The sequence below is a fragment of the Sparus aurata genome, chromosome 12 (assembly GCF_900880675.1).
Source record: "Sparus aurata chromosome 12, fSpaAur1.1, whole genome shotgun sequence".
Lineage (NCBI taxonomy): Eukaryota > Metazoa > Chordata > Actinopteri > Spariformes > Sparidae > Sparus > Sparus aurata.
This window is the reverse complement of record NC_044198.1, coordinates 9,367,970-9,633,817: the sequence shown is the minus strand read 5'-3', so window position 1 is coordinate 9,633,817 and position 265,848 is coordinate 9,367,970. Positions and strand designations below refer to the sequence as shown.

General features: G+C 41.5%; 12 protein-coding genes across 28 annotated transcripts; 4 read left to right on the top strand and 8 right to left on the bottom strand.

Moving 5' to 3' along the window:
• Positions 1 to 30,714: 30,714 nt before the first annotated feature.
• LOC115593001 (heat shock protein 30-like) lies at positions 30,715 to 31,618 on the bottom strand. The gene has a single exon (XM_030436317.1). The coding sequence runs from the start codon at positions 31,601 to 31,603 to the stop codon at positions 30,776 to 30,778; it is 828 nt and encodes a 275-aa protein (XP_030292177.1). The 5' UTR covers positions 31,604 to 31,618; the 3' UTR covers positions 30,715 to 30,775.
• A 1,371-nt stretch (positions 31,619 to 32,989) lies between these two features.
• Positions 32,990 to 34,041, bottom strand: LOC115593012 (heat shock protein 30-like). The gene has a single exon (XM_030436325.1). The coding sequence runs from the start codon at positions 33,887 to 33,889 to the stop codon at positions 33,218 to 33,220; it is 672 nt and encodes a 223-aa protein (XP_030292185.1). The 5' UTR covers positions 33,890 to 34,041; the 3' UTR covers positions 32,990 to 33,217.
• Positions 34,042 to 35,554: 1,513 nt separating this feature from the next.
• On the bottom strand, positions 35,555 to 36,485 carry LOC115593032 (heat shock protein 30-like). Its single transcript, XM_030436346.1, has one exon. It carries the CDS (start codon positions 36,481 to 36,483, stop codon positions 35,650 to 35,652), a length of 834 nt encoding a protein of 277 aa, XP_030292206.1. The 5' UTR covers positions 36,484 to 36,485; the 3' UTR covers positions 35,555 to 35,649.
• Positions 36,486 to 37,783: 1,298 nt separating this feature from the next.
• LOC115593008 (heat shock protein 30-like) lies at positions 37,784 to 38,920 on the bottom strand. The gene has a single exon (XM_030436322.1). The coding sequence runs from the start codon at positions 38,766 to 38,768 to the stop codon at positions 38,088 to 38,090; it is 681 nt and encodes a 226-aa protein (XP_030292182.1). The 5' UTR covers positions 38,769 to 38,920; the 3' UTR covers positions 37,784 to 38,087.
• Positions 38,921 to 40,451: 1,531 nt separating this feature from the next.
• On the bottom strand, positions 40,452 to 41,374 carry LOC115592993 (heat shock protein 30-like). Its single transcript, XM_030436310.1, has one exon. It carries the CDS (start codon positions 41,372 to 41,374, stop codon positions 40,547 to 40,549), a length of 828 nt encoding a protein of 275 aa, XP_030292170.1. The 3' UTR covers positions 40,452 to 40,546.
• Positions 41,375 to 42,899: 1,525 nt separating this feature from the next.
• Positions 42,900 to 44,693, bottom strand: LOC115592608 (heat shock protein 30-like). Its single transcript, XM_030435573.1, has one exon. It carries the CDS (start codon positions 43,820 to 43,822, stop codon positions 42,995 to 42,997), a length of 828 nt encoding a protein of 275 aa, XP_030291433.1. The 5' UTR covers positions 43,823 to 44,693; the 3' UTR covers positions 42,900 to 42,994.
• A 245-nt stretch (positions 44,694 to 44,938) lies between these two features.
• On the top strand, positions 44,939 to 53,714 carry stbd1 (starch binding domain 1). Its single transcript, XM_030435571.1, has 3 exons — positions 44,939 to 45,379; positions 47,616 to 48,007; positions 49,358 to 53,714. The coding sequence occupies exons 1-3, from the start codon at positions 45,139 to 45,141 to the stop codon at positions 52,370 to 52,372; spliced, it is 3,648 nt and encodes a 1,215-aa protein (XP_030291431.1). The 5' UTR covers positions 44,939 to 45,138; the 3' UTR covers positions 52,373 to 53,714.
• Positions 53,715 to 58,896: 5,182 nt separating this feature from the next.
• Positions 58,897 to 86,373, bottom strand: atp8b5b (ATPase phospholipid transporting 8B5b). Its single transcript, XM_030435572.1, has 28 exons — positions 86,030 to 86,373; positions 84,759 to 84,842; positions 84,238 to 84,296; positions 83,957 to 84,070; positions 82,549 to 82,647; positions 82,340 to 82,401; positions 82,158 to 82,230; positions 81,878 to 81,948; positions 81,690 to 81,772; positions 68,653 to 68,811; positions 67,405 to 67,493; positions 67,049 to 67,242; positions 66,731 to 66,939; positions 66,607 to 66,650; positions 66,336 to 66,501; positions 65,908 to 66,096; positions 65,667 to 65,782; positions 65,400 to 65,564; positions 65,085 to 65,196; positions 64,789 to 64,894; positions 63,546 to 63,696; positions 63,124 to 63,307; positions 62,813 to 63,036; positions 62,596 to 62,679; positions 62,189 to 62,434; positions 61,810 to 61,948; positions 61,411 to 61,541; positions 58,897 to 60,462 (listed from the first exon to the last, which is right to left on the bottom strand). The coding sequence occupies exons 2-28, from the start codon at positions 84,811 to 84,813 to the stop codon at positions 60,202 to 60,204; spliced, it is 3,585 nt and encodes a 1,194-aa protein (XP_030291432.1). The 5' UTR covers positions 84,814 to 84,842; positions 86,030 to 86,373; the 3' UTR covers positions 58,897 to 60,201.
• A 1,078-nt stretch (positions 86,374 to 87,451) lies between these two features.
• On the bottom strand, positions 87,452 to 158,922 carry unc13bb (unc-13 homolog Bb (C. elegans)). 15 transcript variants are annotated; one of them, XM_030435856.1, is made up of 43 exons: positions 158,656 to 158,922; positions 148,160 to 148,189; positions 138,561 to 138,660; positions 135,327 to 135,444; positions 135,102 to 135,225; positions 132,260 to 132,333; positions 131,927 to 131,984; positions 131,527 to 131,556; positions 129,619 to 129,832; positions 117,961 to 128,436; positions 116,379 to 116,669; positions 116,165 to 116,255; positions 108,414 to 108,463; positions 108,169 to 108,247; positions 107,911 to 107,916; positions 107,240 to 107,314; positions 106,829 to 107,048; positions 106,492 to 106,719; positions 106,217 to 106,358; positions 105,843 to 106,012; positions 104,052 to 104,167; positions 103,237 to 103,400; positions 102,614 to 102,764; positions 102,324 to 102,392; positions 101,921 to 102,010; positions 101,559 to 101,696; positions 101,299 to 101,429; positions 101,074 to 101,159; positions 99,460 to 99,586; positions 99,267 to 99,363; positions 98,900 to 99,043; positions 98,226 to 98,303; positions 97,629 to 97,706; positions 92,742 to 92,830; positions 92,479 to 92,625; positions 91,937 to 92,060; positions 91,674 to 91,727; positions 91,492 to 91,569; positions 90,959 to 91,106; positions 90,673 to 90,729; positions 90,423 to 90,515; positions 90,165 to 90,324; positions 87,452 to 89,897 (listed from the first exon to the last, which is right to left on the bottom strand). In XM_030435856.1, exons 1-43 carry the CDS (start codon positions 158,675 to 158,677, stop codon positions 89,612 to 89,614), a joined length of 15,303 nt encoding a protein of 5,100 aa, XP_030291716.1. In that variant the 5' UTR covers positions 158,678 to 158,922; the 3' UTR covers positions 87,452 to 89,611. The 15 variants fall into 15 exon arrangements, 11 of the variants coding, with proteins under 11 accessions (XP_030291716.1, XP_030291720.1, XP_030291718.1 ...); XM_030435860.1 differs by lacking the exon at positions 90,673 to 90,729; XM_030435858.1 differs by lacking the exon at positions 107,911 to 107,916.
• A 1,196-nt stretch (positions 158,923 to 160,118) lies between these two features.
• Positions 160,119 to 164,946, top strand: stoml2 (stomatin (EPB72)-like 2). The gene is made up of 10 exons (XM_030435810.1): positions 160,119 to 160,283; positions 161,672 to 161,824; positions 161,914 to 162,013; positions 162,111 to 162,169; positions 162,261 to 162,362; positions 162,458 to 162,592; positions 162,884 to 163,028; positions 163,201 to 163,280; positions 163,371 to 163,499; positions 163,588 to 164,946. Exons 1-10 carry the CDS (start codon positions 160,242 to 160,244, stop codon positions 163,693 to 163,695), a joined length of 1,053 nt encoding a protein of 350 aa, XP_030291670.1. The 5' UTR covers positions 160,119 to 160,241; the 3' UTR covers positions 163,696 to 164,946.
• Positions 164,947 to 166,452: 1,506 nt separating this feature from the next.
• On the top strand, positions 166,453 to 178,702 carry pigo (phosphatidylinositol glycan anchor biosynthesis, class O). Of its 2 annotated transcripts, none has more exons than XM_030435807.1 (11): positions 166,453 to 166,680; positions 166,943 to 167,421; positions 168,776 to 168,919; positions 169,014 to 169,137; positions 169,472 to 169,631; positions 172,002 to 172,184; positions 172,338 to 173,934; positions 174,037 to 174,240; positions 175,303 to 175,487; positions 175,690 to 175,760; positions 177,112 to 178,702. In XM_030435807.1, the coding sequence occupies exons 2-11, from the start codon at positions 166,944 to 166,946 to the stop codon at positions 177,239 to 177,241; spliced, it is 3,276 nt and encodes a 1,091-aa protein (XP_030291667.1). In that variant the 5' UTR covers positions 166,453 to 166,680; position 166,943; the 3' UTR covers positions 177,242 to 178,702. The 2 variants fall into 2 exon arrangements, with proteins under 2 accessions (XP_030291667.1, XP_030291669.1); XM_030435809.1 differs by having other exon boundaries at positions 166,462 to 166,563; positions 177,112 to 177,247.
• Positions 178,703 to 221,465: 42,763 nt separating this feature from the next.
• Positions 221,466 to 256,732, top strand: phf24 (PHD finger protein 24). Of its 2 annotated transcripts, XM_030436231.1 has the most exons (9): positions 221,466 to 222,213; positions 233,867 to 234,294; positions 236,286 to 236,471; positions 243,676 to 243,754; positions 245,038 to 245,240; positions 246,820 to 246,986; positions 250,479 to 250,511; positions 253,086 to 253,157; positions 255,138 to 256,732. In XM_030436231.1, the coding sequence occupies exons 2-9, from the start codon at positions 233,869 to 233,871 to the stop codon at positions 255,232 to 255,234; spliced, it is 1,263 nt and encodes a 420-aa protein (XP_030292091.1). In that variant the 5' UTR covers positions 221,466 to 222,213; positions 233,867 to 233,868; the 3' UTR covers positions 255,235 to 256,732. The 2 variants fall into 2 exon arrangements, with proteins under 2 accessions (XP_030292091.1, XP_030292092.1); XM_030436232.1 differs by lacking the exon at positions 250,479 to 250,511 and having other exon boundaries at positions 221,691 to 222,213.
• Positions 256,733 to 265,848: the final 9,116 nt, after the last annotated feature.

Here is a 265,848-nt window from a genome sequence, read left to right as displayed (position 1 = left end):
GACAGGAAGGCAGAGAGGGGTGGAGTGTAAAAGAGAGAGCGTGAGACTGACACCCAGGGACTCAAAGACATATTGTATTCCTTACCAATTAACCTTGCACAGAATATATTGGAAATATTTCCTCCTGTCTGCCGGTGCTGGTGTCCAAGTGGAGTTAAAACCGTCTCGAATGAGGGTTCTCTGCCTATGAGAAAGTATTCGGTAGTTGGGTCTGCCAACTTGACACCATCTGTGAACACTTAGAGAGGTGTTTGTAGTAAACCAACCGCCGCGGCTGGGGAGTGAAATGGGGTGTCAAAGCCACCATACATTGAGGAATATAACATTTCTCATTTGTCTCAGTAGAAGGGGGAGTTCACAAAATCAAAAATACTCATTTCCTCTTACCTGTCGTGCCCTTTGTCAGTGTTGTAGAAAGTACCCAAAAGTCACACTTGAGTGAAAGTAAAAGACATTGGTCAAAATGTTGCTTTGGTAAAGCTCAAAGTCACCCATACGACGAGCACTAGAGTAGAAGAACAACATCTGACGACAAAATGTGGTGGAGCAGAAGTATAAAGTAGAAGAAAATGGAAAAACTCAAGTTAATTAAAAGTGGAACCTAAAGCATGTTCTTAAATGGGCACCTGTAGTTTAGGAGAAGAAATCAAAGCTCAGAAATGTAATATTTGCAATATTAATTAAGTAATAATTGAAACTCAGATATATATATATCCTATAACTTATAAACAAGCTGTTCTCAGAGGAAAATAAGGACCCAGAACACAGTTTTAAGCTACAGAAGGTGACAGGGTCCAAAGTAGAGTAAAACAATATAAAATTGTGTCGCTCAATAACTCATTAAATAGTTATTAACGATACTTTATAAAACTTTGCATAACGTTTTGCACTACAGCAGATGGTGAACTCCAACATATTACGGTTCAAAGCAGCCACATCAGTTACATTCAACAACCGCAAGGAGATGAAGAAGATAAATTCCCCAGACTCCCTCATAAAATTGCTCGATTTTGTGAGTTGTTGAGTCAGGAGAAACTTTATGAATGTTGTACAGCACTTTCTGTGACAAGTTATGAATTATTTGGGCCTTCTTGTAAATTCGGCACATGTTGTACATTAAAATCTGTCTAACTTTGTGCAAAAATCCTCATGTTAGTTTCTCCCAGTGGTGCGCAAGCGGGGGAAGTGAGATTGTGATCACAAGTGGTCACTCCAGATGCTAATGCCAGGTGTGAACTGACAAGCCGTCCACTTGTGATTGGGTTCACTGATGACAAACGTTAATGCCTGTGCGAAATCACGACCGGGTGGGGTGTAAACATTAGCCACCTCCTCTGCTAAGCTCTGAACTGTTGAAACTGTCTGTGAGGGTAGTTCGGTAGAAAAAAAGTAGTTTCTACATAAAACTGCAAACTACAAGATCTTTCAAGAGAGGGCAGATGCCTCCAAACCTCAGCAACTCACAACAAATCAATCTAGATGGATAAAAGCCACTACAGAGGAAAAATATGCCTTTTTTGAATGTGTTGTGAACTGTCTCTTTAAGCAGAATATGCCATTTACATTGAATGTTATCTAATGCCAATTTCCCACAGACCAACAATTATGTAACCCAGGAGAGTAGGCACTGACTGTTAAAGCAGATGATATAAGGAACTGCAAGAATGGCAAGCATGTCAGATATTTTGGGGTCTTTTTTTTTGTGTATTCTTTCGCTTATTGCCAACATCTGTGTTGTCACGGTTGTTGACATTCCCGAGCCTGGAAGTCATGTCTCAGCCTTGTCATGCCTGGTCACCTTGGCACGTCAGGCAGGTCATTGAAAACCCAAACAAAGTATCCAAATGACCAAAAAGCAACTTGTCATTGCCTTCCAAAACAACCAACATGAGCGGCATCATTTTTTTCAATCTGACGTCCCTACTGGCAGGATTACACTGTGTGTCAGTGCCTTTCGAAACTCTTGAAAATGATTCAAAGGGACCAATTTTGATCTGACACTGCAACATCAAACTTTGGTTTATGAACAAAAACTTCTTAAGTTAACTTAAGTTTCAGTGTTGTTGTTGGTGGCGATTGAAAGAAAACCAATGCTGACTGAAAAAAAATATTAGCTCGGATGCCAATGACTCCTAAAATGACATGTATCACTGATACCACTATGGCATGAAAACTCCAACACATGACTGTATCAGTGCTATGCAAAGCAAACCAGATCTCTGTGGTCCACACCATAACATTGTCAGGTTAAGCTAACAAAACTACTTGTTTACACTCAGTGGTGGACTCAGGATACTTGAAGGGCAGGGGTAACACAATTGAAAAGGTCACCATCTGTATGCATTGAGGCACCAGCATGCATACAAACCATGATACATTCAAAGTGAACTTGAACAGCACCCTACGGGGCAATTTATCATGTTTTATCTGCCGTAGGTGCAACCAAGAGTGCACTTCCGCAGTGTTTTTTTGAATATGAGGACACCAGGGAGAACAATGTAAGCTCACCCTATCTCACAATATTAAAGAAAGCGACAAATAACTACAGGATCCATCCTGTTATCCCGAATCTCACCAAAATTGAAGTGGGCCTGTTCTCAGTCGAGTCCAATCCTCCATCCAAGTTTTGCAGAAAATCTGTTCACTTGTTTTTGTGTGATCCTGCTCATAAACCAACCCACAAACATGGTTGAAAACATGACCTCCTTGGCAGCGGTTATAAAGTGAAAAAATGACAAAAGATGCGAATGTTGTGTCTGGTCCTAGAATCTCTCACAACTCTTTAACAACCACCAACTGCAGCATGACCTCCGTCTTCTGTTTCTCTGCCACCCACATTGCTTTTCAGAGCTATTGGTTCCAGTAGATCCTTGTGGTTCCTTTTTTCCCCCTTAAAGTGGAGAGCACAGCATAGTGATGTGGACAAAAAAAGGGAAAAACAGAAAAAGTTACTCACCCAAAAAAGAAACGTTGTACGCAGTCACTTGTAGCGTCTGGCATACTTGAGGACGGGGAAGGAATGAGTGGAAGCACACAGAAGCCAGAAGAGGGGGGAAATCTGTTTGCCTTTGAGTGATCTGTGAAAATACTTGCTTGACCACCACGCTACATTTGTGCTCCTGTTGTGATAGAAGTGCCTCTATTTCACACAAGCCCAACAGACCAAATTTAAACCGTGGTGTCCCACAATGGAAAGCAAACAGCAGACGGCCGGCCAAAGGAGAATCCCACCTACTGTACAAGACTGAGGCTCACGTGGCTGCAGGCTGATGCTGGCCTGTTTGCACTTATACTGTATTTAGGTGACGATCATAAAACACAATTTCAGGCACAGCAACCATATTTAAAGTTATTCTATCAACTTTATTATTCTCTGGCATTTCATTCTCATGTATACAGCTTTACTTTTTATCATTTTATGATCGATTCGATAAAAAAACATGCACCTTGAAAAAATCTTTCTACATAAGCTTTTACTGAGTGAAAGCAACTCGGAGGGTTTTTTTATATCTACAAGTGTCATGTACCAGTCAAGGACAATAGCATCTGTCTGACGCCTGAGGATTATCAGGTTTGAGACGAGGTCGCTCCTCTCCGTATCACAAGGTTAAATTTATGTCAATGTCGCACTCACTGCAAGTCGATTTTGAGAGGCGAATGGAAGTTTTCTTGAAATAGGAAGAAAAATAGGTGACTGCACAAAGGTGAGGGTTCATAGGATATTTTGTCATCAAAAGGCTCAGATGGTTGACAGCAGTGCCCCTTTACATGGTTCCCATCACTATTTTAGCATGGCTGAGGTTTAGACTGGGCAGTGGCCTGAAATCTATCTCCTATGACTACGTTAACAGAACCTCAAAACCAGCGGGCGGGTCTGAAATGCATGTTTTCATAAAAAAATTGCCAAAATGACAACTCAGAAACTGTACAAACAGAAATTATCACTAGAGTTTCACATTTCTGATAATCCTTGAACTAACCATATAATACATATGCTTCCTACATGATTCATAAATACATCTAAGTTTAAAAAATATTGTTATTTAATCAATAACAATTTCATTCTACACGTTTCATTCAAAATTGCACCAATTTGCGCTACAGAGGCCAATTTTGATGCTTCCTCTTCTCAGTTGTGTTCTTCCTCATCTTCCTCATCTCTTTAATCTTCTTCTTCATGCATCCATGTTTGTCCACCAGGGCTCTGTTCTTCTGATCCCTCCTGCCAAGTGAAAACACACAGTGGGTGCATCACAGTAATTCAGTGCTTCACGCAAGCCTCAATGTGTTTATCATGAATTATGACACCCAGCGTTGGCCAGCTAGTATGTCATAAAAATGAAACACCAAAGTAGTAAAGACTACAAGTTATCATAGCCACATCACCCAATGAGTTACTCTGCTGGGTAACTTGCTATGTGAACACACAGTTAGGCTCTAAATCAATTCATTTATTTAAGATTATGGCTGAGTTTTCATTTTTGGGTGCACCTATCCTTGTGCACATGTATCCTAGTCACTAGGTAGTTCTTTAATCATAATCCAGCAGAGTCGCTTTTAATGTGTCACACCCACAGGCTTGAGCACCGTCTGGTAGCAATTACTTAAGTGTTTGTAGTAAACAAACCTACATAATTGTAGGAATGAAAGGGAAGAGCATAGACTACAAAACTGTACGTTTCAAAAACTTCTTCAAGGAACATCTTGAAATCCCTGCAATCACTTTGTATTATTGGTCTTAGTCACTTGACGGACATTGTTTCTGCAACTTGGTGTCAAATAATTTGGAGACTATAAATAGTGCCATAGGAAGCAAACACATAGTGAACAGTTTGTATGCCAATCTCACATCTGACCTCGCTGCTTTCGAGTGTGTGTAATAGTTTCTTCTAAACTAGGTTGTTTGATGCTTATATAGAGAAACTGGCTGTATGAAATGAGTTCTGCCTCTTCAAATCAGTAAGATTTTATTAATGCAACTTTGGAACCAAAGTTTATACAGATTGTCAAAACTACACCCCAACTATTTCATTCAGGCCTGTATAAAGTAGATTTCTGAGATTCTGTATATAGAAAGAAAAAACACAAATATATGGTTCATTTATTCATATACATGCAATGTTTGTCAGTCACCACTTCGGTCCCGACTGTCCTACTCTACTAGAACTATTGATGCAATTTCCTCAAATTTTGGACAGACATTCATGGTCCCCGGAGGATGAATCTTTATGACTCTGGTGACCCTCTGAGTTTTCCTTTAGTGCCACCAAGTAAAGAAAAAAATCTGAACATAAACTTAGTTAACTGGCACAAAACATTTGTCGTGGTTCCCAGATGATGATGCCGTTACTGTACTTTGAGTTTAGTGCTAGTTAAACTGCAGTATGCTAACATGCTAAATTAACATGGTGACCATGGTAAAAAATGACACCTGCATTAACAATGCACATAACATTCAACTTGTACAGCCTCACATAGCATTTTTTAAATGTTCAAAATAAAAAAAAGAACACTAAGATATTGAAGTCATAACTCACTCAATAACACATCATTTGTGAGCATGCACCGTGAATTTGATAAAGTTGTTCAATGTTGTAAGCCACTAGAAGATTAGTGTTGTATTTGGCTTGTGCAAACTCTGTGATAAAAGCTAGGTATAGTCCCTGTTGCCTTTTAAAGGCCTTGTGACATTTACTTATTCAGATAAGGGAGGCCTTAGACTTGAATTTGTTCATTTAAGCAAAGGTCCCCTCCTTATACATAAACTCGGCTGCTGATCAACCACAGTTCTATGCTCTTATATAGACGTTTTTTAAATATTCTTAACCATTTAGAAGCAGGTCCATAAGAATTAGACAAATAGAGAACTGAACTAGACACTTGGACACACAAGAACAGAGAGGAGGAGAGGAGAAGACGAGGGAATCGCAGGGGTTTCAGAGGAGAGATCAATTTCAGTGGTGGAGCCAGAGAGTGAAAGGGAGCAAAGGGTTAGGTAGGGTGAAACAGAGGAAATGGAAGAGAAAAGTGTGTGGTGGGGGATGGAGACAAGGCTCCATCAACGGCCCGTGGGTGGGGAGATGATGTACATCACAAAGTAAACAAAAGCAAGAGGTAGGAGTACGAAAATAAGCGATAGGACAAAAGAAGAATGAAACACATTGGAAAGGACCAAACTCTAATCTAAAAAACTAAATGCCAGTTGGTGCAGAATAAAGGAGGGACGCGGCGTATTGCCACTGTCATCATATCTGATTTAGTAACGGTTAATGTTCTCACGCACAAGCTCAAATTAGGGTTTATTGAGCAGTACGCAGTTTAGAAGTGTTTCATTGGGCTTCATTATTTGGGTACTAGGCAACAAAATGGATCATTTGGACCTCCTGTACAGGAGGGTACTTAGCCCCTTGAGTAATACATAAAGTATGAAAAATACATGAGAATATTAATAAATAAATTCCTCTTTCCTCTCCTCTCTCCTCTCTACTTTTTCCTCTGACCCATAGCTTTTAATGTGATTATTATCTGAAAGTCTAAATTACACAGAGTAAATGCACATGATGACAGTCAGACTGTCTTATGTTAAACTCTGTTCCTGTCAATGTCTCTGTCAGCTCTCTCCTTTATTATCCGAGCAGAAAAGTCTTATGAGCTGGAGATGACATATTATCCATGGTGACTTCCTGTGTCTCTGGTGGTGATGACTCATGGTAATGGATTCTCTATGTTGATGACTGCAACAGTAATGAAGTGTTCCTTTTGTAATGGACTCTTGTATACCGGTTTACAGCCTCCAGTGCAAATACTGGGTCTTAAGCTGCAGTGTTGTCGTCATTGCCCGGCTGTCGTTGTAAAAGGAATTTGAAAAATAAGGTCAATCGCGATGACTAAGTTTAATTAAACTGAGGATGAATTTATGATATTACATAATAAAAACATGGCAATTAACAACACCCAGGTCAAGGTCACTGATCAGTTTTTCAAAAATTCACTGTATATTAACAAAGTTTAAAGGAAAAGACTTACATTTTGGGAAATGTACACTGTCCAGCAGAGGGTTAGAGGAGAAGATTGACAATAGTCTCATATCTGTCGGCTAAATATACCCCAAAATGGTAACAGCCAGCAGCTGATTAGCTTAGCCTAGCTTAAGGACAAGAAACATGCACAAAAATAGAGCAACAATCACCAGTTGATTAGCTTAGCCTAGCATAAAGACCTGAAACAGGCCCCAAAGGGCTACAGCAGTCAACTGATTAGCTTACCCTAGCACAAAGACTGGAAACAGGCTCCAATATGGCTACCATAAGCAGCTGATTAGCATCACCTAGCATAAAAACTAAAAACCATACTTCAAAACTGTCATAAAATCTGGCACCAAATCGCAGCCAACTAATTTATTGGCAGACATTACATCTTATTATATTTGGTCCATACAAAAACCTTGGGGTTAAAACAGCAACTGGCCAGTTAACAGGGGGTTAATGTGCCAGACTCGTCTTTGGCTTTTATATTTCAGTTTTTGTACAGCTAAAACAAACAAGATATAGCTTGGTATCCTGGTAGCCAGATTTTGTAACCTTTTGGCAATGGAAAGTTAGCCTTTGTTCTAAGCGAGCAAATCAGCACATTCACACACACACACATACACAATAACCACAACTCTGTCACTGTCATTGCAGCATGCTCATAATGGCCCTAATCATATTTTATTTGTTTTTATCAGCAGAAGAGACAACATGAACAGGTGAACAAATGTCTTTTTCTCCCAGCAGTGGGCCACATCCAAAATCCACATCCATCATGTGTATAATGTGTGTATGCACGCACACAAACACGCAATCACATGAAAGCTCTCAGGGAACCAGGTAGGCAAACATATGGTTACACAGTCACTCACATAGAGAAAAAGGCAATCAGGCAAGTAAGCATGCACAAATGCACACACATAAATACAGACACACACGCACAAAGAGAGCTGTTATGTGACAGCTGTTTGTTATTGAGACTGTGAGGTCAGCGGGGTCTGGAGTTTGTAGTGGCTCGGGCTTTCACTGTTGCATCAGGGTCACCCCACTGTGTGTGTGTGTGTGTGTGTGTGGCCAGTAATGTAGATGAATTTGAAACTCTTTTCCGCTTCCTTGGACCTGCATCAGCACAAGGCCAGCAGTTTCCGTTCTTGAAAACTGATTTCTTCTCATTTTTAAAAAGAATAGTGTGGAAATTTGATTCATCAAATGTGTTGTTTTACCTTGAAATAACTGGGAAATTTCACTTTCTGGCAGAAAGTTAGAGAAGACTAGCATAGCCTAGCATAAAGGATGGAAACAGACCCCAAAATAGCTACAGTGGTCCATTATTAGCCTTATATTTGTCGAGATATTCACTATCCATGGTCTTTTCAGTTGCCGATTAATCAAGAAGCTTTGAAATGATACAACTTTGCAACCTAGAACGCAGCAGGACGACATTTGAGCTTCCCACCCATGTTGTAAAATGGCTGCCATGTGAATGGGGTTAGTGGGTATGGGTTAGTTTATCATAAAGATTGGAAAAAGGGGAAACTTAACGCAGAACAGACACGACACTGTCGGCTATTGTATGTCGTCACTCAGATGCAGTAACAGCCCGCCAGTTATCTACTCTTATCTAGCCTCCAACAGATTAGATTGTATTGTGGCGGAAACTCTCTTTTCAAAATTGTCCATGACCTCTGATGCTAATCAGGCCATCACAGCTGAATCGTTTGTATTATTTCGAATTCGTAGCGGGCCATGAGCTATGCTAGGATGCTAATGTAGCCCCCACCAGAGCGGTGCAGCATGGAAAAGCCATTACAGCTGACAGAACGGCCTTTTATTTGCAGAGCTAAGCTCAGGTTCACATCAGGAACCAATTAACTTCAACTGGTTTCCTCAGATTGCAGCTGAAGAACCCCCCACCTCTTACCTTCTCCTCCTTCCATCCCCCACTTCTCTCCTCCTTTCTCCCGCCATCCCCTCCCTGGCCATTATACCTACCTCTCTCTATGGCTCCATCCCTCCCTTTCCTTCCTTTATTCCTCCCTCTCTCTCTTTTCTCCTTCTCCCTTTGCTGGCACCTCTCTCTCTTTAACTAACCCTCCTTTTCCTTCCTGTCTCCCGCTCTATCTGCTTTCACTCTTCTCTCCTCCACCCTTTCCTGACAGCCAACCTCACTTTTATATTTTTTTCCCCTTAAGTTTCAAAATTTCTCAGCGCCTCATTCCTCTCATAACCTCTCCTTGCCCCTGTGCCCGGCTCTCTCTGCACCTCCTGCTAATGTTTCTCTTTCTAATCCCTCCTCTTGTTATCATCCCTTCAACTCTCGCTCCCTCTGCCTCTCAACATGTTTCTCCTGTGGCTCTTCTCTTCGTCTCTCTTCTTACACTTCAAGCAAAAAGACTAGTGGATTAAACATGTGCTTAATGTAAAAAGAATCCTCTTAAATAGCAGCTTAAAGCACTGATCCTCAATTTAAAACAGTTGTGCTGGATGGCACTGTGACACACGTCCCTTGACGTCTGATTCAGAGCTTTGGTGATCATTGACTCTATTTAGGACCAAATTCCGACAACAAAACATATTCTTTTGCCAAAAGTTGAGAGCAGCGCAGACACAAGTTTATTTTGTGTTCTTGCTTGTGTTTTTCTACATTGCTGCGCTGTGATTCACCGCGGGTTCACTGCAAATGAGTTGTCTCAAAATTGGTACCATACAGTGTTCATTTGACCCATCTTGAACAAACGGCTTCGTACAAGAACGCCTCGAATGAATAGTTTTTTTTTCTCAAGTGGCACTTCCGAGTGATTCAGGTGAATCTTTGGCAATCTCCAATAAACTAGTATATATAGTTTTACTGGTGAAATTCACAAGTTGTCCACACCTGTAGAATCACCTGATACTACATTGTTTTGGATTCACGACAGCAGGACTCGAAGCTCTGTGGTGTAACAGCCTTCCTTAAACTCTACCTAAAGCCTCCATACAGCTGCTGGGACGCTGCTGATGCTATTTCACAGCTCCTCACGGAACAGAAGACCTTCATGAAGTTGAAAAGGGCTAGAGAGCTCTGTGAATTCAATGTGGAACACAAGCAAACCTCACGCATGAGTGAATTCAAGTCAAGTCATAATTTATTATAGCCCTATATCACAAAGCGTGCTCCAGAAGGATGTGCATAGGCTGTGCAAGATATAATAAAAACAGCAAATAAGACAAATTAGCTCAACGCTCAAATACATGTAAAAGATGTCACAATGAGACCCACTGTAACGAGCGATCTACCCACCGTTATCACAAAAATCCAGGATTTCATCCAGAAACAGCTGAAATACAAAATAATGAATTCCTTTGTTTGCTCGTTTTTTGCTCTCACACTAGCAGAGTTACTTATGATGTGATCCCTTTAGTTGGACTATGACTGTGGTTTGCTCCTCTCTTTTAAACAAGATGTTATGTCATGCACAGTTTTTAACATAATCACACATATCCTGCTGTGCAGTACAAATGTTAGCTTGTGTGTCTGCTGAGCCAGTGGAAATTACAACCTATATTTAAACTCCAGGATTTCAGTTGAACCAGTTAAGGGGATTCATAATTGTGTAATCCAGCCGGTGTTGGCACCGGCATAAAAGGGGATTTCAGTTACAATTTCACCTGTCAATAAAGCAAAATTAGTCTGCGATTCCATTTAAACGTGATTGCATCTTAAAATCACAGGTTTCCTATTGAAACATATTGAGTCTCTTCCCACAGGCATGCGTGCGGTCAGCGTGTTTCAGTATACACATGCTCTCGGCTGCACGCACATACACTGAGCCGTGCCACATCTGTGGTTAAAAGCCACGTGGTGTGGTACCATGTAAATACTCAGTGGCATGGTTGTGGTTGCCCTCACACACTGTACACTCCTTCTGTGTTTCTCTTCTTCTCGGCTGCCTGTCTGTCTGTCTGTCTGCGCTGTCATTTTACCACCATGTCATCGTTTGTTTTACTGTACGTCTCTGTTCGCTCCTTCCTTATGACTTATTTTATCTACTGTACACATGTGAATCAATCTGAGTTTGTCAACATTGTATTCGCTGTCATCATCTGCAGTTTGTTTCTGGATGCCTGCATCTTTGTGAACATTTAATATAGTTTACAAAAATTTAGTATCTTTTACAGTACTTGATGCAACACATGCAGCTTTAGAAACACTCATAATATACAAATGATAATATATTCTCACCGACTGTAGAAGTCAGTGTGGCTCTATTTATTATGTGTCTTATTTCTGTCCACATTATGAAGTTAATTTATATGTATTATGTTTTTAAATTGGGAAATCTGTTTTGATAATTGTTCCTGAGTTCATCCACAGGTGGTCATGAATGTCTGATCTGAAATGTCATGGCTATCGATCCTCATTGAGCATTTCGGTGGGGATTCAACTTTTGGACCGGCCAACCTTCACATCTCTGCAGCCAATATGCTAGTGTGGTAAAGAAATTAGCTTTTAAATTGGCTTTTTAGCATTTTAGAAATGTTGTCGGCCAATGTTGTCCAACTACTGGTATGTTCCTGTTTATAAGTGTCATAGGTTGCGCACCATATTGACATTTATACAATATGTTTCATATCATTACATGTTTATGACCTTAGTTGCCAGGAGGTGGAGGGGATGTTGGTGTAGTTGCATTTTAGAAGGCCACCAAGCCAGTGACCAAGGTTCGAGACTGCATTTCAACACTTGACACCGTTGACACCGTTGGATATTTCAAAGAGTATGTCGGGACAATTTCCAGCCGTGTTTGTGGTGACCAAAGGTGTTTTAAGCGAAAATGGTAAGTTTTCCTCCATTATGGCAAATGGGTTGTTGAGTCAATTTTAAACATGATGAAGGCAGTGGCTTTGAGCTAGGAGCTATATTTGTGTCCACCAGATGAATGTAGGTCCAATATTTACTCTCCTTCTTCCTCTGTTTTGCTGTCCAGCAACTTATGTCGGAAATATGAAATTCATTTAATACTTCAGTGTGTTCACGCAGGTACATATGGTCAGTTTCTAGCACTTTCTTGTTGAAAACAACTGCCTGGTGTTAAAAGTGACACTGATGAGAACCAAAACGCGAAGCTGAGTCGGTCGATAATGTGAGTTACTCACCACAGGCACAACAAATGTGGTCATTTGATCCATCTGTAATGGAAAAAATATTGATTATAGCAATTTTAATGATTCATTCAGTAAATATCAAAGACTGCAATCGGACCAAAGACCCCCTGTTGCTGACATGACACTTTGAAATCTTGTACAACATGTGTGCACTCACATCACCATATGAGAAACAGGTAAACACATGCATGTCTGCTCTTACTCAGACACACAGTCTCCCCAGCGGCCAACACACTCACACACACATAGACATTCTTGGATAAAGAGCTATTTGTTTTAATGGCTGAAGGGAGGATGTGGATCTACCACCCATTGTGACACTGTGCTGACTGCTGCGGTTCTCAGGCATTGTGCGAAGAAAATCAGCCCTTAAAAACTCTGCTTTCGAGACAATCCACTCTACAGCAACACAGCAACAGCTTGAGATCTGTTCAGCCTGCACGGGTCCAAGACAAGTTTATCCAAACAGAATCCAAGGTCAGGAATTTAAATAACAGACTGAATATTGAGCCAACGCTCAGCAGTCGAGCTGTTGTCGGCAAGGTAGGCGAGCTGCATAGATGCTGGAAACACAAACTCAATTATAAACTCAAATATTTCATTTAAAATCCATTCAATTGTAGTCCAACTCAAACAGCTTTAACAAACCCATTTGTCAGTATGTCCAGTTTCTTCCTGAAAAATCCATTTTGTGGTTGCTGGACAAACTGAAATAAGTTTTTACTAGCCAACCAAATTTCTTATGATGGAGTAAGAGTAATGATCCAGACCCCAAGGGACAAATCTGTAAAATGAGAAAGCAAGTTATATACTAGTTATATTTTTAAGAACAAACACCATAACGGTGACTGATGAACGGCAATATTCTGTGAACAGTGGCCTCAAGCACATGCTGCACATTCCACTTTTGTTGTCAGCTTAGAAAAATGGATATTGATGACCTGTTAATGCTGTGTATAACCTTCCACCAAAGAGAACCAAGCACTGGTTCTACAGATCGACAGTTACAGTGGTGACATTGTTCGGCCCCAGTGTTTTTGTAAGCTTTTACCAATTACTGGTCACCACGATCACAAATGCAGATTGTCCAACTTCCCATGAAAAATAGTCAGTTTTTGGTCGCCACAAAAACATCTGGAAATGTCCCCAGGTGTCCTTAAAAGGATCCAGTTGTGGGACTTGAACGGCGGTCGGCACGGACACCACCATCCCCTCCACCCCCGTTGATTAATAAGCATATAATGTGAATATGATATGCCACATTTGGTACAAATGTCAAACTAGGACGTATCTGTGGTTTGCAGAAACCCAGACTGCTAACATTATATCCTGGCGACTGGGCTGAGTGGGTGTTGGTGGGTTTTTTGTCTAGTGTGAAAGAGTACAACTCTATAACAAGTATGAACTGATATCGTTTAAAGCTATTTTGGCATAGGACCAGATGCTACACTGTCACTATGTGCCCTCAGGCAGAGAAGCAGAGCAGAGTGACTACTTCAGTAGCTCAAATTTGTTTGGTAAAATCTTTTCAATGGTTGCTAATAACAACAACAGTATGTCAGAACAGCTGTCATTCCACTTCTACATGACTGGACCATTGCCGGGACAGTTGTCAGTCAAGGCTCTCAGGACAAAGGTCACTGAGGTTATCTTGTAAGTGTCGAAGGCTTTACAACCGGAGGCTTTTGACCTCCTGACAATCTGAGACCTGCTGTTTTCTTCAAGGAGACATGTTTGGGGTTGTATGGCCAAAGCCAGTGAAAGTTGAGATACAAGGAGAAGACAGAATATGACCCTTAAAGTGAATAGGTTTCAATATGCATACCTTTGCCAGATCACCTCAACTGTGACGGCTGGTTCACAGACAGCATGTGACTGCAGCTGCAGGTCTTCAAGCCACACATGGAGTATGAACCAGAGCATGAAGCGGGGCGTCGCTGCAAAGGACATGTAGAAGAATCATCTATCGTGGGGGAAAAAAATCATACAAAACAAAAATAAAGCAAAAACAAAACAAAAGCCCGTGCTTTTGTTTTCTGTCTCTGCGACTGCAGATATGGTGATTCAGTGTTTGGTTACTGTGCACGAGGGAAATCACTCGATTCAACTGCATAGTTGCATATATAACAGGAGAAAATAATCTAGCTGCAAAAATAAATTCACTTAGGGCTTGGCTGGCAACACCCTGTTTATTCAAAGGCAAATTCAATGAAAGACTGGCGCTCTTCTGCTGGAACTCTCTTAAAATCCACCCCTGCTAGAATCTCTTCATCGTGTCATCCCAGTGCACTTTGACCTTCTCATCCTATGGTCACACTTAGTTTGACTTCCTTAATTTACATGTCGTCCCTCTGAACCTGTCTGCATTTTGGGGGTGTTTTGCCTTTTCTGTTATTCCTTATAGTTATTACATTAAACTTTCACTCTTATTTTAATCTTTCTCTCTGTTGTGGCCCGTGTATACGTGTATGTGTGTTTCCCTCGCAGTATGGTTAGTGTGATTTATAGGGAAGCTGCAGACTGTGGAGAGACTCTGGTTTCAGCTTTGAAGTCGCTGCGACCACAGGCCCTCTGGCTAAAACACACACACACACACACAGAAAGAGAGAGAGAGGACCCGTGGATTAAACACACACCGTCAGTTCTTTTGCCAGAATCCGAAAAGAGGGAGTCAGCAAGAGGGAGATGGAACAGACAGAGAAGGAGAGCAAGCAGGAGCAGGATGGCATAGAGAAGTAAAGCAGGGAGGAAAAGAAAGATATAAAGGCAGACCCTAAAAAAAGAGAAATGGAGTGATTGAGGGAGGGAGGAAGGGAGAGAGGGGGGGAGAGGAAATGGTCCCTGCCCATGGAGGTAAAAGAACCCCTTGTCTGGTTCAACAAAGTCACATTTCAGCTCTCTTTAGTTCAGTCTCTTTGGTCCAGTCCAGTGTGTCTCTTATTCCAGATTTTTAAGAATATACTTACGTGCATAGAGCTAACAGTTAGGCTAATTCAAGGTATGTTCCTAACATATAATTATGACGTGGTAAATTGTATGAGTGATGAGATATGAGATGACATACATGGACTATGGGTTTAATGAATGTTCTATAAGAAATATAAAATGAAATGAGAGTTAGAAATGAGATGAGATATGACACGATATGTAAAGAATATGAAATTATATGGGATGAGATACATGAATACATAAGAGAGATGACACTACATGATGGGAGTGTGATGGTTAATAAGAGGTGAAGTGTGAGACGTGCAGCAAAAGATGTCTCTGGTGGGATGATGATTGAGAAATGACAGATGAGACAGTGATTGGATAAAAGGCGAGATGAGAAAAATGAGATTGAATGAGGTGGCAGTTAAGCGATGTACAAGACACATGGTATCGGAGGTAAGATGATTTCAAGTAAATATGAGATGAGACAAAGATTGGGTGGAAGACTAAATGATATATATGACAAGAGATTAGATCAAACAGGCATTAGATGAGAGCTGAGATGACAGGATACAAGGAATATGAGATTAAATTAGATGGGGATTTCATGCCATGTAAGAAATTAAGTGAGAGATTTGATGATTTTGAGTGATGGGATCAAATATGTGACATCAAGCGGCGATTAGACGAGAAGAAATCAGACGAGGGAAGAGATACAAAATGAGATTGTGAGATGTGAGAAATATGCGACACCGTATGACGCGTTATGTAAAAACATAATGTAAAAACTGTCCTGCATGAAGACATTCAAAACGGTCGAAACCTGCTATGATCAGTTAAAAACTGAACAGTGGTGACTATTCAGCGGTAAGTATACATTTTCAGTTTAACATGTCAGTATGCTGTACCTGTAATTTAACTGATTATATAAATATACTCCGGTTGAACCTTTAATCATCCCAAAAGTGTACCGCTCCATTCGGGGAGGACTGTATGACTCGGTGTCTATGTTTTTCTGTGATTGTGGAGCTTTTGACTATAAAAGGTTATGACAAAGAAAAAGGGTTAGAGAGAGTTTCAACACCGCAATGTGCTTCAGTGCTGACACTGTGAAAGCCTGGTCCTGGAGTCCTCTGGTGCTACATAGCAATAAAGGTCATATATTATCGAACTGTGTGTGTGTGTGTGTATGTGTGTGTGTGTGTGCGTGTGTGTGTGTGTGTGTGTGTTGAATGGAGATCTTGGGGGGTAGCCTTAACAGAAAGGGGGCATGTATGTAACTCTGTGTGACATCCTTTGTGGCATGTTAAGAATGTGTGATAGCAAACTTTCACACACACACACACACACACACACACACACACCACCACCACACACACACACACGCACGCACACGCACACGCACACACTGGAGCTGTTGAGTTTTTACATCAAAGTGGTGACATTTAGCACCCCAACTTCAATAAGAGGTCAGCCACAGTGGATCACCCACCGTCAAAGCGTCGATGAGAATGTCACTCATTCTGGTGTGTGAATGTGTGTGTGTTTGTGTGTGTGAGAGAGAGAGACTTTGAGAGAAAGGGAGAGTTTGAGCGACAGCAAGGGGAGTGAAAGAGAGAGAGCACATGTCTCAGTGTTTGTGTGTCAGGAGGTCAAATGAGCCTGATGGCTCTATCCGTCGGTGAGCTCTCTGACACTCTTTGAGGCGAGTAAATGACCTTACCTGCTGACAAACCCCCGTTCACACACACAGACTATGGAGTGTTGTTGTATTACAGCGTTTCAAGAATGTATAATAGAGTAAATATACTACAAAGGAGTTGTCCCCACCTCGGGGACCTTCTGGTTAGAGCAAAATTTAGAGGACCAGACGGGCCTCAGGGCTCCGATAGAGTGCGTTTCCAGAAGGTCAGACAGCCATGCTATTACAAAAGCAGCCCGTGTTAGTGACAAGACTCAGTAGATATATTTACATCTTTTGGATCAGATACAGAATGCTCTCAGATCCTTTTAAGAGGGATGGGGAGGCTTTAAAATACAGACACAAGAGAGATGTTCACCTGATCACAGTTAAGAATGGGTTTTTCATGATGTTATCCAGGAAGTTCAGACATTCAGACAAACTGACATGTTTATGGATGCCTTGTACTGCATATTGATAGATCATTGACATTTTTGCCGCATTGTAGATTTGCTGAAGTAAAAACATGAACCTTGTTACCTTGCGGCATTGTGAGGCCATACCGTGTATTCTCAATGTGAAAGTACAATGCAGGGGATGTCACTGCAATGGAATGCATCAGACAAGACATTATGCAATAAAAACAGATTCTTTAATGGGAAATGGATTATCTTGTATCGTTCATGCTCCTCTGCTGTGATGTCATGTAGTTCTTCTCAGCATTAGTATCCAGAAGCAACATTGAGCAGATATTGGCGTTTTGCACGGGTTGTCGTTTTTCTCCCATATCCCGCAGAGTTTTTTCCTTTTTCCATCTCCTGTTTGAACGCTTATGAAGGTTAAATTTCTCCTCCATTCAGCAGTCAAATAAGAGCGTTGTGGTACGTTAAAGTGGCTCTTTTTGTCAGGCAGAGTGAAGATAAATAATTGTTTTTTATCCCAAAAGTTTAAAAAACTAACTTTTGGAGCCAGCCTCGAGTGGCCATTCGAGGAACTACAGTTTTTTGTGTGTTCGCATTGGCTTAAATTCTCAGACTGGGACAGTGGCACAAAAATAGACTTTATTTATAGGACAGCTTACAGTAATGACGGGAAATGGGGATGAGAGAGGGGAGTGATGACAAGCAGCAAAGGGCCACTGGTCGGACTCGAACGCTGGGCCTCTCGAACCCAACAGACAAGGCATCTGTCCATGGGGCGCATGCTCCAACTAAGCTCCTGGAGAGTCTTTGAAGCTGTTGTTTTAGAGTAGAAAACAAACATAATGTTGCTTTGAATCTCTTTTTCTCTTACAATTTCCAATGAAATTGGTGGATTTGCCAGAGACGGATTAAAAACACAGAGTAGCCATAATCAGAACCGCAGATATCCTGACTTGGTCAAGCTGCAAAACCACTTGACTGTCTACCTAAACTCAGACTCCATGTGCTCCAACTCAAAGTCTTCTCAAGACGTTTAGAGAACTTAGCTTGAATTGAAGAAAATAATAGTTTGTGTATGTCCACTGCAGGTATGATGTGACTGCAATCACGTCTCTGGTTTAAATGCTTCCAAGCTCATGAGTGACATGGATATCTTTTTCAAAGACAGACATACACAAATGGATTCTGTCACATCATCTTTTTGTAGTGTCTTTATGGTAATGATATGATTGTTTTCTTGACTGGACACTTCTACTTAAAGGTGCAGTATGTAAAAAATCACTACCTGCTGAGTTCACATTCCAAACAAATAGGGGGCAGCATATCGCCAGAGTGACCGCTAACTGCTGCTAACTGTAGCTGTGCAGATATTGATTGAACTGGCTGAGCTGGGAGGACGGGGGAAGTTCCCATGTAATTTACTATTGGACCATCACCTCCAACGGTAGTACAAAGTGGCTCAAGTGAAAGCAGAGTTAGCTGGTTAGCATGCTTACTTCAATAGATATCTCTGTAAGACAATATAGAGACATCTTAGACATGACATCAAAACTGTTCTTTCTGCGCATTCTTTTGTTGAGTTCTGTACATTTTTGAATGTTTGCAAATACAATTCTTACATATTGCACCTTTAAACCACCAGAGTCACTTACTGATTTCACCTGTTACACATCTCTACTATTCAATAGGCAACACTATTTTTCCCCTGACCTACCCAATCCCAGCTATCACAAAAGTGTGTTTAATCAGAAGTGTAGTGTTTGCAGGTCAGCAGAGCTCTCTTGTTAGGGTTTGGGAAGTGCTTTTGGCCTGGATGTCTGCTTGACCCAAACAATTTCTTTGTTGCTACAGTAATAGATTTATGCACGGCTAATGTAATTATTTACAGAGGAAGTAATTGTTTAACCGTCCTGTTTTAGGTTCTTCATGTGCCTATGTTTGTTTGGGCCGTGACTGTTTGTGTCTAGCTGTCTGTGCGCTGTGTGCTGTGCGTATGCGATTGCTGATGCGTGTGTGTTTATTGAGCGGCCTGAATTGAGTCAGGCTTGTTTTCCTTCAGAACTGTATTTTTTGTCTGTTTTTTGAGCGAATCAAAAAAAAAAAAACCCTCACTGACCCGTGGGTGAACTATTAACAATAACTACATTTAACATTTCATCATACTTGGCGGTCTAACTTCCGGAATGTACAGTATGCCTTGTGAAAACATGCTGCAAGATTTGACACTATTGACATTGTGTACATTACCACTTAAATCCCAGTTTCTTTTGTAGCAAAGTCACATGTGAATATATACGTTACAGGACACTGTATAAAATGAATCCATAACACTCGTCTCAGAGGCCTGAAAGAAGAGGGAAACAGAGGGAGTCGAAAGGTTGAAAGTTTGTCAAAATGAAGACAAAGTGAATAAAAACGACAGCATCGTGACAAAGATTAACGGAGAGTGAAACGGGGTCCAGTTGTAGGCTACGTGATGCGTCCACAGATTTATACACAGAGGAAGAAAGCTGAGTCAAGCTAAGAGATCCTAGAAAAACATGTGTTCGGGCCAGGATAAACAGAGGAGCCGACGAGGGAGGAAGAGAGAGTAAGATGTGGTGATTTTCCCTCTTTTTCTAAACATTGACTCACTACAAACCACCGAACTGACAGCGATCCTCGCTGCGTGACCCGGAGAGAGATCCTGTCCACCCGGTTCCATCACCTTACATATGGGGTGACAGCACCGGCTATCTATCGACACCAAGAATCGTATTAAAGCAACATTTGCTTAAAAAGGGAAAGTGGTGCATCTGTCATTCCCACTTTGCAGCCCAGTTGTATGTTCTCGCAATGTGTTAATTGGGTCACACTCTCAACTATCTCAGTGAAAATAGATCCTATGTAATGGACAACATTTTTTTTTTCGGTGCTCCCTATGCTGTCTGCTCTGCTTCAACTCCATGAGATTCTGTATCTTGATGTACGAAAAGCTTTACTTGTTACTAATTTAACCATTCCAGATGAAGCTTCAAGGAATGGAAACTAGCAGAAAAATCCATCTGAAACTCTCGACATTTTTCCATTACTGACTTGAAATTACAACAAAAGTCCATAAAGACTGGCCCTGGAAAGCTCCAGGTCATCACTTTTTAAGACGCGAACACTGCTTGTTAAACCGACTTTTAATGGCAACTTCGAAAAACCACAAAATAGCTGTCCACTTCACAAGGATAATATTTTTTCAAATCACTGTTTTGATACAGAAGTAAAAGTCTCAGTCATCAGTCATGTGCAATGTTTTGGAGCTCGGGCTTTCATCACTTTCATCACTGGTTCAATCTGAGGTCAGGAGGAAAACACACTGTGTTCTCTTCTGTCAAAGTCGTCTCCGACTGTTTTCCTCTCCCTGTCCCTGAGCCTCCGTGTCCAAGTGTTATCCTTCAGGAGATCTCTGTCCTTAAAAAATGTTCACAATCATTCTCCACAGAGTACAGAGGGCTGGACGTTACGGCTAATGGTTTCTGCCCTGTTAAAATGATTCCCTTTTTCTATCCGTCTGAGACGTACGCCAAAGAAACACACATGGTCACCATTTCATGTTAGCAGACTAATGCTAATGGTTAAGTCGTGTGAGTTGTAATGGCAGGCACCTCTCTTCCCGTCTCAATGACGTCACACAAAAAAAACAGCAGTGAGCGAGAGTATTGAAAGAAAGTTGTACAGCTTAAAGTCCATTAGAGCGGGCATTCAACATGAGGGTTTGCAGTGAGCTCCTAAGCTAAACAGTTATGGTTGTAAGTAGACTGCTAAAGAGCACGAGTTATCCTTATTCTGGAAGTTTTGGTAGCTACCTAACAGATTTAGGTGCATCAGCTCCACCCTCTGTACTGGAATATGGACAATCAACATTTGCATGTGAGTATAGTGTACTCGAAATTCATACCTGAGTAAAAGTAAAGATATCATGAAGAAAGTCAACCTCGAATGGTTGTACTTGATTGAAAGTCTTAAAGTATCCAATATTAAATCTACTAAAAGTATTTTCCTGCAATAAATGTACAAACGGTCAAACAGTAAAAGTTAATTAAACATATAACCACATGTATCTATGTGTTGCATTGTATATTATGGGCCAGTTATCAGATCAGATATTCAACGTTTATGAGGCTCAGCGTGAGTTCAATCAGGATGACCATCTGAGCGTTCATCCATTCACAGCTCTCTTCATCTCTCTCGCCCACTAACTGATCATGTGTTGATGGGCATTACCTCGATTAAAACAGCCAACCAATTATGTGGCCGCAGCCAAAGTTTAAATCTTATGTTGTCAGCTGTCGTTCCAGTGCAACCCTCCTTCACTCCATCCACCTGCAGTTCATCATTCCCAGTGCCCAGGTCCAGCTCAACGGAGTCCGCCTCATCACATCAGGATCTTCAGCCACGAAAATGAAGTCTTCCCTAATTGAAATCAAGCCATAGTGCCAGAGTCTTGTTATTGGAAGGTTGCTGGTTGCAATTCCCCTGGTTTGCATTTCAAAGTGTCCTTTGGCAAGATACTGAGCTGAAACCAAAACTGCTCCTGGTCAGCACCTTGCAAGGCAGCCACCGCCATCAGTGTATGAAAAACTATAAGTCGCTTTGGACAAAAGCCCATAATGTAAATACAAATGTAAATGTGATCATCTGAGTCAGTACTTCTTTTCTTTTATCCAATTGCTGATAAAATAAATTCATTTAAAAACGGGCTGATTTGCAATCTGTAAAGTAACTTGTAACTATAGTTATAGTTACTATAATGAATTTGGCCTCAGTGTGGAGTGGAGTGGAAGTATAAAGTAGCAGAAAATGTAAAAACTCATATAATGTAGAGTAAAAAGAGAAGAATCAAAAGTTGTGTTTTTATGACATAGCCAAGATTTGTATTACGCATACACCCAGAAACGTTTGTTTTATATGAAACACTAGGTGAATATACTGTCATCGTATCAGCTTACCAATCAGAAAATGCACTGGGGAGATGTTTAAACAACTTTTGCGAGGATACACCTGTGTTTCCTTAGTCCCAGCTCCTCTTTAATGGCTAACCTCGATTCTGGTTTCAAGGTCAGGAGCTTGAAGACGGAGGAAACATAATTAGCTGAACAACCCATACCCAACCACTGTCTTCCTTCCTTTCCACTTTCCCTCTCCCATTTCCTGCTGCCACCTGCCCTCTCACAGAGAACGCCATCCCTCTGTTTGAATCACCGGCACAGCACCGTAACCAGATACGACCCGAGCGCCGCCGTGATACACTAACCACCCATCATGCGCTGCAGTGATTGCACGGCTGGCTAAGCTCTGCTTTGATTTTACATATCAACTTCACACGCACATCACAGAGAACTGGGATTTCTTTTTTCATCTGCAAGGGGAATCGGAGCTGAATGTTTGGACAGCATCTCCCGTTGCACATCTGCTTGTGCCTGCGGAGCGGGCTCGTGTGTCAGGAAGTAACTACATGGGTTTGTGTGTTTTCATGTGTGCAAGGGTGCAATCAAGCGGACTGGGAGAATGGATCACGGGTGTGTGCAGGTGTGTGTTTTTGTGATTTGCGCGCTGCATGCATTCCAGGCCGCAGTCTGCATTCGTCATTATCGTCATATCAGTTACTTTCTGTCTCTGCCCTCTGACCCCTCGCCTTCCTCTCCATCTTTTTCTCCTCGTTCTCCTTCCTGTGACCTAATGTTTAAATCCTGACAGAGACCAAACGATAAGAGGATGAATTAATAGGATCCCGTGTCTGGTTACTTTTTAATCTAATTGGATTTCTGTGCGAGGGGAATGAGCGGCCTGATGAATAACAAGGCGAAATTAAAGTTTCATTTAAGGCGGCTCTCTGTTCGGAGCTCTGGCCGTCGTTTCCATCAGCGATGATATCATTGTGTTCACAGTTACACTCACCGTGCTCTCAGGTTTCCCATATCTCAGTGTTTACTTTGGTGAGTCCAGTGTTACCGTAAGCGACTGTAGTGGTGGCCAAAACAACGAAAATGAGATCCAGCTTGTGATAAACCACAATTTTCCTTTAAATCACCAGCCATACTTGTTAAAAAAAAAAAAAAAAAAAATGACTTCACCCTTTCTGCTGGTGGGAATAGCAGCGCTGGAGGAGCTAATTAAACTGATTTAGTTCGCTGCTGCCACTCTGCAGTATCATGTGTGGGACAGAGACGCGGAGAGAGGAGTGAGTTGTGTATGAGGTAGGCTACAGAGTGGAAAACCAGGGTTTTGGAAACATGATTTCCTGTGGAAACAGTGATGTCATGATAGTCTGTCTTTCTCATGCACACACGCACACACACGCGAGCATTGTGTGTGTAAATCAGCTTTTCTCTTGCACTCTGTTAATGTCATTAACATAGCTGTCGGTGTCCGCCGTGCTGCAAACTGCATGGTGTTTTGTTTTTTTGGGAGTTCACTACAGTGGCTGAGGAACAGAGTTTGTCAGCACAATTGAGCGGAAAGATCTCATTTCAATTTTTATCAAAGAACCTAAAGAAAAAAAAACATTATTCTTAGGCTAGTGACACCACACAAAGACCCAAGTACTTTCTGATCAACTACTTCCAGCTTTAAAGATTAACATTACACATTTAAAAAAAAAAATGGCTGCGGGCTTAACAGTCAGTACAGTTTCATAAAATCATTTTAACTTCATTATAATGATAAAACAATGAGTATGAGACAAGCGTTGACTCAAGACAGGAGGCTAACGCTAATTCAGTGTAGCTGACAAACAGATTTACTGGCTCAAATGAATTATCACGGTCGTTATTTCTACAATGAATATAACACACGCTCACAACAAGCAGTCAGACCTCCAGTGCAGCTGAGGGCTACCTGTCTGACTGCCCACACTCACATTTGTGGCATCGGATGAGCTCCTGCCCCCTTTTTACGGGAGCCACACGCGCGCCAACGCAGCAATGAATGCAACCTCCAGATCGCAGGCTATAGAGGCCACGTATCCACACGGACAACGTAAATATTGTGAATGCTATTAAAAGGAGTAAACTGGACCGGAGCCACAGTCCGGATGCTTGGTGCATGTTCTCAGCCAGGAAGGCAGTCTCACTCAACCAGGTATCCTGCCTCCTGGGGAGGGCTGGAAAAGTGGTGACATTTTTCCATAAAAGCCTCACAGCTGCTCTATTTAGCAAAGAGCAACGAGTGGAGAGCAGATACACACATTCATGTTGGTTCTGTTTTCCTTCCCTGTCTGTGGCACTCAGCCCCTGTTTGTCAGGCAGGCGAAGTCTTGGGTTGAATTAGTTTTGAAAAATGTGGGCACTGTAGGTTTTAGAAAGTGATAGACAGACAGGAGGTTAGAATGCATTTGTTGGTGACATTTTTTTTTGCATTGTAAATCGGTTATAGGCATATGGTGCTCAGTATTTAGTCTGTGTTCAATGAAAGCACATTGCTCACCCAGTGCAACAAGGGTGACTCCTGTACTGGACAGATTTGGATAATCAAAACAATATATTATTATTATTATTATTATTATTATTGGTGTTGTTGTTGTTGTTGATAATAATAATAACAATAACAATAATAATAGTAACTATTCATTACTATTATGTTTAATTACATCATATTATATATTATAATTATCACAATTATATGCTTATTATTATTATTATTATTAGTTTTGTTGTTGTTATTATGATTATTATGATAATAATGATAATAATAATGTTTTTATGGGTTGTGTCATTAGAGAAAATAAAGAATTCGACCATCCTTATCCTTTAAGATGTATTTAGAACTATTTCAATTCATCAATTAACATTAATTAGGCCAAAATGAATGCCATGGGGCAGTCAGACTGAAGTTATACTTAACATTAACCAGACCAATAAATTAATTTGTTAATAGTTTAAATATTTATTGTGCTGTTGGAGCTGGGGGCGGTCCTCTAAGACTCCACCGCCATGTAGCGGCTCTGCCACACAGCAGTGATTTGGGCTAAATGCTAACATCTGTATGCAAAGAAGCCCACATTGACAGTGCTCACTCTGATGCCTTGTACCCAGATTTAAGGCAATTCAATGGAGATATTTCAGTGCGGACCAAAGTGGTTGGCTGACCGACTGACCCACATTGCCATTCCTTGAGCCAAGGCACAATCGTGGCTAAAAAAAAAACTTCTAAAAACTCACTCTTGTGTATCCACTTATGAACGCTTTTCGCCGCCCAGCTTTTCATTTCTCTTACTCCAAAGAAACCACAGTTGCTACTGCTGGGAATATTTTCATTTTTTTCTGCGTGTGAAAAGATTTTTCTTGGAGAGACATTCGCTCGTGAGAACAGCTAATGCAGATCTTTTTATGACCTTGTTAGAGCCTTCAGACACAAAGTTGATCCCCGTGCTACAAGGTTGACAGAAACGTTTGGCTAGGGAGCGGCCCCTGGGTGGCTGTTTTGCGGCCGCGAGTTATTGATATCCCGTGGCAGGCCGTGATCTGATCAATTTTCGGATCCAAACTGATTTATGTATTTGGATTTCACTTGAACCTCGGTGTCATAACTTGGCACTTTTATTGCTTGTGTTGTGGAGTTGTCCTTTGCTCACTTGCCAACTTTTTACCACTGAAGCCCCATTGGAAACCACTGTTTCTTACTATTTTTGAATCCCTAGTCCCTTATTTATGCCTCGTTATTCAGATCGAATCTTGAGAACAGGCGGGTGAAAAAAAGACTAGTTTCATTTTGATGATAGTGTCTCCGTCCCTCCCCCAGTAGTACTTACCCAAATCGGCTTTAGTTTTCCATTTTGTCTCACTGGCACAAATTCAGCCTGCAGTTCACGACCTCTTCGTCTGTTTCTGTTTCGCTCCAGCTCACTTTTTTTTTTGCCTATTTCTTCCCTCAAATAATGTCTTTCCTTTGATTTGATTTACCCGTCTTTCTTTAAACGTCACTGGTCTCGCCCTGTCTCTTAATTTAAGACACATATTTCTCTTTACACTCTCTTTCTCTGTTTTTCCACGCAGCTCTCATGTTCCTCCTCCGCTGTTTTCATTTTTTACTCTCTGGCCCGTCTCTCTCCTCACACCTTGACCTCGGCCGTGCATCTCGGCTCGTACTTTTCTCGACATCTCACGCTCACGCAGCAAAAGTACCCCAGCGTCTCCCGGCTGAGAGCTGGATCGTGTTGCCGCATTCCAGACGCGCGCAGGTTCAACCCTTCACGACGCACGCGAAATCGTATTGGAAGTGTCGGCGTGCGCGTCACAAGCGGCCCCCAACAAAAATCCCAGAAATGAGTGTGACACTGGTTCACTCTCATTTCAGCAACAACAACAACACTGACTGCTTTGTGGGAGCGCGTGCGTACGTGTGCGCGTTCGATTCCTCAAAAGTATCCGTGTGCGCGCGTGTTTTTATGTGTGTTTATGGCTCGCAGGCTGACCCTTGTGTGTGCGCGCATGTGTTCAGAGGGTACAGACTGCGATTGTTCTCTCTGGGTGTTAGCTTTCGGAGCAGGAAGTGCACGTTCGGGTCAGGGGGGGGGGAAATCTAGGCACGCTCAGTCTGCCCACATCTGTTCAAATACCAGGGACCCTCAAAGTCACACAGGAAATATGTGTGAGTACTTGCGCGTGTGTGTGTGCGTGCGTGCGCGTGCGCGCGCGACAGAAGCCGCTCTTTGTGAGCGCAACTTATGAAAATATTTGACCTTTTCGCTGCATATAACACGTTCCCACAATAAGTAACAGAGGGAAGTTTGTCGTGTACCTGCTGTAATGTTACTCCGAAAGGGCACAGCCACTGAATCAACACACCAGTGAGCAACTATGACAGGGGTTTTTTTTGTCATATCTCCGGCAGAGCTCAAAATGATACAGTGAAGCTTTATATTCCTAATACATGACACCAGAAGAGGCCTCAAACAGTCATATTAAAATCACCAACTGATCTAATTTAGTGATATGTAAGCTTATGAGAGAATGACCCTACTTCTCTCTTGATTTATTAGCTCGGTAAATAGTTTCCTAATGATTTCATGATATAAATCAGTAGTCTGAAGTCTTCTTCAGTACGCTGTGATGTTCATTTAGTAAATTATGGTCACATTTAGACTGAAATAGACGGCAAAGCAGGGTATGCTTCAGGGCTTGGCTACCTTCTGATTGAGCTCCACACTTTCGTCCAAATATGGTCACATCTGACTCGAAAAACAAAAGAAACAATATGTGGACGGCTGTAATGCCAAACTCAAGGCATCGACATGGTAGTCCACAATCTGTGCCGTGGGTTCACCAGACATCTTTCTAACTCTACACCTCCAGACCGTAAAACAAGCCGTCTGTTCTAAATTCGTCGCCTCTAAATCAAGGTAACTCAGATGACATCATCGTGAAGCTATCAGGATTATTTTTTTCCTCCTTGAAAGGCCGCAGAAGGCGTCACATCTCACAGCTGCTTTCACAAGCCGAGTGTTCTCCCCAGCACACATAGACCGGGTTACACGTGTGAAAATCAGCGCGTGAAATGCTCAGGGGAGGAAATAAAAAACGAAAATACAGTACAATAAACGCCGCTAATCCCGGAAAACTTGCATTTCGACAACATTTTTATTGTCCACATGGCACTGTCCACAATCAACCAAAGTGACTGGTTTATTGGGTGTGATGCAGGTCGTCAAATTGGAACGGCCTGGCGTCAGGGGTTGTGTGACTGTGTTTTCCTGCTTGCTTCCAGGAGGTTTTCGCTACAGTCCGACCTTTGTGCGTGCGTCAGGAAAACACAACTTTACAGAGATTTAGCAAAAAATCATATAATCCCTCGGCAAAACATTGAGCATTCGACAAGCTGAAACAGCCACACACACACACACACACACACACACACACACACACACACACACACACAAGACGTGAGTCATGGGCTCTTGTAATCGTAATAAAAGGCGTCTGCTTCAAACACACCCTGTTGATTAGGAGTCCGTTAAAGTGTCTAGGGGCGATGGGGAAATGAGTGGAAGGCTTAGGAGGGTAAAACGCGGAATGAGTGAACATGAGGAAGAGAGGGAGAGGGCGAGGAGCGAGATCTCAAGCAACGAAGGGATGGGATGGGAGGGAAATGGGCCTGGAGGAAAGCGGACATGAAAGAGTCGGTAAATGTTCCCATGTGTCGCCGTCGCTCAGCATCTCGCAGGAAGAGGCGGGGATGAAAGCAAAGGACGGTGAGTAAAGGTGATGTCACAGTAACGCCCAAACAAACTGTCGCAGGGGAGAGGACGGAGGGGGATAGGAGGAGATAGAGGTGGCACGACGGAGGAGAAGACTGAAGAGGAGGAATGAATGAGGAGGACAGGCGACGAGAGCAAAAAAAAAAAAAAGTGAACCGGGAGACATGGAGTAATGGGGAGGGGAGGAGAAGGGCACCCTCTGATATTTAAAGATCCAGTCAGATCTGTCAGCACGTTTTTTTTCCTGAAAAACAATGAGCGTCTCCACGAATAGAAAATACAACAAAAGCCCAGCGAGTCCCCAAAGTACTCTCCCTCCTCCTCCGCCCCTGTGCTGCCACGTTTTACGGGACAATTCGTCTATTCTTGGGGAAAGAAAAGCCCTGACAGCCAGACGGGAGCCAGGGAGAGACCAAGCACCCGTGGTAACAGCTGACATTAACATGTAACATAACAACTCAGGGAAAGAATGGAAAATGGGTGGGAGAGGTCGTTAATACTGTTTCAGTGGACAATGTTAGAACTGTGGCTAATGTTGTTTTGTAATGGATGGAGGGACTGGTTGATCCCAGGAGAGTTGAAGTGTGTTTTAATATTCGATTCAACTAAATATTCACTGTTGCTTTTCATTGGTACTCTGGCCCAAAGAGGTAGAACTTTGTCAGTGACATCTTCAAACATCTTAACACCTTGTGAGGCAGGTAGGATGAATGATTCATTGTTTTTGTCTATAAAAATCAAAATAAAAGTCGATCAGTGTTTTCCTGAAGCCCACAAGAACATTCTCTAATGTTAGGTTTTGTCCACAAGCCAAATGTATTCAGTTCCCTGTCATTGAGTAGCAACAAAAGCAGAGAAATATTCCCATTTAAGAAATTGGAATTTTTCAATAATTGGATCATTGGATTTGATTTAATGGCATTACGTCACGTTATGAGTCGACTGCTTCATAATTATGATTAATCAGGGATTGAAACCGTGTTTTTAATGTTTTTTCACATCGTACTATGAAAAATAAAAACTGTTTACCTTTTCCTCATCGTCGTCATCACACTTTATAACCACAGAACTGCCTACTTTAAAGAATGTGTAACATACATCTTAGAATATTTTCAATCCAATCCAAAAGGATCCCATGTTTAAAACTTAATTTCAATGGTTATATTTGTTTTTTCTTTCTTAAACACACACAACATTAGATACTTTTCAGACTAAGTACATGACTAACCAGCTGTATATGACTACGGACATATTATTAAAAAAGCTCAAATATATACCTTACTAAATTAGTATATAAATAATCATGTGGCATTTGTTTACCAAATATCAAGATGTGCGTAGAGGGGGGCCCCGAAAAGTAGTCTGCCCGGAATAATCTGTCCATTAAATGCAGCCCTGCTGACAGCTCATGCAGTCTACAAACAATTTGTGATGTTTCTTGTCATCAAAACAGAGTTACATACAATTGTGAAGCCTTTGAAGATCATGAAGTCCCTCCTAGAAGAGAGGATCAATGATAAGCAACCTGATCATGTGTATTGGGAGTCTTTCATAGTGTGTGTATACAGATGCCTCTAGTTCCCTTGACAGTGACCTCAGAGCTGTTCATTGGCCAAATTATGACATCTAGTGGATGTTGATTGGCTATGACACCCTTGTTCACTCATTTTATTCTGTCCAGACTGACATCAGTTGGTTAGAAAATCTACTGTGTGCTGTGGTGATGAAATAAGCATCAACATAGAGAGGGAAAATTCCCTTTTGGTAAAAGCTAAGACAAGAATAAAAAAATGTTTTCCTTTACTTGTGGTTTAAATTAAAATCAGTTTCTCTAACCTTTTTCATACTTATCTCAAGGTTGCGAGATAAAGATGATGCTGTCATGTCATGTTCTTGAAGCAGATCAATTAATGATGAGGTGCTGAGGCATAATTATGAGGTCAGGGGTTCACTTTTTTCATTCTAGACTGAATCCAATAGTAATCCAATTGGTGTTTTAATCCAATGATTAAAACACCAAATGAAAGGCTTATAGGCACCTATAATTATAATTTAACCCTTGCGGAAATACATTTAAACACATTGTTGGCTAGAAGGGGAATTTAAGGAATGTCGAAAAAGGAAAAAATATCAGTGGATGAAATGTTTTCCTTCTTTACATTTCCAATGATACATGGAAGAATAGTATATTTTGTAATTATTTTACAAACCAAAATATGTGTGCAAAATAAAAGAATATACTTTTTTCAGAATGTTTGAAAAGATGTATTTATCATCCTCATTTATACTAATACAAAGGCACGGATATGATCATCATTTAACATATTTCTATTTAAACTCATTGTTAACAACATGTAGATGAGTCCATGTGTTGAGGTTTGTCCTGTGTGCTGTTGTCTGTCTCTGTGCTGCTGCTGCTGCTGCTGCTGCTGTCTTCTCTCTGTGAACACACACTCTGCTGTGTGTTCTCCTCCGAGCTCCTCTTGACAGTCAGCTCTCTCTCAGCCTCCTCCACACGTGGATCTTGGGCCGCCTGGATGTGGAGCTTCCCGTCTGGAGCCAGGTAGCAGGTGACGTCTTCAGGGTTCAGCCCTTCGGGCAGGTCAAACTCCCGTCTGAACTCATGGCGTCTGTAAGAGTAGGAGCCTTCCTCGTCCTCCTGCTTCTTCTCTGTCTTCCCGCTGACTCTCAGCTTCCTGCCCACCTGCCTGACAGACAGCTCCTCTGGGGAAAAGCCTTGAGTGTCCAGGGTCAGGCCAAAGCGCTCTCCCTCTTTCTCCAGCTGGTAGGAGAGCGGTTGTACGGCCACACCGGTTTGGAAAGGCTCCGTCTCCTCCAGGATGTCCTGTTGAAGTTTGTCCATCAGCTCCAGGCTGCTGCGGAGCTCCTGTAGGTTTCTCTGCAGTAGATCCTGCTGGTAGAGCAGAGGTCTGACCTCTGGCCACAGACTGCGTACAGGCCAGTACAAGTCCATGAATGGACTGAGAGACTGGAGTCCACGAGAGCACAGCATCTTCACTGAGTGTTGAGTGTTGAGTGGTCTTGTTGAGAGATGAAACTCTGTTAAAGTGTCTCTTCTCCTCTGTGTTGTTTGTGTCTCAGCAGTGGGACTGTCCCAGCTTTTATATTCTGACTGGAGGAGCTCCAGAGTGTTCAGGAACTCTCCTGTCATTACCACAGCTCTCCACTGGGTGCAGCTGTTACTCTGGAGGACTGACGTCACCAGAGTGTTCCTGTTTGATCAGGAAGATTCCTGTATGAAATAATCTCATGCAAACAGTAATCATTACAAATGAACTCTTTATATGTTGAGTTCGAATCAACCAGTTAAGAAAACAGACCTGTTATGTCTGCATGCCAGCGACAGCCGTGGCTCGAGGCGTTGTGTTTTCATGTTGACTGTTTCATTCTTGAAGGAATTCTTTCAGATTTGCCACAAATATCTGTTTGGATTTAAAGGATGAACTGAATACATTTTGATGTTGGAAGGTCAAAGGTCACTGTGACCTCATTAAACACGTTTCAAGCCACAATTCAAGAATTCAGTCGTTAATTATGACTGATTTATTGTCTTTTAAATGTCTTTTTGATGAATACATATTTTTATGAATTCCGCAAAATTGTTGGATGAAAATGATGAAGTGATGACATTTTAGATCCAACAGGTCAAAGGTCAACTTCACTGTGACATCTTACTGTTCTGGACATTATTCAACACCATATCTCAGGAACAGAAGGGAGACTGTGACCACAACTCACATTTGTTCAGATACTGAATTGATGACTAATCCCTGGTGTCCATCCTGAAACTGAGCTGATGGCTGACATCTTGTCTGCATGTGTGTGAAACATCCACGTCTGCTGTCAGGGCTGTAACTTCATGTTCTGTCAGAATCAGCTTTATTTGTCAAACACGTGAACACATGGAAGGAATCTGACTCTTTTTGTTTCTCTCAGTGAACTTACACACTAACAGACACACAGCAGTTGTCCACCATGAGCTCATTGTTTCTGCTGATGTTGATCTTCAGGTGATTGTCACTGCAGCAGGTACAATAGTCTCTGAATGAAGACAGAATGTTTCTCACTGGACTCACACATGTCAGTCTAGTGATCACTTCCATTTTGCCCAACAAATAAACCTTACATGTTTTATTAAATTCCTTCAAAGTTTCACTGAACATATTTAATAAGGCTGGACAGACATGCATGTGAACTGCAACATGATTGGTGCACAGAGGAAAACAACAACGAGGGGTTATTATAGTTTTAATACAGACTGATGAAGACTCACACTTTGTACTTTACAGAGTGTCTTCAGTCATTTTACTGGTAGATGATTATTTTCATAATGTAATCATGTTGTTGTTAGAATCAGATCTATGTTGTGTCATTTTGTGTTTAGTGCTACATTCCAGAGATTGAAAAAAATACACTCTTTCAAATCTTGTATGAAATAACAAGTATGGAAGATAATAAGAGGTCAGTCATTGTGTTCCTTTGATAGGAAGAAAGTTGTAAAAGGGGATTTATGGAATGTAGAAAAAAGGAAAAGATGTCAGTGAATTGTATTTTTAATAGAGATGCATTTTGTTCTTTACATTTATAATAATACATGTAAAAATTAAGTATATTGTAATTATTTTACAAACCAAAATATGTGTACAAAATAAAAGAATATACATTTTTCAGAATTTTTAAATAGATGTATTTATCATCCTCACTTATACAAATACAAAGGCACAGATATGTTCATCATTTAACACATTTCTATTTAAACTCATTGTTAACAACATGTAGATGAGTCCATGTGTTGAGGTTTGTCCTGTGTGCTGTTGTCTGTCTCTGTGCTGCTGCTGCTGCTGCTGCTGCTGCTGTCTTCTCTCTTTGAACACACACTCTGCTGTGTGTTCCCCTCCGAGCTCTTCTTGACAGTCAGCTCTCTCTCAGCCTCCTCCACACGTGGATCTTGGGCCGCCTGGATGTGGAGCTTCCCGTCTGGAGCCAGGTAGCAGGTGACGTCTTCAGGGTTCAGCCCTTCGGGCAGGTCAAACTCCCGTCTGAACTCATGGCGTCTGTAAGAGTAGGAGCCTTCCTCGTCCTCCTGCTTCTTCTCTGTCTTCCCGCTGACTCTCAGCTTCCTGCCCACCTGCCTGACAGACAGCTCCTCTGGGGAAAAGCCTTGAGTGTCCAGGGTCAGGCCAAAGCGCTCTCCCTCTTTCTCCAGCTGGTAGGAGAGCGGTTGTACGGCCACACCGGTTTGGAAAGGCTCCGTCTCCTCCAGGATGTCCTGTTGAAGTTTGTCCATCAGCTCCAGGCTGCTGCGGAGCTCCTGTAGGTTTCTCTGCAGTAGATCCTGCTGGTAGAGCAGAGGTCTGACCTCTGGCCACAGACTGCGTACAGGCCAGTACAAGTCCATGAATGGACTGAGAGACTGGAGTCCACGAGAGCACAGCATCTTCACTGAGTGTTGAGTGTTGAGTGGTCTTGTTGAGAGATGAAACTCTGTTAAAGTGTCTCTTCTCCTCTGTGTTGTTTGTGTCTCAGCAGTGGGACTGTCCCAGCTTTTATATTCTGACTGGAGGAGCTCCAGAGTGTTCAGGAACTCTCCTGTCATTACCACAGCTCTCCACTAGGTGCAGCTGTTACTCTGGAGGACTGACGTCACCAGAGTGTTCCTGTTTGATCAGGAAGTTTCCTGTATGAAATAATCTCATGCAAACAGTCATCATTACAAATGAACTCTTTATATGTTGAGTTCGAATCAACCAGTTAAGAAAACAGACCTGTTATGTCTGCATGCCAGCGACAGCCGTGGCTCGAGGCGTTGTGTTTTCATGTTGACTGTTTCGTTCTTGAAGGAATTCTTTCAGATTTGCCACAAATATCTGTTTGGATTTAAAGGATGAACTGAATAGATTTTGATGTTGAAAGGTCAAAGGTCACTGTGACCTAATTAAACTTGTTTCAAGCCACAACTCAAGAATTCAGTCATTAATTATGACTGATTTATTGTCTTTTAAATGTCTTTTTGATTAATACATATTTTTATGAATTCTGCAAAATTGTTGGATGAAAATGATGAAGTGATGACATTTTAGATCCAACAGGTCAAAGGTCAACTTCACTGTGACATCTTACTGTTCTGGACATTATTCAACACCATATCTCAGGAACAGAAGGGAGACTGTGACCATGATTCACATTTGTTCAGATACTGAATTGATGACTAATCTCGGGTGTCCATCCTGAAACTGAGCTGATGGCTGACATCTTGTCTGCATGTGTGTGAAACGTCCACGTCTGCTGTCAGGGCTGTAACTTCATGTTCTGTCAGAATCAGCTTTTTTTGTCAAACACGTGAACACATGGAAGGAATCTGACTCTTTTTGTTTCTCTCAGTGAACTTACACACTAACAGACACACAGCAGTTGTCCACCATGAGCTCATTGTTTCTGCTGATGTTGATCTTCAGGTGATTGTCACTGCAGCAGGTACAATAGTCTCTGAATGAAGACAGAATGTTTCTCACTGGACTCACACATGTCAGTCTAGTGATCACTTCCATTTTGCCCAACAAATAAACCTTACATGTTTTATTAAATTCCTTCAAGGTTTCACTGAACATATTGAATGAGGCTGGACAGACATGCATGTGAACTGCAACGTGACTGGTGCACAGAGGAAAACAACCACGAGGGGTTATTATAGTTTTAATACAGACTGATGAAGACTCACACTTTGTACTTTACAGAGTGTCTTCAGTCATTTTACTGGTAGATGATTATTTTCATAATGTAATCATGTTGTTGTTAGAATCAGATCTATGTTGTGTAATTTCATGTTTAGTGTTACATTCCAGAGATTGAAAAAAAATACACTCTTTCAAAATTAGTATGAAATAATGATGGAAGATAATAAGAGGTCAGTCATTGTGTTCCTTTCATAGGAAGAAAGTTGCTAAAGGGGATTTATGGAATGTAGAAAAAGGAAAAGATATCAGTGAATTGTTTTTTTAATAGAGATGCATTTCTTCTTTATAATAATACATGTAAAAATGAAGTACACTAATTATTTTACAAACCAAAATATGTGTGCAAAATAAAAGCATATACATTTTTCAGAGTTTTAGGTAGATGTATTTATCATCCTCACTTATACAAATACAAAGGCACAGATATGATCACCATTTAACACATTTCTATTTAAACTCATTGTTAACAACATGTAGATGAGTCCATGTGTTGAGGTTTGTCCTGTGTGCTGTTGTCTGTCTCTGTGCTGCTGCTGCTGCTGCTGCTGCTGCTGCTGTCTTCTCTCTGTGAACACACACTCTGCTGTGTGTTCTCCTCCGAGCTCCTCTTGACAGTCAGCTCTCTCTCAGCCTCCTCCACACGTGGATCTTGGGCCGCCTGGATGTGGAGCTTCCCGTCTGGAGCCAGGTAGCAGGTGACGTCTTCAGGGTTCAGCCCTTCGGGCAGGTCAAGCTCCCGTCTGAACTCCTGGCGTCTGTAAGAGTAGGAGCCTTCCTCGTCCTCCTGCTTCTTCTCTGTCTTCCCGCTGACTCTCAGCTTCCTGCCCACCTGCCTGACAGACAGCTCCTCTGGGGAAAAGCCTTGAGTGTCCAGGGTCAGGCCAAAGCGCTCTCCCTCTTTCTCCAGCTGGTAGGAGAGCGGTTGTACGGCCACACCGGTTTGGAAAGGCTCCGTCTCCTCCAGGATGTGGTGTTGAAGTTTGTCCATCAGCTCCAGGCTGCTGCGGAGCTCCTGTAGGTTTCTCTGCAGTAGATCCTGCTGGTAGAGCAGAGGTCTGACCTCTGGCCACAGACTGCGTACAGGCCAGTACAAGTCCATGAATGGACTGAGAGACTGGAGTCCACGAGAGCACAGCATCTTCACTGAGTGTTGAGTGTTGAGTGGTCTTGTTGAGAGATGAAACTCTGTTAAAGTGTCTCTTCTCCTCTGTGTTGTTTGTGTCTCAGCAGTGGGACTGTCCCAGCTTTTATATTCTGACTGGAGGAGCTCCAGAGTGTTCAGGAACTCTCCTGTCATTACCACAGCTCTCCACTGGGTGCAGCTGTTACTCTGGAGGACTGACGTCACCAGAGTGTTCCTGTTTGATCAGGAAGTTTCCTGTATGAAATAATCTCATGCAAACAGTCATCATTAGAAATCAACTTTTCATATGTTGAGTTTGAATCAACCAGTTAAGAAAACAGACCTGTTATGTCTGCATGCCAGCGACAGCCGTGGCTCGAGGCGTTGTGTTTTCATGTTGACTGTTTAGTTCTTGAAGGAATTCTTTCAGATTTGCCACAAATATCTGTTTGGATTTAAAGGATGAACTGAATAGATTTTGATGTTGAAAGGTCAAAGGTCACTGTGACCTCATTAAACAGATTTTAAGCCACAACTGAAGAACTCAGTCATTAATTATGATTGATTCATTTTCTTTTAAATGTCTTTCTGATTAATAATTATCATTATGAATCCTGCAAAAATGTTGGATGAAAATGATGAAGTGATGACATTTTAGATCCAACAGGTCAAAGGTCAACTTCACTGTGACATCTTACTGTTCTGTTCATTATTCAACACCATATCTCAGGAACAGAAGGGAGACTGTGACCATAATTCACATTTGCTCAGATACTGAATTGATGACTAATCCCTGGTGTCCATCCTGAAACTGAGCTGATGGCTGACATCTTGTCTGCATGTGTGTGAAACGTCCACGTCTGCTGTCAGGGCTGTAACTTCATGTTCTGTCAGAATCAGCTTTATTTGTCAAACACATGAACACATGGAAGGAATCTGACTCTTTTTGTTTCTCTCAGTGAACTTACACACTAACAGACACACAGCAGTTGTCCACCATGAGCTTATTGTTTCTGCTGATGTTGATCTTCAGGTGATTGTCACTGCAGCAGGTACAATAGTCTCTGAATGAAGACAGAATGTTTCTCACTGGACTCACACATGTCAGTCTAGTGATCACTTCCATTTTGCCCAACAAATAAACCTTACATGTTTTATTAAATTCCTTCAAAGTTTCACTGAACATATTTAATGAGGCTGGACAGACATGCATGTGAACTGCAACGTGATTGGTGCACAGAGGAAAACAACCATGAGGGGTTATTATAGTTTTAATACAGACTGATGAAGACTCACACTTTGTACTTTACAGAGTGTCTTCAGTCATTTTACTGGTCAATGATATTTTCATGATGTAATCATGTTGTTGTTAGAATCAGATCTATGTTGTGTAATTTCATGTTTAGTGCTACATTCCAGAGATTGAAAAAAAATACACTCTTTCAAAATTAGTATGAAATAACAAGCATGGAAGATAATAAGAGTTCAGTCATTGTGTTCCTTTGATAGGAAGAAAGTTGCTAAGGGGGATTTATGGAATGTAGAAAAAGGAAAAGATGTCAGTGAATTGTCTTTTTAATAGAGATGCATTTCTTCTTTATAATAGTACATGTAAAAATGAAGTACACTAATTCTTTTACAAACCAAAATATGTGTACAAAATAAAAGCATATACATTTTTCAGAATTTTTAAATAGATGTATTTATCATCCTCACTTATACAAATACAAAGGCACAGATATGATCATCATTTAACACATTTCTATTTAAACTCATTGTTAACAACATGAAGATGAGTCCATGTGTTGAGGTTTGTCCTGTGTGCTGTTGTCTGTCTCTGTGCTGCTGCTGCTGCTGCTGCTGCTGCTGCTGCTGCTGTCTTCTCTCTGTGAACACACACTCTGCTGTGTGTTCTCCTCCGAGCTCCTCTTGACAGTCAGCTCTCTCTCAGCCTCCTCCACACGTGGATCTTGGGCTGCCTGGATGTGGAGCTTCCCGTCTGGAGCCAGGTAGCAGGTGACGTATTCAGGGTTCAGCCCTTCGGGCAGGTCAAGCTCCCGTCTGAACTCATGGCGTCTGTAAGAGTAGGAGCCTTCCTCGTCCTCCTGCTTCTTCTCTGTCTTCCCGCTGACTCTCAGCTTCCTGCCCACCTGCCTGACAGACAGCTCCTCTGGGGAAAAGCCTTGAGTGTCCAGGGTCAGGCCAAAGCGCTCTCCCTCTTTCTCCAGCTGGTAGGAGAGCGGTTGTACGGCCACACCGGTTTGGAAAGGCTCCGTCTCCTCCAGGATGTCCTGTTGAAGTTTGTCCATCAGCTCCAGGCTGCTGCGGAGCTCCTGTAGGTTTCTCTGCAGTAGATCCTGCTGGTAGAGCAGAGGTCTGACCTCTGGCCACAGACTGCGTACAGGCCAGTACAAGTCCATGAATGGACTGAGAGACTGGAGTCCACGAGAGCACAGCATCTTCACTGAGTGTTGAGTGTTGAGTGGTCTTGTTGAGAGATGAAACTCTGTTAAAGTGTCTCTTCTCCTCTGTGTTGTTTGTGTCTCAGCAGTGGGACTGTCCCAGCTTTTATATTCTGACTGGAGGAGCTCCAGAGTGTTCAGGAACTCTCCTGTCATTACCACAGCTCTCCACTGGGTAGAGCTGTTACTCTGGAGGACTGACGTCACCAGAATGTTCCTGTTTGATCAGGAAGTTTCCTGTATGAAATAATCTCATGCAAACAGTCATCATTAGAAATCAACTCTTCATATGTTGAGTTCGAATCAACCAGTTAAGAAAACAGACCTGTTATGTCTGCATGCCAGCGACAGCCGTGGCTCGAGGCGTTGTGTTTTCATGTTGACTGTTTAGTTCTTGAAAAAATTCTTTCAGATTTGCCACACATATCTGTTTGGATTTAAAGGATGAACTGAATAGATTTTGATGTTGAAAGGTCAAAGGTCACTGTGACCTCATTAAACGTATTTTAAGCTACAACTGAAGAACTCAGTCATTAATTATGACTGATTCATTTTCTTTTAAATGTCTTTCTGATTAATAATTAGGCCTATTATCATGAATTCTGCAAAAATGTTGGATGAAAATGATGAAATGATGACATTTTAGATCCAACAGGTCAAAGGTCAACTTCACTGTGACATCTTACTGTTCTGGTCATTATTCAACACCATATCTCAGGAACAGAAGGGAGACTGTGACCATGATTCACATTTGCTCAGATACTGAATTGATGACTAATCTCGGGTGTCCATCCTGAAACTGAGCTGATGGCTGACATCTTGTCTGCATGTGTGTGAAACGTCCACGTCTGCTGTCAGGGCTGTAACTTCATGTTCTGTCAGAATCAGCTTTATTTGTCAAACACGTGAACACATGGAAGGAATCTGACTCTTTTTGTTTCTCTCAGTGAACTTACACACTAACAGACACACAGCAGTTGTCCACCATGAGCTCATTGTTTCTGCTGATGTTGATCTTCAGGTGATTGTCACTGCAGCAGGTACAATAGTATCTGAATGAAGACAGAATGTTTCTCACTGGACTCACACATGTCAGTCTAGTGATCACTTCCATTTTGCCCAACAAATAAACCTTACATGTTTATTAAATTCCTTCAAGGTTTCACTGAACATATTTAATGAGGCTGGACAGACATGCATGTGAACTGCAACGTGACTGGTGCACAGAGGAAAACAACCACGAGGGGTTATTATAGTTTTAATACAGACTGATGGAGACTCACACTTTGTACTTTACAGAGTGTCTTCAGTCATTTTACTGGTAGATGATTATTTTCATAATGTAATCATGTTGTTGTTAGAATCAGCTCTATATTGTGTCATTTCGTGTTTAGTGCTACATTCCAAAGATTGAAAAAAATACACTCTTTCAAATTTTGCATGAAATAACAAGTATGGAAGATAATAAGAGGTCAGTCATTGTGTTCCTTTGATAGGAAGAAAGAAGTAAAAGGGGATTTATGGAATGTAGAAAAAAGGAAAAGATGTCAGTGAATTGTATTTTTAATAGAGATGCATTTTGTTCTTTACATTTATAATAATACATGTAAAAATTAAGTATATTGTAATTATTTTACAAACCAAAATATGTGTACAAAATAAAAGAATATACATTTTTCAGAATTTTTAAATAGATGTATTTATCATCCTCACTTATACAAATACAAAGGCACAGATATGATCATCATTTAACACATTTCTATTTAAACTCATTGTTAACAACATGTAGATGAGTCCATGTGTTGAGGTTTGTCCTGTGTGCTGTTGTCTGTCTCTGTGCTGCTGCTGCTGCTGCTGCTGCTGTCTTCTCTCTGTGAACACACACTCTGCCGTGTGTTCTCCTCCGAGCTCCTCTTGACAGTCAGCTCTCTCTCAGCCTCCTCCACACGTGGATCTTGGGCCGCCTGGATGTGGAGCTTCCCGTCTGGAGCCAGGTAGCAGGTGACGTCTTCAGGGTTCAGCCCTTCGGGCAGGTCAAGCTCCCGTCTGAACTCCTGGCGTCTGTAAGAGTAGGAGCCTTCCTCGTCCTCCTGCTTCTTCTCTGTCTTCCCACTGACTCTCAGCTTCCTGCCCACCTGCCTGACAGACAGCTCCTCTGGGGAAAAGCCTTGAGTGTCCAGGGTCAGGCCAAAGCGCTCTCCCTCTTTCTCCAGCTGGTAGGAGAGCGGTTGTACGGCCACACCGGTTTGGAAAGGCTCCGTCTCCTCCAGGATGTCCTGTTGAAGTTTGTCCATCAGCTCCAGGCTGCTGCGGAGCTCCTGTAGGTTTCTCTGCAGTAGATCCTGCTGGTAGAGCAGAGGTCTGACCTCTGGCCACAGACTGCGTACAGGCCAGTACAAGTCCATGAATGGAGTGAGAGACTGGAGTCCACGAGAGCACAGCATCTTCACTGAGTGTTGAGTGTTGAGTGGTCTTGTTGAGAGATGAAACTCTGTTAAAGTGTCTCTTCTCCTCTGTGTTGTTTGTGTCTCAGCAGTGGGACTGTCCCAGCTTTTATATTCTGACTGGAGGAGCTCCAGAGTGTTCAGGAACTCTCCTGTCATTACCACAGCTCTCCACTGGGTGCAGCTGTTACTCTGGAGGACTGACGTCACCAGAATGTTCCTGTTTGATCAGGAAGTTTCCTGTATGAAATAATCTCATGCAAACAGTCATCATTAGAAATCAACTCTTCATATGTTGAGTTCGAATCAACCAGTTAAGAAAACAGACCTGTTATGTCTGCATGCCAGCGACAGCCGTGGCTCGAGGCGTTGTGTTTTCATGTTGACTGTTTAGTTCTTGAAAAAATTCTTTCAGATTTGCCACACATATCTGTTTGGATTTAAAGGATGAACTGAATAGATTTTGATGTTGAAAGGTCAAAGGTCACTGTGACCTCATTAAACGTATTTTAAGCTACAACTGAAGAACTCAGTCATTAATTATGACTGATTCATTTTCTTTTAAATGTCTTTCTGATTAATAATTAGGCCTATTATCATGAATTCTGCAAAAATGTTGGATGAAAATGATGAAATGATGACATTTTAGATCCAACAGGTCAAAGGTCAACTTCACTGTGACATCTTACTGTTCTGGTCATTATTCAACACCATATCTCAGGAACAGAAGGGAGACTGTGACCATGATTCACATTTGCTCAGATACTGAATTGATGACTAATCTCGGGTGTCCATCCTGAAACTGAGCTGATGGCTGACATCTTGTCTGCATGTGTGTGAAACGTCCACGTCTGCTGTCAGGGCTGTAACTTCATGTTCTGTCAGAATCAGCTTTATTTGTCAAACACGTGAACACATGGAAGGAATCTGACTCTTTTTGTTTCTCTCAGTGAACTTACACACTAACAGACACACAGCAGTTGTCCACCATGAGCTCATTGTTTCTGCTGATGTTGATCTTCAGGTGATTGTCACTGCAGCAGGTACAATAGTATCTGAATGAAGACAGAATGTTTCTCACTGGACTCACACATGTCAGTCTAGTGATCACTTCCATTTTGCCCAACAAATAAACCTTACATGTTTTATTAAATTCCTTCAAGGTTTCACTGAACATATTTAATGAGGCTGGACAGACATGCATGTGAACTGCAACGTGACTGGTGCACAGAGGAAAACAACCACGAGGGGTTATTATAGTTTTAATACAGACTGATGGAGACTCACACTTTGTACTTTACAGAGTGTCTTCAGTCATTTTACTGGTAGATGATTATTTTCATAATGTAATCATGTTGTTGTTAGAATCAGCTCTATATTGTGTCATTTCGTGTTTAGTGCTACATTCCAAAGATTGAAAAAAATACACTCTTTCAAATTTTGCATGAAATAACAAGTATGGAAGATAATAAGAGGTCAGTCATTGTGTTCCTTTGATAGGAAGAAAGAAGTAAAAGGGGATTTATGGAATGTAGAAAAAAGGAAAAGATGTCAGTGAATTGTATTTTTAATAGAGATGCATTTTGTTCTTTACATTTATAATAATACATGTAAAAATTAAGTATATTGTAATTATTTTACAAACCAAAATATGTGTACAAAATAAAAGAATATACATTTTTCAGAATTTTTAAATAGATGTATTTATCATCCTCACTTATACAAATACAAAGGCACAGATATGATCATCATTTAACACATTTCTATTTAAACTCATTGTTAACAACATGTAGATGAGTCCATGTGTTGAGGTTTGTCCTGTGTGCTGTTGTCTGTCTCTGTGCTGCTGCTGCTGCTGCTGCTGCTGTCTTCTCTCTGTGAACACACACTCTGCCGTGTGTTCTCCTCCGAGCTCCTCTTGACAGTCAGCTCTCTCTCAGCCTCCTCCACACGTGGATCTTGGGCCGCCTGGATGTGGAGCTTCCCGTCTGGAGCCAGGTAGCAGGTGACGTCTTCAGGGTTCAGCCCTTCGGGCAGGTCAAGCTCCCGTCTGAACTCCTGGCGTCTGTAAGAGTAGGAGCCTTCCTCGTCCTCCTGCTTCTTCTCTGTCTTCCCACTGACTCTCAGCTTCCTGCCCACCTGCCTGACAGACAGCTCCTCTGGGGAAAAGCCTTGAGTGTCCAGGGTCAGGCCAAAGCGCTCTCCCTCTTTCTCCAGCTGGTAGGAGAGCGGTTGTACGGCCACACCGGTTTGGAAAGGCTCCGTCTCCTCCAGGATGTCCTGTTGAAGTTTGTCCATCAGCTCCAGGCTGCTGCGGAGCTCCTGTAGGTTTCTCTGCAGTAGATCCTGCTGGTAGAGCAGAGGTCTGACCTCTGGCCACAGACTGCGTACAGGCCAGTACAAGTCCATGAATGGAGTGAGAGACTGGAGTCCACGAGAGCACAGCATCTTCACTGAGTGTTGAGTGTTGAGTGGTCTTGTTGAGAGATGAAACTCTGTTAAAGTGTCTCTTCTCCTCTGTGTTGTTTGTGTCTCAGCAGTGGGACTGTCCCAGCTTTTATATTCTGACTGGAGGAGCTCCAGAGTGTTCAGGAACTCTCCTGTCATTACCACAGCTCTCCACTGGGTGGAGCTGTTACTCTGGAGGACTGACGTCACCAGAGTGTTCCTGTTTGATCAGGAAGTTTCCTGATCACACTATATGCTTAACTAGCAGGCAGAAAACGACACATAGTAGGTTGGTTGATTGATTGATTGATTGATTGATTGATTGATTGATTGATTGATTGATTGATTGAACTTCCAAACTGATTGTTGTAAATAAAAAAATCTAATAAAATAAAATCTAATCTAGCTATTTTCATAGCTGATCATTTCTGTAACACAGTAATAAAATATAATGGGTGTGTGTTTCCACTTGATCCTCAATAACTATTCAAATTCATCATTATTACATTCTTGAATTCGGCATCTGCATTAGTCAGTTCAAAGATGAAGACTCACAGGACTTGTGTCACAGTTTTGATTTACTGAACGTTTATAATTGACATTTCTTATGTTTTGTCAATCATCATAACTCAGACAATAGAAAGTCCAAGGAGATGGAAACCAAATTAAACAATATACTCTGATATGGACTAAGACTGCACTCCAATAACACTGTTGGACTCGTTAAGAAAATACTGAAAAAAACAAATGATCAAAATTGATGCATTTTCATTAAACCTTTTTTTCCTTTCAGAGCCTAAATCACCTAATTTGCAAGTAAGCCACTCAGTGACATCACTGGAGGCGATTTGTCTGATTACATTCAGCTTCCTCTGGAGCCACAAAACGTTTTAAAACTACTTTTTTTTCTTTTTTTAGATATTCAGTCATACACCTCAAGACCTAGACACATACCATAAGATACCATAAAAGTGGTGAAGTTGCCCTTTAACAGGGACACCAACAGCACTCAGCTCATACTACAGGGTGGAGGCGACCGTCCCTTCCTTTGATGGGACTAATCCTGTCAAACGGTGTTTTCAGGGACAATAACTGCCGCTTAATCCTATCAGTGATGTAACACCTGATTCATAAAGATGGATTTGACGCCTGTGTGCAAAAAACACAAGCTCCTTTCCCCTTTTTATGAATGAACGCTGAGCCCCCCGTGATCCTGCCAGCCAATGAGCAGCCCGCACCTGCAGCTCGCCTCGCAGCTCTGCAGCAACAAGAGGTCACTACACATGAAAGCGTGGAGGGAAGAGGAGGGAGCCCAGCAGCGACGGACAGACAGACGGACAGACAGTTCCACGGACAGACAGCCTGCAGCAGCAGCAGCACCGGTCGGATCTCTCAGACCTCCACGTAAGAGTAAAAAAAAGGGGGGGACATTATAAGAGGGGCTCGTCGTTGTTTTCCCACCACGGAGCGCCGCGATGCCGCTGAAGAACAGCAACACCGTTGCCGTGGAGAGACGCGTGGACCTGGCCTCGCTCTTCTGCATGATCGGGCGCCACGGACCCGCCGTGGCTCTGGCCGTCATCGCGATGGTGTCCGTGCTGGCGGGCTTCATCATCTACCGGACCGTGAGGGGGAAGCGGAGGAAGGCCACGGCCGACGGCGGCGGCGACGTGAGCCCCGCGGCGGAGGAATGTCACAGCCCAGAGGAGGCAACAGGTAAAAAAAAAAAAAAAAAAAAAATATAGCGAAAAAAATATATGGATCCGCAGAGAGCGCGACCAGGCGGGGGGTCACTGCGGGCTACAGGTGCGGGAGTCACGGGGTGTTACAGGGGCATCGACGAGGGTGTAGTGATGACGAGGCACGTCATAGAAATATAGTCTTGTAGGGAAATACACGAGGCCTACCAGGACACCATCAATTTTAACTTGTCTATAACAGGGTGGGTAAGATGAATATTAATGCTGAGATTATGTAATAAGCCGCCGTAACATAATAAACATATATAAAGCCATTATTAACCCAGGGACATTAGTAAAACATGAGCTCATATACTGGTCCAGAATAAATATAGGAGAGATCAGGTTATAGTAGTAGAAGTACAAGTCTCGAGTATCGTGTGTACTTCACTACAGTTCAGAGGGAAATTACGTAGTCTTGCTACATTTAACATTTCACAAACAAAACTTGTGAACTTATGAAATATGATACACTGTCAGAGGTTCAACTGTAAGAGAAATAGTTAGTTTTCTCCCAACCCGGGGAGTCAGTCACTGAGGATTAATCAGTTAAGTGTGGCACATAATTTGGAATTTATTCATAAGAATGCAAAAACACATTGTTTACAAAACTCATAATATTACATTCTAGACATTTAGTACTAGTATGCAGTAGTATGGGTTGGGTTTTGTTGGGCTAGTTGTTGAACAGAGACAGACAGGAGCCCCACTGTTCAAATTAAGTCTTTATTTGTTGTAATGTACTAAATCATTCAAATAACTTGGTGTTTACTTTATCTGTTCTTTTAAGTCTTATTGGGCCTACTCAGATTGCACCACACATAGATCAGTTTTCTAAAGGAGAGATGTCAAACATATTTCATCTATTATTAAAGCATTACTGATTATTTATTACTGGCTATCCATGAATGAAACTGCTTACAATTTGGCATCCCTACAGCCACCTTTTATAGTTTTATCAATATTATATAAAAAAGGGGGGCACTGTGTAGTTGGAGAAGAAATTCAAACTCAAATTCAAAAATTAATGAGGTAATAATACAAACTCACAAATATTTATTCTCTCCATAACTAAATTAATGAACTATTCTCAGTGGAAAAGAAGGTCCCCAGAACACTGTTTGAAGCTAGAAAGGTAGCAGGGTCCGCCACATGTAAACAAAGTAAAAAGCTACAGTATGAAGTTGTGCTGTCCTTTAAGGTCAGTTTATTTATTCAGTCATGAAAAAAAGGAGAGTTTGTTTATTTGGTTTGATTAGGATGCAAAAACAAAATAAAAATTCTTTTGATTCCCTAAAGCTACGGACAGGGGTCGCAGGTTGGTAAACTAATAAAGCTCTGCACAAATCACAAAGGGTCAAAGCAAACTGGTCCCTTGGTGTGTAAAAGGTGGACACCCGCTAATTCTATCGAAATGATAGACGAACAAAAAAACACTGGACCCAAAAACCAAAGTAAGTGGGAGTCATTGATCAGGAGGAAACAAAATGGATAGAAACTGGCCAACAGAAAGAAAGCTCAAACACTCTGCACATATTTTCACCCAAACAGAAAATGCAGCAAGCCAATGGTGTTGATTCCCTGAAAACACACAACCAACTGAGCAGGGGAACTGCAACCCTCTTATATAGTCTCCCAGCTGACTGACTGCAGCCAGCTGAGGGAGCATAACACAATCATATATATATATACATATGTACATATACATATACATATGTAGTCGAAACGATAGTTTTGGGGGTCCATCCATTGCATGTCCATCCTTGTGGATTCTTGTTTGGAGTTTTTCTTTAACAGATTGTGAAGCCCCCCTCAGGCATTTGAGACTTGACCTGACTTGAATAGGAAATAGTTGCTCATGCATAAAAAGTCAGTAATGTAATCCATAAAAAAACAAATGAGTCCTTTATCTTTAATACTTGATGCTAGTCAATAGTGGATTCAGCCACAGACACACACAGACAGAATTAACTCATGAGGGTAAATAAAAAGGATTCTCGGCAGGTCAAATTAATTTATAATAATATTTGAAGGTGGAGCTCTCATTTGCTTCAATTTTTCACGAGATAAAGTCAGGCATAAATACGAAAGGAGTACGACCTAGAAATTATCAAGAATAAACTAAAAATAAGATAGATTATAACAGAATTTGGTGTGTGTGTGTGTTATTACTGTATAACACATTTGCTTTTCCCTCTCATTTTGTGTTACAGACTTGAGAGATGAAGACTCGTCAGATGTGAAGGAGGATGTTGAGCTGATTCAGGGTGATCTCAAAATCAGACACCGTCGGGCTGCTGCTGCTGCTGAGAAACAACCTCCACTTTATTCTCCTCCTAAGACTGACATCCAAGCACCAGAAACAAGGAACGCCACTTCAGATGACACACAGGAAAGAGAGATTGCATGGGACTCTTACAGAGCTGCCGAGACTTATGCAGAAGTGGCCGGTCAGGCTGAAATGGTGGTGGAGGATGCCGCTGATTGCCAACAGGGTGCAACAGATGACGCTGTTGAAGATGTAATGGAAGAGGTCATCGTTAATGATAGCTGCTTTAAGGAGCCTGTGCTGACTGATGATGAGAATCAAGAGGAGGAAGAGAAGGTGAGCAGCCATTTGTATGTGTGTGAGCCAATATATGCAAGCTATAGAGAAACTCGAAACTCAATCTGCCATAGTTGGTCTTTTAGGTTACAGACTGAAAAGCTATTTTAGAGGTATGGACAAACATGCTAGAGTTTGACCGGGCATGAAGCTAAAGCACGCCACAATATAATAACTTATAGCTATAACTTCAGCTCGTTCTATTGGTTTTATATCTCATTTGCTACGCAGTTCAGTCTCACCACTCTCAACAAGTCTGTTTCTATCAGAAGCAAGCAGCTGTTTTCAGTGAAAAAGCTCTGAAAACTCCACTTTACACTTTCAAAAGTCAGCGGTTAGCTGGTAAAGAAAATGGAACAAATAACAGTTAGTTAGTTGGATATTATTCTCAGAAGTTTGAATATGGTTTGGGTTGGTAATATTGTACTTTCATTTATGAGGTTGCCAGAAACAAAGGCAAAAATACCAGGCAGTGTGCATTTCAGCTTGTTGTGAAGTTATTTTTCACCCTAATTGGCCCAAAAATTTGGGGTTTGACATTTTTGGAATTTGCTTATTCCCTTTCATGCATAGTTAGATCAGAAAATCGTAGTTGATGAGTCTGTCTGCTGCTGCTAAACGTAAAGCTACAGTCAGTAGACAGTTAGCTTAGCTTAACAGGAAGACTTGAGATTGGGGGAAATGGCTCCTTCCAAAGGTAACCAAATACCAGCACCTCAGAAGCTCTCTAATATTCAAGATTGATCCTGTTGGTTTAACTCATTCAAAAAGTGAAGTGTGTTTTGCGACCTCAGGATGAAAAGACTCGGGGAAGTCACAGCATTAAGAAATAGTCCAGCACATAACGTCATGTAGAACCACATGTAGTTTTTTTAAATGAAGAACATGTTAATTATTGAGAAACCTTTAAAGATGTCTGTAGTTGGATTTTGTTTCCTTTGGATAGAGCCAGGGTTACCGGTTTCCCCCATTTCCCAGTCTTTATGCTATGCTAAGCTAAGCTATCTAGTGGCGTACCTGTAGCTCCATATTTATTGAACACTATGAGAGTGCTGCTTTCTTCTAATCTGACTGTGCATGAAAGCTTTGTATATTTCCCAATATGTCTGAACTATTTCTTTAAGGATTTGGAGCACCAACCATGTGGGAATATTTCTCTCTCTCCTCTCTCACCTACATAGCCACTTTTCCTTAGACCTCATTCTCTCTGTTGTTTCAAACTAGCACAAAACGACAGTTCAGGGCAGATTTTCTACGCTTTTGTACTTTCTATCATGTCGTATATGTATTTTAATCTGCAGTCGGGCACAGTTAGACCTGAAGATACTAACTTTGTATTCATGTGTCCAGGTGTTAAAAGAGGAATGCCAGGAAGATGAGGAAATGACCACAGACCTGGATGTTTCTGACTTGACAACCAGCCAAGAGGAGGAAAACTTTGAGAGTGCTTTGAACGATCCAGTTTGCTTCGAACAAACCCTTCATGCGGGTGAAAAGGCAGAAGAGGACACACAACAAGATAAAAAAACCACGCTGGAGACAAACAGCTTGGAATCCAACTCAGATGAGCCTGTAATTCATATCGACGATGTGCCTGCCCCTTGCATCTGTTATGGCCAGGATGGGTTTGAGGAAGAGAGTCCAGATAGCATCGATTACAGCAGCTATTCCGGTAATTATTCTCTCTCTTCAGAGGAGGCAAAGGAAAATGATGATGAAAGGGCAGAAGAGGAGTGTGTAGACTTCGAGGTAGTTGCTCAACAACCTGAGCTTTGGTCTTCAACATTTGAACAAGAAACAAACCTGCCATCTAGAGAGCAGGAGAAGTGTGATCGTGTGATTGATGAGTTGGTGTCGTCCATTATTCAGGATTGTGATTTGGATACAGGTAATGCTCAAGCTGGCGAAGTGATTGATGAAGAACTTCAAGCTGTAGAACTTTCAAGTGTCAAAATGGACACCCATTCGTCACAGTTCAACAAGCAAGAAGTGGAGATGGAGTCAAACGGTCTTTATCAAGAGGACCGTGCTCTTTACGATGGTGCTGATCAAGTGGTAGAGAATATGTTGACTAGTGAAGAAGGTGACAGTACAAGTGTGGCACCTTTCAGGGTTGGTGATCATGAAGATGGTCTGTCAGGCGTCGCCACTAAAGCAGATTTCCCTGACCTGTCATTAGGTCATCAACCACAAAGAGAAGATCAAATAGCTCCATCTCTGGATGATAACGGCGGCTATTGCGGCAATAATTCTCTCTCTCAAGAGGAGGAGAAGAAAAATGAAGGCACCATGGCAGAAGAGGAATGTCTAGACTCCCAGGTAGTCGCTCAACAAGCTGAAATCTCATCTTCAACACTCGAACAAGAAACAAAGCTGCCGTCAACTCAGGAGGACCAGTTTAGCAAGAAAGAAGTAGAGAATGAACAAAAGCAGGAAAATGATCTCAATCAGGACAGTGCTTTTAATGATGGTGCTGCTAAAGTGGAAAAGAAAATGATGATTACAGTCAACATTGTTGCCTGTACTGAAGAAGTCGATGGTTCAAGTGTGGCCCTGCCCTGTTTCAGCGCGTCCACAGCGGTTGACAATTGTAACGATGGTCTATCAGGTATCACCACCGATGCAGATTTCCCTGACTTGTCATTGGGTTCTCAACCACAGACAGAAGATATAATAGCTCCATGTCTTGATGAAGACACTGACGCCACTATTCCTGGCTGGCAAATTCCATCCCATGAAACTGAAAATCTGCCTGAAATCAGCAAAAATGGCCAAACGGAGGTGTTGCCTGAAGAATGCAATGACCAGGTGCATGACTCTCAAAGTGTCCAAATGATAGATAATGAAGTTTTTGACAAGGCGAGTGTTGCTGCCGATTCTGACACAGTGGGAACCGTTAATGCTTCTGTAATGCCTTGCGCTCACCTGCCATCAAGTTGCCAAGATCAACAAAGCGACTGCAAGGAAAATAATGAAACATTTGACGAGACAAGTGTTAGTTCTGCTGCTGATGCAGTCCCTTGCAATAATACCAATCTTACCGTGTTTTTAATGTCTGAAGATATATCTCAGCTTGGAATGTCTTCGTCCCAAGCCCAACAGTGTGACCACATGACAAACAATGAATACTTTTCTGTAGTTACCACCAATGCTGGTCCTGTGACAGTGAAGGACAGTAGCCTGCCCTTGTGTCAAATTTCCTTGCCATCTTTTGAGCAAAGTGAGCAGAAGGATAGTGCAATATCATCTCCTGGTTTTGGCGAAGAGAGTGGCATATCAAGCATGGCTGTCAGCCCTGATTTGCAATATGCAAGTCATGAGTTTGACATGACCATTGGTAATATGGTGCTTCCTGCGATGGATTTTGATCTACAGTCTGAAGGACAGACAGAGGCTCAAAACAGCCTCTTTGCTGATGATGCAGCTGTACCTTTCACACATGAAGATACAGCGGGGATGGTGTTCGGGCCTTACCCATCACGTCAGTCGCAGGGACCCCTTAGCGAGCACACAAATTGGACTAAATATGAATCATTTGCAACCAATGAGGACACGTTTGGCCATGAGATTGAGGAGATTTACCACAGAGAGATGGATCAGTTTGCAGCAGAGATTGCAGCTAGTGTTGCTGGCTACGCCGATGAACTGAAAATACAGACAGAGTTGAAGCCTGTGATTGAGGTAGTCGAAATTAAAGAGAAGAAGGCAGGAGTAACCGTTGAAAAGAAAGAGGACTCAAAAGCAGAGAAGGAGAAAGAAGAGGACTATGAAAAGACTGAAATCAGTATCATGGAGGCGACTATGGACCATAACGAATGGATCACAGAGTGTAACTACCAGGTTCTTCCCTGGATGAATCTCTCTGCCTCATCGTCTACCCAAGACCAAACAAAAACCAGCCAGCTCCCCGCTGAAGAGTGCCAATACAGCTCTCCTGTAACAGACACCACTTCTACAGATACAATAGATATCCCATCGTCCACTGAAGTCAAACAAACCAGTACTCTCTCCCTCACTGAAGAAAACACTGAAACTAACAAAAAGGTTGTGGCTGTCCAGCCCATGCCCCAGAATGTCAACGTCACCTTCCGTGTCCATTATTCCACCCAGTCACCATACCAGACGGTGGCTGTCACAGGGAACCAGCAGGAGCTGGGAAACTGGAAGGGATTCATCCCACTAGAGAGGGCCAAGGATGGGAACTGGGCCACGGTGGTCAGCCTGCCTACAGAGAGCCATGTGGAATGGAAGTTTGTGCTGCTGGACAAAGGCGAGGTGTGTCGCTGGGAGGAATGTGGCAACCGCCTCCTCGATACGGGCTTCGGCGACGACCTGCTCGTGCATAAATGGTGGGGACTCTTGTAAGAGGTGAGGAGAGGGCTAGGTTGAGAGTGGCATGTACAGTCTGGTACTGGATACTGGACCAGATAAAGTCCATTCAGCCCGTCACAAGACCCACATGATGAGACAGTACATTAAAAATGACACGTATGACCACTTGTACTGCATAACAATATTATAAGTACATCCTAGTAAGATTTGGTACACCTGGGGGTTGGAACACATCTAGAGGTCTAGGATAAAGCTGGGTTGATGTCAAGAGTTTAATAACTTGATAACTAAATAACTTTTACTTCTGAATCAATTTGTTAATCGACAATTAGCAGCAATTTTAATCCGTCATCAAGAGTTCCGGTCATTTTTTAGGCAAAAAGGCTACAAACTCTTAAACATGCAAGTCTTTCAATTTGCCTTATTCTGTTTTGCATAATTGTAAATTAAGTATGCTGCCTTTTGAGTTATGAGCATTTGTCAGACGAAACAAACAATTTAAACACATCACCTTTTTACTACTGTCTGCCCCCTGCAGACACTGAAAGGATTCTCCTGAAACAACAGATTCACTACTTTAACCATATTTAGCCCTGATGCCTAGACGTATTGTCACCTACCAACTTTTAACACCATGATTACTGGGATGAAAACAGTCATCTCATGGTACTTTTTTCGTAGGGGATAGCCCTCTAATAGTCAGTGATTAAGATGATAATAATTCATTCAAGCAAAGATTGAACAACAGTATCTATGATTATGCAAACGGCGCCTGTTTAAAAAAGCGGTTAATTGAATGCAGTTGTTAAATTTCTAGAAATGGAGACTTTATTATGTACACTGTCCATATGCTGCTTGAATACTCCCCAACAATCTACGAGAATTAATGCACATAGTTCACTTTTACTACAGCAATAATCAAAGCAATAATTGTTCTGTATACTGTATGTGATATCAGGTATTCTGATGTGTTTACCACTAAACTGTGATATAGTGTTAACTCTGATGCTGCTTCTATCTGGTGGGACTGTGTGCATGCATGATTGTCCCATTGTTGTTCGATGAATGTGCCTTTTAAACATGATTTTTCTATTAATGTGTTAAAATGCATCAAGAGATTGTGGCTTTTCCCTGTAAAACAGCTTCGCTGGCCGTCAGTTTCTTTGTTTCACTACAACTTTTACTGAATCTCTAGTAGTACAGGCCTGTTAATTATTTTCTTAAAACTGATGTTGTCAAGTTTAATGGTTAAATCAGTATACACTATATTATCCTAATCTCAAATCATTTATTATTATGCAATACTGTGATGATTATGCTATGGTTGAATGTCAGTAAGGTGGAGTTGGTTACCAAATAAACACATTTTCTGTCATGTCTGTGAATATTTGTTGATTATATGTTAATGTTATGGGCAGGTGATTGAAGAGTTTTGTGCTGAATTAAATTATTCCCATTGTGAGAGGATAATGGTTAGATATTTAAATGTTAGAACATTAATATAGCAGCAAAAATATTTATGATGTAAGTATAAACTGGAGTAATGGTGCACCATATACAAATGTAATATACGTACACAATTCCCATTATGAAATATATTTACATATACATACAAACTATATATGAAACCTGTAAGAAATTGGAACAATTATAATATTGACAGCCAGTTCAAAGTATATGTTAGTGTATGTAAGTTACATATTCTGGCATATATATGTCATTTACATAATTATGTATACAGATATGTTAATGAAGGCTCTCAGTCATCCATGAACTGGATGCAACTTAACTTGTTTCAGTTTCTTGAATTTATACAGTTACAACATTTGTATGAATTTAAAATATAAACTATACGTATTTGCATCAAATATAATATCATGTACATGACAAACATGTTATTGCAGGTTTCAGTTTCTTAACTCATGGTGCAAAATTGTCTTTTACCACAACAGCAACCGTAATCTATTAGGAACACTCATCATTTGTGGTGTAGAACACATTTAAACACAGTTTACTTATGGCATATGGCCTCAAACACGTTGTCTCAAGGCATGCTGAGCAACCCCATCCACCTAGCACCAACATGCTGAAATATAAACTATTTTAATATTGTAAATAATACAACATTTGGAGCCAGTTCTGAAGCCTGGAAATCATTTAATTTGGATTTGTTTAGCTTTTAGCTAAATTGATTTATCCATGTTTTAAATTTCTTTTAGCCAGAGGGAGTCAAGCTCTCCTGCGTGAAAGTCCACATTTCTTATTTCACATCTTCAAACCTGCCACTGACCCTAATGCTGTCTTTTTCTATAAAGTTGCACTCAGCTGTTTGCAAAATTTAATTTGACTTCTGATATTCATATTTTTCCATTAAGCTTATCTCTGTGCATTACCACATACGTATGCACTACATATCTTCATGGTTATGTTTGAATAAGAAAACCATTATTTGTCCAAAAATGTGTCTTGAATTCGGATGAAAATGATCTCAAAGTGGTTTTAAAAGGGATTTAATTTAAGATACCTGCAGACCGCCTGATTACATATTTATGTCTACACAGATGTTTGTGATCCATTTGTGAGGAAAGATATTTTCAGATCTCCGTTCCGAATGATACCTTTTAAAAATGTACATTAACAATACAATATGCAAGAACATTCTCAACAAAGCACCAACATACACTGATGCTGTGCTAACTGTCTGTGAAAAACCGCTGTTGCAACAAACAAATGGCCCAACACAGACAGATTCAGTGGTGAGGGGTCCTGTGAGGTCGTTTTGAACCGAAGCCTAGATTTTCTTTATTTAATGTCTTGTGTTTCAAACCTAAAGCCAAGACCGTGACCTTGTTCTGAGCCCAGCTGGCTCAGATGTGGCTCACGCAGGGTGAGCGTCATTAGCGGGCGTACTTTTCATGCCAGCCTGTCAGTTGCACTCTTCTCTTCATCATCCGGAACAGGGATGGCGAAAAGCACAAACGCAATGTTTTTGCCACTCCTCTAAATGATTAATCTGCACTGCGGGGAAGCGGGAAGGTTTTCTGAGGTTATTTCAGGAGATGAAACCGATGCGTTGGTAGTGCTTGAAGAGGAAGGGGAGAGGCATTATGGGAAGAAAGGAAGAGTGATGTTTAGGGTCGATTGGCGGGGCCAGCACATGCACGGTAATTCATTCAAAACCCTTCACAAAAGCAATCAAAACATTCTTTCAGAATAAAAGAAGTGAATACAACATCAAAAACATTTCTAAAATTGTATTAAACTGTGAACAAAGAATGTCAGACCCATTCTCCCAGCCTCATATAACATGCCTCTCATGCTGACCTGTCCTCTACATGTAAATGTGACATGTGAAATGTGATCCTGTGGTTCCACATTTGGAACTCTGTCTGAATGTAACCAATACTAACAGGAGCCTCCCCTCGGCGATCGAACCCTGAACCTTTACGGTATCAACTGCACGCACCTTCTAGCAAACAAGGCCTCTGGGACACATTTGACACACTTTGAATGAGGGTCGACAGAACGCTGATCTCTGATGCAAGACAGGAGTTCAGAGAACTTTTGCCTGTTTGCCCCAGTGTTGCCAAATATAACAACGCATGATGTTATACAGAGGCTCTGTTTGCACTGAGAGTCTGAGATGACTTCGGGGACGTTGTCTATTCCTGCGTCTAACAAACAGATGAATAACTTGTTCATTTTGAATCATCTGTTTGCCTGAAATCCTGAACCAGAAACAGCAGTTTTGGAGACGTTTCCAATTAAAACTCCTCAGTATGAGAGCCAGCTGAGGTTATCGATGATGTCAACGCGCTCTCCTGGGTCGCGCGCGTTGGTTTTGCGGAGTGTGAATGCGGCACACTGCCTCACCAGTGCTAACGTGGCAGCGGGGGGCGTGTGCACTTTCTAAGGTTGAAGGTAATCCTTTATTTAGACACACGACTTACAACTGACACCACTTACAGTCTACTTATAGATAACTCTCTCTCTCTGTCCACCTCATAGGCGTCCGCGCAGACTATTCTTCAAGCATCCGAGCAGTTAAGCCGCTGCTGGACCAGCGTTTGAGCTCTGTTAAGGCAAAAGTCTTAACACTGAGTCATCGGTCTGATCCTGAAACAGCCCCTCTGTCAGGCTGTTCACAGACGGAGTGAGGCTGTGAACAAAGCCTTCAAATCAACACCCTAATCAGTGTCCAAGATAAACCCAAATGGTTGGAATGTTTACCACACGCGATGGTGTTTTAGTTTTAGAAGCAGCTGTTATTGATATATCTATGAAAAAGGTCAATTCTAGCGATGAGTATTATCACCTGCATGGCTTCACTTCAAAAGTGAGTTGCAGCACACCGTTTATCTGTCACTCAAGCAAAAATGTTGGTTCAGTGATTATCTGGTCGCCCCCATGCCGATGGAAGGCCGTAGTCCACTTAATGATTCTGGGGCTTCACACGCAAGACAGCGTCACAGCATTCTCCAAAAAACAATTGAAAGCAAAAAACAACAACAGAAAAAAACCTCAAAATCAACCAGAAAGAAATCCAAACAAAACCAATAAAATGCCCAAGATCCAAAAATGGATTTGAAAAGACATTATTTACAACCTGAACGTGCGATCGAGCTTGAGCACCCACCTCAGACAGGGTGCATGCTAAAGAGTTTAGCTTAGCGGCGAAGTTTCGTAAATGGTGTAAATAATGACTTTTCAAAATCAGTTTGGGACCTTGGATGTTTCCAGAGACTTGGGTTACGCCTCAGGAGCTGGATGGAGCCAGTACACGGTTTCTTTTGAGTCCCAATCTACTTCAGGTGTTTAGGTGGACGCTGCTGTGAGGCACCAGATAACTAAATAAGAAGAAATATATATATAAATATATATATAATATATATATATTATATATATATATATAAATATTAGGTTATATGGCAGATTGTCTGGAGGTTATCATGATTATTCACAGGTTCTGTGAGCAAATGAAAACATGAATGTGATAATCACACAACCAGAAGTAATTCAGCGTGTGTCTGACAGCGACATGCACTGTTTCCTGTGTGTGTTGTGACACTTCTTGAGGTTGCTCTCCACAGAGCAGCAGACTGTTGACTGTCGCCTGGTAGACTGAAACACACAGCGATCCTCCATCCAAGTTGGAGCAGCGAGTGTGAAATTCCCTTCAATGCGACCCTGCTGTCTCCTCTTACAGGAGCCGGCCATTCAGTGCAGGCTGCGGCTTTCCACTTGAACTTTGACCCAGGGAGATTGTGTGATAATATCACAGAGTGTGGCTGTATCTCTGTATCTATCAGTGTTCATTTGTACCTTATATTGTCTTTGCCACAACATTTTCCCTGCATCTCTTACTATAACTGCTCACTACGCTTACACTCCCAGTCAATTTATTCTCCCTTCACTCTGTGTCTCTGTTTTGTTACTGGTGGCACAATAAAAATAGCTTTTTATTAATAACATAAAGGATTTAACTGACGTCTTGTTTTGTCACCGCTCCATCACCGGCCTAGTTTTTCATTTATGTGAGATGGAGGTTTCAGGTTGATCAGAAAATACCACCTCGGGCTGTGTTCAAAGTGCGTCTTTGTGGTGTGGCAGGGCTATTTATAAAGCGTACCAGTCCTCAATCCTGCTCAGCACGGTGGGATCTTACAGTGACCTTCACTGTGGACTGTGGGGCCTGCTGACTGTGCTGCATTGCTCGGAGGGGAGGAGCACAGCGAGGGGAAGGATTTTTATATCGCTACACGCTGAACGTGTTTAGTATTCGGCTGCACAATGCCAAATCTACCTCCTTAAAGACACAGTTTAACATCATTTCTGTGTAATTTTCCAAGAAGTGTGTTTTTGAATATAAAATACTGCTTGTTTTGTCGGTCTTATAAATGGCAATATACACCAATCTGTTTCTTTCCCCTTGAGGACCGGAGAGCAAACTTTCTGGATCCGCGCCGCGCTGGGACAGCCCTCCACCCGTAATGATGTCATGGCTGGCTAGCCCACAGAGGACACTGCAGATGTGCACGGAATGCAGCATGTGTGCGTGAGTGTGTGCAGATGTAACAGTGTGTATGCATGGAGGGTGTGAGTGAAATGAGAGCGAAAGGAAGAGAGTGCATACATAATGCAAATAAATCTGGAACGGGTTTGGTTCAAGGCTTCCTAAAAGAGGTCAGGTTATAAAATATTTACAGTAATCCGACATTTTTTGTCTTTCGTACAGCTTCCATCCTCTCTGTGTTGGGATGCAGTGTGTATGTCTTCAGTATCTGCATAGTTTTAAAGGGGCAATATGTAAGAATATAACCTTAAAACATTCAAAAATGTAATAAGAAATAAACAGAATATGAAGAAAATAACGATTTTGACTATATAAGTGTTGTAGAGCTAACTAGCTAATAGCAGCTAGTCAGCAGCAGTTAGCAGTTAGTCTACTGATGTGCTGCCCCCTTTTTCTTTTGAGTATCACCTCGACACATGTCCAATCTCATTTGTATTACATGTTACACCAACAATTTATGTTAGAAAATGGCCACACAGGTCAGTCAAGTTAATTGTTTTATTTCACAGATGATCTCTCTTGTAGAAACTTGAACAATCGGGGGGATCAAAACTGCTATCAGTAGACAAAATTCTCAGCATCTCAACATAAAGTAGAAGACACAATGTCAATATATATGAATGACTGAGGAAATTATGAGGATTTTATGAGTAGTATGTGCTGTCGGCTGGTCTTTGCACTGGCCCTCCTATGACACCAACACCATTGTACCTTTTATTCAGCTGAAAACACAACACTGACCCCTGGCTGCACTCTGAAAACACTGTGAGTAAGTGATGCTGATGGAAAAAGTTATGTTTTTGACAAAAAATGGGACAATAATAACACGAATCTTCATGTAAATAATCATGTAAACAACAGAGTGAATATAGGTTTATCGTAAAGTTCAACTGAAGCTGAAGTCACTCCATCTCTTCTTGTGATGACACCCTGAGTACTGACAGTTCACTTGAGGGGGAAAAAAGGATTAAAAAGTACAAAATGCAACTTCCTGTTGCAGACAGTGTCTCTAGATCAGCTATGGCAACCTTAACATTCTTTTTTAACTTACATTCTGAAAACAATCTTCAGATCACAACAAAAACAAATGACACAAAGTTAATCTCATCGCAGTTTCTGGTTTTGCATGTTTTAGGCCGTTAAGTACAAACTGCACACAGTTTTTTTCTGCCATTTCAATTTTGGAAGAACAAGACAATTTTTTAATGCATGCATGAAATGATTGTAAAGTATTACATTTATGAGCTGTGCTGTTTGAAAATCAGTCTTACAGGTCAGACAATAGAATTTCTGTGCATGTTGTGAATTTAAGCTCTTTTTTGCAAACAGAAATGGCATTTTTGCACCTGACGCTCCAATTGTAGAGACTGAAGAGTGTGTGAATGCAGTTCCTCACGCAAAACTGTTTAAAAACCTGACAGTAACAATTAAATATCTACTTTGATTGATTACCTAGCTAAATGAGCTATCCAGGTGTTAACTGTAGTTAAAATAAAATAAATTGAAATGGTCACCAGTGATGCTGACAGCAGACAGCTGTATTTCATGAAGCTAAAACATGCAAAAGCACCAGTGCAGCTCTTTAAGGTTGTTCAGTTTTTTCACAGTGACATTTATGCATGAGGGAAAACCTTGAGTTAAAGTCAGACTTAGTCTGAAGTGCGGAAATTTTACCTGGAAAGAACCCAGGTAGTGAACTTTACCCTCTGCATCCTCTCATGAGTGTGAGCTAGGCTCCAAAATAAAACTATCACACTCTCACACTTGAATGTCCCTGCACATCCACTGTCTAAGGGCTCTGTGAGCCCTCTGGCTCCTCCTTGATGGTGCGGTAGTGCTGTGGCTGATTCTGAGCCAGAGGAGAGTCTGTTTGGATGAACAGGGCCGATCGACTCTTCAGGGGTCTCAGCAGGAACTTCCGCGATGTCACCAGATCACCGTAGCCCTGGGCGTGTGAGAAGGCGTAGCCAGACCGACGGGTGCTGATGCGCCTGGCAGGCTTGCGAGGTGCAGGAGCTGGCAGTGCCTCCTTCCGCATCTTATATCTCACCTACAGAAGGGAGGGAGGGGCAAGTCATCAGTATTGACATGGCTGCATATGTTCATGCTGGACAGTTAAGTGCTATGAATACACATGCTCCTCAGGGTGCAAATATGTTTACAATGGTAGATTCTAACATTTCCCACTGCACACAACCTCCTGGCTTATATACTATTTCATATAATATTGCAGTTTAAATGTGAATTACTACTCATACTATATGGTGAGAATTTGAAAGTTTGATCAAGATCAAAATTGATGGTCATATTCTTTATGAATAACACAGTTACAAATGCCAGTCTTTTAAACAAAAAAATCTTGTTTGAACTCCAAACTCCAGCTGACTGCTAACAACAATTAATGTTGTCATTACTAAGTTTATTCCCTCCAAATTTAAATGTCTAGTAATCTTAGAAACATGTCAGGGTCTTTAAGAAGCTAGTTACTGAATGTTTAAGTAGTCTGATCTCTGGTCAGACCCAGCTAGCAGCATGGCGGAGTTTGCATCAGAGAAGGAGGCAATGAGACAAATATCAGCAAATTCTTAAAGACACATTTTATTTTTTTTACTTTGTGTTTCTGTTTCTCTGATGTGACCAGTGTTTCAGTGTTTAAATGAAATTGTAGCTACATTTTTGTCTGTGCCCAAATCTGCTCATTAGTGATAGTTGATTTGTGTATCAAAACAAAGTAAGATGTCTACTTTAACAGACAAATTCCACATTCCAGGTTTCTGTAATCTAAATTACACTAGGCAAATGTTGATCAATCTACGATACTCATCCTTGTTTTGCTGCTGTAATTATATATACACATATCCCTCTAATGTCACTTCACATATCAGAAGGCCAAATTGTAACCTCAAAGAAAATGTGGCAGAGTTTGAATTAAGTTACACCAAAAGAATAACTTTTAAAACGGGGTGCATGCAGTAAACTATGTTTCAGGTGTTCTCACCTTGTCATTAATGGTAGGCCGAAGCAGAATGACAATGAAGCGGAAAGCCACCACAGGCAGAATACACAGGAGGGAAGTCAGGAAGATGGTCAGCCATATGTTCGGCTGGTTCAGAGAGTTTCTTGCCGTACCTGCAGTTCCAAAAGCACCAGACCAGCAGTCACAATCACAAAGTTAAATGATTTGTTATTATTCTACAATCTTACAGTATTGTGTATGGGTTATACGTGACTGCACACATTCAAAAGGGTTATGGGTCATTGCACAAACCACAAAAAATGTATTGAAATCTGTAGATGGAGATTTGAGGAGCAGCAGGGTTACTGGAAAACCCATTCTCACCTACTTTACATTGTTGTTGGAAGTGTAAAATCTGAATCTGAATCTGAATCAACTCACCAATGAAAGGGAAGGCGCTGGTGAAGATGAAAAACATGCCGTTGCTGTACATGGTGAATGTGACGGCAAAGTAAGCAGCCAGGCTGCCCCATATGAAAAACTGATTCACTGCCGTCCAGTAATGGGTGTCCAGACACAGCTGCAAAATAGAATTTTGAGTGAAAATTAATGGTTTTATTGTGGCGCACATAATAATCCACAATGTAACTTTATTGTGATAGCATTTATAGACAAAATACCCGACTGAGAATGGTATTAAGCCAATCCAGTGTGTTAAATACCATCAAAAAAAATCATGGCACTTCATCAAATCAGTATTTAATCCTGTAATTTGAATGCACCTTCTGTCACGTTTAGTTACAGGACTGTTACTCCTCACCTGTATGCTCACTACAAACAGCAGACAGGTCTGCGCCAGTAAAGCGAAGGACTGATAGTCGGCGATGTCTTTGCCGTCGTCTCGGACCGTGTCGTATATGGCGGCCCATGGGATGAAGAAGAGGATGAGGGAGCTGTAGCAGCTGTGCATCATGCAGCGCACGAAGGCTTTCTTGCTGAAGTACATGTTCAGCTGGCCCGGAGTGTAGAGCTGAGGATACTGGAAACTCCAACGGTCGTTCACATCCTACAGAAACAGATGATTACAGCAGGACAAGGGAAATTCTAGAGGGTACAGTCACCAGGGTGTAAACCTCTGATCATTTAAAAGATATTAAACGAAGAAGAAGCTGAATTTGAGTTTCTGAATTATTAAAACAAATGAGTAATTTTCCCCTCAGTACATACCTGGTCAAAGAGACTCATGCCAAGGACAGGGAGAGCTGTATAAACCAGGTTATACACAGTGATGAACCACTCATCATACACCGTCTGTAAACAAGAACAAAAAAGACAACATTGAAACATGTAATAAAGCAGTTATAACATTGAATGTATTAATTGTAATGCAGATTTTATCTAACCCATTAAGTTAAATGACACAATACCAACACATGTCCCTCACCTGAGCAGAGAAGCCGCAGAAGAAGGCGTACCAGAAATGCACAAAGGTGAAGGTGAAATTCTTGTAGAAGAAGTATCGCAAGAACTTGCACATGCGTAGGTAGGACCAGCGCCCGTGCACCAGCAGGAGGCGCTGAAGGTAACGGAACTGGGCGAAGGAGTAGTCGCTGGAGAGAACGGCCTGCATGCCCTCCTGACCGCTGATGCCGACGCCGATGTGAGCAGCTGTAGGACAGACAGGGGAGACACTGGTTTTAATACAACTCTCTGGTCCTTAAGGTTTATGTCAGCGTCTGAGCTAAGTTAGATTACCCTTAATCATGCTGACATCGTTGGCACCATCCCCGATCGCCAGAGTGACAGCCTGCTTGTATTTCTTGACCAGCTGAACCACCTGGGCCTTCTGCAGAGGGGTAACCCTGCAGCAAATCACTGTCTGACACATACACGCTGTCCTCAGCAGCTCCAGCTGCAGGTCCTTCTCCAGCGCAAAGGCCTGAGGATGCAAAGGAAGAAAGGCTGGATCATACTGAGGTCATGCAGCCCTTGAAAGATTTCAACCAGACACCAAGATGAAAGCCCTCTCCACTCTATCAGGGAGGCCGTCAATTCTAGTTGGAAAGTGTGAATCCTTTGTTTCTTTTATTTTAACCTACATTTAGTTAAACTTTGCTGCTTATCTTGAGTCTATTTATTGTGTGGAAGTGGAAGTGTGTCTGAATAGGCCCTCTCACCAGACTGTGTCCATTGATGATGAGGCCATAGTCTCCATCCACTTTCTCATCCTGCACAGTCTCAGTCTTCTCAAGCCAGAACAGGCCCACGCGCTCCTTAATCACAGAGGGCTTGTCCGCAGAATCTGGACACATTTTCCTTCTTGCATTCCTAAAAGACAGGAGGATTGTTGACAATAAAAACAAGATGATCGTAGGGCTTAAGTCTTTTCGTGCCAGAGGCAGTTCATTAAGCTTAATGATCAACTTCAGTCAGGCACTCCTCTTTCTCATGGCCATTTGACAGCAAACTTATTGCCTTGTTCGGTGGCTTTTGAAAAAAAGTGGCCGTATTTGTTCTGCTTTCTTCCCCTTGTCATTTTACTACTATTGAACATGAGTGTGCTTTGTTATGTTTTTTACCTGTCAGACTTGATATCTGCCTGGAAATTACGTTGTTTTTAAGGTCAATTAATGGTTTGCTAAACCGTAACCACTGGATGGTAACTGTGACACTTGCACTTGGTGAAATTGCTCTTTACCTAGTCCACCCCAAACTTGTGTTATAAATAGTGGCATAGCATTACCTTAATTATTAAGGTGTTTCAAATCCTCAAACCTTATTTGAAGTGAAGCATATACACAGACTTCAAGAAAATCCAACTACTGTGTTGCTGGAGTAAGCCATCATACCACCCGAGGGTTATTTTGGATCTAATGTTATTTGACTATGACTATAAAACTATGGATAGCTACCTCTCCCCTGCAATAAACAAACAATGCTCTGTTACTTCTGTCATCTACGCGTCCAACCGTTACATGAAGTAAACTGCGTATCTGTGCCGTGCTACAGCCCCAATTCCAAAAAGGTTTGGACGCAGTGGGTCTCTCTTTGTGTGCTGCAGGCATCACATTCCTCATCACTGTAAATTTAAAATAAACATGAAGGTTTATCATTAAAAAAAAACCAATTTTCTTGGGGTGGTAGGTGGTAGCTAAGGAGTGCGGGGCAAAGTAGGGTTAGGGTCTCTTGTGTCTGCCATCTTTGTACAGCCTTGATTCTTTACAATAAACCATGCTACAGCATCAAAACTATGGCAAACCATGTTAAAAACAAACAGACATTTGATATTCTCCTCTACTCACTTTTGTAATTGCGTTTGCAAAATTTCTGACTAAACTTTCTCATTAAAATGTCCCATTCAGTACATCGAACCAGCCTCCCATCATCAGACACTACATGTGTTGCTTCTGAAGGACTCACACTAGCTCCACTTTGACTTCTTCAGCCGTGTTTGCTGCCACGATGAAAATGTCTTTCATGTTCTCTCTCAGCATGTTGCACGAGTAGCCGATATTCTCCGCCGTCTCTGGTTAAAAAACAGCAATATTTACAATGAATGCGATGGAATTCATCTGTCAAACACGACAATCATTCACTCACTCTGACTCTCAGTTCAGAGTGAACCCTGAGAGATTTGGCAGCATCCTGACAGTTAAATCAAAGGTGATGGAAAGTATTTCACATTATATTACTGTACAACTTAACACATCACTAACCCTGTTTATCTCCAGTCAACACCCAGATCTTGATGTCAGCTTTAGCCAGCTGCTCTATGGTCTGTGGCACGCCATCCTGCAGCTTGTCCTCCACAGCTGTCGCTCCCAAAAGCTAAAAACACCAGAGTACAGAGTGGCGAGTTGAAAAGGTATCACTCTGTGACAAATAAAACGCATTTGAATTCTTTTTTAAACGACGTTTTTCAAATGCTTCCAATCTTTGTCTGTCAGAATCCAAATCACCTGAAGCACAACACATGGCGATAAAGCAAATCAAATTATGTCAGAGTTTTTTTTTTTAGCAGGCTGACGAACCATCAGGTCTTTCTCTATCTCCTCATAAAGTTCGTCAAGTCTCTCCTCTCGTCCGTCCATGGCAGTGCTGGCCTCGTGGTGGCGCCTCTTAAACCCCTCCATATAACTCTCATCCAAGTCCTTGTAGGCCAGAACCAGCGTGCGGAGGCCTTCGCCTGCATACTCCTATTTTAGTTAGACAGTTCAAAAGAAAAGCCTTGAGGAATTCTGAATGTGAGTTAGTTTTATATCAGCCGTACATCACAAAAATCCAACCACGTCACTCACGTTGAGGTGTTCGGTGGTAACGTCCTTTAGTTTGTTGCAGGACGAGTGGAGTCTTTCATAGATGATGGTGTCCGCTCCTTTGCAGAACAGAGTCAGCTTGCCTTCGGGGCTGCGCACTGGAAATCAGGGCAGAAGTTGCTTAACATAAACTTGGAAAAGAGGTCCCTGAATGCACCGACAGGGACTGCTTTGAAACTTAAACATCATCTATGCACATATCCGGCCACTGTTTTACTCTCACCTATGACTGACATTCTCTTGCGCACATTATTGAAGTCAAGAACAGCCAGAAGCTCGTAGACAACTTGCCGGCCCATCTCCACGACCGTGATGGTCTCTGGTGTGCGCTGGCGGAACACGAACCCGAAGTTTCTTGCTGCGGTCACCAGAGCGCCCTCATCAGGGGACTGAGCCTGATAGAAGAGCTCGCCTGCCAGGAGATAGAGACGGCAAGAGAGGAAAGGAAGAAAACGAGTCAGTGCTTTCACTATCAGACGTTTTCTAATTTTACGCACAGTGTCTTAAATACTCTGAAAAACACAATTAGCTGAGGAAGAAGATATTATTGCACTCTAGTGGGATTTTACATCAAAAAAATAATAATCACCAGAGGGAGAACACAAGCAATATACCAAGCAGTAATAAAAATGTCCAATAGAGGGCACTCACCCTCTTTCTTTTCCTCAGGCATGACAGTGTGGCACAGAGCCAGCAAGCGGAAGAAGTTCTGAGCCTCCAGGTTTCCCTCTTTCACCGTCTCCACCAGACTGTGGTCATGAAAGTCGAACTTTGGGTCAGCCAGTCGGTTCCAGGAGAAGTCCACTTTCTCTGTCTTCTGCAGAGAAAAAGAAGCAGCGGAGAGGAGCAAAAAGAGTTAGAGGATTACGTGACAAATAGTTCAGAAGAACATGCAATTGTGTACACGTATTCTCACTCTCACCTCTGTTATTTCCACCCTATTTCCCGCAAAGTCGAACAGCTCACCTGGATAACAGAGAAACACACTCCAGGGTCAATAATCCAGCCCGCACTGCTGTGTAATTTAACGCTTTAGTTTAGCTCACCGTAAGCTTTCCCATTGATGGAGCACTTGTTGAAAGTCATGATGTTCTGCGTCAGGGTGCCGGTCTTGTCACTGAAGATGTATTTGATTTGACCCAGCTCCTCGTTGAGCGTGGTGGTCCTCGCCTGTGCCGGAGTGTCACTCTTGGGATAATACATCTTCCTGTCCCAGTCTATGAAGAAGCTGTTGCCGAGACGGATGATCTCCACACTGACATTGACACACACACACACAGGGACAAATGTGAGGCAAAGGGGGAACAACTTCAACTTTTTTTTTTTGCTTTCTGACTTTATTCTCTTTCTGCACTAGGACGTACCTGACATAGAGAGAAATGGGCACCACAGTGTTGAGGACGATGACGTAGGACCAGAAGGTGAGAAAGGAGGAGAGACCGCTATCAACCCCCGGCTCACGAGGCAGGAAGGCTGTGAACGCCGTGCCCTCCTTGTACTCCCAGATTGCATTGCCGATGGCCAGAACGGTGCACATTGACGCCAGGAAACCAAAGATCTGATGGATTCAAAGATATAACACATATAGATATTTCAAGAACTGTTACATCAGCTAAACAATCAGTCTGAATTATGATGTGAGGTAAATGTTTAACATTTTCAGCTTCAGTGTACGTGTGAGATTATGTGTGGCTTTCGTGTGCATGGACGTTAAACTCACACACAACACCAGGACATTCATCAGGTGATCGATGCTCGTCCGTTTGAACGTCGTCTTCCCACTGTTCTGCATCAGCTTGGTGTCGGGACCTGGACAGGTGCAATCTCTTGTTCATACACACTGACAAAGAGGCTGATGGTGGCATGTCTGCAGCATTTGTACACACACACTCGTATACTGTCTTTAATCTGTAATGTTCAGTTTAGTCTAAAAGGTGTGTTTATTTGTCACATGTATGCACCCCGTCTTAAAACCTAGCATTATCACTGTCTTTTTTGAAATCATTTTGCTATGAACCTATGTAATACAAAACACCTCAATATGTGATGCTTTGGTTTTGTTTGGGTTCAATTGATTTTTCCACTTTTTCACAATAAATTCTCATCAGTCAAAAGCCCACAGTTAGTTTTAGTACATCAAATGCTAACACTGAAAGCAGCAGCACATTAGAATTAAGGCCTAATGTAAGACTGGTGACGTTAGCTTAAGAGTGAGGCTAACGTTAGACTAGCAACATAAATAATAATAATAATGATAATAATAATAATAATAATAATGATAAAAATTAATAATAATAATAATAATAATACATTATTTTATATAGTGCTTTTCAGGTACACAAAGACGCTTTACAGGTTAAAACAGAAACATAAAAACAACACACTTAAAATATAAAGTCACAAGCTGTACATTAAAAGCGATAGCGAACATTAGCTTAACAATTAAGGCAAACATTAGGCTGGTTATATTAGCTAAAGAATTAGGGATAATGTTAGACTGGTAACATATAGCATAACAATGACGACTGATGTCAGACTGGTGACATTAGCTCAACAATTAAAGATAAGGTTAGACTGGTAGTATTAGCTTGAAAGAAATGCTAACTAAGCGACTAGCTAACTACAAAATTCAACCGCCAAACAACAGCAAGTAACATTGGATAAAGTTAGTAGTATTACCATCACCATTATCCTTCTGAATTTAATTTGTTATAATTCAAGGCTGTATTTTACTGTAATGTTATGTATTACTTTATTGTCCTCTGTAAAATATTAATTTCCCACTGCAGCACCTGCTGGGCCCCTGCATACCTGAGCGGTGCACCCCGTGCATAGCTGCCTCTCCTACTTTTTAGGCCGCATTATCATTTTGAGCGGGTAACTGCTAACTGCTAACTGCTGCTACCTGCCGGTAAGCGGTGCTGCTAGCTACCTGCCACCAGCTAGCAGCTGGTGAGAGATGAGTTACCTCCGAAGATGACCAGGCCGAAGCACCACTCGGTGTTCCTCAGAGTGCATCCTCTCAGCAGCACCTTGTCGTTGTCCAAAGCGTACGTCTGTCCGTCCAGAGACAGGATCCCCTTGAACTTGTCCAGGCGGTTGTTGGGAGGCTCACCTCGCACTTCACCTGAGGGAGACAGAGGTTAGTGTCGGTTATAGGCTAAGAGGCTGACTTAGGGACCGTCCATAAGTTAACCTATTATTTGTTTAATTTACACAAAAACAAAATGTTTCTTCATATTTCTTCCTTTTTTCTATGATAAAAATGATATTAACCATAGTTGATGTAGCACCCTTATTTTGATTGCTAATGGGTTATACCTGTGTGTCGTATTTATATTGCAGAAATATTGTTATAAGACATTGGCTTTTTTATTCTATAGCTTCCACGTCGTGTGACCCAGTGACTCCAAACCAATGCTGAATTGTATTACTAAATGGAACTAATGAGACACACTTCTTTTGATTACACGTTATCAAAAAATTCCCAGACTCCACCTTCTTAAATGTGACTATTTTACCATCTATTTCCTGATATATGACTGTAAACTGAACATCTTTGGTTGTTAGACAAAACAACACAAAACACTTATCGATTCAGAGACCAAACACCAATCGATAAATCAGGAAAAAAAGCGTATTACCCACTAAAATGTTTTATTACTTCAGTATAATGGAACTTAGTGTAGGAACACAAGCCGTTGTCTCTGCATCGTAAAGTGGTCTCATTTTGGCCATGATTACCTTTAACCCAAATCAACTCCTTTTTCCAGCATTTGGGACTGAAAGCCCCCATATCCTGGCCTGGCAAATTCCTCTCCTCTCCACAGAGTGGGAAGATGTTGTTTTTCTTGCAATAAACAGATCACCAGAGATCTTCTTTGTAATTTACAACGACTAAAGCACATCTGGTCTGTTCCTCTTCCTCCAAAGAAGATGAACCCCTGTTCCTCAGGTCAAACAAGGTCAAGCCTGATAGAGTTTTCTTTGGTCACACCAAAAGGAAGAAGGACTGGTTTCTAACATAGATGTGGTGATTTAAGATGTTTTTCAAATCTACGTTTCTCTTCCTCTGGAACATTCTCCAGTGGGGGAAGGCTTAATGGGGAACCTTATCTGTGTGTTCTTCTCCTCACATGTCCAACTGTTATTTACGATCGTTGTTGTTCCTGGGTCTGACATACCATTCGCCCTTTTGCAGTCTTCTGTTCTCACCCTAATTCAAATAAGTCTTAAATAACAAATAAACTACATCTCAATTTCTTAAATTTAACGGATCCCGAAATAGAGTTAAGAAGGTCATTCAACAAGATCTTTCTTATGTTATTGTGAAGCCCAAATGAAGTTTATTACTCAATAAGTTTGAGGTCAATAGAAACCCCCTCCCCTTTGTCGATGGAGGAGAGATTTGAAGATCACCATTCCTTGTGTAATACTTGTATTATTTACCAGTTAAATGTCTGATATGTTTTGTTAAAAGATAGAACTACAAGGAATATGTATAAGTCCTTGGTTCTACTGTGTATTGTATACTTTATTGTCATATGTTGTATACTTAAGTGCTTCATGTGTTAATCAGGTTATAATTCTTTCGAATGACAAATGATCATTATCATGTTGCATCTTTTCACGAAGGCAAACATTCGACTTTTAAGATGGTGAAGTTTTGGGAAGGTTTAAACACGATTTCGAAATGTTAAATACAAATAGTATAGTTAGATTAACTTTTGGGAGCCTCAACTCAGATCACAGGAGGTGTGACACTGTCAGCCAGCCCCTGCTGCAGGCCATAAAAACAGACACTCTCCCCTGCTCTCATTCTCTCTCATGCCACTACTTCTTCCTCTCTTCTTCTCCGGACACGCTCTCCCCCTGTCCTCTTCTCCCCCTGCTTCTTCTCCCTCTTCTTCTTTCTTCTCTTCTTTGTTTTTCATTTTATTTTATTTTAATTTTAAAGTAATCTTTACTTTTATTTTTGCAACAAGCTAAGACAAGCGAATTGAATCCCTACTTTAAGTATTCACTTTTATTCAAGTTTTTAATAGGACAAATTCTTTTCTTTTAGATTTTATACTGTTAAAGTATCACCGCCTGATCCAGAAGAAGTTGAATTAGTTTCAGAATCAGAACTTGACTACCACTATTTGAAACCACCAACAAAAGTCTTTTTCAAGACTGTAATCATCTGATGAAGAACGTTGCAGTCCATCGTCTGCCTCAGAAGCCGTGCAAGGAGTCTCCGTAAATAGAGCCTTTGTGTGCTCCCAGCCGAGATCAACTCTGCCCCCAGCGCTCCCAAGGCGGAAACCCGCTGGGCCTTCGGACCAAGAGTCCCTCAACAGAGTACCGGCCTTCCCTCTGGCTACTGGACCAACGCGCCGTGCCGTGGTCCAACCCAGAACTCTCAAAGAGACCAAGCTTCAGTGCCTCCTGACGCCCAGACAAAACAGGCTGAACGTCTTCATACAGCTGGATCCACACACGTGAGAATGAGTGGTGTCTAAAGTTCTGACTTCTGTCTAAAGTTCTGACTTCTGTCTAAAGTTCTGACTTCTGTCAAAGTTCTAACTTCTATCTTATGAACTTAAAAGAATTAAGATTAGAGTCTCGTTAGTATTAAAAGATTACTCCCGTAATATTTAATATATAAAAACCCGACCCTTTAACTTTACCATCTACCGACGGTCACACGACTTTATTACTTTCCTAATTGCAGTCTTTACATTTTCTGTTATCTGTTGTTCGTCTAAAATTGTCATGTCTTTTATTTTACCCAAATTATTTAGTCAATAAACATATAATCGTTTGTCTTTGTCTGGAACTTAATTTTAATATGGAGAACCGATGGATACGTGCAAAGAATTCACTACTTCAGAATATTGAGACTGAATATTGATTGATATTGAATAAATTGATTTTGAATGGACTCTAACTGTCCAAGCCAACTGGTACAGTTAGGTGTTTGGAATAATGTCCTCCGGATTATTCCAATAACTAAACACGGAGGTGGTGCCCCCTTTAACGAGTGTAATATTAATTGCTAGTGATTAATAATCATATATATATCAAAGTAGTGTGTGAGCAGTGTCTCCTACATCATATATTTATGGTGCTGCCCATGTCAGGACCGCACACCATAGTATCCTACATTATTATTATGGTGCCCCGTGTGAGGCCACCTCAAAACCACGGTTCTCTGCATTAAATTAACTACAGACAAACATCGGTTGTAATAATCAAAACCCAAGCTGTTTTAATATCGTCTGACTGTCCACCGAGTCATTAGTGTGATACTTAGCTTTATATTATATTCCTAACTGCACACACCTTGAATTGTGCATGAACCTAAAATTTCGCTGAGCTTTAAAAGTTGCTTAAGATAAAATTAATGTGTATGAATGTTGTATTGTAACCAGATCTGTGAGCGATAAGAAAGCCTTCCAACATCGCTTATGTTGGAATGAGTGTGCCCAGGTCCTGCGTGTCACCAGGCCTGTGAGTTAAAGGCTGTTTAGAGCCACCGCGCGTTATTGTTGGGTCCTGATGCTGCGTTGTACCAGATCGGTGATCAAATTGCATGCATAAGTGTCACTGTACACTTTTTAATAATCGATTTGGATAAAGTCATTTCTGCTGCGCGACGACAGGGATTTGATTTTATTCCTAAGTTAAATTGCAATCGGCTGCGAGACTCCAGCGATATGTTTAATTTGCTTAGACCCTCGCGTGTCCTAAATTAGCGTAGCTAACTAAGGAGGGCCACAGCTGTTTTACCAGTGAGAGGTTGTTCGTTAAGGTATCACTCTGTGTAGTGTAATACCAAGATCGGTTGCCGTGGCAACAATCCTGTCAAGAAGACAGTGTATTTTGACTGTGTAAAGGCGACGAAATCCCTTTCTCAAGTCCATATTGCGAAAATACCAGTAAAGAAAAGCAATGCTTGTAGCTGGTTAAAAGAAAAAGTTTAGACCGTGAAAAAGGGGCGAAGAAATCCTCCTACCGGTTTAAATTGTGAAATCCAAAGTAAATGGATGAAATGCTTGCTGCGAATTAAAAGAAAAGGTTTAGACTGTGTAAAAGAGACGACGAGATCGCTCTGTCAGTTTAAATTATGAAAATACCAGTGAATTAATGAAATACTGGTTGCCGTTTGAAGGTTTTCTGAAGTGCTGGAAAACTGTTCGTGTAAAAGAGATGAAGAGATCGCTCTATCAGTTTGAATTGTGAAAATACCAGTAAAACGAATGAAATACTGGTTGTCGTTTGAAAGGTTTTCTAAAGTACTGGAAAACTGTCTGTGAAAAAGAGATCACTTCTGGCCTCCATCGCCCAGAAGTTGCTGTTGAGTGAAAAGTGAACTCAACTGCTGTGAATTCCACAGCTTAGAAGTTACCCCCTCAGTGGTCAAACCACCACTGAGCCAAATCCAGCTAAACAAGTGGGGGTATATCAGTGGGTGGAGCTAAAAAGTTCTGCCTCTTGACTTCTTGATCTGCTGCTCAAACTGCAGTAAGACATCCCAAATTTGTGATAAGCACCCATCTGTGCTCGGCTCTATTAAATTGAATTTGTTAAATTACTCCTAAGTGGCTGATTGTGTTAACAACAAATACCTTTAAAATAACCTGCTTTGAGGATTGACTTGGTAAATGGAATTGTGATCTTTTCAGCTTTAAACACGCTGAAATTCCAAACAGTGAGTTGATTAATTGTTAATAATAAAACTTGCAATACTACCAAACTTAACATAGTAAATTGATGTGTCTCATTACACAGGTAAATATAATAATTAAATTGTAGAATCACGCATTCGATAATTTAATCCAAATTTAATTAAAACTTTAATTTTCTTTCAAAATTATTTGAATTTGATTGTGATATATGCTACGCCTTGCAAGTCAAACAATTAAACTGTTAACTAGTATCAAAGTAGCTTTATGATTAGATTAAATACTTAGCTTTTGTGTTAAAACACTAGCTCTCAGACCCTTTAAAACTTAGATGACTGTGGTTTAAATCAAACCTCAAGTCAATTAACCAAACAAACTCCCCTTTTAATTCAAATAAAAAAAAAATCATATTAGATAAATAAAATAAGCAAAGTACTGATGAAATAATTTAAAAGTACACGCTAAAGACAGGTCTAACTACCGATATAACTGTCAAACAGGGAAGACAGAAATCCCTTAAGAGTCCTACAAGAGGCCTCATGAAGCCTACTTTGGACCAAGAATGAAACAAAAATAAAGGAAGAACACGGTGTAAACTTGATAAATGCACAAATGTATTATCTGAAATAATCCGAAGGTCGTGACTCCAATGAGTCTTACAGCTAGTCATGATAGTCACTAACACTATAAGACTAGTACTTCTTACTAACCCTCAGAAGAAGTTAGGGTTATCAATATTGTTTCCTCCTCCCTTTTCCTTTGCTATATGATTAGACCTTTGCATATAGAGACAGAAACCAACTCTGATCTTGAAGTGTGACACGAAGATGCCTCGACGACGGACAGTGTGACTTCATCGATCCAAAGTTCCTGCTACCACGGACATTGGATCGAAGTGGGGGAATATGTAGGAACACAAGCCGTTGTCTCTGCATCGTAAAGTGGTCTCATTTTGGCCATGATTACCTTTAACCCAAATCAACTCCTTTTTCCAGCATTTGGGACTGAAAGCCCCCATATCCTGGCCTGGCAAATTCCTCTCCTCTCCACAGAGTGGGAAGATGTTGTTTTTCTTGCAATAAACAGATCACCAGAGATCTTCTTTGTAATTTACAACGACTAAAGCACATCTGGTCTGTTCCTCTTCCTCCAAAGAAGATGAACCCCTGTTCCTCAGGTCAAACAAGGTCAAGCCTGATAGAGTTTTCTTTGGTCACACCAAAAGGAAGAAGGACTGGTTTCTAACATAGATGTGGTGATTTAAGATGTTTTTCAAATCTACGTTTCTCTTCCTCTGGAACATTCTCCAGTGGGGGAAGGCTTAATGGGGAACCTTATCTGTGTGTTCTTCTCCTCACATGTCCAACTGTTATTTACGATCGTTGTTGTTCCTGGGTCTGACATACCATTCGCCCTTTTGCAGTCTTCTGTTCTCACCCTAATTCAAATAAGTCTTAAATAACAAATAAACTACATCTCAATTTCTTAAATTTAACGGATCCCGAAATAGAGTTAAGAAGGTCATTCAACAAGATCTTTCTTATGTTATTGTGAAGCCCAAATGAAGTTTATTACTCAATAAGTTTGAGGTCAATAGAAACCCCCTCCCCTTTGTCGATGGAGGAGAGATTTGAAGATCACCATTCCTTGTGTAATACTTGTATTATTTACCAGTTAAATGTCTGATATGTTTTGTTAAAAGATAGAACTACAAGGAATATGTATAAGTCCTTGGTTCTACTGTGTATTGTATACTTTATTGTCATATGTTGTATACTTAAGTGCTTCATGTGTTAATCAGGTTATAATTCTTTCGAATGACAAATGATCATTATCATGTTGCATCTTTTCACGAAGGCAAACATTCGACTTTTAAGATGGTGAAGTTTTGGGAAGGTTTAAACACGATTTCGAAATGTTAAATACAAATAGTATAGTTAGATTAACTTTTGGGAGCCTCAACTCAGATCACAGGAGGTGTGACACTGTCAGCCAGCCCCTGCTGCAGGCCATAAAAACAGACACTCTCCCCTGCTCTCATTCTCTCTCATGCCACTACTTCTTCCTCTCTTCTTCTCCGGACACGCTCTCCCCCTGTCCTCTTCTCCCCCTGCTTCTTCTCCCTCTTCTTCTTTCTTCTCTTCTTTGTTTTTCATTTTTATTTTATTTTTAATTTTAAAGTAATCTTTACTTTTATTTTTGCAACAAGCTAAGACAAGCGAATTGAATCCCTACTTTAAGTATTCACTTTTATTCAAGTTTTTAATAGGACAAATTCTTTTCTTTTAGATTTTATACTGTTAAAGTATCACCGCCTGATCCAGAAGAAGTTGAATTAGTTTCAGAATCAGAACTTGACTACCACTATTTGAAACCACCAACAAAAGTCTTTTTCAAGACTGTAATCATCTGATGAAGAACGTTGCAGTCCATCGTCTGCCTCAGAAGCCGTGCAAGGAGTCTCCGTAAATAGAGCCTTTGTGTGCTCCCAGCCGAGATCAACTCTGCCCCAGCGCTCCCAAGGCGGAAACCCGCTGGGCCTTCGGACCAAGAGTCCCTCAACAGAGTACCGGCCTTCCCTCTGGCTACTGGACCGAACGCGCCGTGCCGTGGTCCAACCCAGAACTCTCAAAGAGACCAAGCTTCAGTGCCTCCTGACGCCCAGACAAAACAGGCTGAACGTCTTCATACAGCTGGATCCACACACGTGAGAATGAGTGGTGTCTAAAGTTCTGACTTCTGTCTAAAGTTCTGACTTCTGTCTAAGTTCTGACTTCTGTCAAAGTTCTAACTTCTATCTTATGAACTTAAAGAAGTTAGAGGTAGAGGTCTCGTTAGTATTAAAAGATTACTCCCGTAATATTTAATATATAAAAACCCGACCCTTTAACTTTACCATCTACCGACGGTCACACGACTTTATTACTTTCCTAATTGCAGTCTTTACATTTTCTGTTATCTGTTGTTCGTCTAAAATTGTCATGTCTTTTATTTTACCCAAATTATTTAGTCAATAAACATATAATCGTTTGTCTTTGTCTGGAACTTAATTTTAATATGGAGAACCGATGGATACGTGCAAAGAATTCACTACTTCAGAATATTGAGACTGAATATTGATTGATATTGAATAAATTGATTTTGAATGGACTCTAACTGTCCAAGCCAACTGGTACAGTTAGGTGTTTGGAATAATGTCCTCCGGATTATTCCAATAACTAAACACGGAGGTGGTGCCCCCTTTAACGAGTGTAATATTAATTGCTAGTGATTAATAATCATATATATATCAAAGTAGTGTGTGAGCAGTGTCTCCTACATCATATATTTATGGTGCTGCCCATGTCAGGACCGCACACCATAGTATCCTACATTATTATTATGGTGCCCCGTGTGAGGCCACCTCAAAACCACGGTTCTCTGCATTAAATTAACTACAGACAAACATCGGTTGTAATAATCAAAACCCAAGCTGTTTTAATATCGTCTGACTGTCCACCGAGTCATTAGTGTGATACTTAGCTTTATATTATATTCCTAACTGCACACACCTTGAATTGTGCATGAACCTAAAATTTCGCTGAGCTTTAAAAGTTGCTTAAGATAAAATTAATGTGTATGAATGTTGTATTGTAACCAGATCTGTGAGCGATAAGAAAGCCTTCCAACATCGCTTATGTTGGAATGAGTGTGCCCAGGTCCTGCGTGTCACCAGGCCTGTGAGTTAAAGGCTGTTTAGAGCCACCGCGCGTTATTGTTGGGTCCTGATGCTGCGTTGTACCAGATCGGTGATCAAATTGCATGCATAAGTGTCACTGTACACTTTTTAATAATCGATTTGGATAAAGTCATTTCTGCTGCGCGACGACAGGGATTTGATTTTATTCCTAAGTTAAATTGCAATCGGCTGCGAGACTCCAGCGATATGTTTAATTTGCTTAGACCCTCGCGTGTCCTAAATTAGCGTAGCTAACTAAGGAGGGCCACAGCTGTTTTACCAGTGAGAGGTTGTTCGTTAAGGTATCACTCTGTGTAGTGTAATACCAAGATCGGTTGCCGTGGCAACAATCCTGTCAAGAAGACAGTGTATTTTGACTGTGTAAAGGCGACGAAATCCCTTTCTCAAGTCCATATTGCGAAAATACCAGTAAAGAAAAGCAATGCTTGTAGCTGGTTAAAAGAAAAAGTTTAGACCGTGAAAAAGGGGCGAAGAAATCCTCCTACCGGTTTAAATTGTGAAATCCAAAGTAAATGGATGAAATGCTTGCTGCGAATTAAAAGAAAAGGTTTAGACTGTGTAAAAGAGACGACGAGATCGCTCTGTCAGTTTAAATTATGAAAATACCAGTGAATTAATGAAATACTGGTTGCCGTTTGAAGGTTTTCTGAAGTGCTGGAAAACTGTTCGTGTAAAAGAGATGAAGAGATCGCTCTATCAGTTTGAATTGTGAAAATACCAGTAAAACGAATGAAATACTGGTTGTCGTTTGAAAGGTTTTCTAAAGTACTGGAAAACTGTCTGTGAAAAAGAGATCACTTCTGGCCTCCATCGCCCAGAAGTTGCTGTTGAGTGAAAAGTGAACTCAACTGCTGTGAATTCCACAGCTTAGAAGTTACCCCCTCAGTGGTCAAACCACCACTGAGCCAAATCCAGCTAAACAAGTGGGGGTATATCAGTGGGTGGAGCTAAAAAGTTCTGCCTCTTGACTTCTTGATCTGCTGCTCAAACTGCAGTAAGACATCCCAAATTTGTGATAAGCACCCATCTGTGCTCGGCTCTATTAAATTGAATTTGTTAAATTACTCCTAAGTGGCTGATTGTGTTAACAACAAATACCTTTAAAATAACCTGCTTTGAGGATTGACTTGGTAAATGGAATTGTGATCTTTTCAGCTTTAAACACGCTGAAATTCCAAACAGTGAGTTGATTAATTGTTAATAATAAAACTTGCAATACTACCAAACTTAACATAGTAAATTGATGTGTCTCATTACACAGGTAAATATAATAATTAAATTGTAGAATCACGCATTCGATAATTTAATCCAAATTTAATTAAAACTTTAATTTTCTTTCAAAATTATTTGAATTTTGATTGTGATATATGCTACGCCTTGCAAGTCAAACAATTAAACTGTTAACTAGTATCAAAGTAGCTTTATGATTAGATTAAATACTTAGCTTTTGTGTTAAAACACTAGCTCTCAGACCCTTTAAAACTTAGATGACTGTGGTTTAAATCAAACCTCAAGTCAATTAACCAAACAAACTCCCCTTTTAATTCAAATAAAAAAAAATCATATTAGATAAATAAAATAAGCAAAGTACTGATGAAATAATTTAAAAGTACACGCTAAAGACAGGTCTAACTACCGATATAACTGTCAAACAGGGAAGACAGAAATCCCTTAAGAGTCCTACAAGAGGCCTCATGAAGCCTACTTTGGACCAAGAATGAAACAAAAATAAAGGAAGAACACGGTGTAAACTTGATAAATGCACAAATGTATTATCTGAAATAATCCGAAGGTCGTGACTCCAATGAGTCTTACAGCTAGTCATGATAGTCACTAACACTATAAGACTAGTACTTCTTACTAACCCTCAGAAGAAGTTAGGGTTATCAATATTGTTTCCTCCTCCCTTTTCCTTTGCTATATGATTAGACCTTTGCATATAGAGACAGAAACCAACTCTGATCTTGAAGTGTGACACGAAGATGCCTCGACGACGGACAGTGTGACTTCATCGATCCAAAGTTCCTGCTACCACGGACATTGGATCGAAGTGGGGGAATATGTAGGAACACAAGCCGTTGTCTCTGCATCGTAAAGTGGTCTCATTTTGGCCATGATTACCTTTAACCCAAATCAACTCCTTTTTCCAGCATTTGGGACTGAAAGCCCCCATATCCTGGCCTGGCAAATTCCTCTCCTCTCCACAGAGTGGGAAGATGTTGTTTTTCTTGCAATAAACAGATCACCAGAGATCTTCTTTGTAATTTACAACGACTAAAGCACATCTGGTCTGTTCCTCTTCCTCCAAAGAAGATGAACCCCTGTTCCTCAGGTCAAACAAGGTCAAGCCTGATAGAGTTTTCTTTGGTCACACCAAAAGGAAGAAGGACTGGTTTCTAACATAGATGTGGTGATTTAAGATGTTTTTCAAATCTACGTTTCTCTTCCTCTGGAACATTCTCCAGTGGGGGAAGGCTTAATGGGGAACCTTATCTGTGTGTTCTTCTCCTCACATGTCCAACTGTTATTTACGATCGTTGTTGTTCCTGGGTCTGACATACCATTCGCCCTTTTGCAGTCTTCTGTTCTCACCCTAATTCAAATAAGTCTTAAATAACAAATAAACTACATCTCAATTTCTTAAATTTAACGGATCCCGAAATAGAGTTAAGAAGGTCATTCAACAAGATCTTTCTTATGTTATTGTGAAGCCCAAATGAAGTTTATTACTCAATAAGTTTGAGGTCAATAGAAACCCCCTCCCCTTTGTCGATGGAGGAGAGATTTGAAGATCACCATTCCTTGTGTAATACTTGTATTATTTACCAGTTAAATGTCTGATATGTTTTGTTAAAAGATAGAACTACAAGGAATATGTATAAGTCCTTGGTTCTACTGTGTATTGTATACTTTATTGTCATATGTTGTATACTTAAGTGCTTCATGTGTTAATCAGGTTATAATTCTTTCGAATGACAAATGATCATTATCATGTTGCATCTTTTCACGAAGGCAAACATTCGACTTTTAAGATGGTGAAGTTTTGGGAAGGTTTAAACACGATTTCGAAATGTTAAATACAAATAGTATAGTTAGATTAACTTTTGGGAGCCTCAACTCAGATCACAGGAGGTGTGACACTGTCAGCCAGCCCCTGCTGCAGGCCATAAAAACAGACACTCTCCCCTGCTCTCATTCTCTCTCATGCCACTACTTCTTCCTCTCTTCTTCTCCGGACACGCTCTCCCCCTGTCCTCTTCTCCCCCTGCTTCTTCTCCCTCTTCTTCTTTCTTCTCTTCTTTGTTTTTCATTTTTATTTTATTTTTAATTTTAAAGTAATCTTTACTTTTATTTTTGCAACAAGCTAAGACAAGCGAATTGAATCCCTACTTTAAGTATTCACTTTTATTCAAGTTTTTAATAGGACAAATTCTTTTCTTTTAGATTTTATACTGTTAAAGTATCACCGCCTGATCCAGAAGAAGTTGAATTAGTTTCAGAATCAGAACTTGACTACCACTATTTGAAACCACCAACAAAAGTCTTTTTCAAGACTGTAATCATCTGATGAAGAACGTTGCAGTCCATCGTCTGCCTCAGAAGCCGTGCAAGGAGTCTCCGTAAATAGAGCCTTTGTGTGCTCCCAGCCGAGATCAACTCTGCCCCCAGCGCTCCCAAGGCGGAAACCCGCTGGGCCTTCGGACCAAGAGTCCCTCAACAGAGTACCGGCCTTCCCTCTGGCTACTGGACCAACGCGCCGTGCCGTGGTCCAACCCAGAACTCTCAAAGAGACCAAGCTTCAGTGCCTCCTGACGCCCAGACAAAACAGGCTGAACGTCTTCATACAGCTGGATCCACACACGTGAGAATGAGTGGTGTCTAAAGTTCTGACTTCTGTCTAAAGTTCTGACTTCTGTCTAAAGTTCTGACTTCTGTCAAAGTTCTAACTTCTATCTTATGAACTTAAAAGAATTAAGATTAGAGTCTCGTTAGTATTAAAAGATTACTCCCGTAATATTTAATATATAAAAACCCGACCCTTTAACTTTACCATCTACCGACGGTCACACGACTTTATTACTTTCCTAATTGCAGTCTTTACATTTTCTGTTATCTGTTGTTCGTCTAAAATTGTCATGTCTTTTATTTTACCCAAATTATTTAGTCAATAAACATATAATCGTTTGTCTTTGTCTGGAACTTAATTTTAATATGGAGAACCGATGGATACGTGCAAAGAATTCACTACTTCAGAATATTGAGACTGAATATTGATTGATATTGAATAAATTGATTTTGAATGGACTCTAACTGTCCAAGCCAACTGGTACAGTTAGGTGTTTGGAATAATGTCCTCCGGATTATTCCAATAACTAAACACGGAGGTGGTGCCCCCTTTAACGAGTGTAATATTAATTGCTAGTGATTAATAATCATATATATATCAAAGTAGTGTGTGAGCAGTGTCTCCTACATCATATATTTATGGTGCTGCCCATGTCAGGACCGCACACCATAGTATCCTACATTAGTGTGCAGATTGCAATTCTCTTAATATAGACGTCTGTTTAATTTAGCTTCTTTTCAGCTTCTCACCATTGAAGGAAGCCAGCACATCGATGTTATCTCCCAGCTCTCCAGTTACGGTCAGGGCCTGTTTCACCTTCAGATTGGTCTCACTGTGTGTGGAGGGGGGGGAGGGAGAGAGAAGAGGAGACGGAGAGGACATGAGAAAGATGCTGCAGAAGTGTGAGACATCACTTGTCAGGTATTTGCACACTCACCCATCCAATTCAGCCGTTTCCACGTAGACCAGATTGAGAGGCTCGCTGCTCGACAGCAGCAGGAGGTCCGCCTGGAAGATTCAAGCATTGCAGCACCGACGAGTGAAAGGACGGAAAGATGATAAGATTGGATAAACCTGTGTGGACTTTGTGCTGGACTCGTTATCTCTGAACTCATCGACGCAGAAAGATCAGCAATAATGCCATAAAATCTCCCACAGGTGAAATTACAGAAACGAATCCCCTTTTCTAATCTTTATTGTGGCGTGTTGATACTTACCGTGACAAACTCGTTATTCTCCAGTTTGATTATATCTCCGACCTGAACGTTCATCCATTTCTCCTTCTTCAGTCTGCCACACAAACACAAGGCGTACCGCGAAATCACAACACCGCACGCAAATCCACACAAGACGTGTGTTTGCATTAACAGATGTGAAATTTGTATCTCAAATGACTCACTGTCCATCGATGAGGACGTCCACCCTGCGGTTATTCACTTGCTTGTCGCTTTTGTGTCTGTTCTACTCAGAAGATACAGGACAGAGAGAAAACACTGTTTGTTGTAGATACGACATTTTGTTGCGCAGTTGCTCCTGTCTTTGTTCTGACATTGCCTACTGGGAGCTCTGCGTTGCAGCTTCAATGTGATCGTTACGTTTCCAGCTTACTATGTCGTCGCTGGCGTCCTTCACTGCGGTTATAGACAGCACCAGAATCAGAGGCACAGCCGTGGTGAACCAGGAGAGAGAGGAGACTTGTGGGATAACCTGTTAACAAATCACAACAACACACATTTCAAACGATTCAGTACCCTGCATCTGTAGGACTGAAAGATTCTCTGAGGTCAAATTCTGAGTAATTTGTGGGATAACATCTGCAAAAACATCAGTTTATGCAGGTAACAGCTGATCAGCATCATTATGCATGGCCCCACTTTTTAAATTATTCATGCCTTGTTTTGTTTTATGTCACGATTGCATAAGTACCTTATTCAAAAAGGCCAATAGGATTTTCAGAAGACCTAGAGGATTTTCAACTTTTGCATACAGTTCTTAAAAATCCTTCAGGACTGCTAAATATTAGAAAGGTGCTTGGTTTTTTTAGGATTTCCTAAGTCCTACTGGAAATCTGTTTTTATTCTACTAGTTCAAATAAAACCCCTTAAGATTCCTATACATTTCTTTAAAACATTTTTAAAGACTTTGTATCCCCTTTGTCAGAAAAAAAAAAGTTTTGGTTTGGTTCTTGTGGGATTTTCACATTTTCATCTTGTTTTTAATTTCTATTGGATCGTGCATGTTTTTTAGACTTTGATTCATTTTAGTTATAGGACTCTTTTTTCTTATTCCAAATCTATGATGGGTTCCTGTAGAATCATATTAAGTCAGTGCACTACAAACAGTTAGAAATGCCCTATCACATGTTCCACATGGTTCAGTCTTATATTCTGGGTGTGCCATCTGATGGTTTTCTGTCAATCAATCACAGATTATCACCTTAGTCTCCTCTGGCTTAATGGACGCTCTGGTTGTAATAAATAGTAATATAATAATAAAAAACAACAACTACTACTGTTATTATCATTATTATTATTATCATTATTTTCATTATTTACCCCCAGCAAGCCTGGCGGAATCTCATAGACAACTGTGGAAACACCTTATAGGATATCACGTCACTGTCACCCATCACACCATGTTTTCAGTGCAGGGCAGTACATTTCTTTCTTTATGGACGACTACAAAAAAAGCCACTACTAATATGAGAGAGGAGCTATTTTTCTCTGTTTTAATGCAGGCATGGAGGTTTATCAAGAATACGTAGGATACATTCAGTTTGTCTCACAGCCGTCGCAAAAGTCAAAATTTCTCAAAGCACTCCAAACAGAAAAACACAGACTAAACAACCCAAAATTGAAACAAACACATCAGAGATGATGCACACGTCAGTGGAAACGAGTCAACTCTCAGCTGACTCACTCATACATGCGCGCAGAGCTGTGTGGAAATGACCCCACACACACAGTTCATGTTGACATGCGTCACAGCGCGACCGCAGGTAAAGAAAGGTGTCTACCTGAAGCATCATGAGGAAGAGGAAGTAGGCGTTGGCGAGCCTCCGGAACTGCTCGAAGAGGTTGAGCGGCAGGAAGGTGAAAATGTTGTATTTGGAGGTCTTGATGGCATTGTTCTGACACAGAGGAGAGACAGGAATGTAGCAAATGCAGGTGGCAGCTTCAGAGAGAAGTAATCTCATACGATACACACATGACTTAGAACACATGAGAATACAGTTTGGGAAAAGACAGCAGGCACACACATTGAATCCCCACAGAGAGTCTGTCTCTCTATACTTACAGCATAGTGGTAAGACAGGTTAAAAGGTCTGTCATTAGCTCGCAAGTGTCTCTCCTCCTCTGTAAAAGAAGATGGAGAGCAAGACAGGGGTGAAGATGTTGCAGCGGCACAGGGAGGAAATTGTCGCTTCACTTGTCAAGTAAAGTAGAAGCATTAGTGCTATTTGTAGATCTGCAACAATGATGCAGTTAGCCGAGGTCAAACATTTCCCTGCTCCAGCTTGTTCAATTCAACATTCTGCTTTTCTTTGTCATAATGAAAGTAAACAAAGAGTCTTTTGGATTTTGGACCATTGGTTGGACAAAAGCAGCGATTTAAGGACGTCACTTTGGGCTCTCTTTGACTTTTTATAAATGGAACAACCATTTGATTCTTCGTAAGGAATAGAATATTCATCGTGAAGATAACAGGCAGATTAATGGATAATAAAAAACAATCATTAGTTGCATCTCTATCTGTAAAAAACACATTTAACACATTGTTACTTATTGTTGGACGCACAAGTCAGCGTCAGTACTCACCTCCCTGTTTCTCGTTTCCGCACAACTGGCCAAAGTATGACGACACCGACCCCATCTTCAGCTCAGTTTCTCCATATTCAACACCTGGAGAAAGAGCATGTGTGCATTTATCACAGAGGGACGGATAGTTAGTGAGGCAGAGAGGCCTTTCTGTAGTTAAACTATACCCAGATCGCAACTGGAAGGGGAAACTGTGGCAAAAGCAAGGGGGAACCAGTTTATTTATGGATGGTACTGTAAGAAACAGTTGCAGTTCAGTGTAAAAATCTGTATACTGAATACAAACAGGGAACATTAGTCGACTCAGTCTTTTGTCATTCATATTTTTTTGTGTAATCCGCTAACTGATGCTGCACACCATCGTTTGACTTGAATACTTTCAGGGCCAACTGCAAGCTGAAAAACAAAAAAAAAACTCACCAAAACAACACTGCTATAATGTGATTGTGATCGTCTCCGTAATTCAGACCCTGGTTTGCTCTTAAAACCAGGAATTGACCAAATGAAGGTACATTTTGGTGTATTTGTCTAATCAACATGACTTTGTAGAGAAGGAAAACATGTCAGACACGCACAAGTCTCTATTTGAGGGGAATATCAGGCAACATTCTCCACACTTTATCTGTGCTGCAGAGCTGTAAAGACATCGAGCCACTCCTTTCTCAACCCTTTGTACCAGAGAGAGGTCTGCAGCAGATAACCCATAACCACAATGGTTAAGATAATGATATGACCAAGGCCATTGGAATTCCATACAACAATACAGTTTGAATAGACGACAGAAAGTTTTTGCTTCATATTTTTTTTTTCTTCTTCCATCTTACTTGCATCTTGGGACAGCAGATCATTTCCAAAATGGAACAAAAAGGAAAATTAAATGTCCACATGGCCAGAAGTCAGTGCCCTGTATGCACACCCAACCCCCAGTATTCATTTTCAAAATGAGCCAAAAGGGTATTCCATCCAGGAAGAGGAAAACCTTATATCATCTTTGAGCCCAATGAGACATCTTTTCCCACCACTGCACTGTGCTTCTGTGCAAATATCCTGATCTGTATTGACGTGCGCCAAGGCCAGCTCCAAACAAAAGAGGACCTCTCTTATCTCTCTCCTTACAATCAAAAAACTATGAAATCGAAACAAGTTACTGTGAATCTGAACCGATCAGGCTTGGACTTTGAGACCCTTTGTGATGTTTTTTTTTTTTTTTTTTTTTTAATAAAAGTGTAAATCAATTTTGTCTGAAAGCAGGTGAATTATCAGCCACCTACCTCAAAACAAAAATGTGATCTCTTGTGTCCTTTGCGTCCTGCTCAGACACAAGCGCAGGAACGTGAGGTCAAATGAACGAAAGAGAGGGAAAAGTTTCAATCCTCCCTCTGCTTCCTCCTCAGATGGATTAAATCCAGGCCCTTGTCCGTGCCCCCGGGTGGACGTCCAGGCATCAGCCTCGTCCCGGAAAGAGAAGGGGGTTCAACTGGGGCCTCCAGCTGGATGAAAGACGCGCTGGATCGACGACAGCAGGTGTGGTGTTATGGCGACAGAGGCGCCCACAGTAGAGGTTTCAGGTTCATGCAGGAAGAGCTGAGATCCCCCTGTGCCTAACAGCTCAGGGCTTGAGCAAACAGTGCAGCGATCTTTGGACCTGGATGGTGAGACGGTGCAGGAGTGGAAGGGCAGTAAAACAACAGTACAGGTGAATGGCTCCAGCCAATGAGGGCCAACATTATGGTTGTGATCTGGGTAGCCAGGTTTGCAACACACCTTGTGATGGGTGCGCATGCTCAGAGAACCGGGACTTATCTCCATTTTCAACATTAACTTCCTTAATCGAAGTCAAATTTAGCTTTGTTTATAGGTGCGGGAAAAGCTTTGGCATTTATGTTTATTTATATTACGACAGTTCAGAATATGGTGACTTCATGACAGATGTGCACATTCAGGTGCTTTCTCAAATGGAATTTAATACCTGGGCTCCAACACAAAGGAACACTGTATCGTCCAGGGGACCTCAGCATGAACCACTTGCTAAATTAGTTATTGTGTGTGTGTGTGTGTGTGTGCCCGCAAGCAAGCAGACATTGACATCGACCTGCATGTATGCACAGAGTAAAACAGTCGTAGAACAGACCTGATGGTTGTCTTTGGCAGAAGCAGCTCTGACCTCAACAGGAAACACCGAGGCAGCTCTCTTTGACTCTTTGCTTCAAATGCTTCTCATCACTTGGCCTGTTTAGTAGTATCCTAAGTAGTCACAAGTAGCAATGAACTTGGTAGTTTTTCCCAAAGTTCTCTGTCCTGATTGTATGAAGTAGGAAGAGATACCAGAAGGTGAATTTTTTCCTGCCTGCATGAGGAGTGACTGAGTTACTGACCACACACTCTATAACAGTGATTACTGTTGGAATACTGAGCTATTTATCACTCATTTAATGAGAAAATAGCATGTACAGCAGCTTTAAAATATTTGCTACTGTCCCAGCTGGTGAAGGCGAGACAATCACTGTCGACTTGGTTTAATGAATACGAGGATTCCCCTACAGCGTAATCTTCAAGTCTCTTTAATCACATCTGAAACATTAACCGACTCCCGGCAGCCTGTTTAACAGTGCACTACTAGCTTTAATTAACTGATCCATGGGCAGAATGATCTGCAATCACTGATACTGTAGTGTTGAAAAAAACCAGACACATTTACAGATACTTCTCAAATACTTTATACAAAATTAATTAAACGGAATGTTTACATGGTGACAACATTTCAGAGTAGTGACGATACAAAGAACACACCACAAAAATGCAGTTACTTCGACTGATGCACTGTACTTGTTAACTATTGCAGTGACTTAGTGATAGTGCAAGGGTTAACAAACTTAGAAAACATAGAAATCAAAATTAAAAAGTGAACACTTGCAACTTGGCACACGGAACATGTACAGTATATTACAGAATGGCTATGAAACATTTGCCCTCATAAACCGACAACATAAATTATTCACAAAGGAGAAAGAACTGTAACAAAGAGGATTTGTGGTTTCTACAGGGCGCGATCGGTTTCAAAATGTGCACACATTGAGGTTCTCATATTATAGCAATACGCTTCCTTCATTAAAAGTAACATTTGAATATTCTTCCATCAGTTATGAACAAATTCACTGGCACACAGCTCACTGTATATGACTCCTGTCCATAAAACTGAAATATATACCATTAAAAAGGATCAACACTTACAAAAAGACACCAGAAGGAACAGAAGACGAAAGAAAACCCAGCCTAGATAACGTTACATCTGCAAATATCAAAGATAAAAAGTACAAAATCATAAGGAACATCACTTGGAGAACTTATTTGACATCATCACGGGCAGAAGAAGTGGCTAATCCTCACTGCTTAGAGCCAAACGAAATACAAGGATAAAAAAAAGATTAAAAAGATACACCGATTTTGTTTGTTTTTCCACCAAAGTAAGGCCGCTCATAGGAAGAGAAGAAGAAAAACAGAGCAGGAAGATAAATGTAAACCATAAGTTATTCTACACTCCTCAGCAGCTGAGGAGCTCGTGTTCAAATGTTCAGATTTTTTGGAAGAAACACTTGTCACCTGAAAGTTCAACATGTAGCATTTCTCTACCAATTCTACAATTCTAAAAAGATAGTTATCACTATCAAGTTGCCAACTGTGTCAGTCATTTCCTCACAAACACTATGTTGTCACTTAATTCTGAGGACGTGTATTTCATTTTGTAAAGAGGCTTCAGTTGGACTGCAGCAGCAGCCGCCGCCGTGCAGATCCCTCAAAAACACACTCTTGTGGCACACACGTCTGTTCCCAGCAGTAAACAACATTTTAAATCACAGGCTTTGAAAAGCACAGACAAAAATAAATATGTATAAAAAATAAATACAATGGCTGCACCATCATGGGTACACAACATGAGCCACGAGCTGTTAATAGATCAGGTAATTATGAATAAATATGGCCAGAGACGGTGTTCATGTGACTGGTCTCGGTTTTTGATTTGACATGTTATTATTGACTGATCATTATTCTGTTTTTCCTGGGGAAACAGGACTGGAAACGTAACATGGCAAGGCACACATTTCACTGAACAATCTGTTAAATTAAGGGGTTGATTAAGGGTTATTAGTTTAAGAACCTTCTCTTGACACATTAACTGTACAAGATTAACTTCATCAGCTTCACTTCCACTCCATTTAATAACGGACGATAAAAACTAGGACCGTCTACCAGCTAGCACACATTCATTCATCAAACAAGAGACCCCTCTCTGAGACAAACCACACAGTATTGTCACATTTACTCAAACCGTCACAGTGGAGCTACAGAACAGGGCTTTCAAAAGGTGTCACGCATTCACAGTTTTCAGAGTGTAAGGCATCAAACACACGGCCTTGGTTCAGGTGGGGTTATTGCACGACAACACTGGGGAGGGGGCGGGAACTGGTTTCTGGCATCCACCGTTCCCTCGAGGTTGTGGTGAGCGCACTGACGAGGACAGGGGTTTAACTCAAAGGTGAAATGAGGCGGAACAGCTGGTGAGCGTGAGGGTTGAGTGAGCCGGCGTCCGTGTGGTTGCGTGCTGTACAGTGGCTTGTGTTTGAAGAACACAGAAAAGTGAGTGTTAATGTGACAGTGTGTCGGTGAGCATGGCAAGGCGCCACCAAACAGTCAACAGCAGCTAAGACACATTAAAGGTCTGAATAAGAGTCTACATGGCCATCTACAGAAAATAACTCCCTGCTTTTTGACAAGACATAAGATCCTTCTCTCATTGTCATATTAAGGAGACCTTCCATCCTTTCTGTCCCTCTCCTTTCCCTCTCCAGCTCTCCTCATCTTCCCTCCTCCGCAGATCGAGTCTCCGATTTCAGCCTCACAAACTCCTTAGCCACGTCGTCGTTGGATCGCTGGGAGAGGATCCTCATGGCGGTGAGGCCGGTGTCGTCCATATAAATACGTTGGCCCAGCGGACACCAGCACGCGCAGTTTCCCTTCGCTGTGATTTCTTTCAGTTGTATCACAGCCAAGCCGACCACTCTGTCGGCACGGCCAAAACAGTAGTCTTTGACGCAGACCTGCAGCTCGTAGCACTCGAAGCCGTCCTGGTTACCCAGAACACTGCGGGAGGAGAGCACAGCAACTGAGCATCGAGTCAGTCAACAACAGAGAAGCAGGTTGGTCAAGTTAAAGCTACACTAGGCGAGAAGAATCTTTCAAAATACACCCCTTTTCTAGTGTGTAGCAGCTGAGAAAAGCCAACCATAGCTTGAAGTAAATGCTTCATCTTTAAAGATTAAGGGTGTGGGATGTTAGTATTGCAGATGTCAGTTTTTTTCTTTTTTCATAAATTATTACAAAAGCAGGCACAGCTGTAGCACTACTTACAAATGGAAGGTCTCGTTGAACTTGGGAGACCAGGCGTTGTTCTTGGATTTAGTCTGGAATTTGCGTTTCTTGTCGCTGAGGTGAGGCCCGATCATGGTGATCTCCACGAAAGGTCGGAACATACCGGATGTCTGCCATTTCAAGTCACTGGCCCCGACAACTAAATATCGACACAATTAGAAGATCGTGTCATCAGATAAGAACACTCGGCTAAAAATGTCAGACATTATGGGGTGTGTTATGAAAACTCAAATAGACCTCTGGCGGTGACTTTCCGCTCCCCACTCTTAGGATGAGTGTGCAGCTCGATCTGGACGGACACCTCGCCTATTGGCTTGTCCACACCTGAACCTAGTGTACACCCAGATACATCGGTGAGATTACATTTACAAATGTACAAATTAGAGGTTGGTTTTGAGTCAGACCTGTACACACCAATGACGCACAGAGACAAAACCAAAATATAAACGGGGAGGGAGAGGAGGGCTGTCAGATCAATGAAACCTACCCCTGCTGGGCTGTATTTTGTCATTGGGAGTTAACCTAATACCCTTTCCATTGTGCACTGGCACAGAGGCAGCACAGGAGATAAAGAGAAGACAGCAATAACATGTCAGCATTAAAAAAAACACTTTGAACCCACAAAACACAGGTGCAAATCAAAAAGAGGGACTATTCTGTGAAAAGCCTCATTTATCAGACACTCACATAGTGCCCTCTCCTGGTCTAACATGGGAATTGCTTTCTTAATATTACCCTTTTCGATGTATTATTACGCCGTTTGTGTGAACTACCTTGAGCGTGTTGGGTGGTCACAAACGTCTTAATGAGTGTGTCAGTTGTCTGAGTGTAGAGGGACAGAGCGTGGCGGAGGGAGGACAGCTCCGGACTCTTCTCCAGGAAGGCCTTCTTCAGCCCGTTGCCTCCTGCATGGAAGTATTGCTGCAAAGGAAACAGATGGATAGTCGGCGCTTACATATCAAGGAACAAGTGGAGGTTTGAATGTATTTTGATACAATAAAATGGTAGGAGTTATTTTAAACAAAGTGGGAAAATGTATGTGATTTGAAACTACAAAGAAGAACTCAATGTTAGTTTTCACCACAACACAATCGATTTAGCATTTTTCCACTTCCCGATCCCGCTTAGCAAACCGCCCACTTCATCTGCACGCTTTCCCCCGGCCCGTTAAATCAGATAACTTATGGCCACATGCTGCTTGTGTGACCTTTCAGGCCTCTTGATTAATGGATGAAGAGCTGATGGGGCTAATTTGACCCGTCTACCCTGCATCCTAATGAAACAGAAACCTGCAGTATAAACTGACCTTGATAGTGTCAAGTGCCACGTCCATGACAGCACACTGCCTGGGAGACAGGCTTTTAGCCTCTCCTGCCATGTGATCCTGCACATCCAAATGATGAGCAAAGAGGTGAGTTAATTCCACAGTAAGAGATTTGCTCTCTCAATGAGCCATATTAAACTTTTTTAAGACATAAGAAGCCATACCTTCAGTTTAGACAGCTGACCCAGTTCTTTTGCAGCTGAGAGAATCTGTGCACCCTGAAAAAAAGAGAATTGGTTGCTCCTCTTTTGTCATATCATTACTACACTTAAAGTACAAGTTCACCCAACAATTAAAATACGAGAATACAGCAGTACTGTTTTGCTGTGAAGCTCCAAATATGTTGTGTGGACTACAAAACTTTATCCAACTGCTGAGGCCAGCAGACAAACATAAGACTGATGAAACTGAATGTTGTAGAGCTTACAAAGGTATCGCTGCCCTGCGGAAGGACGATAGTCTTCTCCAGGCTGCTCATTACGATCCTCCACAGCTCCTTGAGCACACGCTTCAAAACGGTCTTCTCACAAACGGTGGCGAACAGCGTCAGCCTGCAAAACACAAACACATTCACACACAAGTGAATGAGACACGTGAGAGTGCTGCGATGCATTAATCCTAAATTGGTCCTAGTAATGTTAAACAACACAACCTACACAACAGAATAACTTGATAGGCAGTTGGGATTACACCTGTCAAAGTGGCTGAAAACAAAAAAGGGATCTAAAAGTTCACAATGTGGGGAAGAGAACACCAATCTAGTTAATCCACTCACCTCCCATCCAGGAAATCCATGAGTGGCCGCATTAATCCTAAATTGGTGCTAGTAATGTTAAACAACACAACCTACACAACAGAATAACTTGATAGGCAGTTGGGATTACACCTGTCAAAGTGGCTGAAAACAAAAAAGGGATCTAAAAGTTCACAATGTGGGGAAGAGAACACCAATCTAGTTAATCCACTCACCTCCCATCCAGGAAATCCATGAGTGGCCGCAGCATGTTGTCAGAGTCGGCATCCACCTGGTTTTTGTTGTTGGCGTTGAGCGGTCCTTTGATCTGGCACAGCAGGGACGCCATCTGCCGCATGCATTCATTGATACGACTCTGGAAACTGGAGAAAAAGAAAATGATCGACCAGCACGGATGCATGTGTGGTTACTGATTTAATTGGGAATGTACGTGTGTGAGTGTAGCTGTGTGTCTGTTTACAGCTTTAAGTTTGGCTACCTGTTCCCAAATGTGCTACTGAGCTCATCCAGCACGTTGTTCAGCTTCACCTGCAGGTCGTTCAGTATGTCACTAGCCTCAGAGTCCATCTGCAGAGAGGCAGGCACACAGAAGCCAAGGAGGGTTGAAATATGACTGAGGGCCATTTACTGCTAGCAGATTAGCACATTTATAGATTTTGAGGATCCTACGGAAAACTTAAAAATCCTGCTTTCATGATTAAAATGCAACCATTTATTCAAAACACAGATTTCAACAATTATAATATTTAAAAATGGTTCTTTAAATGTTTTTGTCGCTTAAATATTTCTATAACAGATGCTGACTTTCAAAACAGAAATATTAAACAAATAATACAGTCCAAAATAATTACGAAAGTAAACCAAGAAAAGGTCAAAGTGCGGTTTTCGCAGGCAAAAATTTTTTGTACATGTTGTGTCTTGATTTTCAGCTGGTGGACCTGGTTTTTCATTTTGCCTGCAGTCAATGGTCTGTATTTGTTTAATTTTCCTCTGCACAATGTCTGATCATTGAAAAATAATGTACCATATTGTCTCTTTATGAGAGTGAGACAAGTCAAACATGTTAGCTGTTCCTGAATGGTAACAAGACCATCAACAGTGAAATTAGTTAATTGCTTTTTGCATTAAAAAATGGTCAAAACACAGAACTGCAAAATGCAAAGAATATAATGAAAGACAGTAAATATGTGCTGGGAAACCTCAGGACACAGAGAACTTGACAGCATCTTTGGTTTCATATTTGTAGCTTTTGGCCAAAACACCAAAAATTACCTTTGAACTTCTGAAAGCTGCACTTCAATGCCAAAGCTTGAAGCTTCAGATAAAACCGAGAATTTAAGATCTATAAAAAAAAACTTCAAGCTGTATGTTACATCAAGTAACAAGCACGGAGGTACAGCCAGTCTGTCATGCTTACAAATACCAAAGGATACCAAAGGGATGACAGAGACAGATTGAGTTCTGTCATGTACTTTAATGTGTGTTTTCTACAGAGCCCATCATTGTAGTTTGTAAACAAAGAAAAAAGAGGTGAAACAATGCCAAGTAAACCCACCTTTTTACCAGCAGTCTCCAACTTTCAAAAGGGAGCACGTTGAAGAAAAACAAGTTTAATACCGCAGGAGATGTCTTAAAGGGGGCAAGTCTCACAAGCACAGGGTGAGGGAACAAATAGGCAAGGGAAAGATCCATGAATTACCTCCAGTATACCTAACCAAGGTATACCGTGGCATCATCTAAATAAGCACAGCCTGGAGGGGAGCTAAGTCGTATGGATGAGGCGGTGGTGTGGCTCATTAAGTCAATGATCCAACGGCCCTTTGATACATGGCTTGTCAGGGTGGCACGGCACCATTACTGAGGAGTGACTGAGGTGTTTCTGCTACGCAGCACAAAGGGAAGGCTTCAGGGGAGAAAAGGCAGCTAGAAATGGATGGTGTTGTGTTTGTAATGTGCTATATATGGTATGTTTTGCCTCAGAGTGTTTTTTGTTTTAATATTCATGAGTCTCTACACCTAAACTCACCTTCTTCTCTTCAAATGCACTTTCAGTCTACGACAGCGCAGTAAGGTAGAGGGCAACAGAGAACAACCTCAATTAACTCGAGTCATTCCCATTTGGAATTTGATGTTCATTTATATTTAGTGGGGAACTACGGAGGATTGATGGTCCAAAAGATAAACCCTGGTATGATGTAACCTACCTTTTCTACTGGTTCATCCTTCTTTACATGGTGGGACAATGTTTTCGAGATTTTTTTAAAAAGAGAAATTGAAATCACTGTCAAAAAAAGAGCGTCTCCAAAATCGACAACATCAAGTTTTTTGCACATTGGAAAGAACATATGCTGTATTTGTAACACTGGCACCCACCTTCTCCTTGTCGGCCTATTGCGGACAAAAAAAAAGTTAGAAAAGAAACACAAATAAAAAAAAATTAAAAATCAGATAAAATGTTCCGGAAAACCTTTGTTTTGGGGGAAATGAGTAACCAGTTTTGAGGAAAGGCCAGGGGAAAGGCCACTGAAAGAAGGTGAAAACTCGAGGTGGAAGTCACCACAGATGACGATAGAAACTGCACACAAATTCCACCATGATAACCACAGGGTATGTCGTGTATTAGTAGGACTGACTGTCACTGAGATGTTGCTGGGAGCAGGAAGATCGATGGACAAGAATGACAGGTTAAAACCACTTTCAACTCCAACAAACCTCAACCTCAATTTTCTCCCCTTCTTCCCCTACTTCCTCCTCCTCCTCTTCCTCCTCACTCTCATCAAACTAGGAGGGGCAGTGAAAAGACAACACAAACTGTTAAAGTTGTTGCTGCCAAATGTGACAACCATTCTCAGTAATGCTTGCAATTTCAAGCTAGTTGCAGCACCTGTATTTCCAGACAATGCATAACAAGTAGTTTTCAGAAGTAGTGACGTGAACATGCATATATGCAGTCATGTATCATACATGTCTGCATATACAGTGAACTTGCCTGCCATGCTAGCTTTCTATTGTTGCTCTAGAAAGGAGAGAAAGAACATGATTGTGACTTCACTATACCAAAACTATAAAGTCTTGTTATTTATCCGTTTTACCATACACCATGGAAAATAATAAGTTATTCTGGGCTCATAGAAGCTGCAGTTCCAATTTCTGCTACAGAGAAACCCAGCCAGACAGCAACATTAAGAGAGCTCCATCAAGTGGAAGCCAGCTGTTGAGATTACCACGGCTAGCTTCAGCTAAGGGGACAGACTGACAGATCTTCCTTAGCTGTAGAAGAAAATATCCAATTCTATGGATTATCGATACTAAGGTCATTGAGTTTGTTATTCCATATTGATACATGAGGTAGTAGAATGACGAGAAAGAAAAACAACCTTTACTAATAATTAGCTCAACATAATTCAGTAGCTGCCATCTTTGACTCTTACAAATTTCATGTGATTTGGTGCCATTAAGCTACCTTTAAACCTGATTAAAAATGTATTGAATGAGTTTATAAATTATATTTAATTAGACATATGTAACTCCAACTTGTACTAAAAAACACCTAGCATACATAGATTTATTTAATTCTGATAAGTAAAAGATAGTAAATAATCAAGATAAATTGTTTTAGATTAAATTAGTTAAAATGGAAAAGAAAGATGACAGATTGCATTTAATGGTCGAGTTTTACTATTTGCATCCGATGAAGAATGTCTTACAACATAGTGCAGTGTCAAACAAACACAATTATACAGACAATTTCAAGAAGTACTTTCTAAATGGCCTCCAGTCAGAGAGAAACTGAAAGAGAAAACTAAAACCTGACTTGGTGCACCAATATACCACTCAAGCAACTCACTTGCGCAACATCCTTTCACCTCTGCCACATCATGACATGATGCTTCATTAATTAATCAGCAAAAGTTTTGCGGTTTAATACGAGTCCAAGCAATCATTGTCAAACTTACAACAAGCTACCGAAGGAAAATTCCACCTTGAGTCTTTCCATAACCTTGCTGTGGGTATAGATAAATTACCCAACAGCCCTACTGGCATACACAGATACACAAAGGGTAGGTCGAGGTACACAGGGTACATCGGCTGTACAGTCTCTGTTCCTACCATTATTCAAGTGTTTTTCTTTTTCAGGCAAGAAGTGTGGCTAAAAATCGAGTGAAATATCTCAACACCTGCTTGATGAATTGATACAAAACTTTGCACATTTTGGTTCTCAGATGATGATTTCAAATAACTTGTATGATCCCCTGGCTTGTCCTGCCATGCTATTTGGTCCACTACTTCAGTTTATGACCAAATACTGGCTGAAGACATTCCCCCGTCAACCTACTTGTGCTAAGAGCTAATAAAAAAAAGTTACTAGAAAAGAACAGCTGAGCTATTGTAAATGCCTGAGAGGGGTTGGCTATGTAGGACTGTGAATCTACTAGACTCTAAACTTCAGTTCACCTACTTCTATCGACTCTAATCTGCTACCATCTACAGTACCCACCACAGCCTTAGCCTCCTCATCCTCAGTTACGGCCTTCTGTCCAAGTGAGAGGAAGAGGGGAAATAATCAATGTGAGAGTGTATGAGTGGTGTACTACACACCATTAAACTGATGAAACAACTGCACTTTCCTATGGACACATGGCTGTTTTAGCCCTGCTCAGGTTATGATGGAAACCTACCTCCTCCTCCTCCTCCTCCTCCTCCTCCTCTTCCACCGCTTCTTCATTTTGCTTTAATTGTAAAGTGAACACTGGTTGAAACTTAAGCTACAATCCTACAACTGAGCTAGCACTACCCAAACATACACTACACTACAGCTACATTAAAAGCATGGTAGGAGTCAAGGCAGATGGGGGTCACAGCTGACAAGGAAACTATTGATTGTCCTTACTCCAGCTACACTAGGAACACTAATACAAAGGACATGATTCAATTAAGTGTCTGCCTCAATATACTTGAGGGTATTAGGAAGCACAGGGTCTAATCTCTGTCAGTGTTGATCTATAGCACAGCATCAGAATATAACGGGACAGAATATAGACCTTTCTAACAACCCGAATGTAACATAAAATAACAGTCACAGCCTAAACGACTTCCACTATGGCCAATCTGCTTCACATGGTTTCAACTAGCACTGTTGTACCATACATACCCGTGCCTCCTCTCTGGCAATCTGATACACGAGAGGCACAAACACAACTGTTAAACAAGTACCTACCCCTGAAATATTGACTTTTTATGTTTAATTAGAAGTTGTTTCCTATAATTGGTAAGGCACTAACAGCAAAATACTGTCATCCATTGAGCATGACGCCCTAGCACATTCATTTTGTCTTCTCATCCATACTTTTGTCTTTAGACTTACCTGTTTGGCACCCATCGATTCAAACATCCTCTCCAGCTGGATTCTCAACTGCTGCACGTTATTCAACAGGACACATGGCTGCAAGATGACAGAGAGATTACACACATGAGAGAAGCTTTTCTGTATCTTCAAATGATTGCTGTGTAAAATATATTTTAAACACGGAATCTGAGAGATCGAACATTAATGTGATGCCGCCCCCCCCCCCCCCCCCCCCCCCCATTTTCAGGTTCATATTTTTATTTTGGGTACCTACTAGAAAATGTTTAATTAAAAAAAAAAATTTGCTGTCCATTGCTGCAGAACCTCTATTAACCCTCTGTCTTAACTCTCCATTTGGTGCTAGTCTTCTTAAGGCCCTACTCCTTGAAAGCCCAGTCTGCTCTGATTGGTCAGCTCTCACAGGCCAGAGCAGGCACACCCAGATTCTGAGTCTAGGCTATGCAGATTTCTTTGTGGATGGAGCATTTTTAATTTTCACAGTATTGATTTAGCACTTAGCCCTGCTGTTTATAGGCTATATGGGACCTTTCAAATGGCCTATTGTGCATAAACATAGAATATAGGTCATAAAATGATAAGGTGTTTACAACTTACAATCTTCTCCTTGTCGATATAAGAAGGAAAACTCTTGGTCAGAATGGCACTGTACTGAAGGAGAACTTTGGCAATAGTCTGTAAAGATGAAGAAGAAACACATTACAGTTGTGTAATGAACAGAATTGTATTCCTAACAATTAAACAGTTTAATATCCATTTTTACAATGTGACAGAGGGGGTTATATTACCCTTTTGGGGAATATATCTGAAATGTCATCTCTCCCAACTCAAGTATTAAAAAACATTACCAAAGGTCCCATAATGTGTTCTCTGACCTGCAGGAAGCAAATCCCACAAAACAAAAGTGTGCTGTCCCTCCGTCCCACAGCAGGGGAGTATTATGTCCAATTCAACATAATTTTTTAATGAGGAAATATCAAATTCACTTTACAAAAACATGAATGGGCCTCCAGACAATGCTGTAGCTGTTTTGTAATTTTCATCATATGTGATAGTTTCTCTAAGGAAAGAAAATATTCACAGTTTGGTGTTGCTTTTGGACGTAAAGGCCAACATGATCATTAACAGTTAACCCATTATAAACTGCGGATATTTTAGACCTAAATCCACATTTGACTTTCAATTACAAACAAAAGACAGATCAATGTGATGTACTTGAGAGATGGCTTTAAGTTTAGGTTTATTTTCATTAACCAATAAAGCATGCTCACCTTGGAGAAGCGGCGGCTGTACTGAGCCAAGACATTAGGGTCAGGACAATCCAGTTTCCTGATGATCTCGAAGCTCTGGTTGAGCTGTGTGAAGATGTCCACCACAGAGCAGGAGAACAGAGCATGCTCAGACGTCTGCTGGAACTGAGACGGTGTGGGTCGGGCACAAAAAAATACAAAAACAATAAATAGTTTTTTACCATTTTTCAAAATGTATAGTGCTGAAACAGATCTAAATGCTGTAAAACAATCTTCTGAAGCCCATGCACTGATACTTTGTGTGTGTACAGAAACATGGATTTTAGTTGGTTAAATTTATTTTTGGCAGAGGCAACAATGAATCAAAGTTTAACGTTAATGTTCTTACTCCATCTTTTTTGTCTCTCTCAAGGGCTCCATGCATAAACTCCATCGATACGTCCTCATTTTCATCCAACCACTGCAGCACAAACTGTACAAACCATCTACAAGGGAAAATTAAGACAACCAGAGTTATTTTCATTATCTCTTTTGCTTATAGAAAACATGAATTAGCCTATGGGTGGGTCCAAAGCACTTACGATGGGTAGTCGGGAACAACGGCTGTAAAGTTTGGCAGCTCCTTCACATATTCATTGTAGAGCCACTTGACCTTAAAGTGCAGGTTCATATAGTCGGTGCTCTTACACAGTCTGTGCTTCTCATGCTCTGCAGATAAAAAAGACATGAAGAAGAGCCCCTTTTATTGTATGTAAGCTTATGAGAAAATGGCCCAACTTTAACTACTTCTCGCTTGATTAATACCCTAGTAAATTATTTCCTAATGAGTTTATGTTCTCAATCACTAGTTTTAAGACTTCTTCAATACAGCATGATAGGTTTTTTTTCTTAAATCATGGACCAATACAGTGAAAAAAGACTACCTAGTGATTGACAAGTTGATGCAAGTCGTACTCACTCATAGATACCATCAAGACCCATGTATAACTCCTTGAGAAATCAAAGGAAATATGGAAAAACAACTTCTCTGGCAATGTTAAAGACAGAAAGAAAACAATTCCAGATCTCTCCCTTTATCTAGATCAACATCAATGATTAATGGGGTCTATTCTGAGCTGAGACCTATTCTCCATCCGCAAATCTATTCAATAGCTTTTGTGTAACCCTGGTCACAACCCACCAACAACTACACGGACAAGGGTGGAAACATAACTTACTTGGCGGAGGCAACAAAGACAAGGTCTTTGTAATGCATTCCATCCCATTTTATGTATTCACCCAGAAATGTACGTGACTTGACACCGATACTACCGCAGCAGCTGACTTAATACAAGTCTTTACTCATAATTTCTGGTTTTCATTGCAATGACAGCAACAACGTCTTCTATTTAAGCCATATGAGCTGAAGAAAGTAACTGGGAGAATTTTGCGCAAGCATTAATAATAATGAAAAGCTCCGACCAGGCACATGAGTATCTTTTCAGTTCTTTACTTAAAACTACCACTACTCCCAAATTGGAAGAACTCTTTGGTAAAGCCTCTGGAGCGAAATCTCTTAGGACTCATTCCATATGAAGATTTTCCATCACTTTTTATATTACTGCATGATTGAAAATGAAAGAGTGACCTCTTCTGTACTGTAGTGTGTGAAACAGTGATGGTCTCTGTAGGGGTTTCATCTTGAGGACAGGGGCTGGGATATAAAGCTGACTGCCTCTGGGGACTGGTGCTGCTGTTCAGTACAGTACAGAGGAAAAAAAATCACTGAGAGGCTCCTGGGAGACATAAGCTCCTTTCGAAACCCTGCCCAGTTATTATATCGCTCTTTCACTTCTTCCATGCCTCTGCATCAATTCCATCCCAGAATTTCTCTTCCCTTCTTGCCATTTCCAGTTTTAGAATAATACAATAAGGAGTGTATGGTATGGCTCTACAGGATACTGCAGAAACAGTTCAGTGACCTGGGAGCAAAAGATACATTACAATACCTCTAGTATTCATACTACCTTCGAGGTCAAGTGTGTAGGATTTGGTGGCATCTTGCCGTGAGGTTGTGGATTGCAACTACCTAAATACCGCCCTCCACCCTCCCCTTTCAAACGAGTAGGAGAATGTATGGTGCAGCAAAGCTAGCGAAAAACACAATAGACCCTCTCAACCACAGTGACGGAGATCTGACAATAAGTGTGACTTACCCTCCATACCATACTTCATATCTTGAGCAAACATTGTCCACATGACCTCTGCTGACACCTTCCCCACATTCAGTTCTTGAGGAAATCTGAAAGAAATTTGACAATTTGATAAAACCAAACATACCAAAACATCATATGCCTCAGTATCATGGTTCAAACATTTGGAAACAGGTATCAAAGAAAGACATCTCTTCCTAAGCTGCCAACAGGAACACTGTTACTCACTGGTTGAGAACAGGTGTGTACGAGTTCCTGTCTTCTTCAATGATGGAGACGATGAGCATGATGAGTTTGGGCCAGAAGTCCAGGTTCTTGATGCTTGGACCCTGCTCCTCCAGCGGGAGCTCCTCCTTGTTCTGGAATAGAACACAAAATTGTCAGAGACTTGATTCACACAATCAGTATAATTGTAGACACTGTGATGGCCGGCAGTCAGGATCTAGGCAGTTAAAATGGCCCAGAAGGAGGATTAGTATGTGACTCACTGTGTCCACAGGCTGGTACTGTCTGCTGTACAACTCATGGCAGTTATTGAAGATGTAGTCATATGTAGAGTTGAGGCAGGCCTTGACACAGTCCCTCACCACCTGGCTGGCTCTGGGCGGCGACTGTAGCTCCTGGACCTGAACACCCGATGGAGATAATGACACTGACTGAGTGACTGCAGACAATAATTCACAACAACAACATACAATACTTTACATCTAGTTTTATCAGATGGTAGCTTCGTGGGCAAGCTATGGTAAAATAGCCCATTTAAAAATCAACTGATAACCATTCGCAAAGATCCCATATAGAGCAAGTGCAGTTAAAAGAAAGATTTAATACATAAAACACTGTTAGAGACCTTCATCCTGAAGAAGGTGATGCTGGTTAGAAGATCAACCGTGGATTTCAAATCCTGCAGGCGATCCTTACTGCTCGCAGGAAAGTGATTCTGCAAACAATAAAGTTTATATAAGCTTCATTTGGGAAAATTCAATAAAATGAATGACCATTATGCTTATGCACACTCTCTTCCCCTGTATTAGACTTGAAATATACTTTAATATACTTGCAGACAGCCATTAAAGGGGTACTATGCAGTTCTGGAGAAGAAATTCAAACTCAGAATGATCTTATTTACAATATTAATGAGGTAATAATATAAACTCAAGCTTATTTCATTATTCAAGGCAGTTATATAACTTTTCATTACAATAGCCCTTATTAATTGCAGTGATACTTGTTCAGTATGATCCAAATCTTACCCTGTAGGTTGAGAGGTCAATGCGCAAGGAGTTGTGCAGCTGGTCTAAAAGCTTGACAAAGCGTTCTTTCTGTATAGCGAATAGAAGAAAAAATAAGTTATGAGAGATTCTTAAGATATGAGTATTAAGGGGAAGGAAAAAAAGAAATGTACACGAGGAAGACAGAGGCTAACAGAGAAAAAGGAAAAAGAGACAAAAATACGGACACATTTTGTGAGTGTGTCTTTGTGTGTGTAGGTGTGTGTGTATGTGTGTGTGCATGCGTGCATCTGTTCTACAGTAAAACAAACCCCAAAATTGGAGGCAGCAAAGCGGTCGGAGGCGGACACATTGGTGGAAGCTGTTGTGTGGGCGTAGAAGGCATTGATGTTGGCCAGCAGGGTGCTCATCACTGCAGGGACCCCAGGACACATGTACTTAGACGACAGACAGGCAAAGTGGCTGGAAAGAGAAGCACAAGCAGAGCTTGATAAATAAAATTACTCACAATTACATAGACCTTTCATTCATACTGTAGCTGTGCCTTTATTTGCTCAGCCTGTGTCCTCTCAAGGGTCTTGTTTTCACCTAATGATCCCTATTAGAAACAGTCATTTCACCTGCCCATCAGCTAGCTGGCACGTTTAGGCTGAAGGATGGCCCACTGGAGTGTGCTCTCTGTGAATGATGGGCCCAGCTAACAGGCAACTGTATGGAGCATGACATTTCATTGAGACAAATCCATCCTCAGCCCATTTATAATTGATTTTTTTTTTCATTTGGAGGCCAACAGGGAATGACAACAGCATTGAGAGGCACTTCAGTATGAGAGTGAAATGCAGAATGGGAGACGAGGGACTAGTGAGGGGGATGAACATGCACATAGTCAGGTAGTGAGAGACTCCCTCTGTCCACTGTGATAGCTCAGACTCACGTCATGGCCTGGTAGATTGACTCAATCCCATAGCGCATGGCAAACTCGTCTACTATTTCCTGCGCCACATCGTCAAAGTAGACTTTCCATGCATCGTCCCCACGAGCTTCTGGGATTTTCACCACACCTTGGCCCAGCACATCAGTCGAGTGGTGAAACAGGTTCTGTAGTGGACAGGTACACTGTGTTATTGTCATTTCATTGGCATTATTAGACCTGAACCAATTCTGAGGAGTATGTGGGATGGAACATGCTGTATTTCATAAGCACAGGCTTTTTATTAAAGTCAGTCTTTTTATTAAAGTCAGTCACATCCACAGGCAACCTGCAGCAAAAGATTCTGGCATTTTGTTCTTAAATGTCCTTTAAAAATGAGTCCTTTTAGACACTAAAAACCCTGTGAGATTTAAAATGAAAAAGAACAAACTGTTGATTAATTAAAAAATCAGTGTCCAGTGTATATGACAAGAATATAAAATATAATTCAAGGAAAACAAATCTTGTGTTTTATTGTGGGCAAAATCAAACAAGTTTTAAATACTTAGCCTTCATCAGTGTGATAACACAGAGCACACAAGTCACTAAATTGGTGAGGAGCTGATAATCAGCGATGATGGAATCCATCTGTGAGTACCCGCCCCAAAGACGGCTTCTTAGTGTGAAAGGGGTGTGACTGCAATACAAAGCTGTTTAATTAAAGAAATTGTTTTCCAAGGGGGCTGAAGTTTTGTTTGCCCTTTAATTACCTGACACAGGCCTGAAATCTTTAGCCTAAGTAATATTACTTATGTTTATGTTCTTCATTAATCAAATACCTCATGCAAACAGGTGTATTGCACATGGTATGGAGCCACTTTCTCCTCTCCCTTGATTTCCACATTGATCTGGAGGCGAATGGCACCTGACACAGCTGACTTGTCCGTCCTCTTCTCTGTAAATCAAACCCAAATACATACAATCTTGATTCATAACTCCACTCCACTTGGACACAGAAAACCAGGTCTGTTAACACAACAGTAATAACACACAATTAACGTGGCAGTTCTATTGTAGTGGGTTCTGTTTCCACAGTTTGATGGCAGTGCCGAGCCGGCAACGCTAATAGAAGTCCTCCAGCTGATAGTGAAGGAGACAATGGCAGTGGGCTGTGTGGATCTGCGCCTGATCACTGAAGACACTTGAGCTGGAGCTTCTCTGGAGGTGGAGTGCTCGGCGGCTCACCCCTGCTATTTGCCCTGACAGGCACATCATTAGGGGTAATTTGTACATGTCGGCAGAGCGGTCGATTTCCGACTCGAGTGCTGCTACTTGATAATCACACATCAGGAGGAGAAATGGGGGGAGAGTAAGAAAGGGATCCAAGCACCGGAAGATAGAGATGGAGAAAAGAAAATGTTTGAAATTGATTGGGAAAATTACATGACCGATCATTAATTTTGCTTGGAATTCTAAATTTCTAATGACTCAGAGTCAAGGATATTAAATTGAGTGCTTCATTTCTCAATGATGAAACAACAGCGGATTTATAGACACATTTATATGCAGTGTCATGCCGTCCAGTGGAAGATTAATAGTCGCCATGGTGAAGTCTATTTCAGCACTTTAATCAAGTAGAAACAAAACATGCTTTGGATTGAGATCAGGGTAGTATGACACAGTCCCTGAGGCAGCTAAATCAGTCAATTAACCCCAGGAGAGTGTTTATGGACCAACAGTGTGTTGATGTATGGATAAAAGCTGTTTGACAACACAGGAGATGCCAAATAATAATTGAGAAATATAATTCCAAACACAAAGCAGTTTATCCGCGTGAAAGAAACTAACAATCAGGAAGAGATTTTATCCAGAGGTGTCCGATCTACCTTTATTTGTGCTGTATAACCAGTGCTCATACAAAATAGCACAAGGGAATAACAAAGCAGCCCATATGTGCTAGTAAAACTGTATTCAGGTCTCATCCTAATGAAAATATCTTCACCCCCAGTGGGCATTATCATGAAACAAGTTATTTTTCCTGAAATGAGAAGAACTGTCAGCAGGCACAAAGGGACTTCATCAAATAAGCTTGCCAGGGATAGCCAGCATTATCATGCAGGCCAATATGAGCCTTGGGGCCACTTACTGCTTCAAGCGAAGAAGATTTGGTTAATGAGGTTCAAACAAACCACTGACTGGACTAACTGAATATAAAACACTTTGCACCAAACACAAACAAGGGAAGACTGTGTGTCTCATCAGAACGAGATCAATCCTTCATTTAGAGAAAGTAATGTAGAATGAAATCCAGATTTGTGAAGCTGATTCCCTTGAGGCTGACCAACCTGCAGTATCTCATGACCAAAGGCCCTGGTGGAAAAATATCTTTATTTTGTAATCTTCTTTTGTGGATCAAAGAGGTTATTTCTTATCAGTACACCACTGAGGGGAAATAATGTAACTGTTACTCTCACTGCTGCAGGTTGTAGCAGCTACGGGAGGTTATTCTAAAGTCCCTATCATCTAATAAATACACCAATAAGCAAGACGCACAATGAGCATATCTCACTCCTCTTCCTGGTGTACCAATAGTATGCTTCTTATGTCCATAAACCCAACAGTATACTGACCAAGGTTGTACCAGACATCCATTTCTCCACTCAGCGTTCGAACTTCAATTATACTCTGGCCTAGGAAATCATCAGATTCCCTCTTGAGACGCTGCTTCACCCTCGACTTGATGTCATCATCCTCGTCCCACACACGCACTTTGATCCGGTCTGAGGAATTGTGACACTCACTAGTGAGAAAAGACAGATAAAAGGTAATAGGGTTGGTTCAGTGTTTATGAAGAAGAAGCATGAAGCTAAAACTTCAGACTTTGATTCATAAATCCTACCTCATTGCAATGGAGGCTTGCTATTTCATGCTATAGACACTCACAATTTAAGGGAGAATCATGCACATGAAAAGTTTTACATTTACAGTAATTTTGGTGACTTACAAGTGGTACTTTTCCTCCCAGACAGGATTGAGGTTGCCATAAATGGTCTTTGTTCTCTTCTTGGTCTTGCCCACCTGAACGGTGACATATGGATCACTGGATCCGGTCTTGTCCTTTGCCTGAAGTCCTTGGGCACAGACAACTATCGCAATGATGGAGAACAAAGATGTAAATATCAACTACAAGCATTAAGAATCACATGTTGTAGTTCTAAGACTGATGCTAAATGTTAAAACTTCGGTTGAATTAATCAATTTCCGGTGAGTTCTGATCACCTGTGATGGTAATCTTGGCCGACCACTTTGAGGTGCCGTCCAGTACGCTCTGCTTGATAGTTTTCATCTGCTGCGCATGGATGGCTTTGCTGATGACATACACTTCCCTGATAAGTTCAAAGATTTCTGGTTTGTTCCTTTCCCTGATCTTCATCCTGTCCTTCATGGCCATGATGATATTCTGAGTACGGTCTTCAGCTCCATGCTTAGAACTCTTCTCCGCAGCACCTAAATATACAACAAAAAAACTGTGTTGTAGGGTAGCAGTGTATGGAAAGAATAAACCAATTGTTTGGACAAGCATTTGGAAAACTGCTCAAAATCCACCAGTACTCACGCTGTAGACAGTCAGCATTCAGCAGCTCTTGGCATTTCTCATGGCACTTTACCCCACATTCAGAGCAACGCATGCCTTGGCGGGCTATTCCCCACAGCAGTCCCTCACACTCATAGCAGTATGTGGGTGTGGTGGCGGTCCACACCTCGAAGTTATGTGGTGTAGTGCAGGATATGGGGTAAATCAGAGCCTGCAGGGTCTTCTTGTACACATGATTTTTCTACAAAGAGGATGTTTTTTGTTTAATATATATCATTTTTTAATTCAGTTACAATATAGGGAGAAAGAAAGCATTAAATGTGCCCTTGCTTGTTGAGACAGTAGGACACAATAAGAGAAGCTGATTTTATGATTGTAATTGTTTTTTTATTACATTTTGAAGGCAAATAAAGTTTAAGATGTTATGCTCACCAGCTCCTCATCCTTGATTGAGGACCGTGCAGCCATGGCAGATGCGATCCCTGCCTTCCTGGCTTGGACGAGAGACTGAACAACCAGTGACAAAGGACATTTTGGCTTAGTTAGCATTTATCAAATAAGCAACAACCCACAACCAAGCACGCTTGAAATGATGAAGTTGAGGGTCAGTATGGTTAAAAGGTGGCCCGGGGTGGCTGTGAGGGTGGCAAGTAAGGTTAATTCTTACTAGACCAGAAAACCCATGTGAGTGTTATTAGTGATAAGCAACTAGTGAAGAGGAGATTACTAAAAAGGATTAAGTTAAACCAGCATCACCACTATAAAATAATAGCAAAACCATCAGCCAAAATTGTTTGTGCAAGTGTTAGTAGTGTATTCAACCCTTGTGCCAATATATGGGTGAATAAAAATACAAACTAAAAGGCGGGGCAATGATGAGCTCATAATATATTTTAATAATAATATCAAGTAGGATGAAAAGCTACCCATGACCAAAAAGACTCATGCAAATATTTTTGTTTGTATTAAAAAAAAAGTGATCAAAAAGATCAACATGCCTTAGACCTAAAGGTTTTGTGGTAATTAGTGTTTTTATCTGTCCTACTTGATATTTTTTTCACTAAAGTAGAAAGGGGAGTGGCAACTGGGTTCTATTAACTTACCATAGCCTGACCAAGGAGAGTGAATGCATTCAAGAGAGTTGTGGGGAATAGTTTTGGGTTTAAGAGAGGAGGGAGAGAGAAATTAGCAGGCTGATTTCATATTCGTCTCCATTTGTTGATAACAATCTCATCTTTTCTGAGACTTCTGTGTTGGTCTCACAAATAGAAAGACATATACTCAAAGAAAGAACAGAACGAACAGGATGACATATGAAACACAGTAACTATGTGGCAAAGGAATGACAGGTTAGTACTGACCACGTCGCTGACCAAGGGGATAGGCTTCTTTTTACGCAGGTCTGGCATGCTGTCAATTCCATACAGACCAGATCCACCACTATGCACCAACAGAAATAGTATGAAAATATATTAAAAGTAGAACATTTTCACTATAACTGATTTAGAGCTTCTTAAAATGTTCATTTATTGCTAGTTTTTTAATTATCAATTTCCAAAAATGATACATAAAATTGATTCACGCAAACCAAATGTAGGTGACTTACCCTGGTTTGACCCAGGCCTGTCTAGCACTGGGTTCTTCTTCATCTCGAACCTGCAAGATTTCAAATGTGACAATTTAAGCTGATGACTAAAAGACGCTGACAAACAACAGTACATAAGGAAGAGGGAGGTAACAAGAATGTTTGGTTTTGGTTGAGTTTCACCTCTCTGATGTTAAAGAACATGCAAAGTCAAATAAAAATCAGTGAAGATGCCTTTATGTGAAGTGTGAAATGCAATGACGTACCAACATCATGTAGAAAGAAAACCACAGAGCAAATTCTATTTCACCGGTCAAGACGTCAGTAAAATCTTCTTAAAACAGCCCTCAGCAAAAAAGATAACTCAGAGAAGGTAGATAAAAGAAAGAGGATTTCATAAAAGCACCAAGATTGTGACTGGGGCTTTACTTTTACTTCTTCTTCAAAAGGTAGAGTCTTTCATCAGTGTCTACGTATCTATCTCTGAGATGACAGAGGTTTAAAGTGGAGATCCCTCTAGGGTTCACTCTCAAAATAGGAGTTTCTGACAGCATCTGATAACAAGCTATGTAAAACATGAAGCTGCAGAACAGAATCCAGGAGTTTTTTTCAAAAGCTACAACACCACTGAAACCAATGATAAACCATTCATTACACATGATAACTTAAGTGATGGGACAATTGCCTTCTGCACAATTACAAAATTATGTTTTCGATAAATATTACATTCTACCCAAATGATAACCTGTGCTTTTTGCATATAGTGTATTATGCACAAGCACTCTCTTTGACAAGGTCAGGTAATGAAGTATAAAAATGAACACAATCCCACATCAATCACAAACAGAAAAAAGTAACTGCATCTTAAATATAGAGCTAATTTTATATGAGTAACCTGATTCTCTTCTCTCCAACACTCTGCAAAAAAAAAAAAGAAAATTAGAACAATTAGAAATTGTACCTGAATAAAGCTATATACATTCAATCGCAATACTATATACGTAAATGAAATCAGATCACTACACATTTTATGGTGTAATTTTTGCTGTCATTCTTGGCCTTGCCAGTGATGAAAGTAAAAAAAAAAATCCTTAAATATACCTGGAAAAAACTCGTCTTGAGATTGGGATCCCTGAGACCCTTGAGAGCCATAGGAGCCATGGGATCCCTGAGACCCTTGAGCCGATTTGGACAGTCTATGACGGGTTTGCCTCTTTTCCCTCAGTATGCGCTGGAAATTAGCCATACGCTCTTTGTGACTGGCATCAGTAGACTTTCCTTGATTTGCCTCATCAAGAATGTGGTTTTCCCTAATTGGACTCAACCACACCTCGTCTGCACTGAGCACTGGTGCCAAAGGACTTGTGCTCTGCCTTTCTGGACAGTGGTCTGGTGTTAAGTCATGGATGGACAGTTCCCCATCAGTAGGACATTCTTCCTTGCCATGTGAAATCTCCACAGAGTGATACTCAGTTGGGGTGCAGGGAGAATGGCTTGCTTCGCGGGGAGATGCTTGTAGGGAACATGGCAGGGTCTCATGTGTCTCTCTACAATCAACATAGACTGAGGCCTCACTGTCCTCCTTTGGAGTGCCAAAATGAGTGTGATTTTCTGTCAAACTAACTTCTCCCTCTGTACAATCTGTACTGCTCTGCTCCTGTACAGCCGCCCATCTGGCAGGGGGTGGGGATTCCTCGGAGCCACTATCATCTTTCACACTTTCAGGGCTGGATCCTTCCAACTTTTTCAGAGCTCCTTTTAAAGCAGATCTGAAAGTGAGTACAGCCTTGCTGAAAGTTGTGACATCAAAACCCACATTGGGGCCCTGGGTACTATCTGGATCTTTTTCAGAAGACTGTAGTGACAAAGACTCTTCTGCTTCATCCCTCGAGACACTGGGATCTGTCCACTCCCTGTCCAAACTGTCAGCAGATCCCAGATCAAGAGTATCACCTGACGATGGACAGTCATCGCACAGTGAATGTGTCTCCCGGTAACCATCATCACAATCTGTCAACAGCACGGTGGAACAACTCAGACTCCTGGAGGGCCCACTACCTAGTGCGTTTGCACAAGCATCCATGGTGTGGTAACCAGAACTACGTGAGTATGGGCAGTTTGCAGAACAGTCACACTCCAAGTTTTCATCTTCTGTTTGTAGTCTGGGAGGCCTCCAGTCCACCATACTCGATGAACTCGAAGGAGAGTTGTAATGTTGTCCAAACAGCAAAGAAAGATGCTCCGAGCTGTTGTGTGAAGAATGACCTGGTGTGGTACTTAGTGTTTCATCTGTAGCAGACCTGTCCCAAACACCTAAACTATTCTCTAGCCCTTCTGCACTGTTTGCAAAAGAGCAGATGTCCTCTTCACTCCAACCTCCCTCACCACTAACACTGTGCTGCATATCAACAGGAGTCCACCCATCATATTCTGTGTCACCAGAGAGAAAGCATGCTTCTGGATAGTTGGAACTATGACACGATGACAGAGAACTGTTGCTTTGATAGCCATTGCCACAATGAAGCTCCAGGTAGCAGGGATCAGGCTTTGTAGTGCGTAGCATGTTCATGTTTGAACTCTGCTCCAAGGTCTCTTGGTCTGGTTGCTGGTCTGACTGGAGTGTGACTCCATCAACATGCCATTGTTTCGGTGATCTATGAGATGGTATACATACTGAATGAATAGATGTTATGGCGTTCTGCCTACCTAGGCTTCCCCTTCTGATGCGGGGTGTTTGAGAAACAGGACTAGGATGAGGAGAAGCTGAAGCCCCAGAGTACAGCTCACCTATTTCACTGAGCACTGCATCAACACAACAAGATACTTCATCCACTGAGCCTCGCACAGATGTTAGATACTGCCTCAGGTCAGATATTTCCTCCTGAATCTTGTTGATGCCTTTCAGCTCTTTTAGGATATGTTCCACTATGTTACTAGAGCCCTTTTCTGCCTCCTCATCCTCTATCTCCTCCTTCTCTTCTTCATTCCCGATCCTTTCAGTGTGCCTGGGTATAGTGTCCTTCACAACCCCAATGCTATCCTGGCAATCAGAACAACTGTTTTCCCCAGACTGGGTGAGATCAGCTTTGGTGTCCACTGATGACAGGTCATGAAAGGAGTCATCCTCTTGCCCCTGCAGGCACTTTTGCAGCTTCCTACGCAGTCTTTGACCCGCTTTGGGGCTCTTTGATTTCTTCCTCTGCAGGTCTGCTCTCTTTGGCGAGAGTGGAAGTAGCTCTGGTTTGTACGATTCATCCTGTCCACTGAGGTGTTCTCTGGGGAACATCCCTGAGAAGTGGCAGTCTTGATCAGGTGTTCCCACACATTGACAAACCACTGCTTCAGTGAGTCCTCCTTAAGGTGGGGTAAGCATAAGCCAACATTTTAAGCTTCAAGTGACTGAGTTCCTGCACCATAACTGACAAAAGAAAAAATTAAGTTATTTTGTTGATAAAGCAGTGAAAGCTCAGAGCTCTAGTCTGCATTTGTTGTTTGTTAATAAAATTCAGTAAATGAATCTACTTTAGTTGGTAGTTCTGCTACAACTTAATACTGCTGTCATCTGTGCCATAACATAGCAACAATATTTCAGTTATTATATTTCTTATTCAAATTAACTGATGGAAGTGGAATAAATCTCAGAGAATCAAATTGTTGTATCACTAATTGTATTTCTTTTGAATTTACTGGAATTACATTTTTATGATCTACAGACTCTAACTTAACTTCTGCCACTGTGATTAAAAGGTAGATGTTTAAACAGTTGACAAGTTATGGCTATGTACTATGCATTTGTGCTTTTGTATTTTGTGGACGAGTCGGTCAGATTTATACATTTAAGTGCATATTCATTCTTACACTGATGTTTGACGTTACTCTGAGCAAGAATTCAGTCCAATACAGAAATAGCTGCTTTAACTGACCACCTCTTAGTCAGAGTGTCAACTTGCAGAATGAACACCATGCAGCTGCTTAGATCTCTGTAATTATGATGGTTTAGAAAGGCAGCTCAGTAATTAGATGACAGGTCAATTCTTTCCTATAAGGCAATGTCATTCTATTACACCCATACCAGCTGCGTGGTTTGATGGCTTTGACCTACTGCCTACATTGTACACTCTAAAGGGATTATTAAATACCACAAAAATGCTACATAAATCTACCTGATGGCAATACATAATCTAGGAAAGGATGTAGTTTAAATGTAGATCAAAACTATATTCACCATGTCAACCATTTGGTTTGACTAATACACATTAGAAAGGGCACATAATGAGTACAAGGAAACATCAAATTCTCCTTCCAATCAGATTTGGTATATATTTAACACAGCTCAGTGACATTATCTTTGTCCACTGAGCATCCTCATGGAGTTAATCACGTCAGAAGTTTAGAAAGTTGTATAGTTATGATGCTAACAAGAACAACTGTCCCTCAAGATCAGACAGAGACAAGCAAGGATACTACTGCTTTCTAGATGGCTGAGTTGACCTTTCACTGCCACCTTTTAAGAACATTAAATACATAAAGTGAACTGTGTGTTAACTTTTTTTGTGGCTTTATTTCTGTGACAACAATGGGGCTGTAGCATTAGAAAAGAGTCCTCATAATATCCTTGGGCTTTAATTACACCCTTAAACAAAACACAGTTTTTTAACTGACTCACAAAGAGATTATTATTATGCTAATTTCAAGTTATTTTATTTTTATTCTCTTATCTGTTTTAATGAACAAGCTCACCGTAATTATTTTGCTAACTATTATCACACCCCTGCACTGGAGGATCCCAATAAGCACTTCAGCACCGCAGGTGTGTGTTAGCCTTATAAGGGGTTTGGTAGGCAGAGTCTAATCATATCACAATTGAATGTTTCCAATCATTAATGGAGCCGATATTCTGGCGATTAGCATTTTAGCTAAATTGACTCAGGCTATCCGAAATTAACTGGGAGCATTATGCGTACCATATGAACTGTAAATGTTTTGTCATTTTGGATGAGTTAATTAAATGAGCTAAAATAAAATGTATACTTATGTTGTACAATAAAAAAAACTATTTTCTTTTAAAGTTTTTACGTTGACTTTTTTCAAAAATAAACATCTGCTATGGAAATGTAGACCAACTTAGAACTGAAACATGCAGACGTTCAGTACTTTCTGTTGAGGTACTAAGAAACAAGATCTAATACCTTTTCTATGTACATTGCCCAAGCACAAGTTGGGTATAACACATATTACCATGTATAATGTAATCAAAGTCTATACAAACTTAAGACTAAGTGTATAAAAGGATAGAGGTATATCAAAAAGTGAGCCTTACCTTGTAAGGAAAGAATTGTAATCAAAAACAACCTGTAGATATCATCCTACAAGATCCATCAAAATCTGCATCAAGGGTGGTTCAGCAGTTAAGTAATGGTAACTTCCCAGTCCTTTTTTCAAAAATGTATCCCCAGGTGTATTACTGAATGCCTCAATCAAACCAGATATTGACGTGACAGAGATGCATAACTGCTAAATGCCCTCATTTCTACCACAGGAACGGCGAGTGCTACAGTGGTAGATCACGCGCACACAACAGTTCACCCTCAGTTAAGTAGCCATCCCTACTTCCCTCCCACCCTCTTGCATGCTTTCTCTGCTCTCTCTCCTGCTGTCCTCTGGCAATGTATTCCAAGCACACAAAGCTGATCTGAGGCTGTGAGACTGCCAGCTCGCAGCCTCATTCACATTTTTTCTGTTTCCACATCTGCCAGTTGCTGATATCTGTACTTTTTCTCGTATTATTAATTTAAAAAGGGAAAAACATCCTGATAAATATATCAGTACCACTGGTTTCCCTGCAATATGCGATTTCCTTGCCTTGTAAATTAAAACTTAAATAGAGAGAGGGATTTCCATTTGTATTTCAAAGAATGCAGCTCAGTCATGTCAAATATGGATGGGTATTTAAACTGATGCTGGAATTGGAGCTGGCTGCCAGTTCCAGTTCCCTGCTCTAGACTTTCCCATGTGCGCTGAGGCACTGTAAACATGGATCATGCCTCATTCCATTCTTTAAAAACAAGCAAGCATGCGAGGATTTTTTAGTGTCAAGTCTTGCACTCATATTATGCCAGTCACTTCTAAAAGGTAGACAGATTAACAACCAATTCTAATTCATTAGTCTTTTGAGCGCTTAGACTTGTGTCCTAAGTGTTTCCCTTTGTCCTGCAATAAATGCCACTTATAGTGGACAACTTACACCTTGCTTTCCATTTAAATTCACGTCTTTAATCACCCGTCATTTACAGTACATGTTCATCTCAGCCACTCGATGCAAACCAATAATTATAATGGAGCCAAGCCAGGTTCTATATAAGCTACTCCTTAACTGCTGTGCCATAAAAGCTTTATCAAGGGGATAAACTCCTGTTAGTGCTGAGAGATTCCAATGTTTTTTATCATGACAACCTTTTAAAGATTGCCAATCAGCCTTAGACAAAGGATTATATTCAACATCTGTTGATATGTGTTAGCTACAAAGAACTCAACAATTAATGTGGGAGATTGGCTCAATATGAGGCTACTTGGCATCCAATTCTGACAACAAATGCCAAATTTGGCATGGATCAAAATGGTGTAATTTTTGTGGTCACTACCTTTGACTGAGGATTTACAGTGTGCACTAAATATTAAATGACCAGCTATGGCTCCGGAGGTAGAGGAGGTTGTCCACTAATCGGAAGGTTGCTTATTTGATCCCCGGACCCCCCAGCTGCACATCAAACTGCATTTTGGCAAGAGACTGAACCCAAAATTGCTCCAGTGAGAGGGTTGCCACCTTGCATAGTAGCCTCTGCCATCAGTGCATGGATGTGTGTGTGAACAGGTGAATGTGACAAGTGTTTCAAAGAGCTTTTAGTCTTCATAGACTGGAGAAGTGTTACATAAATACAAGTCCATTTGCCAATAACTATTAAGGGGTAAACAGCTCTGACTATGAAATAATTTTTTCCATTTCAAAAGGGGAAGAAAGTAAGATGGTGAGTAATACAAATGACAAAAGGGAAACTAATACTCCCCTTTGTGAACCATCTATCAATACAAATTGTAGGTCCCTAAAACAATGAATCATTTGATAGACAAAGTGATGGGATTCAAATAGCACATATTATATTTTAGCCTTACAATCCCAGTGTCATGAGCAGAGATACAATTAACCTATGGAGACTGAGGCTAAGAGAGGCAGGGGAAGCAGAGAATCTGAAATGAATTACGAATGCAATATTACTTAATGGGCAGGATCATCTCTCCTCTGTTTAAGCTGCATGTTTGCTGGACCACTGTAGAACAGAGGAGCAAGCTCATGACAATTCGACTGCATTTACAATAGCACTTTGGCAGGAAAAATACACGTGGGTTGAACTAAATCAAATCAAAAACTCATACTTGACTTGTGAATTAATCCAGAGCAATTCCACTATCTCTGCTCAAATGCTATCAAAACTGTCTGTGTACCCCACAAGATTTCCAAGATTAATGTGTGTAACCATGAGAGTGGAGGGGGGCAAACGGGGTTTGTTGCAAAAAAAAAAAATACATTAATAAAATAAAAGCATTGTAATCATAATATACATATTTGAGAGCATCATCTTAAACAAGCACAGAGGTTAAACTCAACCATTCTCAACCAAGTGCAATTATTGTTAATGTGTGGTAGAGTATGAAAGAAGAGGATAAGACAGTCAGACTTCAGAGGTGATGAAGAAGTAAAGTGAAACACTGCCTACCTCCCGGAGCTGAACCCTAACTTTATTAATGGCCTTCAACCAACGAACTCTGGATGGAGAAAAGGGTAATGGTGGCCCATCATCATGAAACCTGGTTTACGTGGATTTAAGAGAAGAACAGCAGAAAGAGAAGGAGCAGATCTTTCAGTTCACATTCATACACATCATATAAGAAATGAAAAAACTAGGTTGACTTCCTTGCAAAAAATCAAACCTCTGCAGTTTAGAGGATCCCCTCTCTGCTGGAGTGTCATTTTTTAGGTCTTTTCCTTCAGGGGACAGCCTATTTATCTCCTCTTCGCCACCAGTTGAGTGTCCATTGATGGAAAGCTGACCATTGGTGCGATGCTGCCCATTGGAAGAGGGGTGAAAGCCAGTGCTGTGGTAGGAGTGGAAGGACTCCTCCAGTTCTGACCCTCCAGTGCTTTCCTGGCCAGTCTCACTCAGCTGGGAGCTGGCCTGGCTCAGGTTTCCTGATGACCCAAAGCGACTACTTTCCACTGGACTACAATGGTGAGAGAAGAGGGAAGAAAATATTCAATGTCAGACTACTACTTTTTGAGATCAGAACTGCATGTAACACTATTTCTCAATACTTCTGTAGTTTATGTGTCTCTTCTTTCCAAGGCTAGATAAGTGGGGATCGTTACATAGAACTAATCTGAATAATTTCATTTTAGAAATTATTCAGAGATAACAAATCAACCAAATTAATATTTTTGGTCTGTAATAAACCCCACCCATCTACTAAGAATTGTGTTCATTATTTAGCAAAGGACTACGTTTATGGATAACCTCTCTAAATGATCAACTGGCATAGCTTCAGATACCACATCATTCCCTAAAAATACCCAACCTTGCAGGGAGGCTGTTGCATGTTGAAAAATAATGAACAAAAATTGAAAATTGTGTCACTGTGTCGTGCATGTGCACTGTTTACTACATATGTTATTCCTACAGTTAAATTTTTAAATAGAAATGGCACACATAAGAGTATGGTCTATTTACTGTAGCACGGTATGAAATCTCATGTAACTGCTAGTCCTTACTTGAAAGGATATATTTCTGCACACAATTACATCTGCATATTCTATTGTCAATGTTTTCCTTGGAGACGCAGGATTAAAATACAGATGGATGACAATGAATATGCAGAGTTGATATGTGTTTGAAACTTTACCTTTTATAAAGTGACATTTTATAACAAATCTAAATTTTAGGGGTGGAATACAGATTAGATACATTTATAACATTTGAATTTCTGAAAAGGTGAGTATTTACAATACTTGCATTAGGCTAATAGATAAACATGGAGAATCTCAAATAATTTCCACTGTATAAAATAATACACAACACAAATGATACGATGACAGAATTCCGATGCGCAAACAAAATTTACATTATCTAGAATGTCGCAGACAGCCAGGCTTATATTTGATAGAGTTTATCCTATTTATAATCATATTCATTTCTCTTTGATAATCTAATGAATTAGGTATACTTGTGAAATGCCCGTGATTTTAGAGATATGTAAATCTTGTTTTGGAATTCTGTTTTGAAATGACATTAAAATTATTTAGATGCAACGATGAAAAATACCTACATACCTACATATCAAAGAATACACACATACAAACACACACAAACAAGCACACAGTACATACGCTCAAACTAATATACTAAATTCAACTAGTGAGGATGGATGGACTGCAGAGCTGGACAGGGAATACATTTTTGTCAATGTCAATGCATCATAAATGGTGAGGGGGTATTCCATTTATTATGCTTCTACTAGCCTTTTTGCATTCAATAGATCCTTCTTGGACTGGTTGTCCAGCTCCACTCCAGAGGTAGGACCTGAAGAGGGGTCTGTTGCTACAAGTCTTTCCTTCTCCTTTGGGGTCAGGGATGCTGAAGGATCTACTTCAGGAGTGGAGATGCAAATCTGGGGGTTTGTAGTAGCATCTGTGGAACCTACCGATTCACTTTTTTGGGCATCAGATGTGACCTTTTGGACAATGTGTGTTTGATCACTTGTTGGGTTATTAGTTTCAGGTTGTGATGTTACAACTGGGACAGGTTGTGGCTTGGGTGGCTCTGCCTGCCATGGAAAACTTATTTTTGACCCAAATAATGAAGTGGTTGCTGGCTCCTGTTTTCCAGCAACAGGTTTTTCCTCTTGAAACAGCCCTCCAGAAAGGGTTTTTAATCCTGAAAACAGTCCACTACCTCCCTCATTTTGGGGCATAGACAGAGTGCCTGATGGGATTGCTGGTGAAAATAGGGAGCCGAGAGATTTTCCTGCATCACTCTGTGTCGATATAAAGCCAAAAAGAGACTTTGCTTGAGGATTCTCTGCATTGTTGGGCAACTGATTAACTGGTGGAGCTATATTAGCATGTGCTTCTTGGATATCAGCTTGGACAGATTTGTCACTTTCTTTACTCTCAGGGTCTCCTTTAATGATCATGGGCTTCTCATGAATTATCTCTCCCTCAACAGCTGACTTTTCAGTGTTATCTACCTGATGCGTGGGGTCAACTGTAGTATTTACTGAAGCACCAGTGACAGCAGAGGTTTCTGGACAATCTGCCTCAGATGCCACAGCACTACCACTTGTTCTGCTGCTCAGTTGTTCTTGATTGTTTTCTGGTACGGTTGAGTCCACTATGTTCTTTGTGCTTGTCGGAGTGCCAGATGAAGATACTTTAGGTGGTACACTTTCAATCTTAGACTGTGGGTGTGGCGTAGTGCCAGGTGTTGGCTTGGGCTCAGCTGGCATTGGTTCAGGTGGCTTAGATGGTTGTCCCATACTCCCAAATAGAGATCCGCCTATTCCACCAAGTATTGATGCTCCAGTCTGTGGTCCCGCAGTCTGAGCAGTGACTCCTCCAAACATTCCTCCAAGTAAAGAACTACCAGGCTGTGCTGTTGCTGTAGATCCTCCAAACATGCCACCTAATAATGATCCACCAGTCTGGGGGCCTGCAGGCTTTGCAGTAGATCCTCCTCCAAACAACCCACCTAATAATGACCCTCCAGTTGTAGGGGCAGTGGGTTGAGGACTGGGTTGTGAAGCAGGACCCTTGAATAAACCTCCCAGTAATGATACTCCTGCCTGGGGCGCTGCTGTCTCAGTGTTAGACCCACCAAATATACCTCCTAGTAGTGATCCTCCAGACTGACCAGTAGCAGCTTGAGGTGCTGTTCCACCCAGACCAAAAAGTGAGTTCTTCTGCTGTTGCTGAGAGCCTTCAGTGGATGTAACTGTTGGTTTAAAAAAGGAGGACATTAAGCCTGTAACTGTGTCGGTTGAGGAGTCACCAACAGCTTTCTCAGGCTCTGATGGCTTTTGTTGTCCCTGGACCACAGCACTTGCAGACTGAGTGGCTGATGTTTCCCCTTCTATTTTAGGTGGTACTGTATCTTGACTTGACTGATCACTCACAAGCTCTGGTCTTGCAGGTTGTTGGGCTGGTGCACAGACTTCGGACTCTCTAGACTGAATATCATTAGCTAAAGCACTTGGCTTGTCAGCATCTCTGCTATGAACCTCTTCTATGACACTGGCATCAGATTTGGGTATGCTTGTCCCGAGACACTGAAAAGTATTGTCAGGTTGCTGTAGTGCCGCTTCCTGCTCTGTGCTTTTGGTAGCAGTATCAACTACAGATGTTTCAGAACCAGCTACAGCTAGGGTAGTTTTACTGTCAGGTTGCTGTAGTGCCCCTCCCTGTTCTTTGTTTTTGATAGCAATATCAATTAAAGACTCTGGAGCAGTTTTACAGTCATCACAAGGTTTTGGTGTTGTGGTTGGAGTGGGTGCTGCAGGTGGAACAGATCCTCCAATCCTTGAAAGTAAACTTTTATCAGGTATGTCATTAGGAGCAGAAGCTCCAGGTAATATGCCACCCAAAAGAGATGCACCAGTCTGTGCAGCAGATGTTTGAGAAGATGATCCTCCGAAAATACCTCCCAATATAGAGCTATTATTTGAAGATTGGTTTGCTGCCCCACCAAATATTCCACCAAAGGACCCAACAGTCGGAGGTGCTGTGGCTGAAGTTGCTGATCCTCCAAAAATTCCACCCAAAACAGACCCTCCAGTCTGAGATCCAGCAGCCTGAGGAGCGGATCCACCAAATAAGCTCCCAAGCAAGGATGCCCCTGCTTGAGGTCCTGCTGTCTGAGGAGCAGCGCCTCCAGTCTTGGGAGGACCAACTTGAGGGGCAGCCTGAGAAGCAGCCTGAGAAGCAGACCCTCCGAACAAACCACCCAGTAATGATCCCCCTGTTTGAGAAGCCGTCTGGGGTGAAGAACCTCCAAACATTGATCCTAATAAAGAACTTCCAGGCTGGGAAGAGGGCTGGGGGGCAGAGCCTCCAAACACAGAGAACAAACCTTTGGCTGGTGCATCCTTGGGGTCTGATGATCCAGGCGCAGACCCTGTAGGTGAAGGAGTTACAGTGCTGGGCCCAGAAAATAATGAAAGCAAACCTTTTCCTGGACTGTCTGAAATGAAACCAGCTTGTGTGGATGGAGTCTGTGGGCCTGATCCACTGATCATAGACAGAAAACCAGAAGCTGGTGGTTCTTTAGAGGGAGCGGGATCCTGGGATGCTCCTGTGCTCATTTCCTTTGGAACAGTGGAACATTCTGTATTTGGTCCCACAGATGCAACATCAGCGCCTTTAATTGTGGCATCCTGTGTAGTATCTACAGTAGACTCAGTGGATGGGCTAATATGTACTTCACCTGATGTCTCACTGGTAGCTACTGCCTCTGGGACATGGCTACTGGAAACAGAAGACATCTGGGAACCTTGTTGCAAAGAAGTTGTCTCTTTAGGAGCACTGACAACAGTAGATGATGAATTTGGAGTTTGTTGTGGAGGGGACACAACATCATTAAAAACAGAGAGTACACTCTTGACAGGTTCTTTGGGTGCTGCAGTCCCTGGAGAAGTAGACAAATTTGCATTTCCACCATCTCCTGGTGTTTGAGGAGCACTGGGGCCACTAAACATGGAGAACAAAGATTTTCTTGGACTTTCACTAGAGGTAGACAAGCCACCCAATAATCCCCCAAGAACAGAGGTGGCTGGCTGCCCTTGTGCTTGAGGCTTAGTATGTGTCTGAGGTTCCCCTTGTTGGGTTTGTGATTGAGCTACTCTTTGCTGAGATAACAATGTTGGTGGCTGAGATTGTGGGGGACTGGGATCACTAAACATTGACAACAGTCCTTTCACTGGGCTTTCAGTAGAAGTTGATGACCCAGGCAGAATTCCCCCGAGAAGAGATCCTGTTTGGGCTTGAGACTGTTGGGTGCTAGGACCACCAAAGATTGAAAAAATTCCTGTATTTGGAGGGTCTTTTGGAGGAACAGCTCCTTGTTGTGGTACTTCAGCCACAGGCTTGGTTTGAATAGGAGGCTGAGGAGGACTTGATCCTCCAAACATGGATAATATACTTTTACCAAGTGATTCCTGTTGAGGAGGTTGTGGAGTGTTACTTGGTTGACATGCTTGAGGCATGCTTGATGTATTAGGCGAAGCCTGTGGAGGACTTGGCCCACTAAAGATTGATAATATACTTTTACCAAGTGATTCCTGTTGAGGAGGTTGTGGTGTGTCACTTGGTGGACATGCTTGAGACATGGGCCCCGTATTAGGTGAAGCCTGTGGAGGATTTGGCCCACTAAAGATTGATAATATATTTTTACCAAGTGATTCCTGTTGAGGAGGTTGTTGAGCTGCACTTGGTTGACATGCTTGAGGCATCGGCGCCGTATTAGGTGAAGACTGTGGAGGATTTGGCACACTAAAGATTGATAATATACTTTTACCAAGTGATTCTTCTTGTGGAGCTGTAGCTGATGCAGGTGTTTGAGGTGTGGATCCGGATTGGGCAGCTGTGGTTGATCCTGACAGCATTTCCCCAATTGAAAACCCAAACAGTCCACCAGAAGGTTTATTCCCTGAATCCTGTTTTGGTGGCACAGTTTCTGATCGTCTTATTTCAGGGCCTGTGGAAGAATTAGGAGAAAATGCCTGGGATATACTTTTGTTTGGAAGTTGGCTCTGTAAAGGTCGAGAGGTGCCACTTTGGTCCATTGTTTGCTGTCTCTGTATAGCCTTCGGTCTAGATGTCAGTGAAGCCTCAGTAGCACTAGGTTTCATTTGCTGTTTCTGAGGTGGAGAGGGTTCAGTACTAAATAGACTGCTAATTGATCCAAAGAGGTTTGGAACTCCTGTGGCCTCTTTACTGGATGTAGCACTGTCTGGTAATGAAGCAGTGCTGCCAGTTTTGGTCTGCTGATTGGGTGTAGTCTGAGAACATTTCTGAGGATCTGGCTTTGGTTCTTCTATTCCTACTGCAGTTTTCAGAAAGTTCATGAGGCCTGCCTGTGGTTGTTCAGAGGGTTTTTCCCCTGGTGTATCCATTGGCTTATCAGATGTACGATGTCCTTGTGGTACAGGTTTATTAAGAGATTCTTTTGATCCTAAAGGCACTGTAACATTGGGCAATGGTGGTGCAGTTGTTTGTTGTCCCATGGTAGCCTGACCTGAAAGTCTCGATTTCTGTGAAGTTGTATGTGATTGTACCGAGTGATGAGTAACTTGAGTGGTTGTTGGTGTTGTCGGCAAAATTCTTCCCTGCGTGGAAGCTGGTTTCTGCATCTGTTGTTTAACACTGTCTGGCTTCACAGCAATAGGTTCTTCTTTGATGATCTTTGACTTCAGACTTTGGAAACCTGATGAGAGAATGTTCTTTGTATTTTTGTCAGGAGCTTGATCACTGGTGGATGTGGTACTTTTGTTCAACTCCATCTGTGATGTTTTTCCCACAAAAGAGGAAATGAGGGAAGACACTTTTTTGACTTGGCGATTAGGTTGTTCTTCTCCCGGAGACACTCTTTTTCTCCATTCTTCCTCTAGTACATCATCTACATGCTTTACTGTCACCCCAGTGGATGAACGCCTCCGTTGGCAAGGCTGGTAACAGTTGTGAAGTAGCTGATGATTCATATTTGCAGCAGGAGTGGAGTTCAGGGACACAGCAACCTTTTGAGCAAGAAATGTCTTCATTTCCTGGTTGTTCCAGTAAGGGCCCATACGGTCTTTATTATGACAGGACAGGTCAATGACACCTTTGCATTGGTCCTCATAGATGTAATTGGCCTGTCTTGGATCCATCCTGACTTTGTTTAACCTGTAAGATGTGAAATCTAAGCCTTGTTGCCCTTGTGACAGAAATGAATTTTCAAACATTTGAGAAAACTGCTCAAGATTTAAATTCATGATCTGATTTCCTTTTCTATAGGCAGCAGTCAAATCAAGGGGGGCATTAAGAAGTTGAGAATCACAATGATCTTGACCAGGCAGCCAAAGAAGCTCATCCTCATTGTAAAGTGGAATTTTAAAGCCACAGACACAAACCATTTCATTGTGTAGCCAAGCACTGGGAAAACCATCTAGTTTCTGTGCATTTCCCCAAGACTCACCTTCGGGGCCACATGCATACACGTATTCACCTGCTGCATCTGTCAGCAAGGCATAAATGTACTCGTGATCTGTATAAACAAAGTAGCCACAGTCACCGTCCTCTGCTGGCCACCACATTCCTTGTTCCAAAAGTGCCAGCCACTGCTGATACCATTCAGTGTCTTCGAGGTATAGGGAATCTTCCATCTCAGTTTGGGTACTTGGGGGATAGTTTGAATCTATTGGTCTATTCAAATTAAATTGACTCCGATGGCTTAAGCCATCACTATTAACATTTTGTAAGGCTGCATTATCAATTCCATATTGCCAGTTCGCTGCATAAGATAAGCTTGGTGCAGTCTCCTCATAATAGCCTTCATGATATGAAACCCCATTCAAGCTGTTAGTGCTACCGTCATTGAAAGAATGCCATTTCCCAAACTTTGCATTGCTCTGTTTAGTAGTTAAGTTCAATACACCCTCTTCATTAGATGAATATTCTCTGTTTCCCAAGTCTTCGTAACTGTTCCATAATTTCCTTTTGAGGTATAGATCATGATTCCTTTGTTCCTCTAACTGATATGGTCCAATTTGCTCGTGCTTACTAACGCCATGCCATGGTGTAGAGGAGTTATATGGCTGATATATATTTGAGGGGGTGCAGCAAAAATCAGATGAGGCACCATCACAGCTCTGTCGATAAACTTGATCCTCCCCCTGGAACTGATAATTTAGTGACTCATTCTGAAATTGCTGCCATAGAGCACTTTCACGGATCCACTGGTTTTCATCATAGGAGGGACTCAACCCATAAGGAGACAACTGACCTTGGTACAGATTTTGTCTTGTAGCTTCATACAAAGAAGAATTGCTTCCGCCACTACATAGCTGTGTAGTCATTACTGAAGAACTTGTATGGCTTTGTAAAAGGGAATTAATGTTTCCTGTACTATAAGCCATTGAGTGAACTGATTGAAGCGGGCATGAATAATATAACTGAGATAAATTACCTGTGCTAAATGAGGAGTATGCTGCCTGACTCTGAAGAGATCTTGCAAAAGTTGCAGATGTTCGTAAATCTAAACTCTCAGTATCAATTGAAGCAGGTGGACAGATTACAGCGTGTCTGCTCTGTCCTGGATTGAAAGAACCTGGAACAACTCTTTGAAAGCAGTCTTTTCCAAAGTCTGAGGAAGTGCTTTTTAATTTGCCCACTGGCAACTCTGTGAATCTAGTCAAGGGTGTCTGCTGTTCTACATTCTGTCCTGACGTTTCTGCTTGTCTAGGAGGTGAAGGGTCCTCGGTTACATTTTTGCTAAACAGTCCGGATAAAAACCCTTGCTGGGCAGTTCTTGGTAGCTTCTTCTCCTTTCCTTCATGTTCTTGTGATGATTGTTGTGTTACATTAGTGTGTAACTGTGTTTGCTGTGGGGTCTTTGTTATTACTGTATAATTATTAGCTTTCTGATGCAGTGATGTTGATGTCTGGCACGTTGCGTCAATATTTTCAGATGACTTTGTTAACTTGCTGAACAATCCTGAAAGCACTCCAGATTGATTTGCTGTCTCTGGCTGTGTTTCAGCTGTCTGGCTGCTTGGCACTGTCTCATGGATGGTTCTGGGCTGCTGTTGTTGAGACATATTTTCTGAGGGGGGTTTGAATAGTCCAGAAAGTAGACCAGTTGGGGTATTTGTGGTTGTTTTTTGTGTTGAGTCATTTTGTGGTTGATTTTCATTGGAAATTGGGTTATTCCTGGATCTTGTTTGCTCATGGCTGGATTTACTTGGGGGAATTATGTGCTGTTGAGCAGATGGATGTTGTTGTGTGTTTATGTTGTCTGCTGACGCAAATTTAAAAAGACCAGATAAAAGACCACTTTGTTTGGATGGTTGTTGCTGGAGTGGAACTGTTTGTTGTCGAGTAAAGCCTGGTTTACTTGTCTCCTGCTGGATAACATGCTGACTTGATCTTCTGTTATTAAAATGAGGCACTTGGTTTGGACTTTGATTAGTCTGTGGATTAAAATCCTCTTGTTTATGCTGAAGACTGCTTTGTTGGTACTGAACTGTTTGGCTGCTTGACACTTTCTCTGAGGATGCAAACTTAAGCAAACCAGACAACAGCCCCTTTTGCTGAGGTTGGGTTTGAGTTTCATCTGAACACTGCTGCTGACCTGGGTAATTGCCAGGGATGTTCCTCTGGATTTCAGCAACAGAGGGCTGTATGTTTTGGGGTATATTTTCTGTTGATGAAAACTTCAATAGTCCTGAGATAAGGCCCCCTGTCTGGGGAGCTGAAGAACGTTGTTGTGGAGGATGGTGATGAGGAAACTGTGGGGGATTACTGCCCCTTAGTGGCTGACTGTCATGGGAAGTTTGTTGTGGCAAATTGCCAGATTGGTCATTTGTAGGACCAAATCTAAGAAGTCCAGATAGCAATCCTCCTTGTTTAAGTTGATTGGAGCCCATTTGAGAGACGTCCTCAGTCGAGCTCCCTTTAAAAAGACCTGTCAAAAAACTCTGTGATTCAGGCTGATTGGGAGCTTGATGCTGTATTTCATGATGGGTTGTTTTTGGTTTCTGATTTGAAATATGTTCATGTGAACCAGATGGCACTCTGCTGTTCTGAGATTGCAGATGACTGGTAAAATTCTGATTTGAACTTGAGGGAGCAGAGGTAGGGTTAAACATGCTGGAAAACCATCCCTTCTCAGTATTTTCCTGGGGTGCAGCAGTATTCAAGGTGGAAGATGCTGAAGTTATATTATGAGGTGGTTGCACAGGATTCTGTGTATTCATTGAGGCACTGACATCTTCACTGGATGCAAACTTTAAAAAACCAGAGAGCATGCCTCCCTCTGCTTTGGAACGTTGAGTTGAGACATGTTCAGAGGACATTGAAGGAAGTTTAATATTACTATTCAATGATGGGTTTTCCAGAGGTTTCTCTAATCTTGGATCCTGTGTTGATCCAAACACTGGATAGACTGCTATAGGCGGAGCTCCCTGAGGTGGAAAGGGGACGACAGGTGTGATCAGTGAACTTAATGACTTCTTAAAAGGGCTGAAGAATCCAGTATTTGCTGGCTGTGTTTGGCCAGTCTGCCCTGCAGGCCCTGGAACAGGCACATGTTCTTGTTTGTTAATCATGGGATTTTGTCTGGCATATATATTTCTATCTTGATGTTGACCAAAATGTTTCTGTTGTGATGAACTCCTTAATTCTTCTGATTTCCAACCTCCATCTGCTGTCATTGACTGTTTACCTTGATGACTGTGCTTCTCATCCCATTGTGCATGGCCCTGAGAATATGCAGACTCTGGTGTCTGTTTTTGTTCAGCAGAGTTCCCAATATCTCCTGCTGAAAATAGCTTTAAAGGATTCAATTTCCCCAATACCGAGTTTACCGGAGCACTTTGAGGTTTGGTCATAAACTCAGGGACGTATTCATTTGCAATTTCTGGAGTCTTAGTCCTTGTGAGACCTCTCGTTTCTTGATTATAACCTTGTGTCTTGGCATCATGTTGTGGCTGAGAAGGCAAAGACCTAAATGATTTTTCAGGAGAAGTTTCTACCGGAGTTACAACAGCTACAGGTGCGGAGCTATTTGATTTAGGAATAAAGGACAACAGTTTTGTTAGTCCAGATTGTGAGGGTTGAACAGATGGTGGTTGTGGAGATGTGACAGGCTGTTTCGGGCCTCCTCCAACTCTGTCAGTGAAAGAATTAAATAATGAGCTCATGGCATTTTTTACTCCTGAAATGCTCTGGTCAGTAGGAGTGGTTGTGGTTTTTCCTTTCTGATCCTTTGATGAACAATTCTGTTCCTCTCCAAAAGAATCAGCTATATAGCTACCTTGAGATGACAGCCTAGACTTACTTGATTTCGGAAGGGAACCATACTTGCTAATTTCCTCTTCTTTTTCAGCAAGATATTCAGAAACTGTTTCAACGAGACACTGGAGCTCATCCATAGGGTCAACATATTCATCACTTGGTTCCTCTACAGGAGACAGCATTGCCTCTGTAGCCCATCCTCCAATTTTACCTTTGCCACACTTCTTTTCTCGAAGACCCTGAGCATTTTCCATGTGACCCTCATAGGAGTAAGAATACCTGTCTTTGTAATGTCTTGTGCTCTCTGGCTGAAAGTCCTCTGTCATAAAGTCAATGTCATCATTATTCTCATCTATTCCTACAGAGTATTGCAGATCCTCGGAAGTCTCTAAATCAAAATCAAACCGTGCCCTCATTCTTGCGTCTTGCTCTTTTTTGTATGCCACATAATTCTCCAAAGTGTTGTCCAGCTCAGTTTTAGCCCACATCCTTGTCTTGTAGAGAAGACCATTCTTGTATGGCCTGAGGCATGATGTCATACGCTCCTCCTCTTCCTGCATCTCTGCTACCTGCCGCATAAACAGCTCCCCTCTTTTCTCACGGAGCAGCGCAAGGTCAGAGGGAAAAGCCTCTTCTCTCATTCTGTCTGTCTCTCTACTGAGCAACCCTCCTGGGTCTCTTATCTTTTTTTTCCGCCGCCGATCAATAGTGTCATAGCCCTCAGGGTAGGTGGCAGGCAGAAAACCACTACACTGAGTACTTTGACGTATAGACTTGTGTGATGGCTCAGGATAGGGTCTTCCCATTCGCAGGATAACATTGTCTTCCTCATCATCTAAGAAGTCACTCAGCTGAGGCTTGCCCTGTCCTTTGTATTTGTTTTCCCAATCTTCAACCCCCATGCCAGAATCTACAGGTATTATTCTGACCCTGCCCTTCTGGTTTAACGATCTATTTTAGGTTTAAGAATATATTTAATAAAGGGATGGGAAAGGACACAGGGACAAAAAAGAAGAAGCAAACAAACAAGAAGAAAAAATGCAAACAAGTTAAGCAGTACGATAAATGAAGAAATTAAGAGAGAACATTTTCATGCAAATGTAAAGATACAATTATGCACCTTGTAATCAATGTTGTAATATTATTCCAACATTCTTAACAGATTACAAGTTAAATAAATATGTAGCAGTTTTGATGATATTGTAAGGGTTGAGCACACCTAAATCTGAAGGCTAAGATACACTAAAAACAGATGGCAAATAGCAGAAATTGAACAGTTTAGTGTGCATTGGCAATCAAACTGTATGTGTTTGCAAGAGTTAGACTGAATATTTGCCCCTATGTCTGCACACATTTCTGAATTTAGATCTTTGTAAATCCCTACAGTAACAGCCATTCTTATCAGCTCTTCAACACTCAGCCTGCAGAAGTGTTCATGAGTAATGCATGCTAAATCACCACCATATGGTGTACACTGAACAAGTTTTTAATCACCAAAGAAATGTGTGTGTGTCACTGACCCACTTCCTCCATGTGTGACAGAGGGATTTCCTCTGTGATATGGCTGAACCAAATTCAGAGGCATTCAAACTACCAGGAATTTCAACCAATAAAACACACCCTCAAGACAAAAAGAAACATGAACAATGAGCCTTCACTGGCTGTAATCTCTTTTTTTTCTTTTTCCCCAGATGTAGAATTATCCGGATCAACTCCCTATCAGTCAACACAGACAGATTTGCTGCAGTCTCACTGGTATGCATGTATTCCATGACAATCAAAGAGCACACAAAAGTATATTCCATGCACTGAAACAGTTTGTCTTATGGACTAAAACAGGCCTAACAACAGTAGTCATAATAATATTAACAATAATAATAATAATAATAATAATGATAATAATAACACAACTTTTTGTAATGGTCCCCACAAAAGTTGGGCCATTTTAATCATACTAACACTCAAATAATAATCAGGCAAATAATCAGATGCATTGATTCCGAAACTGACTGATTGATTTAAGGGTACACGTACGCCAAGATATATGTGACTGTGTGAGACAGTGACAGTTTTATCTAGAGTGACTCAGTGAGTGAGGGTGTGTATGGGTGACTTTGTGGATACTCTGTCTACCTGGTTCCTCTCTGATCCCTGTAGTCCAGGTCAAAACTGTGGACAGAGTCTGTGCAAGAGTCTGGGTGGTGCTGCTGCCGAGGCCCCATAGGATACTGGTGCATGGAGGAGTTGGGCTGAGCTGTTGTGTGGTAACGCGGAGGCAGGCTGTTACTTGTCTCACTCCGATAGTCACTATCCCGGTCATCTACAGCACTGTCCTGGTCATCCAGAGCTGCAACAGGATGAATACATTTATGACACTTGAATTTTTCCTGAATCATTAGTGTGTTTTATGTGACTGCAAGCATTTTATATTAACAAAATCCTTGCTTATTCTTAAAACAATGTCACAGCTGAGGATGCATCCTGGCTAAGATTTTACCTATCTGGACAAAATGGTTAAAGGCTGAAGAAATAAAGAAATGGATGCCAAGTTAATAGGGAGGTTTAGAGGGCAAATATCATGCATGTCATACATGCAAGCTCTCCTTAAATGGAAGTAACTGAGCTGCTCTTCATCTATATTATCCTATAGATGATGTTGTTTTATTATGTTCGCATTCATAGAAGCAAGAAGCTGCAAATGTATAAAATAAGTACAGAGAATGTTACAGAATAATTAAGTGCAGTTGTTACTACAGTTATAATATGAGATCAGAGCCGCTCATAAGAAGAGCACCTAAATGAAACACTTTTTCAAAGTGCCCTTGTCAATGCCAGAACATTTTTCCAAGAGCTAACCATGAGTTTGGTGTCTGCTGGGGGGGACAGCTGACATCAGAGGTTTATCTTTCCAAAGCGATAAAGTGAGAGGGTGAACGATAAACTGATTCTGTTGATATCTCTTGGAATAAAGTGGAAGGATGACAAGATGTCAAGGTGACAGAGAAATATAGGTAAGCAAAGACTGCCCCCCATCAGTTTAGTGATGCAACTGCAATTCACACCCTTTAAAATATTAATAAGGGCTCCTACTGTGTAGTAGACTATAAATACATAACTAAATACACCCTCTGACCACTTCATCAGGAATACATGTACATCAAAATTCAGTCCAATACAACTGCTCTACTGTGAATTCTTTTTTTTTACAGAGCTTATAAATGTTCAGTTCATGTTGAGACTGTCAGAAATGTAATACTTCTACTTCACATAACTCAAAATAATGCTACAACTGCAAACTACTATTACTTAAATGAATACCTCTCTGACATTGTGTCAGTCAAAAACATCATAATAAGTGCACCTGATGAAGTAGCCCTTAAGTATAGATACAAATATATTAATATTATCATTATCATATTCAGACATGTTTGATCTCAGTATTATCATAAGGGCTGCAACTATTGATGACTTTCTTAAGGCATTTCAACAGTCTTTTCACAATTTCACACAGACCAAAGTGAATCTTCAGATTCCGTCTTTTGTCCAAACAACACCCCAAAACCAATATACTTTTAGTTTACTGAAAAAAGCAGCAAATCCTTATATTTAGGAAACTGAAATCAGCAGATGTTTGAATTTTTTCCTGAAAAATGACTAAAACTATTAATTGATTTACAAAAAGTCCTTTTTAAAATTTCAGTGAGAGAGAATAACACATATCCGTGTTGTGGATGAGTTTTCCTGACACTTTACTAGTGTGCCATATCAATCATTTATAGATAAAGTAAACATGGCCTGTGGATGTTATATGGCATAGCATAACAAATAGGAGAACAGTGAGAGCACGAAAGGAAATCAAAAAGCCAAAGGGGATTGAGGAAAAATACTAGGAAAAACAAGTGTTAAAGTGAAAATGATAGGTAAAATGCATGGAAACCTTCTAGATTACATGTTATCGGGGAATGTGGGGCATTAGGACATGCAGAGAGCGCTAAGGATTGGCCAGGGGTAGAATTTTGATCAAAGTTGTGTTTTACATACTCAGTGGCTCGGCCCATCCGAAATAGTTGCCTGGTGAAAGTGCAGACGTTACAAGTGAGAGGTAGAGTTAGAGGAGGTAGGGGTCATGAGAACAAAAAAGTGTCCCTGTGCTATAAAATGTGAGGATTAGTGGTTCTCAGAGTGGAAAACAAACTGAAAGACTGCCAAAACAGTAAGAATAGTCAACTCAGCTCAGTTAAATTTGTGGAAATAAAGACAGACTGACGTTGTATGGTCTTCATTTTCAACTCTGATTAATAGGATTCAACTGTTACTATATTAGCCAGTAAACAAGGTCAAGGGAGAGAGAGAGAGGAAATTATAGCAAAGCCTAAGAGTTAGAAGGGTGGAGAACTGGCTCCATCTAGAGGCTGAGAGTAGTATGGGCAGGCACACTCACAGCACTGTGAAGCCGCAAATGGCAGTGGGCGACTCTGAACGTCATCCTGAAGAGGGTACTACAGAGGAGAGAGAGACAAAAACAACAGCGGTCAACTGTGTTTTCATGTCGTCATGTTGTTATTAATACCACAGTCATTTAGTAGCACGACACCATCAGCATTCATAGAAACAAACAATATATAGATGTTCTGCGTCATGAGCACAAGAGGTGGTAAACAGGAACATACAAGGACTAGAAAAAGTATACACAGAATGTATATTAATAACAAATATGCACTCATATTCCTTTACACAAACAAAAGTAGTAAAATCCAGTTGAATTGCACTTTACCTCATCATCGATTCTCATGGTATTGATGCGTTCCAGCTTGCCTGTCCAGTACTGTGCCTCATCATCTGGGATGTCTGGTACCAAAACAAACATACTCGTGAACCCTTGTTTTATTCCAACATCCTGCTTCCTCTCATTTCAAGCACCATATTCTAGGATGCCATCATAACACATTCATGACTGTTTAATTTCTCATGAGCCCCTTAGGAATGAGGAAATGAAAATATTTAGTTAGCAATGGCCACAAACTGTGAAGGGATCGAAACTGTCAGGAACATTCTACGTCACAGCGGCAGAGATCCAGCATTCAAATATGCTACAGAAAAGTCATGACAGTGATAAACCAAACTCAGGTAAAAGTAAAAGTTACAGTTTACAGTCTAACACAAAATTAAAAATACTAAGTAATACATGTCAGCAGCCAGAAAACCTACTCTCAAAGAAAAAGAGGCCAAAAGGCACATACAAATAGAGCTACATACATTATACTGTGTGTGAGAGAACTGTACAGATGGTATGAAATCAAGTCTAAATTTGGCTCTTAACTAACGTATCACCAAGGAGGACAGGAGTGTTTTTTTCTATTTTTTTCCACACTTAAACCAACCTCTTAAACCATATCTATTACCTGAGACTGTATTCTTTGTCCCAACCTGGAGTCTCCATACTAAAGCCATAAAAATTCACTCCACAAACAAACACCCTAGCATTCTATAGCATTATCACAAAACATTATCAACATTGCCTTATCATTCGCAATATCATTACACAGTATGAAAGGTTTTAAACTGACATCTGTAAAATCAGTCATTCTTTATGACAGCAAAATTGACAACAAGAAAACAAAAATTATCAACAGCATGTGAAGAAATTGGTTTGAAGTCATGATGTTTATGTGTTGTTGTGAAATAGCTACTTAAGATAGCGTGGTAACCAGCTAACCCTAGCCAATCAAGGTTAACCAAACTAACTTCGTAATTTACATTCAGCAGGACTTAGGTTACTCTTTGATATGCCACCACTTGTTGGTTTCGAGTATGAATTCAACATGTGGCCAAATCTTAGATATTGTACCTTTAACTTGTTTCTAGTATTTTAGTGCTTGACGTATTATTGAGTACATTGTTAGTTTAACATTGCTCGGATGTGTTATGTTATATTTCTCCTCGTTTCTTCTCATGTAGATAAAATGCTTGCGACTATTTAGTTGTGCTATGTGCCATATAAAGAAATCCATGATTTCTTTGAATTCATGTATTTATTGAAGTAAGTATCAGATCAGGTGCTCTCACCATCCTCAATTTCCAGGGGGGTGTGCACTGCTCTGTTGACAGATGCACATTAAAGGCCACACACACAAAGGCCAGGGCTTCAAAGACACACTGAACCACAGCTTTAATGAATGGCTCTGGTGGCACAGAGAATCATGATGGCCCCCTGCAACCTTGAAAGGTCTCCTCTTAAAACAGATGCTGTCTCCCACTCAGTGGACAGACACCTTGCTTTAACTTTGATGCCTTTTGATCGCATAGCTTGAGCCTAACTGTATATGCAGCGCTGGCAATGGAGCTAGAAATACAAGAGGAAGTTACACCCTCCAATCTTGAAGAGCATTGTATTGTCTCTTGGGATAAACTAATTACATTAAATACATTGCATGAGTAATTCATACTGTTAATCATCAATGGGACTTTTAATGTGAACGTCTTTAAATGATATTAATCAACCAAAACCAACCTATATAACATACTGGATGATCAATGAAAGAGATGTGTATTGAGCTGGTTGAGACATTCACTTTTGACAATATTACAACTCTTATGATCAATATTTTGGAAAAACAATAAATAATATTATTGACTGTTATTGAACTAGTTAGCTTTTAGCCTATTTTAGTGCATTGTTTACAAGCATATTGCGTTAAAGGTGCAATATGTACATTTATATGCCAATTCTCACATCTTACACTTTTAAGTGTTTGGTCTCAATGCCCTTTTGTCAACTATGTTTCCAAGGAGAAAAAATAATCTCTGCAATTTCATTTAAATAAATGCAAATGCTGCTGTGGATGATTCCAGAAAACAGTGAATAAAAGGTTAAAGGAACAAAACTCTTACACCTCATGTTAGCAATATGCAGTTTATAAGAGTTTTCTCAATGGTCACTTAATCCTGTTGGCCACAATGGAACAATCTGCTAAAACAAAATTATATTTTTGAACCCAAGTTAATAATGGAGAGCATGCTATTGATGAGTCAGTGCCCCCAATTAATGCAGGACAGAAATGCCTCATCCCCAGCGGAACCAGATAAAGGACATTCAAGAGTAAGACAAATATCTCAGATGATAATCCAAGAGTGTCCTGTTTCTAGCCCTTAGCTGTTGACATTAGATGTCCTTCATACATTGAGATAATGTTTTGTATTCATAAAAATGTGTCCTTATATTCTACCCAGGTAGAGTATGTTGTTCTATTCAAGTTGACAAGACAGATCAATGGAAGTTATGGTTACATAAGAACACAGGACATGAAGACGTCATCAGTCTGTTACACAGTGCCCCGGGCAGGATGGTGTAGCCTCAGAAACAGACTGCTGACATTTCAGCAGGAAACATGTGTGGCCTTTGTGTAACTCAGTGGATCAAGGTTTGATTTGCCCCCAGGAAACCAGATTTACTAACGTTCTCTCTGCATCACTAATGCACGCACTGTAGTCAGAGCAGGTATTTGAGAGAACAGCGCTGAGTAATGTCTTGCATAAGCACCTGAAATTTTGTTTCATCGCTTTCTTATGGAAGTTTAACAAAGGAAAAAATGGGGTGGGCAACTCTGATATCTCACCAAAAGGCAGCTCGAAGCGAGTATCCAGAAGGACTCGATGTGGTGTTGGATTCTTAGTGCCATATATCTCGTCTGCCTTCATCAGGACCTCTGCGTCCAGAAAGATCCAGTCACCTGACCCCTCCTGGAGAAAGATACTATTATTATTTACCTTGGTAAACAATTGGACCCTTAAGTCTGTTTATTTTTCTAGGCTATATGACATGTGTTGGTGCATGTTCTCACCTCTTCAGATTGTTGGACACTCTTTAAAGGAATCCAAGTTGTCCCCACCATGGTGTCCCAGATGAGGCCTTTGTTCCACACCTCAACAATGAGGCCGAGGTCCAGCCGGTTGATCTCACTGAGGTCAAAAATGATATTTAGGTATAAAGTAATGTCATGCTTTAATTAAAAAAAAACATTTCCTGATAAACTTCATGGGAAATGTCCGTGGATAAAACATGGGGTTGTATAGTATGAACCTTTGGTATCAGAATAGAAAAAACGAAACTTTCCAGTATGTCATCCAATTCGTACTTAATGGACCAGAAATTTCTACATAATTACAGGCAGGCCCTACAACTGGCTGATAACAAAGGCCACTTCCTCTTTTTCGTCATGTATTAGCTGTCATAATCCATTCAGCCCTTGTTTTGTCATTCAACAGACTATTCAAAGGGCTCAAAAACAGCTTGATGACAGCAATAAAATGGCATATCAAATTTGAAAGGAGACTGTGACAAGAGCATTTGCATATTCTCATTTGTGGCAGTTTACAACTATCGACAGGCCAAACAAAAGGAAGATTAGAGAAAAGATCATCAAAGAGAGCTGCTAATTGAGAGAAGTGTGAGAGGGGAGCGGTGAGTGCCAAGGGTGTCCAGGTGCAGAGACATGAGCTTTCTAAATTGTGTGCTCATTCAAAATGGCACAGAATAAAATCTAGCAAGGGATTTAAATCAAACTGTTGCTAATTTTAACCGCGAAACATCTGTTGTTCAGAGTTATCGAATCAAGCAGATATGAGTTTGATTTTATCATTGTTTCATTCCTTATTTTTTATTAAAATACAAATAAACGACAACTGTAAGACTACTTTAGCTCTTTGACTGGAATTGACTTGCAAAGGACCACGTATGCACTCACAGCAAGATGTGGTAAGTCTCTCCCTTAATCAATTTATACTTCTATGTCACATAAAAAAAACACCAAAAGCTATTCGGAAAAGCATTAAGCTTTATCAGAGACTCCGGGTACTAATACAGAAACCTTGACCAGAAATATTTTAATAACAGCTTAACATTAGTTGGTGTTTTAAATCACTTAGAGATTGTGGAGGTGGATTTTTAAATATTTTTTTTTTGCTTTTTTTTCATAGAATTATATGAGACGATCGATTGATACTGCTAATGTATCTGTATGGTCTAGCTCTGTCGAACGGTAACATTCGCAACACTTAAAGCAAAACTCTCGCTCTCTACGAGCAAAGTTTCATGTTGTGTCGAGCCTTCTAAGTGTTTTAAAAATAGCAATTTGGATGCTATCGTAAAAGTGCCTGTAGCACTCCCATTGAAAATGATTTTACCCTGAAAACGAAAATACGGTCAATCTCAAAAGTGGCGCTTTCGTCGTAATTATGCTTTTAAACAAACGTTTGACTCTGGTACATTCACAAAAAGACCCTAGGTTGCATTTTGGCGAGAGTTTCGCTTTAACATTAACACATTATCACACGTTAGTTTGTAAACTGTTTTTATGTCTTATGCTTTATGCCGGACGGACAAGTCTCTGCTCCTGTAGATTTGGCCCACCAAAAAAAGCACAACTTATACTTTTTACACCTTCTGATACAGATTACACATAAGCATATGATTTAAAACAGTATATCTTTTAAGTTTTGCTGGTAGGGAGATTATTGAAGTCTTTTCCAGTTGATTTCAATCTTTGTGCTAAGATAAGCTACACAGCTGCTGGAGGTAGCTTCCCATTTGCTGTTGACACGAGGGTGGTTCAATAATCTCATTTATCTCTAAAAAAAGTGAATATACATATTTCCAAAATCGCCAAACTGGACCTAATTAACTTGAAAATCTTTCAAGCAATCTAAAAACCCAGCAACATAAGCTGCAAGTCAGCTGCTGTTCGGAAAATTTGAATCCCTTTTATTAGATTTGACTTCAGCTGAATCATTTTCTCCGAGCATTAACCGAACATATCTTGTTTTAACAGGTGGTGCTCAGCATTTGCTGGAAACGCTGATGTTTTATGTTGAATAAGACCTAGCCAACACATCATTAATGGACAGTAGAAGGATGAAGGTCTGGAAAAACAAACACAGTTGCAATGAGGGAGTTCACAAAAGACAAACAATGACACACATGCAACAACGTGCAGCCTCTCTCGTCACCATAGATACCTTTCACAGGGAAAGTAAAATGAGGAAATTAAACGAATGAATTATGAGGTGGAAATGAACAGCAGCTGGTTATCAGGATATTTTCCTAGAAAGAGATGCATGTCCTAAAAAAACAGACACCGTTTTTAAAGCTCTAGGCACCAGGTAGGAACAGGGGTGTAAAATGACACAAAATACAGCTCATATCGGGTTTCAGAGCTCCTGGACCTTTCCTTTTTTTGATCTGTTTTGAAGTGTACCTTTCTGAAAGAGCTTTGACACCACAAAGACAGTTTCTCATTGATTTTTTTGCTTTTTAAGATAAACATCCATGAATGGCTTGTGAAGGGCATTATATTAAGGCTGTTCAATTTCACCAAACACCTTCAACCTTGTGCTCTTAGTGCACCGAGGTATCCTTTAGGAATGGTTTTCATGATAATACAGGACACAAAGCATAAAGAAAACAAGTCGAGCATACCAATTGTTTTCATACACCATCTAGTATAGTATGAAGTAGGGATGTACAAGTTAGCCATTTAGATTAAGCTAACCTTGATAGTTGGCACCAAAAACACTAGTCGGTTAAATGATTTGTTATTATTTTATCAAGGTACACATTTAAATGACAAATTACGTAATTGTCATTGAAATGTATTCTCTCCGTCTTCCTGTTCAAATGTTGCTTCGTAAAAAAGTAACATCCATTACTGATGTTAAAAAAATCTGGTTTACTGTAGCATTATGTAACTGTATGCCATATGCAAGCAGATTGTGACGTGATGTGTAAATTGTGACATTCCCTGTTTCCCTCAGTTGCATAATGCATAGTGTAAAGATGGAGTCAGCCAAACATAAACTGATCACCTTCCATCACAACAGACGTTCCACAGAGCCCCTTAAAGGGAATTTAATCATAAGGGACATACCTATTAGAGCTTACACTTCATGGTTTGGTGTACTCTATGAGGTCCACTACAGAATTTAATCACCGACGATGGTAAATGATAAAGTAAATCAAATTGAAATAGTTAATCAAACTGTGAAACATGACTGCAGTGTTTCTGTGTTTAATAACTTACAACATGAAATCCTGCTCCCAGCATGGCTGGTCCCCCCGCACGGTAATAGTTGTGCTTTTGACATTCTGCACCTTCAGCGTGACGTAGGTGTTGAACTTGTCTGAAACAAAGGAAAAGGAAAAATTATAGTTTCACTTATAGTTTCAATTATAGCGAGGTTGTAGAAAAACACAGAGCATTCGAAGGAGCCTGTATTACAGAGAAAATTATGTATGACTACATTAAAAACAGTAAATAAATGGTTAAGAAGATTAATGCTGCACAAATATATCTGCAACAACCTGCAGGGTCCAAATACATACATTAGCTAGCATCATGAAAAGAAACGCTCATAAAACAGACAGACATTAGCTCAGATGTTCAAACTGATACAAGTAATACCAACCAAGCCAGTTAGACAGAGTTGGCTTTGCATGGGTGTTAAAAAGACATCAGGAGCTCGAGTGAGAGTGAAAGTAGATAAAACTCCGCCCCACCACTATGCCAAGCCAAGCCAAGCAAGGTCAGGCCAAGGCAGAGCAGCAAACTGACCCTGATAATCTCCAAAGAGAGCCAACCCAACACAGGGTATACAAGTACAGGATCCAACTGCCTGTTACTGCTCTCCTGCACAGAGTCACAGCTTAAAACTAATCATAATAATTACCATCTAAACGTACATAATGTAACAGAGGAAGAACGTCCATTGATGATCAAATGATGTGGAGGTTACTCCTGACCTGTTACGACTGCAGAAAAGGTCTCTGTCAGCCCCGATACCATCATGACTAGCTAGTTTTTATCTAGATATTCAGTCTGGTAAAAAGAGAAGGCAGCCTTTGCAAACAGTGTGATCTACATCAAAGCCTGGAACAACTGGAATATTTTCGTAGTAAATTATCACTGCTAGAACTCATTGAAACTAGCAGTAGATGTGTTCAAGTATGTCAGTCCGTCAATCTGTCTATGCAGACAACTTTCACACCCAGTGATCTCAGTCAGCCTCCTTTCAGCCAGTAGTGTCGGACAGTTGAGCCACAGAGACCGTCTGCACTAGCTGTCAGTACAGGGCAGGGTGATGGGTGAGGTGGGGGGTCAGAGGGGGATTAGACAGCCCGTGACACAACAACCACTTTTCATTTCCCTCAGTGGGGCAAGGGAGCGTCAACATGTGCCTGCTGATGTGCTCGGTGTCACTGTGGTAGTTACTAGCCCTGCACCAATGGTGGTCTTTCCTGTAACTTGGCATGAATACAACCCCCCACTTGAGCAGCTGGAGGAACAGATTGATCTTGAGTAGGGGCTGCATGATAGAAAGAACTGGCCAATATGGATCCCTTTATAATGTGATATTAATCATTTGATTTGTACACTTTTTAGACATTCAATCTGAATCTGTGAATAGATTAAATAACCACACGGGGCTGTCTGTTCACATGACTTATCAAAATAATTTATTACATTCATGTAGTAATATTTCACAATGGTCTAATCGGTTCCCGGGGACTGCCCTGCACTTTCTAGATGTTTTTCTGCACCAACACAGCTGATTCAAATGATCAGCTCATCATCGAGCTCTGCTGAGTTCTGATAATGTTCTTTAATTTGAAATGGGTGTGCTGGAGCAGGAAAAGCATTGGAAAACACAAGTCTAATTCATTCAGAGACATTAAAAGGGACAGCTACCTTGGTATTAGTAAAGCTTCCTTACAATTTATGCTAACGAGGGTAGCCTAAATATTATAAAACCCTCTTTGTATCACACAATAGAATTCAACAACTGCATCCCCCAAAGAGAACCCTTAGATTAATCAATCTCTCTCTAAAATAATTTTAAATTGTTAGCCTTCGAGAAAGCAGGATTTACTGTAAGGCTTTTACATTGATAAGCCAAAACATTAAAGCCACTTGCAAGTGGATAAGACAGATCATCTCATTACAGTCAAATGTTCTGCTGCAAAACCTTGGGTCCTTGTATTCAAGCGGAAGACACTTTATACCATGCACCACCCTCCTTAGTATAAGTGATATTGCGGCTGTTTTGATAGATATTGCAATTCCTGATTATTATGGATTACTACAGTTTACGTCACAATTTTAATTGTTATTTTAAAGCTAATAAAATCATGATGATGTGGCATTTCTCACATTCTCTGCCAAACTCTCTGCAAACACACACAAACATGTTTTATTACATCTGTAGAACAAGCTTTGTAGACCAGAGCATCTCTGCAGCACTACAAAATTTCATTCAAATGCTGTTTTGTGACACATTCTACTTTTATAGAAATAATAGCAGTTTTTGCAATTAGGATATTGCACTTAGTCATATTGTAATTTGAATCATTTTGCCATTAATTGTGCAGCCCTGCATGACACACCACAAAAACTGCTCAGAGATGGTGTGAAAAAAATGACAGAGCTCAAGCTATCAACCTGGCTCCATGTTCACCAGATCCCAATCAGATCGGGCATCCATGGGCAACCCAGAACAAGTCCCATCCACGGAGGCCTCTTTGTGGCCTAACACCAAGAAAAGCAGCCAATCCACACAAGTGAAAAGCCAGAACTAAAATGATCAACTAATGATACATTCATTTCAGTTCGAAGTACAAAGCACAGTAACAAAGTAAATATAACAGAAGACAGACAAAAAAATGAGTTGGCCCTTCTTGAAACTAACACTGTGAAAATGAAACCACGTTGGCCTCCATGACCCACATAAAGCACACACACATCTGCTGTTTAGTGTATGGGAAATACAAGCAAGTCATCAGCTGCTCCTTTATAGACTGATCACCTGACCACGCTAAACAAAGATTTTCCTGGTTACCCCGGCTACATACTGAAACATTTACTCTGCACATAGCCGTTAACGCAGCAGCCAGATAAGTAAAGGCAACTCTTGACACAATGAGACAATATACAGTTGACACAGTTGGATTCTTACATTCCACTGACGCACAATGCAAATAAAGATTAAATCAGGCCCGACATAAAACTGGACTAAAAGCACCCAGTGATCCCCCATGACCTTACGCTGCTTGAAAGCATCGTCCATCCCACAAGTAGCAAGAGTGACAGGACACAGACCTCATTAGTGTCTCGAGAGGATAGTAACAACAAAACACAGGCTTTATTACAAAAGGAGCCTGGGGGTTGCTCAAGCCTTTCCCTAATTAGATAGTCCATGCCGCCTTGTGCCACATTTGGGCTTGCTCCCATGAATAGAAGAAGATGAGATAAGGGAAGAGGATGTATGGATTAGATAAGAGCCACTTAGTCGTTGTGGGTCTTTTACAGCAGGTGCTGTTCACTATGGCTGATAGAATCTGGGCTGTTGAGGAGAAAGCAGCAATAATTGCCAGGAAAAACACAAAATATATGCCTGCACACTGAAGCCTGACCTATACTGGATTTATCAGGAGGAGACCAATATTGTCGTTTTTTTTACCTAACAAATTTGGCAACGGCAATGGCAAATTTTATTTTATACAGAGTTGCAATAGGGGTTGTTTTATCAAAGATGGACATAAGAGTTTAAATCAAATAATACTATGAACTTTCTAAAACAACAAACTTCCCTGGAAATGCTATAATTGTCTATAATGAGGGTGGCTGCGATGACAACATTTTCCCATGGGCTAATTAGCTTGTGACAACACTGATGTTAACGATTACGCTGAGCCTTTCACAAGAAAATACTCACTGTCTGTAGAACACTATATTAGTTTACTGCTAATGAACACCAAATATTTCCTACTGCTGCAGCTTTACATTAAGCATAAGCACAGTGCATTTAACTGGTGAAAAACGAGTTGACTTTTATTAAGAAGTAGGCGAGACACAGGAAATGCTATGTGTTCATTGAGTGCATAATTCATCAAAATGCAGCAAAACAACCATCTATTGCAATTTATTGACGGAAGATCAGTTAGAAATTTGTCAAGGAGTGGTTTTATACAGTCCGTAGGAGAAATGGAAAAAGGAGCAGCCTTAGTTTGCTATTGGATGAAGAGCTGCAGGCGACAGGGTGCACACCTACAGCTTCTCAGTAAGGACACCAACTCTGTTCCCCTCATTAATGTTAGTACGTTCCCTATTTACATTGAGTTTAAATCCAAAATATTGTCCAATAGGTTCTTTTTGCTTTAACAGCAAATCCTCCACCATTGTTGGTCACTTCTACTTACTCTCCACAGATTCTAAGTCTGACTCCTGCTACTCAGTGCTGCAACTCTGTGGCTGCTGCACAAAGCAGATGTTTCCATTTATAAATTTTGATGATTGTAGTGTTGTTTGGCTACATATTGATTTAAAAAAACAAAAAAGCAAAACAGTGGTGGGGGCCGGCTGCAAGTAATGTAATTGGTGTGTGTGTAACATTGGTAACACCAAATGCTGCAAGCCTAGCGTAAAACATTAAAGTAAAAAATACAGTACATCACAACAAGATCGAAAATCAGTCAGGTTGATGTACTGTATCAGCTGATATCTTGGTCACATTTCTTTACAAAATGTATAAAAGGACCATAATCAAATAACTGTCTTTCAATTATGTCAAAATGACATTCGTCTCTCAAAGTTTTCAGCCTCAAATGCAGCTTATACAACTGCCAATTCTGTCCCGGAGAATCCTATTTTTTGTGTGTGTGCGTGTGACATACATACTAATATAGTTATGATATTGCGACATTGACTGATATTATCGTCCCTGTCAATATCCTGGCAAGGGAACAGAAGACACACAAACACACACAATCTGCGCGAATGTACCAGTGCACGCACAGTGACATGGTGAAAGCACACCAAGCACACCACTTTGTATTGTTAAGTGTAGGGATTGGTTGTGGAGAATTGTGGGAGGATGTCCGCTACGTGTCCTGTCCATGTTTTGAAAAAGTCCTCACTGCTCCTGGCTGTGAACCACCCACTCATCCCTGAGCCCCTCAGTCAAGTGTCTTCATCCATTATTGATTGATGATGAGTTTTTCAATAAATTAGTCAGGGAAACTCAGGCAGTTGGAAGGCTGACATTTCAAATTCAGACCGCTCATCAATATTGCATGTAACAGAAGAAATAAATCTATTGGAGCTGCGACCACCTCATGAGAAGCTTTTCAACGTACATTACAAAGAGTTTTGAACTGAACATAATGTCAACAGTGTAGCTTGGTAGCGTGTTCCTTACACAGCAAAATATCTTTTAGAAAAAATATCTTTTTTGGGAAGGAATTCTTACATCTAGACAGAAAATATGTGAGACTGAAAACACGCACGCACACACGCACACGCGCGCACACACACACACACACACACACACACACACAAAGCGAGCAACACACTGCCCTTATCAAACCCCAGTTACCCGTGGCAAGAAATGGAAAGTCCGACAGCTAGCCACTTGCAAATCCAAGGTCACCTTTAGTTCTATGTGTAGAGCGTTCTCCATAGACAATTTAACAAGAGTTCCATAGTAATGCCTAAGAGATATCTGTCTGAAGGTGTGGTGAAAGTACTATGCCAACACACATCCCGGACCAGCCTTCTGTAAACTTTGACGGCTCTTCCAGTAAATCACATGTCTCCCTCTGCAGAGCAGGTTGGGGTCATCAAGAGCAGAGTAACAACTTTATGACAAGTTGATGAAGGTTTTCAGTCATCCAGGTCATGGTAATTCATGTTAATTTGTGCTGTATCATAGGCAACTGGACTCTGTCAGAATTGAAAAGCCTGCATCTCCCCTTAAACAAGGGGAAGGCTTTTAAACTCTGTCACCTGACACAGTTCCTAACAGAGGCTGTGCCTTCCCAGAATTCCCACAAGTATGGTGACATAAGGGCCAAACATTGACATCAAATGCTTGAATCTGACCTAACATGCCTAAAATGAAGATTAAGTACAGATGTGCATAGCAAAATATGCAGTGTGGATGCCCAATCAATTGAACTGGCAGCATACAAAGACAGTAAGTAATTTCAGTTCCCACAGGCCCGTTGTAGCAAAGCTGTCATCTACAGGCGTAACATGGCCTGAGGATAGGACTGGGTATCATTCAAAATGTTTTGGGAACACCACCAGTACCAATACTTTGACTTAAATACCAGTTCTTGAACAATATTTTTCCCAAGCTCTTGATCTCATCTTGGATATGTTTTACATCTATGCAAACTCAAAATACAACATTAGCATGTATTAGGTAGGGGTGGTTAATCGGCCCAATTTCCCGATTCGATTCGATTCCGATTATTGAAGTCTCGATTCGATTACAAATCGATTTTCGATTATTAACGATTATCGATTCGATTTTCAATTATTAACGATTATTGATCTTTCATTTAACATTGAATCAGTCAGCTGCTGAATTATTTTACTTATCTTTTGAGTAACACCTCACAGCACCTTCAATATTGTATAGTGTAACTGTAATATCAAAATTATTATTTTTTAATTTGTTTTAAATGTAGTGTTTCACTGTTAAAAGAAAGCTGCCAAGCTCAGCAGCCAGACTCATGTTAGAAGCATTGTTGGTGACGAGAACCAGGGCGTGTTTCTCTATTCCCCACTCGTCTGCCATTGCTTTGAGAAACTCACACATATTTGCGCTTGTGTGGCTATCATCCATAGCTTTCGTCTGAAGTACGTAGGACATTAGCTTCCATTAACTGCTGACATAATGAGCTGTAACGGTCACATATGAGGCTGTAGCTCTGGATGTCCAGGCATCGCAGGTTATTGCTACCCTGTGAGCAGAGTTGAGGGACACTTGCACGGAAAGGTTTGTCTCCTTGTAAAGATTTGGAATCGTTTTAAGTGTGAAAAAGCTCCGGGATGGAATAACATATCTTGGCTCCAGACTGTGGACCATGTAGCGGAAGCCAGTAAGAGGAGGACTCCGGTTTGTATTACTATTTCAAAATAAATAAATAAATAAATAAATAAATAAATAAATAAAAAATAATAATAATAATAATAATAATAATAATAATAATAATAATAATATAATAATAATAATAATATATATATATATATATATATATATATATATATATATATATATATATATATATATATATATATATATATATATATATATATATATATATATATATATATGTATATGTATATATATATATATATATATATATATATATATATACATATACATATACATATATATTATTTTTTTATTTCTTTTTATTTTTTTAATCGATTTTTGGAAATTTAATAATTGAATCATAATCGTCAATATTATAATCGCGATTAATCAATAATAGATTTTTTTCACCACCCCTAGTATTAGGTCTTGGTATGAGCTACTGTATGTACTATGCTTACTGGCTCACTTACACTAATGAGATTTACTCCTTAGATTTAAAAATGTTTTATGAATCTTGACGCATTTTATTGAAGCATTTTGTTTGGTGCCATTAAAATTAGTGAAAAATGCGAGTAAATAATGTGAGAATAATGCAACTTTTAGACAAAAAAATGTGTCAATTATTTTAATGTGATTAAAATTCAATATTGTCATTGAAAGTTTTCATCATGGCAAATATTTTGTTCCTCTTTTATTTATTTTGCAGAGGTTTGTTAGCTAAACTTATGTTGCCTCAGGTGTTTGACACACCTGTTATGTTAGGAAGAGGAAACTGTAGCTTCCGAGAAAGACCTGACTGAGCAGGTCGCTATTAATGGGTCTGAAATATCAATGTCACAATATTAATAAGAATATTCACAATATGGATGAATATGATGATGTGGTAAAGGTTGTTAAAGAAAACAGCAGATGATGAAAAAAAAAAAGATTTCAGATCCTTCTGGTTTCTGCAGTGAGCTGCTAACAACCATAACCTGACAACACCTCATGATGTCAATGCCAATATGGAAAGTTTTTCCTCACTCAAATTGAGGGTCTAAGGATAGAGGGTGTCATTCACTGTACAGATTTGTAAAGCCCACTGAGGCAATGTTATTGTGATTTTGGGCTATATAAATAAAATTGATTTGATATGATGTAGCAGGTTATTCTTCAGCCATTAAAAAAGGTAGCCCAAGAATGAGTAATGTTTACATTACAACTGAGGGAGACGACTGGCTTAACTATATTATCCCTGATGTTTGCTCTGGGACAGGTGTCTTGTGGGCCAGGGGAGGGAGGAGGGCACAGACAGACAGCATAGGCTGACAATCTAAAACAAATATCTTAGTGCAACAGAGCTGCTTGTGACACAATGCAGACACTTAAAAAAAATGCCAAAGGTAAAGGGGATGGACTAAGAATAATGCTGAACGCTGAACAAATGTAGAGACCCGCTGGATAATTAACTTTAGCAATTATCTTCAACGAACACAGGGTCAGTTGAGGCACTGAGATTGAGAGTAAAATGTCACCTGCAGATCCAAAGCCGCAGTGACTTCCTGCCCATGACTGCTGCCTGCTCATGCCAGAAACGTCACAAGGCTTAAAGGGAGGTGTGAGCCTGAACACTAGAGGGATTTGTTTAGGTGGAGGAGGCGGGGATTTGGACTTAGCGGCCACCGATCTAAGCTCACCTGAGCAAGGCCTGGCATAGAAGGACACAGGATTACATAATGCAAAATCAACCCTAGCTTTCAGTGACTTGCCAGAATTTGGCTGATTAACCTACATGCACTGACTTTTCAAAACACCGGATGAGAGAGTAGTAGATTGTGATCACAAATGATGTCATTAAACAAAATTAAAAAACATTGACTTAAAGTCCTATAGGAGCCATAGAATACGCTCCAAATTATTAAGAAAATGAGAACATAATCTGCATCTTAATGGCCTCCTGTTCTTCAAAATTCAATGAGGACTGTGGCAGTGTTTGTGTTAAACCTGTGAAACATTTGGACGATGGTAGAGTGATCAGACTGAATAATTACACTATATTTTTAAAATGTCCCACATGAAATTCGACTTTTCACATGTGATAATCACAATGTCACATGTGAACTGAATATCTCACATGTGACGTAACATTTCAACATCTGAAAAGACAATAATGGTACATGTGAACTGGACATTTTCACAACTGATTCACATGTGATTAGATTCTACATATGCCAATTAGAATTTGCAAGTGTGGAGACAACATAACAAATGTAACTGTCAGCCTTTTCAAATAAGCATACAATATTTTTTCAATGATGTTCAGCTGCTGAAAGGAAAGGAAGTGATGTGTTTCAGCCCCTGGACTTCGCTGACGAAGATCTAGGAGATACACAGCAACACTGAAGAAGGTCTCGGGCTGAAACACATCTTTCTTTCTGCTGCTGTGTATTATTAAAAAGATAGGGTACTATATACTAATTTAGCAAGTGCTGATGACTTTATTTTGTGATTTTTATGTCACCACCCACTACACTCTTAGAGACTTCCAAGCAATTTCCTATTTTCAAATGTGAAATAAAATGTTAACATGTCAAAATAAAATGTCAGATTTGTCATTTTCGTAAGTGATTGTAGTTACGAACATGTAAAACATTTGTCCCAAAAAAAATTTTCATGTCACGTGCGCTCTTTACATGTTTGTGGTTAACATTTGGTTTTCAGATGTCGCTTTTAATGTAACTGTGAATATAACAGTACTCACCTGGAGGGCCTTGAAGTTTGGCTTTTTTCACTGTAACACAAAGCAAACAAAAAACAAATTAGCTGACTGTAACCTATATTTAAGTCATTGTATATGGAATCTACCAAAATATGAAATATTTCATGAGCTGGACTTAACAATGAAAATAAAATAATAAAATAAGATGTTGAGTACACAGTTGGACCAGTATGGAAAAACAAGTCTGACATGGAAACATATCAAGGCATGAGTAATGAAGAATGGACAGGATCTCATGTTATTGAAGCCTGACGAATTCATTTATATGCAGACAGAGAGCCACGGGTTGATGACTCGTGACGGGTGAATCACACAAACACATCGACAGCCTCATGTTGTCGAACACAAGAGCAGGAACTGTATTGCGCTGCACTGTACGTGCAGCGCAATCACAACAGATGAGCTGTTTGTTTTGGTGGGTCAAAATGTCATTAAAAAAACAAAATTGTGTCACCTTGCCTGACTGTTGAGTACTAAAACTCACAAATTGCCTAATTCCATTTCCATATTACTTTCTTTCTTACGTTGACTACGTTGACACTGAAAAACTAATCTTTTTTTAATCTCCTGATACACAATCCATTCTTATGCAAAGAGAAAACCCCTGGAACAATAATCCTGACCTCCCTTAGAGCTTAGAAATGTAATAATTAGATTTTACTGACCATCTTTATTTTACATCAAGTTTACTTTTGTTGTTTTCACATATAAATATTATCAATATCTTCCCACAAAATGGCTTTGGGAATTTCATACTCAGAGAACGAGACACGTGACAGCTCAGGTACACCAAAGTAATGCTTAAAATTATAGCCTGTGTGATGGCATATTTGTGATACATACAACACATATAAATATATGATATGAACTCATACGAGACAACAAAAAATTACTTTTATTTGACAGCAGAATACAAACTTTAATATAATCAAGAAGCATAAGCCGAGACAGCTGTATCACAAAACACAACAGCTGGTAAATAAACAGAGAAAACAATGGCAAAAGTGGACTGGGGCAGATGGGTATTAAGATGAATAAATAAATAAATAAATAGATGAATAAATATGTCTGGCACCAGCAGCCATTTCCTGAAACCTCAACAAAACTTATTTAAGGGGGGGGGGGGGGGGGGGGAATGAATACTGGAGTGTTTTGGTTTATTTTTAGATCCATCATCTCTAGCCCCCTGATGCATCCATACAATAACGTTTATAGGATTGTGAAGCGCTTTGGAGGGGATTATTTGTGATTGCTGTGGTAGGGTTATGTGTTCAGGCATGTAACCTACTAAACCTCTGGAGCCTGAGATGGCAGATGGGCAGGACGGGATGATGGAGGCACAAATGACGCTTTCATATTTTCATGGAACATCCCTATCTTCCCTCTACGCTGGAGAATTAATTCGTTTTCCATTCTGTCTGAAACCTCACTCTTGATCATGTGAATTAAACCACAACAGTGGTTCCCTGATGTTGTAATTTCAACCACAAAAATCAAGGAGTACAATTCAGAAAAACTGGTGTCGACATTCAGGATGACAATGGAGGGAAAAAAACTTTGTTATCATAAAGGAGAAAAAAAGAAAAAAAAAATAGACTCTACTTCCAAAGTGTTTCCTGTCTTGCACATACCTCTCTGAGAGGCGGAAAGGGAGCAGTGGAAAAGTGGAGAGAAACCAGCAGTGTGACTTGTTTTGGCTTTCCACTGAAGCTTTGTCACACCAGCAAATGAGCTGGCACAGAGGCCTTTTGTACTAATTTGCATGATGTTATTTAGGGCTGTGGTACACAGAACTGACGTCCATAAACCAATGGCCCTTGATGGTGGAAACTGATGCTTATCATTTTTTCCCCAGGGCATGCCATGGCTTTAGAGGCCATTTAGCTTACTATTTGTAAGGGACAGTTGCAAAGATACCCTTTATCCACCTGTGTTTGCTTGCTTTTTTCTTTTATCAGTATGCTTAGTTTCTTCAAGGAGCAGTTGGTCGCAGTTCATTCTGGTGCACCCTTTGATGGCTCAACTTTAGATGCATGTCAAACAAAATCAGTTTATAAATAGGCTTTAAGATTAAAACAGCAGACAGACATTTGACTTGTCAAAGCAGGATAAGCCCTGGAACTGGTTCACCTAATAACAATTCAGCCATAATTAATGTTAAAAAATTTCCGCTTTAATTTTCCTGCTTTGACAAGTCAAAATGTCTGCCGTGAAAAGGGCCTGTTGTGCATTGTGGCTCATTTACTGGGACCCTTGAATGGAGTCATTTATGTTATTAGTAACACCTGAACTTCTCCTGCTGGATCGAACATACTGTGGAGTCACACAGATAATGACATTACTCCACCAGAGGGACAAATACAAATTCATATAAGATCACATAAAGCTGTACTTCGATTTTTTTTACTTTGAAGCTGACGGTGCATCTTTTCAGTTCAGTGAAATGAAGGATTTAGCCATTTTCATATTTGTTAGTTAGCCACCTGGCTAGGGTTGGCAAATGTATTTCATGGTAGGATAAACATCTCAGAAAATATTAGGGTATCACAGTATATGGTTTTACTTACATTTAACATTATGTGCATTAATATGTTGAATATCAGGTGCAATATTATTTCTTACTTCTTTTTTATTACCTCAAATATTCATGCCAATTGTATTTTCAGTTACCACCGTTTTGTAGTTTAGTTCATTTTTTAGTTTACTCTTTATTAGTCTTTAGTCTTCTAGTTGCATTTAACTCCTGAAATGCTTTAAATTTTGTATATTTCACTAGTATTTGATATTCTGTATTGTCCTAACTGGACCCAGTGTGTGATCCTGCCCTGGGGGACTTGGGTTTTTCTATCGTACCGTACATTTTTGCAACAAACTCGGGCAGAACAATTTCCTTCGGGATTAATACAGTTCCATCTTATCTTAATTTTTTTCAAAATTATTATCAGTTACAGTGATCATTAATAAAATGATCATAATGAAAACAGAAGACTTGCAAGAGGTTGAACAAATGCCTTTTTGCATTTTCAGAGAATATTATGAAACTTTTATTTACTAAATATTAACTTATTATTCTTTCTTATTTTTCCAGGTAGAATTCAATATAGTTGATGATCAATATGATAACTGTCAATTTTAATGCCAAAGTAAACAGCTGCCCTACATCTGACTACTTTAATCAACTAGACTCTCGACTGGCTTTTGTGCACATTAGTTAATGCTTAATTTGGCTCCATGGATTTTCTCACATTTGAGCAACTTAAGAATCACATGGTATCTATTTGCTACGATATGCATATAGATATACCTTTTAAGAAAGCTGGACCATTCACAATAAGTGTGGCATTTGCAAGAGTCAAGATACATATTTTCTTTTTTTTTGTTTTGCATTAAATATGCATCTGTTTTGATTCTTTGTCAAATAACAAGAGGCTTTGGGGGCTGTGAATTATTTATCATACACTCCTGATCAAAATTTAAAGACCAGTTGAAAAATTACAAGAATTTACATTTTGCACTGTTGGATCTTAAAAAGGTTCTAAGTAGAGTTTCAAAATGCAAAAAGAAGAAATGGGAGTGACACAAAAAAAAATTTGAGTAAGCAATTTATTGAAAGCAACAATTAAACTGAAATAGGCTGTTCATCAGCTGATCAAAAGTTTAAGACCACAGCCTTTAAAAGCCAAAATCTGCGCAAAAATGTGGATTCAATGTCATTTTCTGTCAGGCATTCACACTGTCATGACCTCCTGATGGCAAAAGCCAAAAAGCTTTCTCTCGCTGAACGTGGTCGGATTGTTGAGCTGCATAACCAAGGCCTCTCACAACGCGCCATCGCTGCTAAGGTTGGACGCAGTAAGACAGTCATTTTGAATTTCTTAAAAGATCCTGAGGGTGATGGAACAAAAAAGTCAAGTGGCAGACCCAAAAAAATTTCCCCGGCGCTGAGCCGGGGGATCCGATTGGCTGTTCTTCAAGACACGGGACGATCCTCGTCCCAAATTAAGGCCGTTACTGGTGCCGACTGCAGCCCAATAACCATCAGACGGCATCTGCGAGAGAAGGGCTTTAAGAACAAAAAACGTCTTCAAAGGCCTCGTCTCCTTGAACGCCACAAAATTGCCCGTTTGGACTTTGCAAGAGAGCACCAAACATGGGACATTGAAAGGTGGAAGAAAGTTTTATTCTCTGATGAGAAAAAATTTAACCTTGATGGTCCTGATGGCTTCCAATGTTACTGGCATGACAGGGAGATCCCACTTGAGATGTTTTGTTCGCGGCCGAGTGGAGGGGGCGCCATCATGATCTGGGGTGCTTTTTCCTTCAATGGAACAATGGAGCTTCAGGTTGTGCAGGGGCATCAAACGGCGGCTGGCTATGTGGAGATGTTGCAGAGGGCATCCTTCATGACTGAGGGCCCTCGTCTGTGTGGTAATGACTGGGTTTTTCAACAGGACAACGCTGCAGTTCACAATGCCCACCTGACAAAGGACTTCATCCAGAGGAATAATGTCACTCTTTTGGACCATTCTGCTGACCCCCTGATCTAAATCCAATTGAGAACATTAGGGGATGGATGGCAAGGGAAGTTTACAAAAATGGACATCAGTTCCAGACAGTGGATGCCCTCCGTGAAGCCATCTTCACCACTTGGAGCAACGTTCCCACTAGCCTCCTGGAAACAATCGCATCAAGCATGCCGAAACAAATTTTTGAAGTGATCAACAAGAACGGTGGAGCTACTCATTACCGAGTCCTTTTTTGAAACTTCTGTTTCTATTTTAGGGGGGTTTTGGGGTTTTTTTGAGCTATGGTCTTAAACTTTTGATCAGCTGATGAACAGCCTATTTCAGTTTAATTGTTGTTTTCAATAAATTGCTTACTCAAATTTTTTTTTGTCTCACTCCCATTTCTTCTCCTCTTACATTTTGAAACTCTACTTAGAACCTTTTTAAGATCCAACAGTACAAAATGTAAATTCTTGCAATTTTTCAACTGGTCTTAAAATTTTGATCAGGAGTGTATGTGTGTATACTGTATTTATGACTAACAATGCAACAACAGTTGGAGACCAGAAAAAAAACTAAAAAAAACACCCTCAGTTCTTATTCAGTAAGAGTATAATGGTCAAAAAAGTCTGCTGAGGTTCTCTGTCAGGATTTTGTGTGGTTTGATCAAATTTAAATTGACAACATAAGCTAACACACAACTGCCTTCCGATTTTGTTAAAAAATGATCAGATTTGAGATGCTTAACTTTGGCAGAAAATCCCCTGTTCCAATCCTTAATACAAAGTAAATGAGGTATTCAGAGCCCTTAAAGCCCTAACAAAAAGAGTGGATGTTCCAAAATAATAAGGAAATCATCAGGAGGGTCAGACAGAGAAGCAGGAAACGTAGGAACAGGAAGTGACACCAGAATCCACTGCTGCTGAAGGCAGTAGTGCAGTTCCGCTTCGTGCTGGCCAGTGTAAGAGGGAGAGAGAGAGAGAGAGGGAGAGCAACAGATGGCCAGGGGATTACTCCCTCAATCTCTAAGCGCTCTCTCTCTGTCTCTCTTTCCCTCATAATTCCACTACTCTGCTGCTCGCTACGTTCAGCCGCTCAGCCTGCAGTTCTGTCGTTTTCAGTCCTGCAGGGCCTCTGTTTCTCGTTCTTTATCATTTTCTTGTACAGTCTCCTCAACTACTAAGGCAGCTACAGGGTCAAGTAGACAGGCTTCAAGCAAACGGTAATTGTGATGTTTTTATAGCTGCGGTCTTAACACTCGAATGACCAGAGTGTGTGCTGTGACAAATCTTATAATACTGTTTTCGATGGAGGACTAAAACAAATTTGAACTAACAATATGCTGACGGATGACTCAGCGAACTAAAGACGCTATGGTACATGAAACAAAATCGACACCTGGTCAGTCGGCAGTAACATAGGATGCACAGAGCCATTTCACCAGTGTGAAACAATCTCAATGTGATTTGGTTAATCTGTGACGAAAAGCTTCACAAATATTTGGATTGGCTGCTTTTGTCCATTATCATTACCTAATATTGAATCTGTCAAATGCATTACATTATGTAAACTAAAGATTAACCTTCATGTCTCTTTGATGCTGGTCCTCAGGGCCCCCTGCCCTGCACGTTTCGGATGTTTCCCTGCCTCACCACACCCGATTCCAATTAAATTTGGCAGATCTTTATAACATCCATCAGATGATGATTGGATGAGGATTCCCTGCCTCAACACACTGAATCAATATGTTGAGGCAGGGAATCATCTAAAACATGCAGAGCTTCAGAACTTAAGAACACTTGAAAATCTCACTGCTTTCCAAATAGTGTGTTATTTTCGCCACTATGAGGTCCCTCAGTCAACACAATGAGAAGAGAAGACTTAGATTTATGTCATGAAATGGTGTGGCATTTAAGGGTGTAGCGATCTATTAGTCAGGATTGATATGTCCAGTCAATGATCATGATCCAAAATCTCCAATTTAGGGTGACAACATGGATACACATCTTTAAGAAAGGCCTTTATCTTGAAATTCCCTAAATTTGGTCTAGGAGCTTCTCCTTCAGTCACATCAAGTACTATCTTGTCATATTCCAACAAAAACGTACGAGAAATTGTCTAATTTTAGCAGAACATTGATGATAGGCTGCCTTCCATTAATGCACAGAATTACACACTTGGTGATGGATAACAAAAGGAACTATTGCCCTCAACTCCGTCCGCAACCTTTTCCCTCAAAAACTTGCGGTACACCATGAGTCTATTAAACCCAAGACCAACCGTTACCACAAAAGCTTCCTTCTTACCGCTGTGGGCTCTTAACTTCCTGCCTCACCCTGCCTCTTTCCAACCAAGACAAATAATGTTTGTAACCTCCCCAACTCTCGTTGCATAAATACCATGTCTTCTGTCACTAAAGTGATCACATGTCTGACACAGCATCTGCACAACTCCAACACTGCAGCTTCACGGGGTCCATGTGAGCCATGTGTCCACTCAGCCCTGTCCTGATGCGCAGCAGGAGTCTCCCCCACATGTCCACTTGTCAGGGCAACCACTTATCTATTGTGTAAAGACATTGCCATGGCGATGAAGCATCTCAACTAGCAATAAATAAGCAACACTGTCAAGCTGAACTATCAAGGGATGACTCACAAAATCAGCTAATCAAGCTGCCCCCAACCCAGCACCCTTTTTCTCTGTTATCTGTGGGCTGCTTAACTACCAGCTTACATTCATTATAACAATGATCAATTAAGGCCAAGCTCTAAAGTGAAAGATCTCATTTAGAACAATGACACTTTATTGCCAGAGCACTTACTCTCTGAAGTAAGCAGGAGTGAACTGACTTGCCTCTTTGTGACCTTTTCCCTACAAGGAGCCATTCTCTTTCTGAACTTGCTGTATCGATTGCCTACTTGCTTCTGAGGCTCATGGTTTTCAGCCTTCAGATAAATACTATGAATTTAACTTTAGGTTTAAAGATTTAAAATGATTCTTAATGGATTTTTTGTTCCCCAAACATCCAAAAGTTGCTATGTTTCCTGCTTCAACGCAACACTGACCATGGCAGTTTCTTTTTGTGAGGTGGCAATGACACAATGGTTTAAATTTGCCCAAAATTTTATACATTTTTGCAAGATTGCAAAGATCTCCATATAACTTTCAAATAGGTAATACATATACCAATCAGCAATACCACTTAAAGGGGAAGTGAATCGATCAGCAACACTGATCATCTCGTTGCCACACAATCTCTGCTGGGAAACCTTGGGTCCTAGCATTCGTGTAAACCCCACCTCACAGGCACCACCATCCCAAACACTATCAGAGACCAAGCATAATCCCTCTTGGCAACAGCAGTGATCCCCCTCACAGGACAATGCTCGCTGCCACACTGCAAGGAGCCCAAGGTGACCTCCAAATTCCCCAATCCAGGTGAGCTTCCAAGGGACGTGCCGGAACAAGTCCAACCATTGAAGCCCCACCATGGATTGGACTTGGCGCCGAGCCTTTGGGGCCTAGACAGAGGACCTCTGGGGAGTCAAATCAAATCATCTAGTAGGCTAACATCTGATTGAGTCTGATTCAGCTCAGTATATAATTGATGCATCATATTTTACATTTTTTTCCACAGTAATTAACAAAAAGAAAACCTTCTAATTTTAAGTTATAAAAAGAGGAAAAAAAACTGTCCAATCAGTGGTAATCAGTTGCTCAAGTGTGAGAGAAAATGTACCCCTGCACTGCGTACCACAACCACTGACTTTTCCTGAGAGAAACACTGAATACTGTGATCTGTATGAATCCTGAGAAGCAGTGAACACAACTTGAATACCTCATTACATCAAATATATTTGCTACATAGCTACTAGCTAACTGGCCCTAAAATGTAATTAAATTAATTAAATTAACCAGCAAACTACGCAGTTTAAGTGAAACTGAAACACTGGCAGAGACCTGTGCAGGACTAAACAGCAGGCTGATTTTAGGAAAAGCTGATGCTCCTGCTGAATATCTCTATATCTTGAGATGAGAGTTGTTGTAGGAGTCATTACTCAAGGCATCAGGGCATTAAAGAAACTTCAGATCATGACAGAAGATGTTTGCTCGAGTGTGTAAAAATGTTAAAGCCGAGGTGTCTGAAGGATATTTAAACAGAATTAGCTCCATCTGTGTAGAGACGCTTGAAGTCCTGACTGCATTTTTTCTTTTTCCAAAAAATGTAGTCAGGCAGTCAGTCGGGCTCAATGCAGTTAAGATGGAGAGATAAAGTTATGCCAGTGATGCACAGAAGGCATACAAGAGACTAGTTATAGCCACCAGAAAGAAATAATTAAACAGAACAGGATATATCAGATAGCGGCCCAGATGCAGGGATTTTTACAAATGTTCAGGATATCTTGTGTATACTTGTTGTGTACTATTTATTCATGAAATAGTTTTTAAAAAGTTGAGCAGGGGTGTCTCTTCGGTCATTTCAGATGTGTATACATGTGTGGTTAAAAGGAATGAGGCTGTTTTCAGCTTTTTTTTTTCCCCTCCTGGCATCACTGGACCAAATTGCTGCGCATCAGTGTTGTTGTCACAGAATAGCATATTGCATAATGTGATTTGCAGCTGTAAAGGACGCTTGAGTGGCAGGCGAGGACTGTCCAACTTTTTTTTCGTGGCAACCTACTCCATCCTGATTTGCTTTGGTCTTGTTTCGGCTTAAAAAAAAAGAAAAAAAAGACAAGTTTTGAAAAATGTAAACTATTACACTGTTATTATCATTTGGACCCACAACAGGCTTTTTTGTGTTATTTTATTTGAATTATTTTGTTCTGTAAATGGGCATGTAACTGTTACCCTTTCAATCATCATTTTTTTCAAACGTGAATGATAAAAACATCAGCCTTTATACTACTTATGTTGGGAGGTTGACATAGAGGAAATGGTAAAAGCTCGGCCATTTGGGAATCCACTGAGTTTAAAGATGTGGACCCAGAGGAACCTCAACAAGGTCCCAGTTGGGCCCCTGCACCAGGGAACTAGTATCAGTTTTCATTAAAGACTTTGAACTATTTTAATTATAAAGTCAAATTAAAATACTCTTAGCTCACTTCAGTTTCATTAAAAGAGGTGAAAGTGATTTAGTTACGAATTCAAATCAAATGACCATTGAGTTTCACAATCTATAAGTCAGTTTGATCCTGAACTAACTGATTTACACCAGGGTTTTCCTTTTATTATAAAGCTTAGGCACAGCCATTCTGGGCACGACTAGGCCAAATGAATGTAAAAATAAATGTGGAGTGCATCAAAACTTACTAAATGACAAATCTAATGGTTGTAGCTGTAGTCCCCAGTGGACTTATTTAGCATGTTTTATTATTAAGCTTCAAGGTTTTATTAACTGATCTAGCTTTTCCATATTGTTGCACACATATGGTAATAATAATTGTATCAAATGATGTTAAATTGGATATTGTCATAGAAAAACGTCACATTTTCATGGGGAATGACCCCTAACCCCCGAACCACCAAATACATGCACAGACTTCCACAATGGTAGAGAAAGCACTGTATAAACATGGCTACTGTTTTTATGGGATATCGCAAGAGTCAACACACAGCCACAACTCTGTGGTTCTGTCCGGCTCAAACAGCTGGTATGGGGGGCTCTAATAACAAAAAGTAAACACATCATATACTTGTCAGGACAACAACCAGAAAAACAGATATTGTTTTTAAATTATTGTTGTTTCCTGGGTTGTGTTACAAACGTAAAATCACGTCAGAACAAATCTGCTAGCTACTTTTCCCAGATAATGTTAGTCCTTGGGGCGGGAGGGGATGCCTCCTGCTAGGGAACCGGTTCTGTCAGATTTCACTGACTTTAATCAGATGAAAATTCAACAAAAGTAGAAATCAAACACTGCATGTCATTTTCTAACTGTGTATAGTAATATAAATAAATGTAAAACCTACCTCTGACACACAGTAACGACATGGCAAAGCGCTTCCAGCGACGGTCCAGTAGTTTCACACAGTTTGTAGAGCAGGGTCTCAGCGGAGATTTACTCCGTCTCGTGTCATTGTATTATCCGTTAAAATACTTTTCAAACCGCTGAAAAGCTCCCAGTCGACGTCTACAGGTGGTTCTCTGGTGCCGGACATGGGCAGAGAGCGGCAGCCCCCCGCCGCTGCCACGCCATTATTAAAACTCTCATCACAGCTTTTCAGACTGAAGAACAACCTGAGGGCACCGAGAGAGGGGGGGAGAGGGGGCGGAGTCGAGGCACCTGTCACTGGCGTCTGACGTGACCAATGACAATATGGGAGGGCGGAGGTGGGCGGGGCCGTCTTAAGTGAGGCGAACCAATCGCTGAGAGGGACAGGTTGGAGGAAGAAACAGGTGACGCACACAGATTCTACAAACCAAACACCTGAAACTTTCTGTGATAGAGAAATTTGGTTCTAGGAGTTTTTCTTCTTTTTTTAAAAAAAAATAGCTGTTATTTCTGTTATTTCCTTCACCTGTTGCTGTATAATAACATGTAATCATTACATAATGCTTTATTAAAGATAATATTATTAAATATTAATTCTATTTTTAATGTAAATGACTTCTCCTATTGTATCAGCCACATGCAAGGGGACAGATTTCTCAATCCCTTTTCATTTAAGTTTATATTTATTTCCACTATGTTTTTGTGAGAGGTGTTAAGTCAGGGTTTATCAACCCCATCATCACAAAGAGCTTTACAGAAAAACATCTCATTTTATGATAATCATCAATCAAAGAAAAACAAAAGAGACACTTTGGATTTTTGTAAAGTCTAATCCCCAGATGTTCACTATCTATTTTGGTCTTCATTGTAACATGACTTCTGCCTCATTTGGTTTTTCTGTGCACCAACTAAGCAAACTTTGGCTTTTGCCCCCCACAAAGGTGGTTCTTGAACAGCCACACCATAAACACATGGACCCCAAACAACAAGAAGTTAGAATTTAGTAAATGTATGTATGATCTTTCCTTCTGAGTAGCTACACTGTACGCTGGCCTACAAGGCTGAAACAGCGCCAACAGCACCACCATGTGTATGTAATGAGTCATTACTTCGAGTCTGGACGGATTTATTCAACCTTTTATTTGTTTTAAATGTGTCTTATTTCTAATACTTCTGCACGAATCATTATTTTCTTCCTCACACTCCTCCACTCTTTTCATCCATTGCGGGAAATTCAAAAGTTTGATTTGAAAAAATAAATATGTGTATTTAGTGTTTTAGCTCCAAATAAATACATAAAATAAAATAAAAATAAAATAAGATAAAATAAGATAAGATAAATATCAACAGTAGCAGCAGGAGTAGTTGCTGTAGATACAGTTATTTTGCCAACGGAACCATAGTCGTTTGTTTTTGTACCCCACCGGAGTTTTCCACTGTTACACCAGTGATGTAACTTTCATTTCCTGATCGGCAAGGGTCATACACATGAGTACAGAGTTTGGTTAGTCCGGTCTACGAAGCTGAATCTTCTCCATACAATCGCTTAACTTAATTTAAACGATGTTACGAACGCTGTGTCGGACCGGCGGGGCCCTGCTGCAGGTAAATAACTGCGTTATCGTTATACACCGCCTGTTAGCTCGTCACAACCTGCTGACAGTTGTTCCCCCGGCTGTCGGTGAAGTGTCTGTCATTCAGAGTGCATCCGTGTGTTAATAATTAAGGAAATGTCTCTTTTCCATGTCATGGAAGTATCACTTAGCTGTTTTAAGTTGACAAGAGAGCTACCTCCTTTTAGCTAACCACTGACTGAGATTGATAGACGAACGGATGGGCAGGAGGTAGTGGGCATGCTAATTTGAATAGGCTCACCATTCATTCTGTGGAGAAATTGTACTTTTAGGCTATTCTACACATTAACACTGTTTACCTATACGTAATATATACATAAGGAAGGATATTATGATGTGGGAAAATACGCGAAGGAAGCCAGTTAAATCTGAAATGAAGTAGTTGAAGATATTTTTAACAATATTAACATATTTTAAAGTGGCTCTGAATAAGATGTTACTTATTTTAAAGCTGCAATATGTATGTAGTATGTACTCCAAACAAGTAGGGGGCAGCATATCATCAGAGTAGCTGCTAACTGCTGCTAACCGTAGCTGCTGTTAGCTAGTAAGCCCAGTGACGATGCAGCTAGCACTGGAGGAGTGTTAGTGTTTTCTTATTGCCCTATAAAGTGGCTTAAACATAACACTGTTCACATTCTGTTGATGATTTAAGTTAATTATGAATGATTAAAAGATTTTAACATATTCCACCTTTAAAGTGTTGTAGTTTATGATACCCTTCAAAGGAGTAGTTTAAACTTATTAAACGTATTTATTTCGCTGGAGTAATGACTTCTCCACTGTGATAAAGGTGCAATATAAAGGTGCAATATGTAAGAATTTGCCACCTGTTTAACTTGTACTCAAAACTGGGTCAGGATATGAAGCAACCACTAACTGCTGCCAAAGGTAGCTGCCATTAGTGAGTTAGCTCAGTTAGCTGTGCAGCTAGCAGTCTTGACTGGGAGTTTGAAACTCAAAGAATTGCTGGTGTTTACTCTACTAGCACAGGATATTTGGACTGGAATGGGCCAGGGCTAGCTGGTCAGCATGGTAAACATGCTGGCTAGGGCTAGCTGGTTAGCATGGTACACATGCTGGCTAGGGCTAGCTGGTTAGCATAGTAAAAATATTTTGCATCACAATAGAAAACGTCAAAATAGTTTTTCCTTCACTTTCTGTTGATTATTTCACTTAATGTTGAACGTTTTTCACCCAGAGTCTTACATATTGCACCTTTAAACACATACATGTGCATCATAACATCATCTTTGCAGTTAGGACTAGGTTTTTCGAATGCATTTGTCATGTAAGTTATTCATCAAGCAGGAGTCCTGTATTCTGATACCATGTCACTGTACATTTGTGTCCCTGTAGCAAACCCAGCGGGCCGCGCCGAGGTTGTGGGTCACACCGGCCCAGCAGAGATGGGCGTCCAGCCTCCCCATGAACACTCTGGTCCTGTTCGTGCCTCAACAGGAAGCCTGGGTGGTGGAGAGAATGGGTCGCTTCCACCGCATCTTAGAGCCGGTAATACCTCTTTATTTTCAGCAAAACACTACCTTCAAATATTACAATGGGAAATATCAAAAACTCTCTTACCATTTCATCTCTTATAGGGTTTAAACTTCCTCATACCTTTACTTGACCGGATTCGCTATGTGCAAAGTCTCAAGGAGATTGTCATTGATGTACCAGAGCAGTCTGCAGTATCTCTAGGTATGTAGAGTGTCAAATTCTTGATGAATAATCTACAGCTATGCTTGTGTGACATAATGTAACAAACAGTATTTTTTTTACCACCTTGTTTTTACAGATAATGTAACACTACAGATTGATGGAGTGCTTTACTTGAGGATCCTAGACCCTTTCAAGGTATGCTGGAGCGGTTGCTTCATTGCGTTGCTCAACTCAAAGGGATAGAAATGTCATGTTTATGTCTTGACCTATTTTTCTCCGTTCCCAGGCCAGTTACGGCGTTGAGGATCCAGAATATGCCGTCACACAGTTGGCGCAGACCACCATGCGTTCAGAACTGGGCAAGCTCACACTGGACAAAGTGTTCAGGGTAGGGAGAACTACTGCTCTACCTCTCCTTGTTCTGTAGGCTTGTAATGCAAGGTGCTGTGATCGCTTCTGATGTTTACATTTCTGTTTTTAAAGGAAAGGGAGTCCCTCAATTCCAACATCGTCCACTCCATCAACCAGGCGTCAGACGATTGGGGGATCCGCTGCCTCCGTTATGAAATCAAAGATATACATGTACCACCTCGTGTCAAAGAATCCATGCAGATGCAGGTGGGGTGAACAGAATGAATATATACTTTGTTTGATTTATATCAGGGTTATACCAACTCACCTAGGCCCTCCCAGTAGGAGGTTTTACTGCCTTCAACAATAACTTCCTTAATTCTCTGATTCTGGTGAAAGCATTTTGTTTTTGTACCGATAGCCCAAGAGATCTTGTTGGTTTAACTGTCCGAACAAGAGAAAAGTCACTATAAAATTCCGCGCTTTACCGGTGAGGCTCTGGGCAAGTATAAATCTCAGAAACAAGTTCTAACACGTGTTTTTATTCACTCTGTGTAGGTGGAGGCTGAACGCAAGAAGAGAGCCACGGTGCTGGAGTCCGAAGGGACGAGGGAGGCGGCCATTAATGTCGCTGAGGGTCGTAAACAAGCTCAGATTCTGGCTTCGGAGGGTGAAAAAGCTGAGCGAATCAATAATGCGAATGGTGGGTGCACTTAAAACCCAGTGTTTATCCGTCTAGCTTTGAGTGCAGCTCGTGTGCTGAGAGATGTTGGGTTTTTTTCCCTTCTCTGCTGCTCTTCTTTAGTAGAAATACTTGAATTACTGATGGACTTCGCATGGTAACAGTCACCAATCAATTACTGTGTTCCCTCCAGGTGAGGCCCAAGCAGTCTTGCTCAAAGCAGAGGCGAAATCTAAGGCCATCCGCGTTCTGTCGGAGGCTCTGTCTGAGCAGGTGAACACCACTTTGAGTTTTTTTAATTAGATCACACTCTGTCGTCGATTTCTGTTCTTTCTGATCAGTTTTTTTTTTTGCATCCTACAGAATGGAAATGCGGCAGCCTCGCTAACTGTGGCCGAGCAGTACGTGAGCGCTTTCTCCAACCTCGCCAAAGAGTCCAACACCATCCTCCTGCCCACCAACGCCGGCGACATGAGCTCAATGGTCACACAGGTATTCCTCGCTTGAATTTCTATATCAAATTGTCTTTGTTGCTTCCGTAGCCCTCAGTCATGACGATGTTTCCCCATCCTGTGTTCAGGCCATGGCCATCTACAGCACGTTGGGAAAGACGAGCCAGAAAGCGGCGCCAGAAATGTTGGAGGAGAAGACCGAAAGCCCTGAGAACCAATTGCCACCACCGCAATAACAGAGGACTTCACAAATGAACTCAAAGCGGAGATATAACGCAGAAGAAGCAGTTTGTTTCAGTTATCGGGGCTCGAAGGCATCGCTGTGTGAGCAGAGTTAACCTTCTGGCAGGACAGAAGGACAAACTTTCTAGACTTCTGGGATGTTTTGCCTTACAGTCCTCGGAAAATCACACCTCTCATCAGGTTCTTAATCTTCGCTGACTTTTTGTTTATGCTCAGTTACTGTGAGTTAAATTCACACCAGCTGTGAGCACCACTCATACCAGTCCTTTTGGCAGGCTGACAACATGGAGAGTTGATGCAGTTTAAGCCCCCGGTGGTGTGCAGTTTATGATGTAGTACCATAAATAATTATTTCTGTGCAAGTTTTTCTCACACACATCAGATCTGTTGAGGTATGATTCATTGTTTGTACCCGCATAGAACTGAACGCTTAGGCTCTGACTCTGTATAAAGTAATGTCTTCTCCTTTTGCAGCCTCGTCTCCAGGGTTGACCCAAATAACTGTTTTCAGGTTCTGTGGGTTCATTAGTGATAATGTGGCAATCGCAATCAAATCTGCTGAGAATTCGGCTCCTTTACGGACTTCAGCGACAATTCTTCAACTGTTTTCAGCGCCATTGGGACCAGCGACTTTCATTTTGCGCTATGTGATGTCTGGCTGGATGCCCCAGAACGATGAAAAGTGTAGCAGAGTCATAATTTGGCCGATTTGTTAGATGAAAACATTATTTCCTTTAAAAACTCCATCCTTTACTTGCTTTAGAAATACATGTCCTTCTTCAAGAAGATTCAGAAACAAGTCCCTCTTGATAACTAGATAATATAAAGTCATGAAAAAACACCCCTGTTCTCTTGTGTTTATATTCACCTCTTATGTCTTATGGGATATATGTATTACATTTCATGGGTCACCAAAAAGAACGAAAATTTGTCATTTCATTGGCTTCACTGATGCTCACAGGTTTAGGAGAACATAATGCAAAAAATGTCAAAGACTCTCCAAGGTAGAGACTGTTGTAAAGCACTTGTTTGAAAATATACAATAATGTTAAAAGGTAGCTAAATGGAACAATTCATGACAAACAACTTCTTTAAATGTACTGTTCTGACTACGAATGAAGACAAAACTGACAGTATGATTTGAAAATGCTGTAGTTGACCTCCATGTTTTAAGCCAATGTTTGGGTTCAGCAATGTTAAGTTACAATAAGGAAATAAATAAATAAAAAAAATATGTTGGTTAACAAAGTCTGTGTGTCAATATTTCAAAATGTGCCACTGTGATATAAAATCGTTGCAGGTATGGAACAATTACGGGAAGAAATAAATTGCAAGATTTCAGCTGCTGGAGATCAGATGCTAAAGTAAAGTGTATGTAATTATGTAATATTTGGCAGCATGTCAGAAGACAAAAAAGGGCATAACTTACTATTATGGAGATGGGACAGACTTTACATAAAACGTATGTATTGCTATTCAGAAATGGAATGTAACTACTTAAGTCCAATGTTGAGGCATTTGTCCTTGAGAATCTGTATTTCTTTTTCGTTTGTATTGTACTTTTTACTCTCATTTACAGTCTAATAAAAAAGAAAAGAAAACAAAGGTGATTTAGATCATCAGAAAAATGCTGAATATCAGATTCAATGATTGGCCGAGGTGATAACTGGTGGACCCATAGTACGCAGTATATAACATGTATGTATAATTTACTTTTACTTGTACTTTTGATGCTTCTATAGAACATGTGTTGCCAGAAGAATACTTGTGATACTTTAGCACATTTAATTTCAGGTACTTTTACTGGAGTACTATTCATATGTAGAAATTTCACGTGTACCAAAGTAATACTTTAACACGGTATCTTTACTTTTACTCAAGTATGATTACTCTGTACTTTGTACGACACTGTATTTATTAATTTAACAAAAACTATCTGACCCAGAGTTGTTTCTTTGGCAATCACCAGACGACTGGATGAGTTTTTGCTTTCATGACAGTTACAGAGCCACAAATCTTTGCTTCCATCTGCCTCTCTGTTGTAGAGGCTTCCTTACGGGGGGCATGGACGCAATAACCTGCATGGCTTGAGTTATGTTGTTTTGTTGGCATTGTGTTTCATTGCATTTTAAATTATTGTCATAAAATATTGAATTTCAAAAAAGTGCAAAACTGTGAAGTAAATGATATGATGATTTTCAGACCCCAGTGATTTAGTTAGGCCAATTTCTGGGACTTACTGGGTTTTAATTTCACAAGAAAGTGTGTATCTTATATCTTTGTTATTCTGTCCTTTGGTAGGCCATACGTGATTTTGTCAAAAGTGATTGTGTATCCTTGAAAATGGAAATGGAATTTCACAAGATCATTAAAATGTTCCATTTGTGTACTTGTTATTTGAGCGAAAATGAAAATGACAATGCAATGATCCATTTTATTTCATTATGACACTTGTTCTATGGTCATATTAAAATGAAAAAATCAAAACACTTCTCTCCAGTGTAACGCATTTGCACTTACATGTCCTAACCGAGTTACATTCCTCACTCTCTTTTGTGGACAATATGAAAATGAAAAGGTAATTTCCCACAATTTGTTAAATAAAAATGATTATGGAATGCTACGGTGATGTCACTTTTATTATTTGTTTTCCAGTTTCCATTATTATTTTAACATTGTACCCTCGCACAGTCCATTGGTTGAAGGCAGGGCTGTGCCTGAAAGTCTGAGGTCAGGGCGAGAAACCACTCCGTGTTACACGGAAACACGTCCGCCGCGTACTTCCGCCGGGTTGCACGCACGCTGAAGTTCCTAGCCGACTGCAGCCATCTAATCTCATTGTACCGGTGTCCCAAATGAAGGTGAGCGTGGTGTGGCGTCGTTCTCTGTTTACCTGAGACACCTGTGCCCGTGTTGTTAGCGCAAACACTCGCGTCCGCCCTCCAGCCGAGAGAGGACGAAAACCCGGCTGCTACAAGGTCAGTGACAAGAGCGAGGTTAGCTAGCCGCGGCTAACAGCGACAACTTACGAACCTCGTCTCCACGCTAGCTAGTTAATGTTACCTGTCACGTCGCCGTCGTTTTGTTTGGGTTTAAGTGGAGTTTGTGGTTTCTGTCAAGTTACACGTTAGCAGCGTTAGCATGCCGTGTAGCAGGTGCCCCTCCTCTGACTTGTAGTGTGAAGCAAGTGTTGTCTGACTTATTCCACCTGCACGCTGTCACCTGTGTGTGTCCGTCCAGGATGAAGGGGCTCCCGGTGCTGTCCCTGCTCCTGTGGGTGTGCGCGGTGTACTTCGTGGGCATCTACCTGTTCGTGGGCGGCTTCCTGCTGGTGAGGCTGGAGGTGAACAGGACCAGCACTTGCGGAGACGTGCTGCAGCCCGGAGAGGAGCCGGGGGACTTCTGCCGCGCCCAGCCGAGGTTCCGCAGGGCCGTCCTCCTCATCATCGACGCCCTCAAGATCGACTTCGCCCGCTTCGACCCCAACAACACGGCGCCCAGACCCTACGAGAACAAGCTGCCCGTGCTGGAGGAGACTGTGTCGGTCAGGCCTTCACACAGCCGGTTGTACCCTTTCCGCGCAGACCCGCCTACGACCACCATGCAGAGGATCAAGGGCTTCACCACGGGCTCCCTGCCCACCTTCGTGGACGTGGGTAATAACTTTGCTTCCAGTGCCATCCTGGAGGACAACCTCATCCACCAGTTTGGGCAAGTGGGTAAGTAACACAGCAGTGTGTACTGCATTACAAAGATGGGTTTAAGAAGCATGTATGTGTGCAGTGGGAGGGCACAGGAGAGGGCATTTCTCCAATTCAAAGGCTCTGTGTCACTTTTACTCCACTGGGAAGGCACCACATACCCCCTTTTCCACCAAAGTGAAACAAGTGCTGGTTCTGGGCTGGTTCTAGCGCTGGTTTGGAGTTGGTTACACCTGCGAAACCCTATTAGAGTAGAATTGGTTTACTTTTCCACGCGCACAAGAGTCGCTGTAGAGAAACATCACACCGCTCAGTTTTCTAGCATCGCTAGGGACAAGTATGTGTTACAAGTGTTGCTCCTGGCCTTGCATGCCTACACCTGGCCTTGGCATCCAAACATGACTGGTCCTCGACCACTGTTGCTTCGAATTGGGGTAAATAGTGAGTATCTTCAGTTTGTTCTCCTGCACATGCGGCGGAAAACGCTATACTAGGTCTGGATTTTGAAAAAAGGCAGTCATAAGTGGTTTAAGTTGGTCATTGGTCATAATAACCCCACCCCCACCCTCAGCCCCTGTTATCAGTTCTTTGTTCTAGACTGGTGAAGTGTTGATGCTACTCTGGAACCAGTTTTCCTGGCCTGGTCAGAGGGAACGAAAAAGTCAAGGAACACATCAAGTATCCACAGTGGCTTTCATGAAACATACTTGCAAACCTTGGGACCTCAAAAATACAGAGGATTTCGATTTCTGCTAAGCCTTTGTGCTAACCCCTCTTATCATCATAACAGATGAAAAAAAAATGCCTCTTTCATTTTTAAACTTTTCTTAAGAAAAATCTTAAAGTTTGCTTGAGCATTCTTTTTCTTCACCTTTTCTCACTCCATCTCTCACTCACTGAAGAAAGACGAGGCACAGTAGTACACAAGAATATGCGCTGTGCATTCCAGGAAACAGGTTGTGGTAACTGAAAGAGGAAAAGGTGCACAAAATGTGTCGTAAATCTGTAGAAGTTTGGGAAAACTGGGACACTGGGAGGAATTCAGGAGAGGGCAATGGAAAAGGGTGTATCCCTGGTTGTCAAGTATGAATGACAGTGTTTTCAGTTTATTATGAAATATGCTCAAATGTCAGATCTCACAATATTGAATAAGACCAAATTAAAATAATACCAAGCTCAATCTTGAGAACCTCACATTTTCTGTTGTTTGTTGTAAAAATCGTAATCTTGAGAGTTATGACCATACAGGCATGTTTGTTGTGCCTATATCATGCTCAGACACACCCTAGAGTCTAAAGCAGACCTGATATAATCTTTGGTGAGAAGGTTTCACCCAGTTTACTTCATTGTAAATGTGTGTATCCCCTCGCAGGCAAACGGGTGGTGTTTATGGGCGATGACACTTGGGAGAGTCTTTTTCCGAAGAGGTTCCACCGCTCTCTTCCCTTCCCTTCTTTCAATGTCAAGGATCTGCACACTGTGGACAACGGGATCCTCCAGCACCTCTACACAACTAGTATGTCTTTACTTCACATGTTGTCTGTATTCGGTTCTGCTCTTGTATTCTACTTAACGCCTCTCCGCCCGTCGCCTGCTGTTGGTTTTGACAGTGGTGGGGGACGACTGGGATGTCCTGGTCGCGCATTTCCTCGGAGTGGATCACTGTGGTCACAGGTTTGGACCCGACCACCCGGCCATGGCCGACAAGCTCACCCAGATGGACGGAGTCATCAGGTCAGACAACAGTGCAGCTGCTACGAGCTTGTTTCACAGCACTCCCTAGCTGCTGTCACCATTCTGTGTTGTCTAAGTGCAGCTGTAGTACTGTAGATATGTCATGACACTTATTTACACTGTTTATGGTAAGATGTCGACGCAAGTCGATCATGAAAAAGCATGAATGGCACTTGAAGTTATTTTCTATGGAGAGAAAACTGCTAAAATTGACACCAGAAAGTCTCAGTTTAGCTAATAATCAAACATTAAAACTGCTCATTCCACATCTGAGTAATAATGGATTTTAATTGCAGCAATCCTTATTAATCTCCTGAAACCCCTGTTCCTCCAGGTCTGTGATGGACCGCCTGCAGAATGACACCCTCCTGGTGGTGATGGGGGATCACGGGATGACGGACACCGGAGATCATGGCGGAGAAAGTCAGAAGGAGACCGACGCCGCCATCTTCCTCTACAGTCCTTCCCCTCTGTTTCCCGCCCCGCCGTCCCAGGTTAGTAGAGTTGCTGCTACTTTTTTTCACACAAAGTATTAACACGAGATGCTTGAAATGGTCATCCTGGTCAAGGTTTGCAAGCTCAATTGTGGTGACGTTGAGCCACTTCTGCTGATGGCAGTTACGCTTAAAAAAACATTGAGGTGGTTTTTATTGAAGATTATCTTGCTGAACAAACCTTCCCTCCTCTTAAGACCCCGAATAACCACATTCTTGAAAAGCATTGGAGATATATGTATAAACAGTAATGTTAAAAAGGATAATAGAATAGTAATAAGCCATTTAAGCCCAGTCTTTGCTCAGTTGGACTGATTTTCTACTGATTGTCCCATAACATCAGATGTCATGTTCTGTCTCTGCTAAATGGCAGCAATCAGTTAACTAGATGTAAATGAAATGCAGAGTGAGAGATGAACACTGTTAAGATTGCAGAATGTTTACAGAACAGACTCGTTATATTCCATTATTAAATGTCTGAGAGAAACTTTTGTCTGCTGGACCTTTTTTTTTAAATATCAAATGCTGTCAAACATCACATTCAGTCCACAAATGAGCTGCTAAGGAACCAAAGGAAAATCAATGTGTGTGTTTTATGTTTCTTCTTATTTTATCAGCAAATGCATCGTGTTTATCTCACCAAATCGGCCGAGCATTTCCCGTGTCGAGAATATTAAACATCAAACCATTCCACGCATGATCATTTCTGTTCACGGCCGACTGTGCAGTTCCCCCCTGAATCTGCTAAATTGGTGCTGGCAGGTGGTCTCCGCCTTTTTCAGGGAATAAAGTGGATATCGCACTGGAAAAAAGTGAACCGATTTCCATTATTGCTGCGTAATTGGAACGTTATATAAAACATTGTGAGAAATCGCAGGTTATAGAGCACACGGAAATATTATAGAAAGGGGAGGTAATTAGACACTCTCTATCTGAATCTCACTAAGAAATGCCACAGTGATGGATTTAACCTAACTACTCTTCACTGTTCGGGATTCTTTTTCAGTTATTTGCTCAAAAATCCCCTGTTTACTCAGGGTAGTTCTGTTCTCTAACCCTATTTGTCGCAATTTGTTGCCGGGTGTTTCATTGTCCTGCGATGTGTGTCGACACACTGCAGCATGACTCTTACCTATTGGTGCTGGGGGCAGCACATGGTGTGGTTTCTGTGCTCAAGAGGAAGATCGGTTACACAGATTACCTTGTAGATGTCAGAACAGCCCTTTACATCACAGGTACTTGGTGTAGTCATCTAACACGGCAGGCTTTTATAGATGAGAGCCACCCATTTGAGTACCTCGCCCTTGTGTCACGCCCCCAACCTGTCTTGGGTGAAAACAGCCCCTCTAATTTGATTGGCAGTGACTTTACCAATTTAATAGCACAAACTAAGAATACTGTAGGGATTTTAAGATATTAAGAGCCCACAGCTGATGGCCAGACAGGTTGATTGCCATCACTATACAAAAAAAATGAAAGAAATAAATTGAGTGAAGAGTGTCCTTTCTGTCCCGTTCCCCATCAAAATGGACAAACCGGACACACAACTACCTTATTGAATGTCCAGGTAATTTTTCTATCATCTATCATCTTTTCTGTCATCAAGACACTTCATTTGGCTGTTTTTTTAATTTGCTGTGTAATGTGATTTAATCATAAAATAATTACATCTACCACCAATTCCAATTACTGCCTCTATTTTAACATGTGACCATTTACTGTACAATGAGCTGAGCCGAGGAGAAAACAGGACGGGTTTAGCTTCACTTCCAACATAACTCAATGCTTTTTATAAGGTTCATTATAAGGTATTTTAATGTCACTCTGAATATCATGAAATACAACGATCACAAGAAAAGTAGATCAGCCCATTTTATGTGAATTATTAGCATTAAAACACTGTTTGCTGCTGGCGGTCTGTCAAATGGAGAGGCTATTAAACCAAGCTCCATTCTAAAAGCAAGCATTTTATGGCCAGGCCATACTTTTTTCACAGTAAAAACTGTAGTTAGAACTTTGCAATGGCTCTTTTTTAATTAACTCTGATCTACAGGCTCAATCGGCACACAAGTCATTTACTCAGTAACATCATTAATCAAACTGTGATGAGGTGTTGGGATGGACACAGTTTGACTCAGTTTGGGTCTCACAGTTGACCATCATCCTGTCTGTGGAGAGTCTGAAGCCACAGATCTCCTCTCTTACTGTCCTTAATTCTTTGGGAAAATAAAGAAAATCATATCCTTTTATTATTTAATGTGAAAAAAGTGGTTTTCTGTTTGACACCGGTACTTTCACAGCTTTTTTTTCAGCCAAGAAAGCCTTCTTGTGACAATATGGCTGCTCTCATCTATTCTGTCATGTTTGCAGAGTGAACCAGATGTGGTGCCGCAGACGGACCTGGTGCCCACCCTGGCTCTGCTGCTGGGAGTTCCCATCCCGTACAGCAATGTGGGGCAGATCCTCCTGCCGTTGTTCCCTTCTCATGGGCTGACAGAAGGCGCAGTTGGAGGTATCAGCCAGCTGGAGGCACTGTGGATCAATGCAAAACAGGTACTGTGCTCAGTTTAGAGCTGTGAAGCACTGTTTTTTTTAAAACCATTTTTTACGTCTCCACATATGATTCAATCCAGACTTTCACACTTCGCATGACTGAGTTATTTTGTGTATTTAATTCCATCTCATGTGACTGTTCTGTCTCTGAAGGTCAACCGTTTCCTCGAGACATACTCCGGCATGGCCAAAGACATCCCGCCACAGAGCCTCGCTAAGCTGAAGGCAGAATTCTCCCGCCTCTCCTCTGAGTACCTCACCGCAGTTGGACAGGGTCGGTCACCCTCCCCACAGCTGGCCGCCTCGCTGCAGGCCTACCTCACCTCCGTCAGAGACACCTGCCGAGCCACCTGGGCTCGATTCAACCCGCTCAAGATGGCAGCCGGTTTGGCCATCCTTGCATTTGCCTGCTTGACGTGTTTCATCCTGTCTGAGCTGTCCCTCGTGTTAATCAGGGAGAACGGTCCCGGACTGAAGGCCCCAGTTGTCGTGGCACTGGCTGTGGGGGGTTGCGTGGCTGCTGGTCAGATGCTCACACAGGGCTACGTGGAGGTGGCATGGTGCCTGGCAGCTGCTGCTTTCAGCTCTGAACTTCTCTTTCTCTGGAGAGCCCATCGATCCAGAGCCGTGACTGTGGCGAAGAACAGTTTCAAAGCTCCAAAGTGCACTACCTGGCTGACTCCGCGCAGCCTCCTCATCCCCCCTCTCCTGGTGCCGCTCCTCCGCTGTGCCTCCCTGCTCTCAGACAGCTACGTGATCGCAGAAGGCCGGGTGGTGACCTTTCTAGTGTTCTCCCTTGCTCTCTACATTCCCATCCATCTCAACTGGGATGGCCTGCTCCTACCCCCCAGCCATGACCCCCTGAAGGCTGCAGGGCTTGTGCCTTCCGCGGCCTTGTCCCCGTCCACTGTGAGGAAAGAAAGCAGCACTCTCCTGGCCTGCCTAGGCCTTCTCATCGGCAGCCTCTACCTCTCCCTGTCCTTCCACGGCTGTCGGGAAGAACAGGGCTCCTGCCAGCCGTCCCCGTTCCTGTCGCCTCTCTCCCGGCTGCAGGACAACCAGCTGAAGAACCTCCACTACGTCCTCTCCGTCTGCTCCCTGGGCTTGTGGACGTATCTGCTGAGACGCTGCCTCCGCCACTACGGTAACCTCAACTCCTCAGGTGGAACGGTGTTCACGGCCCGCTGGATCCTGCCGCTGCTGTCTGTGTGCCTGGCGGTCCACTGGGCTGTTAGTGCCACTCCAGAGGACAGCTTTAGGAATCTGGCCGAGCTGATCAGCCTGGCCCAGCTGGCCCTCCCCAGGGCTGCTTTCCTTCTCCTGGGACTGGGGCTGTTCCTCATCTGGCTGGACCCCCTCACTGTGTTTGTGAAGACCAGGGCCGCGGCCACAGCCAGAAGCACATCCCTCCCCCCTCCCCGCTACCGAGCGAGCACTGGGATCAGCCCCCAAGCTGAGCTGCACCACCTCATTCCTCAGATCTACCAGCGCATGCGTTGTTCCCTGAACGATGGGGAGCTGAGCGGGGGTGGAGAGGTGGACAGCAGGCCCGCTGTGGAGGCCTATGGACTGGGAACTGTCTACTCTGCCCCTTTGCTGCTGTTTTGCGGCCTGCTGGGAATCGGTCTGCTGCTGCTGCACCCAGAGGGCATGGCGCTGTCTTTCCTCCTGCTGCTGCTTGAAACGGGAGCTCTGTTGCACATTCACGCCTCCTCCACTACCCTCAGTGGCCTGAATGGAACACATACTGGTGAGCGTCTCAGTTTGTTTGTCCCTCATGACACGATCTCTCTCCTTTTTGTTAAAATAAAAGATTTCTCTCAGCTCACCCATCTCTTATTCTTTCCCTCAGGTGGGTTTAATGTGCCCTGGACTCCAGTGGTGCTGTGGTCCCTGGCTGCCACCCAGTTCTTCCATGCCACAGGTCACCTTCCCACCTTCCCCTCCATCCAGTGGGGCGCTGCCTTCGTGGGATTCCCTGATGGACACACAGGCACCATGCTGCCCGCCTCACTGGTTACTCTCAACACTTTTGCCTCACACATCCTGTTTGCAGGTAGCTACAAATACAGTGGATTAACAGATTTTAAATAAATCATGATCCCTTCAGTAAAAGCAAAAGGATTCAGCTGGGACAAAAGACCAAATAAATTAGAAACAAAGAATGAGTATAAAAGGAGTACTAAAGTTGGCTGCCATGCCTCTGAAAACAGAGTGTTATTTTGCATTCAAAGCCCTCGACTACAGTGTTTTTTCTTTCACACAAGAAACTCACCTGTCATCAACTCGAGTCTCTGCTGAGCTCCATGTCTGCGTAGATCCCCGGTGAAATGCACCCAGACAGGCAGCAGAGGAAAAGAGAAAGCTGTTAGAAAAGCGCGACTACAAATTATGGCAAAACGCAGTATTAAGGGTAATTAACATAAAATACTTAGTTTGTCTCTCTCAGTTCAAGCTGGCAGCCCTGCTGGCGTGGCATGTGTGTTAATGACCAACACAGAATCTGACATATCTGACACTGGCCATCTGGTCATGCCTAAAACCATCTGATTCCGTTCCCCTGACAGTCAATTGGTTCAACTCTAAATAAGTCATATAAATTGAACATACATATTAAAACATTAAATGTCATTCTGAATATCATAAAATACAAGCATCATAAGTGTTTTTTGTATTAAAAATTGCACAAGACATCAAGGATTTTCTAATTGGTGTAAGGGTTCAATCCTTGGTGTCATAAGTGTGTCCCATCAGAATCTGTTAAAGGGGGAAGTAACAACATTGAATTTGATATTATTATCTTTACAGTCTATCAGTCTGATGGTTGGTCCCCAGAAATGACAGAAACATCAGCTTCACAAAGTCTCAGTGAGTCCTATGATGCGTCACTGTGAGTTCAGCTCGACTGGTTAAGCACAGATCTGTCACGCCAGTGCCCCTAAGTTCAGTGCCAAGCTATTTGCAGTTATTGATCCATTTTTTGTTGAACTGTAACACAAAAAGTGGATGTTACGGAGGGGGAAAAATGAAAGCTGAGAGCCAATCGAATTAATCTGGAAAGAAATGAAATCGACCGAGGAAGCTAACAGCTGATTCGTACGTGTGTCATTGCCTTCAGTGAGCTGTCCGTTGCTGCTGTTCTGGCCTCTGGTGTGCGAGGTGCGAGGCAGCAGGGGAGGGAGGACATACGGAGAGGAAGGAGAGGATGCTGTGATGGAGATGAGACTGAGAGAAAACCCCCAGCAGTTCAGCTCTGCTCTCCTACAACTCTCAACACGCTACCTCTTTATTCTCGGAGCGCAGGTACAGACATGAAATCCTTGCAATAGATTCACACATTGGAGTTGTTAGGATCATTATCATCTGTTCGGAATTAATTGTTCACATCAGCTCAGGAATCTATGACCTTGGATTAAGTCTCGCTTTGGTGTGATGTGGAATTTCTTCTTTCCCATGTTTGTCAGTATCCCGTCAGTCCATTCAGTATCTGTGCATCTCTTCACAGGTCTTTGCTTCAGTCTGTGCTGCTGCTATCCTCAGGAGACACCTAATGGTGTGGAAGGTTTTCGCACCCAAGTAAGTGCCTGGATGGATTTTCCAGCTCACGCAAACTCACTAACAGTAAAGGCTTTTGAGGATATCCAACTGTCGACCACTTACTCTACCCGGACCGTTCAACAAGAGCCCATTAGTGCAGGTCTGCTTTTCTGTAGACTACCAGTGTAAGAGATACATCTTTACCTCTGCTCATCTTAAAGCAGGGATTCCTACCTTTTATTTTTATTGATGTTATTGTGCCAATCATTCCTTGTTCAGTGAATGTTGGTGATTTAAAATCCAAATAATTTTAATTTAGCTAAATATTTACTGCAAGTATAGCATCCTGTTTTTGTTGCTTACATGAAAACATTGAAGTGTTCAACATTGTGGGTCAGAAATCGACTTGGCCGGGGTCAGTTTTTTACTAACCCTTATAGATCAGAGACAATCTATAAGGGCCTCTGTGGATAATTAATATGCCATTAAATGCCCCCAAATTGAATGTAGGCATTGATTGATTTATAAAATGTGACATGAATAGATATTCCTGCTTCCCTTTGCTTCAGTATGTATTAACCTCTTGTATTATTTCCCCTATTTATTTCCACAAAGCTATTTATTCCTGCATTTCTTTTTATGCACTTGTGCTTCATTGTGCAAATGAGGGGAATGTCAGTCAAAGCCAATCACAGCACAGTAGGACAAGAGAAAATAACAAACAGTTTTGGCTGCCTACATTTATTTTCAAATTTATTTTTAATGCATTTTAGTCCATACTTTTTTTGTTTTCACGACTGAATAAACGGTGTGTTCTGGGATCCTATTGTCCTCTGAGGACAGCTTGATTTTTTAGTCATAGTTTAGTTTGTATTATTGCCACATTAATGTTGTATTATTAATATTAAATTCTGACTCCAGATGTCTTCTCTAAAACTACAAAGTGCCCCCTCAACTCCTGTTTTTCAGGATAATCTAAATGGGTTTTTGGGTTTCTGCTCAGAAACCTCTTAACCAGTCTTTTCTCACAATTTCCTAATCAACACTGCACATGTGCGACTCTCAACAAAGATGTGAAAGAAGGAAGTGAAATGGTAAAATGTCTTTAATTAATTTTTTTTTCACCATTTTCTCAACCATGCAAGTGAGCTGCTGGATTTCCTAGCCCGATGTGGCATTTTACTTACCCGGGGCAGTCTTTATTGTTGTGCTCTGCCTTGAGTTATAACTTATGTCATGTAGGTGTATTTTACAGCCGCTGTAATGGATCATAAAATTGCAATCAACAATTCATGAAGTTGGACTTTAAATTGAGGTTCGACAGCTAGGATAGCTTTAAGATGTGTATCTCCCACCCGGCATCATAGAATCCTTTCCTTTCTCTTTCCAGGTTAATGTTTGAGGCCTCAGGGTTCCTGGTGAGCAGCGTGGCCCTGCTGATCGGGGTCACACTGGTGCTGAGAGTAGACGTGGCCGTGGGCCGCTGGTTTAAGAGACTCGTCCCCGATGCATCCAGGTAGCGACGGCACTACCACAGAAGCCCACCAGAGCTCACTGTGCCACAGAGAAAACGGACATGGTGGCGACTGTAAAGGTTTTCATAAGGACCTCTCACACAGGCCCAGCTCCTTTACAGTCAGAGGAGGACTTTAGGACGTCAAATCTGAGCGTCCGGACTCCCATTGAAGACGTGTTTGTGTTTGATTTTTTTAACAGTGTTAAAATGAGGTTGACGGGCGTGCGTGGTTTCGAGAGAGAACAGCCGTGTCTGAATGTTTCTCCTTAAGTCCTGTTTTCTTACTTGCAGTATGGATGAGGCCTTCTAAGCTCTCCAAGCCAGACAGTCTTGCAAGTGGTTTATAGTGCAGCAGTCAAAAAAAGCTTCACTAAAACACACACAGCAAACAGTTTACACTAGCTACATGCCTGTTACAGCTGGCTGGCAACTTCAGCATTCAAATTAAAATTGGCCTTTAAGGGGATTTGGCTGACTTTTGTATGTTCAAGAAAGTGGCTAATTTAACTGTTTAATGTGATGGAGAAAAACAAAAAAAGGAAAAAAAAAAGAATTGACAGCGGAAATGTACACCTCAGCCATTCAGCTGATCCTTTCCTTTCCAATCAATCTGTGACTTGTCAGCTACAGGACAACCACTTTAAAGCCAATCTGCCACCTGATGTCTGGAGCTACTTTTGATCTCTCTTCTCTGTTTGGTGAAATCCATCCAAGTGCATTACAGCATGTCTGTCATCTAAGTGTCTGCTGGAGGAACTGTTCCATTTTTTTTTTTTTGTATGTTTTGTATTTTCGAGATGTAGAAAATAACCAGTGCCTCTGGTTACTGCCAATTCATATTAGCATTGTTCTGCACAGTTTTCGTGTTCTTAATCTGTTGTGTTTTTTTTTTAAAATCTAAATTAATTTTTTTGAAGGGTTCTGATTCCTAACTCTTTTTTTAATCACTGATTTTTTTAAACTCAAATGAAACTTTTGTCTTAATTAGGCTACACACTACTTTTTATAATTTTTTTTTCCAGAATTGGTGCCTAGCTTTAAGTAATGCCTTTTTTTCTTTTTCTGGTCTATGATGTCATTAAGTTGACAGGGTCGTTAAGTCCAGGACCTCCAGAAACGGTTAATTTATTTACGCAAGGACGTCTGAGCCAGTGTCAGCTGTGAGATCTGTTACTGTTCTGCAGCTGTAGTCAGCAGCTGATTAGCTAATGCACGATGTGGAAGGGATGTTGAGCTCAGGTCGAATTAGCTACAATGCAATAGTACTGCATTTCTCAGGCTGTTGTGCGGGAGTGACTGGTCGTTTAGAGGGCTGCTGACATCAGCCCGAGTGATGGGTTTGGCTAAGTTGTATTACGATGGGACACTTCCGTTTCTGTTTTAAAATGTTTAATATATAAATAACTGATTAATTGAGATGATTTTACATTCTGTGACAAAATGTAATAAAAGTTTTTTACATGAACTCTTGGCCTCAAGTTAATTGAGCTTTAAGGATGAAATATAGCCAGATTGGTGTCATTTTATTCCCTGTTGGGAGTTATGGTGCTCTTATGTTTCAACTTTAGGATTATTTATTGTTGAGGGGCAAACTATTTATACAGCGCATAAAAGTAGTATTTAATGTTTTGTTCATTGATCCCAGGACTTGATGGAGGAGATGGCTGCTGCCATAAGTTTTTACGGCCCTTCAGTCAAGGTGCTTCATCCATTATTCATTTAGGCTTTCCACATTTCCAGTTCTCATAACCCTGGAGGTCGTCAAACATCTCACTTGTAAAAACACTGCAAAAGAGATTCTAATCAAGAAATTGTCTGTTTTTGTTTGTGAGAAATTCAAACTCCGTATTTTAAGATTTTTAATATTAATGAGGTTATAATAGAAACACTTTTCCGTAGCTGTATAAACGAGCTGTTCTCAGAGGAAAACAAGGTCCCTAGAGCGGTGGCAGGGCCCGCCACATAAAGGTATAAACAAAGTAAAACAGTTTGAAATTGTGTTGTCCTTTAAGGTCAGTTTGTTATACCGTTAATCCAGTCATGAAAAGCAGTAGAGTTTGTTTAGGCATACAAGTCAGTCACTGAAGCTATGAAACTATATAGTGCATCTTCAAATTCCATTTCCTATATTACACATTAAGGCATAAAGAAACTGCAAGGGAGAGCTTCACATCAGGTGCCTCCAAATCACTTCTGAATGACTGACTGATGTTTCGGCTGCTCGTTTTCATCATCTACTTGTGACTCACTGGGGTAAACTGTTTTGATCGCACACAGGATGTGCCACAACTGTAAGCGAGCTGCAAATTAAAAAACCTGTTTTTCCCAGTAAATATATTAAAGGCTAATGTCCCGCTTCAGATACGGTGTGAAACTTGTACTGCGTCGTGCTCACACGAGCAATTGTTTTAACGAATTAATGAAGTAACACTTTTACGTCCCCAAAAGTACACTCTGCCTGTTCGCCTGCACACAGCTGCAATCCACTTTAAAACAATGCGTGGCCAGCAAGGCAGCACAGCTGTGCGGCACAGACGGTGTTATCCATAGACACAACAAGAAAATGTGAACAACAAAAATAAAGATGTAAAAATATTATACATTTCATCCTATGAGAAAAAATACATAGGTGTTCAATCGATCCAGCAGATCACTTCAGCTGACTATTGACAATGTAATCGTTTGGGGCAGAGCCATGTCCATTAAGAGTGCTCGGTTTTGCTACTGACTGGACTGATTCCAAAACCGTTTGGTGAAGCATGGATGTTTTACACACCCAAGCACGTAAAGGTGGAAATAGTGTGTGCATACAGGAAAATACTGGCATATCGGATCCTCAAAAATCACTAGTCACAACACAAGCTCTGTGTTGGACATTTTTACAGTTGTTGCTAAATGCAGTAATGGAACTGTCTATTGTAACATTGTCAAAAGCTTAAAAATAATATATCAATTCAATATATCAATTCAGGCCTTGCTCAGCACAAATATCACACCCTATTATCCACAAGATGGTATGAATTGTTAAGTTAAAACTGTTTGTTGAATTGAGTACCAAAAGCAGCCTGTGTCCATTCCAGTCTGGTGTATTTTATTAGTATGAATAATCCATAATGGTCAATATCTCAATAAGTGGTTCTAGCTAAATGAAGGAAAAAACCTTCACAGTCCAGGAAAACATCACTAGCTGTTCCTGTTTGGAGCTTTGGATCTCTTCTTGTGTTTTGGATGTGAAACACCATTATGAATGTGAAGCTGTAGAGCAGATTGCCAAGCTTTCATTCAAGGCATCAGTACTCCTCTAATTGCTTATCATCATCAGATGAGCGGCCCTTTGGACAATAATCACCCTCCCCCTCCCGTTTCAGCTTGCATCAACTATTAAAGTCAGACCAATTTGTGTTATGGGAATGGAAAATCATCAAGCCGTCCTCTGATGTCTGCACTTCGAGTTCAGTGAGAAGGGCCCGATCTTTCCACGGGGGAGCCGACATAAAAACTGTTTTGATGATATCCATCATCACTTTGTGCGGCGCCTCCGACGAGGATGAATAGAAGTTTCTCCGAGTGAATTTATGGCCGTAACATTTTGAGCCATTAGCCCACCGAAGGCTCTGTAACTGGATCTGTGAAGGGGAAACTTTCAAACGCCTTTGAAAATTGCCAATCAGGTTAGTCGTGACCCCGCCGGGTCCCCCCCCCAACAACACACTTAAAAATTAGATTCACCAAGGAGTGTCCTCTGATCCTGGTCTCTGGCAGAGCATCTAACAGTAAACAAGTCAAATGGTATTTGTGAAAGATAGAAAGTGAAGTAGGCCTATAAAAAAAACCGCGAGGCTGATATAACCTTTAGTTCTCTTGTTTAGCCTAAATGTAAGTAACATAACATTTGGTATAGTAGGGAAAAAAAGTCTTGTCTGTCTTTGGTTTATTTGTATTTCTTCACTGTCTTGTGTTATTATTTGTATTATTATTATTATTATTATTATTGAATCAAATAAGAAATTAATTCAGAAGAGCACAACCGGATTCTCTTTAACCTTTGGTTCTCTTGTTTAGCCTAAATGTAAGTAACATAACATTTGGTATAGTAGGGAAAAAAAGTCTTGTCTGTCTTTGGTTTATTTGTATTTCTTCACTGTCTTGTGTTATTATTTGTATTATTATTATTATTATTATTATTGAATCAAATAAGAAATTAATTCAGAAGAGCACAACCGGATTAACTGTCTTCTGATGACACACGGTAACATCTCATACGCTTCCCGAACTGACCACTTTCCGCTTTTCCAAGAAGAGAGCACCGCATGATTGACTTTAATGTTCTCGCGTCGATCGGTTTTGATAGTGGGAGAAACTGTATTGGCAATAACTTTACACAGCTCTGATCTGCCCATGGGAGTGTCATCAGCAAGCAGCGAGGCTGATATCAGTGAGATTAAATTACAAAACAGTAGTGCTGGAATACATGTATTCATAGTTTTCTCTTAAAGTGTATTATTATTATCATTCTTTAAAAGATCGGTAGGATTATTGGTAGTGGTGTTGTAGGCTGAGGTCTCTGTAAAGGCCTGTTTGATTTGGTTTGATTGAGAGACATTATGTGCATATGAAAATAAAGATAAGGAAGTGCTAAATTACTATTAAACATGTCTAAAGTCAACAGGGCGTTTGGATTGTGTGATTGAATCGTGTGAATAACAGTTACTTATCCTATTTGACATCATTAACATCATCAGTGATACAAATGAAGATAGTGAAGGGATGGGGTGATTAAGTGGTAACCAATAAAACAACACCATAAGAATGAAAAGTCTAGTTTTGCACTGAAATGCCAAACTATGCTCATTTTAGATTTATGTAATCACAGAGATATAGGTAATCCTTTCATATGCAGGGTTTAAACAGCGTGCTTTATATAATTACTCATCACAGGGGTGTAATTGTTTCTGAATTTGCTCTTTTATTGCTTTTAAAGCAAAGTCTGTCTTCAGTACAAATCTCCTTCACCGGGCAATTCAAGTTCAGACTGAACATAATCAGTACTCTGTCGCTTAATTTTCTCTTTCAAGCCGTGTTTACCTGCGTGACTCAGACCTTTTATTTCTTTCTGTTTCTATGAAAGGCTTCGCCCGACGGAGATAAGAGCGGCCGCTGAAAGTCATTTTCAGAGAGCGAGCCCAGTCTGAGAGAGAATACAGAAGGTACAGTACATCACTTTAAAAGCTTTGCTGTGGGGGAATGTTTTTCAGCTGCGCATGATTAGGTATGCAGACTTACTTTAAATGTTGTGTTTGCTGCTCTCATCTTGTCTTTGAAAAATTGAAATTAAAAAGGGAAAGTTTGCCGTTCCCTGACATCATCTCCTGCTGGGAACATTTCCGCATCATTTTGTCCTCTGCCTGAGTGTAATGTGATGTAACGCGGCCGTGATAAAACACTCTTTAAAGAGACATTTCGGTCCCAGTCTGTTTTGAGATAAAGCACATGGTGATAAGAGGAAAATTACTACATAACACATTCATACCAAATATGTGGTTGGTGTCAAGTTTATTATTCACTTGAAATATCAATATATATTTATGATGCAATATATTGTACACTGTCCTGTTAAAGCTCACCACGTCAGCAGACCTGCCGGAGGGCTCAGCATGCTCAGAAAAGAAACATGTTCAATGTAAAAGACTGAGTGCTTCTAAAAGGGTTTCTTGAAATGTATAGTTCAGCAGGTTAGAGGCCGTACAAGACATATAATATACACACATTTTTATTTCTTACTTGAGACTTTTGTGTTGACGTATACTTTGTTCTCTCTCAGCCGTATCTGCTACCCCCCCCGAGCCCAGGCCTCACCTCAACCTTAGCCTCAACTTATACCTCATTCTCCCCTTAACATTAAAACCAATCTTGAATTTTACGCTCAACCAAACCTTAACTTAAAGGTGCAATATGTGAGAATTGGCAAACTGTTGAATTCATACTCCCAGGCCAACAAATAAGGGCAGCATATTGCCCGAGTGACTGCCAGCTACCGCTACTGTATTCTATTTTATCCATCTGTGACTGTTGCTACTGTTAGCTCGTTAGCTCAGTTAGAGGTTGTCTGACCTGGGGCTAGCTACTTAGCAGGACTTCAGGAGATATCTCTGCGACTCCATACATTGAAGTATTTGACGTAACACTAGAACTGTCATTTCTTCACATTCTTTTCAAAAATTTAGTAAATATTTGAATGTTTTAAACCCACATTTTTACATACTGCACCTTTATAAAAGAGCCTATGAAACCAATCCTCTGAAGAAGTGAAGAATAGCTCATATGTCCTTAAGGTAAACAGTACAGAGGAATGAGAGCACACACACACACACACACACACACACACACACACACACACACAAATGAATACTTTTAATTTTCACATTTCAACATTACTTTAATGTTGGCGCAAACTCTGAAAGACATTTTTGATTTATAATGCTTTTTAATTATACGTTTTCAAATTAAATTCTGCCAAAGTGCTTACTCTTTTCACTTGGCAGCCATCTTGGGACGCCACATTATTTCTGGCTAACAAGACCAGGCCTCCTCTCTAAATGAATCGGGAGAGATTCATAACTCCACTTCCTGCAGTCACCTAGACATAAAACGTGCATGTATAGAATCACTGGTCAAATCTGAATCACAAACAATGTTCTCAATGCTCTTGTTCATGAGTAGAGACCCTGGTGATGCTACGAGCAAAGTTTCATGTTGTGTCGAGCCTTCTTAGTGTTCTAAAAATAGCGATTTTGATGCTAGCGTGTCGTGCCCCTAGCACTCCCGTTCAAAATTAACGTGTCCAAAACCCCAAACTACGGTAAATCTTAAAAGTGCCTCTTTCGTCGCAATTATGCTTTTACACGAAGGTTTGACTCATATTCAATCCCAAATAAAGCCTTGGTTGCTTTTTGGCGAGAGTTTCGCTTTAAGGCCAAGTCATTACGATGTCATTGAGAACACAAGAAGTCCTGACAATTATTTGTGTCATCTTAGAAATACATCAGCGACTAACCTATCTGTCCATCCCTTTTCAGATCTTTACGTTACCACAGAAATCAGGAGGAAGTAAACCTTGCTGTAGTTGGTGGTCTGATATTAGTCCAACTCTTGATCTTGTGTTTATACGTTAGCCAGCTAGTTAGCTTTGTGAACATGGTCGTACCTAAGATGTGATTCTAGACAATGTGAAGTGTTCGTGATGACTCTAGCATGAATAAAATGTGTGTTTACATTGTAGTGTTACCTGTAAACAAACTAAGATGTCTCTGCATGTGACGGTGTTGATGTTCAGATGATCGTGAACCGCACACAGCCCTATCCACTCTTTACATCGGACACATTTGGCTTCAGTTTCAGGTGCGGAATAAACATGCAGCCTTCCACGCGGCCAGGGCGTCGAGCGTCGCTTTAAGCTGTCCAGAGGCAACATGTTTAAACCATCTTCTTAGCTGAGGAGCGAAAACAGTTGGTACTTAGGGGAGAGGCACTGTCACGTCGCCTCTTTGTTGTATCTACTGCACGCAATTTCAAGGTCTAAGAAATTGAAGTGAAAAGGCTGGTCGATGAAATGGATGAAAAAGAATGTGGGAGTAAAAACATAAACTGTACTAATCGATATCTTTATATTGCCAATAGATCATATCACAATGCCTTATGTAAGCTAGGTCCATAGTTGCCGTGTTTTAGTGCCTTTAAGCCTGTTGTTTTGGTTTTCCAGCCAACAAGTGAGCTGTTTTGTTCCACTCTGACCGCTCCAATTACATACTGTATTAATCCATAACAGGCCGTTGCTTTCAGTGGAAAAGCTGAATTCAGCAAAAACAGCTGACAGACAAAGTTAGCAGCTAGCTGGTGGAAACAGCACAGCATTTAGCAGCTAATGAGCCGTTTTTCTTTCTCAGAAGTCGGCGGAGGCCAAGCCGGGAGTTGGGGTGCTAATGCAGTGGCAATCTGATGTTACAGATGGCAAACCCAGATGGTAATACCCGTGCTCTTTTGCCCCATATGGCACCAACACAGTCAAGACCACTGACTGCTGCTTCAAAAATGAACAATAAGGGAGACTGGTGAAAACCTCCGACATTCAAGCACCCAGGGGAAAAATGAAAGCAAGAAAGCTCCCACTGCCGGAGTTAAATACAGCATCCTGTGCATGTAATGTGACATATTCTCACCTATGTGGTCAATTCTCTGGTCTCTCCTTGTCTAGTCTATTTTTATATCTCTGCCAGGGTTATGTCCATTGTTGTCATGCATTGTGCTCGACAGTGCTTGGCTATAAATTGATTTTCCCAGGGGGCTGATATCATTTTGAACAGGAAGAAAAAACTAAAACAGACACACAATAGACTGAAGGTTTGAGAAAGCGGCGAGTGGTTGTGTTTCACTGGACCAGAAATCGCTCGTAGGCGTCTGAAGTGTGAAAGAGAGGTATTGGCTGTGATAAGATAGTGATCTCATCCAACATTTTGGAGTAAATATGAAAGGATTTCATTGCTTCTTTTGAAAGCCGTTAAAGGTTCCTGTGCTTGTGGGAAACCTCAGCTTGTTGTGTGTCTCTGTCCTACTTTTTAAAGGTCACAGAGCCAAATAGATCCCGCAGAGAGCTACTGAATAGCTGCTAAATGAATTGCTGAGATGGTTTTACTTCACCATTCAGACTCTGAAGTGGAAGACATAAGAGATAGATCAGATGCTGGCATTACAGTGACCCAGTGCTTTTATATTGATCCTCCTTAGGAGAAGAAAGTCAAAGGTCAGGTTGGTGAAGCTTGAGTCTCGCTGCCTAATATAACAGCATGATGCATTGATTGGGTTTGTGGTATCGGGTTCGGATTAGACCGAGTCATGAGTCATAAATAACACATCCTCCCCATACATACAGTATATGACTATAACTTGGTTAGGTTTAGGCTCTAAATCCACTTGGTTATGTTTCGGCGCCAAATCGACTTGGTTTAGGCTCTTAGACTATTTGGTCGGGTTTAGACTCTAAAACGACTTGGTCAGGTTTAGGCTCCAAAACTTGATAGCTGATTTTGTCTACTGAGATATTTTCTTACTTTTAAGTTGCTTTGGGTTTAAATATGAACCTTTCTTTTGTAACACAACATAGATACCTAACTTAGGCACACTATGTTCATGACATAAGTCAACTACTAAGTTAGAATAACACACTGTTGACTATCGTCCAATGTTAATGAGTTCTCCCGGGTGACAGTCAGTATGCAACATACAGTAAATCTGACTTCACAGTATCTTGAGTAAAGAGAATAAATTCACCAGCCATTCCATCAACTTTTCATGATTTTCAGTGCAGCGTTGGGGGGGCTACTTTTTATTCATGACACGACTTTGCTTTTTTGTCATCGTTTGCATTTCTGCTTTGTTAATTTCCCATTTTCTGCTCATTGACATTTAGCTCATTAGTGGTGGTGCAAGGTTTTTATAAAAACCCTCTGAATTAACGCACACGGTACATTCAACGCTCCCGTGGTCCATGACCAAGTCAATTTGGAACTCGACTTGCTTGTGAGGAATGGGCTTTCAAATAGCCCCAGGTGCCTTCCATTGCAGTATCCTTGAGCTACAACAAACAAACACACACGCTGGTCGGACAGCGTTCCTCGGCTCGCATCAAAGCGATTTCACCTTAAAACAGAATCCGGTATGACTTGGATGATTCAGAACGCTCCGAGGACATCCCTGACTCCTCACTTGAGATTGAAGTATTGAGCTGACTGCCTTCGTGCTTGTTTGCTTCGGGGTGTCGAGAGGTTTTCTAAATTTGGTTACGCTCCAGCTGGGATTACAGGAAATTAGAAAGCTGGCTGTTTATGGAGATACATTATCAGTACTTCTGCACATTAAGACAATCAGCGCTGATCTCTCAGACTCTTATCACAATAATGGAAAATGGAAAATCCAGTCCAGACGCATTTTCTTCCCAATGTCCTGTGTTACAGTATGTGTATAAATAGCCGATGGTTCAAAATGTAAGTCAATGCATTTCAGAAAACAAATAGCTGGCATCCAAAGTTATTTTAAAAAGCAAGTCGGTGTCACGTCGCTGCTGTTTCACCACCACAGTTTATTTTCCAGCCTTTCCCCCGGATTACCATGTGGAGATAACACAGAGCGAGGACTCAGAAGCACGAATCACAGGGGGTGAGGTTAAAAGAACCTCGCCTTGTCAGAAGACAAAGTAGAAGTCGGCACATGGGCACACGCATAACAGGCAGCCCAGTTCAAAAAGGCAATAACAAGCAGACAAAAAGCAAAAAGGGCGGGCAAGGGTCACGAAACAGAGGATGGGTGGAGGGTGACATGACACAAGGGCTGGAATACAGCTCGAACAGACAATATAACAAGGAGCTATACCGTGACTGTCAGGGCATGTACTGTCTTTTTCGGGAATCGGGAGCAGGTGCGGAGATCTGCCGATGGTGACAGGTGGTATTAGGTAGACGGATGTCTAGCGCAGAGACTGACAGGGAGGGAACGGCAGGTTGTGGGATTCTTCGCCGAAGACATTTTGACATGTGACAGCAGCGGGAAAAAAAACAAACAAAAAACACAACTTTAACGACAGCTGAATTTGAACTGAAGTGCTGCAGATTTAGGGTCCTGGTAGCGTGCACGCTGACTCACCGTCACACTGTAATGACTCACTGATACACTTGAACTAGAAGAGAGCGACATGGTGAATGTTATCAGTAACGCCTGTGCTTCACCTGCTAGGACAAGTGAAAACATGCGCTCTGGAAGAAGACAGAACAGATGCGTGAATAGCAGACTGATGACGAGCAGGCCATTTGAACGATGTAAGTCTGTAACCATCGTTTTTTGTTATGCAGTTAACTGTACACATACGGGGTTAAATGGAGGCTGTTCTTGCATATGATGTCCGATTTCGGACACATTACGTCCGGAGAGGCTGAGAGTTGGTGATGAAGACGGAGGAGATGTGTTGGGTAATATCTGGGAGCCTGTACTGAAATCTTTTTTTCTCACAACGACAATGCCAACATGCTGATGTTAAGCAGGAATACACAGTGTTACGCCAAAATACAATGACATCCGATTGTCTTTTGTTACGGTGGTCACTTTAACACACGTAAGACAACATCATGAAGCGCTACACCTGTGACGACGCTCTACACGCTGGATGATACCCCTGGCTGCTTGAAAGGCCTCAGATTAGATTACCGAGCCGGAGTCCGATTGATAAGAGGTTCATTGATTGTAATCCTGTAATAATGACTGTATGAATGGACTACATTACGGCCCTCCTTATCCTGGTAAGCACCCTTTTTTTTTTACCAGACCACTGAGTGGGATGATCAGACCGAATGCCCCTCACTGGGACTGGTGGACTTCCTACTGATGAAACAGCCACGCGTGAGATGGAGGCGTGCAGCAGGCTCCGGTTTAGAGTCTGGAAATGTGAATGTCAATGTGAAGGCGAAGACAAAGCAATCAGATTTGTAGTTATGAATACTTAACTCTCACAATAATAATAATAGATTTTTTTTTTTCTTTAATCGTAGCAGCAAACCGTTTTAATCACCCTCTGCTCAGACAGATAAAATAGCTGAAATAGCTGTGTAACAGCGGGTGTTGATGCTGGCAGGTTTCCTGACTTAATCAAGGAAGTCGGAGCCGACTGTTGCTGACTTCCACTTCCATTGATTAAGGCAGCGCTCTGGAGGTGTAGCGCTGACTTAAGACGCACGTCCCGGGGCCCAGCGTCACGTGCGATGGATTTCACGGCACATGTAGTTGAAGAGAGCGCTCTAATCTGTATTGTTTGAATCCATGCACTGCACACACACACACACACACACACACATAAACACACACACACACACACTGTGCTATTAGTTCATCATCCGACCAGATAATCAACAAGCAGTATTTCCTGTAGTCACGGGAGTGGTATACACGGTCGAGGACTGCGATGATAAAGCAAACAGGCAGCAGCTGTTTGTGAGATGCTGTGTTGTGGTGGGCTGAGCTGACTGTGTCAATCTGCTTCAGCGGTTGTAGGCTGGTGTTTTTTTTTTAAATGACAATCATAACCCACGTACACATCTAGATAGACGTAAACTATGTGCGCTAAATACCTGCCGATACACTGTCATGCAGCTTTAATGAAACATACCATTTTTCCCCTCGCGCGGTGTAAATTTGACCATCCGTCTCAAAGGACCGCTGTGTAGGATTTTAGGGGGGGATCTATTGGCAGAAGTCGATCAAACGTTCATAACTATGTTTTCATCAGTGTGTAATCACCTGTAAAACTGTCTTTCCATTACCTTACATCGAGCTTTGTTTGTCTAAATGCGGGATCAGATCCTTTGTCGAGCCTGACCTCATCGGAAAAAAACACTAAAGGTTGAAAATGAAAGCAGCTTATTTTGATCCATACTTATAGTTGTTGTACGGCGACAACCTTTGAACGGTGCAGAAAATTAGAGCTGGAAAGGAAGGAAGTCAGGAGAAGTGGTACAAGGAGTGAAAAGTCCTCATGGGGAGGAGGTTCAGGGTTGAACGGTTGGATTCAACAAGCGCAGGACTTTCATCGAGGAGACTGCAGTTTGAGTCCAGCGTGAAGCCAGAAGTCCAACAGTGAGTCGTTTTGACTTACTAACATGGTGAAGGTACGTCACATGAATAATGTGTAACTTAAAGAGCTTAGACACACAAGGGCCAAAAGAGAACAGCCACAGAGAGACAACAAGGAAGACAAGGACTTAAATCGATGATTTTGCATGGTCATTCATGAGGACTTTCCTGTTGGGTTTTTTTCTACACAAATCCAGAATGCGCCTTCAATTGCATATTTTACCCAAACTGTCTTCTGATGGAAATAATGTGCTCTGGCCAAACGATGGGAGCTAATTTAGAGTCAGCACAGTTGTCGGTGTAGCTGTCCATCATGCTGGAAGATTAAGAACATTTTTTTTACTGAAAAATAGCAATATTAAAAAGAAAAAGAAAAAAGAAATAAACAGTTAATTTCAAACCAATGCCCAACCAGATTTTATATCCTGCTGTCGAAGGGAGCTGTCCATCACGCTGTTACCCTTCAATTAAAGAAACAGAATGTGGGAAAATGAGCTTTTGCTAGAACGAAAGAGAAAAAACTTTTGTATTGTTTTGTTTCTTCTTTTGTTTTTTGTATTGATACTGATATCTTAGTATTTTGCTTTAGAGAAGACTACGAAGGGAGTCTTACCTGGCCAGTTCAAATAAGCCTGTTTTTCTTTAATTACTTTTTCCTCATTCATGTGCATGCTGTTGAATTTGCCTGCTTTGACTGTCTGCCTGTCTGTCTGCCTGCCTGCCTGTCTGTCTGCCTGTCTGTCTGTCCGTCTGCCTGTCTGTCTGTCACGCTGGCGGGCAGACAACTCCCGACCTCCAAAGTGAAAGAGACGTGACCTGAAAGAAAAGCAGCCTTGTTTTCGCAGCCGGCGACACCTGTGAAATACACAGTCCCGCGCTCGACACGCACTCGCAAAAAAATGAATTGCAAATGAAAGCAATTACCTGGCAAAACTCTCGGGTTATTTGCCGTGTTACTTGCCCCCCCCCAGTTGCCAGGTAATCCGACAAATTAGCTGTCCCTTCTGCTTCTCTGGGGGAATGATTTTTCTTCAGCATGGCTCCTGAGATCCCAGGCTTCCTCCGGCACGAACTCTCTCTCTCACACACACACACACACACACACACATTAAAGCACACTTCAGATGGCTCTCCACTGCCAGGGGCCCGGCAATATCTCTTCTAAACTTCAGTTCAGCAAATACCAAATAAAAATAATATCATTGATTTATGTATGAAAAGCTGGTGTATCCAGAGAGCACTTGGGGAATTGCTGAAGAAAGAAAATGCTAAATAGACATACTGTTCCAGTTAATGTGGCAGGAGGGTTGTCCTGGTACTACTGTACATCAGCTCACGGCTGCATGACGATCTTTGGAGCGGAGCCAAGAGAAAAAAATCGTCCTCACATTGGCGCCTCCAGAGTTGGCTTGCTGAAAGAGCCTCAATCTTACGAACTGAGCGTTTTTCTGATAATTAAATCCCTACTGGAGCCCATTTCTTGTGGAGGACTCGTTTTGTAATGCGATACTGAACGTGGCTTTTTTTCAGACACACCATGTAGCGCTTCCTGACGGTACTGTCCTATTATGTGTGGGTGAGCTGGTGTGTGTCCTTGTGCTGTGGTTAGAGAGGCCACGCTAGCGGCATGGCATTCTGATGTTAAGCAGATCTTATGTTTAGCATGTTGACCATCAGAGCTCATCACGCGACTCTGCTTGCTTTTTCATGAGATTTACAAGCATGTCATAAGTTGAAATGTTGAACAATTTGGATCTGAGGATGCTGCCAGTGTTATTAGGATTCATCCTGAGGAGGGACATACATTTTTGTGTTTCATAACCATGAAATGCAACGTCACGACAGTCCATCGAGCAAATGTTAAAGTTCCCATGAAGACAAAATCCATGTTAGAGTGTTTTTCATTATTATCATACAGTATGTCTTTCGCTATATGTCAGCGATATGCCCAACAAAATTGTTGTTACAGTACTAAGGTGATTTATGGTGTAACCTGATACCAGTAGCTTTATTACTAAAAAAATCAGAATCAGAAGTAGCCTAAGTGCTAACTGCTGATAAATGTAGCTGTCATTAGGTAGGAAAATATTTTTTTTTACATTGAAACGAAACCTGAAAAAAATAAAATAAAATTCGCACTGAAACAAATATATTTGTTGCAAATAAATAATACAACAATTGCTGTGAAAACTGTGAGACTGTGAATCAGAAGCACTGACAAAATACTGACATTGTCAAAAACCCTGTTACAGAATAAACAGAAGATTGTCATTGAAAAAACAACATTTTCAAAATTCTTCCTTTCTTCTTTTAAGGTCTTTTTTTTTTAATGCCAGTGTTTGCCTTTGTCAGCTGACTTCATTTTCAGTGCCAAAACTAACTGTCTGTGGTCTGACTGCCCCAGGTGCCAGGAACCAAACTTGGCAAGAAAACCGCCTCGGTAGTGTATTCCATGTCGTGACACGGGCCCCTATCTCTTGTGTCTAACTGTTGTTTGTGTAATTAATCACTGTTGTATAAAGCTGGTGAAGCAGAGTAAACTTCGTCTTCGTCACGTTCATATTCTTAGGTGAGCTTGCATGAAGCCTACGACTGACAGGATTGGTTATTTGGTTGATTGATTAAACACTCCCTAGTAATGTTATGATTTCATGGGGAATCTGACCCAGGGACAGCCAATTTAGAATTTAGAAATCTCTTTTCAGGTCTTGTTATCTGGCGTGACATTACATATTAATGCATACCTGATTGCATGTTTTTCAGTAAAAATTTTATTCCACCAACATTCCCAGAGCAAGCGGAATATGCTCACTCATATCATTAAAAGTGTGATGATGCCTGTCCCCTCACATGGCTAATCATCACATGTTTGCATCTGAAAACCTGGAGCGGTGAGCTCTGGACCTCTCGGCAGCACTGACAGCTGTGCAGCATATGCTGCTGTGGCAGATGCCAGCAAACAGTAACACATCCGCTGGATGCTGGATGCAGGATGCAGAATCAGGACTGTTTGTTTGCAGTCGGGACACAAAGTTACTGTAATCCCCACTAAAAACTAAGCTGTACGACGCATAATCATCAGATTTAAAGTAATGATGTAATGATTGAATTTTCTAGTTTTTCTATTTGTGGTTTCAGCCCTGAATATGGAGGCAACTGATCGGAAGAATAAACAAAACACCCTCCTGAGAAAAATATACTTTGTATGTATATTAGAATCCTAGCATACTTAAGTATACTGGTAGCCATTTGGGAATAACTCATTTTGAACTAAGTAGATTTCAGTTGTGATTTAATTGTAGATAAGCACAATTTCTGTGTTTAGTGTACTTTTATGTACAAAAGTGGAACAACTTCAAGTATATTTTCCTGTGTTATTGAAAAAAATGAGTCTGATATATTCATATATACATTACCCAAAATTAGTTTGGGATATCTGGGTATGGGTGCATGGATATGCGATAAAGTCAAATGTGTTATTTTTCGGGGACTATAAATAGTCACAAGACATTTTTTTTTTAAATTCAGATACATCACAGAATAAACAACCAAGTGAAACAACTAAAATAGCCCAATATCCCCAGCTCATTTTGAGTACTGAATATACGGATCGTAATTCTTTTTAGTATATCGGCGATGTACTTTTGAAAATGGGAATATACTGTTATTGGAAATCGATTCAATTTCCTACAGATTTCTGTCTCTCACTGATCACAAACTGCATCACACTTTTTTGCAACTGTTAACTTGCGCTGGGATTTCATCCAAAACTTTTCTTTCACTTTCATCATTACCAAAAAAAAAGAAAGGTAAAAAAAAGGCTGTGCTGTCTGATCAAACGTGCAGTGACCCTCACTGAACCTGGCACCATGTCTGGATAAAAGATCAAACCAGTCAGTGTGGAAATTTTTTATTCTTTTTTTTTGGTGCGAGTAAGAGATTAAAGGCATAAAGTTGAACCTGAAAAATATATAATGACGACAATGCTCAATGACAGCCAGATTTAGCATCTTAAGTTAAAGCCAGCCTTTCATCGTCTTGTTGCTGAGAAGCTTCAGGGCCTTGAAAAAAGGGAACGATACGAGGGAATATGACCCATTACTTGCTGTTAGAGGCGGCATAACTCACTAATACAGTGCAATATTTTCTGTCTCATCTCGCCAAACACAATGGAGAGGTGAAAGGAGAAAAGCACATGACAAAGTAGGCACCGGGGCTTTGGAGGGATCGGCTATTGAGTGGAAAAGAACACATTAGGCTAATGGATGAAGCCAATGGACTGCTCCTCAACCCCCACAGCCTCCAAACACCATCTACAACCTCTGAGCGCTAATGCATCATCCAGCCAAGGCGTGCTGGACGATTGCTGCCCTCCTTCAGAAAGTACATGTGTGATGTTTTTTTATGGGTGCATCTCGGAAAAGAAGGTGCTCGAATGAAGGAGCTCGAGTCTGAGAAAGATACGTATCAGCAACGGACAGATGCATTAGTAGAAAAACAGTAAATCAAGTGTCTGTGTATCAGCAATTCAGTGATGAAACAAATGCGGGCACTTTAAGGAACCAATTTCTTCTGTAACTGCTACAATCCCTTCAGGCTTCTTATGTGCTCTTTAAAGGAATACTCCATGAAACATGTTTCAGTATTTTAAGTATCAAGCACTCATCGCCTGTAGGCCTTGACAGTTGGTACTGAAGAGCTTTCAGCTTTCTTGAACAAAAGTGTCTGCTTCCAGATATGCAGCAGCATTCACAGTGTCAATACACATCAAAACACACCTCAAACCACTTCTTCAGCATCTTATCTTTTTATCACACTGACCCAGTTTGTGCCTCCTGTGTATTACCATAATACGGGAGTCACATTTGATTTTTCTGAAAAAATAAGTACAGGCTGATCTTTGAAAAACCAAGAAGGTCGTTTAAAAAACAAAAAACTTACCAGCATTTCCAGAATCAGAAATATTGGAGTAAAAGACGATGGCATAGCATGCAGATACAGCAGCTGATGGCTCCTGCAAATTTTGCCACATTTTTCTTTCTTAATTTTTTTTGGCTTTTGTTGCTGAAACACGTATTGCCTATGGCAGAATTTCATCAGCATCGGAGAAGAAAGCGTGGGTTTTGGATCTTTTGGATCAGCGGACTTTAGGCCGACCACTGCCCACAGCACCTGTCAACCATCCAATCTGACCTGCCAGATCGGTCCAGGAAGGAAGAGAGTTTGGCTAACTGCCGGGCTATTCCACCAAGGTTTGACGCTGCCTCTCGCTAATGTCTGATCGCAGGAAAATGAAATAGACAAATTGGCCAAATCAGAGACTGTTGTGCCTACATCTGTACAGAGACCTATCTCCACCACAACATCTCGGATCAAGCTGTTGCATCTACTATCTTCACTTCACCGAGGTGACGAAGAGATGGACTCAAACACAGTCACAGACAGACACAGAGTCGATGTTGATGGATAGTGTTTCCCAGATTTCTAAATTCAGACTTGAATATGCCAACCATATGTCGCCATTTTGTTGCTGCAGCTCGCATTCACCCGTTCGCCAGTTTTTATGTTTAAAGGTATATAAATTAGTCCACCCAGGAATCTGTAGAGAAAAAGTTTAAAATTCCGCGAAGAGCAATTTTGATTTTGCGGAGAGCAATTCTTGATTCCATGGCTTGAAAGTTGAAATTCCGCAAAAATTAAACAACATACTTTTTTAATGTAATAATGAATTAAATACTCTCTTACGAAATTAATTGCAATACCAGAACACTGTAAAACATTGTGGAACCTACTATTACTGGTTTTAAAATAATCAACACCAACATTTTATTTGTCCCCGTTGGGCAGATTTATTTGCAACATAAAAAGTGCAAAACTTTTTACCAAACTATGGGTGAAGGTTTAGGAACAGAAAGTGCCTACTGCATATAGTAAATGTAAACATCAGTTACAGCAATGACATGCTGACATAAAATGTGCCATCAAGTCCAAATTATAAACAGTTTTTTCTTTTGTAAACATTTACCGCGTCCACCGGATGCAGTGGGTAGTGTACTACTACTGTGAGTCTAGAGCCCAGTCTATCTGACAGCGACATCTAGCGGCCGGGAAGAAAACTACATGCAAAATGTGATATTCCGCAGAAGTTCTTTGAATCCGCGGACGGCCGAGAAATCTGCGGTAATTTCCGCGATCTCGGATTCCTGGGGGGACTAATAACTATATGTTTATATGTTCTGTATTTGTCTAGCGAGAGGTCATTTCACGCAACTCACTGATAAACTGCTCTCTAGGTTTTTCAAAGACTGCTGGATATCTATATTTCATAAAATCGAACGCCGAGCTCTGTGAATTGAATGTAGCAGTAATACATGAGGCCCAAACTTTGGTTATTCATCCGCGTGTTCAATCACGTCGTTGCTGATAAACAACTCTGCTGTGGGAAAAAAAGGGCAGTAGAGAGATAGATAGTGAGTGGATTCACGAGTTTCTATTGATGCTTTTGTTGTTTTTTCTCTTGTTGTACCAGTCTACTAACTTTTCAGACCAACTTACAATGCTGCAGGGGGTGAGTGTTCCAGAGATAAATGTTCGATTAATTTCCTCAACAGAGATAAAGTTGTTTTTTTTTTTTCTTTGAGGCATTTGATCAAACCGCTGCAGGTACACCGAGAGGATAGAGTAACCTCCCTCTCAATACAGACGAGGACGAAGAGGGCACCATGAGACGTCACGCCATTTCAGCTGAAGTGTGACAGCTGCGGCCCGATGGGAGTCTGTAAACCGAGCAGAATTATTGATATGTGGTTAGTTTTAGTGACATACCCATAGGGAAGGTGGATTCACCTTGATTCAAGGTGGGCTGACAGCAGGTTGTGCGACAGACACTCACACTGAAGCAGCCCCTCTCTCTCGAAAGCTGTTGATTTAAGCATGAAAGCGAATTGCGGGTTCATGGAAGGCAAACGACATTCGCAGCCAGACTTTGATGTGAGTTTTGTGCTCAGTTCATTTTAAGACAGCTTCTTACCTCACTGTAACATCCCCCCTGATTTAGCTCCCGGTGGCTAAAACCTTTGGGCAGTACGTGCAGCAAGGATGACATCCACACTGGCATACTGAGACGGGATTCAGAATCGATGGTTATGCTCGTCAGCTCTAACGGATGACGGGGGTGGGTGCACATATGTGCTACGGTTTGAACGGGAATAATTAGCAAAGCCACAGTTAGACAGAATCACCATCAACAGGCTGCAATGGTTGCCCATTGTGATTAAGGGCTGCCGTCTCTGTTGTCAACCTTCACGTTGGACTTTCTTCATCCAGACGGCATGTCCATAGCACTCCAGCTTGTTGGCTTTTGGCGTGATGCTCGCCTCCGAGAACAACTGAATGGCTTACACTTAAGAGTCAAAGGTTCTGGGGGCAGTGGACAGCAGGACATTTTTGATATAACCGACGGTCATGAAATTATAGGTCTAGTTTGAGAAGAAAATGGGCACCTCCTTCCTCCTACCTCCGTTAAGTGCTCTTGAGGAGTAGTGACACGGCTACTAGTATGCGGAAGTACACTGTAGACAAAAGATTTGAGCGAGCGCGAAACATGTTTGAGTGCCATGGCAAGTGTTTTCTGCTAAATCCACGAGAGCTAAAAGCTGCGCCCCTGTGAAACCGTCAAGTGCACAAGGGTTTGACAGTGTGGATTTGTGAGTCAATATTACTGCATTCTACATTTATGAATGAGGCTCATTGTCACTTCTGAGCTGAATTCTGCCTTCATGAATCTAACGAGCCTGGTAGCATTTGGGTTTAGAGTGATCTGATTGATAGGCAACAATGGAGATTCATCAGATTGACAGAATTTTGCTGCTAGTTCTCGTTCTAGGCTAACCCTAACCCTGACGGTAAGGCATAAAATATGTAGATTAAATGTAATCCTACAAAGGCATAGGGTCAACAATCCCTCCTAATAGAGAAGCAATATATTCAAATTTGAGAAACTCAAAAACCAGTGGGTACATGATCGGGATTGCACACTCAAAATCGATTCTGTCAATTCTGTGCGTAGGTGCTCTCAAATGTTGAATTGCAGTCTGAGTAGAGAATTTATTTTGGACTCTCTCCAATCCTAAGTCATCAATACACTTCCACGGATGGCAGGCCTGATCTCAGCCTCGCCCTCGATGGACTATGATCATAATAAAGTCTATGCATTGAAGGATGGGGCCAACATGGCCAGGAGTGGTCAATCACATTCATATTATTGCTGCAGCTGTAGGCAGCCAATGCGCGACACAGACGGATGTGAGAGCAAAATAACACGGTGGAGGCTCCCTCACCTCCGCCACTTATTTTCCAGATGGGAGGAAGATCAATACAGTTAGTGAGATTTACTACAGCGAGGAGAAGAGAGATCATTTACACTGAGAGCCGGAGTGTGTTGTCTTCTTTCAGTCAGTCTTGTTTCTACTTTGAAATGACCTCTAATACATATATATATATATATATATATATATATATATATATATATATATATATATATATATATATATTGATATTTATATATATATATATATATATATATATATATATATATATATATGGTGCACAATATTCACAGAAAAAGCTATAGCCTATATAATGAGCCTTGTGAACGTTTGTATTCAGCAATAAATTGGTTACATGGTTTTGATGTAATTATAGATTAGAAAATTGATCCAAGATGCAATCTCACAAGTTAAAACCATTTCAATTTGGCTGAGAAACCCACTGAAATCTCACTCCCACAAACATGGTCGGTGTGTATGTTGCTAGCTAGCTTACAGCTAACGTCTGTACAATTAGATCATTGGCTGTTTGGGGAAAGTAAACACAAATGGTCCAGCAGTGACTTTCATGTGAATCGTGAACATCCACTTCACAGTCTTGTCAGAAAACATAGAATAGTGGAGTTTCATGGCCTGGAGGAAGAAGCTGCTCCACAGTCCGGTGGTGTGGCAGTGGTTACTTCTGTATGTTTTGTCAGATGGTAGCAGGGTGCACAGATTGTGGATGGGGTGGGTGTTGACTTTCAGTCTCCTTTGGGCTCTGTACAGACACCTCACTTCAGCAATGTCATTGAGGCTCTGTAGATGGGTACCAATGATGTTCTGGGCAGTTTTAATCACCTGCTGTAGAGACATCCTGTCTTGGAAGCATTTAATTAGTGGTCACAATTTAATCCCGGTAATCTGTATCGATGGCATGTTGAAAAAACCAAACATGGCAAAAAAAAGATGCTAGTCAACAGCTTCTCACTGGCCTTAAGCTTCAAACAATGATGCTCTACTTTTCCCTCATCATGTCCAAAAGCATCGGGCTCCGCAGTCATTACAGCAATGCAAAGTCTGCTTAGACTTTCAAAATAAAGCTTGCCGACAAATGTTATACATACTATGACAGATTTTGAATTCATGACTGTCATTTACATTGTGAAACGGTTGCAGCTGGTTAGATAAAGGTACAAAAACTACATGGGTAAATTGAAGAAAAGATCATGTTTTGGTTTCCAATACTTGCAATCACATCACTTTTGTAACTTACGGTAATTTACAAAATTCAACTAACATATCTCAAAAACAATTTCATTTCCGCACAGGACACAAACCTCAATCCCCTGGGAGAATGTCCAGTACATGACCCATTTAACCACCCCATCCAACTCTCAAGTTCAAGAGGGGCGCTTCCAGCAATGAGAGGTGCAACAGTGGCGTTAAACTTAGCGAAGGGCCACTGACAAGGCTGCTGTATAACAAGTGTTCGGAGTGAGAACAGATTGGATTAGAACAACATTTTAAGCAGCTAAACTCACTCCCGGAGAGGAAATACAGTATGTGTTTTTTGCAAATACATGTAGGTTATTTAGTAATCTGTTTCATTTTCATTGCATTGAAACAATAAAGCTTTTTCTTTCACTCTTCCGTTATTCACATTATTGTATTTTCATTTATTGACAATGCATTGAAACAATAAAGCTTTTTCTTTCATTCTTCCGTTATTCACATTATTGTATTTTCATTTATTGACAATATTATTGTATTACAATTAACAATGTTAACATGTTCTCTCAATGAAATGAACACTGATACAGACTGAAATGTGATCGTGGCATTGAGTGAGTCCAGAAAGCTGACCTGATTGAACTACAATGCACTAAATTACAATTGTCAGTGAACTATAAAAGTGTTGCCAACTCATGTCTCTAGGGCAAAGTCTTTGGTTTATATCCGACTGGACTATAACGAGATCAGATACACCCGTGATATGTCAACTCCAGGTTTTAACCTTTCTCTAAGCAGTGTGTCAAAAAAGATTATACACTGTGTTAGTGTTGGTTTAAATAGCTCTTCCATGTGGGCTAGATAAAAGTGCCTTTTAGATTCTATTGTGAACATGGTCAAACATTTCCCTGACCACCTCCGGATGTGGTTTTGGCGATCAGATGTGTCTCCATTCTCAATGTGTCTTGAGTGCATTTACACCTTTTGCTTAAGTGGTGTCAGGTTACAATCCCGCCAGCGTTTGGTAAATGGGGTCACATTTCGAGTGCACCAAAACACTTTTCGGCCAACAGACCGAAATGTAAGGTGAATTTGTAGCATTCAGCGCTGGCTCTCTTGAAATACGTGGTGTGTTGATACCCTGAGGAAAAAAACATTAAAAGCTTTTGAGTTTTAAACTTCTGACAACATCGCCTGTGGACCAGGGGCATTTATAGATTGGAGACTCTGAACTTAGATATTATAACAAAACTCGAGGCCTCGGGTCTTCCGAGGCATTTCATCCACCTTTAATTGTAGACTCAACACTGGCATCATGTTTTGACAATCAGTAGCCCCCGAGGTCGTAACTTGTGTGATTCATTATAACTTTAATGGTTCTAACCTTGCTAGCCCTCCTTGTCTGAAGCTTAAGTTCTACTTTCATGCTGCGAAAAGACAAGAGAAAAAGGGTTGTGGGTGTCAAATTATTGGACACAAAAGAAATAATTCCCAGTTCTCAGTGACTGATGGGCATGAGCTGTCCTTACGCTTGTCTCCCTCTGCTTGTTTGGATGCTCTGTTTGGTGCAATCTCACATTGGGAAAAGTCTCTCCATCCACCGAGGACTCGCACTCACTTGAGTGCCAGTCGGAGAGCCGTGTGAGAGCCCGTGTGAGAGAAGTGAAATACTGTCTTCACTAATGGCACTGGGTAAAGCTTTGAATACAAGTATCCTTCAAAATGCAAAGTACTGAATGTGTCACTTTCCATTATGGGATAAGACCTGAAGTAGCGGAGACCTTTGTGTGTGCTGAACAAGGAAGCGTCATCTAATCACAGCCTCCCAGAGTAGTTGACACAGCAATCCCAAGAATACCCGTCAAGGAGCACTAATGTTTTTTTTCTCATGCAAATTATAAAGGACCTGCCACATTAGTCACACAGTTTCAGGTTTATTTCATTAAAGAACAGTGTCCTCTGACCTTCCAGCCACCATAGTCCAGATGAGGGGAGATCTGAGTCGACAAACGTGTTGGCACACTCATCTGACTCGCCTTCAGTTAGTACCACGCACTCAATGTAATCTTTTGTAAAAATTTTTGCCCTGGGTTTCACCTCAGAGGCTACATATAGGCAGCTCTACCTTGGGCTGAAACTGAAGGTCTGCAAGTGCTAAGGGGCTGTTGAAACCCACAGTTAATTACATTAAGTAGTCTTTCAAATTGCTGACAAACGCAAACACACACACTCACACACAAAACGAAATCAGAACCCCATGACTTGATTTAAGTACTTTGAGTGAAAGCACACTCACCCTCATTCTGACAAAGTGTTTTGAAACTAGTTCTCAAGTACATCAAATCCAACATCTCAGCCGGCCCGGACCCTCACCGGTGTGTATTCGGAACCAGCAGATCCACAGAGGACGCCGTATCTACTGCCCTCCAGTCAGTCATCAGAATGCTGTTTTGGAAATGTACAGTATTCACTTAAAGGAGAACTTCAGTCGATTTAAACATGCAGCTTCATTGCTCAAGCTACCCTTGACTTGCCAGTACCGAAGACGCGAACAAATTTGATCCAGCCATTACAGAGCTCCGTGAACGGAGACGTAGCATTGAACGCTAACAGCATGGGGTCAGAACTTTAGACTGTGTTTTAAGCGTCTTAACATGCTCCACATCTCACACCAAAAGTTATGCAACATCAGCAGACACCTTAGCACACAGCACTGTAGCGTGTATGACTCAAAATGAATAAAAAAGTAGTTAAAACAGTGTGTTTGTGCAAGGAGCTACTTACCTGTTTGTTGACATCCGTGTGTTCCGGTAGCTAGACCAAACTAGCATATCCATCGAGTGTGCACTTAACAGGCTTAACAGGCTATTGTAAGGCTCATGGCTCATGACAGGCTGTAACATGGACATGTACATTATGAACATAAACACGAAAATGCTGGATTACGTTTCCGTCTCCGCCAGTGAGGGAGTAAATGCACGCTCGACGGATCAGCTAGTTTAGTCTAGCTACCAGAAGACGCCGATGTCAACAAACAGGTAAGTAGCTCCTTGCACAAACACACTGTTTTAACTACTTTTTTATTCATTTTGAGTCATACATGCTACAGTGCTGTGTGCTAAGGTGTCTGCTGATGTTGCATAACTTTTGGTGTGAGATGTGGAGCATGTTAAGACGCTTAAAACACAGTCTAAAGTTCTGACCCCATGCTGTTAGCGTTCAATGCTACGTCTCCGTTCACGGAGCTCTGTAATGGCTGGACCAGATTTGTTCGCGTCTTCGGTACTGGCAAGTCAAGGGTAGCTTGAGCAATGAAGCTGCATGTTTAAATCGACCGAAGTTCTCCTTTAAATTGAGGGTATGTGTGAACAGAAAATGTGTGAACAATTGTACCCAAGTGGCAGAAAAGATTGTATGCATGTTTAAAGGCAAAATGATACATACACAAACATCATAGAGTGGGAGGAACTGGGGGGGGGGGTGTCCGTAGGGGCCTTCAGCTCATTTTCTGCTCCAGGGTGGATTTGGCCCTTCTGATGGAAATGAAGCAAAGCACTGGAACACTTCTTTTGCAGAGTGCCATAGCGCATCTGTTTTGTAGCATTTTTTAAAAATCAATCTGAAAGTCATCAGTCAAATGCAGTGAGCAGGAAAAAAAAAACCCCAAATATCTTTTGAAAACACATTGTTCTAGTTGTACTGTTTCCAGCGAACGATACAAGAACAGGCATCAGCCGAGCACGACACACCGCCGTCTCTGGAAGAAAAATAAAGGACGGGAAAAACTGTAGCTGTCGAACCTTTTGATGCTATTGAGAGTTTTATTCAAGCAGCTGTCTGTCTGTCTAACTTGCCTCCACACTCCATTTTGCAGCATTACACAGACAGATTGCTTGGAGCTGGTGGGCGCACAAGATGACAGATTACACGGAGGAGCAATAAAGCGGCTTCAATAAAATACTAAATGAAACTGTGACGAAGCGCAGACAGATGAATGGGTCTGCACTGCTGGGTGAACTCTTACCCCAAAACAACGGAGCTCCTCTCAGATGACGAAGATATCACAAAATCAAAATGCCACAGGTAGAAAGATAGAGCCTTGTGAGTCCGCTGGCATTAATGAAAAGTAATGGGAATTTATGATGGAAGTGACAGAAATGTTTCCCAAAACAATACAAAGAGCACTTCTCTGTCACCCTTTATTCAGCTACATCTGCATGTTCACAAATCAAAACAGCTATGTTGCACTAAACGCTGACATCAAATTCCTATTTCTAAGGAGACATATTATGCTTGTTTTTATTCAATTTTCATAATAACTCTACTTTGGGCAACTACCCGTGCATGTTTGCATGTTTTGGTGCTAAAAACACATCAGTTTTCTCATACAGTCCAGTGTTGCAGCGCTGTATTCTCCCTCTGTCTCTGTTTTTTTAAGGCCCCCCCCTCCTGAACACCCAGTTACCTGATTGGTCAGCTCACACATGCCTGAACCAGCACTGCTAACAATAACAGAGCAGCTGGGCTGAATCAATTCAAATCAATTCTTGGAATAAATCATGCAAACGTGTGACTCTGTGACATAGTGGGATGTCACAAAGTCACGGAATTCAAGGCAAGACTACTGACGAGGCGTCTCAGGATCAGTGTTTTCTGTTGGTGCAGACTTTCACTTTATCAACTCACGACTTAACAACATACACCAATCAGCTGCAGTGTTAAAACCACGGACTAGTGAAATGAATAACTTTGACCATCTTGTTGCAATGCAATCTTATGCTGGGAAATGTTGGGTTCCTGCCACTCATGTGGATACCATTTGCAACAGCTCTAATAGATGGCAGTGACCCCCACAGCATGACAGAGAGTCCTGCCACACTGCAAGTACTGCTCAGGAACCTGCCAAATAGCTCAAGGTGCCGACACGGCCTCCGAATTCCCCAAATCCTAATTTGATTGAGCACGATTGATCATGTGGAGGCTCAACTCTGAATCGTACTCCGCCCTGAGCCATCGAGGCATGGACACAGGACCTCTGGGAGTGTCCTTTGGTGTCTGGCACCACTGCACACTCCTGGCAGATCCTTTGACTCCTGAGGGAGACCAGGTGGTGTCTCTATAGTTTGGACAGATTCAATCAGATTGAGATCTCGGGAATCTTGAGCCCTTCGTCACATTCCTTGGACCATTCCTGTCCAGGTTTTGCAGCGTTTCCGGATACATTGTCCTGCTGCAGGGGTCACTGCAATCTGGGAGTGCTGTCGCCAATCAAGTGGTGTGCTCTGGTCTCCTTTAAAATCTAGTGATCAATTCAAGACAGAGCAGCATTGTGAGAGCCTTGCCTAGTGGGTCCTCTTAATCAAGTAAGTGCTTAAATCTTCTGCATATGGCTTGATATGCAGTCCTATTTATAAATCCCCCCGCTTAACCTTTTGACCATCATTTTGGCAAGAGCCAGAGCCTCCTCGCCCAAGCAACGAGACATCCATAACAGTGCATCTTGCAATAAGTGGCAGTCCATTTCCTTTCACATTAGGGCCCAGCCAATGGGAGACGCTTTTTTTTTTTTTTCCGCTTCTCATTGTGCACAACAGCATATCCGTCTTTCATCTAACCCAGTGACTTGATCAATTATGCATGCGAGCTAAGCACGCCTTTCTTACTCAAGTACATGAGAGTATCACGGCTGATACAGTGAGGCGCCAAGGTGTTTGTGGATAATGAAGGAGTGTCGTCATTATCCTTTATTTCTCCCCTCGCATTGTGGTCAGACCCTCCACTCTCACGTTACAAGTGGCAGGAGGACACTTTGGAGTTTGTTTGCTCGTTTGATACTTTGACCAGATGTGTGGCTCTTCATCACCCAGCATGTGTTCTAAAATAGACTCCAGCGATCATCTGTCGCGCCCTGAAAAGCCATGCTCAGTGAGGCTGAAAAGACAGCTACAAAGGACTCTGCAAGCCACATTATATCCTGGCATTAATGATGTCGTTCATTTGTTTCCTTTGAAATCTACTTTCCAAATCAGCTTTTAAATATCAGTGACAGTGTTCTCTATTGAACACTTCTGCCCATTTCACATGAGAGAGGACTGTTTTTGTATTTCATCTCTGAGCTCTTATCATTGGTATAAGTGGGCAGAGCTCAGCTGGGAGAAGGTGATGTTGGAAATGTGCATCAATGGACATTTGGTGACATTTGATGGAACTCTGACGACGGTGCGAGGCTGTTTGCACACAGTATTTTACCCACGCAGTCCAGATGAAGCAAATGAGAAGTCTTTTAACGCTAAACTTTAAATGATAGGAGGATGTTGTTGATTGTTGATTTGCTCATTGACATTTCAAGGTGCACTATGTTTGAATAGAATTTTTTTTTTAATTTAAAAGATTTAAAGATGAACTAAAATCAGTAACAGAATGTGAAGACAAAACAGTGTGATTTTATGTTGAAGCCATCTATTTATTGTGTTACACAGATATCTATTAACAATCAGATATGGGGAGGGGGATTTGGTGTCCACATCCTTGTTAAAACACGAGCCTATAGCCATGCTAGCAGCCCTGTGATGCAGTATTTCAGTGTCATGGTGCTCTGAGCTTAATTTCAACAAGCTAACATGCTCACAAAGCAGTTATAATGAGAGGAAATGTATTATTATCATTATTTTACGTTTACTTTTCTGTATTTTTTCAAAAACATTTTATGGTACAGTACATAAGAATTGGACAGCTCTCAAATTCATGCACCAAATAAATAAGGGGCAGTATATCATCTGAGCAACCGCTATTTGCTGCTAACGGTAGCATGTGTTAGCTGGTTAGCTTGGTTAACTGTGCAGCAGGCTGACGGTGCACCAGGGGAACATTGGTGTTGTCTAACATCCAACTACTACCTTTTGGGTTACAGGCTAGCTATGGAGCTAGCTGGTGAACATGCTAACTTAGTAAAGTTAGCACGTATGTTAGCAAGTAAAATAATGATAATAATAAATTTCTTCTTATTATAACTGCTTTGTGAGCATGTTCGAAATTAGCATTAAGCTCCGAGCACCGTGATACTGAAGTACTGCATCAAGGGGCTGCTAGCATGGCTATAGGCTCGTGTTTTAACAAAGCTGCGGACACCAAACCCCCCTCCCCATATCTGATCGTTGAACATCACAACAATGGATATCAAAATGCTGCTAGAACAGCCTGCAGTCGACACAAGATATTAGAAGTAAAGTCGGCCGCTGATACTGAATGATAAGGCGTGGCTCACTCGTGGCTTCAATCACCAAACCGGAAGTTGTTGCGTGAGGTTGACGTCAGGCCTCTGTGCTGGCCAATCATGTTCTTAAACACAAGTAGAATGTAATTATATGCTGTAAAATCAAGATTTTCCTTACCTGAACTGAGGTAGGCTTTAACAATTGTCTACTTTTTAATAACCTTTTCCAGATGGACCATGAAACAGCAACATGAAATGTATCACAGCTAAGTACCTGACAAATTCTAACAAACGGACGTCATGCAGGGCTCCAATTAGCGAGCCTGCTCTCAACCAGTGACTTCTCTGTTTGTTTCCATGTAATAGAGTTTTAGCATGAGATATTTTACTTATTAACATACCCAGTGATTTGGGGAGGCAGCTGTACTATAATTGTGGAGGATGTGCGGAAGAAAGTAATTAGATCATTGCGACGCTGTGTTTTGCCCGCAGCTGTCTGTTTTTCATCAGTTTTCCTAAATGGGTTTGTCATATTCCCCCTTCTCCGTCCGTGCATGAGTCCAATTACATTTTTATTTGCGTACGATAATTCACCGAGCATTGAATGATGGCTGTTTTAATATGCACTGGATGTGGCGAATGGATTCTGAACAATGCCCACGGGGGGGCTTTTGACTTGAATAAACAAAGGGGTTCAAAATTATGGAACGCAAATAAGGGTCATTAGAGCTGGTGAAATGATTTGGGCAAATGATTTTACAGCCCGCAGTCGTATGCCACCTATTTTTGTGTGTGAAGTGAAAAAAAATAAAAAATTAATGTGTGAGTTTGCCAAAAAAATAAATCCTCGCAATTTGGGCTGCGTGAGTGTATAATTAAGTTTTGTTGCTTAGAAATATTTCTGCGTGTGTGTAAGTTACCCTAACCCTAACCCTAACCCTGCACACAATTTGCACATTTGTAAAAAGTTTTTGAAACTTTTTACTTCTTCTGAGCCTGTGATTTTACTGCTACATAGATACATGGCATATTTGTACTACGTTTCTCTATGAAACTAAACTGTTTAGTGTCTTCATGCGCAATTTTTAACCGCACACACATAAACTATTTCCGCAGCGACATTAACTTTACACGGTATTTCTACAGCTGCAAAACATTTTGACATGTCCGCAAAATTTAATTTGTGATTTTTCTGAAACAAATTCACACTTCACAGTTCGCACTCGGCTATGTGGATCCAATTTTTTCACGTGCACACAAAATGTGACACACAACCGCAGGCTGTGAAATTATTTGTAAATGTCGTTTCAACAGCTCAGAATATCAAATTGGCACCAAACAAATTAAGGAAAAGACAGCTAAGTAATGGTTTCAAGCGATGGAGTGTTTTTCTGTCCACAACAAATTATTTGTACCTGACTTTTACCCACCAGCACTCCGCAAATGTGCGCTGAGTCAAGTTGCTGCCTTGTTGTTAGTTTGTATGTTTCTTTCTGTTGCTGTAAGCTCACATCCAGTCTGCTGACCACATCCTGTCTATTGTGCTCTTCTCCCATCAGGTGCATCTGAAACACGAGGTTTCCATTACAGGAAAGGGGTCCTATCAAATATTAAATTGTGCTAAAACGCTCTGCTGGGCTGCTGCCATGGAAATATGGACTGTCATTTGTGCTCCAAACATTATCTACCTCTGATTTTCTGAGATCTGGAGCACAAAAGGAGGCAAGAGAGGCGGTTCTCACGAGCGCGGCTAATGGCTTTTCCCTTCATTACTGCCCTCCTCGGAGTACACACAAATTAACCTCCACGTATTAAAAAGATGGCGAGGAAAGTGAGGAAATGAACCTGATAGTTTTCTTGACATAAACAAGGGGAAAGAAGCGTCTCTGAAAAACTTCCAGAGGCTCTATCTATCTCTCTAGTTGGAATGAGGAACTGGACTCCGCGGTGGTCTCAGATGTTGTTTCTGTCACTTCATGTCTAATTAATTAACCCTGCCAGGTCCTTTCAGAGAACCCTGCAGCAGACGCGGGTTACCTTGGTAGCTGGATCACGCTACATCTTATTGTGTGAGCAGAAAATACTCCCCAAGATGACTGCAGTGTAGATTAACAGCTCTTCTTGACTGAGGTTTTCATAGTCGTTTGGTCATTTAATTTTTCTGCTGACTGGCACAAATAGGATGCAGTCGCTCCATATTACTTAATGTCTTCACAATGTTTTCAGTGAATTATAAGCGGTGGTAAGATTAAATCTGTCAGAGATCATAAATTACACAATATCCTCCTCTGTGTAATTTTTTAATGTTTACAATATTAATGATGTAATTATACAAACTCATAATTATTACATTTTTTCCATAACTGAATAAACAAGCTGTTCTAGGCGAAAAAATAAAGTCCCCAGAACACTGTTTGAAGTTAGAGAGGTGGCAGGGTCCGCCACAAGTAAAACAGTATGAAACTGTGTTGTCCTTTAAGGTCAGTTTGTTTGTTCATTCATGAAAACAAAGAGAGTTTGTTTATTAAGTTTGTTAAGGCATTAAACAAATGCACTCTTCTTCCCCAAAACCACATAATGCACCTTTAAAAAGCCTTACTCACTGCCGTCTGTGTTCCCATGTCAACTGATTAATGGCAAATTGTGCCAACAAGCTTTTGATTCCACACATTTTGAGGAAATTGAAAGGTGTAAAAGGCTTCAAATTTAGGCCGTCGAGACAAATTCAGGCTAAACTAGGTTTAGGATATGAAAGGAGGGTGACTCGGCAGAAAACTCGCATCCATTCAGTGGTAAAAAGAAAAACACTATAATTGAAGGAAACAAAAGCTGGAAACGTTCGAATAGAAAAATAAATAACGCCCAACATATGTCACCGTCGAATCAAATTACTTAGCGCATTCCGTAATAGAAAAATAAGACGTGAATGATTATCAGTCCCACAAATACATTATTCAGCCCGCGTAGCTCGGGACAAATCAATCTTTTATCAGACGCAAAAGCTCACTCTGCTCCTCAATCTGCCAGGATAATGTGTACTTTTTCCAAATTAGATTGATTATCGCTGGCAAGACAATGAGGTTCATTTCATTGCAAATGCTCAGACAAATCCAATATGGATCCATGAAGTCTCCCCGGGATTTATGAGCAGCTTTCTGGTACAATTTGAAGCTCTCTGAGGTCTAGTTTTTCGTTCTAGGTCTGTAGTCGCCACTGTGGAGCTGTGTTTTAACTCTGTAAGGCGAATAGATACAAAACCACTTTAAACTATCCCAATAAACTCTGTTAATGTTTTTCAGGGACCATATTCACAGTCCAGACCTTCTGGCACTGGACCCAATCACCCAATTTATGAACTTTCCGTTAAAGGTGCAGTATGTAAGAATTTTAGTTTAAAAACATTCAAAAAATTACTACAATTATCAACTGAATGTGAGGAAATAACAGTTTAGACATTATAATCTCTATGTGTTGTGTTGTGGACTTACTTCTTAAATTAGCATGCTAATCAGCTAGCCCTAATCTGCCTCGGTCCAAAGCTCCCTTGCTTGCTGTGTAAACACCAATGCTTACCTGGTGCTCCAAGTCCACTGTCTGAACTGCTAGCTGCGCGGCTAACTGAGCTAATGGTAGCTACAGTTAGCCGCAGTTAGCGTTTAAAGCTCATCTCCTTGTTTTGTTGGACTGGAGTTGCAAAGAAGCAAGTCTGTCAAATGCTTTAAATATCTTTTGTGATTATTCCAACCTGCGCCAAAGAGGTTTTGTGCTCACTTTTTTCCATTTGCTGGCTGGTTGGTTGGTTTGTAAGCTGGGTTACACAAAAACTCCTGAACAGATTTTCATGGAACTTGGACAGGGGATTGGTCTCAGCCTTGAAAAGACCCCATTAAGTTTTGGTGCAGATCTGGACAAAGTGAAAGTGAATCCAGAAATGTAAATCTCACTTTCTGTTACAATTAGGGGAAGGTTTTTTTTTCACCATTTCTATTCATTTCTTAGGGAATAATGCATGGATCTTGATTAAAAGGAAATCTGCTGTATTTTGGTGACTCTAATGTATGAGTGACCTTATGAGTGCAAAAGGGGACTGTTGTTTTTGGTTGCAGTATTTGAAACGCTAATTGTATTTGATCTGATCGGATCCTTGGCTATTTTACAAAGCTTTTCTTTTTCATTGTGTTGCCAAAGAAGCTTCTTGTTGCATTAGGAGACAGGAAGTGTTTCTGAATGTCCTGTTCAATTCTTTTTCCATTGCTCAGGGACTGATGAAGATCTTCTGTAAAGTGTTCGGGTGGGGTGCATTTATTCCTTTTAGTGTGAGAAATACAAAACAGACTAGCCAGACAATGTTGTGCTATTTTGGTGAAATGTGTTAAAAGCATTAGGATTACTTTGACATTATAAAGCCTGGAATAAACCCCAACTCTCTAGTATAATACTCACACGTATTATTTCAGGTGATAGCAGTCTGCTAAACAGGATTCCAAGGGTCATCTGCAGCCCGCACCCCCCACTGGATGTACACAGGGTGCTAATCACACATTTTCTAGACAGGACGAATAGAGGACGCCGCAATAAAAGATACAACAACATGCTACGCAGCAAGAGCAATGTTTGTCTTTGTTTTTCAGAGGAAAATAACTTGTATATGCGCATGGCTGAAGCAAGCACCCACGCGAATGGACCCTTAGTTGCCATGTGAATTTGTTCAGACAATGTGAGCACAAAGGGATTTGAAGTTATGAAATAAAGTTGTTGTTTCTTCACGCGATTACAATATTGTTATCAGGGAACTGGCAGGCGATACCGATCCTGCAAAGAAAAAAAATGTGTGTCATTGTCAACCTTATCTTCTCCATCTAACAATTTATTTCACACAAGTCTGGCACCTTGGTACAGTCTCCTGCTCCGAGTGCTCACATTTCTGAAAAAATATGTAGCTCTCTGTTCACAGCGGGAGATAAATGAGGTAAATTTCTTCTTGCTGTGCACGCAGGAGTTACAGCCTGTCCCTATCACTCCACCCAGACCGTAAATAGGCAGAAACCTGTGACACATTTAATTAAACTCAAAAGCTCAAGCTGTCAGACATTGTGTTTCGGCCCTCCCCTTTTTGGTCCTAATGGATGCCTGCGGTCCGTAATGCCCCTGCGCTAGATCCACCGTGTCAGCTGTGGGGAATGATGCTGAATAATGGGGCTCTGTCAGACCTGGAGATAAATCCACATCGTCAGACAAAGACGTCAAATCGTCTGAGGAAAAGACAACATCTCCTAATCATTAATCAACCTGCATGACTGAGGAAATGGCCGCGTACTTGCACGCTTTAAATCCAATTTAGAAAATGATAAAATTGTGCAACACGTGACGGACGGTTTGCTAAGCCAAGCGGTAAACAATGCTCCGTCTGCCGGAGCAAAGCCTCCGATCCCGTTTGACGAGGAGGGGTGGAAGGGGAGTGTCGAGATTGGAGCCTTGATTTAATGGGAATGCTGGAGGAGCATCAGATGGCAGGTAGCATCTGCATAAAATCACACCAACTGTGCATAGTCAGGAGGTAAGCCACATGTCTCTGAACGAGCTCCAAGATGTGACAAAGAGCAGCTGTGCTCCAGATTAGTGGATCTCTGCTTTGTCATACTGTTGTGCGGTGATGGACAGGTAGATAGGAGATTAGCGTTTGGCAGCGGTCTATCGGATTTCAGCGCAAGGAGCGAAATCCTATTACCACTTCATTCTATCATATCATGCGGGGGATAAGCTACTCCAGAGGAGAGACATTAGATGTAGTCTTAAAGTGAACAAACAGTCATACTTAATCCACCATACGCAGTCAATCTTACGTTTAGATAACAATAAAGATGTACGACGGAGCATCTTTGGATTCCGTAATGAGGTGCGTTTTCGTTTCAGTTAAAACGAATGTGTGAGCAGCATTACTTGGCGAGCACGGAGCCTCTGGACAATCGCAGCGATGGCATAAACACCAGCTGTCCCTTGTTACTGTGGCTGCATTCACCGGATGTCAATGTGATGACGTCTGTATCTTTGTTCCTACTGTTAAACACGTAGATGGAAATACAAATGGAAGGCTGACCAAAGTTTTCACAGTTCGTGCTTCAAATTGTTTCTGCTCACTTGACAGATGTACGTACAGTACTCACTCTCTTAAATTAATCTTAATTCTTTCTATTGGCTTTTTTTGTCGCCTTTTTTATGGCTTTATTGATAGGACTGCTTCAGAGATGACAGGAAACAGGGTGAGAGAGAAGGGTATGACACGCAGCAAAGGGCCCCAGGCCAGGCATCGACCCCGGGGTTGCTGCAGCGAGGACAAAGCCTCTGCACATGGGACGCCCGCTCCACCAACCGAGCTAATCAGCACCCCAAATTCATCTTAATTCTTAAAATGTATCTCCATTTTTGGTCTCCTCCAACTCCTGATGAAAATATCTAGTTTTTTAGCTGCAAAATGCTCCACTAGGCTCACCAGCTTTGTCTTTCGACTCGCACTGGGCAGGCAGCATCATCAGTGTATAGTATGTTTCTGCAAACCGTGTATACATATTAAGTTTCTTTAGGTCCAATTATCAATTTTCTGTTGCGACAAGTTGCACTTTTGATCTGGTTAGGTTTAGGCACAGGAAAACCACTTGTTTAGGGTTAGGAAAAGGTCACGTTTTGGCTTGAAAATACTTGGTTCCGTTGCCACAAACACGGCTGGAAATTGCCCCAAGATATCCCTGAAAATATCCGTAGTGCCATGCTTTGCAAATGCTGAATCTGGATCGTCAATAATATCCAGTTAAATCACGGCTTCCAACTGCGATCGCTGGCTTGGCACCATCTCATCCACCTCCTGATATGAAAATCAGGTCACAAACATGTAGTGTGAACGTGGTATGAAAGCGGTATGAAAATCTTAATCATTGCTGCTTTAAGGCCGAGGGCAGCACTACAGAGGGACGCAGAACGAGACTAAATGAGTCGGAGACACGACCTGTTGCAAACTCGTGCTCAACGTCATCGCTGTTCCCAATCATTTTCAGGACTTTCCGCCTTTGCTATCTGCCCCCTCATCACATCTGGTAGCCAAATAGCATACATACAGTGATGCGTCGTCATAACCTGACATGACCTGACTCAGAAGTCCCTGCTGGAATGTTTTCATTACGCCCTGTGCATGAACATAAATGCCCAACAGAAATGGATGTCAGGGCAGCTGTCACTCCCATCCTGACACAGCTAATATTAACATCACACATCACTTTTAAATCTTATCTGTCATTCGCTTTCCAGCTTTCAGAAATATATGGTGTAAAGCCTCAGTGTTGTTTTTAAATAAACGAATATGAGGTATGAGACATACAGCGTGCACATGTCAAGTACGGTTATGAAATTTTCACCTGCATGAAGGAGGTTTCTGATATTCACAACTTCCTCCCCCTCAGATATTCGAGCACCTGTGCCCACATTTGTTGCTGGCGCTGATGAGCTGTTTACTCTGAAATGGCTTAAGGTTTGTTTCTCTGACCGGTTCTGTGGCTTCACAATGATTCTTTCTCGTCCGGTCGTCGAGGTGGAGGTGTTGGGGTTCGATGACGTCGGCCTTTACGATGCGCAATTAGGTGTATATTGGCGAGGTCAGGATCAGAGCTGTGAATGCGTGTCTTCATTTGCACTGACATGGCTTGTACATGTGGAATATTACCATGGAAACAGAGAGCAAAAAAACAAAAAAAAAACAAAATTGAGCTTTTGAAATTAGCATATTTGGAGACCTGACAGTGTGAATATGAGATTATTTTTCTGCTCTGCAAATGCAACGAAAGCTCTGAAGCTCTACATTTTTAAAGGGGTGGGAATGCTAAGTAGATGCAGGATGTAATATCACAATCAACAGGGAGGTTTTTATATTTGATCAGCAGAAAACTAACTTTCCTGGAGCAAAGTGTGAAGGCAGACTTGACTGCCGTGAGTCAGTGCTGTTCCTCGATCAAACACAGTTGCATAAGACAACCTGTCGTCAGACACACTTCACACTTCAAAGTTTGGAAGAGAAAACTGTCTGATTTGGACTGAATCTGGATCAGCTGCAAGACTGATGAGTTGCCTGGCAACAGTGTTGGTGTTGGCATCAACAGGTTTGTCCAGCCTGCAACCTTTAAAGCCATTGCTCAGGGAGCAAATACAATACACACTATGCGAGAAAACAGCATTATTCTAGTCTAAAATGTTACGTTTTCCAGTTACAGTGAAGTTCTGACACACCCTACCATCTCTGTTCCTAATCTACTTTGCATTCAGATGCAAGGCTGAGTCATCTTCCAGTAAACTAATCATGTTCCATAATTGAACAAAGCCGAGTTTCATCCACAGCCTGATCCTAAACCCCTGCAGCCAAGATCTTTCTCCAAAATGTTGAATAAATGTTTAGATAATGTGACTTTAAAAGATCCTTCATCATTCCCTAAGGGAGATCAACTTCACCTTCGTTTTTTTGCATTCACAGCTGTTACTGGCTTTGGGCAACAATCATGTTTGGCCTCTGTGTCTCTGACTTCTTTGTTGGCTGCTGAATAAAACAACTTTGACTTCCAGGACTAAGAAAATACTTTTTTGAAAGCCTTGGACATGAATAATCATATGATGATCTAAACCAAAGGAAAGAAGAGGAGAAGAGATGCTTTGGCATATGATGTAACTGACCATTCGCTAACCCTGCGCCCCCAACTGCTGCTATCCTTCTCACGCTCTCTATTCTCATATGGCACTCATGCAGTTGAATAACTGTGGCAAATTTACTATCAAAACGCCAACAATATTCCTTGATTTCAAACAGTGGTAAACAGAGGAAACTGATTTTGATGGTCGCAATAACAGCTCTAGTTAGCTAAATGAGCTAATGTTATGCTGTCTTTGCCTCCAAATGCAGATTTTGTTTGAGTCAAGCTCACTTATTTTAAATGGAGAACACTTGATGGCTATAAACAGAAAACTACTTGCTGGCCATGAGGGAGACTGAACCTAAAGAGACATAAAGCTGCATCATAAAAAATGCCAAAGTTCCAACAAATCTGTAGTTTGCCAACATTTATTCTGATGACTGCGTTGTCCTAACTGTATAATCCTGATGACAAGAGGCTTTTAGGATGAGGCTGAAGCAATGTTAGTCGAATGCCGCTGTGTTGTACCATCGTTCTGAAGGCCCATTGCTCCTTAAACACACACTCTCTGCAGTTGTTACTTCGTGCGACTGCTGGCCTCATGAATGGCGCTGAATTATTGACGGTTCCATTCTTAATTGACAATCTTTCCCACCTCAGATCATGTAACATACACCTTAACCCTGCCTGACACTAAGAGGTAAAAAAAAAAAACCTCTTAGAGAGAGTGTGTATTTTCAGAAGAACAGGCCTTCGGGGATGTGGGCTTTGTTCGCTTTCAGGATGGCGGTTTGTCAGGCAAATGGGGTTGTGGTCAAAAGAGACATTTTCCAGGCCCAAAATGGAACGCTAGCTAAGGTAACCAGTTTGGCTACAATTGCTGGGATCCAATGAGGAACAAGACAGGGGCACTGACATCAGCCTATTGTGGGACTGCTGGGCTGCACTTCCACACACTGGAATGTTATCCAGGACGTGTTGGTTGTGTTCTAGTCTTCTTAACACCATTCTCAAAAAAGACTCTTGCCTCAGCACCATGCATACTGCTTTGGAATTACCCACCATCCCTACTTAGTCACTAAGCTATGATTAGTTGACAATTGCAGCTTGAGCGAACAGTCAGTGGCGTAAACAAACTCAGTTTACAATCATAAATTTGAAAGGTTATATCCAATTGCACAACCTGCATATAAGAGCTACATTATGTGACAGTTTTATAAATATTTAGAGAAATATTCAAGCTGCGATTTCATATTTGGTTCTGTGAAAGTGGCACATATGCACCCCTGGCCACTGTAACAAGACTCTAATACAACACTTGAATATGCCTAATGGTCTCAGAGTATTAATGGAAAAATATGCAGCAGTTGGACAGGATCACTGCAATCTCCTGTTGATTTGTTTTTCAGCAAGGACAGCGTGTCCAGAGCACATGAAAAAAGACTGGAGTGCTTGCCTTCTTTATTCTCTTTAAGTGTCCGACCAACAGGGATATAATGGCGTTCGTCCCTTCAGCCCTCTGAAGCGGAGACGGCCTCTTTCATGTGAAAGTGCACGATCCAAGAGGATGTGTAAATCCAGGCTCTGAGCAACACACTGCGGAGACAATCTGGTTCAATGAAGGTCGAGGGTCGAGGGATCACGGACGTGTGACATGCTTAAATAAAGGTTGTCCATGGTTAATTGAGACTGAGGCAGCAAGATAATGGACAGCAACAATGCGGGAAGAATATGGATGTAGTGATTCATTAATAATTCACGACAAAACAGAGTGAAACAGGAGTGTTTGGCATGAAATATGAGCCGAGTATACACAAACCTACATCGGATGAAATATGGTAACAAAGTTTTTACACTCAAGATACATTGTATAATTATATAATAGTATAATGGTCTTATGTGTAATTCATGGCTTTAAAATAGTGTCAACTGCAGTTAAAACATTTTAATATTTATATCTTCATTAGGAGTGCTCATTTGTATCCCATGATGAGATTTAGTCCAAAATAAGCTAAAATTGGAGCACAGCACATCTCTGTCCCTGGGGGGGCTGTCATCACCTCGGCTTCCTCTTGCATTTAGTATTCTAAGCTAATTAGGTAATCCTCTGCAACAGTGTATCTGGAAAGAGGAACGTAGATCATGGTGGTACCAATTCTGACTTAGTTTGCTCTGCTGTGACATCACTCTGAATGGTATCACTTGGTTTAATGCAAAACTAGGCCTATACTATCAGTATCGACAATGTTAAAGGAGCAATTTGTAAGATGTGGCCAGAATTTTAATTTGAAGCATTTTAAAAAAATGTACTTACATTAATGACAGAGAATCAGATGCAAGATGTGACAGTCACATAGCCAGCATCGCCCCATTCAGCTGGGTGATGTAAAAGCAGCACGTTCACTACTTACAATTAACAAAACTAAAAAAATGTCAACAAAGGAAATAATCTACACCTATTTTCCTTATTTAACAGAAGAAATACTACCATACACTGTCGGAATTCAAGGTTCTCTCTTTTACTAAGACAAGCTTAACTGCCTCGCTAAGTAAACATATTTTGTCTCAAAGTACCCACTGCTGATGCTTGGCGATCAATTTAACATGTCTTATCTTTTCTAAAGTCATAGTCCTGGTCAGATCGGCTGTAAATCACCTCTGTACCGTATCCCCTGTCTTCAAACTGGCCTCTGTCGGTGTCAGAGACTGTGTTCAGTTCCAGTCTGGTGTCTAGCTGTGTTCACTTGACTGCAGTGCTCCCAGCATCCGGAGGTCGCGGCGTGCGGCCAGTCAGGTATCAGTGCCACTTAACATTAACTTCGTAGCTAATCCCCCCATAATTTGGAACTACCTTTGAATTCTGGCCATTTTCTTTCTTACATTTAAATGAACAGTCTGACAATTTTAGGTATGCTTATTTGTTTTCTTGCTGACATTTAGATGAGAAGAGTGATAGTTTCCATATCTGTTCCATAAACATTAAGCTACAGGTTGTGAGCATCGCTTAGGACAAAACATGTAGCAGAGGGAAATAGCCAGCTTGTCCAAAGGTTATAAATCCTGTAAATTTCAATAAATATTTCAAAGAAATACCAGTATTTTTAAACCTGGGCCCTACGTTTACTTCTTTTGGTGTGTAAATAATTCATACTTACAAAAAGTTTTCAAATTGGTCCATTAGATCGCATCAGTTGGCAGCCTTACCAGGCCGACGATGGCTGCCAGTGTTGAAACAGTGTCAGAAAACGTCACGGTAACGATTCCTATGGAGGTAGACCCTTTGTAGTGTGAGATCCTTTTTGTAACCAGGAACAATTCTCACTCATGGAGAAGTCTGTCTCTGAAATCTCAGGAGAGGTGAGTCGTTGCAGGATTACGATGGTGGAGAGAGTTGGAAAGAGGGGTTTGGAGTTTACTTAGAGGAGCTGCAAGCAAGCATTTACTTCCAAAGTCATGGTTAAATATTTAGCTGATTTTGTAGGATCAGCTTATCTGATCAAGGTGAGGCAACAACTGTACCAACTCACCTCGGATACAAAAGGATCTTAGACTTTAACAAAAAGTTTTACGTGTCTGTACTGTTGTCAGACACTTAGAATAACAACCTCCGCCTGTCAGAGGCTAAAATCAATAACTTTAAGTGGACTTAACTTTGACAGTCCCAGTTGCCCCAAAGGATTATGTTGCAGCAATTGCAGCTGTGTTGCGTCTGCCAGCTGAACTGGACTGATTCCGAAAACTTTGGTAAGTGTGGATCATTTCATCAAGACTTAAATACAGCAGTTACCCAGGTTGAGAAAATACCAGAAATTAAAATCTGTACAACCCTTTAAAGGTTAAGTTACAAGATTTCCCTGTTGCCTCCTTCCATATTGAACAGAGATGTGATCAGTGTGGAGGTTAACAACATGACAGAATAAGGAGTCCTTTCTCTAATTGGTGCTCCTGCAGTGAAAGCCAGTTACCGCAGGAACAAGTAAAAAGAAAGATACAATTACTGCTTACTTGATGGACCAATCAGGTGCAATCAGGCCTGTTGTTCTCATTCCACAAGGAAAGCAATTCAGCGCTGAAAAGGCAGTGATTGCAGCACTCCGACTCTAAATTCCGTGGGAATGCTATCACTGTAAGGAACCAAAGAGGACTGTGAAGGGACTGTTAATAGTGACGGGCCGCTCCGCTGAGACCATTATTCTGAAAGAGGAACTCCTGCCGTCGCTATTTACTTTCCCAGCCTAATTCTTTCTTTTAAAAACGCTCCAAGCTTGGCTCTGCCTCCGCTGTGTTTTTTGTTTTGTTTTTTTTTTCCAGTTGGAGCCAATTGCAGGAAAAAAAGGGAAATAATAGTATGAATCCCTTTTTTTCCTTTCCTATGCACGTTTGCAGTCAGAACACATTCACATGCATGTGAAAAAATCAATGTGTTTCATGGGCATATTTCATGCATTTCATGTGTTACTCTCATTAAGGAAGTCTGCGGTAGCCTAACTCAATTTATCATGTGTAAAAAAAAAAAAAAAAAAAAAAAAATCCATATTCTCTTTGTGTTGTAGACGATGAGGTGAAATAGTGTCAGAGGAACGTAGGTGAGGGGTCAGGTTCCACCTCCTCCTGCCTCCTGCTGAGAAAAGAGCCCGAGCACCTCAAGACCAGTGGGTCAGTGTGCACTTACGCCTCCATCAATAATGCATGGCGTACCATTTGAACCAGCGGGGCCATGGAACAACACAGCGGGACGCGGTGCATATAGTCGTTCATACATTAACCATATACCTTGCTGCAGATACGCACCGGAGAACCTCCCCTCCCAACGGCTGTAATGACCCTGACTCAGCATTTGCCTTGAGACCTGTCACACCTCACACAAACATGTTTTATCGTACACGTGTGCTCGGATTTTCTATACATTATGTTGAAGGAGTAACATGCTGACATATAGATGGATGTCAGGTTTAAATATTTCTCCCTGTGGAGGATTATCCGTCATTTTTGTGCAGACATGAGCACAAATCAATTCCATGTAAAACTGATCCTGGAAGGAAAAAACATGTGCTGCGAAGCATACTAACTAGAGCTTATTCTGGTACAACTTAAGAGACTCTTTATATGCATATATGAGATGTATATGTGCCTGTTTAATATCGATGTCATTTAAACAGCTTTAGATTCTGAACAGTCGGGCTTTCAAAACAAGCGATTTTGTTCTAGCTGCAGCAGGGTTAGCGTTAGCTAGAGTTAGCGTTAACGTTTGCCACCTAACGTTAGCATCATTAGTTAGCGTCAGCCAGTGCAGACGTTGGCGACCACTTGAAGGGGGCAGATGATTCAAACAGCGGCGGTGTTGTGATGTGAATGCAACATCCACATTTGTTGGCTGAATGTTCTCAATAGCACCTTCAATTAATCCTAAAAAGATTTAATGTTAAAGCAGCAGTACAAGTAGTAATGAGCTGCAGCCCTACTAGTCTTCAGATTTTTCCATGACTGACTAAACTGAATAAACGAACTGACCTTAAAGGACAACACAACTTCATACTGTTTTACTTTGTTAATATTTGGCGGACCCCGCCACCTTTTTAGCTTACAAACAGTGTTCTGGGGACGTTAGTTTTCTCTGAGAACAGCTTGTTCATTCAGTTATTGGGAAAAAATAAGTATGTCTGAGTTTGTGTTATTCGCATATTAATATTGTAAATGTTAAATCATGTTGAGTTTGAATTTCTTCTCCGAAAAACTACACAGTACCCCTTCAAATCAGCAATTATTTAATACTGCTGGATCCCATCCACCCACAGGGCACAGGCTGGAAGCAACTTAACCAAAAAACACATGAATCACACAATAGGAGGATTCTATACAATATTAGCTAGGCCATAATAGAACTTATATTTGTGATTACCAGTCCCCAAATTGAACCAAACTGGTTCGAAAATGAGAATTGTAATATTTATTTAAAGCATATTTTGCTTCCCCCCTCCCATATATTGTCCTCCCAGCAGTATGGTTAATCTGTGCTGTGCAGATGCAGCTCTGCATGCATGAGATGCCTCTGTGTCACACACGCATATGCTAAAATTCTCACTCCAGGCAACACTTGCTGCTGTGAACAGCCCCCCCCCCCTTTCTCTGATGCCAACATATGTGCCTCAAACGGGATTTAAACCTCGGAGCTGCACACACACCCGTTCTCAAAAACAGATCAGCGCTTGAAACAATTGGCTGCTGAGGAGGAGCGCACCTTCCACCGACGTCATGATCTTTGCTTGCAGGGTCCTGGTGGAGCCCCCTTGACCGAGCTATTAACCCTAAATGATCGCAGGGGGCTCTCGGCAGGAGAGAGGTGGAGGAGGACGTGGAGGTGGAGGTGGAGGGGGGGTGGCAGAGAGGATGTGGTGGTTATAAATCGGCGATTTAACTTCAGTGGCCGTCTGTGAGCGCACAAGGTCTCCTCTGCTGCCGGCGGGCTGCTGTAGTGAGGGAACAGCTCAGCAAGGAGGAGGAGGAGGAGAAGGAGGAGGAGTGTGGAGTGAGGAGAGAGAGAGAGAGAGACAGAGAGAGAGAGAGAGAGAGAGGGAAAGAGGGGGAAAAAAAGAAAAGATTTCAGCACTGGAGCTGTCCGCGCCTCCTGGAGAAGTCTCTATCTGCTGCCAAGCTCTGCCAAGCTGCTTCCGACTGTAAATTTTCTCCGAAAAGGGGGAGGGAAGGAATAATAAAAGTGCCATCCATCTCTGTGCGGAGCAGGACCAGGACCAGGAGCAGAGCCGGGACCGGGACCGGGGCGCGCACACACTTCCTTCGAGCTGAGTGTTGCCATGCTGGACGGCCGGGCTTGAGACAAGGGAAAGGACAAAGTCACCAGCAGACAGCAGCCTCTTCTTCACTCTCGACGGTGAGTCCTCACAGACAGCCGTTACATAACGAACTGTGCTGATCCACATTCTGTGTGTTTGACGGGACTCCTATAGGTGGATGCGCTGTGCTGAGCCTCACTCACAGATGCGTGTATGGGATGCATATTTAGGTCAGCCCGCACTTGTGGGGCGTGGATGGATGGATGGATGAAGGGATGGAGGGAGTTCTCAGAGCTCTCTCGCCTCAGCTCCCTGAAAATGTGTGACTTCTTTTGCGCTGTTATTACTGAGGGGGAACAAACTGTTGTGTGTGTGTGTGTTTTTTATTTTTTATTTTTTATTACAGGAAGTTGCATCAATGGGAGACCCTGTTACTAAAAAAAAAAAAAAAAAAAAAAAGGCATGGCTGGAGGGATTCAGGATTGATGCAGCAGACATACTCTGTCCACTCTCTCCACCTAGCACAGTCCCACAGGGGAGTGCTGCTGTCCATTAAGTCCCCCCACCTCCACCTTCTCTTTGTTTTTTCCAACTCCAACCCCCCCTCAAAAAAAAAGAAAACAAGCCGATTTCAGTGTCATCCTTGGAGAGAGTCCTGCTCCTCAGCCTGTGACAGATAGATTCCCCTGCACCCTGAGCTGCTCTGTGCTCCTTGTCAGACTCTCTCATGAGCATTTTTTGAGGCTGGCACAGCCTCTCCGCCTGGCAGCGCCTGAATGCCAACATGATGCCTCCAAACCTAACGATGCATTGAGATTTAAATTCCACCTCCATTCAGACACTTTTTCTCCTTTTTTTTTTTCCCTTTTTGTCTGCTCACAAGCTAAATTTGAACCCCCCCCCCGTATGCATTTGCTGAGCCCTGAGCTGTGCTGTGCTGCTTTTTGTAGGTTGTGCTCAGGCGATAAAATGCCAGAGGAGACAGTGGCATGTTTTTGTGCATATGGCAGCTTTTCCAGAAGGAAAAAAATAAGGGAAAATTTCACCAAACCACACTTGGTCTTCTGTGTTTGGGTGACTTGACTCTGTGTGTCCGAGTGCACGTACAATCTGCGCGCTTTAACCGGCTGCTAATGATTCCACTCACTCGCCATTACTAGGGATCAGGCTGAACTCGTTAGTGTAATTAGTTCCAGGTCTTTGCCTCCCTGGTCCGTGGGTGAGATCTTCGGCTAAAGGGGGATTCATTCCCATGAAAAGGCATGCTTTGTGGGGCTTCCATTCAAAAAATCTAACCCCCCCCCCCCCCCCTCCTCCTCTCTCTCTCCTAACCCTCCTCTTCCCCTGAAACAAGGACTGAAAAGGAGGGCTGGTTGGGATTCTAATCAGCACATGACAGTGACATCCAGCAGCTTTGGGAAGAGGACCATACAGTACACATGGCATGCGAGCGGAGCCAGATACAGATTAGCTTCCCTTTATTCGTTTTATGCAATAACATGTATGGACACATAACAGCGCGGCGGACGAAAGCGGGTCTTCTTCTGATCTGTTGTCTACTAGGGTGGAAAGTAACCAGAAGCGTCTGTTTTGTTTGCCATGTGAAGCACCGACACAAGGGGCTCCCAGAGGTGAAGTTAATGTCGCACAAGATGGTTAGAAAAGAAAAAAAAAAAAGAACTGATTATGTGACACCTTTTTAAAGGAGTTAATCCAAGTTAGCCGTTCTCTCGCGGAGCACTCAACACATTAGCCTCCACTCTGCGATGAAACCCGAGAGGGAAAAAACACAGATTAGCCGAATGATTGAGGAGTCACTTGACTTTTAAGGAGTCACAAACCAAAACGTCGAGAACGGAATGTTAACTTTAAGTGTTGACACGATAACACCCTGAGAACAGCAATCTCGCCTCCTAGAAAGTTCTTCGGGTTCCTCATTTTATTTTGTCTTCCTACTCGAATAGGCTTACACGCTGTAAAGCTCAAAAAACACATCAGTTTTTTCTCGTACTGTCCAATGCCGCAGCACTGTATCCCCCTCTGTCTGAAACGCTCCTGTCTCTTTAAGGCCCCTCCTCTTACAAAACCCAGTCTGCTCTGATTGGTTAGCTGACAAACGCCTGAGCAAACAACAGCGCGGCCATTCGAAATCAAGTCTTACGTGCCAAACTAGCTGCTAGACATAAAAGCAAATGAGCGACATGGTGATGTCAAGAAGTTGGGGAATTAAAGGCGGGGACTACTGACGAGGCGTTTAAGGCCCTTTAGGAGCAGCGAGAGAAGCTGCTGTGAGCTTTTTTAACTTTGGAGACAAAACACTTGCCGTTATCAGCCCCGACTGAAGGTGAAGTTACTTCAGCATGGCAGCCGGTCACATAAGCACGATGACCTTGTGCCACATCTTAAATCAATACCCTCCCCTCTTCTGTGTTTCTTTAGTGGCACCTGGCCAGCCAAATGCACCTACAATGACAACAGATCCGGTTCTATAAACTGCTCAACCTGAAAGAATCATATCTTTCAGCAAAACCACCGACTGTGAATCGACCAAGTTTTGACACTGATGCGTCTTCGTGCTGTTGGGCTATTTACCTCAGACTGATAAATAGCTGTAACATGAGCTCCAGTAAATCTCAGCAACATTCCCATGGTGACACTCGGGCAGCAGAGGACTGAATACTAATGTAGACCTTAAGGTGTCCCTGCTGGCCTTGATACACTGCTTCTGAAACCAGAGCCAAATCAAACTAAAGGTTCACTTCCTGTTTAGGCGTAATACACAGCTTCAGACGTCAAGTGGGAGGAGACTTTCGAAAATTTCACAGACGCGTCGATGAAGGAGTGTCAGTCCAGCGCGTCGGATGCCGCCGCTGTGGTGAGCTGATGTACTGGAGGGAGTGTGTTTTGGTAGTGTTCAGTTAATGAGTGGACTGTGGACGGTGTACAGAGGGATTACTCAGAGGAGCAGAGGAAGGCAAAAAAAAAACACAGGGATTTGAAGAGCACTTTGGTGCAACCTCCCTCAGAAATTATCAATATTTAATTAAACCTAGATGCTCCTGAGAGCTTCATCATCTGAGAGCTCGTCACACTCAATTGCCGACATGGAATCAAGAGCCCGAATGCATATGGAATCTAAAATGTTTTGCAGACAGATATACGAAAAATTACGTCGGAGAACATGGGAAAAAACGAAGGATTGACCTCTCCGGGAAGTGGTGTATGAATGAACTAAATTACAAACTCTCAATCTTCTCACAACAAAAAAAAGTGAGCGTCCTCCTTGAGAATATTCTGACGCACTGCAGCTCGACAGAATGACATTTTCTCCATCATATATGTCAGGTTCTGCCCCGAGGAGTGGCCCTGTTTTCTTTCCCTCGGTCCAGATCTTTTTTTATCCAGGGGCATTTAAATCATTCAGAGGGGTCCGGGAAAGAGAGCAGAGCAGCGGAGGCAGTTGCTCCTGCAGGAGCCCAGCGAGCTTCAAGCCTGAGGGAGTTTTATCCCATCCTCCTCAGCTTTCTATTGCCCTCAAATGTAATATGAAAGGTTGAATTTAGGTGACTGCTCAGCTTTAGTGGCATCACTTTTTATGAAACAATGGCCACTTGAAGGAACGTTTGCCATTCGTCACAGCTGGTGTCTGTTTTTTGTCGTTTTGGGCTGCGGTTTCTATCACGTCTGATAACATTGTGCTCAGCGGAGTAAAAACCGAGATCTGGTATCAGGCGAAATCACTTCGACCAAGTGGGATGGGTCAAGAAAAGAAGCCACACTGCACTGAACAAGACCAGATGATTAATCTGATTTCTATAGGTTTTACCAGTAGCAAACGTTAGCAGGCTACTATAGAACACACAAGGTAATACCTCAAATTTGAGGTCAGCAAAAGAGGCTAGCTGCTCACTTATTTAAATCATCTGAGTTTAAACGCACCGTGATGTCATCTGCTGGTCTACCGTGATGGAGCCCCAAGCGTGGCATTACGACCATCGGCAATCTAGATTTTCTGGAGGCGGATGTGACAATATTTGAAAGAGAGGGTGAAGCTTTGGGTTAGAATATCTTGATTTGGATCTGACTAACCCGAGGACACACTGAGGCAGCGACTTGCGAATTGCAAAGTAGACAAGCCCTAAGGCATACCCAGCTTTATCGTCTATTTCACTATAAGTGTGAGAATAACTGACAAAATGAACATCGTGCTTTGTTTAAGAAACTGTCGACTGACACCATAAATGCATTAAAAAAATGTTTAAGTAAGTAATAAATCAAATGAGATGTAGGATCATTTTCTCATAGGCTTACATACAATTGGACTACACTACTGAAAAAAACAGCAGTACTGGGATAAATAACTATAATGTATTTACTTTATTTCAAATTCTAATCCCTTACACTGGGAAAAAAACTTTCTACGAAGCATTTCCATTTGTCATGTTACAATGTCACGTGCATTTAAAACGCGTTAGATCATCTGACAGCTCATGTGTTTCTTGTCCCCTCAGGCGTGGGTATTTTTATCGTTGTCAGATCACTAACTTCGCTAATTCCACAATTATCGCCAAAGATAGAAAACTACAAGAATTAGACTCAAGTTCCAGTAAAGCGATTGATCCACATGAATATAATGTACCTCGTTGCCGCTCGTTAGCGTGCTGATGTATAGAAAGCAAAAAACCTCCATCGCCCATCATGAAGTGCACGCAGGTGTTCCGCTTCTCAAATATTCTTGTCAGTCAGGTAGAGAGGGTGAGAGCAGTTTGACAGGCTCGCCGGTCTAAAACGTTTGGATGTCTGACTTGCAAGTCAGCCAAGTGGCAGGTTACTCAAAGCTATCTAATACACTGAGATATCAAAGCCAGGCACTGACCCATTTGTGTCAGAATCGACTTGCGCACGGAGATAAGAATAAAACACCCCTTGTTTAAAATTCACAAGTTAACCTGAAAATGACAAGGTCGTCCGTGTGCTCGGAATTGCAGTCGCTTCACTTCCTGCTCTGTTTGAAGAATGCAAACCGTTGTTCCCTTGCTGCCTTTTTGATCGATCTATCTATCTATCTATCTATCTATCTATCTATCTATCTATCTATCTAGTATATGTTTGAGAGGCGATTTCGTCTAAGTGTTGTGTGCGCTTCACATCCAAAGGAGAATGGAATCTGCCCTATTTATTGCCCACATTGACAGCACTTAGTTGACTGTTATTGTTTCTTGCTTTCCTCTGGCTGACTTGTTCGTGAGGCCGTTTCACTTTGCCGGCCATTAAAGAACAATTATTTATTTATCTTTTACAGCTGATTATCTCTTTTAAAAAGGAGCGGTCCATTATCCTCGCTGCACAGTGATTGAGAGCCCAGCTGTGGTAGCAGGCGTTCAGCCCGTATATCAACCATACGATTATTTTAAGCCTTTGCCTTCAAGCGTGCAAAAAAGCTTGTTCCTTGTTGTTTCTTTCCTGTGGTTCATGTGAAAAGAGGCGGCAGTTTACAAGCTGGTCCTCGCAGGCATCTCTGGCATCTAAAGGCTGTCTCTGTCTAATGTCTGTGCCAGCGCTGCTCTGATCCGGAATGGGAAGGTCAGTTCAGTGGATAATTGCGTCCCCATGATAATGACTGTGCCATCCTGTATTGTGATCGCCACGCATCCTGTATTTATGCTGCGTCAATGAGCTGTTTGGGAGCTTCTGCAAAAAGATTTTTTTACATTATTCAAGTGGCTCAAACGACAGCAACGCTATTTTGTTACGCCATGCCACCAGCGTGGCTATAACGATGGCATTATCAGTCTGTCGGTCAGTACGACACTTGGGTCCTGATTGCTAATGTAGAGAATTGCAATGAAATGTTGACTGTGGTTCCTAAAGGACGAATCTTGCTCAGTTTGGCGAAATCCTGACTCAATGTAGCGCCATCACAAGGTTGTTTATGGTTTGGGGGCGAAAGGTTTTCACCAACTGTTGCGTGGATTGCCATTGAATTTGTGGATGCCTCCTTTTTCCTGGGTATAGTAGTTTCCTCTACATTCATTCAGGAGTGGTGGACCATCACAGTCAGAAAACTGCTGAACATTATAATCAGGATAACAACAAAGAGCAAAGAATCCCAAAAAAGCACAAGGCCAAGCGCGCTGAAGTACTGACCAAGACTTACCTGCTGCCACCACTGCACCATTATACACCAGAAGTGTTTTTTTCTTCTTCTATCTTACAACCCCTTGATCACGACCCCAAGAACAAGACTGAGACTAAGAAGATCCAATGGTTTTGATTAGGTGAATCTCCCATAAGTGGCCAGATACACTGCACACATGGAAAGGGACTGAGGCTGCACAGGCAGCTATGTACAACATTGTATGTCTGCATATAAGAACATGATCATACATAAACATGTAACGATAACTTTTTGCTTAAACTAGAAATAAACTTAGAAATGTTCAGCTTTAATGCATCGTTATTAGAGCCTGATCAATATATAGCGGTTGGCTGATATTATTGTCAGATCTTGGCCTCTCAGGATATATTGGTATTGGCATACAGTATATGCTGGCTGACATATGCTGACACAGAAACTTGTTTTTTAGAATATAATGTTAAAAAAGATGCTTTGAGTAACTTACAATCATTAAATTCCCAGTAAGTTACACAACTTGCATACACTGTTACATGTTGCGTGTGTATATCGGCTGGTGTATCGATACGAGTGCGCCTCTAATCATGATGAAGTGAACGTCGATTGCACAGTATGCCTAAGGAACAATCACACCATTGGCGCTCAGATTGGTTCTCCATACAGCTCGCTCTCAGTTTGCCAATTTGTCTGCAAAACCTCCCGGGAAAGTGAATAAAGTCGTGTTCTGACCTGCGTTTTTTGTTGCTACTCTGAGGAGGAAAAAAAAGCAATCTAGTTGTCTTGTCTGACAATAATTCTGAATGGAAATGCTGGTGGGGAGAAAGTTCTCTGTTTTTCTCTTTTGATAAAAAAACAATTATAAATTGGTGGGTGGCTGTCAGGTGAAGATACAGTACATGCCGCAATTATTGTAATGTTGGTGGTAAAATTCCCGCCCGGAACATTTGTTGCACCTAATCCTCCCCAGTCTGTCTCACACGGGCGACACTGCCAAATAGTATATTAAAAACTCAGCTGTGCGGTGCGCGTTTGGCAGATTAATGTTTAATCCGAATGTTTGGAAAGATATACTTTCCATAAGGAGATACTATTTCAGGTAGACGGACTTGGACTCTGTTGCCAGTGTCAGTTCCTGCGATGATCCGATCCTTTCCCTTTCATACGCAAAACTAATCCAAACTACTCCTGCATTAAAAGAATGGGACCGAACCGCTTTCAGCCTAATCTGTGGTAAAACCCACTGAGCTGATTGTCTTTCCTGCAGTTAGGATAAAAGTCTCAGTTGGTATTCCACAGGCGTGCTTATGTGTATTTTTAATCACTGTATTCTCGCCGTGTTGCTGTCATTTATTAGACTGCGGAAGGGGGTCCTTAGCGTGGAGGCTGACCTTTTTAAATGAAGTGGTCGTCCTTGAGGAAGGCAATCTGTCTGTCCAAGTTTTTTTTGCCACCGAGCACGGCTTCGCAGATATTCAGGAATCTTATGAAAGCAGTTTTTTTTCCAGTATATTTTTTCTGTTTCCTAACCATCGAGGGCATTTCACCGTCACCATGCTAAAATTTTCACTTGTCCGTCTAATTCGGAGCTCCCGTTTCATTCCTATTCTGAGCCGTGGAACAATGCAGTCCATTCGACACCGCACTCGAGTGATTTTCAGCCAGCATGTTGGCATTTAGAGTGCGCTCCACGTTGTCATTTTGTTGCCAAGTGTGGACGTGCAACACGCCCCGAAAAACGCGGTTAAACTTTGTCAGATGGGAGAGGGTTGATAACGCTGCAGGAGTGCTATGCTTTGGCTTACTCGACCTTTGACCTCCCTTTAGAGAGACTCCAGTCTAAATGCATGTTCAGTGCAGAAACCAATGAAGTATCGCTTCGCCTCTAGTTTCTCCAAATGAAAGGAAACAAGAACAAAGACGAGAAGTGGCTTTCAATTTTGATCCGTATTAACTGGTTTGTAGCTCCCTGAACTTTTTTGGGGGGGTTGTTTAAATGTCTGAAACCAGAGACAGTAGCGCCGTTGTTGAAGTCTGTGTGGTACAAATGAGTGTTGTTTCTCCCCCAGTCTATGAGGGATGAGTCCAGCCTGAGAACAGAAGGCAGGGCAGGCTATTAGAGTCTTAGCCAGGGAGGAAGGGAGAGCGGGGAATGACTCCCATTTCACTTCAGATAAATGCGATTGAATTTCACACGAGCACTTACGCCCAGCGTGGATGGATGGGATTGCATTTGAGAGGAAAGACACATATCCCATAAGTACCGTGTAATCAACTTGAGTCCATGACAGGCGCCTGTTAGCAATAATGGAATTCACGTTTGCGTCTCACTTGGGTGGAAAATGAGAACTATGTCAGTTTGTGCATCCGTCTTTTTTTTTTTTTCGAGTTAGGTTGGGTGCCACGTCCTACAGAATATGATTTCACTAGTACGGTAGTGGATTAGGGCCATTAAATAAAAAGAGTACTGACTAGAAATCTGAGAAAAAAAGTCTGAATTCTGACAAAAAATCTGAATTATGACAAAAAAGTCAGAACATTTCTTTCAAAGTGGTTCTAATTCTCTTCAAGTTCCTTACAAGAGCAGGATTTTCAGTTTTTTGCTGACTCCAGCAGAGGAAAGAGTGCCATAGTTTTCCCAAAACATCCTCTCAGTCAAAATGTCATAGCTTTTTATATCCATTTCAGTGTGAATCAATATACTTGAATCATTATTTATTGCCAAAGTAAAACAATAACTACAAAAGTAGCACTGACAAAATCAAATTGTCTCAGTGTCTCAAACGCTCAGCAGTCTGAAGGTGTTCGCTTTGATAACCAGCAAAAAAACTCATTTGAAAACCTGCAGGGAGAGCGAAGTTAATTTTCTCCTCGGGGATCGATAAAGTTGATCCCACCTTATCTTATCTCGAGTCACTTCATGTGGCGAGCAGTCGGAATTGAACAGAGCTGATGTCAGATATCCACGGCTGGCTGCACTCTGCAAGTTGTGGTGATTGATGATCTGTATGAGTTATTCTACTGTGGGATTAAAAAGGAGGCGCGTGTCTCACATGCACACGAGGTTGGCTCTCACGGGATTCTTTAAACTCGTAAAATCTGGCCTCCTGACTTAATTACGGAGGTTAATGAAGGCGGGGAAGCAGGTGATGTTTGCTGCCTGTGTGTTGAACAGGGTGACCTTTGGAGGAAGGTCGCAACCATAATGAATCCCTGAGCAATTAAGGCAATGCACTCGGTATAATGGATGGGAAAACACCTCACTCAGAGCAAAAAAAACAAAGCTCCTCGTGGGATTTACATAGCTGGGAAAAATAATCGGAAAATATAAAAATGTCGGACGCTACCAATAAAATGGAAGTGATTGAAGTCTTCTTTGCTGCTCGACAGTGGACAGTTTTTATCAAATGCAAACCTATATGCACGGCCAGGTACTTCTACAGCTAAGTTCGCCGCTTAACCCTATTAGCACCTGCTGCTAAGCCATAGCTTTTACAGGCTCACTGGATGTGTTTGCGAAAACACTTCCTGTGTTAAAACTAATAGGCTAACTGACTCACGAATGTGGTACACCTCTAATTAAGTGAAACGTTCATACTTAGCTAACATTGGTAACATGCTAGCTGGTGGGCTGACATATAGATAGCATACACTGTGGTTTATACGTCTTATAACCATTTTTTTAAACCTCGCTCCACAGCTGGCAAGCCAACCACCTCAATTATTTGTCACCGTGCATCATGGCTCCCGTGGTTGTCTCGATAATATTCCTCCATGCATGCGCATATAAACAGAAGAAGAAACTTGGCTTGTCTTCTATGGTTGCGACAATGAGGTGCATTTCCTTGCGTTGAACACTGGGGGCGTATGTCCATAAATACAAGCACAAACAAATACGAGGCGTAAATGTTTGTCAGTAATTTGGAGAGAAGCTTTGTCCCTTTATCCACAAGTCAGGACGATGATGACACATGACCTTCATTGATCTTAGGACTTACAGTTTGATTAGCAGCTATTTACTGGTGTTTTGAATGGCATCATTCATGTGATGAGTTGACACGAAAAGTCAAGATTGCTGCTGTATATGTACTGTATCGCCTACGGCAACATGGACCACCACTGTGAGGTTTTAATTGGGATTTGAAATCTCCAACAAGGTGTATATAAAGACAAGCAATACTTCTTTTTTTCAGCATGCTGCGAGTAGTGAGACCTACTCTCTTGGCCTGAGCCTCTGTAGTTGCCACTCGACTCCTGCAAAGACAAAGAAAAAATCTCAGGCAATCTCCACGTCGTCATGCAGAATGAACAGCCACAGGAGCAGATGGGCAGGGTTTATTAGTACTAAGGAGAGGCGTTCAGGGACGGTGCTGCGGATAGACAGACATTTGGGAGACTTGAAAGGTCTGTGCAGTGTGCACAGAAAGAGAAGACATGGAGCAACAGTGGGATAACGATGTGCAGTAGACAGTAAATGTTTTCGTACATGTTTCGATGATCTCATCTCTGTGTTTGACCTCAGAGTCGTCCTTACCATGTCTTCCTTTGTATACTTTTATATTTTGAACAAAAGAGTCTTACTCAGTCTGCGAATGTTTGATGTGATTACATATCTTTTTTGATAGGGGGTACTACTAAAAGACATCCATGCGCGTAGACAACTATGTATTATTCTACCATAGCTGTACATCCTAGATATCCTAGATACAAGATTAGTTGAAGGTCCTGAAAACCTGTTTTATCAATTATGCGCTGTGAGGGATATACTCCCACACACACACAACCGTTCTGCCGAGGAGCAGTTTGGATTCTGTCACGTGAGAGATTTCTGTTTCTGTGTCTTTCTCTGCTCAGTGGTTTAAAGACGGCGTAGCTCAGCTGGAGAATGGTGATGTCATGTACTCCCAGGCACCAATCACACTCTAGTGATATTTGATAGTCACAGACTGACAACAACAGTGGGCTTGTTTGCTTATGTTACCAGCGCTGTCCATGAAATCTGATCACACCACACCCACAAAGTCCTGATGAAGCACATTGTCTGACATGTTGAGCGCTTGTCTCTTAATAAATGATGCTCGGGGATGTTTTCTTTTCTTTTTCTTTTTCATTTTGCATTATTTGTTCAAGGAAACCTATCGTTTTGTTTTAACGAAGGGGCTTTGAAAGTGCAACATGGAAGACTTTTAGTTTAAAACATAAAAAACCCTATCATTATCAAGAGAGTCACAATAAATAACAGTGTGGACATTATATTTAAGATGTCTGTGTATTGTACTGCAGAGATATCTGTTGAAGTTTGCATGCTAACCAGCTAGCCACAGTAGAGGTCACAGTAAATATAACCAAATCTCCCACCCTGCTCAGAGCTCCCAGTCAGGGCAGAGTCAGCAAATACAACAGCTAGCTGTACTGCTAATTTAGCTAACTAGCTAACAGCAGCTATAGTTAGCAGCAGTTAGCGGTTACTCTGGTGATATGCTGACAGGCCAATTCTTACAATTTGCGGATTTCATCTTGGATAATAACTATACTGTTGTTAATCAAGGCTGTAATAAACTGTGAATAACATACTCACTATTTGTTCTCTGCTTCTTTCTTTTACTACCTGTCTGCAGCCATGGGAGTGCTCATGTCAAAGAAGCAGCAGGTGGAGAAGGTGCAGAAAGCCACAGCTGTCGTCTCTGCCTTCCAGGCGGGCGTTAAGGATCGCCAGGTTGTGGCCAAACAGGCAGAACCAGATGCAGAGGAGAGCGAGGGCCCTGCCAAACCATCCGCCAATGCTGAAGAGAAGACCACTGAGGAGGCTGAGCAAGAAGAGACGGACAATAGCGCAGGTCCGTCTACCTCCGCGCAGGCCTCGGCGTCAGCCAAGGATGAGTGCAAGGTCAACCAGGAGGCTTGGTCGAGGTTACGTGACGGGAAAGGAGTGGAGCCTGAAGACCTTGACAAGAGCCACCAACTCACGCCGCCAGCATTCGTGCGGCCCAAAAGGGAAGCTGACGATGACCAGCCTGTAGAGGTGGAGCTGGAAAAGAAAGAGCAGGTACCAATGGTGATAAGGTGGTGGCTAGTGACCTTGTGGTCATTGAGAATCCATGTCCAGGGTGTTATCTGAATGAGGAATGTGTAAAAATATCTCTAACTTTGACAAACACACTCTGTAAGTCCTAGGATTAAAGAGATGTCTCAGAGATGTCAGAGAATCTCCATGGCAACAGGAGCGTATTATCTCTTTTCCTCCAGCAAGTTGGGCATTATGATAAGGCAGATCAGCCAGGCTGTAAAGGGACTCTTAAGTGTTATCCAAACAGCCTTGTTGAAAGTGAGAAAGTAATAGTTAAATGTAGTTTTCTGCAAGGCTATTCATTCCCACACTAGCAGGGAGATGTGTTGCTGTTGCGCACGAGGACTCTTCACAGCGTGCATCTTGTGGGCGGGCTGCTTTAGCTGGCTCAGAGATGTGACCATATCCAGGGTGACGCTTGACAACAGGGGATGGAGTTCACAGGAGCACTGACACCATCAGGTTTGCTATTTTGCAAAGAGTAAACATTGCCTGGCAACTTGCTGTGCTGCCAAAACTACACTCAACAAGAGGTACAGAAATAAAAGCATCTACCTTGCAATTTTAACAGATACGTACTTGGCCATTTTGAAAGGTTAATGCAAATCATATCTAGACCAGAATGACTAAAGCAATATTATGGGTTTATGTTTCTGCCAGGCTGAGACTTTTGATGGTCGTGTTTATTTGGTATGGCAGTAAGTTGGCAATCTGTTAGCAACTCTTCCTTTAGTTTCTTATGTAAAGTATGGTGTATGGTTTTGTTCTCCTCGACATCCGTAGACATATTGTCACTTGATAATGTTAGGCTGATGACAGGCACTTGTACATCAACGTGTTGAGTTGAGGATTTGCCCACACTAACATTAAAGGAACAACATTTTAAAGGTGCAATGTGTTAGAATTTGTGTTTGAAACAATAACGGATCATCAGAATGCAAAGTAAAACAGCTCTGACATTATGTCCAAAACGTCTGAGTTTTCTGTTGCAGAGATATCGGTTGAAGCTAGCATGCTAACCAGTTGCCACTTTTTAAGATGATCCTCCTATAGTCACCAGCACCAACGCTTCCCCTGGTACTCCGAGCTCCCAGTCTGGGCATAGTCAGTGGATGCGACAGCTAGCAGCATGGCTAACAGAGCTTACCAGATAACGGTGACTGCAGTTAGCAGCAATTAGCTGTTACTCTATTGATATGCTACTCCCTGTTTGTCTGGAGTATGAATTTGACAGGTGGCCAATTCTTACTTATTGCGCCATTACTATGTTGTTCCCTGACCTTTAAAACTCTTTTCCCATTGTATGCAAGAAATATCAAAATCAGCTTGACACCCAATCAGCCCTATGACCTCTCTCCACTATAAATATATCAAGACTTTCACAAACTCATTTGATATGGGAATATAACAGAGGGAGCCTGTAGAGCCATTAGGTCACGTAAGGTGGGCCACAACCACAAGGTAAGCTTTGACTTAGGAGGTTTGACAAGGTCTCATCTGTTATGTGTCCACGGCCCCGTAGCCGGTGCGGCGGCACTGCAATAGAGACAAAAAAACCTCAGGGATGGAAACTGACAGTGTGTTGGCTCGGTTAACCAGTCAAGCGCTCTGCAGTCATTTTCCTTGGCCTGACAACTGAGTGTAATGGAGTCTGCAGGAACGCTGGAGAGGGGATGACAATGTACGCATGTTGGACAAGGGCACAGATATCAGTCTCCATGTCAAAGTCAAAACTACCTTAGTGATCTATCTCAGGCCTTGAGCAAAGAACACAACACAAACTACTATTACATTCTAAAACCAAGCTCCTACCACTGATGGACTGATGCCTCATTCTCAGCTCACCTCAGAGCTTCGATGGACAGGAGGTGAAGCAGCGTTTGTAATCCTCTGTCCGCCGAATCAAATGATCGATCAAATTGACAATAAAGATCTTTTGACTCACAAGCTCTTTTTTCTTTTAACCCCAGCCCACGGGTGATGAGATGTGCGACGTGTGCGAGGTGTGGACCGCCGACGACCTGTACCCCTGCCGGATCTGCACGCGGGTGTTCCACGACGGCTGCCTGAGGGAGCTGGGCTACCTGCGTGCCGAGGCCCTGCAGGAGATGAGAGATACAGCCCACACCGTTACTGGCTGGAGCTGCTACTATTGTGTAAGTCTGGACAGCTCACTCCCACCATCTCCTGCTGGACAACAAACATGTAGGTTTCATAAATGTCAAAGCAAAAATAGGCCTTTGTACCAGAAAATAGTCACCATGTGTCTCTTTTCTCTCGATTCAAATGTTTTCCGTCACCATTTTATCCCCTTTCTCACTCAAGACAGGCAGGAAAATCCAAGTCAGTGGGTGGTTGGGGTTTTTGGATGGTTCATACACAGGACTTCTTCCCCTTACTTATGTAATTATGTTACATAACATAATAATGTACATTTCTTAATTCAACTCAACTGTTCCTAAATCAATCCAAGCAGTTTTGGTTCCTAAACCTTACCAAGCAACAATCATTTCACAATGTTAGTAAAAGTCCAGAAGTCATAATATGTGAAATGTTTGACCTAAATGTCTGAATGTTGCGTTATTGTTAGTTTCTCCATGAAACCCTTCCAATGCACAGCTGATGATGTTGGGGTAAGTAGAGCATCTACCTTGCTCAGAGCATTTGTTTACTCCATGTAACCAAGATCAGCAGCAAGCCTTATTGTACTTCGCCCTGCTACTTTAGAGCAGTATAAATAAAGCAGCTTCTTGAGTGGATCCAAATGAAACATTTAGCATTTGGCATCGTGACTGGGTGACTGCGAGGACATCTGCACGCTTCAGAGAAGAGTTACTGCGTCAACTGACTGCTAAGATAGTCCTCAATCTACCAGTTTAAAGATTTAATTGTCATGCTTTTAATTCATAAACAATATAAAAATAAATTGTGAGCAATTTCTTAAATGGTAGCTTAGCTTAACTTGTTTCTTATATGAACAGAATCAGATAACAAGTCCTACCTGGGTTCTTTTTGTTAAACTAGTCAATAGGAGTCAACTTGTATGTGTTTACCAAGATGTAACACTGATCGTGGCATTCAAAAGTTGCAATATAATTGTGACGGCCAACCGTACAGTTATAGTAGTACAGTATAGTAACTTCTGTTAATCACATCTGACAAAGTTTTGACATCTCACTGACAACACCTAATGACGACGCTTTAAATTAGCCATGCAGCTAGCTGTCCGGACATACAGCAGCCGTACAACAGTCAGCAGTCCTTTCCTTCAGAGCACACATTTTGACGGAGCACAGGTAGAGGTAATTTTGCTAACGATGGCTCTATGTCCTTTAAATGTCTGGGTGTTAGAGACACTAATTGGCTCCCGCTGACTGAGTGAGTTGCCAGCGACAGTTGTCATAGCAGCAAATTAACTGTTGCTGCCTGAAACTTCCACCTGCTACAGCTTATAGACTGTTACAGACTGTTCCGCAAGTTATAATTAAAACGGGGGGCTGTCGCAATGTGAAAATTACACTCTTTCAAACTGTAATTGTCTTTTTAATGCGCGAGAAAATTGCTGGAAAATGGACCATCCGTGTTGTGTGGTAAACACTGCGTACGAGCCGCCGTTCAAACGAAGCGAGGCGGAAAATGCTGGGAGAGTTTTTTCTGCTTTTTTTTTTTTTTTCCTTTCAAAATAATAAAACAAACTCCCAGCCTCTCATCAGGCATTCGAGGTGAAAAAATACCAGAGCCAATGACTCTCTGGTGATCACCGCCCCGGTTAGAGGCATAATGCAATCAGTTTTAATCGAGCCATAAACAGCTGAAGAGTGTTTTCGCTGGAGGAGCTTTCAGAGTGAAGTGTGTGTGTGTGTGTGTGTGTGTGTGTGTGTGTGTGTGTGTGGGGGGGGGGGGGGGGGGCTTCGCTGTCTTTCGGCAGCCCCCGACGATGAAAAAGCGTTTGCCAAAGTTGTGTTTAGAGGGGGATGTTTTCACACAATCCGAGGGAGGACACTGAAAGGTCCTCTTTCTTTGGCTTGCCGGTGTGTGTGTGTGTGGGTGTGTGTGTGTGTGTGTGTGTGCGTGTGTGTGTTTGTGAATGGGGGCGGAATGAGACAATACAATGAGGGAGACAGAGAGAGGAAGAGGGAGAGGGAGAAATGTTTTTATTTAAATCGTGAATACTAGTCTTGATAGTGAAAGAGAGCAGCTTTTTTTTTTTTTTTTTTTCTTTTTCCGGCCAGCACGCGTCACTCAGCTGTTACAAATCCCCCCTTCTGTCGCATCTGACATTTCATTTCGCACAGGCGCTGGAGACCGGCTGCTGGCAGATGGACTCAGTTTTTCTTCTTGAAAGTGGATTTACAGTCAGCCTTCAAAGTGGGACTGCTGCATGTATGGCCCAGTGGTAGCCAATCAAACTCAGGAGGGGGGGATTCATGAACACGGGTGACCCCTCTCAACAAAACTCACTTCCTTTTAATGCCCGGTGCTGGATTCTGGGGTTGTGCTCTCGTCAAGTAGGACGTTGTAAAAGAGTGTTAAAGAGCGCATTTATAGCAGGATGTGTAAATGGCACGGACATTTTGAGTGGTTTATGTCCACCTTGATGAATAAGAGAGTCCAACATTCACTCTCCTCTTCACTCTGGTCTGTCTCCGTCAACTCCTGAGAAAAGCATCTTTAGCTACAGGATGTTACTGTGAAACTGGTGTGTCCGAGCTTATCAGGGCATAATCAATGAAAGCATGCGCTTCTGCTGCAGCTGGGAATGAGGATAATGAGAGTGGAGTTAGCGAAAAAGGAAAAAAAAAAAGTGACTCAAATGCTCCACAGACGCAAGGAAAGGCAAGGTTGGGTTGCTAATTCTCTTATTTCATGACCTAGTTTCTCATCACGCCCAGCCATCTGATTCATCGATGACGTCGGCGTATTGATTTGTGCGACTTTGATGTGAACGAGAAGAATATTTCTGCTCCGGCGCCGAGGCTACATTTGGAATATTTAAAGCCGCTTGAACGCGTAATCAATGCTGTCGTGTTTCTGAACAAGACACTCACAAAGAACTATTTATGCAAGCTGCCAGAATAAGATAAGAATGCGTTGTTATTATTACACTTCCTCCCTCCTGGGGCCTTTTTTTTTTATCCTTAAGAAGCTATTTTCCAGATGCTGTCATGAGGTGTTGCGTAAATCCTTAAATCACTTTCAGGGTTACACATTTTTGACACAACCATATAATAATAGCAGCGAGTAACGCTCAGTGAACATAGCGACACAAGAAATCTGAGATGGACAGAAGCGGCGCCTAATTAAGGCTTACATTGATGTGTTGAATTTTGTGACGTGACAACTCCGCGCTTATAGTGTCTATAAATTGTCTAAAAATTTGCATAATTGCAGTTCCAGTTCCCTTGACTTAAAGTAGTTAAAGTGTTAATGCCCATTAATGTTAATGTCTTCAGACAAGTGGCTAAAAGAGACTAAAGAGGATGTTGAGCACATTAAACATCATCACACCAAACTCGTGGACTCATCTACTCACTATTTGGTCTTTTCAGGCAGAATTAAGTCGCACATACTCTTCTAACTCTAACTTTCCGACTTAAAGACAATTTATAGTGAGTATAGTACCTTGTAGTGGTGGGGCAACAAAGTCATATGACTGCATTGAAGTTTGTTTATAGCCTAACGTTAGCTTTCTACCTCTGGCGACTTCAAAAATCCTAAATGTAGTTCCAATTTGTGAAGATTATCCTGCTGAGCAAATTGTGTAAGGTTCATGAACTTGTGTTCACCCCAGAGCTTCAAAGTCCAATAGAATGATCCCCGGAGGAACCACGGCAACGCTAGCTTCCAGTTTAACCTTCAAAATAAGACAGCGCTCCATGAAATCTATGAAAATGTTGTCTTAATTTTGGCTTAACTGGTTCTATCGCCACTGACAATCTGGAAATCTTGTTAAAGATATCTGTTTTAATTTGACCTCAATTTGTCCCGATGTCTTGTCAGAATTATGCGGTTTTATTGCCACTGACACGGCTGGAAAATGTCCTAGTGTCTTGTAAAAACTATCCAGTGGTTCCATGGTACTAACAAATGTTCAAATGCCATCTAGAACAGTCGTCTCTGACGTGGCAGCAGCAATGTCCCCTCCACATCCAGACATGAAAGTCAAGTTATATACATATATCTGAGGTACCCTGGTTCTGTTCCTAGTGCTATATTTTGCTCTGAGGAGGCCGGCCTTTTCTTAAACTGTATCTGTGTTTTTGGTGGCCTTGATAAAGTGCAGACAGCAGCGACCAGAGGACGAGTACAAACCATGTGGAAGAAAGCATGAAGCGTTTTGTCAGTGTGACAGCGTCGGCCCTGTGTGGCCATAGCTCTCACTCAGCCAAGCCACTTCCTACTAACAGTTCCACTCTGTTATAATGACATATATCAACATTTTAACAAGGACACAGCGTCCCAGACTGTATCCTCATTCTGTTTTTTTTGGAGTGCTGCAGACCGGACGTGAGTCTGTTATCTTGGTTCAGTGTTTCACTCTTTTTCACCTTGAAAGGAAACTCATGAGCGAGTTTCTTCATATGAGTGAGGTCCCTGTATCATTTTACCCACCGAGCTAAACATATCCAAAAGACGGCAAAAGAGCTTATTCACACAGCAGCCATTTTCCTCCGGTGTACCGCTCCGAATGGGAAAATTATGGGATTTTGTAATGCTGCTGTGTTCTAGGTTGCAAGTCGTTTTTAAACGTAAGTATCAGCAACTGAAAAATATGATGGATTAGGAAAGTTTGGAGGCACATTGGAACCTATATTTTGCTGTAAAACAACTTATTTAATTACCTGTTAGCCACTGTTAGCATTCAACCCCCTCCTAGCTGACATTACCATTTGATTACAGCTCATGTGGTTCACTTCCAGGTTTACACGAATGTCTCCAACGTGTGTGCTGACACTTCTGAATAAATGTACATCTTTCCTAATCACATCATGTAACACTATCAAACGATAAGGTTAGAATATGGTTGAATGTTAACGTTAGCTGTTGTCTAACGGAAGCTAATCGGTTGGTGAACCTGTTTTACCTTGAATTATGGTCCAGTATCCCTCCGGGTTAAACTATCTGTTGTCTTTACAGTTGCTAATCAATCAATCAATCAATCAATCAATCAATCAATCAAGATGTGTTAGATTTCCTACGCTTATACGACTGGCGCTATGCGTTTTGAGGTCCTTGATGAGCCTGATGTCAGAGGAAAATGGCCGCTGTGTGATTATGGTCTATTAAGCTTCTTTGTCGAACATTCAAAATTCATCCACTGAGGAACCTGAATTAAGTATTTGCGAAAATCTCTTTATGATGTCTTTTTAATGTTCATTATTGACATCCAAGTGACATTCAACACCATTTCAGACATCTTTTCAACCTTGATTACAGACTTCCAACAAGTTTTTTGTTACAACAATCCAAAATCCAATTTACAAAATCCTTCTTGGACTCAGTTCAGCAAAAGTCACAATGTAGAATCAAACCTCCAACCACATGACACAGAAACTCAACCAGGTGAACCAGGGTGGCTCAAAATATCAATACATTTCGCACAACCACGCAATTGCTGCATCTGTATGTTAGTGGGTAGAATTCAAGGCAGTTCAAATAAAAAAATGAATGAATAATTATCTTCACATCCAGTCCACACCCTCGATCGCTAAAAATGCCGCGGACAGTGGGGCGGCAGGGTGCTGGCAGTTGCTGTGATCTTGATGACAGCTTGAAGAAATGCAGGAGGACATCACACAGCTTGTTGGCGCACATGCTCAGCTACCAGTGTCTGATCTAATGAGGCCATGTGGCCTTGTTTGTTTTGCGGGTGAAAGCAACCTTCCTGCATAGTAAAGACCGAGGGAAAGGTGTGGAGTCCAGTGTGTGGGCATAGGCAGCATTTAAATCAGCTCCCTCAACTTAAAGTCCAACCAAAAATACACCCAAAATATCTTCTTGGTGCTGTAATCCATACTAAAGCATTACTAATTATTGTCTGTGATAATCAAATTTATATCCGTCCTTTTTTATTACATATCCTTTCTGCAGCTGAGTGTGTGTTTTTTTTTTTTTTCCCCTATGGGTGGGCGGCATTTTTGTTCAGATTGCATAATGTGGATTTCATGAAGTCCTGACAGATTGCAGCGGTGATTAAGAGCTATGTAAACAAGATGGAATTGACTCACCTCAATGATCCCAAAGGGACCATTAAAGTTGAATCACGCCACTTATCTGATAAATAATGTAGAAATGAAAACACAAATATAAATATTCAAATCAATGTCTCTGGTGATTTCCCCTCGCCCGTGGAATTGCTGATGTCTACAACAGGCTGGGAAGAAATGTATACAGAACATTACAGACACCTTCAGATGTCTTTCAATATCTGTAACTCTGCCCAAAAATGCTGATTTAGCCACGTAATGTTTTCAAATACTTGTATAAGTTTAATCAGGGTTTTGTGTATTTCAAGTAAGTTAAAGGGTCAGTATGTGATCATTTTTGATATTATGAAACTATGAGGTCTCTGCGATGCGTTGAAGAGATATCTAGTTAGATATCAAGTCAGTGTGCGAACGAGCTAGCATCAGCCCAACCTGGCCCAAAACTCCTGTACTATTGATGTAAACACCAACACTTTCCAAGCTCCAAGTCCAGACCGTTAGCTGCATGGCTCACTGAGCTAACTAACTAATGGCAGATACAGTTAATGGTTACTCTAGTGGTATGTTGCCCTGTATTTGTTCAGAGTATGACTTGAACAGGAGGCCACTTATTACATTATAAGGTCCGATTAATGATTTCGGACTGGTCGGCCACCACCTCAGTGCATCAGTATTTGATGCAAAATGAATGAATGAGAAATCCACTTTCTTACAAATGGGACCTTTAAGCGAAAGAAACTAAAGAATAAAACAAAAAAAAACATGCTTGCATATTACACATTGCATATTTTTGCAATTGAAAATGTGTAAAAAAAAAAATCAGACTTAGCCAGGTCTTAGTTGAAATTAACTGGAAATCACCCCTTTTATTTAGGGCTGTCTTTTACTAAAGGTGCAATTATTTAAAGAGTGTTAGAACGGCACATCATGTGAATCACCTGGGAAACAGTAGATTTGCTGAAATGGAATCGTAATCCGCTACTTTATAAGCTCATGGCTAATTACAGGAGGTACAGTTGGGACACTGCATAATTAGAGCAAACTCACTTATTGAAAATAAAGTAATGCTCCTCTTGACTATAAAAGAAATTGGCTGAGCATCACTTCTTTATCAAGTGTAAGTCTCAGCCATCGTCTCACCCTTTTGCTGCAGGATAATCTGAATCTGCTCCTGACGGAGGAGGAGATGTACAGCCTCATGGAGACCTTCAAGCAGTGCAAGATCATACCAGGTGAGTCACTGAAACCAGGTTAGAACATACATTTTGTTGAAATGCAGGAGGCAGTCCATTTCAACAAGCATCTGGCAGTTATGGAATGTGTTACATGTTTTTAGGGATGGTGATTTGTGTTTGAAATATCTAAATTGTGATAACCTTGGTGAATTTTCCTTAAACCACCAACAATTTGGTGTTAAGTGCTGCTCAGGGAATCTTAGCCTGATGTCCTCTTGATGTATATGGTTAACATTATCCCAATCCCAATTTTCACTCCCAGTCCTAATTTTCAAATACCCCCTTTGCCTCTCAGAACGGAAGTGGGCCAACCTTTTAAGACCCTCACACATCATCGGTAGTCGTTGGTTTTGTTGATGTTAACAGAGACATTTCCGACACGCCTTCTTCCGCTGTGGCGATTTCTCTTGGGTTGATGTGGCAAACCTAGTATAATCACAATGCAATTCTATGCATTTACCTGATGGAAACAGAAAAGCCTGGAAGCTCAATCAATGGGTTAAACAATAAAGAACACTGCTCTGTTACATTAACATCCAGTCTGCGCTGATATAAGGGAGGCAGAACTAGGTGCAGCAACTTTCCTTATGGACCTCATATCTCATCAACGTTAAAACACATCAAAATATGTGACTGCGATGCCCAAATCGACAATAAAAATGTGACTTGTACAGACTGATTCATGTTTATGAAGAAAAAGATCATAAAACATAAGAAAACGACAACCCTTTGTTTGATTTGTGCCTCTATAAAACCTTCATTTTATCTTCTTCCCGCCATGTGTCGTAAAAGAAAGGGGTCCATGAAGGGAACATTTTGCGTACCTCGATTGTCGATTGACATTCTCCTGCCAACCAAAGTAATTTGTTAAGAGGCCCCTGTTCCCTGACTCTGCATCTTTTTTCAAGTTTGCTTTCTTCTTCCATCTCTATACATCCCTGCCAGGTTTATCAGGCCATTGAAATTTTCAGTCCGACGTACTGTACAGCAGAAGAAACACAAAGAAACAACTGAAGTCACCTCACAGAGAAGACAACTGAAGAATCTTTGTTCCCTTTGATTTTTTTTTTTATCTGATTGTCGGAGTTATTTCATTATTAGCCCTCACACTTGTCTACTTCCAAATGCGAGGTTATCATGGCGCAGCTTGGATGGAGGGCAATCAGTGGGTGGTGGTCTTTGCTTTTGTAAAGAATGAGTCACGATAAGTTAATTATATCTGGTAGACTGCTCGGTGACTAATTAGGTCTGATGTGATGAATTGTTCCTTGCCGCTGTAGAGTCATGCCTGGTGTCAGATGAGCTGCTGCAGTACCGCCACTTTGCATCCAAGCAGCTGTTCGATAAGGACCTGACTGACGAGCAAGAGGAGGAGGTCCTGGCCCAGTTTGCAGCGCTGGATCCTGAGAAGAAGGGTCAAATCGAATGGTCGGACTTCCTCTACTATGAGTCCCTGGCAGTGTTGAGGAAGTTACGCTCAGAGGTGAAGTATTACAAGGGGGAAAGGGAATTGTAAAACAGCTTATGCATGTCCTGATTTTGCTACAGCATCCAATAGCACCCCGAAATCCCTAAATTAAAATCTATAGCTAGAGCTAGTCTTTTACAGAGTGGTTGAATGCAACTAAGTACATTCATTCATTACATTCAAGTACAGTACCTAAAGGTGCAACATGCAAGAACTGGCAACCTGACTAAAGGTCATACTTCAAAGAAATTGGGGCCAACTGAGCTAACTGTAGCTCCTAGTAGCTAGTTAGCTCAATTAGCTGTGCAGCTAGTGGTTCTAGACTTCGAACTCGGAGTACTGGGGGAGTGTTAAATCTTGTCTACACCGCTAATACAGGTGCTTTGGCAGGAGCTTGTTGGTTGGCATGCTAGCTTCAGTGTATATCTCCACAATAAAATCCACGAACATCATGACATCAAAAGTGTTGTTTCTTTAATTTTTTAAATATTTTTGACTATAATTCTTGGAGGAGTTTTACTTGTAGTGGAGTATTGTCACAATGTGGGATTTGTACTTTTACCAAAGTAAAGGTTTTAAAAGTCGTGCTACAGATAAATAAGTATACAAGATACAAGTATACAAGACCTACAAGAGTTAATTAGGAGGAAATATTGGGATTTGGGGCTACTATTGGGCACTATACAGTAAATGTGCTATTGGTGCTATGGAAGAGGGTAAGAAGCCCCTGACTGACAACACCCATTACAACCATGGCTTGTGAGCCTCGGAGGGCATTATCCAGATTACATTCTGTCCACTTTAAGTTTTTAACACTTGCCTCAGAATACCTGGCACTTGCTTTAGGCAGCAATATTTCATTCTCTTTGTGTTATAGAGTAACTAGATAAAAGGTTTGCCTTGTCTCGCCACGCAGGAAACAGACTGTCTTGCAAACATCGATAGCCAAAGTAATGGTGTTTACATGCATGCCAGAGTTCAGCAACTGCAGTGAGCAAAACATCACATCACGTGCAGAAAAACAGACGTTTCATGAGTCTCTCTTAAACATCCTGAGGGCAGAATTCCAAATTCAGCTTTACAAACTGATCTATCGTCAAGCCCTGTTGGCTGAGAGTCTGAGGGCACACCTTCGTCTGGTCAGCCAAATTACTCTCTAATCAGTCTTGGAAAGAGTGCAGGAGCATGGATCAAATAATACTATTGTTTGATAGAAAGCCTCAGGGGAAAATGTGACCAAAAAATCAGGCTTGCATCTACGTGCCTGAATTACAGATTTTTATTGACACTTGATCACCACACAGCAGTTTAATAGTGTGCTTTGTTTTAGGCCTGGGAGATTAAACTCACAATTTATGGACTGTGAGTGTCTCTGGGGTAGCAAGGGGTGAAGCAGCGCTAGCCGATTATGTCAGCCAGTGCTAATGTGATTGGGTATGATTCAGGCCAAATAAATAGGCCCTAAAAATACCTTTTCCAGCTCCTTAAATTACTGCTGTGACAATGAGCATAGAAGGGGAATGGATACAAGTAATTCAAATGAGTAGATCCAGGCCAGCTAATCTAACAGCGTTTGAATTTGATTTTTTTTCAGAACTCACTGGTGCGCCTGCTGACCGGCAAGGAGAGAGACAAGGCGCGGTCAGTGTTCCTGGGTCTGGCCCTGGATAAAGACGGCGTGATCTCAAGGGCAGAATGCCGCCAGGCCCAGCAGTCCTGGTTTCAGAAGCTCAACAAGGACTCGCAGTCTTGCAATGTGAGGTGAGCAAGCCAAACGGAGATTCAGTAAATCCTGTGCCCAACACTACATGGTAATATTTAAACCTAGAGCATCAGTTTGACAACTCTGAGAAAACAAAAGTATTTCACGTCATGCTTTGTACAAGTCTGGCAGGAGTTCAGGGAGTTGGGATCTCATCTTTATGCAAACTGCAGCTGGCAGAGGAATAAAGATTTGGCTGCCAGGGGGATAGAGACAGTGAGACAGAAGTCTGGAAGAAAGATTACAAGCTGTGTCCTTTTCTCACTACATAATGCCTCCTGTGGTCGACATAATCCACAGTAACTGTGTCCATTTTCTTTGCTTTACAGATGACACACTGTTTTACGCGCGGAATAAAACAAACGACAAATCACTTGATATAGTCCTCCGACAGAGGACTTGTTAATGTCAGCTAGCAATTGTTAGCACCCCTAGCTAGCGGCTTAATGATTATCGATAACACCTTTAACATATTATTATTTTGAACCTTGCTGCTGCAAAGTAACTGTTCAGTAAACTAAGAATCTCTGTGTTGCGCTACCTTAGAATGGGCCTTGTATAATCTCCAGAGGGAGCAGGTGGAGTTCTTCTAGTCCGCCATATTGCCATATATCATGTTTCTACAGAAGAAATAGTGCTTCAATGTGAAAACGGTCGCCTGAGGTGATAAAACTACAGAGAAGTACACGATTCTGCAGTTCTCCGTGGCTTAAAGGAGTCTAGCGAGATTCAGTTAATCATTTGGCTGTACGCCCCGCGACTTTACTGCCTGGTGACTCTTACTGCTCTCATTTCCGCAGCCGCAGTACGCAAAATATAATATAGCATAATGATACGCTAGTGGTGCATTCACAACATGTTCCCGCGAAAAGTTATTGCAGGCCTAAAGTTTTGCTGTCGTAAAATGCTCTGTTAATGAATATGCAATCCATTTGTTTGATTAATCCACACTGCTGAATTCCCTTTAAAGTGAAAGGTCCTAAATCACAACCTGAACTAATTAACTAATTGTATTTCACCAATGGGCCCTGATCTCAGATGAAGGGAGTAATGCGTACTGTGTATCAATGAGGTATCCCTACTATAGCTTCTGTAATTCCACTGCAATAAAGTAGCTCTCATCCACATCTGCATAAATCAGTGTTTTTAATAAGGGGGAAAGCAAGATCTCAGACGCTGCCGAAGTCACGGGCAACACAATGTTTTGTTTTGTTGTTTTGGTCTGTGCATGCAAAACAGCAAAGGCTTCTGTTAGCTTTACAGATTGGAGGGTGGAAATTGCAGTTAATGCACGGACCATTATGGTGTAATAGTGCATCCATTACACCATTTGCATTCCGTCAAGCTTCGTTTTTTGAAGATGATGAAAGGGAAGATAATAATCAAACCACCGAACAAAAATGAGTAACTGAAAAAGTGCCCCCCCAAACTTTACTTTCAGGATTTGCATTATGCATGACATCCTAGAGAGTTGGGAATTTTAAACACCGGTGTTAGCATTTTATGATTTAACACGTCTTTTAGCGAGGGTGCCAAATCGAAAGCCACAGCTATGACTCTGCAGGTAATGCAGCACAAACCCGCTGCACTAATGTCTCTATCGAAACAAGTTAAAATGTAAAAGATAATGTCTCAATTTAAAATCCCTAAAGTATTATGTTTCATTCAAAAATTCAATAAACCGCTGCTGCTCGTGTTGTTAGCAGGCACGTGATGCTGAATATGACCGAACTCCTGCTGTTAACGATTTGTCATGTATGAGATGTATGATGCTTTTGCTCAGAGCTCAGTCAGACAGTATTTTGCAGACTCCCGAGGCAGAACTGTTTGTGCTTTGTTTGGCCGAGATCTATTAAGGGTGGGCGCCCCGAACTGGCTACAGGGCATGGACACAATAACACATGTACTGCAACAAATACTTCCTTTTGTGAGGCTGTTTGCTGATACTGGATCAAGGGAAAGGCAGCATTTTTTTTTTTTTTTTTTTTTGACACATTTCACAATATAACGCAATCTGGTGCAACCTTCAACACAAAGCAAAGCCTCAAAAATGACCACAGGGTTGGATCAACACCTCTCTGGCGAAAGTCTGAACAAAAAACGAACATGGCGATTTTCAAAAAAGCAGTCCCTGCTGGGTGATAATTGCAGTGTACAGCTGTTGCTTTCATTGCGTCCATCCTCTGTGGTCTAGATGGTTTATATAGCGCAAAGTACTTAGGATATTTTGAAAAAAAGCAAAATATCACTGCTGCTTTATCAGTTTTTTTACACTCACAGACAGACCTCATCAGAGTGGTAATGAAAGGAAAATACGCTCTGATTGGCTCTGATGAGGTTACATTTGTCTGTACTCAGTGTGTTTGTGTGACATTGTGTGTGTGTCAGTGGTTGTAAAGTATTCCGATCCTCTTCTCATTTAGATGTAGATTACAAGTGAAAGTTTAACATTAAGGTAGTCATATAATGCTCATTTAAGTTTAAGTAAATTATTTTATTTTGAGTTACTACTAGAACAGGTTTACAAAAATGTATCAGTTGTCTCATCTTGTTCCCACTCTGTCTGAAGTGCCGTTTTCGCTCCCGTCTCTTTAAATCTGCACAGTAGGTAGCGACTATAAACTAGAGTAGAGCGAATACCTCCGCCAAGGCTCAACAGGCCCTTTCATCAATCAAGCCCTAATAAAATATCAGACTCGGTACCCCTGTATCACTCTGGATTGTAAACTACCTGTGAAAGCCTAATCATAATTTAAGCTCAGCAGATCTAGGATCCCATCAAATTTTGCTTACTCAGAGACCGGCAATCACAAATGCTACGTTACATAATATTTTTGATCAAGATCCGTGCATTATTCCCAGCACACCCTATCTTGTACTGTTAAAGGTCATACTGAAAACATTTTAATGTGATAATAAAGCCACAGAGCTACTAGACTACAGCTCACTATTATGATTGTGAATTAATAATTTCAGTAAAGGTTATTTGTGTGTAAGAATTTCGACAGTTGGTTGCAGCTACGAACAAGGCTTTGTCGGCCAATAATATAGAGTACCTGGGAGTCTTGGCAGTTTACAAATTGTGGAAAATAAAGTCAATATGGCAATATCATGCCATTGCCCTAACACTCGCTCGCTAGCGCTAGCAACACTGCCATTTGCTAGCGTCAGCAACGTTAAGTTTAATCAAAATCCATTCGGTAGTTTCTGTGTAATCTTGCTGACAAACTAACCAATCGACAGTTTGACACAGATGAACACACAGCCTCCTTGGCGGAGGTAATATAATTCAGTGAATTAAGTCAAACATTTCTCTTTGTGGTGTGTGGTGAGTACAAGCTCGATGCACACACCGAGGTGTCTGTGTCGTGCGTAAACATTATGTATCTGTGTGCACGTGTTTGTTACTGCTTCTAACCTTCTTGTGCTGTCAAATCTGTGCTGTGCCATTCCATCCCTCTCACCTTTTGAACATGCGGCATTCCCCACAGACTCATGGGACTCTGCTCTCCTATGAATTGTGGGTGAGTGTGACTCAGCACTGCATGGCTTGTCTCCCTTTCTTCCTCACTTGAACACCCTCGAGCACTCCGCCATCCTCAAGTATTTTCAGACAACCCCTCAATTTTGGGTTTCATATGTAATTTAACCCGTGCACTTCATGAAATAAGGAGAGAACCCTCTTAATGCCGCGCTGGAACTCTTTCCTGAACGTACAGCAATCAGAACACTGCATCCTTGAATTAACTTTAATGAGAAGTTAGCGCGAAGGCCCTTCTTATGATTAGGTCTTGTTATGCTGCGGCAGGGATGTGATTCAGGCCGGCCTCTAATTACGGGGATCAAAAGAAAGCCTTTTGTTCGCTGCAGGGTAGCTTTGCTGTAAAATCCTCGCTTATCAATGTAAGAGGACACTACGGACATAAAGGGTGTGAGTGTGCACACTGTGCGCATCAGGTCCAAGCAACCTCGTTCATGCTCATTAAAAATAAAATATCAAATAAGTCTGCTCCTTTTGATGGCCGGATGACAGACATTAAAGAGCAACAGCGTGAGAGTGGAAAAGTTTTATCGAGCAGCAATCAGTCACAAGGCTGATCAGAAGAGCTTTCCGTCTGACTGTGAAAGATCAAAAACTAGTGAGTCATACAGGTGTGGAAGGCTGAATGTGAAGTGACTCGCTATGGCTCCATATTTTGACGAAACCTATTTAATTTGGATTCGAAAAGAAATTGCAGCCAAAGAAGAATCAACATTAGAAGTTATTTTCTGCACACCTGTGGGTCGACAGATGCGTTAGAGAAAATCAAGAGTCGACAAAATTCAGAACAAACGAAAACTTTAACACGTTGTCCAGTACACCTGCAATCCAGAACAATGTTATCACGTTTTGGTATAAAGACCTTCATCAGAACCTGATCAGAACCTAATGAAAGTCTTTATATGAAATGTTGTTATTAAACAATGAAAGTTTGCGTACCGCAACGTTGTTATTAAATGATGAAGGTCTTTGTACGGCAACGTTGTTATAAAATGATTAAGGACTTTGTACCGATACATTGTTATTGCCTTTTCCTGACTGCAAGTGAAGTGCAAAAGGCTGTGCCAGTTTGTTGCTCTGTATCAACACCTTTCAAAAACAGCATTTCTTTTTTTGTTTTCCATTCTGAAGTTTTTCAGCTGCTTAGGTTCCGCAGCAGTCCCTGGACATATGTGCACAACACTTGACAATCAAGTCCAATCAAATATACAAGTCTACCATTTTATAGGCTAGAGAAGGGTATATTTGATTCTAAATACAATTTTGCCTTTCACTTCTATCTAGTTTGAGCAGTTAACATTTCAATTTATATGGACCTCTAGCACACGCGGCGTTGCGCTTTGTCAGTGAGGGAGTGAACGTGGTTAGGGAGAGGGTGTAAGGGGTGGTTCGAGAAAGGTCCGAAAGCTCAAGAAAAGCTAGAAAGTACGATTTTTTTTTTGTCAATATTTACATTGTGCTAGCACACTGATTGGAGAAATCCGTATGTTCAACATCTGCATTCCTAAAACGGAAAATAGAGCCAGAGTGCTGAAAACTACAAGTTGACTGACGGATGATTTGCCATTAGAAATGTATGTATCAATCACATTTTTACACTGAGATTGAAATAATGTCCTCACACTGTTCGGACTTGGCCTGTTCAAATCTGGTGGGCGCCTTCTGTGTCGCAACCTCAAGTGATGCTGCCGTTGCTGCAGTGGCTTGGGTGGAACTCATTTGGACTGACAGTGAGAGATGATGCAGAGATGTTTGGGTTAATCAAGGCTGGCAGCCTGCCGACTCCAACAGATGAAGGTGGTCTGTGTGAATGTGTCAGTTATATATAACACAAGCGCGACACTGGGTATGACAGTAACGGCATCAATGCACCTCTTCTGTCAGCTGTCCAAAAGTCTGGAAATGAGAGCACGGTGGGAAGTAGGGTAATGGCATCAGAAACCCAAAGGAACTGCCCGCAGGCGTGTGATTTGAATAATCAATCTCTGCGATTTCTTAGAGTTCTAATCAGAAGAAGTACACCAGAAAATGCAAACAGGAAACACGTACTGTAAGGGTGGAGTTTCAGCCAGGAAATGTAAGCGAGCAAGGCGTAAACATGGCGGTGCCCAACATCGATCCCGTGTAGCTGTATCGCCCAGACTTTACGGGTCCTGGTGCATCAATGTTGGCATGCCACGTGGAATGTCGTCAAAACACCAGTCTTTGATGGAGATTAATGAAATTAATTAAAATTTGTTCAATGGAGCACAGGCTTTTGGTTGTTACTTTACCTTTTCTTCGAAAATTGATGTTTACTCTCGTCTGATAACGACACAGCCCCGAAAATACTAATTGCCTAAATTTAATTTAAATGTGTTAGATGATCTTTCACAGGTTCAAATAGGATCTCCTGGAAATGTCTTTGGCAAAAGCGTTTAGAAAGTGACATTCTTCACATACATTACAGAGTTAAATGCAGGTCTACAAGCGAGGTGCCACCACTATGTCTACTAACTTGTTCTTTTCTGTCTGTTTTTTTTTTTTATTTCTTACATCCTTTGTCCTTTTGGAACAGTATAAGTCACGTCGGCCCCATATGCGAGAGCAGCCCAGCCAGCTCTGGCAGTGAAAGGAGCAACGAAAGCAGGTTTGTCTTCTCTTATCTTTTTAGCGAGTGTGTGTGTGGCAGGTAACAAAATTAATAGAAACACTTTGTAATGTAATAGGCATGCAGTATATAGAAATGTAGCTCTCTTCTCACAGGTTCCTACATCTAACAGGCCTCACAGGCCTGCATGCTCGCTTCAGCCGCAACAGTTACATAAATGTATTCACCCTGTTAGAATAAGCCCAGACTCTTTCCACTAGACCAGCCTACATGTGGCTGTCGTGACCCCGCAATGGGTCCCCCGAAGTCAGTACTTCACGGGCAGCAACAGCGGGATTAATTTTAAGCGACACGATGCGACCTAGAAGACTGCAGCATGGACGGCGACGACCTTCCTGCCTCGGGCTTGGCTGCTCCCTTCAAATGACCTCGAGCTCTCTTCCTAACCGCTACCGGATAATGAAGTCCCCTCTGACATGTCGTGTCTTTTGAGACTTCGCTTCATGTCATATTACAACATTTTAGCAATAATTTCAGCTAATGCTCCAGCACTTTGGGAGGAGACCGCAGGGAGCCAAGGCCACAAACACAGCTACACAGGAGGGTCTTAATAAGTTGAATGCTAATTGGCAGAACATGCTTAGAAGGATGTCTCACAAAGGTTCTTTTTTTTCAGAACTGAATTTTCAAAGCAGCGTGAGGCAATTTACAGCGGCGCAGAGGCGAGACACCTACTCTGAAAACATTTACAAAATGTGTAGTGCACGGTGGCTGTGTTGTTTTGTAAAGTGGCGCAAAATTCCTTGAAAAGTCCAAAACGGACAACGTGTCCGAGGCCATTTATTCCAGGGTTCACAGGTCCCTTGAAATCCTTGAGGGTTTGATGGAAAAGCAAGGCCTTGAACATTTTTGAAAAGCAACATACGTAAAAAAACACGGCTCATAGAAAGATCTTTACATAATGTTACTAGATAGGTTACGCTGTGCTGTCTGCATGTGTGTCCAGCAGCACAATTGTGAATTGTCCACGTATCGAGCCTCTCTCTCTTTTTAATTGGCGTGTGCGAGCTTCTGCAAAGCCTGCTGGTTCTCATCATAAATATGATCAGTGTTGTAACAGTGATTAACCTTGATCTGTGTCTCAAACTGGGCTGTGTTTGGTCCTTGAATTTGATGTTAAAAAAGGTGTGGGAGCCTGTTTGTTCCTATGAGGACATGCACAATTAGAAGTTATTTACTTACATTTTTTTTTTTTTTTTTACGAGGCCGGTGTAAATCTACAAAACAGCTGTGCATTGTAGTTTTTCTCAAATATCACTCACACAACCAGAGTAAACAATACATTTGTTAGGGACTATTTTTGGCACAAAAACACATTTGACCAATTTAACCCAGTGCAACATGGGCTCACTGATGTGATTTTTTTTAATTGGACAACAATGGATGAGACAGAGGAATAGGATAGATTTGGCGTGTCACTAGATACAATACAGTGCCAGCTTTGGTCTTTTCATGGAATCCGAAACTCTAACAAGCAACGCCTCTTTTCAATATCATCCTCGATTTTGCGTGTTTGTCAGCCTGTTCTGACTCCTAACACATCAAATACAACAGCTATGACAAGTTCCAAACGATAACGCTGTATATACCCCACCATGCAGCATTTCTCAAGGCACTGCTCTAGGGTGGTAGTCTAAAGGGCAAGGGGAGATCACAACATGAGGAATATGGGTTGGTCAAACACATAACCTAACCCTAACCACATAGTTTTGGTGCCTAAACCTTACCAAGTAGTGTTTGTGCCTAAACTAGAAACAAAAAGTGCAACATTATCAGTTCTAAACTCATAACATCTGAAATGTCTGTCAGTGTTTCGTCAAGACCGTGGAAGCTGCGCACTGTGCAAAATGGATGCTAGACGTCACGGCGTCATACCCTATAATTATATTCAAACACCGAAAAGACAAATAATTGCAAACAGCTTCTGTCTTGTAAGTAAACCCTCTCTTTACTCAACAGGCCGGTGACCTGGGCAGACTTCTTAAAGGAGAGTGCCATCTACATTCTGGCTGCGCGCCCCAATAGCTCTGCCATGCACATCCGCCTGCCTCTATAGTCCAGGAACCCTCCGCTGCACCCCCGCAGAGAGAGGGAGAGAGAGCTAGAGGATGCGCCCCACTGTCAACAGATGAGCGGAGGAAGACGGACGCGATGACACGACGACACGAGCAAAGGCAACCGAGCGAACCCGGATGGAGCACTGAGAGACAGCAGATCAAGCCATCGACAGAATCTCTCCTCCTCTGCGTCACCTCGAAAAAAACCCACAACACTGACAACACACGACGCTGACTGACACACCGACGATGCAAGTGACAGCAGCTGTCACAGGTTCCCGACTCCCCCCCCCCCAAAAAAAAAAAACCCGACGGCTTCCTACAAATGTGAGGGATAGGACGAGGGAGACAACCCACCCACTCGCGACTAGTCAGTCAGGGATATTTCTAAAACGTTTTGAGTGTATAGTTCGTGCATACAATCAGACAAGCTCCTAGGACGCTCACACTCTGTACTAAATGACACTGCACACCACGCCCCCCCCCCAGCTTCATGACGCGACCACTCCATGCGGGTACACATTAGTGTGACAGGCTGCTGCTCTTTCAAGTATTCACTCCTTTGGGCCTCCTGATGTCCTAATAATAGTTCCGTCATGCTACTGTAATGGGATTGTGTTAGTCAAAGTTGTTAATTACACCACACGGAGGCACATGCAGATTCATTATTGGTACTCTTTGACGACTGGATAGGCTTTGTTTTTTTTCCGGGAGGAGATTTAACCCTGCAGCTGCCACTAGCGGAACATATACCAAACAGGAATGAAGGCTATCCGCATATGTAATATTATATGAGAACTGCTATTCACACTGGTATGAATTATTGTAATGCATTAAAAAAAAACGCTGTATTTATTCCTGTATCCTCTGATATATCCTCTGTTTTTTCCCCCCTTCCCCCCCCATTCTATATCCTCTGTTTTCCCCCATCCTCGTTCAAGAATCAATGTTCTTCTGACGTACTAACTGTGAAAAGGGATGTGAAGTGAACGTTAATGAAAGCTAACCTTGCAGGCGACGTGTATATACTGCCATATAGTGAATTTTGTTCCCGTCGTGCTCAGAGCTGCGCCTGGAGAAGGCGGAAACGCCCGTCCCTTCTGCTCAAGTGTCATTATTTTCACTGTGGAAGTGAGATGTAGATGGGCGACTGTGCGACATAACCGCTGTAATGAATTGCCGAGAGGCCATGGGAGACATGGTGCAGGCGTTTGTCCTTTTTTTTGTTAATATGCAGAACCATTAAAGAAAACGTGATGGGGAAGTCTATGAAGTTACAGGCTACACGACAATGTAAATGCACATGAAACTGCTCGTAGACTCACTGGAAACATACTGTAACAAATAGAACTCCATGTAGTGTTTATGCCATGTAAGGAAGGGTCGATGCCAGGTCCTCTTAGTGAATAAAGTATAGTGATGACATGAATCTTGACTGTCTTGAAGGGATGTGTCACAGCGCTGAAATAAATGCATGGCATTTACTCTACTTCTTGAGACGATGGGTTTGTGTCTTTTCTCATGTGCGTGCATTAATAACAACTATACTAATTTTCATTTTTTTCTGAGGTGGAAATATAAGAGTTGCCATGGAAAGTTGATTTTCTTTTAAAATGGCAAACAATGCGTCTTAACATCCATTTGGATTATCAAATAAGAATATACATGGAATTTATCAAAATATTAATTTGACTTAAAATGTCAATTGATTTGGGTTTTGCAAGCAAGGCAATCACCAGAAGTAACGATGCAGACCACAGGTGCATGTATGATAAAACTAAGTTTCTCTATGTTGCTACTTTACTGTTCTTTGATATCTAGCATAGATAACTGTTTTTTGGCGCCACACACACGGCTGGAAATTGTCTCGAGGTCTCCTTAAAGGTACAGTATGTAACAATCAGCCATTTATACTCAAAGCAAATAGGGGGCAGCCGCTAACTGCTGCAAACTGTAGCTGTCATCAGTAAATTACCTCAGTCAGCCGTGCAGCTACCCGTACGGACTGGAAGTTCGAAGCACCGGGGCAATGTTAGTAGTAATGCTAGCAGGTTAGCATGCTAACTTCAGTAGATACGTTGCAATGGTGTTACAAAACTGTTATTCCTTCAAATTCTGTTGATAATTTTAGCGTTTCATTTTTCAGTCTTTTTCAACTTAAACTCTTAGGTATTCCACCTTTAAAAATGTCCAGCCTAAATGGACATTAAATTCACATTAATTGGATGAAGGCCGACACACACAAAGCTAACACCAAAAAAAAAACAAAAAAAAACATTTACCTAAGGTGTGGATGGTAAGCTTGAAATAATCACCATTCTGTTTTTCCCAGAACAATGGATGTCAAAATACATAACTAAATAAATACATATTTGATATCACATCAGCTTCTATTAGACGTCAGCTAATGTTAACATTCAACCACTTCCTAGCTACCATATGTGTTTGACTGCAAAGATTTAAATTAATTCTGATGTGTCAATAGACATCTTTGACACACTTACTAAAGCCTGAAGGTGAAACATCGTGTTTTGATTGCCAACATGAGCTAATGGGTCATCAAATATGTTATTTCACTGTGAAATATGGCCTGACGTCCCTCCAGATTTTCCCTCTCAGTCATCTTTTAATTTACTCATCAATCAGGGAGTGTAGCAGTGTTAAAATGTGCCAGATCTCCCATGTTTATACTGATTGCAACCTGGAACGCAGCGGCGTATCATTAATCCAGCATTCGAGCTGCCCACCCTGACCGTGACATCAGAGGGAACTGGCCACCGAGCGAGTATCAGTATTTGACAACCTGAAAATGAGACCGTGTCGGGATATGGTCCGTAATGATTTGGATTGAATTATCTCCCAGCTCTAACTAGCCTACTAGCCTACTGCCTACTTACCAGCAGTATATTACTACATATTGTATGTACATACACATCTGTATTTATAAGGCACTAAAGAGCAGGGCAGTTTATTCAAGCTTCTGTGACAGTGAAATGGAAAACATTAACCCTCTAGAGCCTCTCTCCTTGCTCCGGGAACTCCAGCAAAACCTGCATTAGATGAAGTTTAGTTTGCCAAACACATCAGGTGCTCATCCCCAAATCCCTTTTCTCTCATGGAAAGCAGAGCTTACAGTGTGAACACACAGACATTACATCATGACTCATACCACCATGTTGCCTTTGGCCATCAAAGCATCCCAGGCTTCAGTTAAAACAAATAACATTTGAATTCTGCCTTTATTCTGTACTTAAACTCAGGCTAGCTAGCTGCCCTGCAATACACAATATACAGTGTGTATGCTCTGTTTATTTCACTGTCTTCTACATTGATCTTCAGATGATGAGGACGCTGACATTTTTGACTTGAAGCGTTTCGCCTCAGTCCAATTCCATCAGCCATGGTGTTCATATTTGACTCTTTCACTGTAAAAACTGAAGATCTAACCAGATGTAATAATCTGATATTTAGGCTAAAATGGAAGCCCTTTATCTTAATTCAAGTAAACGTCACTTGCTGTGTCACGAAAAGAATCTTTATAGTTATTTTTAACTTGGGACATATAAAACATCCACTTCAAGGCTAGAAGATTTATTTCAAGCACTAGTATATCACATGCTTTTGGCACCAGACACAAAGCACAATGAACGCTGATTGGAATGACATTATTTTTTTTTGGGGGGGGGGGATAAATTGACATTTTGATCGGCTGGTGGCGCCAGAGGAAAAGTCAGGGGATCATGAGAGTCATTGAGCTTCTGCCTCTGAGGGCTGTTAGCGTCCGGGCAACATTTCATGGCAATCCACCTTATAGTTGATGAGATACTTCAGTCTGGGGGAATGTGGTCGGTCCTATGAGCGACAAATGTATCACTAAAGCCACCTTCGCAGTTGTCAGTTGGCATGTTGGTTAGTTGGTATGACTTTTAGCTATGAGGTTGTGGGTTTGGATCCAGGATTGGATCTGGTTAAAATGTTTTGTATCAAAATTAAGAATGCAAACACTTAAATTAGGAATTAGGAATTATGCACTAATTTTTTTGTAGTCACTCTGCTGGAGCAAGACTGAACTCAATAAATTTGATTTAAAACCAGCAAATGAACACTTACCAGAGCCTCCTTATTTCTAGTCTGCACCGACTTTTAAAAGTGAAACTATCTTGCTGCCTGGACAGATCATTTCACTGGTATTTAGTCCCTTTGTCCTTAAATTCACTGTTTATTACATGTATTTAATTCACTGTTATGTTGCGGTGCGTCAAAGTTTATTTTGCAACAAATCAGCTGGAACAACAAACAGGTTTCTTGCTTTAACGTATCATGATGAAGAAAATCTTTGATGATGCCACAATGTAATGGCAGGAAAATAATGACACCTCCCTGGAAAATGAAGCTGGTTGGTGATCCTGCTGGGCTGGCATCATGGCTCCACTTCTGTCTGTTTTCACATCTCCATTAAAGACCATCTGGGCACATAAAATCACATTTTACCTTGCTGGCTGTTTGTAGTTGCTACTCTGAGGAATACGCTGCCAATAATACCTCTTGGAACGCTAGGTTGAAAAATTGTCCATTTCCTCTCCAAGAGGTCAGCGTCTTCAGCCAGCTCAGGCCACGTCTCGCTAAAAATGGAAAAGTATTTCCATTGCGCTTTTAAGGAAGTTCCGTGTGTGATGGCGTCAATTCGAAGATGATCCCTGTGCACACAGAAATGGAAAAACGAGGCGTGCCAGGCCAGCAGCTGGCTGTATAACTCTGAAATGAAACACCACAGAATAACACCAATGCTTTCTTCTACAGAGTACCAATTATTGTTGTCCTCCTAATCTAGGGCGACTGTGGCCAGCGTCTTGTCATCGGAAGGTCGATGGTTCGATTCTGCATTTCGAAGTATCCTTGGGCAAGATACTGAGCCAACAAACTGCTCCTGATGTGCTGGTCGGCACCTTGCATGGCAGCCACCGCCATCAGTGTATGAATTACTGCAAGTCGCTTTGGACAAAAGCGCCTGCTGAGTGCCCTAAAATGTAAATGTACTCTCGCATGGCTGTCTGACTGAAATCATAACAAGCACGGCCAAAGCGGGGCCACGATGGCACCGTTTCCACAGGATCCGCGTTTTGCAAGTTTACACGATTCCAGTGGCACTAAAGCAGCACTGACCTCACACTTCAGCCGCTTCCCTCACTTTGATCGTCCTCTGCGTTGCATTCCAAGTGGCTGGAGCAGAAAACATGGCATGAATGAATCGCTGCTCCACCAAGTGTGATTGCACAGATGCAGATGCATGGTAGTGGGGGGGAAGGGCTTTCCCTTTTCGTTTACCTATACAATCTCACACATGCGCTATGAAATTCAAGAGGATGGTAATAGTGTAGCAGATAGGAGCTGAGTGTCTGCTCGACCTTACACCGAGAGGACAAGAGGCATTATGGCCACTGGACCTTTCACCTGCCGGCGGTTGGAATTTGAAATAGGATTGCCTCTTGTAACACCGAGAGGTCACCTTCTCACTGAGAGGTTTGCGTGAGATAGGGTTGGACACAAACTGCGGGTTGAACGGCGCCTTGAAAACAGGCTCATTGTCGAGTCACGCCGTGTAGCTGTAAAAACCCCTGCCGCCTTCAGGCTTGTGTTACTTTTTCCATCTGTCGGTAAAACAAAGAGTCCGGCGGCAGCGTCTCTCCCGAACACTGAACCCAAGGTCAAACTGTGAGCATCGGAGCGAGTGAGACGGGGAGAGATAGAGAGAGACTCAACAGGAAATAGAGATAACAGGACAAAAGGATGACACAGCGTGTGTGGGAGAGGGATCATTTAGACGAGGATGTTATGTAATTGTTTCCTAACAGATCCGCCGATAATGTCCTTGACCGGGCTAATTGCCGCATTAAACGCCGAGTCAAATGTGAAACTTGAGCTCTGAATCGGACCCACCCAGACAGTCTCAGGAATGACCGGGTTAATGACAGTGATTGTCTCGAGCAGCCGCCGCGTCATCGGGGACGTACGGCTTGTGATTAAGTCCCCGTGTCCCTTCATGGGGTTAATCGAAAAGTTGCTAAGCAGTAGAAAAATTAATTAGAGAAGGTTAAAAAGAAAAGTCCCTTTTCTTCTCTCTGTTTCTTTTCATGTCGTCATTAATTTACCTTTATTCAAGATGGCGACGTTTCTGAAGAACATCCAACAACATCCCTTTGGACATTGCACAATCTTGAATCCATCTGTTGAGGTTCAAGGATGAACCCTTTTTAATAAAAAATGTGTTAACCTTGGACAGCACAATCTTTAGCTCTAACCAGTGTTTACAGAGTGTATTGATTTGTTGTCTGGAGAGTTGGTCGTTCTTTACATTCTGCTCAGCAGAAGTTTTCGCACAGCCGTGATTTAGCTGCAGCGGTGTGTATAACTCAGTCTGTCGGACGGTGCCGGTGGAACCATCCATTCAGCGAAGTTGTTCCAGTTAATTGAAAAAGGTCTACTCGACCACAGGAAAATCTCGACAAGATGTAGGGCCGGTTGACGAGTCAGGCTTTAAAGCAAACAATATAAAAAAAAAAGTCCCAGACAACCTAAACCAACAAGTTTTAAAATCCCCGTCCGTATACAATACAGTTCGCCATGGTTTCAGGATTTGAATAAAGGCCTTGCTGTTTGAGGATAAGGCTGAAGATGTTTTACGGTGTTCTCATGGTCAGCAAATTCTATTGAAAGTGATTTGATTCTACTACCAAATATGAGCCAGAGTTTCAGCTTATTCTTATCTCTGAGCCGCAATGTTGCACCGGCTGATGTTTCCTTCATTGCAAACACGGGCGTCATTGTCTTAAAACAGTCCCACATACAATATACTTTTAACCACCATATGTATACACATAGGCAGAAGAAAACTTGTGTTACCTGCCCCCCCTTTTTTGGAAAATAATAACATTAACATAAGACACTGTAGATTCAGACGACCATCCCTTTCTATTTGTCGTTGTTGATATATTCTCACACAAAGAAAGTCAAGACAGAGGGAATGTATTAGTATGTATTGTTGTATTGTTGAAAATGTTTAATCAGTACACACCAAGATACAGTCAGTAACAACGAACTTAACATGAATGCTGTGACAGTGTGAATTTCCTATTTCTGCTCCTCCTTGCTTCCACTACACTATACGACACACTACGTCTTGGAGGCAAATACTGCACTTTTTACTCAGGACATATATCAAATATATTTGATACCTTCAGTTCCTACTTTGCAAGTTGCATGCTGCACCTGAGTCAGAGCAGTGCATTTTCTAAATCAATGTTTTGGACAATCTGATGAAAAAACACTGATTCCGATAATCGAGAAAACACCCACAGTTTACTGTATACATTAGATATGTTTAAGTTACTTTTACCTGCACTTTTGATACTTAAGTGCATATACTGCCAGAAAGCTACGTTTGTCACTTAAGTTAACTTAATCGAAGATTCTTTGAAAATTAAACGTCCTTCTATGATCCTTGTCCCCTAATGAAAATATATACATGAGACTTGATTCAAAGATCCCCACTATTCTGGAAATGTAAGCAAATCAGTACATCCTGTACGTATTTGACCATTTGCACATTTAAAAATGCAATATCAGAAAACACACACACAAAAAAAACTGTCTTGATGTGAGTAATCAATGGAGATGTCTGTTAAGCTTTGTTTCCCCTGTGCTCCTGAATTGTCTTCCTGTTTCTGTCTTTAGACATAACCAATGAGCCCTGGGTCCACGTGTAGGCTAGGGCAGTCAGAAAAGCATGGAGTTTGTTAACAGCAAGAAAAGTACAGACTAAAAAGAAAAGGTGACCAAGCTTTCATGCGATGTTACACACAGGAAAACACTAGAAAAACAAGCGTGCCAAGTTGCGTTGCCCTCACAGATGTGAGAGCTTGTAAGAGTGCCAAGGCAACAAGTGTGAGTCATCATCCCCCCCCTCCCCATGTCATCCAGAGGAGCCCAGTATAAAGGTTATCTGGCTTGTGTACAGAGAGTGTTTCAGGGGCCAGCTGCTGGCCCGACGCGCTGCAGCGCGGCGGGCCACTGCTGTGTGATGGCTTCACTCAGCGAGGGATGAGCAATGGTAAACAACAGTGGCAGTGCGGCCGCGTCTCAGGGGGAAGTGTTGCCAGAGTGGAGCCACCGCAAAATGTCAGCGCATCAGTCACATCACGGAGTCCATCAGCAGATCTGCGAGCCAATATAGGATTTCTGATGAGAGGGTGAGAGCACCCCCCCAGTTTGGGATTTGGCTTCAGCATGTTTTGTTGGCACTAGAGAAAACGGCTTTCAAAGTCATACAATGATGCAGCATCAGGGGTCGACCTCAGTCGCTGCTCTATCTAACATTGCCAACTAATATATCAACATTTACAACACATCAAGACTAACAACACGCCGCTATAGGCATCCAACTCCGTCCCTCTGATCCATTTTTAAGTCCACCTCCGCATGCGAGCAGAAAAACATCACATCCCACCTCCACCAGTCAGGGGCCAACTTCATCCATCCTAGGAGCCCACTCAGTCTCCTATAAGCCCGCCGTGAGCCAATTACAGCCGTCTGGTTCCAAGACAGTCGTCTGAGATGGCTCTTGGATCGCAAAAAACTCAAATTTGAAAAAATTAAATATTGAAGCGCTCTGGTGAACGTGTACTTTTGTGTGCTTGCATCTCTCATCAACTCCTATCCCCGCGAACAAGACACGCGCGTACAATTTGTTGCATCGCACAGCAACGGTCGCGTTGTTTTGACATTTCTCAATGATTTCTCCCTCTCAGATAAGGAGCCAAATGTGAGGGAGAACAACAACGCGATGCACTGTTTGTCACGAGGCAAGAAGGCTTTGGAGGGAAAAATTAAATCTCTGTAATTGAACACCCGGCGTGGAGCGACACCTGTGCGCCGCAACCGACTGTGACCGAGCCAACAATTCAGTGCCGTAATAAAGTGAGCCGCTGTCTGATTTTCATTGCGCCTGAACTAAAGTGAGAGTCCTAGAGCAAAGTGAAGGTCCTAAAACACATATATACAGTAGCCTATGTGCTTTTGCTGATATGTGTTCTTCATGAAAATTGAATATTTTCCTCATGTTTAATCAGGTGCAAGTTTTGTGTTACTCATCGTTTATCAGACGGATCCAAGTGATCATCATATCATTATCATCATATCATCTCCTGTCATGCGTGAAATCCAGAAATATTGTACTTGACTTTCTTGAATTTTGACTTTATGGTCAAAACCAATAATTTTGGAGGTGATTTTGAGGTGAGGTTTCTCCACATTGCTGCAGTGACATGTAACTAATTGTGCACCTGTGCATCTGAAGAAGATGCAAAGACAAAGATGAAATAACCTATGAGGGAAAAACATATAGATCTTTTGAGTTGGTTTTGACCATAAAGTCAAAATTCAAGAAATTCAAGTACAATATTTCCGGATTTCATGCATGGTAGGAGATTATATTTGGAGTTACCGACCACAACAACCATTACCAACCAACCAACCAACCAAAAAACCAAACCAACCAAAAAATAAGATGAAAGCCCAACCCCTACAAAGCCTCCTAAAAAAACATAAGAAACAAACACAGCAGACTCCCTGCAGAGTGAAGAGAGTGTTACGTTGTGAAAACAGGTCCAGTGGGAATAATTGGGTTTAATACCATTAAGGAGAATGTCAGAGTAAACAATCACTGGGATTCGTCTGATAAACGATCAGTAAAATAAAACTCACGCCTGATGAAACACGAGAAAAATGTTCAGTCTTCATAAAGAACACCTAACGAGTCCTGACTGGGAGCGCACATCATTAGTGGTGTTAAATCTGTGTCGAAGTTTGAGGAAAAACAGATGGGGAATGGGGGCGAGGGGACTAAACAGAGATGAACAGACACTTTTTTTTTTCCAGCTTTAGCTGCAGCGCAACACGACTCTGCCAGAAAATGCTGCAAAAAGAAGGCATTTAACTGTTTTCCACGAGGAGGGAAGAAAATTCACCCATATCCTCACCAAACTACAACTGTAAAACACAAAAAAAACAGCAAATAACAGACATTTAAACCTTTCCAGCACAGGTGTAGCTAAGGAGATGAATCAGGCTACACTCCATTAGCTTTGTCACCTGCGGAGCAGTGATTTGAATGTTAATGTGACGCTTTTCCTGCCAAGACAATTCAAAAATACGTGCTTCATCTATTGACAGGTGTGCTGGCGCGACGGCACCGCTCAGGGAAAATGTGACCGCGGCAGCTGTAGCAGGTTTGGCACTGTCACAGGATCAGATCGGGTCTGCCTGACATAACAATTAACGATTTGCTGCATCGTTTAGTCCGTAAGAGGGAGTGACTCTTTGAGGCACTGCTGAAGAGTAGAGAAATTTTGAGAAGGTGACCTTTAAAGGTACCGTCGCAGCTGGACCTCAACAGTTCAGAGGCCACCCAGAGAGACCCTTTGTCTTGAACGGCAAGCTGCACTCATTCCCTGCACATGTCTCACTGCCGGACGAACTCACAGCAAATGTCAAGACTGGCACAGAGCTGTAGTGTTTTCTTTTCCTATCAGTTGACTAAAATTTAGCTGAAAATACAG

Excerpts from the sequence above, each read along its gene's own strand:
- LOC115593001 (XM_030436317.1), bottom strand. The coding sequence starts at position 31,603 with ATGACAGGAGAGTTCCTGAACACTCTGGAGCTCCTCCAGTCAGAATAT.
- LOC115593012 (XM_030436325.1), bottom strand. The coding sequence starts at position 33,889 with ATGCTGTGCTCTCGTGGACTCCAGTCTCTCAGTCCATTCATGGACTTG.
- LOC115593032 (XM_030436346.1), bottom strand. The coding sequence starts at position 36,483 with ATGACAGGAGAGTTCCTGAACACTCTGGAGCTCCTCCAGTCAGAATAT.
- LOC115593008 (XM_030436322.1), bottom strand. The coding sequence starts at position 38,768 with ATGCTGTGCTCTCGTGGACTCCAGTCTCTCAGTCCATTCATGGACTTG.
- LOC115592993 (XM_030436310.1), bottom strand. The coding sequence starts at position 41,374 with ATGACAGGAGAGTTCCTGAACACTCTGGAGCTCCTCCAGTCAGAATAT.
- LOC115592608 (XM_030435573.1), bottom strand. The coding sequence starts at position 43,822 with ATGACAGGAGAGTTCCTGAACACTCTGGAGCTCCTCCAGTCAGAATAT.
- stbd1 (XM_030435571.1), top strand. The coding sequence starts at position 45,139 with ATGCCGCTGAAGAACAGCAACACCGTTGCCGTGGAGAGACGCGTGGAC. Across the intron at positions 45,380-47,615 it reads CAGCCCAGAGGAGGCAACAG|ACTTGAGAGATGAAGACTCG; the intron begins GTAAAAAAAAAA and ends TTTGTGTTACAG. Across the intron at positions 48,008-49,357 it reads ATCAAGAGGAGGAAGAGAAG|GTGTTAAAAGAGGAATGCCA; the intron begins GTGAGCAGCCAT and ends TCATGTGTCCAG.
- atp8b5b (XM_030435572.1), bottom strand. The coding sequence starts at position 84,813 with ATGGGGTCGGTGTCGTCATACTTTGGCCAGTTGTGCGGAAACGAGAAA. Across the intron at positions 67,494-68,652 it reads CGGCCTGGTCATCTTCGGAG|GTCCCGACACCAAGCTGATG; the intron begins GTAACTCATCTC and ends GCACCTGTCCAG. Across the intron at positions 62,680-62,812 it reads TCTGCGGCTTCTCTGCTCAG|ACGGTGTATGATGAGTGGTT; the intron begins GTGAGGGACATG and ends TCTTGTTTACAG.
- unc13bb (XM_030435856.1), bottom strand. The coding sequence starts at position 158,677 with ATGTCGTTACTGTGTGTCAGAG. Across the intron at positions 104,168-105,842 it reads GGATGTCTGGTACAACCTTG|AGAAGAGGACGGACAAGTCA; the intron begins GTCAGTATACTG and ends TTTGATTTACAG. Across the intron at positions 99,364-99,459 it reads GTTGTTCCCGACTACCCATC|ATGGTTTGTACAGTTTGTGC; the intron begins GTAAGTGCTTTG and ends TTTCCCTTGTAG.
- stoml2 (XM_030435810.1), top strand. The coding sequence starts at position 160,242 with ATGTTACGAACGCTGTGTCGGACCGGCGGGGCCCTGCTGCAG. Across the intron at positions 160,284-161,671 it reads CCGGCGGGGCCCTGCTGCAG|CAAACCCAGCGGGCCGCGCC; the intron begins GTAAATAACTGC and ends GTGTCCCTGTAG. Across the intron at positions 162,363-162,457 it reads CACTGGACAAAGTGTTCAGG|GAAAGGGAGTCCCTCAATTC; the intron begins GTAGGGAGAACT and ends CTGTTTTTAAAG.
- pigo (XM_030435807.1), top strand. The coding sequence starts at position 166,944 with ATGAAGGGGCTCCCGGTGCTGTCCCTGCTCCTGTGGGTGTGCGCGGTG. Across the intron at positions 169,138-169,471 it reads CAGATGGACGGAGTCATCAG|GTCTGTGATGGACCGCCTGC; the intron begins GTCAGACAACAG and ends CTGTTCCTCCAG. Across the intron at positions 175,488-175,689 it reads TCTTTATTCTCGGAGCGCAG|GTCTTTGCTTCAGTCTGTGC; the intron begins GTACAGACATGA and ends ATCTCTTCACAG.
- phf24 (XM_030436231.1), top strand. The coding sequence starts at position 233,869 with ATGGGAGTGCTCATGTCAAAGAAGCAGCAGGTGGAGAAGGTGCAGAAA. Across the intron at positions 236,472-243,675 it reads GCTGGAGCTGCTACTATTGT|GATAATCTGAATCTGCTCCT; the intron begins GTAAGTCTGGAC and ends CTTTTGCTGCAG. Across the intron at positions 243,755-245,037 it reads GCAGTGCAAGATCATACCAG|AGTCATGCCTGGTGTCAGAT; the intron begins GTGAGTCACTGA and ends TTGCCGCTGTAG.